Source organism: Schistocerca nitens, chromosome 4, assembly GCF_023898315.1.
Source record: "Schistocerca nitens isolate TAMUIC-IGC-003100 chromosome 4, iqSchNite1.1, whole genome shotgun sequence".
Lineage (NCBI taxonomy): Eukaryota > Metazoa > Arthropoda > Insecta > Orthoptera > Acrididae > Schistocerca > Schistocerca nitens.
The window spans coordinates 494,067,771-494,356,128 of NC_064617.1; the positions used below are offsets into that span (position 1 = coordinate 494,067,771).

The 288,358-nt window shown below is 42.1% G+C and overlaps 2 protein-coding genes across 7 annotated transcripts; one reads left to right on the top strand and one right to left on the bottom strand.

Moving 5' to 3' along the window:
- The first annotated feature begins 17,826 nt into the window (after positions 1-17,826).
- LOC126253019 (ninjurin-2-like) lies at positions 17,827-157,664 on the top strand. Of its 6 annotated transcripts, none has more exons than XM_049954079.1 (4): positions 17,827-17,931; positions 97,470-97,643; positions 132,913-133,108; positions 157,118-157,257. In XM_049954079.1, exons 1-3 carry the CDS (start codon positions 17,890-17,892, stop codon positions 133,099-133,101), a joined length of 405 nt encoding a protein of 134 aa, XP_049810036.1. In that variant the 5' UTR covers positions 17,827-17,889; the 3' UTR covers positions 133,102-133,108; positions 157,118-157,257. The 6 variants fall into 6 exon arrangements, with proteins under 6 accessions (XP_049810036.1, XP_049810037.1, XP_049810034.1 ...); XM_049954080.1 differs by lacking the exon at positions 157,118-157,257 and adding an exon at positions 154,664-154,802; XM_049954077.1 differs by lacking the exons at positions 132,913-133,108; positions 157,118-157,257 and adding exons at positions 106,053-106,304; positions 154,664-154,795.
- Positions 157,665-210,206: 52,542 nt separating this feature from the next.
- On the bottom strand, positions 210,207-210,929 carry LOC126252383 (uncharacterized). The gene has a single exon (XM_049953274.1). The coding sequence runs from the start codon at positions 210,927-210,929 to the stop codon at positions 210,207-210,209; it is 723 nt and encodes a 240-aa protein (XP_049809231.1).
- Positions 210,930-288,358: the final 77,429 nt, after the last annotated feature.

Sequence of the window (288,358 nt, forward strand, 5' to 3'; positions counted from 1 at the left end):
ACCCCAGGAAATAAACGGCTACATAGCTGCCAAACGTATTCTACAATGTTTCGAATTCTTTGTTTCTTAAGGTAGCTAGCAATGGGAATGCTCGCACTTCTAAAACGCGGTGGCATTAATACTGGGATCTGAATTACCACGTGTAAGGCAAATGGATTTTATTTGCATTCCTGTAAACGTGATTTGGATCGAAAGCTTAGGTACGATTAATATGCTGATGTATCGACTGCAACTAGAACGTTTCGAATAACGAGTAGGGGGAATTACACTCCTGGAAATTGAAATAAGAACACCGTGAATTCATTGTCCCAGGAAGGGGAAACTTTATTGACACATTCCTGGGGTCAGATACATCACATGATCACACTGACAGAACCACAGGCACATAGACACAGGCAACAGAGCATGCACAATGTCGGCACTAGTACAGTGTATATCCACCTTTCGCAGCAATGCAGGCTGCTATTCTCCCATGGAGACGATCGTAGAGATGCTGGATGTAGTCCTGTGGAACGGCTTGCCATGCCATTTCCACCTGGCGCCTCAGTTGGACCAGCGTTCGTGCTGGACGTGCAGACCGCGTGAGACGACGCTTCATCCAGTCCCAAACATGCTCAATGGGGGACAGATCCGGAAATCTTGCTGGCCAGGGTAGTTGACTTACACCTTCTAGAGCACGTTGGGTGGCACGGGATACATGCGGACGTGCATTGTCCTATTGGAACAGCACGTTCCCTTGCCGGTCTAGGAATGGTAGAACGATGGGTTCGATGACGGTTTGGATGTACCGTGCACTATTCAGTGTCCCCTCGACGATCACCAGTGGTGTACGGCCAGTGTAGGAGATCGCTCCCCACACCATGATGCCGGGTGTTGGCCCTGTGTGCCTCGGTCGTATGCAGTCCTGATTGTGGCGCTCACCTGCACGGCGCCAAACACGCATACGACCATCATTGGCACCAAGGCAGAAGCGACTCTCATCGCTGAAGACGACACGTCTCCATTCGTCCCTCCATTCACGCCTGTCGCGACACCACTGGAGGCGGGCTGCACGATGTTGGGGCGTGAGCGGAAGACGGCCTAACGGTGTGCGGGACCGTAGCCCAGCTTCATGGAGACGGTTGCGAATGGTCCTCGCCGATACCCCAGGAGCAACAGTGTCCCTAATTTGCTGGGAAGTGGCGGTGCGGTCCCCTACGGCACTGCGTAGGATCCTACGGTCTTGGCGTGCATGCGTGCGTCGCTGCGGTCCGGTCCCAGGTCTACGGGCACGTGCACCTTCCGCCGACCATTGGCGACAACATCGATGTACTGTGGAGACCTCACGCCCCACGTGTTGAGCAATTCGGCGGTACGTCCACCCGGCCTCCCGCATGCCCACTATACGCCCTCGCTCAAAGTCCGTCAACTGCACATACGGTTCACGTCCACGCTGTCGCGGCATGCTACCAGTGTTAAAGACTGCGATGGAGCTCCGTATGCCACGGCAAACTGGCTGACACTGACGGCGGCGGTGCACAAATGCTGCGCAGCTAGCGCCATTCGACGGCCAACACCGCGGTTCCTGGTGTGTCCGCTGTGCCGTGCGTGTGATCATTGCTTGTACAGCCCTCTCGCAGTGTCCGGAGCAAGTATGGTGGGTCTGACACACCGGTGTCAATGTGTTCTTTTTTCCATTTCCAGGAGTGTATTTATGTGGCTCTCATCTTCAGTAACGGTCGTACCTATTTTTGTTGTTAGGATTTCGTCACCAAAATCGGTAAAAATGGAACCGTACTAGTCTCACTTTCTTGACCGTCTACCTGTCTACCAAACCTTAAACCCTGTTTACCTCGAGTACGGGTAGACATAATAAACGGAAATTTATCGCACTGCCTGCGGTTTACGGTCCCTTGATGGTGTAAAAAAGTGAGCTTCTTTCATTTATATCTTATACTTGCGAGTTGTGTTTAACACACTAATTAGCATTACACATGACTGAAAACAGTCTGACAAAGTTCGAATAGTTTTTCAATTTCACATCTGTGCATAGCATGTGGGTAGCACTTCGTCGCCTTACTTGTTATGCTGCGTAGCAGACTTTAAAACTGTGCGGATCAGCATAACGAAAAGGCGAGAGGTCTCGCTCGTTTTGTCCACGACTGTACAGCTGATGACCACAATACGTGGAGAGGTCTGGAGGGGGGCTTTATCCAGTACTGAATTTCAGATGTCTGATAATATTAAAACCAAAATTCCTCCTATGCGGTGCTGCAAATTTTTAACTGTCAGTATAGATGAAAAATATTGGAATGACTGCATTAATGAATTGCTTTCATCGATTTCTTTGATATCATTATTTTCACAGGTTTTAAAATTCCTCGTTGTTCGTTATAGTCCAAGACCTACACTAAATTAATTTCCAGTGTGTTGATATTCCCATATAAATTACAACTTCACAACTCTTGTAGATATATTTATACTTCTCTTGTGGTTGTTAATTTGTCCAAGGATGGAGGTCTACGCTTTCACACATCGTTTGAGGTTGTTTTGAATGTTGGGAAACAAACAGTAACTTTCCATAATATTTGCTTAGTATCATTAAGCTCAAAACAGAGGCGCATTGCTCTGTTTCAATAAGGTGTAGTCAGTGTTGCCAGCATACTATTTAATAGACTCTAATCATCTGAAACTGTTTACAGTTACCCACTTTCAATTGAGGTTCCTTCTCTTATAATAACGTTCCTTCCTATGGCGTACGCCAAACACTACCTCGGAATTATGAAGTGTACGCTAATGGCTTTACCTACTAAATACACTGGCTCTCGTCAGATCACCGATGTGAAGCAACGTTGGGCGTGGATAACCGCCTGGGTACACCACCGTGCTCTTTTGCCTGTTTTCGCTTTGTCTTCACCGCGAATCGGACGAAGATGGTATCTTAAAGTTCCTGATCACGATACTTCGTGCCAGTGTCCTGGATTGTGTTCCAAACCTTTCAGCACTGTCACGTGAAGTAAGAACATGTGACACTGTTGATGGGGAAGTTAGCCTTGACGATGCTTGTCGAGAGGAGTAGGCTACGTGTCGACACCGGGTTTCAGCCTCTCCCACCTCTCATCATCATCCAACATAATCGTGACACCAAACTCCACACACCCCCATTAGAGTCACCTACACTTACCAGATAGACTTAAGACACACGCCTCATACTTCGCAAAGGAAAGGCGCCAATGAGCGTGAAGGAGATTATCGAGGGCTGTGGTTCCATCCTGGTCATGTTGTTAGCAAAAGACATGGCATAAACGCGTGGGAAAGAGGCCATGAAGCTGAATCCTTTTTTTTTCCTTTTCTCCCAATTAACTTAAAAGTCTCTGATTGGTGAAATCAGTGTCTGCAGAGCAAGGAGCAGTCTCCCATCTTCGAATGCGGTGCTCCAGCTCGTTATTGGCTTGTGCTAAAGTGAGAGAAGTCTAATACGTAAATGTGCTTTGCTACCGAGCTGGCGAGGGAAGTGGGGAGACAGAGAAGAGGTCACTGCTGTACTGGTGCTTCGCTAGTAAAGAGCTGCAGGTCTCTACCTAAAGCGTGAGAGTTATGTACATTTGCTAGTGTACCATTTAGAGCCTGTGCCTGTCACCTTCAGAGCTATCAGAGGTGCTGCTTCTAGCATCACGCACACAACGAGTGATGCTTGGGTGTACTTATTTGTCTTGAGTCGGCCGTCTAAACATTTGACATATTCCGTCCCGCATAAAAATGTTCAAATGTGTGTGAAATCTTATGGGACTTAACTGCTAAGGTCATCAGTCCCTAAGCTTACACACTACTTAACCTAAATTATCCTAAGGACAAACACACACACCCATGCCCGAGGGAGGACTCGAACCTCCGTCACGCATAGTCATGGGAATGAGTCAAACTGGTTTGGCAGACCAGCAATTGGAGTCCACCGGGGTTTAAGAGGCTCATAAGGAAGTACCTGTGTTCCGAATTACCCGAACGCGAGACCGCGTACTTGCATTTTTCGGGCGTGCGCCGTTAATAACAGATTGCTGTCGTCCTTGACTTCAGTCGCCGAACACATCGTGGTGTGCCGCCCTCGCCAGCAGAAGGGTAAAGTATTCGCTGCTACGGCGTAGGGCTCCAATATGTGTTTCTCAGCTCCCTGTTCTTTCGAACCATATTTTTATTTTTGGAATAGTAGAGTATATATGCTTGATGGTGGCGTAGTTTTTGTGCCATACCCCAGATTCACGTGTATGAAGTCAGATAAGGCGATTAGTGTTCTGGATAGTGTCGTGTGTCGATCCACAACTGATTACTTTGTCCACCTTAGACCTCATATTAGTGAAAGCATTTGTCAAATGAAAATGTTTGTGCAACGTTTCTTTAGCCATTCTTCTTGTCTTGTGACGTTAAGAATGAATAAATCTAGTGTTATATAGATCACAACTCCGTCCTGTGTTCTGATTAACATTTACCTTGCCATATTTATCGAAGTCCAGATTATAAAAGTAAGTAGCAAGCTTACAAGCTTAAACAGTCCCCTGCTGACATGCAGGGTCTATGGATTCGTGAGGTTGTCTCCATACCTGTACACGTCCATCCACTCGATACAATTTGAAACGAGACTCGTCCGATCAGGCAACATGTTTCCAGTCATCAACAGTCCAATGTCGGTGTTGACGGGCCCACGCGAGGCTTAAAGCTTTGTGTCGTGCAGTCATCAAGGGTACGCGAGTGGGCCTTCGACTCCGAAAGTCCATGTCGATTATGTTTCGTTGAGTGGTTTGCACACTGATACTTGTTGATGGTACAGCACTGAAATCTGCAGTAATTTGCGGAAGGGTTGCACTTCAGTCACATTGAACGATTCTCTTCAGTTCTCGTTCGTCCCGTTCTTGCAGGATCATTTTTCGGCCGCAGCGATGTCGGAGATTTGATGTTTTACCGGATTCCTAATATTCACGGAACACTAGTGAAACGGTTGTACGGGAAAATCCCCACTTCATCGCTACCTCGGAGATGCTGTGTCCCAACGCTCGTGCGCCGACTGTAACATCACTTTCAGACTCACTTAAATCTTGATAACCTGCCATTGTAGCAGCAGAAACCGATCTAACAACTGCGCCAGACGCTTGTTGTCTTATATAGGCGTTTCCGACCGCAGCGCCGTATTCTGCCTGTTTACCCGTTTACGTATCTCTGTATTTGAATGCGCATGCCTATACCAGTTTGTTTGGAGCTTCAGTATGTGTATGGAACATTTGTCTTTCGTGGACAAGTACTCTACCAACTTTTTTATTTTATTTTAGGTGCTGCTCTTTTTTTCAGGAAGTAGCACAACTAGTGGGAGGAGGACCAAGTGAACAGCAGTTGCAACTCTAGGGCTGGCGACGACGTCCCCATTACATGTGGCAACCGTTATATCAAGGAAGCAAATCTATAGGAATCGTCTAGAATGGGAGCTATCAATTTTTTATTTGTTTTAATATTTCTTTATTTTCTTATTTTAGTTTTTTTTATTATTTTTGTCCCAGCTGTTCTCAATAAGGATAGACTTCAAATGTTTCTTTATTCCAGTGTTTGATCACAATATAAATTCCTTCGACGATGACCGGTTTCAGTCAGTAATGACCATCTTCAGATCCACAATATAAAAAAATATACACCTAGTGGGTAGTCTATCTTTCAAAACAATAAAGCATTTCATATCACGATATACTCTTATACAAACTGGAAAATGTAGAGATAAAATAAGGTAAAGCGTACCTGTTCCACACCATGTCCTAATGGGATAAAGCCGTAATGGTATCGTCAAAACATATAAATACACTCAGCAAAGCACCGTCACGTAGAACCAAAATATGGTGTAAAATGGGCAATATCGTCGAGTCAGTCATTTTGTAGCTGGCGTTATTGCACAAAACCTACTGAGTGAAGTAGCTGCCAGAAATCTGTTTGCCTGTATGCTTCTTAGATGTCGCTACTGTGGGCTTAGATGTATTCTTCATTTACGTAAGAACCATAAAAATCTGATAAAAACACATTAGGTAAAATACATGTAGCAGACTTTTAAATTTTGATAACTATTATAGAAATCAATTGTGATAAAATAAAAGACGAATACAGTTAACCATATAAAATTATTAAAGGAAATATATAATACACCAGGAGGCGTCACGGAGTGTCGACGACTGGCAGAAGTAAACCAATACGCATTGCCACCGATAGAAGCAACTGATGTCGGACGCCACCAAAGGCACTTTCGAAGTCCCTTGATACGAGTGCAGCACGGAGACGGCAGGACGTGGCGAGTGTGACGAGATCCCGACATTCGCCTGTGGCAGTTTGTGGGTTGGCACCATGGCGATGTAATGTCTGCTCTACTGAAAGGATTGAGGGCAATACTGTGTGTATGCGTGCCGCCGATAGGTGCGCAGAGATCTTTTAGTCCACATTGGAAAGAGTAAGCAGATGGAAGTTGGTGACCTTCGGATCTCGGTATGGTTTATGTACAGGAAAAAAACATGCGGGCCGCAAATGCTGTTGGCACGTGTAAGTTGAGAGTGAGCAGTTCCTGGAACATTTTGGTCCTCCATTGGGTCATCAGGTCATGGAACGTCTGGTACAATTCAGTCTCAACGCCGTTTTGCCTCGCGATTTGTTCATCGCGCCTTTGTCAATAGCGTCTGCAACTTCGGTCATAGTGACGTCCACTGCGAATTGTGTTACTCCTTACCATCGAGAGTATGTCTGACGTGTTCGACAACATCCTCAAATGTAGCATCGTCTGCGGTTAAGTCGTAAAATTGTCGATGGTGATCAGCATAGGAGGAAACGATAGTCGCCTATGTACTGACACGACTGCCTTCTTCCTTGCGGAAGGCAGAGGTAAACTATTGAAGACGACGACGATAGTCGGACGTGGTATGGAGAATAGATGGTGTTTCCTCAGGGTGACAGCCTTTTGGCGTGATTGCACCACTATACCCTGTAACTTATTCCGTGTCAACAAAAGAAGCTTGGTCTTAATGCGTTGTCGTTCCCTGTGCATTTCGTGTAGTCGATGTTGTTTGTCGACTTCCTGTAGCAAAGTTTAGTAACAGTTCATTGTGTCACGGTACTACGCAGCCGGTTCTTTCCCGCATTGGACCAACTATCTCGTGATCACTTGTTTGGCACAGTTGAGCCACCACATCAAGGGATACCTGGGAAGGCGGTGGTCACAGGAAGTCCATGCTGCCGTGACGTTATGTCGACAAATTGGATTGTGGAGGAGGTAAGTGTCCAGCTTCCATGTCCCATGGCTGTGCCAGACTGACTGCGGTGGAAGCAGAAGGGAGCTGATGGGCGCGCAATCATCTCAAAAGGCGAGTGGCCATTTTTCGGTGGCGAGCTCTTTGGACTGGAGGGTGTCGCAGATGTAGAAGCGATCTATCTGGTTTGCAAAATAGCTTGTAAGATATGTGTGTGGCCGGGGGCGTCACAGCGGCCCTCTCTCATGCGTCAATAAGGCGGTGTTCTTCTACCATTGTACTTTGGGCTGGGCACAATGAGTAGCTGGTATGTTGGTCTTTCGGATGCAATAAACAGTTAAAGTTGCATCCAACTACACTGTAATCGACACGACCATTGAATAGGGGGCAGAAGTCCACGGAGTAAAAAACACAACGTTGACGTCGGCTGGACATACTCAACAGAGCATATACGTTGACGATTGGCCCTCTGAAAATTTTAAGGGTCGTGCCCTGTGTGGATAGGAGTATGGTTACGTCTATGACCAGGAGTCCCACTCGGGCGTAGATCGCCACCCCATACCCGGCCTGATCACCAACGGAGATGTACAAGTCGTATCTGTAAATATCCAGAATCGTCACAATGTGCACCTCTTGTAATAGGGAAACTTCGACATCCGATGCACGAATCATGTCTTGGAATAACTGTATCTTCACCATACTGCGAATCATATTGGTGTTGACTGTGACCGCTCTGTACGGTTGTCGTGGGGTCTGTGATATCCATGGGTAAAGCCAAGTCTTAAGCACATTGCCAGTAACAAAACAGGTAACTGTTAATAACAAAAGAAGCAACAGTAAAGTCTTTAGGCGTGGCGAGAACGGCCACAGACTGGAAAGCAGGCTGGCCGACCCCAGGCTGATGGGCAACTGCGCTGGATAACAAGCTAAAAGCTATAAGCTATAAACACACAAAGGCGGCTGAGTGTTCTTCTGACGATGGAGCTCTTGATAAGAATTGGAATTAAAGTTAAGAGGCAAACAGCACTTCCGGTTAGAGAGAGAGAGTGGGACGAGAGGGAGAAAGAGAGAGCCTTCAGTGGGGACAGCACTACGTCATGAGAAGCCTATGCAAGGCTTAGGACGCAATGTGTGACCATATTAAGAGAGGCGCATCTACCCATCCACCCAGCCTCTGAAAAACCACTGAAGAATAGTGCACATTTACAGCCAATGCGGAAGCAAGTAGCCCTCGACATTACGTCATGGCAACAGCTGGTGGGGTTGAAGGGGAAATGTGAACAATACTCAGGACCAGGACGCTCCAGAGGTTCGTAGGGAGATCGGTAGGAGAGCGCTAGTGAGAAGATGAGGATAGTCCTACACGAGGTGCTGCAGGCAAGCAACCAGGAGAGCCAAAGTTCGTTGCAGAGGTAGCAACAGGAACTGATGGCAATATAGGTTGTCGCCGTAGGACTCTTGAGTTTAGTCGGGTGGGTCGCATTTGCTACAAGACACTGAACGGTATTTGTCATTCACTGTCTCTGTGTCAGACTGGGCTGCTTAGTGGAAGCATCTCAGCTAGAGCAGTTAGGATTTACTTGCTTTATTTCTGAATAAATCTCAGATCGTTAAACGATTTTGGAGGATAGCGTCAGTTACCTCCCAGCCTTTTACCTTTCACACCAGAGGTTGTAACAACTTAGCCAGTTCAAAGGTCTCTCTCTCATCACGGCCAACCAGCTAAGCCTTTTCTTATGAACTGAGTCTCTCAATCCCAGGTGAGCCCACGTTTGGGACGCGACAGGACGCTAAAACTTGATCCACCATATTTGAGAGAGGAAGTGGGTTTAGTCAATGGGTGATGTCACCCTGCACCGCACGACCTCAGGGGGCTAACTGAGTACGTCGAGACCAGTGGGTTAGCCGACACGTCTTTTTTCATCGTCTCCCCTTACCAGAGTGTTCGGTGTCCATACGGTCTTCCCCTGAGAGTGGGTGATTGTACGATACGATGCTGGTGGGGAGAAAACTGTCTCCACCCGTTTGTTTCCAGAGAGGGGAAAGGCGCTGGAGTAATCTTTGTATATGGTTGTCCGTCACTGCAACTGTTAGGTGACATCGGGAGATGAGCGTCGTCCGCATGTGTGACGTCATCATCCTCGTGCGTGATATTTTCACTGCTTCCTGGTATCGACCTACGCCTCCACCTGCGCCGCCATGGCGAAAGTTGCTTGCGAACATGCCCTTCTGCGTCAAACGACGGCAACGAGTTTCGCCATCCCCGTTCGAAAACTTCAGTCAGTACTACAAGAAAGTCAAGTGCTGACACGGTAGCGAGGCCGGTCGTGGCAGAGGCTGCTGTGTGGCCGACTCCCTGTCTATTGGTCTCTTCGTGTCGTCCAAACCGTCACTTTGTGTCGGTTGTTGCGGTCTGGTGTGGCTAAGCGGCAGGCTTCGTTAAATCCTGGAGGCGGTAAGAGACGCTACATGCGTCACCGACAGAGTAGTCGGGCTGGATGGGGGCGTCACGCATCCCGAGCACGTGCCGTCGTACATGGTAATGACTGCAGCCCCCGATGCGGAGGTAGAACGGCAGATGGCTACGGAGAACGACACGCACTTGTCGCACACCTTCAAGACGGGCATGTCCTGCAGTGCGCCGATTTGTCGGCTACGTGGTCGAGAACCGTGCCGCAGGGGCGGAGGGCAGTTATCATAGCTTCTAATGGCTCTGAGCACTATGGGACTTAACTGCTGAGGTCATCAGTCCCCTGGAACTACTTAAACATAACTAACCTAAGGACATCACACACATCCATGCCCGAGGCAGGATTCGAACCTGCGACCGTAGCGGTCGCGCGGTTCCAGACTGAAGCGCCTAGAACCGTTCGGCCACTCAGGCCGGCTATCACAGCTTCTACAGGCAATTCAAATGGCTGCTCGGAAAGTAATTGTTCGGACGCCCAAACCCGCTTGATAGACGGTCACATTGCATACGCTGCCATCCACGTGGCAGAAGCGCAGTCCTTGACTTGCCTCCCTGACGATCCTCTCGCACGTGCCGTTGTTTAAAATCTTCACGTACACTGTGCTGCTGACGATGGAAAAATGTATGCCTCCGGTGTCCGATGCTGGAATCTTTACCTCGTCTCTTAAAAACCGTTCCACGTTCGCCATGTGGCTTGCTAGTACAGCCGTCGCGCGTGTAACAGCCGATATAAACACAAACACAGGGAAGCGTTGCCCCCCGTGGACCTCAGGCACGTGTCCGCACAGTAGCATTGCCGAAGGCAGACTGTATGAAGTGGCGCAGAACGGAAAAACCTAGCGTAAGTGTCTCCGTCACATCAGGGGGTTGTGGGAACTCCATGTTGTAGTGTTGAAGTACATCCAAAACTTTTTTGCACGTAAAATCTGGTCTGAGTGCTAAATTAGTTGTGCGTTTGTAGGCATCCAAAACGCGCGGTAAGTTCTGTGCTGCCTCGTTCCTTCCACAGTCCAAACGAATGCATATCACACGTTGCAAAGGAAGGGCGATTGAAATTAAAGTACATACATGACTGGTAAAAGTGGACTGTATTTGTAGACTACATTGAGAAACACAGTTGCAGAAGCGTGCGCGCTGCTTGGCGGTCACGGCCCGTCTCTGGTGTCCCGGCCAGTTCGGCCCTGCACTGTGTGAACGGGCGGGCAGAAAAAATCCTTACCTGCAGCGAGCGTCCAGTCGCTGCTGCACCCTTGTGGCACGTTGCACCATACAGAACACGTTATTTCAATTTCACTTAAGCAAACTATCAAAATTTTAATGACACATAAAGTTCTTTTCATGTGCATGACTTGGCCTGCTGTAGCAGTGGAAAGAAGGGAACAAGAGGAAAAATGCTTCTTGTTTTTTAGTCATCAATCTTCTCACTGGTTTGATGCATCTCAAGGAGCACTTGCAAGCCACATCCTTAATTATTTGCTGAATGTATTCCAGTCTTCTAATCTCTGTCTGCCTCTACAGGTTTTACCCTCTACAGCTCCCTCTAGTATCATGCAAGTCATTCGCTCATCGTCTTGTCACTTTTCCTTGTCAGTGTATTCCAAACATTCCTTTCCTTTCCGATTCTGCGCAGAACCTCCTCATTCCTTGCCTTATCAGTCCAGCATTCAGCATTCGTCTGTAGCACCACATCTCAATTGCTTCGATTCTCTTCTGTTCCGGTTTTCCCATAGTCCATATTTCACTACCAGACAATGCTGTGCTCCAAACGTACATTCTCAGAAATTTCTTCCTCAAATTAAGGACTATGTTTGATTCTAGTAGACATCTCTTGGCCAGGAATGGTCTCTTTGCCAGTGCTAGACTGCTTTCAATTGCCTCCTTGCTCCGTCTGTCGTGGGTTATTTTGCTGCCTTGTAACAGAATTCTTTAACTGCATCTACTTCTTGATCACCAGTTTTGATGTTAAGTTTCTCGCTGTTCTAATTTCCGCTACTTCTCATTATTCTCAAATGGTTCAAATGGCTCTGAGCACTATGGGACTTAACTGCTGAGGTCATCAGTCTCCTAGACTTAGAACTACTTAAACCTAACTAACCTAAGGACATCACACACATCCATGCCCGAGGCAGGATTCGAACCTGCGACCGTAGCAGTGCCGGCCGGAGTGGCCATGCGGTTCTAGGCGCTACAGTCTAGAACCGAGCGACCGCTACGGTCGCAGGTTCGAATCCTGCCTCGGGCATGCATGTGTGTGATGTCCTTAGGTTAGTTAGGTTTAATTTGTTCTACGTTCTAGGCGACTGATGACCTCAGAAGTTAAGTCGCATAGTGCTCAGAGCCATTTGAACCATTTGAACCGTATCAGTCGCGCAGTTCCAGACCACAGCGGCCGGCCTCATTATTTTCGTCTTTCTTCGCTTTATTCTCAATCCACATGCAGGACACATTAGACTGTTCATTTAATTCAACAGATCCTATAATTCTTCTTCACTTTCACCAAGGACAGCTATGTTAACAGCGAATCTTATCACTGATATTCTTTTCAGCTTGGATTTCAATCCCACTCTTGAATCTTTCTTTTATTTCTGTCATTACTCCTTCGACGTATAGACTGAACAGTGTGGACGAAGTACTACATCCGTGTCTTACGCCCTTTTTAATCTGGGCACTTCTTGCTGGTCTACCAATCTCATTTTTACCACTTAATTCTTCAAAGTATTGTACATAATCCGTCTTTCCCAATAGCTTACCCCTATTTTTCGCAGACTTTCGAACACCTTGCACCATTTTACTGTCGAATACTTTTTCCACGTAGATAAATCCTATGTATGTGTCCTGATTTTTATTCAGTCTTGCTTTAATTATCAGCCGCAACGTAAAAACGGCCTGTCTGTGGCCTTTGGCTTTTCTAAAGCCAAACTGATCGTCATCTAACACATCCTCAATTTTCTTTCCACTCTTTCGTGTATTATTCTTATCAGCAACTTGGATGCATGAGATGTTAAGCTGTTTGAGCGATAGTTCGCGCTCATGTCAGTCTTGCAATCTTCTGATTTGTGTTGATGATCTTCTTTTCTGGAAATCTGATGGTACATCGCTTGTCTCATGCGTTCTACACATCAACGTGAAAAGGCGTTTCCTTGACATTTATCGAATGATTTTAGGAATTCCGGTTGAATGTTACCTGTCCCTTCTGCTTTATTTGATCTTAAGTCTTACAAAGCTCTTTTAAATTCAGATTTTAACACTGGATCCCTCATCCCTTACCTGTCGACTCCTGTTTCTTCTTCTGTCAAATTACCAGTCTAGTCTTCACCCTCATATAGGCGTTCTACGTACTCTTTCCACCTATCCGCTCTCTCCTATGAATTTAACAGTGGAATACTCTTTGCACTCTTAACGTTCTCCGAAGCTTGTTTTGAATTTTCTATATGTTGAGTCAGTTATTCCGACTATCATTTCTTTTTCAGTTTCTTCACATTTTTCGTGCAGCATTTCGCCTTAGTTTCCCTGCACTTTCTATTTATTTCATTCCTAAGCGTCTTGCATTTCTATATTCCTGAATTTCCTTGAACATTTTTGTACTTCCTTCTTTCGTCGATCAGCTGTCGTATTTCTTTTATTATCCGTGGCTTCTTCTCAGTTAACTTCCTTGCGCCTATCTTTCTCTCTACAACTTCTGCGAATGCCCCTTTAGAGATGTCCATTCCTCTTCAACTGAACTGCCTATTGAGCTATTCATTATCGCAGTACCTACAGCCTCAGAGAACCTCAAGGGTCTCTCTCTTCATTTCTTAGTATTCCCGTATCCCGCTTCGTTGCGCACTGACTAGTCTCTTAACTTCAGACTGATCTTCACCATTACTAAATTGTGATCCTAGTCTATATCTGTCCCTGAATGTGCCTTACAATCCTATCCAGTCTCTTCCTGACCACGATTTAATCTAACTGAAATCTTCCCGTATCTCCCAAGTGTACTTCCTCCTCTTGTGATTCTTAAACAGAGTATTCGCTTTTACTAGCCCAAATTTATTGCAAAACATAAATAATCTCTCTCCTATCTCATTCTTACCATCAAGCCTATATTATCCGATAAAGTTTTCTTGTTCTTCTACAACCGCATTCGAATATCCCATGACTATTATTCATCTCCTTTGGTGTTCTAAATTATCCGTTCAGTGCCCTCGTCATATACTTTCTCTACCATTTCATCTTCTGCTTGCGACGTTCGCTCGTATATCTGAGTTATCGTTGTCGGTGTTGGTTTGCTTTCGATTCTGATCAGAACAACCCTATCACTGAACTGTTCACAGTAACTCATGCTCTTACGTACCGTCCTATACACAACTAATCCTGCTCCCCGTTACTCTATTTTCTGTTCTTGTTGATATTACTCCACACGCATCTGATTAGAAATTTTTGTCTTCGTTCCATTTCACTTCAGTGACCCCCGCTATATCTAGAACGAGCCTTAGTATGTCCCTTTTCAGATTTTATAGCTTTCCTAATACGTTCAAACTTCTGACATCTCATGCACCGACTCGTAGAATGTTATCGCTTCCATGGTTATTCTATCTTTTCCGCCTGGTCACATCCTCGTTGGCAGTCACCTCCCGGAGATCCGAGTGAGGGACTATTCGGGAATCTTTTGCCAGTGGCGAGATCATCGTGGCACCTTTTCAAGCTACAGGCCACATGTCCTGAGGATACACATCATGTGTCTTTAATGCAGTGGTTTCCACTGCCATCTGCATCCTCAAGCCGTTGATCATTGCTGATTTTTCCACGTTTTAGGGGCATTTTCCCATCCTAAAGACAAGAGAGTGCCCTGAACCTTAATCCGCTCCTCCGACCTCTTTGACAAGGCTGTTGGCAGGACGAGGGTGACTCCTTATGCCGGAAGTCTTCGGCCGCCATTGTTGCTGATTTTTATTCAAGATTTAATACGGGCGGTGTTCGAACCACTGTCCGATTACTAGTCAGAGACGATACCCCTACACCACAGGTCATTGGCTCCTACTGGAGCACAGTAAATGCGAACACGCTCCTGTTAAAAGACTCTGACTGAACAGTGGGATATCAGCTGCCTCATTCTACCTTCTTCCACAGCATCTTTAAAAATTTTCACAAAAATTTTAGCACGCGATGTGAACATATTCGCGCTTTTTTATGCTGAGAGAGAAGGGGAAAGTTGCAGTGCGAATGAGATACAAAAGTAATAAATACTGAAGATAGTAGGCAGTGGTTGTGGTGTAGAAAGAGCGAAGGAGAGAATGGCAGTGTGCGAGTGGAAAATAGTAGACAGTGGCAGAACAGTGCTAGAAAAAGTGTGAGGGAGACAGTACTAGTGGGATAGGAATAAAGAGAAGGAGAAAGTGGAAGTGGGTGAGAGGCAGTCATAATGAGACATAGAGTCTATGACAATTACGACGAGAAAGAGAGAGTAAATGACAGTGCAAAGAGAAGCAGCAGTGGGAAGGAGTGATTGAGATAGCAGTAACAGAAAGACGGAGACAGTGACAGTGAGATGACAGTGAGAGGATACACTAGTAATGGGACAGAACGAAGGAGACTGTAGCTGTGAGACAGGAGACAATGACAGTTAGAAGACACCAAATGGTAATGACAGTGAGCTGAACTGAATGACAACGAGACTGGGCAGCTGGGAGTGGGTGGCTACGAGCGACGTACAGCAATGCACTCTTTACAGTCAGGAAAGCTTGTGGGAGTGAGGGGTGAATTATAGGTTAAAAAGAGCGCGCGTATGTTCATGTCCCAAAACTTTTGGGAAAAGTTTTAAAGGTGCTGAGGAAGGTAAAATGAGGCAGTTGGTACCTCACTTTTCAGTTGGAATCTTTTAGCAGGAGCATATTCCCTTCTTTTGTGCTCCAATAGGAGCGTTTTTTCGCTGGTGTCACATTAGAAGCAACTTTAATTTCACGAAAATTTAGACCACCTACCCGAAGCAACCAGTTAGGTTTATATCGAGTACTCAACAATCGATATTTAGTTTATGAAACTAAATAGAACTATATGTGTGGTTTCTGTTATTTCGGACATTTCCGAAAGAACACACACACTTTTTGATCCTGCAGTCATTGTGAACCAAGACTCAAAGGAATTAATGACAAGCTGCTAGTGCGCATAGATTTAAATCAATGGAGAAAGTTGAAAATTTGTGTTAGACCGGGATTAGGACCCGGGGTTCTGTTTACTAGGCAGATGCACTGACCGCTGCATCATGTGGACACGCTGGCTATTGTAACTGCACGGACTACCTCTTCTCTGCCTCCCTAACTAACTGTCCGAACAGGTCTCGAAAGGCTAAACGGTACCGACTGACCACCGTTGCTCTCACGCCCGTTGTCAGTTTTCGTGAGCAGAGCCACTGCTTTTCCATCCAGTAGCTCTTCAATTTGCCTCACAAGGGCTGAGTGTATCCCGCTTGCCAAGAGCGCTCGGCGTACCCAGACAGTGACCCAGTCAACTGCTAGTATATTTATTCTCTCATGAAGTTTGTTGTAAATAATCCACTACAATTCAAAAGGAAAAATGAGGTACATAATTACAATACTAGAAGAAATAATGGCATTCATCACTCAACATTAAGGTTGTGTTTAGCACAGAAAGTGGTACAAAACGCTGCAACAAAAATTTTTGACCACTTAACGAGTGATATAAAATGTCTAACAGACAGCAAGGTAAAAGTTTCTCCTTGACTACTCCTTCTATTCCGTAGAAGAATTTCTGTAATATGTAAAAGGTGGTGGGTAGGAATTGATAACTCAATTTGTATATCTTGTTTTCATTTCAGTGGGAACAAAATATTTGGTGATGTTTAGAGTACAAATAGATGATAGATGTACAAATTAATTTCCAATATGAATGTAAAATGACTCGTTCCACATCATGATGATTTATAGTGCAAAATGATCCATGGAACATGAAAGTAACTAACTAATTAACCAAGATCGACAGCTCTTAACTTCGGTGATCTGACAAGAACCGGTGACCGGCGTTACCAGTGAGACAAGGCCGTTGGCTAGCGCGCCTCCCTTCAGACCCAAATTCACAACTTATCCACACATTGCGGATGTACTGCCCCTTGACCATTATCCTCATTGATCGCGGCATTTCGACGATTCGCATAACAATTCGAGCGTAGTGTGCATCTGCACTAAAGTAATCAATTTGGAAAATTTGGAAATTTGTGGTAAGTTCCTATGGGACCAAACTGCACATTACTTAATCTAACTTAAACTAACTTAAACTAAGGACGACACACACACTCATGCCCGAGGGAGGACTCGAAGCTCCGAGGGGGTAGCCGCGCGAACCGTGACAAGGCGTCTTTGACCACGCGGCTACCCCGCGCAGCGTAATCAATTTGTGCGTTCTCAGGAAAACAATGTGTTTGCGGTGTCTGTTGTTTCAGACATATATAATGACGAGTAATATGTTCATTGTGGATGAAGACCAGGCTCGAACTCTCACGGGAATCGGCGAAATGCCGCGAGTAATGAGGATAATGAGCATGGTGGAGTACATGAGTAGTGTCTGGATAAATTGAGAATTTTTGTCTGACGGGAGTCGTGCTGGGGTAGTCCGTGTAGTTGCAATGAGCACTGTGTCCAGGTGGCTCAGGGATCAGCGCATCTGACTAGTAACCAGGAGACCTGGGTTCGTATCACAGTCCAACACAAACTCTCAACTTCACCCAATGATTTAAATCAATGCCCGCTCACAGCCAGTGTCTGTAATTACATTGTGTCTTAAATAGAATTATATCGCAAGACGACTGCTTATTATAAACAGGGGATATGGGTTCGTTTCCTCGTCAGGCACGACAAATGAGGTTATTTTTAGTGTTCACTACGCTTCTTATCTGGAGACAGTTTTGGTTGAATGTCCAGATTAGCCAAAGGTATCGGCGTTTGTGAATTCAGTATGTGTATTAACTGCCTTCGATCTGGCTGCCAGTCGCCGAAGGCGGAGTTGCTATTGTTGCGGAAGGCTCAGAAGCGAACGGTAAAGTGACGCCTGAGGCGCCGTAGTGGGAGGCGTTGGCGGATAGCCTTCCCCTCCGCTCCCCTCCCAGCCCCTCACTTCTAGCGGGCCTGGACGCACGCGGCTCGACAGTCAGCGTCGGCGCGGCTCTGCGCAACCACGGCAGCCACCATGTCCTCCACAGCGGCCATCGCCCCGGAACCTGGCACGCCGGTAAGCCAAACACTTTGCTGTTTGGACGTCTGGCGCACTTTCCGCGCAGCAGCGGCTCTGATCGCACGAGCAGGTTTGCACGCCGAGCTTCAGCTGTCGCATGGTCACACGCGCCGGAAAACACGCTGCGTTCAGCAAGACTTGTATTCGACGACGCGATGTGTGTGCATGGCGTTGACGTGCAGCACCTATTTTACTGTACTTACGAAAACAACAGATGGAGCGATTTGCGAGTCTAAGGCAAATCAAAAATCGAAAGCTTTGTAAGACACTTTACGGTTATTATTATTATTGTCCTCTCTGAAGGAAGAATGCAGAAACGTGCGGAATAAAAACAATCTGACTGTGAGACCACTACGCATCGGGTAGCGCCTAAATACGCCTTAGTTCTCCATGAGTACGTTTCGCGGATCGATTTATCATCAGGAATTGTATCTCATTTGTGAACAAAATAGATTTTTCTTTTTTTTCGAGAAACTGATGGGTCTTAAAGTACAGTAATACTCGTAGACAATGGAGAATATTAAAATAGACAGGAAGGTGTAGTATTACGTGTTCACAGGCTACACGGAAATCAAATTGCACTTTTCATTGTCACTACAAGTCCAAATGTTATTTTGGCTGCAACTGTGGGAGTGAAGGGCGAGTGATTTAAATAGCAAAATTCGCTAGCATCAAATTTTAAAGTCTATTTACAATCTCATTTATGTCACTATGCCCATGATCAAACCAAGAATCTTCTTCACAAGATTCTATCACTATGACGTGGAACAGGTCATGTCAGAGGCTATGTATTAATTACTTGCTCTTGTGTATTGACTACGTGCATACCATATATACAGGGCGTTACAAAAAGGTACGCCAAACTCTCAGGAAACATTCCTCACACACAAATAAAAGATGTTATGTGGACAAGTGTCCAGAAACGCTTAATTTCCATGTTAGAGCTCATTTTAGTTTCGTCCACCTACGCTCAATGGAGCACGTTATCATGATTTCATACGGGATACTCTACCTGTGCTGCTAGAACATGTGCCTTTACAAGTACGACACAACATGTGGTTCATGCGCGATGGAGCTCCTGCACATTTCAGTCGAAGTGTTCTTACGCTTCTCAACAACAGATTCGGTGATCGATGGATTGGTAGAGGCGGACCAATTCCACGGCCTCCACGCTCTCCTGAACTCAACCCTCTTGACTTTCATTTATGGGGGCATTTGAAAGCTCTTGTCTACGCAACCCCGGTACCAAATGTAGAGAGTCTTCGTGCTCGTATTGTGGACGGCTGTGATACAATACGCCATTCTCCAGGGCTGCATCAGCGCATCAGGGATTCCATGCGACGGAGGGTGGATGCATGTATCTTCGCTAACGCAGGACATTTTGAACATTTCCTGTAACAAAGTGTTTGAAGTCACGCTGGTACGTTCTGTTGCTGTGTGTTTCCATTCCATGATTAATGTGATTTGAAGAGAAGTAATAAAATGAGCTGTAACATGGAAAGTATGCGTTTCCGGACAAATGGCCACATAACATATTTTCTTTCTTTGTGTGTGAGGCATGTTTCCTGAAAGTTTGGCCGTACCTTTTTGTAACACCCTGTAGAATACCAAATGGTAAAAATTAGCTTTAATAGCAAAACTTTCTCCTCCGTTTCGCAGTCTTATTTTACGCTATGGCTAACAAAACATAAAAATTTGAATTTTAAACTTACTCTGAAAAGTTAACTAAGTACCAATTGTACGAGGTGCACTCAGAAAGTAAGGTGCGATTAGGTGCGAAATGGTAACCACTGTGAAAATCCAATGGAACTACGCACAGCCATGTTGGGCAGTGTCTTTAGTGTGTCTGTCGATTGCTTCACGTCGCTCTTTTCAGTTCAGAGCGCAAAGTAATCACGTAGAAATGCCTAGAACAAACAGTGTCTCCCGCCAAGTATGTGAATCTGGTGAGAGATTTCGCCTGAAGCTATGCATACCACATAACATAAATGTCATGCGTTTATTTCTTCAAGACAATTTTCAGGCGCATTCTGCAAGGGCAATGAAGACGCTCCTGCAGCGTTGTCTATGGGAAGTGTTTGATCACCCACAATACAGCCGTCAATTGGCTCCCTCCGGTGTTCATCTCTGCTCACATGAACCGCTGGCTACGAAGACATTTTGACACAACCAACGAAAGGCAGACCAGCTTAGAGAATTGGCAGAATGAACAGGCGGGCCGGCCGAGTTGGCCGAGAGGATCTAGGCGCTACAGTCTGGAACCGCGCGACCGCTACGGTCGCAGGTTTGAGTCCTGCCTCGGGGATGGACGTGTGTGATGTCATAAGGTTAGTTAGGTTTAAGTAGTTCTAAGTTCTAGGGGACTGATGACCTCAGAAGTTAAGTTCCATAGTGCTCAGAGCCATTTGAACCATTTTTTTTTTTTTTTTTTTTTGCACAGGCTGCTGTTTTCTGTAACGAGGGTACTGGAAAGTTTGTACAACGCCACAACAAACGTCTTAAGTCGGAGCGGCGACTATTTAGATAGGTAGCTGGAAGGTGTGACTAAGCGTTGAGAATAAAAAATTTTTGATTTTCGCAGTTGTTTTCATTTCGCGACCGATCGGACCTTACTTTCCGAACAGCCCTCATAAATACAGACTAAAAAACATATATCAGAAACCTTGAGGATTTAGTCTTTATATTAAAACATTTTAAAAAATCATATGAACATGGATCCGAAAGTTCTTCTTGAGAATTTTTTATTTTCGCAGTTGTTTTCATTTCGCGACCGATCGGACCTTACTTTCCGAACAGCCCTCATAAATACAGACTAAAAAACATATATCAGAAACCTTGAGGATTTAGTCTTTATATTAAAACATTTTAAAAAATCATATGAACATGGGTCCGAAAGTTCTTCTTTTGCGGGGTTGAAACGATTTATTATTTATGGCACAAAAACTACCTGCTTCCATGCATCCTCTCTGAGTCTGCGTTGTATATTTTTCTGTACGTTGTGCAAAACTCCTGCTGTGTTTCGTATTTGGTCGAATCTAATTTGGATACGCTCCGTCAGAACACCGACATTTCGTACGGGAGCTGAGTACACCACGGTTTTTATGTGTCCCTAAAGGAAAAAAAAATCACTGAATTAAAATCTGAAGATCCGGAAGGCCATGGATCCCCCTCGACCAATCCCCCTGTTAGGAAAAATGTTATTGAGATAATGGCGAACTATCGATGTAAAGTGAGGTGGAGCACCATCGTGTATAAATCACATTCGTTGTATGACGTCTGGAGGTCCATCATCAAGTAAATGAAGGTAGACAGCGAATATATCGTTGTGGTGTGATGGGTGTTACTGTAAAACAGAACAGACAACACTTAAACGGAACAAAGCAAATGCTGTTACCAACTGCAAACAAGAAATTGAGTAAAAATGCACATTTGAGGTAAATTACACAGCCGGGAAACATTACAGCGAGTTTCTCTCATATCCCCCTAATGAAGAATTTTCGGACTCATGTTCATATGACCTTTTTGTAATGTTCTGAAATCTAGAATAAATCTCTAAAGTTTCTGAGACATGTTTTTCTATACTCTGTATTATTCATACTCTTCGAATATAAACAGGCATTTGTACGTGCATTTTCCGACATTGTCACTGGCAAATGGACGAGATAAAAGAATGACATGCCTCGCGAAAGTTATCGTAACAATTTTGTTAGAAGTTTATCTAGGAAAGTGGCTGGTAACTGCAGTTTTAATATAAGAATAGGTGGACGAGTTGGAAAGTAATGGCTCCGAATTTTTATGTGAAAATTCTTAAAGTTTTTTAAATGAAACAAACATTATTAACACCCTACATCATTATTTTTCATGTCTACGTATTTGCAGCTCCTGTCCCTAGAGAGCTTCGATTTGTAGTGTGTAACATTGCGGTGTGTAACTACGTCGGTGTGTGTGAGAAAAAGCGTGCTGCAATTGAGTTTCGAATTCAAAGAGTTCGTCCACAAGTGGAGCAGCCTCTTCTTCAGTACGACGATGCCAGGTCACACCGGAGCGCTGTGACATCTGCAGCAATACGACGCCTTGGGTTCACTGTCATCGATATTCTTCCATACAATCCCGACTTGGTCCCACGCGATTTTCATCTGTTTCCAGAACTTAAAGAACATCTTCGAGGATTTCCCTGTAACAGTGATGAAGCAATTTAGCTGGGGGGGGGGGGGGGGGGAGGCTGTGGTTCCATCAATAAATCCAAAAATTCAACAGCGACGGCATCAACAAACTGATCTTTCGCTGGGAGAAATGTTTTCGTTCCAGGGTGACTGTTGAGAAATAACTTTGTAGACAGGTGTAGACTATTAATAAAGTTCGTTTTGTTCACAAAGCTTCGAGAGTTTTCACATAAAAGACTCGGAAGCGTTACTTTTCAGTACAACCTCTTAATTTTCTTTTAGTTATTGTGAAGGAGGGTGATTTTCTTTTTACTGATAGCTTGCGACGTAGCTATGCTTGCTATGGCACCGGCATTTCTTTTTCGTGCTTATGTCTTCCACGCTTATCATAGTTCCATACGATCATTTCATATCACAGCTACTGCAGCAGCTGATAGGGAAATTGTATTCTTATTCAGCCAAATTACATTCTTGACCAATCCGAACTGTGCACGGTCCACTGCTGTTCCCCCTACTCTTGTGACAGTGAGCCGTTCGGCTTCACAGGCACCCTGGAAAAAAAAAAAAAAAAAAAAGAGACGTTCATGCATCAGTAAACTAAAATTATAAGCCAGTAAATTACCTAGAGACTCGGTCTTCGTTAAAAGAGTTTCTTTGGAGTGCTGAATGAAACTGCCCGATGTAGTTCATGTGTACACAAACAGTTTGCAATATGAATTTCTCCCGAGATCCTCCTTTTCTACAACTGAAAAATGGAACATCTAAAGTGCCTTCCGCTATTTTATCTTTTGGAACGCACATAGTGCCGCTTTAGCCTATTCCTGCTGCATATGATGGGAAATGGCAAAAACTTATTCTTTTACAAGATGGACGACGGGAAATTAAAAATAGATAATTGACGCATCTAATACACCTTAGATAACGCCCTTACTGAAGGCTATGATGACATCTGTTGACGTTCTAATAACAGACATAGGGAAATGACACTTAACTAAAGCCTGAAAGGGTTACTTTCGTCCCTAAGGTTGCAAATGATATGGAACCATATTGCACACTAAATAAAGTTCCTAAATATTCGTGGTAGTACACTAAATCGAGCGTCTTAATAGCTGTGACGGTAAACAATTCATTTAAGTGGTCCCCCTTAACAATGGCGCTTGTATTTTTTGCAGATGACGGATAGCATTAAAATGTAAGTAACTGAATGCATACGTTAATACATGAGGAGACGTGAATGAGTCGCAGATAATTCGGGAATGTGCATATTATCCAGCTGTCATTGAGTCAAAGATATCGCTTAATATCAATTCATAGGTCTTAACACTGCGAGAAGATTTTATTAAAGGCGCATCTAAATCCCCCCTCGCCATCCCCTCTCCCCCCAAAAATCATGAAGATAATTTCAAACAATTAACTGGTGCTCGTTGAATGATGCTTGTGTTAATCACTGATTGTTACCGCAATTGTCTATCATTTTCAGTTTCAGATGCTTCATATGTCACAGTGTATCTTGAGAGTAAACTTTTCTGTACACTGTTATTTATTTCCGTAGAAGGTATCAACTTAATTCAGATAAGATTGTTAAATGCATCAAAATCCGATCTCTTTTACATAAAACATACCTGCACTACTTTTCTGTCGATGTACTTACTTTATTTCTTTTTGGTTGGATAGAAAGACGGGTAAATAGTGGTTGTAACACAGTTCTATTAACGTAATTTGTGCATCTATCTATACTCACTCAGTCCGAAGTTGCGCTCCCCCTCTGATGCCTTTTCCACAGCTGGTCGTAGTAACCTTGTTAAATCGTCGCGTAAGAAACAGATCAGTTTCGTTTTTACATCGTAAAAAGCGAAAAAAGGTGGAAAAAGAAACAAAATCTTGGTGAAAAGGAGCACACAATATGTTTCCTCGTTGGCTAACCGTTTTTCGCATTATATTCGCAAATAAATAATAACCTTACACCACAAAGTTATTGCACTGCGTCTCACACTATGCACAACAACGAACCGATGTTTCTTAACGCTCTGGCACTACGACGAATACTTAACCTTTACTAAGAGATGCAAGTATTAGTTTAATTGAAATAAAGCAATTTTTGGGAAATTTTGTGGAAACTTAAAGCAGTTCGAGATTACATGCATAGATCAACAACCCTTTCTGTCACTTTAACATGCAGATGTCTGTAGTTCACTTGAAGGATAAACAGTGAAATACGTGATGTATTCAGCCGGAAATGGGAGTTGCTGGTTCCGCCCGTGTGAATAACCCATACCGTTAACGGTATGCGCGGGAGGCGCCCTACGTAGTCGTGTCGTAATAGCTGTTGTTGAATGGTTGCTATGGTTACGGTCACCGAAAGTGGGCCGCGAATCGCTTGTGTGCCACGATTCCTTCGCCGACCTTATTTATGGTCCATGCCTGAATCAAAAACAGTACGACGATGAAAATTTCTTGTGTCCTCTACTAGAGAGTTGTGTTTATAAAGTAATCACACTTAAATAGTAGTAGCTTCTTCCATATTGGGAGCTCAGAAACAATTCGATGATCTCCATCTCCTTGTGTGTACCAGTTGCATCTGTAACTTCTCACGCGTGTATCTGTCGACGCAAATTATTTTACTGGAAAGTTATAAGCCAGGCAGTGAATATATTGTCAAGCTATCAAGCTAGGCAATAACTACAATCAAAGTCACTTAACTCAGTATACTCTGTCACATGGTACTGAAAAAAAGACACTGTACAGTGTGCACAGTGGAAGATTTTGCACTGATATTGCTCTGATTGGTTGTAGCAGAGAGTTCATTTGCTTCACAACACAGTTATGTGAGACAATGCTTCATAGTAGAACAAATTTAATTATCGCTGGCATCTCACTCACCTGGAGGATGTGTCCTTTTTTTATATTCACTTTTTAAGTGATGTGTACCGCTCTTGAAGTCCGAGTTGTCGAACTAGGATCTCCGTGCTCTTAGGAACGTCCAGAGATTATGATTAGAAAACCACTAGAGCTCACCACCCAGCAACGGAGGCCGAGTTTTCTGACATAATATGTTAAAAATTTAAGTGGTTCGTAACTAACAGCATACAGATTGAAATTTTGCTCCCGCTTGTAGAAAGCTACGTAAGTTTGCGTAGCAGTGCAGTAATTGCAAGTAAAAGCATTTAGCTGCTTTTCGGCGGGTTGGAGGGCATAAAGGGGGTCACGCTGCGACTTTCAAACACGGTGATTCAAGTATTCACGCCGCAGTGAATTCTGATGATGAACGTGGATGCGAGCAATGTAATGTAAGATTACCGAATAACATCGAATAACAGTGTTCCCTTGCTAGTACATTCACAAAAAAATGGCACTGAGTACTATGGGACTTAACATCTATGGTCATCAGTCCCCTAGAACTGAGAACTACTTAAACCCAACTAACCTAAGGACAGCACACAACACCAAGCCATCACGAGGCAGAGAAAATCCCTGACCCCGCCGGGAATCGAACCCGGGAACCCGGGCGTGGGAAGCGAGAACGCTACCGCACGACCACGAGATGCGGACAGTACATTCACAGTTTTATGGCTGTAAGATAGCACGATTTTGCCACCATGCTTCCAATATTCTGTAAATTCTTTTTGATTTATATTTACATTAGCTCACAATGGGACTGTTAATCATTTCATTGGCTGATACTGGCCAGCACCACATAGTAACAATTTCTGAAGTGCTGCATGCCTCGGTGTTGGGGTTGAGCACAGACAGAAAGGGCGAGGCCCGTTACGCGTTCCTCAAAAGCCACAATCGACTAGGAAGGGGCGAGGAGGAATGTTGAAGTGTTCAGCAGGGGTGGACAATTGCTGCCCTATGAGAGGGAGGGCAGAGCGAGGAGGCGGCGGTTTACAGTGATGGAGACCGCAGAATCCCCGGCAGCGCGGTCGGTGTAGATGAGAGATTGCACTCCAATGATTGATATATATATATATATATATATATATATATATATATATATATATATATATATATATATATATATATGCCACAAGAGCATCAGGAGGCGGAACAAGAAAAAACACAAAAACACATTCTTTTAGTGTGTATGGGTTCACAAAAGATCGACACGAGCTGACGTCCAAGAAATCTTCTCATGGGAAGTGCTGAGGCACGCTTCCCACTATAAAACAGAGATGTGTATTTGGTTGGCGGAGTGCTATAAATATGTAGGAGGGGAAATGGAAACTTACAAAAAACGTTCTGAATGGAGTGTGAGGTTCAAGTGATTGGCTGGCAGATCCATGACCAATGTAGTTGGAGGTAATGTTTTTCTATTGGCTGCTGGGTTTCGTCGCCTGAGCGCAAATGCAGACACTGCGTGTCCAAGAGGGAGCGGGCATTTGGCGCGGAGAGGCACTTCTCTCTGGGGATCGACCTAGTGACTTCACTGGCGACAGACACTGTGGAAAAACCAGCAGTTAGATTTCGAGAAGTGTTACTTTCGACGCAAAGAGTGCGGGGTTTCTCCGTGGAGAGAGTTGGGCTTCTGCTTACTCGAGTGACGATTCTTTACCCATCTGTGGAACCTAGTACACATTGAAATCTGTTTTTACGGAAGAATATTTGAGTCGAATCTCTGTTCCTGGCTAGTGAGCAAACAGAAATCTTGACTCGTGTTCAGTCTTGTACTGAGGTCATATCAGCTCTAGGAGTTTTATGATGGCATATTGCCTCCCCTGTGTAGGTAGAGAATTGCAGGTATGGCACATACATCATCTGCACGGTGGTCAACGCCCCAACGAGCACATCAGCAGTTACAGTACAATTACTGTTCGTACTTCAATAGGTGATATGTGTACTCCGGTTCGGTGGTTAGGGGAACGCTTACAGTAAATGTGTCGAGTTCCATTTGCTTGTCCACTGAGCTTTTTTTGAAAGTGCCAGTCAGGGTGTAGGTCTTCTGTTTCTCACCGTCAACAAGTATCAGCCAACTTTGTATCCATGTATGGGGGGTGTGGTATAAAGAAAGACAAACATATATTCTGCCAATCTCGAAATTACATTTTGAGTAGAATCCGACATTGTGTACTTCATATTTATTCAATTTTTTGTACTCTACTTTTTTTAAGAATAAATAATTTACTTTATTCAATTTGTGATCCATTCTGGTAGCATTCCAATAGGAATGCGTGGTTTTAAGTGCTGAACTGAAGTGAAATAAAACCACAATGATACTTCACTTTATGCAAATCCTAGATGTAGGCTGTCAGTGACAGGGTCATTTTCGGGAGAGGTGGCGCAGTGATTAGCACACTGGACTCGCATTCGGGAGGACGACTGTTCAAATCCGCGTTCGGCCATCCTGATTTAGGTTTCCCGTGATCTCCCTAAATCGCTTGAGGCCAATGCCGGGATGGTTCCTTTGAAATTGCACGGCAGACTCCCTTCTCCATCCTTCCCTAATCCGATGGGACCGATGATCTCGCTGTTTGGCCCCCTCCCCCAATTCAATCAAACATGCACACACTATACACGGTGTTCCCGTAACAGAGTGCAAAACTGTAACACGTCATAGAGAATGCTCCACTGAACAGTTTGAGGTAGAGAACCTGAGGTCGCAGAAGCCAGCTTAAGGAGATATGGAAGTAAACTTATCTATCGCTTTATCTAGCAGTACTGTTTTCCAGCTTATTTACAACTAACGTGCGTACAAGTTGACACGTACTGTGCTGTTTATCTGCATGTGCATTATTTATCTCCTGTAATAAAACAAGGAGGACCAGTCCGATTACCAGAAAGTCACGTGTAGGTTTTGTTTACTTTCTTGTCCATGAGGTGGCTCCGTTGTATCGTATTTATATTGTCGCAAGACAGAACGCATTATGAACCAACGACAGACCCTATTACTCAGTGCTATTCAGAGACGAACAGTAAAACATGATGGAGCAGTACCGGTACAGCATTTCCTGGTCGCTGGATTGGAAGCGGAGGTCCTATTCCATGGCCTGCGAGGTCACCTGACCTGAATCCCCATGATTATTTCCTATTGGGATATCTAAAAATACTTGCGTATGAGACCCCACTGGAAACGGAGAAGAAATTAGTTGCCAGAATAGTATCTGCCTGTGGTGTGATTCGAAACACACCAGGGATATTTGTCAGGGTGCATCAGAATCTTGTTCGCCGATGTCATGCTTGCTTTGAGGTTGATGGCCGTCAGTTTTCAGCACATTTTCTAAGATACAATACAAATGGTACGTTCACTGTGTCAGTGATGGCATTTGCAGTTAACGAATGTAAATAAACAAGTACACAGTGATATGATTTTATTCCTGTTATCTCCTTAAGCTGGCTTCTCCGACCTCTGTGTCGTGTTAAATTTTTGCACGCTCTTACGGAAACACCCTCAATGTTACCAACACCAAGGATGTTTACAGAGACATGTACACAAAAACAGATGACAGGATTACTAATGCTAATCCCTAAGGAATAAGCACAAAAGGGGTTTCAACGAGGTATCTTAGTTCGTCCCATATGCCCGATAAAATCTGTGTTAAGAGTTATTCCACAACGAAACATGCAACCATCGACTGCAAGTAACCTAGCTCGTTGAAATCAAAGAAGGTTACAGTAGTTCTGTGTGTGGAGAAAATTATTGTAATTTCAATCTTCAACCAGAGCGGAATAGTTTATGAACAAGAGGTCTCCACACATCACTCTTACTGGAAACTATCCTCTATTTGTTATATTATATTATAGATATTGTCAAAACGGATTTAAAACATCGTGTACTGAGGCCATCTGGCTACACGACTATACTACATACCTCCCTTTTCTGCCAATGTACAACAGTAAATAAACAAATGATGTTTGAATTGTGTGCCCAATGAGTTCTTAATGTCTTACGGTGGAAGTGTAGGTGTATCAAAAGCATTGTGTGACCTTTCACAGCTATTTTATTCATCTATTCTCTTCCCAGACAAAGGCGATCCAATGGATTCATTCTGAGCCTTTAAAGTTCATGGCTATCTTTCATACCTTGTTTCAAAAGAACAATCTCCTCTGGAAGTTATCACTCGCGATGGCTTCACTTTACTTTTTTTGTCGACACAAAAGATTACAGATCTTTTCACACAGTCGATAACAACCATCATGTGGACAAAGCACCTGTCAAAATCTGTGATCTTGAACCGTATCTCACGATAACCGATGAGAATCGAGATAGGGTGCATAAAGCTACTTACAGACTGTAAATCTGTTAAGTGCGTCACATCTTCTGATTACGCCTTTTCAGCGAATTCTATGGGTTAGAGAGATTGTTTGGCCGATAGCCTACTGTTATTAATACCCGCGCTTATCTTCGTCAGTAAGAATGACAAAGAGTTATTAATCTGATGTACGACAGTTCAGACAGAGTGAAATGGAATTATATGCTGCACTGCTAAGCACAAAACATTGTGAGAATGGTTCTGCGCAGTTCGTGAGATGATGGCCGGCCGCGGTGGTCTAGCGGTTCTAGGCGCTCAGTCAGGAACCGCGCGACTGCTACGGTCGCAGGTTCGAATCCTGCTTCGGGCATGGATGTGTGTGATGTCCTTAGATTAGTTAGGTTTAAGTAGTTCTAAGTTCTAGGGGACTTATGACCACAGATGTTGAGTCCCATACTGCTCAGAGCCATTTGAACCATTTTATTTTTAGTTCGTGAGATGTCTGTGACACCTTGACAACCGGCACTTCTCTCGAGATTCTAATAGATCTGGTGCGTTATGTAGAAATCAACGCGTTTGAAGATGAACCTGCAAGGTGCTGCAGGTCACGAAAGGGTTATTTGTGGCGGAAAGCGAAATATGTACCGTACTGGCCCGAAGAGAGAAGAGGGAAGGAGAGAAACTCAGTGTAGTTTTATATTTTTATTCGAGGAAAAGCTCACAAACAGTCAAATCAGTTGCTATAGTAAAAAGGTTTATTAAGGTTTATTAAAATCCCTTGACCTAGGTTCCAAGTTTTTGAAAACGTCTTCTTCGGATCAATGACTGACGTTGGTTATATGGGCAACATTATGTAACCATTGCCAATCATTGATCCTTCCGAAGAAGACGTTTTCAAAGGCGTTGAAGCCTAGGTCAAGGGCTTCTAATAAACATTTTTACTAGATAAGTTTCTGTATGGTGCGAAAATTGGCAATTGATCATAAGTAACGAAAAGTCTGAGGTCATCCACATGAATGCTAAAAGCAATCTATTAAACTTCGGTTACACGATAAATCCATCAAATCTAAAGATCGTAATTTCAACTAAATACCTAGGTATTACAATTACGAATAACTTAAAATTGGAAAGAAACGTAGAAAATACTGTGGGGAAGGAGAACGAAAGACTGATTTACTGTCAGAACACTTAGAAGTTGTGAAGATCTACTAAAGAAAATGCCTACACTACGATTGCCTGACCTCTTTTGGAGTACTGTTGCACGGTGTGGTTCCTTACCAGATATGATTAACGGAGTACATCGAGAAAGTTCAAAGAAGAGCAGCACGTTTTGTATTATCGGAAAATAGGGGAGAGAGTGTCACGGACATGATACAGGATTTGTGGTAGTCATCATTTCAAAACAAAGGCGTTTCTCGTTGCGGCGGGATCTTCTCGTGAAATTTAAATCACCAATATTTCAATCACCAACTTTCTTCTCTGAATGCGAAAATATTTTTTTGAAGCCGACCTACATAGGGAAAAACGATCATCGTAATAAAATAAGAGAAGTCAGAGCTCGCACGGAAAGATACAGGTTTCGATTTTTCCTGGCTCTGTTCGAGAGTGGAATAATAGAGAATTAGTGTGAAGGTGGTTCGATGAACCCTGTTACAGGCACTTAAGTGTGATTTGCAGAGTATCCATGAAGATGTACATGTAGATTCACTATCAAACGCTCTCACAAATCGTAAAAAATCCGTCATACGAGTATATCGTACTTAAAACTACATGGAAGAGAACAGTAAATGCAGTGACAATTAATACAATTACATTGGAGGCCAGATTACCAATCCCACAATTATCTGTAAATGTCACTTTGATTCAGAAACAGGTAGTTCTCGCAATTTTCTGTTATCTTCTTTTCTGAACCACATTCGTTCTGTTATTTCCGAGTTACAGTCAGTCGTCTTAACAAAGTCGTGCATGCTAGTGCTGCTAACTAGACAAGTTATATTGCTCAGTGAATGGCTACGGCCAGTAATCTTTAACGGAAGATTTTCGTCTCTTGGAATGCACTCCCATTGAGCCAGAGCACTGCCTTGACACCGCGGCAGCTGTTTGTTCAATAACTGTATTCGACACGCAACGCCTTCCCAGAACGGGTCGATGGGAGATCCGCCCAGACACTGCTGTAATGGACACCTCAGCGCGACGTGGTCAGCTCAGGTCACGATCACGCTACGAAAGAATAGTGCTGTCCCACTATATGTGGAGACGCAGATAAGAGGCCACATACAATACACTGCCCAACAAAAAATGTGAAGCACCCAGAAGGGGAGGAGGAACGAAAATGAAACTTCTTGGTTTGAGAGGGTATGTATGTTATATATGTGATTACGGATTCGACTTGGCAGAATGAGCTCTCCTATATGACGCTGCATGCCTTCTGGCTTGGATGTATGGACTGATACTGTTCCGCGTCCAGCCATCCTGATTTAGGTTTTCCGCGATTTCCCTAAATCGCTCCAAGCAAATGCCAGGATGGTTCTTTTGAAAGGGCACGACCGACTTCCTTCCCTGTCCTTCCCTAATCCGATGAGACCGATGACCTCGTAGTTTAGTCTCTTCCCCAACAACCCAACCCGACCCAACTGATACTGTTGGGAAGGGCGTCATAAAGCCCTTGTATCCTTTCCTGAGGCAAGCTTCCCCACAACAGTTGTAACTGGTCCTAGAAATCCTGGATACTGGCGCTGGGACATAGTTGACCATGTTCTATCGATGACAGATCTGAACACGGGAGTAACTCATCACCAAGTAGACAGTTCATAGAGGCATATGTCATGTGTGGATGAGCATTGTCCAGTTGAAAAATTCGGTTACGATACTGTCACATGAGGAGTAACATATGAGTAAGCAGGGTCTTCATGCTATCAGATTTCCCTCAATCACTGCCAACAATAACTTGAATTCATTTCCAGTGGGTTTTCACACATTGGCGCAGGGAATAACACCGCTGTACCTCTCGAAAACATTGGAAGAATGTAAACCTCTGCTCAGAACGCCACCCTACTTGCCAACGATGGTCATGCTGGGTAATGCACAATCACGATCATCGATCACCAATAGTCCATAGTCCCCATCACGGCACCACTCCAAACGAAGCTGTTTGTGTTGCGATGCTGACGGCAGCCTAAGTGTGGGACCTTAACTCCCTAGCCAGTTGTTGGTAGTCTGGACCAATGGTGCTGAATGACAAAGTATGTTGTGCGGAGTCCATTACCTGTTCTCGGATGGCAGGCGCGGATGTGAAAGGTTTACGATGTACTTCGTGTTCATTACGGTGATCCTGCCTTGTGGTCGTAAGACGTACTCGACCGGAACACGACTACGATTATACCTACACTCACATTCTTATGCAGTCCAACAACGGGCCATTGTTACATCCCAATGACCCTCATTTGTGGATATTGCACGACTCGGCCAGCAGACCAAATGGAGACCCACGACGAGCCATTTTCTGTCAGGTGCTGATAACACTATATCATTCGAGTACACGACATCTCCTCATACTGACCGCTCAAAAGCTGACGCTGTTCACGCCCCTTATATGTCACACCAGGCCTGATAACAATACTAAACTTAAACAACTCCAGTGCAGCCTGGTGGCCATGCTGCCTGTCACAGAGCATTTCAAGTCTAATTGTTTACATGCGAGCTTGTACGAAGCTTGTGCTTGTACGAAGTACATTAACATCCGCCCACGCCTTGTGGGCGTTCCACCTTGTATTGTTATTGTTAGGCAGAGTATACGCAGAACAAGTAAGTATGTCGAGGTGCGGCTTTCGCTACGTTATAGCGGAAAAGTGGCAAGTTTCCTGGCCGTACACAAGTATTTTTAACATGTTTTCATGTCGATTTTTTGTCTGTTTGCTCGGAACAAATTCTGCAGTTGATGTTAAACTAATTCCCGATGAGCTACGGACAGGAAACTTTCAACATAGTGCTGAACTGTATGACAACGAAATATTTACTAGCTTTTGTGTCTGGTGTGTGCGGAGGGTACTATGTACTTCTGTTCGGCACAGATTTTGCAGTTTATTTCAGACTATGTTCCCGATGACCTAGAACCTTGAATCATTCAACATAGCTCATGAAAAAGCAATATTAAATCGCTTTCTTGTCTGGCGTGAGTCCTGTTTCAGTTGTGAATGTTTCACGGTAGGAAACCTCTAGTAAGCCTCTGTGTGAGCTCGATTCTCTCTAATTTTTACCTTCACGGTCTTTTCGCGAGATATACGTAGGAGGAGGCAATATCTTCGTGGAGTCAAGTAAACAGAAACTAAAAGTGAGGTTTACCACATGTCTCTGTTGTAATCTCATCATTATATTTCAAATCGATTGAAAAATTTCTGGCTTGCAAGACTAAAAAAACAGAAATAATAATTTAAAGAAAAAACTTGTCAACATAACACGTTTTTAAAAGTGACTAAAACGTATAAAATAACTTTTCCTTGCTCCATGGAGGTTTCCTATTCCCATGTAGACTGTCCTGAAAAATTTTTGCTTGTGAATTTTTTATAGCTACGACGAGACTTGTAAAATTTCAAACGTAAAACGTGGGGTACATGCGGCGGTAATAGTAAGCAGTGTAGAGAATAGTTGTCGTTGATAGAAATCACACAACATTTCGTAGCACTTGCGGTGCCACAAAATCATTAGTAACTTACGTAAAATAATCGTGCATCAGTTATCTATTGCATGTGCTCCACGTTTTTCGTTTTAAATTTTACAGGTCTTGTCATAGCTGTTAAAAATTCACAAGTACAGAGTTTCAGGACTATAGGAATCTCTATGGGACTAGGGAAAATTATTTTATACTTTTTAGTCTGATTTAAAAACGTGTTATATTAAAAACTTGATTCAAATTATTATTAACCTTACAGCTGCCGAATGACGACATCAACTTTTTTTTAAAGTGGAACTATATGCTTATTTTGAACACATTAAAATGAGACTTCAAAGAGGATTTTAGTGACATAACAATCGTAGTACTTGATCAAATGCTGATGTGACAACGGCACCACGAACCACTGTACCACCGTCATGAGTAGAGGTTGTAACGGGACATCCTCCTCTAGCATTACTTTTCCTCAACAGTAGTTGTCGATACCATTATTATTTTTCGAATTTTGGACAGGTCAATATTATCTCAGTTGCTTTTCTGAAACCTTTCATATAATTTTATACCCAGTACGTTATATTGCAAGTTAAAAGTTATAAAATGAATTACTTTGTAAAATGTTTTAGTCTCGATGTTATATTCGATAAGTACTGGTTCTGAATGTACAGTTAAAATTGTTTTTTTTTTTTTTTTAGAAACATCTGAAATTACGAACTACTGACACACTTAAAATTTCTGTTATTAATTACGCAATACTGTGCTGGTTACTATGTTTATTTCTGGATTCATTTATGAAATATTAATCTAAAGTAAAACTGTAACAGAACCTAGTAGAAATTCATTTGTTACGAAAAATTGTAAGTCCTTTGGAATATGGTTATTTCCGGAGAATGTGAGAGTCGTAAACATGCCTCTGATGTGATCGGGCGTATTTTTGTATTTTGTGCGATCAACGTGATTTCGGCTTTGTTAATGTGAAAAATCAAAAGACTGTATGATATGCTAAAATCTGAAATAATATATTTACGTAAAAACAAAAAAATCTGCAATAACAATATCCAAATTTATATAGATCAATTCAACCGCGGGGACATAAAATGTGTCATTTTCAGCTTCAAAAATCAGAGCCATAAACAAGAAAAACTGGAGCCAACTCTACATGACGAGCAAAGTAAACTAGATAATTTATTGCAATCTTCGTTCCTCTCAAATCTTCGTAAAAGACTAATGTGGACAATATATGGAATTAGGAAGGAGGGGGGAGATTACAAGGTCCCATAATGGTGTGCCTTATTGTGCAAAATGTGTGCAAACACGTAACCGTTCTTGAGTTTCCCTGTGCGCGTCATGGCCACCAGTCGGCACTCTGCTGTTGCAGCGATCAGGGAACTCAGGCATGCAAGCACTCAACCTTCCACAGTGTTTTGCGACAGTCGTTGAAATGCATGTGATTTTTGCTTATGGTGAACGAACATGGCCAAACTTTTAGAGCAGCGGTACAGTTGTATACTGAAAGGTATCCTCATTGCACCAAGCCCTCACGCTCTATTTTTCATATGATATAAAGATATTCAAGAGTGGCGGCCAGCCGCGTCTACGCATGTGCAGCACGAAGTCTTCTCTACGGCCGGACGACTTGTCTGGCGCAGCAGTAATAAATTATACACACAAACCTTCCTTGTGAACCGACCTGTCTTTTAGTGTAAACCATATTGGAATCGGTAGAGTAGTTCCTGAGATTGCCCCTAACGTTCAGACAGAAAAATGGCCCACTTGCTTGAATTTGTAATACGTACAGATGCTGGAAGCGTGGAGACAAAATACATCAGCGAAAAAGTACAGTAACTATTACAGAAATCCAGATAACCTTGAAGCAGCGGTACATACATATCGCTAACAGAAAGCCTGAATATGCGAGTGGGGTTGTTCAAAGAAGTGTTCTGAGAAACCTACACGGTCCAGTCTGATTAATGTGAACACGGCCTATGTTCGGCTTCAACGTGCAATAACCACTCATAGACGGTAAGTGGCAGCTCTAACAGTGGAGGGCATATAAAGCATGTCCGAGAGCCGCGGAAAACAGTGCAGTCGTCGTCGTACCGCCATTCTCCTATTGCGGAAACGAAACGTCTAAATTTGTAAATTGTACATGTGCTGCCGTGTTAAAGTATACCGTGCATGACAAAACAGTGCTATCCAAAATAGACGCCGAGGCAGCTGCAGTCCACCACGGTAATACACTACTGGCCATTAAAATTGCTACATCAAGAAGAAATACAGGTATTCATTGGACAAATATACTAGAACTAACATGTGATTACACTTTCACGCAATCTGGGTGCATAGATCCTGGGAAATCAGTACCCAGAACAACCACCACTGGCCGTAATAACGACCTTGATACGCCTGGGCATTGAGTCAAACAGATCTTGGATGGCATGTACAGGTAGAGCTGCGCATTCAGCTTCAACACGATACCACAGTTCGTCAAGAGTAGTGACTGGCGTATTATGATGAGCCAGTTGCTCGGCCACCATTGACCAGACGTTTTCAATTGGTGAGAGATCTGGAGAATGTGCTGGCCAGGACAGCAGTCGAACATTTTCTGTACCCAGAGAGGCCCGTACACGACCTGCAACATGCGGTCGTGCATTATCCTGCTGAAATGGAGGGTTTCGCAGGGATCGAATGAAGGGTAGAGCCACGGGTCGTAACACATCTGAAATGTAACGTCCACTGTTCAAAGTGCCGTCAATGCGAACAAGAGGTGACCGAGACGTGTAACCAATGGCACCCCATACCATCACGCCGGGTGATACGCCAGTATGGCGATGACGAATACACGCTTCCAATGTGCGTTCACCGCGATGTCGCCAAACACGGATGCGACCATCATGATGCTGTAAACAGAACCTGGATTCATCCGAAAAAATGACGTATTGCCATTCGTGTACCCAGTTTCGTCGTTGAGTACACCATCGTAGGCGCTCCTGTCTGTGATGCAGCGTCAAGGGTAACCGCAACCATGGTCTCCGAGCTGATAGTCCATGCTGCTGCAAACGTCGTCGAACTGTTCGTGCACATGGTTGTTGTCTTGCAAACGTCCCCATCTGTTGACTCATGGATCGAGACGTGGCTGCACGATCCGTTACAGCCATGCGGATAAGATGCCTGTGATGCCTGTGATACGAAGCCGTTGGGATCCAACACGGCGTTCCGTATTACCCTCCTGCACCCACCGATTCCACATTCTGCTAACAGTCATTGGATCTCGACCAACGCGAGCAGCAATGTCGCGATACGATAAACCGCAATCGCGATAGGCTACAATCCGACCTTTATCAAAATCGGAAACGTGATGGTACGCATTCCTCCTCCTCACACGAGGCATCACAACAATGTTTCACCAGGCAACGCCAGTCAACTGTTCTTTGTGTTTGAGAAATCGGTTGGAAACTTTACTCATGTCAGCACGTTGTAGGTGTCGTCACCGGCGCCAAACTTGTGTGAATGTTCTGAAAAGCTAATCATTTGCATATCTCAGCATCTTCTTCCTGTCGGTTAAATTTTGCGTCTGTAGCACGTCATCTTCGTGGTGTAGCAATTTTAATGGCCAGTAGTGTAGACGACGAGGGCAAACGACGGCTGCGGAGAAGCGTACGGGCGAATAGACGTGCAACTGTTGGGCAGCTGACCGGCCAGACGAATCAAGGGACTATCAACGCTGTTGATTAGATTAGATTATTTTTTCGTTCCATAGATCCGTGCTGAGGAGATCCTTTTGGATGTGGAACATGTCAATTATTTTTTTTAAAGCTGAAATAACGATACTAATAGTATGAATATATACAATACATCATTTGTTTCTATTAAAAAATTCGTCAATGGAGTAGAAGGAGTTGGCCACTAGTAAGTCTTTCATGCTCCTTTTAAACTGATCTTTATTTGTATCTAAATTTTTTATGTTTGCTGGCAAATTATTGAAGATGAGTGTTCCTGAGTAGTGGACCCCTTTTTGAACTAAAGTAAGTGCTTTTAAGTCCTTGTGCAGATCACCTTTTTTCCTGGTATTGTATGTATTAACTGAGCTGTTTGTTGGAAAAAGAGATATATTATTTATGTCAAATTTCATTAAGGAGTAATTATACTGAGATGCCGTAGTTAGTATACCCAGTTCTTTGAAGAGGTTTCTACAGGACGTGCGTGAATTTACTCCACAAATAATACGTATTACACGCTTTTGGACCTTGAAAACTTTTGTTTGGCTTGAGTTACCCCAAAATATTATACCATATGACATTATGGAATGAAAGTAGGCAAAGTATGCAAGCTTTTTCATTTTTATGTCGCCTATGTCTGCTAACACTCGAATTGCAAATACAGATTTGTTAAGGCGTTTCTGCGGTTCTGTGGTGTGCTCCTCCCAACTGAATTTATTATCAAGTTGTAATCCCAGGAATTTAAGACTGTCAACCTCTATCTGCTCTTCTTCATACTTTATGCATATGCTGGGTGGAAACCTGTTACAGTTTCTGAATTGCATACGGTGAGTTTTTTCGAAGTTTAATGTCAGTGAGTTGGCTTTAAACCATTTACTAATACCCATGAAAATATCATTAGCAGATCTTTCTAGAACTGCACTCGACATACTATTTATTGCAATACTTGTGCCATCTGCAAACAAAACGAACTCAGCTTCTGGCAGTGTAACTAATGAGACATCATTAATGTACACAAGAAAAAGCAATGGCCCTAAGATGGATCCTTGTGGGACACCACATGTAATTTCTTCCCATTCTGATGATGACTGATGACTTAATTCACTTGTCTCTTGCACTGACACCCTTTGTTTACTGTTAGTGAGGTATGACTTGAACCATTTTGCAGCACTGCCCGTGACACCATAGAATTCTAATTTATTTATAAGGATGTTGAGGTTCACACAATCGAATGCCTTTGACAAATCACAGAAAATACCTGCTGCTTGTAACTCGTTATTTACTGAATTAAGTACATTTTCACTGTAGGTGTAAATAGACTTCTGGATATCAGAAACCTTCAGAAATCCAAACTGTGTTCTTGATAATATGTTATTTGTGGTCAGATGGTTGAGAAACTGCCTGTACATTACTTTTTCTCAAATTTTTGAGAATGCTGGCAAAAGTGAAATCGGTCAGTAGTTTGATGGTATCTCTTTATCCCCTTTCTTGAATAGAGGCTTAACATCTGCATATTTTAGCCAGTCAGGAAATGTCCCAGTTATAATTGACTGGTTACACGAGTAACTTAGAATTGTACTAAACTCACAAGAACATGCCTTAATTAACTTTGTTGATATTTCATCATAATCAATAGAATTCTTTGTTTTTAAAGATTTTGTTATGGAAATTATTTCTTTTGGTGAAGTGAGTGACATATTCATGTACCTGAAGCTATTTGTAAAGACTAGTTTCAGATATTCAAGGGCATTATTTACTGATCCTGACAATCCCATTCTATCAGTAATGGATATAAAGTACTTGTTAAATAGATTTGCCACACTATGCCCATCGGTTACTAATGTGTCATCTACCATTAGTGCTATTTGCTCCTGTTCCTTTCTGGTTCTACCAGTCTGCTCTTTCACTATATCCCATATTGTTTTTATTTTGTTCCCTGACATTGCTATCTTCTTCTCATAGTGTATTTGTTTAGATGTCTGAATTACTTTTTTTAATATTTTACAGTATTCCATGTATTTAGCTAAATCAGCAGCATTGGAGCTATTCTTGGTCGACAGATAGATTTTCCTTTTTGTCTCCTCAGTGATCGCTCAACGAATATTGCGGTTTATGGGCCTCTGCAGGAGGGACCTGGTTCAGGCAGCCATGCTGTCTGCTGTTCATCGGCGACGAAGCCTGGAATTTGCACGCCGATATCCCAGCTGGACGTCAGCCGGGTAGCAACACGTGGCCTTTTCAGATGAATCACGTTTTATGCTCCATTGGACTAAAAGAAAACACCCTGCGACAATCGTCGTAATGATCCAGGCCGGAAGAGTAATCGTTATGATCTGGGGAATGTTCTTGTGGCATTCCCTGGGTCACCTGGTCTTTCCGGAAGACAAAATGGATCACCATAAATATGCATTTATCCTTGGGGACTATATCCACCTCTACATTCAGTTCGTTTTATCCTCTGGACGTTAGCATCCACCAGCAGGACAATGCAAGGTGTCACACAGTTCGCAGTGTATACAGGGTGATTCACGAAGATATGCAAAGATTTTAATATGTTATTTTACAAGTAATACTAAAGAAAACATTTCAATTAAACATAGGTCGGCAAAAGTTTAGTTACGGAGTTACGGCTAATAAAAGATTTTACATGAAATTTAGCAACTTCACTAATATGAAGCCATGGCCAAATTGTACGAGGTTAAAGTAAAGCACGATTTCCATTTATTTTGTTGTTATTGGTCTGGTGAATTTAATAAAACATGTCCCCCATGTATATCTGCAGTAGTATTCGAGAACATCCAGAGAAGCAAAGAAGAAATTAAGAACAGTCCTGTGAAACTGAAACGGACAACAAAATCTGGCCACACACGTGCAGCTAAATGCATTGAACCAGGTGGGGACATTTTTGAACATTTATTCTGAATGTATTGTGAAATTGTATCTACATTGTGCAACTTCCTTAACACTGAGCTTTTTTCCCGGTTTAACATGAATTCTGTGTCGTATAATATTAATAAAAGCAGATTATCTGACATATTTATACAGTTTCATTTAACGTTATTACCATCATTGTTCCAAAATTAAATTCTCTACAGCTTCTGTTGAAAACTTTGTGAAATTGTCTGGAATTTAAAAAACAAATTGGGCCAAACAGTTCATAAATTGAAAATTTTAGGAAATTACTCCTTTGCTTCTCTAGATGTTCAGAAAACCTTTGCAGATACGCTTCTGGGACATGTTTTATTAGTTACCCCAGACCAATAACGACAAAATAAATGGAAATCGTGCTTTAATTTAACCTCGTACGGTTTTGCGATGACTTCATACTAGCGAAGTTGCTAAATTTCAGTAAAATATTTTATTAGCCGTAACTCCGTAACTAAACATTTGCGGACCTATGTTTATATGAACCTTTTTCTTTACTTTTGCTTATAGAATAACATATTAAAATATTTGCATATCTCCGTGAATCACGCTGATCACCTTTATACGTGGTGCGAAGAGCACCACGGTGAATTTACCTCACTTCCCTGATCAAAAACTCCCCAGATTTAAACCCAGTCGAGAATCTGTGGGACTACTTGATCCGACTGTTCACGCCATGGCTCCTCAATCTATACTCATGCTCATAAATTAAGGGTAATTGCAGAATGTGGTGCCACACAACGTGGCACTACACAAAACTGGCGCTAATAGCATAGGCACATAGGGAACACTCACGACACAGATCTGTAAGTCCACGGTAATGGTGATAAGTTGAGAAAACCGTCCCGAAACACACGTGCTACAAAACGCCACTGTTTCTTGCGCATGTACCCCAACATCAATATGGGATATGGCCACCATGCAGACAAACACAGGGCGCACAACGGGTTGACATACTCTGAATCAGGTGGTCGAGCAGCTGCTGGGGTATAGCGTCCCATTCTTGCACGAGTGCATGTCGGAACTCTTGAAGAGTCCTAGGGGTTTGAAGACTTGCAGCGATACATCGACCAAGACCATCTCAAACGTGCTCGATGGGGTTTAGGTCTGGAGAACAGGCAGGCCACTCCATTCTCCTTATATCTTCTGTTTCAAAGTGCTCCTCCACGATGGCATTTCGGTGGGGCCGTCCATTATCATCCATCAGGAGGAAGGTGGGACCCACTGCACCCATGAAAAGGCGGACATACTGGTGCAAAATGACGTCCCGATACACCTGACCCGTTACAATTCCTCTGTCAAAGGCATGCAGGTGTGTACGTGCACCAACCATAATCCCACCCCACACCATCAAACCACGACCTCCATACAGGTCACTTTCAAGGACATTAAGGAGTTGGTATCTGGTTCCTGGTTCACGCCAGATGAAAATCCGGCAAGAATCACTGTTCAGACTATACCTGGACTCGTCTGTGAACATAACCTGGCACCACTGTTCCAACGACCATGTACTGTGTTCTTGACACCGGACTTTACGGGCTCTCCTGTGGCCAGGGGTCAGTGGAATGCACCTTTCAGGTCTCCGATCGAATAAACCATGTCTGTTTAGTCGTCTGTAGACTGTATGTCTGGAGACAACTGTTCCAGTGGCTGCGGTAAGGTCCCGAGCAAGGCTACCTGCAGTAATCCGTGGCCGTCTGAGGATACTGATGGTGATACATCGGTCTTGTTGTGGTTTTGTACACTGTAGACGTTCGGTACTGTAGCGCCTGGACACGTTTCCTGTCTGCTGGAATCGTTGCCATGATCTTGAGATCACACTTTGTGGCACACGGAGGGCCTGTGCTGTGTTTGACCATCCTCCAATCGCCCTAGTATTCTACCCCTCATAACGTCATCAATGTGAGCCATTTTCAACACACAGTCACCATTAGCACGTCTGAAAACGTCTGCACACTTACTCGCTGCACCGTACTCTGACATGCACCAAAACACCTCTGCGTATGTAGACTGCAGCCAGCGCCACCGCGCGACGACCACAGATCATATGCACCGTATGGTCATACCCCGAGGTGATTTAAACCCGCAAACCGCCCACCAGAGCGTTTTTTCGCCATGTATCAGCATTGTCCTTAATTTATGAGCATGAGTGTAGATATCTAGCGCAGGTGGCCCTGGCACTGGAGTCACTGTGGCTCCACACCCCTGTCGGTACCAGAACCTCTCAGACTCTCTTCCTGCACGTCTCGCAGGGGTCCGCCCTGCAGAAGCTGGTATTCAGGTTCCTCTTCGTTGTTGACATTAATATGACTGGACACTGTATATTCGCAGAGGGTTGAGGGTCTGGTGGAGGAAAGTGCTGAACCTAAATTTAGAAAGGATTAGTCTGACCACGTCACCTGTTGTATATTAGAGTGGATCATAGACTGGTAAAACATATTCCCGCTTGTATCGCTGTTTAAGAACTGTCCTGTATGTATACTGTTTCGTTCTATTGTAGTTAATTTTGTTTTAGAAATTAACCGTGTTTATAACATGCAGTAACTCAAAATATGTTTTTTTGCGTTAGTACTGTCTTCGACGGACCTTTTCATTTCATTCTTTCCTCATTTCGCTCCGTCAACACCCTTTAAAAGTCGGCTACACTTCCCTGAAACCTGTCTACAAAAACTCTACAGACTGATGCTGCGTTTCTAAGGGAGAATATTTTACGCACGAATCGACTTTTACAAAACCTTGGACAAATAATTCTAAGCAACATGCAATGTTAATGAGTTCATAATCCAGGCTAGCTGAGACAAATGGATAAACAGCGGCCTTGGTCTGTCAATGCATGGTGCTGGCTTTACAAGAATCACTTGATTGGTCCGTGTTTTATTGATGGGATTACGATAAGCCACGTGTGTCTGCCTTTCCTCGCAGCTATGCTGCCGCAATTATTAGAACACATGCCACTAGACATCAGCCAATCCATGAGGAGCAACAAGACGGAAATCTCTCTCTTTCCGGATGGCGAACAGGGGGAACACTCTTTCGGAAAACGTAAAGTGGCTTCCTCACTCACCAGAATTAACACGTCGCGATATTTCTTTATCTGTGGCGATAATTAAAACAAGGGAACACCGACGTTCCCCGAAGACACGAAACGCCGTTTTGCATGGGCCTGTGCTGCGGTAAGTCCAGATAAAGTTCAACGTGACGTTTTTTCTGGACGGAATATCTTTACAGCATGTGTCAGTACTCAACGTCAGACAGAATAATAAACATACGAACCGTACCCGTGTTACGTGTTTGTTAATACCTGGTACAGATGGGCAGACGTTTGTGGGGCCTCTTATCGTGACTGTGGGACAGAGGTTTGCGGCGCTGTTATATTTGTACTACTTGGTCAAATTTCATCCATGTTATCTCATCGATATTCTCTTTTAAGGTTTCCAATACCACAGAAAAATTATACAGTTCCATTAAAAAAAGTTGTTTCCTTAATTCGGTATCTACAAACATTAAAAATTATGCGTGTTCGTCATACAATCCGCTGTAACTTAACCCTTACCAACACAGTCGTCTAGTGGTAAGGAGGCCAGAGAAACAAATTATTAATTATTAATGTTACGCTGTTAAAATTTCAAAACGGTGAGGTTTAAGTGACACAGACTGACACTAAGCTACTGGCGTAAGAGGGTGTGAGGATATTAAAAATCTCACGCGGAGCACATGCGCTATAGATTATGTGGCTTTTATAGCCTGTTTTGAGGTTGTTTCCGGCGTGATAGACCGCAAGTGTCCGATATCAAATTGTTCGTCTTGATTTTCCCAATACCACTGTGGTGCGCTGTAAACAATTATTGTTTACACCTTGTGCACCTCGAACGTACATTTTGTGCACACACACACACACACACACACACAGAGTCAAACTTGGTATCCACTGCTGACACTATTCAAAGCGACGTTAATTGACAGGCACGTGTCACATACCCCGAACGCCGTCCTCAACGGTACATTCAACCAGAAATAAAATTCAGCTAGTTTGCACGCCAGATATGAAAGGAAAAGTGTTCCTACCAGTAGAAGATAGTCCTGAAGCAGGTGTGCGAAGTATTGGAGCTGTTGACGACATAAACCACGTTCTTGCATGATCAGTTCTGTACAGACAGTTTATTTATGCAGGGTGTCCCACCTAACTTTGTCACCTCATATATTTCCGAAATGAAGCAAAATGCGAAAACTGTAATTGGTCAGTGATGCACATGCGAGAGGGACTCACACAAAGGACAAGAACGCACAATCCCTACAGGCAAACAAACTTCACTTTCAACATAAAGTTAGGTTTTTTTTAAACAGCATATATACAATTTTATACCAAATTGAAAACTAGAGGTACAATTAGTGATGGCAGACGTGGTTTGACTGCTCTAAACCTTATACGTTCTGGAATACTTAGGCTTCAAATAATGGAAACGGTGTCACAGTTTCTGCCGTAATGCTGTAACGCCGTGATGCAGGTTGCCTGACTGTTCTGAACCCTTGCTCTACACAATAGTATAGAAACTGCGGCGCCATTGCCATCCTTTAAAGTCTTCGTGTTTCAGAAGGTTTGAGGCTTAGAACGGTGGAAACAAGTTTGCCGTCAGCAACTGTACCTCTGGTCTTGATTTCAGTAAAACAAAACCATATATGAGCCATTTAAAAAAATGTAACTTGTGTTGAAAGTGATGTTTTTTTGCATTTATGGATTCTGCATTCCTGCCCATTGTGTGAGCCTCTGACACAGGTACATCCCTGGTCAATTGTATGTCTCTCATTTTCTTTCGTTTCGGAAAAGTATGACGTGGCAAAGTGTACGAGGTCTCAGACCATAAGAATACCTCGGCAAATTATAGTTCTGCCAATAGAATCTTATGTGAACTGCTCAAGATCCACAGATCACAGCTCGCGTCTTATGAACGATTGAGGAGGGATTCACAGAGAGTAGGATAATAAATTATAGCAGTAACCGCGTGTTGGGAATTGCAAATCCGTGAGCGATCATGAAAGAAAGGCATCAGGTTCGCATCAGTATCAATGTGTGGGCAGGAACTGTAGGTGACAGACTAATAGGGTCATACAGTTTGCTGTACAAAATAATAGATGCTGTTTATAACTAACTATTTCGCGGCATATTACCCGGACATTGGAGAACATCACCCTTGAACGAAGACAACGGGTGTAGACAATGCACCACAGGGTAAACCAATTTCTATGCCTCGTACAAAAGCATCTAACAAATGTGTGTTCAAATGTTTGTGAATTCCTAAGGGACCAAAGTACTTAGGTTGTCGTTCCCTAGACTTATAAACTATTTAAACTAACTTATGCTAAGAACAACACATACACCCATGCCCGAGGGAGAACTCGAATCTCCGGCGGGTGAGGCCGAACAGCATCTAACACAAACGTTAACTCAGCAATGGGTTAGTCGAGGAGGTCCAGCAGCATGGTCATTCAATTCTGGTGACCTTAATCCATTAATCCATTAAAATACATTACCGAAAAAGATCTGTAACGATTGAGAAAAAATGCAACTGATGAAGGAAATGCCCTTCTGGCGAAGGTGACCCTGAAAGGCAATGTAATCCACACTTATCGTCAACGTGCACACATCACAAGAGTGTGTGTCCCATGGATGTATTAAATGCGAAGGTGTGTCTGGATGAGTTTGTGATTTTTTGAGGAGAAGTTCGGAAGGATGTGTAAGAATGACTGGTGACTGCATAGAGCTCGTACTGTTTTGTCAACAGGCAAGCGGTTGTCATAGGACAAAATGGCCCCTATCTCAAGTAGTATTTGTTTCCAATCTTTATAGTGCCTTTTTCTTGTTTTTACCAATAACAACTCCTGTAAGAATATGAGGGACTTTTTTTCTAACACTGCTTATACAGGGTGTAAATTTTAAGTTGACAAACCAGAATAACTCGAAAAAAAAAGCTTCACACGAAAAAATGTGTAGGAATTAGAGTTTTACAAATGTTGACCCAAATATTAATTTTTTCCGCAGATTCGGATAAGTTTTGGGTCGACATTTGTAAAACTCTAATTCCTCTCTCTCAAACCCCACCCAATGGCGAGAGAGGGAGAGTTTTAGTTTTAGCGAACCAAAATTTACGAAGTAAATAAGTATTTTTTATTTTTGCGTAACCATTTTCCACGCAAAAATGAGAACATGGATTTTCTTGAATTACAGCGCCAACTACCAAGAATAAAAACAAATGTGTAAGACAAAAGGTACGTAGTTTTTATGTAGAATCTGATTCTGCAATAAAAAATGGGGGTTCCCATTTGAAATTTTAAAGTTGCCTCCCGCCTCACACCTAGGGAGCGGGGGTGAAGGGCTAATTTTAGCACCAGCTTTGGATTCTACATATTTTTTCGTGTGTAGCTTTTTTTTCGAGTTATTCTGGTTTGTCAACTTAAAATTTACACCCTGTATAAGAAATTCAGTGGTTCGAAGAAACATACAACATAAGATCGTATTGTACAAGCGTTTCGAAAGCAACCAACCACCTGATTAATACTATTACTTCTACACTTTGTTAGTTCGCACTTTCACGACGAATTCAGCTAAACACTCGAGCTACACCATGTATGCCGGTGTGTTCCAATCCTCAGTAGGTGCTTCTCATACACATTTAGTTTGCTTCTGTTTCAGTAGTCCTTATGTCATCTGCTGATTATCGGTTATGGCGGATTGTACTTGTACTACTTTGAATCCTTCTAATATCGCCCTTTAATTAGGATGACAGTTTCTGAACATTGAAGGTCTGACGAGGTAGACAACTGGCGGAGATAAAATGTGAAGGGTATCACACGTCGAACTGCCTGTTAATGTCATCCTGATTTAGCGTCGCGTGTTTCATTTCTTCGGCGTTTTAACTGCGCTGACGCGTTTGTTCCCATTTCCTATTTCTTGGCAAGAAGAACTGTAGGACCCAGACACCAACATATGGCAGCAACCGCAAGCGACTCACAAGGGCGACATAATAGATAAAAGAAGCAACCTTTGAATAAATATTTGTAGTTTTGGAATAGCTGGTAATTCTTCGTTTTAATTTACAGGCTCTTTCGGCTCTTCCACAGATATTTTCCAAGGGAATTGCGAAATTATTGTGGAGGGGATGGATTGCAACTGATTAAGTAATCAAAATAAAAAAATAAAAAGGCGATCTGAGAGACTCCTCCATAGTGATTGTGTTGTAGCAACATCTTCTAGCAACATCCATAGCAGCTAAGGGCTAGGGACCATTTCCACAGTATCTCGCTAATTTCTTCATTTCCCATCTTCGTCGACTTTCTTTTCATTTGCCCGTTCCCTTTCATCCAGTCCTTAAAGTATCGTAAATTTGTGTTTTACCGCATTTACAACGCAACATTCTTTCGCGCACAGAGTTTATCTTTCTCACTCGCGTCGATTACCTTAATTTTTATGTTAATTGTATGCGACATATACTTCTTGTTCGACGTCATGTTCTCACCTAAAGTATTACTAGTGAAGCGAAACAGGCAGAAAATAACGCAGGCTGTGCATTTCTTTGGAATGCTTGAGTATGCGGCGTAAAACCATTGTTTAAAAACAACATCTACCTCTTTCACGGCGCAGATTGCACCAGAGTGTTCGTAGGTCCGCAATAACGTTCCATTGCGTGTCCCCGCGCTTCAGAAATACTGCAAAACGAGAAACGCGGACAAACAGAGCGCTCACGAAGGAACCATTTCCTCTGATGTACTGAGATTGCGCGTAACTTGCTCGTTGTTGCACAGAGCAGCGCGGTTTGACGTCCACAAGCATTGCGCCGCGCTGCGCCGAACTTCTTTTCTTGTGTTTATTCCGCGTATTCGCATTGTCAGAGCTGTACGGTCTTTGTGTTAGAAGAAGTGTTCTTGTAGAGTAGTGAATAACTACTGTATACTGTAATATAGTAATACTGTATAAGCTCTTTTCCGCATACACAATGAATTATTAGTTAAGCTCTAAAATTTGCATTCCGTTTCCACGTTAGGCACGGTCCGATTTGTATAAAAATTTAGCATATAAAAGTGTATTGCATGCGTCAAGACTGAAATACATTTACGGTATGGGCAGAGTTCCGAATTATACACGTTCCGCTTTGATCAAGTTTTACAGTGCACTATTGTTACTATATGTGCGTGCGTTCCTACGATCAGCTACAATGCATATTGACGATATATGATTTGTTAATAGGCTCCAAAGTGAGAAACAACCCTATAACGGTGCAGTTCTTATAACTTTTATCTATGCCCTCACATGGCATCTAATATTTGAAAGTACATGCTTGCTAACAGATTTTGTTCGCACTGTCGTTGGCTTTCCTCTATGCAGGCTGTCACAGGAGGAATGGTCAATATTCAGGGGTATGGCAGGAACGATCATTCGAAGCAAAAAAGTCCAGGGAACGTGGACTCTAAAATGCGTATCTTAAGAATTATGAACACTTGTTTATCTTCGCTACTTTCTACTAAACAAGTACTCACAGTTCTTGAGGTGTGCATTTTAGAGCGCTTGTTTACTACACAATTTTTTCTTGTTTTGGTCCATACTATCTCCTCGCAAAATTTAGAAAGGAAAGAGCTTCCAAAATGGTTAAAATGGCCTTGAGCACTATGGGGCTCAACATCCGAGGTCATCAGTCCCCTAGACTTAGAACTACTTAAACTTAACTAACCTAAGGACATCACACATATCCATGCTAGAGGCAGGATTCGAACCTGCGACCGTAGCGGTCGCGCAGTTCCAGACTGAAGCGCCTAGAACCGCTCGGCCACAGCGGCCGGCAAGAGCTTGCAGTAAAACGAATTTTTTTCACAGTATGGAAGATGAATAAGTGCTCATAGCTCATAAAGTATGCATTTTAGAGCCTTTGTTTTAGAGACTATTTTGCTCCGAATGATCGTTCGTATCATCTACATCTGCAATACACAGATACTCCTCATGCCACCGTAAGACATGTGGTGGAGGGTACTCTACCTCTGCTTGTCAATTCCTTTGCGTTCCACTTGCAAGTACAGCGAGGGAAAAACGACTGTCTACATGCCTCACAAAGAGCCCTAATTTCTTGTATCTTATCTTCGCTATCTTGTATCTTATCTTTGCTCCGAATGATCGTTCGTATCATCTACATCTGCAATACACAGATACTCCTCATGCCACCGTAAGACATGTGGTGGAGGGTACTCTACCTCTGCTTGTCAATTCCTTTGCGTTCCACTTGCAAGTACAGCGAGGGAAAAACGACTGTCTACATGCCTCACAAAGAGCCCTAATTTCTTGTATCTTATCTTCGTGATGCTTACGTGGAATATATGTTGGCGGCAGTAGAATCATTCGGCAATCAGATTCAGAAGCTGGTTCTCTAAATTTTCTCAATAGTGTTTCTCGAAATGAGTATTGACGACTCATCCTTGGACACAACGTATTTCCTATATACGTTGTATTAGCCTATGTTTGTAGATGCGTGACAATAGCGTAATGCCACAATTGTAATAACAGAACAGAAACTTCTGCAACAATAAGCGGAATATGAGGCCTTTACACACTGAAGAGCCAAAGAAACTGGTGTAGGCATGCTCATTCAAATACAGAGATATGTAAACAGGCAGAATATGGCGCTGCGGTCGGCAACGCCTATATAAGACAAGTGACTGGCGCCGTTGTTAGATCGATTACTGCTGCAACAATGGCAGGATATCAAGATTTAAGTGAGTTTGAACGTGGTGCTATAGTCGGCGTACGAGGAACGGGGCACAGCATCTCCGAGGTAGCGATGAAGTGGGGATTCACCCGTACGCCCATTTCACGAGTGTACCGTGAATATCAGGAATCCTGCGAAACATCAAATCACCGACATCGCTGCAGCCGGAGAAAAGATCCTGTAAGAACAGGACCAACGAGGATTGAAGAGAATCGTTCAAGGTGACAGAAGTGCAACCCTTCCATAAATTTCTGCAGATTTCAGTGCTCAGCCATCAACAAGTGTCAGTGTGCTAACCATTCAACGAAAAATAATCGATATGGGCTTTCGGAGCTGAGGGCCCACTAGTGTACCCTTGATGACTGCACGACAGATAGCTTTACTCCTCGCCTGGGCCCGTCAGCATCGACATTGGGCTGTCGATGACTGGAAGCATGTTACCTGGCCGGACGAGTCTCGTTTCAAATTGTATAGAGCGGATAGACGTGTACGGGTATGGATACACGTCATGAGTCTAAGGACCCTGTATGTCAGCAGGGGACTGTTGAAGTTCGTGGAGTCTCTGTAATGGTGTGGGGCGTGTGCAGTTGGAGTGATATGGCACCCCTAATACGCCTAGATACGACTCTGACAGCTGACAAGTACGTAAGCATCCTGTCTGATCACCTGTATCCATTCATGTCCATTGTGCATTCAGACGGACTTCGGCAAGTCCAGCAAGACAATGCGATACTCCACAAGTCCAGAATTGCTACTAAGAGACTCCAGGAGCACTCTTCTGAGTTTAAACACTTTCATTGGCCACGAAACTCACGAACATGAACATTATTGAGCATATCTGGGATCCCTTGCAACGAGCAGTTCTTACTCTTACGAGTTTATGGACAGCCCTGCAGGATTCACGGTGTCAATTCTCTAGCACTACTTCAGACGTTAGTTAGTCGAGCCCATTGCACGTCGTGCTGCGGAATTTCTGTTTGCTAGCGGGGGGGGGGGGGGGGGGGGCTACACGTTATTAGGCAGATGTACTAGTTTGTTTGGTTCTTCAGTGTACATTTCCATGTTACTTCCTCTTTGCTTTACAAGCAGTCTGTCGGCCTTGCTGACTAATCACTAAGTAGAAGACGTCGCATCCAACACGTCTCACGTCTGCCTGAAGGATAACTCGCCTGCTTGAGCCTATGTGCGATGTGAGCTTAGACTGAGATGTCTGTTTGTGTAGCTACTGCAGCGGGTGACGAAAGTGGAGTCCAGGCGGGTGGTGCACGATGGGGGAGCGAGCGCGTTCAGCGGAACGTCGCGGTCTGCCGGCCTGGTGTGACGCCTGCTTACAATAGACAGCCCACCTGGAGAAGTCGCTGACTGAGTTTCACTTCTTGGGTCACTTATGTAGCCTCCGGATTTCGCACGGCCGTCGTGCTGGTATTTTGCCATTTCTTTTGCGCCGTGTCCTTCGAGGTAATCGTGTAACGGGGCTGTCGCAAACCAATAACGTAACACTTTACAGACTTTTGTCCATGAATTTGAGACATCAAAGCTAAGAAACTATGTATAAAAACGACTGTTTTGGAAAAAGTGACAAGCGTATCATGTATGATCCAACTACGTTTCGTAGTTCCTTGTCATTTCCTAGTATAATTGACATATTGTAACACCGTAAACAGCTGTTTAATATATTCTTTAACGTGGGACCTGTTTCGGTCAAAGACCACTATCTAGCATCTGTTGTACACACCTCAAGAGTATAGGAAAATTTCAGGTAAAAAGGATGTTTTAAAATATTAGTTAAAATACAACAAATATTTAGATTTTTTCTTGACAGGAAGAGTATCGTATTTACATAAAAAATAACAAAATTTTCAACAATATAATATTTGTAAATGAAGATTAGTCATTCAGAGTCAGAAGCATGCAGCGCCAACTGTAGACAATTATCCAAGAAACACACAAAATAAAACGGTAAAGAACAATAGCATAAAACACCGTTAACCTGTAAACCTGTAGATTTAGAGAAAGTTTTTGACAATTTTGACTGGAATCCACTCTTCGAAATTCTGAAGGTGGCAGGAGTAAAATACAGAGGGCGAAAGGCTATATTCAGCTTGTGCAGAAACCAAATAGCTGTTATTAGAGCCGAAGGGCATGAAATGGAAGAAGTTGGTGAGAGGAGGGTGATGACCGTAGCCTTTTCCCAAAGTTATTCAATATATTGAACGGAATCGACAGTGTCTTGAAAGGAAGATATAAGATGAGCAGCAGCAAAAGCAAAACAAAGGTAGTGGAAACAGTCAACTTAAATCAGGTGATTTTGAAAGAATTACATTAGGAGATGAGTCACTAAAAGTAGTAGAAGAGTTTTGCTATTTGGGCAGAAAAAGAATTGATGATGGCCGACGTAGAGAAGATATAAAATGTAGAATGTCAGTGGTAAGAAAACCGTTCCTGAAAAAGAGAAATTTTATAGCACTGAATTAGTGTTAGGAAGTCATTCCTGAAGGTATTTGTCTTGAGTAAAGCTCTGTAGGGAAGTGAAACATGAACGATAAGAAGTTCAGACAGGAAGAGAATAGAGTCTGTTGAAACATGCTGCCACAGAACAAACACTGAACATTAGATGGGTAGATCTAACTAATGGGGAGGTAATGAATACAGTCGTGGAGAAAAATATTTTGTGGCATAACGTGACTAAAAGAAGGAGTCAGATAATAGGACACATTCAGAGATATCAAGGTATCGTCAATTAAGTATTACAAGTAGGAGTGGGTGGGGGGGGGGGGGGCTGAAACTGTAGAGGAAGAGACGAGTACAGGAAGTACGTTCAAATGGAAGTAGGTTGCAGTAGCTATTCGAAGATGAAGAGGCTGGCACAGGATAGTGTAGTGCGGAGAGCTGTAACAAACCAGTCTTCGGACTGAAGGCCAAACAGGAACACAACCTGTAAGTGCCGTACACTTAGTTCTAGTCAACTGGCCCTCTTGACTAGTATTATCTTTATAAAAAGATATCCCAAAAATTTTGAATATATTCTTTGTTTTTCAATTTGATTTCTTCGTCCAAAATCGAATTTGATTCTTTAGTATAATGTGAACAAATTTCTAGTTCTTCAAAGAGATCAGTTATGTACCTCTCTGATTATGTAAAATAATAACACTATTTTCAGTTTTATCCACTGCATGCTTTCCCTCTCCTAAATGGGTAGCAAATGCCGACGGAAGGCCAGTTGCTGGTAGTTGGTTACCGGATCAGATCTACGCCCATTATTGAACTGAATTGTATTTTCAGTCCGAAAACCATATTTTGCTCCTGTTTTGCGAAATATCCAGCTGATCTTTTTCGATAATTGTCCGATGTATACTAACGCCACTTATTTTGGTTTCTGTTTTTTATCTTCATTTAGTAACGTTACTTCTCTCCTATTAAAACAGCAGTTTCCGCTGCTAGATGTTGTACTTCCTACAATTTATGGAGCACAATCATAAAAAAATATTTCACATAAAATATTACCATCTTGTTTTCAAGCTATCCTGGTAACTTATTTAGCCGCTATACTAATATGTGAGCAAGGGTCGTAACGCTAATTTGTAAGCCACTTTGTAAGTCACTGTAGTCTGTAATAACCAAATAAAATCTTATACTGGGTTCTGAGTAAAGTAATATTTCTTTAAGCATAATATTTCGGTTTTGCCTGTTACATTTGCTAAGAACGACCATAAATGTTTAGCTATCCATACATACTTTATGAGAATTCTTGTTGGGGTGCCATTTGATTTCATATCTGGACCCCTTGGGTTGTCATCCGCCGCCCCCGTGCAGCACAGTGGTACGTCGACGATATTCTGCGCACCATTTTGTTGCCCTTCACGGCAAGCCACCCCGAACTTACACTGGAACAAGATCATGCCCTCCCGCACACGGCACGAGTTTCTACCGCTTGTCTTCGTGCTTGCCAAACATCACCTTGGCCAGCAAGGCCGCCGGATCTCTCACCAATTGAGAACGTTTGGAGCATTAAGGACAGGGCCTCCAACCAGATCGGGATTTTGATGAACTAAGACGACAGTTAGACAGAAGTTGGCGCTATGTCCCAGAGGAAGACATCCAACAACTCTGAGAGTCAATGCCAACCCGAATAACTGCTTGCATAAGGTCCAGAGGTGGACCAACATGGTACTGACTTGTTCAATTTGTGAAGTTCTTTCTCTTGAATGAATCATCCAGTTTTTCTGAAATCGAAATCATTTGTAGTTCTGGTCCCGTCCAGCGCACCCACCAATTTTTTGTTTTAGAGTGTACTAAAAACGACCATAAATGTTTAGATATCCGCACGTACTGTATGAGACCTCTTATTGCATTTTTTTTCTAAAATATAACAGGAGTTTGTACGTGATAGGATTTATTGTCATTTCCCCCTGTGTTTACCCAAACTGTCAAATATTAAGCAGGAAAAAAGCTTGTTTTCGATTACTTTGCAGTTTCTCCCGTATGACTTTCACTCGCATCGCTCTAGTCAAATGTCACGTGATAGCTCGAGCAGCACTTGACATCGCATCAAGCTCTGCTCTGGGACGAATCTGGGAATCATGGACGTGTTCGACCAGCAGTATTTGCCCAGCGCTAATCCTAACCACTGGTCCACCTGGCTCGGTAATTTAGAAGAGAATGACATCAGGGTGGCCAGCGAGAGATTCCTTATATATCACCATGGCTCATTATCCTTGAGTATCGGTGGATCTGCTGAGCACACATCAAGCTGAGACCATCTATATGGGCTATAATATAACCATTAGATAGCAGACAATACTAAAAGCGTCAGAACAGGGAGGATAGACCAATTTTAGTAAACCCATCGACGTCTCCGTCCCTCAATATTCTACTTCTTACCCATTTACAATAAAGAGACTGATGGCCCATACATCAAGGTGGTGGAGAGTAACTGCGCTGGCGGGTAAGCGTAAGTAGTTGGTTTTTTTCAGCTATTACCGACACTGAAAACATGCTGACTCTTTAGAGTTGTAGTGTGAAGAGAAGGTATAATCGTATAACTGTTTTATTTATGCCTTTATTGTAGTGATACAAATGAGAAATCATTTTTCAATATCTTTACTGTGATTTTACTATGACGTTAGATAGGCTATCAAAGTCGTCAGATTAAATGAATAAAAGAACTTTAAATATGACAGTAAAAAGCCTGGATTCCGAAATGGTTGTAGTGGGACGGCTGATTGCAAGTGGCGTACATAGCTACTATCGTCCCCCCTGCCCCTGCTTTGCACGACGTGCACTAATTGTAAGCATCTACAACAAAAGAACTTGTCCGGCGTAGCGGACTAGCCGTAACAAATTATATGCATAACTATTGCTTGTGTATCAGCGTATCTATTACTAAAAACTGTATCAAAATGCCTACAGTATTTCCTGAGATTAGGCAGAACGTACAGACAGAAAACACAGCAAATGACTTTAATTTATAATACACTAGCAAACATGGCAAAAATTCGTAATTTCTAAGCATATATGGGAGGCGGATATACGTCCTAATGTCTTTCTCTCTCCTCTCTCCGCCAATCTCCTCCTCCCTCCTATCTCTCTCCACCTCCTCCTTTCCCCTCTTTCAGTCAATCTCCTCCTTCCCCCTGTATGTATCCGTATGCATCCATTCCCTCTCCCCTCTCTGTTCGCCTCCCTCTCCCTTTGTCTCTGACCTTGAGCCTTATTAAATGTTATTTTTAACGAAACATTGACTGGGATCTGAAGTCGCTTAAAATGGATGGGAAAACAGGCTGGGTTCATTGGTAAATGGGATATGAGGGACCTCTCCTGCTCCTGGATCTGTGAGGATAGTAGTTTCAGTTACAGTATTTCGCATGGTTTGATTCTGCAAACGGGTTGGATTACAAAGTTTCTGATGGTTCAGATTCCGTAGCAGTATTCTTATCATAAACCGATAAACCATAAGTACAACTTTCCTGATTTATGTTGAAGCAGTTTGTAAGGACGAGTACAAAACAATACGTAGTTGTGTATACAGTTTTGTTTAAAATTATATTGAGAAGAAAGAACATACATGGAAGAAACAATTTTTCTGATGTTTAAATGTGCTGTCACTATCTGCATGTTTATTAGACTACTGCGTATAAATTTGATGCAAGTCTGTCTAGAACTTCCAGAGATTTTTACTTACAATGTTTCCTTTTTGTATGTTATATACGTTTTCATTTATTGTATATCTTAAAACAAGTATAGCCAATGTCCGTCCAAATTTTTATTAGAGTATCGTGTAAAATTTGAAGTCAAGCGGTCAAGAACTTTTCAAGATGTTTGCTAACATTGTTTCCATTTTATGTAGTATATACATATCTATACATAATACATATTTAAAAATTTGTAACCTATGTCAGACCGATCGTTTGTTAGAAGTTTGCGTAAATATCTGAAATAAATCGGTCAATAACTTTTCGAGGTTTTTGGTAACAACGTTAAATAACGACTTATCTGCAATAGCAGTAAAGATTTATGGAACCAGAATTACTCAGTTGCTTAGAAGTTCCTTAGAACATTTTAATCACAACTGGAATAATTAATTATTTAAGATTTTGAGTCGTTAAGTAGGTTCTCAATCTGTACACTTACAACAAACCTAAACGACGAGTTAACCTGAAACTGCTACTTTAAAATATAACATGTCTAAAGCAAACGACTGTAAACTAAGTTCAGATTGAAGACTGTTGAAGATGCTTAAAACAGTCAAGTAAAACATACTTAGTTAAGAAACAACAATAAATTAGAGAATAAGACGAGTAGCAGTTATTCGAATCTAGAAGTGAAAAGCATAAACCTTTCATAATTGATCATTTATTTTGTAATAAGCCAAACAGTAACTCTTTATCAAGATTTTCTTAGTTATTTACGTGGCGATCATTATTGCTGCAAGTGTCAGATAGGCGCTCTTAGGTGGAGTGAAAGCGTTTGACGCACTGTTAGCGAAGCGTGAAGTCTTCATGAAAGTGAAACCCAAGCTTACCTGTATGGTTGCTGCATGATACAGTATGAAGGAGTTGTGTCAGAAATTAAGGAGTTCCAAATAGGCAAAATAGCTTGAAAAATATACCCTGACGATAGCGGCCCGTTTGGTGTGTGGAGTTAACGAGATGTAGTTTCCAAAACAATAATTATAAGAAATTCACACATAATTACCGCCGCTAGTAGCTGAGCTGTCTTTAGCAACATTTGTTAATAATTCGTATCCGTGTGTGTCTTATATCTTATCTGCACAAGGCTTCACCTGTGTTGAAAATGAATGCTCCTGTTCACAGACGACACGATGTGAAGAATTACAGACGTGGAGAGTAGCAGAGTTAAGCTCTAACTCGCCCCAGTGAAATGTAAACTTTAGAAACGTGGCATGAAGTATGTGCTGTTCGTAAATTCAGATATGGCGGATGTTGGTATAGGCTAGAGACGGAATTTTAACTGATATTCTATCGTCCTCCGTTTGATTCTCAAGTCATGTTACTACTTTTTGCGAATTCTGCAGTTCTCACATTTACTGGACGTTTCACTCTTGCTAATCTAGTTTGTCTATCGAAGGATTATCTTTTCTTCTCTAATTTTAACATTTAAGGAACTGTATCTTAATTTTTACGACGAATTCGAATGTCTTTTATGAATATTTTATTTTCAATTTTCGTGGTTCGTCATTGAGGGAAAGGAATAGAAGCATGAGTTGTTACCCAATGGTGTGTGTGTTGTCTTTCAGATCGTATAATCAACATAGATATATTGCATAAAGAAAATTGCGTGGTTGTAAATCGATTGGCAGTGACTTGCCGCTTTTGAGACTAGATCAGCGAGACAAATTTCGAAATAGGGAATAACCTCAGGACTGCAAGTTCTTTTTTTAAACCGGCATTTGTTATTAATTTTTGTATGTAAAAGGTAAAACGGACAAGATGATATTACAATCAACAGTGACTTTGCTACCCGTTAATTATTAGTTCATGTATGATCTTCATCTTTGAACGAAATACTAAAATACTACTGAACAATTTTCAAGTAAATGCGTACAGCAGTGGTGTCTGAGTGTAAAGGAAATAAGAAAAAGGAGTATAAGTAATTCTGTTTCCCTAGATTTCCGAAAGGCGTTCGACACTGTACGGCATTGTCGACTGAGGACAGAGATACACGTTTGAGAACCACCATGACACTAAACGAGTTGTTCATTGTGAGTCACTGATGGGAGAGTGCACTGGCGCTGCCCATTTGCAAACTGTGCAGGATCGGTAGATCTCCACACTGGAGACCTTAAATACGAAGACTCGAACTAGATGTCACATTCGGGAGGACAGCTGATAAAACACTTGTAAGGCCATCCAGATTTAGGTTTTTCGCGATTTCCATACATAGGTTGAAGCAAATACCTGGACGGTTCCTTTGGAAGGATATGGCCGGTTTCCTTCCCTCTCCTTACCAAAGGAACGCCCTAATTCCTACACAAACCTTGCACTGAGGTGACAAAGTCACGAGAAAGGGATAAGCCTGTATACAGATGGCAGCAGTATCGGGTACAAAGGAATAAACCGACAGTGCGTTGGCAGAGTTGTCATTTTACTCAGGTGATTCATGCGAGAAGATTTCTGACGTGATTATGGCCGTAAGACGGGAATTAATAGACGTTGAATTCGGGATTGTATTTGCAGCGAGACACATGGCACATTTCATTTCGTAAATCGTTAGGGAATTCAATATCCCGAGATCCACGGTGGCAAGAGTACCAAATTTCAGGCATTATCTGTCACCACGGACAATGCAGTGACAGACGGCCTTCGCTTAACGACCGAGAGGAGCGGCTTTTGCGTAGAGACGTTAGTGCTTACAGACAAGCAACACTGAGTGAAATAACCGTGGAAATCAATGTGGGACGTGCGGCGAACATACCTGTTAGGACAGTCCTGCGAAATTCGGCGTCAGTGTCGTTTGTACTCAGGTGGTTCATGTGAATATGATTAGGACGTGATAATGGCCACACGACGGGGATTTACAGACTTTGAACGCAGTTTGGTAGTTCGAGCTAGACCCATGGGACTGTCAGTTGCGAAAAGCCTTAGGAATTCAATACTCCGAGATCCACAGTGTCAAGAGTGTACCGAGAATACCAAATTTTGGGCATTACCTCTCACCACGACAATGCAATGGCCGACGGCCTTCACTTAACGACCGAGAGCAACGGCGTTTGCTTAGAGTTGTCACTGCTAACAGACAAGCAACACTGCATGAAATAACCGTGGAAATCAATGTGGGATGTGCGACGAACGTATCTGTTAGGACAGTGATGCGAAACTGGGCGTTAATGAGCTATGGCAGCAGACAACCAGCGCGAGTGCCTTTGCTACTAACACGACATCGCATGCAGCGCCTCTCCTGGGTGCGTGACCATGTCGGTTGGACCATAAACGACTGGAAAACTGTGGACTGGTCAGATGAATGCCGATTGCAGTTGGGAAGAGCTGATGGTAGAGTTCGAGAGTGACTCAGACCCCAAGAAGCCATGGACCCAGGTTATCAACAAGGCACTGTGTAAGCTGGTGGTAGCTCAATAATGGTGTGGGCTGTGCTTATATGGAATGGACTAAGCACTGACTTCTTCGGCTACTGGGATAGCATTTACAACCGTTCATGGACTTCATGTTCCCAAATAACGATGGAATTTTATGGACAACAGTGCGCCTTGTCAACGGGTCACAGTTGTTGGAGATTGGTTTGAAGAACAAAAAATGGCGCTATGGGACTTAACTTCTGAGGTCATCAGTCCCCTAGAACTTAGAACTACTTAAACCTAACTAAGCTAAGGACATCGCACACATCCATGCCCGTGGCAGGATTCGAACCTGCGACCGTAGCAGCAGCGCGGTTCCGGACTGAAGCACCCAGAACCGGTCGGCCACATAAGCCGGCAGAGTAGCAGAATGGAGGATTCTGACAGGTGATGTTATCGAAGGATGTTGAAAATTAGGTAAACTTATGAAGTGGGAAACGAGAAGAGTAACCGCAGAAACGTCGAGGAAACGGATGTGTGGAAAACATTAACTAGAAATAGAGGCCATCGTTAATACACAGGGTAATAACTTCAATGGTATTAGAGGGAGCTGTATAAACCAAAAATTGTGGGGGAAGATAGAGGTGGGAATGTATAGAACAAGTAATTTGGACAGGATGATAGGACATGTAGGAATCGGAGAATATTTTTCTTGTTACTTGCGGGAGTTGTAGCGTACAAAAATTAGTGGTGAAAGTAGAGGTTAGAATATACACAACAAATTATTTAGGGAGCTGGCTGAAAGTGCTACTCTGAGATGATAACATTGCCACAGAAGAGGAAATCGTGGTGGTCCGCATCAACCATATCGTAAGACTGACGAATCTCCTCTGTCCCTCCCTCCCCCCACCCCCCTCTACAAAAACCAAAAAGAAAAAAAAACAATTATAATGTGAGAAAATACTCGAGATAAAATATGTGACGCTGTAGTTCGAATTAGTGGAAAGAAACAGATCCAAACTGAATCTTTCACTTAGAGTACGAATCAAAACATAAATGTTTTCTCTGTACGAGAAGCAATTGGGTATGTCAGAGTACATCTGGGAAACACTTATCAAAATCACCTGCTAGAGCGCCGATGATCCGTAAAGAAGGCCTTCCGGGAAGTAATGCGAAACCGTCCATGAGATCTCGCAGAGTGGAGCAGGTAAGCGCTATTGCGGAGCTCTTGTTCCCAGCGGCCAGCAGCTGCTGCACAGCCAAGGTCGGCAGCCGTAAGGCAGGACCAAGTCCGGGTCGCGGAATTCGTGACTGCGGCCAGGTGAGAAAGAGGAGGATCACTTTCCTTTCGAGAGCGGCTGGACCTGAAGGTTATCCGACACAAAAAGTCTCCAGAGAAGCAGATAACAAAAAAAAATTACTGATCTTATAGCTGCAAATTTTATCATTTCATCATTAATTAACTGGCAATCTTAGAGCAGATATAAACTATCTAATCAAAAGTATCCGGACACCCTTATGTAATGCGCAATTGACAATCAGATGTCGCCAAAGGCGGACACGCCAGTATAAAAGGCGGCAGGAAATACAACGCTGTGAGCAGAAAAACAGTAACAGAAGATGGCTCAGTCAGGGGAGCTGAGTGACTTCGAACGTGCACTAGGCATTAGATGCCACATGAGTAAAAAATCCATCTGGGCGGTTGCAACCCTGCTCAAGCTGCCCAGTCGACTGCTGCCGATAGGATTGTCAAGCGGAAATGCGAAATAACAACCAACGCTAAAACAAGACCAGGCAGACAGACCTCGGGTGCTGGTGGTTGTAAAGAATAGCACGAAATCAGCGAAAAGAATCACTCGTCATTTCCAAAACACTACCTGCAGTCCAGCTGGTAAAATTAAAACAGAAAGGTCTACAGCTGCTGGGCAGCTCCTCATAAGAAGCATATTTTCGTAGTCAGTGATAAGAACGTTTGAGGTGGTGTAAAGAGCGACGTAACTGGTCAGTGAATGGCTGGAAACGAATAATTTGGAGTGATGAAACACACCATACACTGTGGCAATCAAATGGAAGGGTTTGAGTTTTTCGAATTCCTGGAGAACATTATCTGCCATCACTTGTAGTGCCAAAAGTGAGGTAGGGAGGAAGTGGTGTTACGATGAGAGGGTGTTTATCGTGGTTACACTTAAGAAAACGCTAAAAGTGGAAGAATGTGAACACATTTTACAGCAGCGTGTACTGCGGGCAATAGAGGAATAGGTCGGAGACGCTTGGCAATGCACCGTGTCATAAAGCAGCGTGTGTGAGGCAATGATTTCTGGCCAACATAATTCCTGAAATGGACGTCTGTCCAGAGTTCCGACCTGAACCGAAGGGAACATCATTGGGATGAGTTTGGGATTAGTTAGAATGTCGTCTTCGCTCCAGAATTCATCATCCAAAATCACTCCCTCCTCTCGTATCATCTCTTGAGGAAGAACGGACTGCCATTTCTCCAGATATTCCGACACTTCACTGAAAGTGTCTCCAGGATAGTCCAAGCCGTCGTAAAGTCGAAGGGTGGACGTACACTATATTAAAGTCCATCAACAGGTATGCACTAAACCACTAATAGGTGTCGGTGTACTACTGTCAGTTAACAAACCATTCCTTTGCTTCTTGACATTATCCTCTGTCTTGTGTAGTCCAATTCAAGTTGTAATGTGTCCGAGTCACTTATTAAATTAAGTAAATGAAATTCACCACCACTTTTAGAGGATTAATTCTCCATCTTCAGGCATTTCTGTCCGACATACGCCAAAAGATCATCGGCTGCTGAGGGTCCAGGTGCTCTGGCTTCTTTGTCCCCAACTACGTGTGCTCTCTCAAATGCTGACATCTGCGTACAGTGTTTAAGCGCCTTCCTGCGCGGTACCATCACTGTCCACCTGAGTACATGGAATGAAATTCGCAAAGACTTTATGCCCTCGTATCTGTATGTCGGTTGTTAACTATCCTCGCCAGCTGCACGGTTCTTGCGCTGCATCGTCACACATTGATCCATCGGCCGTCAAAGTTTATAAGTTCGCGTTTTCCGTCGATACCTGTATGACTATCAATTTGTGACCAATTTGTTTCACTCGTTCGAGGTGCGTCGTTGTCTTTTTTGTCTTTTTTTTATCTTACAGTGTACTTTCGCGAACTCCTTCTCTGTTGTCGCTGTCCGTCTCTGGAAGAATGTAGCTTGCATTCTGTGCACCATGAAGTGCCCTGTTGCATTTAAGAAGAAGCTGAAAAGCTTGTTTCTATAAACCTGATAACTCTTCCCTACAGCATTAACATATTGGCCGGTTTCTCTCCGTGAACCGTACCTCCATCTTCTCCTAGATGCGTTTCTTCCTCTTTTCATTTTTGTCAGTCACAGCTCTTTTTTCGCTACACGTTTATTGCTGGTGTTCTATTACCTTTCTCTTTCTACTTCTATCCCAAGTTTTCTCTTCTGTCCATTGCTGCCAGCGCTCATAGTTTAAAGCTACTTGCCCATAATTTGTTCTTGTTCTACATTTCATGAACGAATAAAATCTGTCTTTTTGTTAATCCTACAAGTGTTTCCACTTTTTATGTCATTCTTCTTTCTAGGTGTTGGCGTAAAACGAGATGTAAGACATAACATGGTTGTCGTAACGAATGTAGTGCTAATTATGCAGCATGTCCTGTTAGACGCCAGAACAAATAAATAAGTAAATAAATAAATAAGGATGGACGATTAAAGTGGCAGCAACAGTTCTGGATTTCGCATATAAAATTATATACTTTTTTGTTTTACATTCGATGATACACAGTGGAGCGACATCGCGGCATCCTGCACGCCTTATAAACGCCGCATTTTTTCATTTACATGGTTGTTTCTAAGTTCCCAGTGACAAACAAACTTGGTTTACATTCATAAAAGGTTTTATCTCTATGTACAGTTTGGCAACACAGCATGCATAACGCATCATTTTGCCAAATATTGGGGAGAATAGCTGATGATGTATAGTGGAATGTATTTCGATGAAGTGTGCTCGGAACGTGATTTCTTTTTCTCTCTCTTGATAAGAGCAGTTCTGAAGCTTTTTGATGAAATTCTTTATCTGAAGTCCAGTACGAGCGGTACAACAAAAACCGAAATTATTTTCTAAAAGTTATATATTTTCAAATTGTTTACAAAACAACCTTACGCCCTTCAAAATACTCAAATGGTTCAAATGGCTCTGAGCACTATGGGACTCAACTGCTGAGGTCATTAGTCCCCTAGAACTTAGAACTAGTTAAACCTAACTAACCTAAGGACATCACAAACATCCATGCCCGAGGCAGGATTCAAACCTGCGACCGTAGCGGTCTCGCGGTTCCAGACTGCAGCGCCTTTAACCGCACGGCCACTTCGGCCGGCGTCAAAATACTCTCCATTACAACTAATACATTTGTCTCACTGGTGCTTCCACTGTTCGAAACATTTTTTGTAGTTGTCTTCAGAAATGGCTGACAGCTCCTCCCTGGTCTTTTTCTTGACTTCTCCAACGTTGTCAAATCGGTGTCCTTTCATGCACCTTTTCACGTGTGGATATAAGAAAAGGTCGCACGGAGCCAGATCAGGTGAGTAAGGTGCGTGGGGCAGTTGAACCATGCCATTTTTAGTCAAAAACTATCTAACAGAGATAGCTGTGTGTGCAGATGCGAGGAACGAACTTGGCAGCAACCCTTTTCATTCTCGAATCTACCGTTAAAATTAGCTCAATCGAGCTTCAGAATAACTCACTAGTCTCTGACGGTTGATCAGTTATCTGTCGACGGTCTGTGAGCACAAGCTCTCGATTTTTTTCAATATTTTTGTCGATCCGGGCTGTTGATGGACATCCAGAACGAGGTTTGTCATTAATCGACATGTCAACATTTTTAAATCGGGTAAACCACACTTGAGTTTTTTCCATAGCATAATTTTTAACATTAAAACAGTTTCAGCAGCATTTTTACTAAGTATAAAAAAATTCACTGGTACATTGTTCATTTAATCTTGTCATAATAAAAAAACTATCACTGCAGATCAACAGAACAAGTCAGGTCGACAACACAGGTGGCACTGAACTGGCAATGAGTTGCGCTGTAAACGCCTAGTGGCAGAAATGCGTACTACACAAGCCCCGGCCACAGCTGTTTTTTTTTTCTTTTGGTACCTCTCGTACACTTAAATTCCAACAGCTTCTTGAAACGTTATTTGCTGAGTTCCCGTAGATGCTGTAAGTATAATGCTTTCTTGGAAATTTATTTACAACCCCAAAATCTCAAAAATGGTTCAAATGTCTCTAAGCACTGTGAGACTTATCATCTGAGGTCATCAGTCCCCTACACTTGATGATGATAAAGAGGTCCCATACTCCGTGACGGAGCGTAGGGGAACGATGCGGGAGACCCGCACCACCGTACTAGGCAAGGTCCTAGTGGAGGTGGTTTGCCATTGCCTTCCTCCGACCGTAGTGGGAATGAATGATGATGATGAAAAAGAGACAACAACGAGAGTCATCTCGAGGCAGGAAAAATCCCTGACCCCGCCGGGAATCGAACCCGGGACCCCGTGGTCGGGAAGCGAGAACGCTACCGCGAGACCACGACCCTACACTTGCAAGGGAACCTCCCCATCGCAACCCCCTCAGATTTAGTTATAAGTTGGTACAGTGGATAGGCCTTGATAAACTGAACACAGATCAATTGAGAAAACAGGAAGAAGTTGTGTGGAACTGTGAAAAATAAGCAAAATATACAAACTGAGTAGTCCATGGGCCACATGGGCAACATCATGGACAATGTGAGCTCAGGAGCGTCGTGGTCCCGTGGTAGCGGGAGCAGCTGCAGAACGAGAGATCCTTGGTTCAAGTATTCCCTCGAGTGAAAATTTTACTTTCTTTATTTTTGCATAGTTATTACCTGTCCGTTCGTTCATTGACGTCTATGTTCACTGTAATAAGTTTAGTGTCTGTGTTTTGCGACCGCATCGCAAAACGGTGCGATTAGTAGACGAAAGGACGTGCCTCTCCAATGGGAACCGAAACCATTTGATTGCAAGGTCATAGGTCAACCGATTCCTCCACAGGAAAACACATCTGATATATTCTATACGACACTGGTGACGGCATGTGCGTCACATGAAAGGAATATGTTGTCGACCCACCTAACTTGTACACTTGGCGAATGGGTAAAAAGATTCTTCTACCTTGCCCGATTTAGGTTTTCTTGTGGATGTGATAATCACTCCCAAAAAAGTGATGAAAACATAAGAGTTTGTCACATAAACTGAAAATAAAAAATTAAACTTTTCACTCGATGGCAGATTTGAACCAAGGACCTTTCGTTCCGCAGCTGCCACGAGACCACGGCACTCCAGCGTTCCCAGTGTCCTTGATGTTGCTTATCTTGCCATGAACTACTCAGTTTGTATATTTTGCTTATTTTTTCACAGTTCCACCCAACTTCTTCCTGTTTTCTCAGTTGATCTGTGTCCAGTTTTTCAAGGCCTATCCACTGTGCCAACTTATAACTAAATCTGAGGGGGGTACGTTGGGGAGGTTCCCTTGATAGAACTACTTAAACCTAACCAACCTAAGGACATCACACACATCCATGCCCGAGGCAAGATTCGAACCTGCGACTGTAGCGGCCGCGTGGTTCCAGACTCAAGCGCCTAGAACCGCTCGGCCACTACGCCCAGCTAACGAACAGCTTTCCAGAGGGTGTTTTCCAAAAGGATAATGCTCGCCCACATACCGCTGTTGTAATCCAAGATGCTCTACAGAGTGTCGACATGTTGCTTTGACCTGTTCGATCACCAGATCCGTCTCCAACCGGGACATCATCGGTCGATAAATCTAGCGCCATCCTCAAACAGCGTTAACCGTCCCTATATTGGCTGATCAAGTGCAACAGGCATTTAACTCCAACCCAGAAACTGACATCTTCCACCTTATAACACAATGCATGCACGTTTGATTCCTTACATTCAGCATCTTGGCAGTTACACCAGTTATTAAAGCACCAGCACTTCACATTTTCAATGACTTATCTCGCGTTTACATTAACCTGTGAATTTGCAATATTAATCACTTACGCATGTTACCTAGACAAAGAATTCCCGACATCACATTAATCTAAATTTATTATTTATTAGAGTTGCGAGTTTTTTGCGTCAGTGTATTTGCTTCAAAACCCGTTTTTCCCCAGTCATAGTACCGACGATATACGCAGCACGACTTGGCGAGTGGAGTCGCAGAACTCCCCCTTGCTGCAGCGGCCGCCCCCTCCCGTTTCTGGGAAAGAAACACGACACACGACACTGCGCAGGCGCACAGACGACCCACATGCCGACTCGAGGATAAACACGGGCGCAGGCCACACAGCGGAAGCTGCTCTAATTGAGCGCCGCGCGTTTTTTGTGCCCGGTGCGGCAGGAGCGGGTGTTGCGAAGTCTGCCGGTCTTATTTTACTCGGAGGCTCGTATGTTCTATCGAGATGTTTCCCGTAACTAGTTTCTGTCAGTGTTACCACAATAAGCTGCGGAAAATTCCATGAAATACCGAGCGCAGAGCAGGTCTACAGGATTTCTACAGGTTGAACTAGAAACAATGGAATGTGTCTATGTTTGAGACAACTTGGAAATCATAAACTGTTAAAGTCTTCTCAACACATTACATCACTCTTACTTATTCAAGCTCCAGCAGTATTAACATCGGACCAGACATCCATCATACGTAATTTCATACAGGAATAGGTACACACACCTTAACTAAAATAACAAATTTTTTGCTATTGTCCAATCAGTTGCACTCGCTTTCCTTAGCCGTCGGTCAAACGCCTCCCGCATATTCCAGACTGCTTGTTTAGAGTAGCGTTTTTTTATTTTTTTTTATTTTTTAATTTTTTTTTATTAGTACTTTGAAGTGAACATAAAGTCTCGACCGCAAGAAACCTTTACTGATCGTATTCAGATCTCATACCATGGTGATATGAACAGTTGACGTTCGTAGATTCCGTAACACCCGCTTCGTCTTCCGCCACCGGCTTCCATCATGGTATGAGGTCTGAAGATGGTCAGTAACTGACCGAAACCGATAACCACAATAAAAAAGGTTTCATTTTAAAGTATTGCCGTGAACGCGTATTCGGTGAAGATGGCTGGAGAATGCTCCATGACTAAATCCCACACGGACTGCAAAACATATAAACTTTTGTTTGCCATAATTGTGAGGAATCAAAAGTTACAGAGAAAATTGGTTTCTAAGTTCGTTTTTCGGTCACTAAGGACTGTTGAAGTTAGTACAAAATCTCGATCGGTGGAAACAATCGCCGTCATCTAATCATATATTCTCCAACCAATAGTCAGGGGTGAAATGTGGATGCAGATTTAATAGAAAAATTTACATTTCGAATACATTTATACTGACTGTGGCATTATTTCGTACTGAATTCAGTAACGGCTCGTAACTGTGTATCCGAAATTATCTCACAATCGGCTCATTTGCGGACCCATGTTTACTGGGAAGTTTTTGCTTCTACTGCCGTACATTTTTACCCATGGGAGTTTTCGATATTACCTGTGACACAACCGATGTAAATTGAAAAGAAATTTTTAGAAATTACTGTGCCACTATCTTACTCTGTAAAATAATTACCAGTTTACGTAGGAGTCCCAGTGCCGACAAATGGCAATAATGCTGTACACCTCTGTACTGTAATACGTATGTTGTGGTTGATACCTATCTTATAGCATGAGTTTGTTAAGGACGAACTACTATTCTCGAAGTTTGGAGGAAGAGGAATTAAATATTGCAGTCAACGTCAAAGTCCTCAGAGATGGAATACTACTTAAATATACAAGGACAGGGGAGCGAATGTACCTAGGCTTGCTGACCAAGCCCTCCTAACATTTGCCTGAAGTGATTTATTGAAACGTCAAAAAACCTAAATCAGGATAGACAGGAGGGGATTTCTATCCTGTCGACCAATATACGAATTATGAGTCTTAGTCTTTTGCTTCACTACACTTCATTCCATGTTTCAGAAATGCTCACGTTTCCACAAAGTCACGAAGAAAACCATAAATCCACAGTAACTTCGCTGTTACCACTTTACTTCTAGGTCTAGGAATAAACAAACGAAACAGACACGTGCGCGAACTGCTCAGCAATAAGCGTTTCTGCTGTGTGGTCGGTCGTAAACGTGGTACACAAAAAAGCGAAACTGTAACAAGTACATGAGAAAATGCAAAACCACCCTGAAGACAAAAGCAACGGTGTACAACGATACTGGTGTACACCGATAAAACAGTTGCCCGAATGTGCTATTATGTGGCTCTTCGTTTGTCTTCTGTACATTCCTTTGGAGCATATTTTCTATGGCACAGATCGACAACGTTTACTAGATATCATGCTTAGCGTTCATTAAAGTAAATACCGCTTGTACCACAAAAACGTGTACCAAAAATACATCTTACGAGTTATTTGAGCTTTGACATAATCGTCACGAAAGAGGCAAGCGACCATTTCATAGATATGGAGTTGTTTTTTTATACACTGCTGTTATGGTCGCCGGAGAAAAATTTGGTCAACTGATGTCCAACAACTCAACTTTACTGACGCAGTTCAAGTAAACTCATCTTCAGATTATCTGCAGAAAGGTTACACAAGCCACGAGGAACACAGATTTCTTTTAATATAAAAAACCCTGTTCCTCATGGCTTATGTAACCTTTCTGCAAATAATCTGAATGAGTTTACTCAAAACGCTTTGTTAGGATTGAGTTGCTGAACATCAAGTTCAGACTGTTTGACTCTATTAATACTGTTTGACTCTATTACTGTACTGATTGACTCTATTAATAATATCTTCTGAAGTCATTTTGACGTTTGATTTCACAAGGTCAGCAATATGTAAACCGTGAGTTACCGTTTGGTCTCGAACATTTACTTAATTTTGCAGATTTCACTTTTAACCTAGCCGTTCAAAATTCCAACTGAAAATGAATGGCGGGCGTAGGAGTGGAATAAAAACGACACATGTGAACTTTCAAATGGCAGCGAAACTCGTAGTGTCATCTTACAACTTTCAATGATCATTTTAAATCTAGATACAGGATAGGCCCAGCACAACTAAGTTTCAATCAGGGTTGTCAGTAACAGCAGTTGCTGATACTATGGAGAACTAATGTAGAACAACTAAGGATCATAATCGAGGTCGGGAGAAATCAAAGATGAAAAAAATTGCACGTCATTTTTCATTTATAATTATCAGTATTTTGTCCGTCCTGATTTTCGTAAGGAGAACATATTTCTAAGAACGACATAGGACTTTGACGAACGTCGGAGACAGTGTAAGCTTTCGTGACCATGGTCGTCGCAAAATTTTTGTTTCGACTACAAAATCTTTCTCTCTCTGCCTTTTTTCCCTAGCGAAGCTCGTTCATGGGGGACGTTTTAAGCTCTCGTGTATATCAGGTACGTACTTGAAAGGGAGCAGAGGTCGTTCTATAGCCAAGTGAGTGCGTATCGCTGTGCTGGCGGGTTGGCGGCGTCTTTTATGTTGATGACAGATCGCAAACACGCGCCACGTAAGGATGCGTGGTATGCGTCTTAGAACACAAGGTCAGAAGTATCCATCAGACTGCAAAGGCACCGCTACCGCCTACTGGTCAAAGGAAGACTCATTCCGTGACTCATTCATCGACTACGGAGCAGCCACTGCGACCGACGTAGTACAGTAAATCACGTCCCATAATTATGCATTTGCGGACCTACAGATGCGCAGTCATCCATTTTTCTGAATTAAGTTCGTTAAGGTCACGAGAATCGTACAAGATTGTAGAATACTTCAGCAGGCGTTCATTTGTAATGAAACGTTTTGATTTTGTTTACTATCGCAAACTCTTCTTGTACAGAATGATACTCTCTTTCTCTCTCTCTCTCTCTCTCTCTTCTTAACGATCACAGGCCCTGTAGACCACGCGCTCTATCAACGAGCTGCTTCCACCGCCTTCTATCTCTCGCAGCCTCTCTCCATCCTGCGGAAATATTCCTAAGTCTGCGATGTCCTTCTCTATGTCATCTATCCACCTTGCACGAGGTCGGCTCAATGGTCTTGTTGCCTGGAGAGTGCCTTCAAATGCTTTCTTAGTAGCCGGCCGGGGTAGCCGAGCGGTTCTAAGCGCTACAGTCTGGAACCGCGCGACCGTTGCGGTGGCAGGTTCGAATCCTGCCTCGGGCATGGATGTGTGTGATGTTCTTAGGTTAGTTAGGTTCAAGTAGTTCTAAGTTCTAGCGGACTGATGACCACAGAAGTTAAGTCCCATAGTGCTCAGAGCCATTTGAACCATTTTTGCTTTCTTGGTGATTCTATTGTTTTCCATTCTAGCCACATGTCCAGCCCATTGCAGTCTCCTACTTTTTAATTTCTGGATGATAGTGGGTTCCTTCATAACGGATAAATTTCATTGTTCTTTCGAATTCTCCATACGCCATTCTCCAGCACAGGTCCCCAGATTTTTCTCCTCACTTTTATTTCGAAAACATTCAGTTTTTCTCTTTCAATCTCTGTAAACGCCCAGCTTTTTGAACCGTACAGTACTATGAGGCAAATGATAGTGTTGTGTATCTTCATCTTTGTGGTGATTGATACCCTTGAGTAGTATTGTAATATCGTTTCTGCTCTAAAATGGCCGGCCGAAGTGGCCGTGCGGTTAAAGGCGCTGCAGTCTGGAACCGCAAGACCGCTACGGTCGCAGGTTCGAATCCTGCCTCGGGCATGGATGTTTGTGATGTCCTTAGGTTAGTTAGGTTTAACTAGTTCTAAGTTCTAGGGGACTAATGACCTCAGCAGTTGAGTCCCATAGTGCTCAGAGCCATTTGAACCATTTTTTGCTCTAAAATGAGTTACATTTGTCAGGCATGACTCGTGTTTACATCTAGTAAAACTCTACAGCTTGGTCTTGTAAGTCCCCACATTAGTATAAGAAGATGGAATGAAAATGACACTTTCGTGTGGCTTCATCTTTTCAAAATAGTGGAACCAAGCGTAGAGCACATAGCTATCACTTTTAACAATGTCAGGCAGTACAGAGTATATACAGGGTGAGCATTAGCAAAACCGACAAACTGCAGGGACGGATTCCTGACTGAAAATGGAGGAAAAAACGGTCCTATGAACATGTGTCCGGAAATTCATTGTTGCCACGGTAGAGGACGCTGACGAATGGCAGTTCCTCTGACGACGTGCCGTGTGTTCCTTTCGTGCCACAGCGTACTGTAAGCAGCAACATGGTCCGATATTCTTGTCGGGAACAAACCGAGATGGTGTTCGTGTACGACCAGACAGATGGAAACGGTTGAGAGGCAACACAGCTATAACAATAGAAGCACCCTCGCAGACGCCAACAACATCAAGCCCTTTTTCGGCGTTTGTGTGATCGATCCTTTCATTCAGAAGAAATGTGCGTACACCAGATTTGCAGGACCGGGTTCTATAGGATATTGATACGAACTCTAGTACAAGCTGCAGGCAAGGATTATCAGCAGCGGATTTCCCTCTATGGGAAGAAATTTGTCGATGGTTTCTCCAACAGACCATCACAATTACGGGATTTCTGTCATCAGTCATCCAGAACTGTGATCATTAATCTGCTTAATGGTCATCCGTGCGCGCCAGACACGGCACGTGGTCAGAGAAACTTTCACTCGTCAGCGCCATCTACCGTGGCAACGACGCGTTTCTGGACACAGGTCCACAGGATCGTTTTGCTCCATTTCCAACCAGTGATCCATCCTTGCAGTTTGTCAATTTTATTAATGTTCATCCGTATTTTTTGTAACGACTTATGCTGACAATGAAAGATTTCTATCGTGCCATTGATGAAATAGATATCATTTTAGGTGTACAACGGATATTTACACATCATATGTGAAGATGGTATCTGTTCATTCGGACATGGCCGAAAGAACAGATACCATCTTCGTGTATAGTTAATACTAACCGGCCACTGACCTTCTTCTGTGCTGGATGCACACACATTGCCCGAACTCTCACGGGACTCGGTAAGATTGCCTGCCGCGGGTAATGAGTGTAATGGGCAGGGGCACTACGAATGTTGTGTGTGGACATTAAGTTGGGAATGTGGGACTCACGGGGAGCGTGCAAGGGATAAATGCCTGCAGTCGCACTATGCTTTGTGCCTTCGGTGGCTCAGATGGATAGAGCGTCTGCCATGTAAGCAGGAGATCCTGAGTTCGAGTTCCGGTCGCGGCAGACATTCTCAACTGTCCCCGTTGATGTATATCAACGTCTGTCGACAGCTTAGGGTCTTGATTTAATTATCATTTCATTTACACATCATGTCAAAACTGGAACAAAAATATTGTTAAAGTCAAAGAAAAATGTTGTTTGTTGCCGCCCATATCGGCGATTCGGCTGTAAATGGCGAAATCCATTGACATAAATGACTTTGACACAGGGCAAATTGTTATGGACCGGCCCGTGGAAACGAACATTCTGCAATTAGCGTAGCTGGTCGTCTGTTTGCGTGCTACTGTCGCCAGCATCTGTGGTTGAAAGACGTCTACGCCACATCACATAACGTCGAGCGCTCGGTAAAGCAGGATGGGCGGCGTTCTGCGGAAGGTCGCATTACTACATGAAATGTATTCGCATTATTGAACATGGACAGCCCTCAGCAGTATAATGGATTAATGACGATGAAAATTTGTGCCGGACCGGGACTCGAACCCGGATTTCCCGCTTATCGCGAGCGTTCGCCTTGCAATTTGACTTTCTGAACACTACTCACGGCCAGACCCAAATTACCAAATGTCGTCAACCACGTGTCTACATCCTGTACTCGTATATCCATTATGTATATTCCCGTACGAGGGAGACATTTTACCTGAAAATCGCGTGCCAAGTGTCGGCGGATAAACACAATAGTGCAATGCCCGTGTTATTCCGAATTACGATGCAAAGTTCCTTCGGACATGGTTGTCCATATTTGCTACTGCGAATACGTTTAACGTATTTCGTAACGGCTGCAGTTGCCGCACTGCCTATTCCTTCGGACATGCATGCATGTAAAAAAGAATTAATTGTGTGTTTTGTCCGTATTAATCTTTTGGAGGAAAATGCGTGACAGTGGATTCGACCTCTGTCTTGTCACATATTGTCTTGTTGGCTTCTTAAGTCGAGTTAGTTTTTCTGTCTAGTTTACAAATTTTAACGTCTTGAGCTTTCTTAAACGATGTTTCCTTTAGTCTAACCATTGCTGTAATACTATTTTTTGCGGTGTGCTATGTCAAACATCGAAGTTTGTAAGTCACAGTGCAATGCTTAGCATAGCGACCATCACTTCACTTTTGTCGTCCATTCACAAGGAGCTTTTCTGTTTTTTTGCTAGTTCTCTTTCTTTCGTAGCGATATTGTGGAGGAATAAACAGAGCTTAACACTTTTTGTTTGTCACGAGTGCCGCAAATGATACAGAGGAATCATCAAGAAAAGCTGCGTGACTCAGATTGTTGCTAATGTTAAATATGACCGTCCATCTAACGGCGTAACGCCACACGGTGCTAATGACCGTATGAGGAAATCGCATTCTACTATTTGCGAGCAGTCGCCCCGTGAGACGGGGTGAGCAAACACGTTTAAAAGATAAGAGATAATCGCTGCTTTCGTGAAGGAAAGACCTTTTGACACTTGGTTTGGTCATTGTGTTGAAGCCCCAAGTTAGTCTGAGAAGATGGTGTGTTTTCATAGGACTTCAGACACTGAAGTATGAATCGTCGGCATTTGACACTTATCAAAATGAAAATTAAGAATTTATGAACTCAAAGTGATCAACTGAGTAGATGGTATTATGTTTTAAAAGTGGTCTTAGGTGTCTCTCATTAATAGCGTATTGTAGTACGATTTCATTACGACGGCCATTGTCACAATTTAGGTTGGTGGGATGTGGCTAATTTTGCTTGAAATTTGTTTTCGCAACACCCAACCGGCGACTATTTTGTCGCGACAACAATCTACCGCCGGGTCCCAATATAATTAATTGTCTTTAATGCTAAAAGTAATCAGTGTACTAGTATGCAACGATCCATGTGAGCTGTTTTTCTTTGGAGCGAATGTGTTTGACACGTCCGCATTGACTTAATATTTGCAAATGTAGAACCTCATATGTCTGGTATTTAAAAACGGTTTCAAAAGATGCTGACGTTGATAGAGCCCAGAACAGAAACACTACCGCGGAAAGCCACCACTTCTGATTATGTAGACGATTGGATACATATAGCACGATTAATATCGCAAGAAATAACTAACACTGACGTGGGTCAAAGGAAAGGGAGACATTGCAGGAAAATAAACAGCCGGCAAAAATGCTAAAGATAGTATTATACGCGACAAGGAGCAATTTTATTTCGGAAACACGTCAACAAACACAGGGGGACTGGAACAGTGAATGGAACACATATTAAAAGGCAAAGGGAGTTATTATATACAGTCTAACCTGCCCAGGAAATGGTGGTTTGAAGAACTAGAAATGAGTGAACGACACCTACTGCAATTAGTATATCGATGTGGAAAGCCAAGCGGTTAAAGGCGCTACAGTCTGGAACCGCGCGACCGCTACGGTCGCAGGTTCGAATCCTGCCTCGGGCATGGATGTGTGTGATGTCCTTAGGTTAGTTAGGTTTAAGTAGTTCTAAGTTCTAGGGGACTGATGACCTTAGAAGTTAAGTCCCATAGTGCTCAGAGCCATTTGAACCATTTTTGATGTGGAAAGCCCATGTTCAGGATCTTGTTCAGAAACTAAATGCTGCTTTATTTACCATTAGAACAGTATCTGAAGAAATATTCAATAGTCTGGGAATTCTGACATTGCCCTCACAGTATATATTTTCTTTAATGTCGTTTGGTGTTAGCAATATTAGCTTATTCCCAAGAGTTAGCAGCTTTCACTCAGTTAATACTAGGCAGAAATCAAATCTGCACGTGGAATGCACTTCCTTGACTCTTGTGCAGAAAGGAGTGCAGTATTCTGGTGCATCCATTTTCAATAAGCTACCACAAGAACTCAAAAATCTAAGCAGTAGCCCAAACACTTAAGTCCAAACTGAAGAGTTTCCTCATGGCTCACTCCTTCTATTCTGTCTAGGAGCTCCTGGAAGAGCTGAAAAATTAAGCAAATTCCAGTGTTACACTGTTGATTTTCTTTATTTAAACTTACGACTTGTTGCCTGAATATGTTTCTTATATTTCATTTTATCTGTTTCTACTATCGTGTTACAATTTCATGTATTGACTCGTTCCATGACCATGGAGACTTCTCCTTAATTTGGTCCCAAGGAACAATAAATAAATAAATAAATGTTACTCCTGGAAACTGTACCAAAACAGAGTTTCGCGTTCGCCACGTGCAATAACCACAGTGATGGAGAAGCTGCATAAAACCACATAATGTTGGCACACAAAAACTATCACAGAAGAGGAATAACATTGCACTTCAAGTTAAACTAGTTAAATGTTCCATTACCAACATCCAAGACAGTCCTCTTTCCGCGAATCATATGGAGATTCATTACATTACAGGAAACTCCTTGAAAGCTCCAACATCAAGATACATTATTATTATTCTGCGAATGTATTTCCAATTGTGTACGTGTGAATGTTTGGGTAATACGTAATGTATAAATTTAAAACATAGGTACATAATCATAATGTTGCTGATGAAATCAGATAAAAAATAAAAAAAAACACTCTCCAACCAGTCAGCTCTTGCGATTATAGTCGTATACGAGTATATTTCTTGGCAATCCGCATACTAGGCGGCCATTGCACGTCTAGCGATCGATTTGATCCCACCTGTGTAGAGTTTTGAGTTTTGCTCATCTGATTAATACTACATTTCGGTTACGGTGGAATTTAGTGTACCGTATTTCAAAAGTTAGGAGAGACGTGCGTTAGGAGACTCATCATCCGAAGAATACACAAGAAAGTCGGGGTGCTCGTCGAGAAAAGAAATCGGAAGATGAAACAGAAAGTGCTACAAAAACCCCGCGGAAATTAAAAAACAAGCGTATACGCAAATTCTGACAGAAGCGACAGCTTTTTATATACATTTACTCAATGACTTCTAGAAAAAGCCCTGAATTTGAAGTTTTCTGTAAAACAACAGTTCATACCTACTACTGACAAAGCTCAACTGTAACCTCCTTTCTCCAGCAGATCTTCTCTCTGATTCTACGCACAATAAGTTTAATCAACCTCCACATTCATTGTCTAAATTCTCTTCCCAATACTATTCTCTAGCCTCTCCGTCGTCTTCAGCTCTCCACAATACAAACTAACAATAATGATACAAGGGAATGTAACCTCTCTGTGGAGTGACCAAGCAAAGCTCCGTGACTCAAATTGTTGCTAAGTACGAGCGTTCATCTAACGGCGTAGCGCGAGACAGTGCCAATGAAACTATGAAGAAATCGCATCTCTTGGCATCTCCGCATCTGAGGGTGTCTTGGAGTTCTTTTATGAAGGGGTCATGTTCGTCATCCGAACGATCAATTCGTCCCTTGTGGTTACTACTTCTTTCTAGACATTGAGTTTCAGCCATCATCACTGGCAAAAAACTGAAGCTGTAAGATCGGGGGGACCTTGGTGGCCAAGAAACGTGACTGTTTCTCATGGCTCTAAGCACTATGGGACTTAACATCTGAGGTCACCAGTCCCCTCGACTTAGAACTACTTAAGCCTAACTAACCAAAGGACATCACACACATCCATGCCCGAGGCAGGATTCGAACCTGCGACCGTAGCAGACGCGCGGTTCCGGACTGAAGCGCCTAGAACCGCTCGACTGTTTCTGGCTGTTGGACATTACACCAGTCTCACGCAGAAAACACGAGTAAACATTCTTGAATCTTATGTAAACTGAAGGTGAAGAGGGGAGATAGGAAAGGAACTATTCACCTACATCTACATCTATATGGATACTCTGAAATCACACTCAAGTTCCTAGCAGAAGGATAATGGAATCACCTTCACAATAATTCTCTATTATTCCATTCTCGAACAGTGCACGGAGAAAACGAGACCTATATCTTCTCGTGCAAGTCTGATTTCCCTTATTTTATTATGATGATCATTTCTCCGTATTTAGGTCAGTGTCAATAACATATATTCACATTCGGAGGAGAAAGTTGGTGATTGAAATTTAGTGAGAAGGTCCTGCCGCAACGAGAAACACCTTTGTTTTAAAGATGACCACCTCAAATCTTGTCCGTGACACTCTCTGCCCTATTTCTCGATAGTACAAAACGTGCTGCCCTTCTTTCAACCTTCTCGATGTACTCCGTTAATCCTATGTGGTGAAGATGCCACATCGCGCAGCAGTACTTCAAAAGAGGACGGACAAGCGTAGTGTAGGCAGTCTTTTTGGTAGATCTGTTTCACCTTCTAAGCGTTCTGCCAATAAAGCACAGTCTTTGGTTCGCCCTCCCCACAACATTTTCTGTGTTCTTTCCAACTTAAATTTTTTCGTAATTGTAATATTTACGTATTTAGTTGAATTTAAGGACTTTAGATTTGACTGATTTTTCGCGTGATCGAAGTTTAACGGATTCCTTTCACACTTCACGTGGATGATCTCACACTTTTCATTATTTAGAGTTCACTATTGATGCCATCTGTATCGGGGCTGTATGCGGAGTCAGCTGCGACGAGTGAAAATGTGTGCCGGACCTGGATTCGAACCTAGGATCTCCTGACTACTAGGCAGTTGCTTTAAAACTACCCCATCTGGACACAGTGTTTGTCGTAATTGCGCGGACTATCTCGCCCCCGCCCCCCCCCCCCCCCCTCCTCCCGAGCCACATTCACACCTAGCGTGACCTATCCGCAGTCTCCGTCGTGTCCTCCACACTCGATGCTTTGAGATTCCCGCAGGAGATCGAGCGTAATTGTGCATCCGCACTGGAGGCGGTCATCTCATTGCTCATCGAGGCAAATCAATTACATGAATAAGTGGTGTCCGTTCTTTCTCTCTTGAATCTGATACTCTGCAGTTAGGAAACCGTTTACCGTTCCCACTGCAAAACCGGAACACAAATACAATATCGGCATATTCAGTATATGAAAATGCGCGCGGTAGGTTTAAAGGATGCAGGAAAATTGGTCGACAAATTATACAGTACTAAAGTTCAGTTATGTAAACAGAAGCACCATTTCACAACTTGGATTTCAAAACAGGAATGACTAACGATAAATAAATGCATAGCATCTAGAATACAAACGTGTGAAACGAGACCTTTGTCTGTAACTTAAAAAAGCTGCACACATGTTATTTGGAATGCGTTATTTGAAATTGTCTATACTGCCATCTTCCAAAATTCTTTACTGTTCCTCCCAAAACGCTCTACATTTGTTTTGAACGTCATGCCACGTTCAACATGGGCAATGCAGAAATAGTTGCGTGCTCGTAGGAGGCACATCCTTAATTACTCTTCCAAAACGAGCGCAGTTCTACGAAACATCTACTGTATTTTTAGCTAGCTGCTCCAGGAGCCCGAAGTTGCCGCTGGTAAATAGCAGTATACTCAGTTACACTTCCACTTCCTACTGAAAACACTGAATTATTCTAGACGTCTTAGTTTTAAGTGTGGCAACCGAGATGGCGCAATGGTCAAGGCACCGAACTCGCATAAAGGAGGAATCGGCTTCGAGCCCTTGCCGTGCTATCCAGATTTAATTTTTTTTGTGGTTTTCCTATATCGAGTACGGCAAATATCAACATAACTATTTCGGAACGCGAGCAGCCGATGTATTTCCCCGTCCGTGGTCTATCCGACCTTGGGCTCAGTCTCTAATGACCCTCATCTCTAAGGCACGTTACACCCAAAGTTTTATCACATTATTGTATTTAGTAACGCAACCGGAGATCCAGGGATGCTGGACTCGTGATCACGAGGACATGATGTTGCTTATTCTGGTTTCTGTTGCCAACGGATACCTGACTCACTGAAAGCGAATACCAGCATAGTTCCTCAAGTAAAGTCACCGGCAGCACGTTTCTCATTCTTTTTGACGCAATTGTTCATCATTTATCATTTTTAATTTCTGGACGGTTCTCAGATTTATTTATTTGTGGAATATGGGAATTTACGAGAACTTTCTATGTATATTGACAAGAGCACTCTCTGCTGAGGGAGGCAATTCAGCTTCGTCTGTACTTTCAGTTTTGAAGTGTTCGTTCTTCTCGACCATAGGAACTGGTGCTTGATTCCGTGTTATACGTGGCAATGTTATTGGTATAAAAAGCATTATAATGATTTATCTTCTGGTAAACCTTCCGGGATGTAAGGTCGTGGTCCATGAAACTCTTCAGCTCCTAACGTTTCGTCCAGAGCTGCGCTGGACATCTTCAGAGGGGTGTTTCTCCTCCGGTGAGTCTTGCCGACTCGGAGGAGAAACATCCCTCTGAAGATGTCCAGTGCAGCTCTGGACGAAACGTTAGGAGCTGAAGAGTTTCATGGACCACGACCTTACATCCCGGAAGGTTTACCAGAAGATATGTCATCTGGTCGTGAAAGCCTTCATACTATGATTATAATGATTGGTTGGTTGTCCTCTGACTGAAACAGCGTAATCATTCCATCCAAATCAGCCAAGGGGAAATATGCGAAGTAATTAAAGGAAGAACAAGCACATAAAAATCGTGTCATATCTAATTTTACTAGCAGAATTCTTGCCCACGTCATCTGTCCTCCAATGCGACACTTCACGGAAACCTCGTAACCAACGTTATTAAACTGCATTCAACCGTATGAAGTTCCAACAAGTACAGACTGATTGTGAAGGAAGTTGATACATACGCTACGCATTTAGCACCGTAACGGAACGAAAAACAACAATTCTTACGTAGCGGAGACTACCAAGTGATGGTCCCGAGACCGTGTCACCAAGGAAGTCTGACGGGGCAGTCCGCATTATACTATACAAGAGTGTGCTTACGAATCGTAGCAATAAAGTTAAGTATATAAAAGTCGTACGCGTTGTAGTTTTTTCGTATTCACTCAAGAATGAGTTCCGGAAGGGACTGTGAGCGACGCTGTTATTTTGCAGTTACCACCCTGCGCTGATTATTGAGATGAAGACTGCATAATTACATCTACAGGTACTTACGGCCACATAGAATTAACCGAAGGAAACGCAGGTGCCAGATTACAATGCATTGGAAGAATCTTCAGGAAATGTAGTTCACCCATGAAAGAGGTAGGCGAGACCAAGGCAAAACGATCCGTGTCAGGTGTTCGGTCCTATATTCTGCTTAATACAGTATTCAAACTGTACTGAAGTCCATTGAGCACAGCTTTTGTACATACCTTAGCTGTATATTAAGTTACTTTTAAAATTTCTAAAGGTAACTGTATTTTGAACAAATGTAAAGGATCATTTTTCTGCTGGTCTTTGGGTCAAATGATCCCCTGGATTATAATTTGCGTTTTACTAACATTATTTTTATTTTTGGGTTTATTATAAAGTATTCACATACATGCATATGTTAATCAATTTGTATGTTTCACATAAAACGAACTTAAGTTGAAATGGAATTTTCTTTCATATCACAAAACGAAAAAAAAAAAAAATATTTGGGCATATTATTTAAAGGACAAATTAAGTAAAAAGAATACAAGGCTCTTTATATATTCAGCTTCCTTCGACTTGGCCGGCCGAAGTGGCCGTGCGGTTAAAGGCGCTACAGTCTGGAACCGCAAGACCGCTACGGTCGCAGGTTCAAATCCTGCCTCGGGCATGGATGTTTGTGATGTCCTTAGGTTAGTTAGGTTTAACTAGTTCTAAGTTCTAGGGGACTAATGACCTCAGCAGTTGAGTCCCATAGTGCTCAGAGCCATTTGAACCTTCGACTTGCCGGAATGTTTCTGCCGTTACGTAAACTGCAAATGAACTCATTATCGTCCACTCCAGCACATTCGACATGGGTGCAGTTTACACAATCCTGACATACACACATCAAAAAAAGTTTTGCATCACCCCGGTTCCCAGAACTCCTGAAGATAGAAACGTTGACTGTGGATACTGTATCACAGACACAGTCCCTTTGACTGGTCAGAGATGTTACTAAACTCACCGAAAGATGTAAAAAACCATGCATGAGCAGCGCCTATTAGACACAGGGGGTATGACAGCCGATCAGTTCCAGTCATTCCGCCAGGAAGGAGATACACGACTCGTGTTGTCTGTAGCTCAACCATGCCTAGACGGTCAACACCGCGGTTCGATCACGTCGCATTGTTGCTTTGTGCCAGGAAGGGTTCTCAACAAGGGGACTTTCCAGGCATCTCGGAGTTAACCAAAGTGATGTTGTTCGGATATGGAGGAGATACAGAGAGACAGGAACTGTCGTGACATGCATCTCTCAGGCCGCCCAAGGGCTACTAATGCAGTGGATAACATCTACCTATGGATTATGGCTCGGAAGAACCCTGACAGCAACGCCACCATGTTGAATAATGCTTTTCGTGCACCCACAGAACGTCGTGCTACGACTCAAACTGCACGTAACAGGCTGCAAGTTGCCTAACTTCACTCCCGACGTCCATGGCGAGGTCCATCTTTGCAACCACGCGACACCATGCAGCGTGGTACAGATGGGTCCAACAACATGCCAAATGGACCGCTCAGGATTGGCGTCACGTTCTCTTCACTGATGACGTCGCATATGCCTTCAACCAGACAATCGTCGAGACGTGTTTGGAAGCAACCCAGCCAGTGAGTACAGCAAGGTGGAGGTTCCCTGCTGTTTCTGGGTGGCATTATGTGAGGCCGACGTATGCCGTTGGTGCTCATGGAAGGCGCCGTAACGGCTGTACGATACGTGAATGTCATCCTTCGACTGATAGTGCAACGATATCGGCAGCATATTGGTGAGGCATTCCTCTTCATGGATGACAATTCGCGCCCCCATCGTGCACATCTTGTGAATGACTTCCTTCAGGGTAACGACATGGCTCGACCAGAGTGGTCAGCATGTTCCCCAGACATGAACCCTATCGAACATGCCTGGGATGGATTGAAAAGGTCTGTTTATGGACGAAGTGACCCACCAACCACTCTCTGAGGGATCTACGTCAAATCGCCGTTGAGGTGTGGGACAATCTGGACCAACAGTTCCTTGATGAACTTGTGGGTAGTATGCCATGACAAATACAGGCATGCATCAATGCAAGAAGTCGTGTTACTGGGTATTAGAGGTACCGGTGTGTACAGCAATCTGGACCACCACCTCTGAAGGTCTTGCTGTATAGTGATACAATATTCAATGTGTGGTTTTCATGAGCAATAAAACGGGCGGAAATCATTATGTTGATCTCTATTCCAATTTTCTGTACAGATTCCGGAACTCTCGGCACCGAGGTGACGCAAAACCTTTTTTGATGTGTGTATAATCCAACCGTGCCGCTTACAGAACTTAAATATAATTGCCTACGGTAAATACACTCTGTGTTACCATCGTTATCATCGTCATCACCATAGTCACTCTGAGAACTCTTCTGCACACGTGGGCGTCTCATCTTCTTAGGTTCCCCTTCTTCTCTTCTAAGAATCATAAGATTTGTTTGCACGTGCTTGTCTGTTGTTAGGTCTAGGTTGCTTTTTCTGTTGATTCTCCTCCTTTATTTTTTCCTTCACTGAAGTATTTGTATATGGACTGTTAGTCCGACTGTAGCAACACCCCTCATCCACTTTGTAACACATACGTCGTTTCATTTTAGGAATACAACTACATCTACATGATTACTGTGCAATTCACAATTAATTGCCAGGAAAAAGTTTCATCAAACTATCTTCAAGCTATTTCTCTACCGTTCCACACTGGAACAGCACGCGGAGAAAGAATACTTAAATCTTTTCGTGCGAGCTCTGATTTCTCTTATTTTATCAGCATTATCATTTCTCTTTCTTTAGGTGGGCGCCAAAAAAACGTTTTTCACTCTCTATGGAGAATATTTGTGACTGAAATTTCATTAGAAGATCCTGCCGCAACGAAAATCAGCATCCCAATTCGCGCCTCATATCCATTGCACTCTCTTCCCTATTTCGCGATAATGCAAAATGAGCTGCCCCTCTTTGAACTTCTTCGATGTCCTCTATCTGTCCTATCTGATGCAGATCCCACACGGCACAGCAATATTGCAGAAGAGCACGGACAAGCGTAGTATAATTAGTGTCTTTAGAAGACATGTTGCGTTTTTAAGTGTTCCGCCAATAAATCGCAGTCTTTGGTTTGCTTTCCCCATAACGCTAGATAGCGCAGATCTCTTGCAATCAGACCATAAAATCCTGTTTCCATATCCAAGATATGGTTAAGGAAAGCGTTATATTTGTCATGTATGTTTTTGTTGTTGTTGTGGTCTTCAGTCCTGAGACTGCTTTGATGCAGCTGTCCCTCCTACTCTATCTTGTGCAAGCTTCTTCATCTCCCAGTACCTACTGCAACCTACATCCTTCTGAATCTGCTTAGTGTATTCGTCTCTTGGTCTCCTTCTACGATTTTTACCCTCCGCGCTGCCCTCCAGTACTAAATTGGTGATCCCTTGATGCCTCAGAACATGTCCTACCAACCGATCCCTTCTTCTGGTCAAGTTGTGACACAAACTCCTCTTCTCCCCAATTCTATTCAATACCTCCTCATTAGTTATGTGATCTACCCATCTAATCTTCAGCATTCTTCTGTAGCACCACATTTCGAATGCTTCTATTCTCTTCTTGTCTAGACTATTTATCGTCCATGTTTCACTCCATACAAATACTTTCAGAAACGACTTCCTGACACTTAAATCTATACTCGATGTTAACAAATTTCTCTTCTTCAGAAACGCTTTCCTTGCCAATGCCAGTCTCCATTTTATATCCTCTCTCCTTCGACCATCATCAGTTATTTTACTCCCCAAATATCAAAACTCCTTTACTACTTTAAGTGTCTCATTTCCTTACCTAATTCCCTCAGCATCACCCGACTTAATTCGACTACATTCCCTTATCCTTGTTTTGCTTTTGTTGATGTTCATCTTATACCCTCCTTTCATGACACTGTCCATTCCGTTCAGCTGCTCTTCCAAGTCCTTTGCTGTCTCTGACAGAATTACAATGTCCTCGGCGAACCTCAAAGTTTTTATTTCTTCTCCATGGATTTTAATACCTACTCCGAACTTATCTTTTGTTCCCTTTACTGCTTGCTCAATATACAGATTGAATAGCATCGGGGAGAGGCTACAACCCTGTCTCACTCCCTTCCCAACTACTGCTTCCCTTTCATGTCCCTCGACTCTTATAACTGCCATCTGGTTTCTGTACAAATTGTAAATAGCCTTTCGCTCCCTGTATTTTACCCCTGACACCTTCAGAATTTGAAAGAGAGTATTCCAGTCAACATTGTCAAAAGCTTTCTGTAAGTCTACAAATGCTAGAAACGTAGGTTTGCGTTTCCTAAATCTTTCTTCTAAGATAAGTCGTAGGATCAGTATTACCTCACGTGTTCCAACATTTCTACGGAATCCAAACTGATCTTCCCCGAGCTCAGCTTCGACCAATTTTTCCATTCGTCTGTAAAGAATTCGCGTTAGTATTTTGCAGCTGTGACTTATTAAACTGATAGTTCGGTAATTTTCACATTTGTCAACACCTGCTTTATTTGGGATTGGAATTATTATATTCTTCTTGAAGTCTGAGGGTATTTCGCCTGTCTCATACATCTTGCTCACCAGATGGTAGAGTTTTGTCAGGACTGGCTCTCCAAAGGCCATCAGTAGTTCTAATGGAATGTTGTCTACTCCCGGGGCCTTGTTTCGACTTAGGTCTTTCAGTGCTCTGTCAAACTCTTCAGGCAGTATCATATCTCCCATTTCATCTTCATCTACCTCCTCTTCTACTTCCAGAATATTGTCCGCAAGAACATCGCCCCTGTATAGTCCCTCTATATACTCCTTCCACCTTTCTGCTTTCCCTTCTTTTTTAGAACTGGGTTTCCATCTGAGCTCTTGATATTCATGCAAGTGGTTCTCTTTTCTCCGAAGGTCTCTTTAATTTTCCTGTAGGCAGTATCTAACTTACCCCTCGTGAGATAAGCCTCTACATCCTTACATTTGTCCTCTAGCCATCCCTGCTTAGCCATTTTGCACTTCCTGTCGATCTCATTTTTGAGACGTTTGTATTCCTTTTTGCCTGCTTCACTTACTGCATTTTTGTATTTTCACCTTTCATCAATTAAATTCAGTACCTCTTCTGTTACCCAAGGATTTCTACTAGCCCTCGTCTTTTTACCTACTTGATCCTCTGCTGCCTTCACTATTTCATTCCTCAAAGCTACCCATTCTTCTTCTACTGTATTTCTTTCCCCCATTCCTGTCAATTGTTCCCTTATGCTCTCCCTGAAACTCTGTACAACCTCTGGTTTAGTCAGTTTATGCAGGTCCCATTTCCTTAAATTCCCATCTTTTTGCAGTTTCTTCAATTTTAATCTACAGTTCATAACGAACAGATTGTGGTCAGAGTCCACATCTGCTCCTGGAAATGTCTTACAATTTAAAATCTGGTTCCTAAATCCCTGTCTTACCATTATATAATCTATCTGAAACCTTCTAGTATCTCCAGGGTTCTTCCATGTATACAACCTTCTTTCATGATTCTTTAACCAAGTGTTAGATATGATTAAGTTATGCTCTGTGCAAAATTCTACCAGCCGGCTTCCTCTTGCATTTCTTAGCCCCAATCCATATTCACCTACTACGTTTCCTTCTCTTCCTTTTCCTACTGTCGAATTCCAGTCACCCATGACTATTAAATTTTCGTCTCCCTTCACTACCTGAATAATTTCTTTTATGTCATCATACATTTCATCAATTTCTTCATCATCTGCAGAGATAGTTGGCATATAAACGTGTACTACTGTAATAGACATGGGCTTCGTGTCTACCTTGGCCATAATAATGCGTTCACTATGCTGTTTGTAGTAGCTTACCGGCACTCCTATTTTTTTTATTCATTATTAAACCTACTCCTGCATTACCCCTATTTGATTTTGTATTTATAACCCTGTATTCACCTGACCAAAAGTCTTGTTCCTCCTGCCACCGAACTTCACTAATTCCCTCTATATCTAACTTTAACCTATCCATTTCCCTTTTTAAATTTTCTAACCTACCTGCCCGATTAAGGGTTCCGTAGAACGCCAGTTTTCTTTCTCCTGATGACGACGTCCTCTTGAATAGTCCCCGCTCGGAGATCCGAATGGGGGACAATTTTACCTCCGGAATATTTTACCCAAGAGGACGCCATCATGATTTAATCATACAGTAAAGCTGCATGACCTCGGGAAAAATTACGGCTGTAGTTTCCCCTTGCTTTCAGCCGTTCGCAGTACCAGCACAGCAAGGCCGTTTTGGTTAGTGTTACAAGGCCAGGTCAGTCAATCATCCAGACTGTTGCCCTGCAACTACTGAAAAGGCTGCTGCCCCTCTTCAGGAACCACACGTTTGCCTGGCCTCTCAACAGATAACCCTCCGTTGTGGTTGCACCTACGGAACGGCTATCTGTATCGTTGAGGCACGCAAGCCTCCCCACCAACGGCAAGGTCCATGGTTCATGGGGGGGGGGGGGTCATGTCATGTATGTTATCGGCACTATAAACATCTTGCCACTCTTGTTCCTTAACGAGGTTTAGAAAACACTCTATTGCCGTTGGATTAGCTTTCCTACATAGTTTGTAATTATATGTGACATTCGTTTAAGTACAAAAGCCTTTTAGTGTTAAAATTTGTGCATCATGATCTGAAAGGTCATTCACCCTTTTACTAACAGAATGCCCATCTAATAATGAAGAATGAATAAAAATATTGTCTATGGCTGTGCTACTGTTCCTCTACACCCTGGTTGGAAAAAAACACAGTCTGCATCAGATCATATGAGTTTAGGAGATCTACCAACATCCTTTTTCTTGCACAACCAGATACAGAATTAATATTGAAGTCACCAACTAATTTTTGGTACTTCCTGTAAAGTGAACCAAGAACTCTCTCTAGCTTGAGCAGAAACGCTCTGGAGTCCGAGTCAGGAGGCCTATAAACGACAACAATTAGAAGTTTAGTTTTACTAAATTCAACCGCCACTACGCAACATTCAAATATCTGTTCAGTGCTCTGACGTGACATGTCTATGGACTCAAACGGAATACTTTCTTCTACGTACATGGCCACTCCCCCACTCTGCAAGGAACTTCTTGAAAAACAGCTAACTAATCTACACCCTGGTAAAGGAAGCCTTTTAGTTTCTAATCATTTAAGTGGTGCTCTGATATACTAATAATGTCAGAGTCAACATCTATAAGCAGTTCACTAACTTTATCTATAATACCTCCTATATTCTGATGAAATATGCTAATTCCTTCTCTAATTGGATACCTGACCTCCTCTGAAGGTGATTTATTAGTTAGAGAGACTCCATTTAAGTGGGTATACCTGTCAGCTGACTTCATTCAAAAAAAGGTGTAGCTCTAACATCAACTACTACAGGAATTTTTTCATGAGTGATCCCACCACCACCCACTACATTGTCACCTATAAGCTTTGCCAGCCTTTCCTTCGCATTCCTATTGAGGTGCAGGCCATGCCTAGTGAAACCCTATCTATTGGTAAACTCAACTCGCTCCACTGCAATGTGACCCATGCCCTCTGCCATCAGTGCCTTGTCCAGCCCCATGTGGACACGCTTAACAGTCGCATTAAGATGAGGCCGATCATGACTCTGAAACAACTGCACGAAATGCACTTTAGTGCCACCAGTTTGTGTAGCTATCTTTACCAGGTCACCACCTACATCATATTCCCCGCCCCTATCTAGACTATTCCTTGCTCCACCCACAATCACTACATGATCCTCTTTCGTAAGATTTCTATATAACTTCCCTATGCTGTCAGTCAGCTGAATCAACCCTGCACTTGGTTTTACAATGCTGGTGACCTGGTACTCACTTCCCAACATTTCCTGCAACTGCCTCTACCATGCGAACTACCTAGCAGCAGAACCTTCTTCTTTCTGTTAGACTTTGCAGCTGACTCAGACCTCCTAACTGCTGAGGACTGCTGCGGGTTTCCCACACCTACAGCTACAAGAGGCTCCTCTCCACTCAACTCTGACAGTTGGTCAAATCTATTGCATATACGCAAACTACAACTGTCTAAATACCTCCGCCTGCTAGCTGTCTTCTTGCCAACTGCCAGTTCCCATTACCCACCATCCTTCACCCTCCTCAACCTATCTAGGCTCTGAGCACTATGGGACTCAACTGCTGTGGTCATCAGTCCCCTAGAACTTAGAACTACTTAAACCTAACTAACCTAAGGACATCACACACAGCCATGCCCGAGGCAGGATTCGAACCTGCGACCGTAGCAGTCGCACGGTTCCGGACTGCGCGCCTAGCAACCTATCTAGTTTCTCCTTTGTGCGTTGTAACTGCACCTGAAGGGCACAGGTATGTGGATAGCATTTGTCACTGCTAATACAAATACTAGATAGTGCAGATCTCTTGTAGTCAGACCATAAAATCCTGTTTCCATATCCAAGATATGGTTAATTAGTTCTTCCTCTTGCCATTGAGTCAACATAGGTTTATAATTTCGCAAAACTTTTTTGTCAAACATAGCAGATGTAATCTTTCCCGTAACTCTTCTTTTCAGCGCCGTTCTAGAGAAACCATAATTTCTGCTTACTGTTTTTACGGGAAATCCATTTTGAACTGCTGTAATGGCGTCGTTCATATTTTCAGTGGACCAGCTTTGACAATCAGTTTTCAGAATGTTGTATCTGAAACGCTTAAATAAGTCATCCCTCACAACTGAATATGCAAATAAACATATCTATAAAATAACAACAATAAATTTTAGGAGAAAATTAACAAGTGTACCTAATAATTCAGTAACGAGTCCTGTGCAAATGAATAAATAAATACACTCCTGGAAATGGAAAAAAGAACACATTGACACCGGTGTGTCAGACCCACCATACTTGCTCCGGACACTGCGAGAGGGCTGTACAAGCAATGATCACACGCACGGCACAGCGGACACACCAGGAATCGCGGTGTTGGCCGTCGAATGGCGCTAGCTGCGCAGCATTTGTGCACCGCCGCCGTCAGTGTCAGCCAGTTTGCCGTGGCATACGGAGCTCCATCGCAGTCTTTAACACTGGTAGCATGCCGCGACAGCGTGGACGTGAACCGTATGTGCAGTTGACGGACTTTGAGCGAGGGCGTATAGTGGGCATGCGGGAGGCCGGGTGGACGTACCGCCGAATTGCTCAACACGTGGGGCGTGAGGTCTCCACAGTACATCGATGTTGTCGCCAGTGGTCGGCGGAAGGTGCACGTGCCCGTCGACCTGGGACCGGACCGCAGCGACGCACGGATGCACGCCAAGACCGTAGGATCCTACGCAGTGCCGTAGGGGACCGCACCGCCACTTCCCAGCAAATTAGGGACACTGTTGCTCCTGGGGTATCGGCGAGGACCATTCGCAACCGTCTCCATGAAGCTGGGCTACGGTCCCGCACACCGTTAGGCCGTCTTCCGCTCACGCCCCAACATCGTGCAGCCCGCCTCCAGTGGTGTCGCGACAGGCGTGAATGGAGGGACGAATGGAGACGTGTCGTCTTCAGCGATGAGAGTCGCTTCTGCCTTGGTGCCAATGATGGTCGTATGCGTGTTTGGCGCCGTGCAGGTGAGCGCCACAATCAGGACTGCATACGACCGAGGCACACAGGGCCAACACCCGGCATCATGGTGTGGGGAGCGATCTCCTACACTGGCCGTACACCACTGGTGATCGTCGAGGGGACACTGAATAGTGCACGGTACATCCAAACCGTCATCGAACCCATCGTTCTACCATTCCTAGACCGGCAAGGGAACTTGCTGTTCCAACAGGACAATGCACGTCCGCATGTATCCCGTGCCACCCAACGTGCTCTAGAAGGTGTAAGTCAACTACCCTGGCCAGCAAGATCTCCGGATCTGTCCCCCATTGAGCATGTTTGGGACTGGATGAAGCGTCGTCTCACGCGGTCTGCACGTCCAGCACGAACGCTGGTCCAACTGAGGCGCCAGGTGGAAATGGCATGGCAAGCCGTTCCAGAGGACTACATCCAGCATCTCTACGATCGTCTCCATGGGAGAATAGCAGCCTGCATTGCTGCGAAAGGTGGATATACACTGTACTAGTGCCGACATTGTGCATGCTCTGTTGCCTGTGTCTATGTGCCTGTGGTTCTGTCAGTGTGATCATGTGATGTATCTGACCCCAGGAATGTGTCAATAAAGTTTCCCCTTCCTGGGACAATGAATTCACGGTGTTCTTATTTCAATTTCCAGGAGTGTAAATAATCAAAAATGGTTCAAATGGCGCTGAGCACTATGGGACTCAACTGCTGAGGTCATTAGTCCCCTAGAACTTAGAACTAGTTAAACCTAACTAACCTAAGGACATCACAAACATCCATGCCCGAGGCAGGATTCGAACCTGCGACCGTAGCGGTCTTGCGGTTCCAGACTGCAGCGCCTTTAACCGCACGGCCACTTCGGCCGGCTGTAAATAATCAAACCAATAAATGTACATACCGGTAAATGAATAAGAATAAATAAAAATACGTAAGTATAAATAAATAATAACTTAGTAATAGGGCAATACGAGGTATGTCCGAAAAGTAAGTACCCTTTCGTTCCACCGCCACCGCAGCACTAGTGTAGCAGTTCCATACATTCGCGCTTATGTGTCTGGTTCATTGTCTTCCCACTGATGCCATTACAGCCGTGCTGTGTTGTGTTTAACGTTGTTAGCGATTATTCAAAATGCGTAAGACAGTATCTGAGACCGGCGACTGTGAAGTGTATTCTGTAATACAGTTTTTGAATACAAACAATGTTAAGTCAGCTGAAATTCATCATCAACTTGTAGAAATTTATGGTGAAAATGTAATGACTGATGGAATGGTTGGAAAGTGGGTGAGACAATTCAATGATAGACGAAGTACGGAGTGGGTGGCATTCTGTTGTCAGTGATGGTTTGGTTGAGGTAGAGAATGAGCTAATTCGTGAAAACAGACGGTTCACAACAAGAATGCTTTGTGATGAGTTTCTACAAATTTCAAGAACTGTTTTGCCCGAGATTGTCTCAAATCGCATAAATTTTTGCAAATTGCTTTCCCGTTGGGTGAAGAAAATGCTTACGGATGTTCATAAAACGAAGTGACTAGGCAGGGCTTTGACATTTCTTACCCAATACAGTGACGAAGAACATGAATTATTAGACAGATTTGTGAGCGATGAGGAAACATGGGTTTGTCATTTCACTCCAGAATCAAAACAACAGTCAATGGAGGGGAGACGCTCACGGTCCCCCAAAAAACCAATTTGAAAACATCGTTGCCAGCCCGAAGGTCATGTGCACTGTGTTGTGGGAAAGATGGGGCATTCTGTTTGTTGAGTTCCTTCCTAAAGGTGAAACCGGCAATGCTTCACGACAGTGTGAAACACTGAGAAAAATTCGGCGCGCAATTCAAACCTAAATGCGTGGAATGCTCAATTAAGGCATTGTGTTGTTTCATGACAACGCACGTCCTCGTTTTGCTGGTGCCATCCTACCCTTATTCAACAATTCGGTTGGGAGCCCTACTGTCCTTATTTCGCACATTTTGACTACCGCTGGTTCCTGAAACTGAAGAGTGATTTTGGAAGAGGCCGCTTTGACAGCGATGATTACGCAAGAACCCCTGTTGAGCAGTGGCTGTCTTCACTGGAGGCATCTTTCTATGAAGAGAGCATAGAAAATTTGGTTTTCGGCAGTGAAAAATTTGGGCAGAGTGTTGGAAACTATGTGGGAAAATAGTGTAAGGAATGCTATTTCTTGTGAAAAAAATTTTGGTTTGAAAGGCGTTAATGATCCATCCTAAGTGATATTTTGCTCCAGGTCCTCATTCTACAGGAAACAATGTTACGGGAGACTGCCATCTTTTATATTCATAATAAAGAGTATGTAACTTCCCTGTTTAATGCCTTAAACTCAAATTCATTTGTGACTGACTTCAGAGACACAAAATGTGACATAGACGATTATAGGTTTAGACCGACAGTACATAAGACGACGTTTGCTTCTGTAAATCTTGTGGCAGAACACGCTGTGAAACTAAATCAAAGCTATAAACATAGCCTCATGTGAAGACTTAATTCACGAATTCTCCGCTGGATGGCACCAGTAACTGGCCAGAAATTAAGCACGATCATTTGCCCCAATGGACGTTTTGCCCTGGTCTCCCCTTCGACTGCTACTTGAGTATTCCTTCTCAGTCTGGAATTGTTACGTGGCAGGACTGATAGGGAAAACAGAGCAAATCAAAAGAAGAGCACCGCATTTCCTCAGGATTTCCATTGGTAAGCGCAAAAGCGGCCTGCACGTTACAGGCGTTGTGCATGACGATCGGGTTTACAGTTATAATTCTGAGAGCGTTTGTTCGTCGATAGGACAATAAAAATTTTTTTTCCTCCTACATAAGTCTCGCGTAAAGGCTGTGAAAATGAAATGAGAGAAATTCGAGATCACGTGAAACGTTACCAGCAGTATATTTTCCCGCGCACCATTCGTGATTGTAACAGTAAAGAAGTGCATTACATGCAGTGTCCTCCTTGATACTCCATAAGCCGGACTGCGGAGTGTAGATATAAAAGTAGATGATGAAATGAAATAGAAGTTCTGACATTTCCCGCAGTCGCGCATTGAAATGAATTCAGTGGCGACAAGTGTAATTTTGTACCGTGCCGGGACTCGGTCCTGGATTTCCCACTTTACGTGAGCGGTAACCTTAATCGCTTCGGCTACCTGAGCACCCTTCCCATCCAACCAAAATTCCCAACGTGTCACATACTACTTACGTATTGCCCATTTTCCACCACACTCATTGCTCGCAGCCTCACTCCAATTCCCACGAGAGTTCGTGAAATAGAGTGCATCTGCACGGAAATGATATTAATGGCCGTCAAGTCGTGTATATTTACATAATGGCGTCGAAAGAACAGGCACCATTCTTGATACTACAGCCATGCATATACATGAAGAAATGAAGTAGAAATTCTAGCATCCACCGTTTGGCGTTGTGCTAGACTATTACTCGAACTCGCGTTTCCTGTCTTTATGTGGGACATTTCCGAGAGAACAGACACGTCCGAAACACCAGAGACCACACATATGCAAATACATGTAGGTATTGCTTGCGTGTACGTTCAGGGAAGTAAATATATCACTTCCACATGCAGCTCTAGAAAATGCCTTCTATGTACTCGGGTACTCCATTTATCAGATGTCAAAATTTTCTACACTTTTCTGCAACATGAGAACAGAGCGCTCTTTTATGTGCACCCTGTTCAAAGTGCGCGCTTTAAACCAGCAGCTTTAATTTACAGTTTCCTGTACGGGGGAGTGGCAGCTTATCTGCTGAGGTTCCATGCAAATGCGCCCCACAGAGCGGCCATTGTATGGTGCTCGGAAAGAGTTTGCCTCTCCGGCAGCTCCTCCTGCGCTAGCCAGATCGCCGGTATGTGTAGGGTGTTTGTTCGGAAACAAACTTGTTCATTCTCCCACGGAACTTCATGTTGACAACAATAATGCCCAATTCAGTCTACGATTGCATTCAGCACTGCTCTATTCTGCCTCGCCCCTAAAAATATTTCAAGGTGTAATAAAATGCTAATTTTTCGTGTGTAACAGTTCCAAATTTGTTGTTATGGTTCCGTACCTCAATATGAAAAACGGAACCCTTGTGGGATCACTTTGTTGTCTGTCAGACCGACTGTTCAAAATCCTTTTTTCGCATGAACCGGTAGACATATCAGATTGAAATTTATTTCACATATTAAAGTCTGTTGTACCTTGGCGATGTAAAATGTGAAGCTTCTAAGTGCAGTCAAAAGGTTCGACCATTTATGTCACATATTTAGACACTCGCAAACTCACTCATCGAAATCTACACGGCACTTCCAGTTGGCCTTGCATCGTGAAATTTGCCAAGAAGTAAGATTTCACATTTCAGCCAAAAAAAGCTTCACACTGAATATGTTGATGCTACAGAGTACTGTCTGTAGAATATTTTTAAAAAAGTTATGTGCCGCAGTGCCGATACGTGAATTCGTATGCTGACCATTACTGAGGCAGATATGCTGTCGGTATACTCAGACCAGCGAAATTTATTTTCTTTGCATGTATTTCTATAGCTGTTTCCTTAAACTCGATGAAAAGTTAACTGGAGTACTTTCTGTTCCACTACGAGGTGTGACTATAGAACATCGGGACTGATGCTGTCACAGATTAAGTGAGCATGCGCCAAAGATGAACGAGCAACAGCTGTGACGCGTGAAATTTCTCAGTCTAATGCAGTCTGATGTCTGTAGCAAATCATTATAATCCTGACCTTCGTTGGTGTAAGAGCTGTTATTTTGTTTGCGGAAAAAATGATAAATATAGTAATAGAGCAACGAACTGTCGTGAAATTTCACATGAAACTTGGAAAAGCCGGCCGCGGTGGCCGAGCGGTTTTAGGCGCTTCAGTACGGAACCACTCGGGTGCTTCGGTCGCAGGTTCGAATCCTGCCTCGGGCATGGGTGTGTGTGATGTCCTTAGGTTAGTTACGTTGAAGTAGTTCTAAGTTTAGGGGACTGATGACCTCAGCTGTTAAGTCCCATCGTGCTTAGAGCCATTTGAACTTGGAAAAAACTGCTACTGAAACCTATCGTTTACTAAAAGAAGTGTATGGCAAAGACTGTTTATCACGTATGCGACTTTTTGAGTATCTTTTCCAAGATAGCTGAGAAAATGAAGATGACTCACTCCCGGGACGCCCTTCAACATAAGACGAGGATGAAAATATCGAAAAAGTGTGTAATCTGATTCGATGTGGTTGAGGAACCTATCGACTGCAGAAATTTTCAAAGAAAGCGTAAGGTAAATTTTACGTAACCAATTTAACATGAGAAAAGTGTGTGCGACACTCCCACGATCGAACAAAAAGGAGCTCGTGAAAATGTTTGAACTGACACTTTGATTTCCTACCCATCCTTTCCCTTTCCTCCCCTTTCCCACATTTCATGTTCACTTTGAATACCGTTGAAAATGATCCTAATTTCTTGGGAAGAGTGATAACATTATACAAATCTTGGATTTACACTTATTAACAGATAGCGAAAAAAGCTCGAATGATCTAATCAAGATTCAAAGCGAGGATGGTTGTTTTCTTCGATATTGATAGAATTGTGTATCTTCATTGCATTCCTGAAGGTCAGACTACCAATCAACATTACTACCTTGAGATTCTTGCTCAACTCCGTGGGAAAAAAAAAAACCGATCCGATCTGTGGAAAAACAAGTCACCGGTTCTGCATGAAGGCAACGTACCAGTTCATACAGCATTATCTGTTAAGAAGTTTCTAGTGAAGTACAGCATCCCAGTGCTAGACCACCCGTCTAATTCGCCTGACCTAGCACCATGTGACTTTTGTATATTCTCCAAGATCAAATCTCCATTTAAAGGCACAAGATTTCAGTCTGTTGAAGCAGTGAAAAGAAAAGCAACACGAATAATCATGGAGCTCGCGGAAGAAGACTTCCAGCACTGATTCCAACAACGGAAAATTCCTGTAGACAGTTGTAGGGACAGACGAGTGATGTATATTGAGGATGACAAAAACTAAATATGTATTTTTTAAATAAAATTTTTTACAGCAATAGCCCCGAAATTTTGTAGCCACACCTCGTTTGTTTTGGTTTTTTTCCGTTTCAGTTGCAGTTGAGGAGCGTGGGAAGAATGACTGGTTACCTGCAACAACGACGACACTACTCTCTAGTGAAACCACAGTCACAATCAACAACTACATTTCATACAGCTGACACACAGCCAGATGAAACAGCGTCCGCCAGAAAGGCTTGCACTAAGTTTTATATGATCCATCATAGAAGTGGACGTGGGACTGCGGCTGGTAATAAACTTGGAGGAATTAGGAATACCAACAGCCATGCTTTTTATAAAATATATTAATTATGCGACCAGTTTCGACACTGCATTAGTGCCATCTTCAGGGCCTTGCGCAAACTGAATGGTGACATCCATCCCTCAGTGCATTAGGACAAGTACACACTGGTCTCATGGATTTCTGTTTTCATGATGTGCGCACTCCAGCAATCGTACAACTGATTGGAGTACAGACATCGCGTAAATAAAAATCAATGAGACCAGTGAATAGACGTAGCACATGTCCTAATGCACCAAATGTTGGGTATCACGTTTCAGTTTGAATAAGTGCCTGAAGTTTACACTGATATAGTGCCGAAACTGGTCTGGTAATTAACATGCTTTATAAAAAGTACGGCTGCTGTTGGTATTTCTTATTTCTACAAGGCTTGCACTAGGTTGCAAGTCACACTTAACGAAGCGTGTGTACTGGTTTCTGTGTTGCAGAAAACGCTCGACGCCAACCGGTATGCGACGAAGAAGACGATCGCGCAGGGCATGCTGGACATAGCTCTGCTGACTGCCAATGCCAGCCAGCTGAAGTACGTCCTGCAGGCGGGGAGTAAGCACGAGTTCTACTCGCTCATGGTCGGACTCATCTCCACCTCCATCGTCCTCCAGGTGAGCACCGTGTCCTAACGTTTCCACGTGGCTTCTGTAGAGAGCACCTGTTCCTGAGTAGCACTTTGCGTCTCCCTCACACACGCTATTCCTACTGTAAAGATTCTATTTTTCCTTCTTCTTTTGCGCTACTCATGCCAGCCAGTTCAGTGATTCTGCAGCTGTCGTGCGCTCGATTCGGGCGTCAACACTAATTTTCAATATCGATAGGATGCGTGGCAAGTTAATTCCTTTCGATGCATCAAACTAAAGACAGCAAAACATAACTGTTGCAATACAATGTGTGAGAAAACTGTGAGAGTGATTTTTCATCTGTTGTTGTTGTTGAGGTCTTCAGTCCTGAGACTGGTTTGATGCAGCTCTCCATGCTACTCTATCCTGTGCAAGCTGCTTCATCTCCCAGTACGTACTGCAGCCTACATCCTTCTGAATCTGCTTAGTGTATTCATCTCTTGGTCTCCCTCTACGATTTTTACCCTCCACGCTGCTCTCCAATACTAAATTGGTGATCCCTTGATGCCTCAGAACATGTCCTACCAACCGATCCCTTCTTCTAGTCAAGTTATGCCACAAACTTCTCTTCTCCCCAATTCTATTCAATACCTCCTCATTAGTTATGTGATCTACCCATCTAATCTTCAGCATTCTTCTGTAGCACCACATTTCGAAAGTTTCTATTCTCTTCTTGAATTATTCATCGTCCATGTTTCACCTCCATACATGGCTACACTCCATACACATACTCTCAGAAACGACTTCCTGACACTTAAATCTATACTCGATGTTAACAAATGTCTCTTCTTCAGAAACGATTTCCTTGCCATTGCCAGTCTACATTTTATATCCTCTCTACTTCGACCATCATCAGTTATTTTTCTCCCCAAATAGCAAAACTCCTTTACTACTTTAAGTGTCTCATTCCCTAATCTAATTCCCTCAGCATCACCCGAGTTAACTCGACTACTTTCCATTATCCTCGTTTTGCTTTTGTTGATGTTCATCTCATATCCTCCTTTCAAGACACTGTGCATTCCGTTCAACTGCTCTTCCAAGTCCTTTGCTGTCTCTGACAGAATTGCAATGTGATCGGCGAACATCAAGGTTTTTATTTCTTTTCCATGGATTTTAATACCTACTCCGAATTGTTCTTTTGTTTCCTTTATTGCTTGCTCAATATACAGATTGAATAACATCGGGGAGATGCTACAACCCTGTCTCACTTCCTTTCCAACCACTGCTTCCCTTTCATGTCCCTCGACTCTTATAACTGCCATCTGGTTTCTGTACAAATTGTAAATAGCCTTTCGCTCCCTGTAATTTACCCCTGCCACCTTCAGAATTTGAAAGAGAGTGTTCCACTCAACATTGTCAATAGCTTTCTCTAAGTCTACAAATGCTAGAAGCGTAGGTTTGCCTTTTCTTAATCTAGCTTGTATAGATTTTTCATCTACCAAAGTTTTTATTTTATTTTTCAAGCAGTGGTGTTGTCCCCTTCAAAGTAGTTCCCTTCAGCAGCTATTAAGTGGCAAGTCGTTGTTCCCAGTCTTGGTAGCAGCGTTGAGGACTTCAACTGTTGGGGCCTTTAACATGTCGGTCTCATTCTTTTGAATGTTCGCCAGAGTACCAAAATGATGTCCTTTTAAAACATTTTTCAGTTTCGGAAAAAAAAGCCATAAGGACTCGGATCAGGTGAACACGGGGACTGTGGAACAATGGGAATGCCTTTTGAGATCAAAAATTCCGTGATGGTAGTGACCCTGTGAACAAGGGACGTCATCATGATGCAGTGTCCACTTGTCCACAGTGTCCGGTCTGAGTCGATTCATCCTTTTCCTGAGCGTTGCAGGAAAATCTTTGTAAAACACTTGTTTGGCAGTTCGTCCTGGAGGAACATATTCCTTATGCACGATATAAATCACCATTATTTAGATCTCTGGTTAGCTCATTCGAGATTTTTTCGGTCGATGAGGTGTCTCAATGCATCACTCCTCACTTCGCCTCACTTTGTCTCAGGATCGTACTAAAAAAATACGGGATTCATCACCTGTTATCACACGACTGAACCATTCGAGTTCATTGGCAATCGTCTTAAGAAAATCAACACACACTTTTCTTCGACTGTCCTTTCCGGCACCATTTTGGCACGAAATTCCGCATGTGCAAATCTTCGGTCAACATTTGATGTACGGCGAAAGTGTTTAACAGATCACCCATCATCCTTATCGTTAAACGTCGATATGATCTCACAAGAGCATGCGCACTTCCGGCGTTTTCGTCGGTTTGTGAAGTTGAAGGCCTCTCTGACGTTCAACGTGTTCTCGGCTTTCCAAGAATGATTTGTGCCAGCGAAAAATTTGTGCTCTTGATAAGGAATATTCCCCACAGTCCTGCATCAACTTCTCAAAATTCATACTCACAGTTTCCCCAAATTTAACACAAAACTTGATGGCATAACGTGCTCTAAATTACGCTGTTCCATTTTCTTAATACACACTGAGGGTCCCCACAAAAATCACGTGATGGCTGTACTGAGCTGAAACTCGGATTCAACGTCTGGATGGGATGAACACGCTGGTTTACACAAACGCAGCGCAACGCAGTGTGGCCAGACCGCCTGCAGTGTTGTCAGTCTCATTACTTTTCTCTTTTTGTTGACGACGACACTGCTGGCTAAAACTCATCATTCATTTTCACTAAATGCTTCAGTCGGCAGGCAACTAAAGTGTATATTGTCCTCGTGATCTGTCATACCACATTCACTGCAATATGAAGCTGTCAGGCGTTGTCATGAAAGAGCGTCATTTGGTTTAATAATGGATCTCTTATGCAGGTATTGTTTGTTTATGCAGCAGTAGTCTCTGATGACGACTTATTTCATTTGGTATGAAACACGTTGTCAACATTGCATGTAATGAGGAGGAAAGTTACCATTGTGTCTTTCAGGTGATAAACTGTGCATTAAATGTTATAGTCATCAACAATGAAAAAAATAAAGTGGAATTTACAGTCATTTCTGCAAAGTGTCCTGCAGCTACGTGATGAAACCTTGCGACACTTCCATTCGTTGATGTAAGGCAAAAGGAAGTTTACTAAGGAAAGGTTTAGCTTACAAGCTAAGATCATTCGGTTCTTAATGGGACCTCGTTATGTGAGGTTATGAGATTGACGTATGTTGATCTGCAAAGAGCAAGCCGAGAAACAAAGATAACAATCCTGATACCCGCTGGAATATTGACACATTGTCACAACTACAAAGCTAAGACATCTTTGTATACGGTCGTTCACGGGCATACGGGTCAAAAATCTGATTTCTGATCGGTTGTGAGGTGGGTTAAAAGCCATGTATGCCATCTAACTCTGTACTTACGTATTACTGGCCTTAGTGATATTCAGCCAGGTGGAAAAGTAGAGATAAAAAGCACGAATCAGTTGACGTGTGGTAGCGTGCTGTGCGTCGATCGTTATATACAGGAGATTTGATGGTGCGAGAAGAATATCATAGCATGCTGGAAGACCGAAAATGGTGCCCGAACTAACCGACATAACTTTAGAATTAGACCGTTGGGGGAACATATCATGACAAAAATTCTCCACCTGGTACGAGACAGGCGAAATAGTCTCCGACGTCAAGCAGAATATTATAATTCCAGTTCCAGAGAAGGCAGGTGCTGACAGACGTAAATATTACAGAACTATTAGATTCAGATACAAGGCTGCAAAATACTGACACAAATTATGTACAGCTGAATTGTGAAACTGGTGTAATGAGACCTCTAGAGAGATCAATCCGGATTCCGAAGAAATTTAGGAACACGTAATACAGGTGCGATCGCAGGACTTATCTTAGAAGATAAACCGAAGACGAATCAACGTTTATAGCATTTGTAGATTTAGAGGGAAATTTTGAAAAGGTTGTCTTGAACACACACTTCGAAATTCTGCCTCGTACTCTTACCGATTCATGGACAGCCCAGCAAGATTCATGGTGTCATTTCCCTCCAGCACTACTTCAGACGTTAGTCGAGTCCATGCCATGTCGTGTTGCGGCACTTCTGCCTGCTCGCGGGAGCCCTGCACGATATTAGGCAGGTCTACTAGTTTCTTTGGCTCTTCAGTGTAATATTTCCACAGACAATAGACGTCCGGACGTGAATTACTAGCGGGCGAATGTGTTGCTTTGGAAAACCGTTCTACTTGGCATGGTCTGCAATGACTCCAAAGAGAGGCAGCTAGAATCACAAATATTTTTGTAGACTCGTGGGACGAATATCCTACCAGAATTCTCTCTAACAACCAGATACTAGGTTGCTCGGTTTTCTCTCCTTCATTAATGACCATCAGCTCGCCTTGGCTAATTTAACTTGTTTTGTTACGTGGTACTGCTTAATATGTTCGACCACCAACGCATTTCAATTTTTTTTCTGGTTTCTCAGAGTAGCCTACAAAATAACATAAGAAGTTATTTGTTTGTGTGTTACAGACGTTTGTACGTCGTAACTACATACTGTGTGCAGCTTACTGAAAATCTTCGTGACTTTATCACATTACTCTACATCAGTGGCATTTCTGAACAACATGATAGACACAATAGCAGTTTCATTGCTTAAATAAGTCTACCACACACGACTAACTGCATGCATGAAAAAACTGCAACCTCAAAATGAGAGAGTAAACTGTCGTGACGTATTGCGGACGTTAGTAAAAAAGTAACTGCCATCGATAATTTTCTTGTATTGTTTTGAGTCCTAAACAATCTAAAATGATCAAAATAACATTTTCAACAGATTGTTTCGCTTAGCTGTTTTGCACAGACTATGGAGATGAAAAAGATTTATCGCTGACCCATATGACAGCAAAATCAATCATTAATAGTTTACCTGAATGTCAATTTTTTCTTGCAAAGCCTCGCATTAGTGGACTATTAAACTGGTGTAGGGGTTAATGACAGTATGACAAAAATAAACTGAAAAGATATTAGAAACCAGTCAGCGAAAGGGAAAGTTAAGGTAGCGAATAACGCGTTGGGAGCTGCGTTTCTTGTTACTGAAATTTGTGAGTTCATATCTTTAAGTTATATGTACTTCCTTCAAATATTTTGATGTCGGAGAGATGTTGAGCACAGTTTTACCCTTCGTTTTTCATGGTAGAGGGAAACTGCTTTTCAGTAGCTACGCGCTTGTAATTTTTTTTTTCCTAGTTGTTAGAGCAGCAGTCTGAAAGATGAGTTAGGCGCTTGTTATGTTGCGGTAGAGGGTAAGCATGGAGCTTACTTGTACGCATAGATGACGTTTCCTCTTACAGTTCAACTTCCCGTCGATAATAAAGGGTAGTAGGCGGTTACAGTCGTACATACAAGTGAGCGGCGTCAGTGATATAAATTAATGAAACGAGACGCTTCCTATTAAAAGAATTTTCATCACAGAAAGAGGAAATTTAGCGTGCAGGTACCGGGATGATGCTACAACTACCATCCCTATGGAAGTTTTCTTGTTTACTACACTACAAGCCGTTAAAATTGCTACACCAAGAAGATGACGTGCTACAGACGCGAAATTTAACCGACAGGACGAAGATCCTGTGCTATGCAAATGATTAGCTTTTCAGAGCATTCACACAAGGTTGGCGCCGGTGGCGACACCTACAACGTGCTGACATGAGGAAAGATTCCAACCGATTTCTCATACACAAACAGCAGTTGACCGGAGTTGCCTGGTGAAACGTTGTTGTGATGCCTCGTGTAAGGAGGAGAAATGCGTACCATCACTTTTCCGACTTTGATAAAGGTCGGATTGTGGCCTATCGCGATTGGGGTTTATCGTATCGCGACATTGCTGCTCGCATTGGTCGAGATCCAATGACTGTTAGCAGAATATAGAATTGGTGGGTTCAGGAGGGTAATACGGAACGCCGTGCTGGATCCCAACGGCCTCGTATCACTAGCAGTCGAGATGACAGGCATCTTATCCACATGGCTGTAACGGATCGTGCAGCCACGTCTCGATCCCTGAGTCAACACATAGGGACGTTTGCAAGACAACAACCCTCTGCACGAACAGTTCGACGACGTTTGCAGAAGCTCGGAGATCACGCCTGCGGTTATCCTTGACGCTGCTTCTCAGACTGGAGCGCCTGCGATGGTGCACTGAACGACGAACCTGGGTGCACGAATGGCAAAACGTCATTTTTTTTTCAGATGAATCCAGGTTCTGTTTAGAGCATTATGATGGTCGCATCCGTGTTTGGCGACATCGCGGTGAACGCACTTTGGAAGCGTGTATTCGTCATCGCCATACTGGCTTATCACCCGGCGTGATGGTATGGGGTGCCATTGGTTACACGTCTCGGTCACCTCTTAGAAAGAAGAAAGGAGTCTATGGGATGTGGTTGGGCAACTGTTGTCACAAGCGTATTAATGGCGAGAGAAATAATAACTGGCTGCTGCTACTTTAGTAAGTGTGTAATCGTATGGCTTGGCCCCCCGCCCGTCGGGCAGACCGTTTGCCGGGTGCCGGTCTTTCAATTTGACGCCACTTCGGCGACCTGCAGTCGATGAGGATGATAGGATGATGATGACAGCACAAGACCCAGTCCCTGGGCGAAGAAAATTCCCCGACCCTGCCGGGAATCGAACACGAGCCCAGACGATTGACAATCCGTCACGCTGACCATTCAGCTACCGGGGGCGGACTTTAATATTATGAGAATGACAGTCATTCAGCGCATTTTCAGCAAAGATGGAATCTTCCTTTTTCAGTCTTCAACGCCTTTCATGCATAGTCAGGCTAGTATTTATAGCTCTGCCTAACTGACCTACATATAATCTGCCACACAAACGCTTCTGTATAGTTTTCATTAATTTAAAATAGATGTTACTGTTCTCCTTTGGATCATTTTAGCACAAAACATCGTAATAGGGTTTTCACAATATTAGGCTTTCTTTTGAAAATGTTAACTTTTTTTATCAAGGAGAGAACGAAGAGCCTCTGTGAGTTGACAGACTCGCTGAGGTGTACAACTGTTAACTGTTTGTTTCTCGACAGTAAAATTCTTCTTAACCATATAATCTCGTTTTTAGTCTTATATCCATCGTTGCGTTTAAGTAAAGCTGAAGAGCATGAAGCGAAGTGACACAGCGGTTAAGACAGTGCACTGATAGTCGGAGGACTGGGATTTAAATCTTGACTGGAGGTTTTCTGTGGGGTTCTTAGTTCATTCGAATAGTCGTGACTGAGTTCCACCCCGCCGGCCGAAGTGGCCGTGTGGTTAAAGGCGCTGCAGTTTGGAACCGCAAGACCGCTACGGTCGCAGGTTCGAATCCTGCCTCGGGCATGGATGTTTGTGATGTCCTTAGGTTAGTTAGGTTTAACTAGTTCTAAGTTCTAGGGGACTAATGACCTCAGCAGTTGAGTCCCATAGTGCTCAGAGCCATTTGAACCATTTTTTTTTGAGTTCCACCCCGTCCTCTTGCGCAATTGTCAAGGCACGTCGGAGCACAGTTCAAATCCAGGCATACGTTATGATACAGTATTTTCATTCTTAACTTGAAACTGTTCAGTCAAACACCTGGAATATCTTCTGAGACACCGCTTGGCAGTACGCGTCGCCACTATTTCGTTGATTACGGAGACGTTCCCAACACCCGGCCTGTTGCGGCAACACTTCGAATGCTAATCAGCGGTAAGGAACTAGAACATGCGTATTCTTTGTAATCATTTAAAATTATAAGAATAACAGTCATTCATAGCATTTTCAGCAAAGGTGGAACCTTTCTTTCGCAGTCTTCAACGCCCTTCAGGCTTATTCAGTCTATCATTTATAGCTCTGTGATTTGCACTGCAACATTCCTCAAATGGACTGGCCTGTCCCGAGTCTCGACCTTAACCCAGTGGAGCACCTTTGGGATGAGTTAGAACGCCGACTTCCCTCCAGATCCCAGCGTTCTACATCACTACCTTCTCTGGTTTCGGCTCTTGAGGAAACTGCGCTGCCATGCTCCACAGGCAGTCAGACAGCTCATTGAAAGCATTCTCAGCAGACTTCGAGCCATCATAAAGGCACATTGTGGAATCACTCCGTAATTAAGTCCATTAATAAGTGTCTGGATACATTCGATTAGTTTATACCCAAGTGAGACTGTCTCGCCGCAGCCTTAGGTAAATGGGATATGACTGAACATTTCCAGGAGCAGTACAACCGCTCTCCTTGTACGCCGTGGAAAACGACTGTCGACGGGAAGTTGAACTCCAGACACTGCTGCATGTGTATCGCGGAGTCGCCTCAGCTTGTAGACTTACTGCTTGAGCTTGCAGCGGCCGCGCTTCTGTGTGCTGGGTTGGTAGCCAGCCGGCTGTGCCGAGCTGCGGCGCGTGGCTGGCGGAGTGCCTGGCAGTGGGTGGCGGTGCTGCGCAGGGCGTGATGGGCGTGCTCTTCCTGTCGCTGAACCTGCTGCGCGACTGCCGCCTGCACCAGGAGAGCTACCGCGCCTCGGCGCTCGTCATCAACTACATCGCGCTCGCCCTCTCCGTCGTCGTCACCGCGCTCAACCTGCTCATCTCCGCCTTTGACCCCAGTCTCGGGCACTTTCTCAAGGGCACCGACCTCGCCTAGCTGCCCGCTGCGGGACACACGTGCACTACCCCGCCACACCGCTGTCGGTCGCAGGTAAGACGAACTGGTCGGGGATAGAACTTAGGGTAATACACTGAGGTCACAAAAGTCATGGAAGGTAGATACGTTCATACACAGATGGCGGTAGTATCGCGTACACAAGGTATAAAAGGGCAGTGCATTAGCGGAGCTGACATTTGTACTCAGATGATATATGTGAAAAGGTTTCGGACGTTATTATGGTCGCACTTCGAGAGTTAACAGACTTTGAACGCGGAATGGTAGTTGGAGCTACACACTTGGGCTATTCCATTTAATAAATCCGTAGGGTATTGAATATTCCGAGATCCGCTGTGTTAAGAGTGTGCCGAGAATACCAAATTTCAGATATTACCTCTCACCATGGACGATGCAGTGGCCGATGGCTTTCACTTAACGACCGAGAGCAACGGCGTTTGCGTAGAGTTGTCGGTGCTAAGAGACAAGAAACACTGAGTGAAATAACCGCAGAAATCAAGGTGGGACGTTCGGCGAAAGTATCTGTTGGGACAGTGCGGCGAAGTTTGGCGTTAATAGGCTATGGCAGCAGACGAGCGACGCGAGTACTTTTGCTGATAGCACGACATCGCCTGCAGCGCCTCTCCTTGGCTTGTGACCGTGTCGGTTGGACCCTACAACCGGAAAACCGTGGCCTGCTCAGATGAGTCCCGATCTCAGTAGGTGAGAGCTGATGTTGGTGTTAGAGTGCGGCCCATCGACTCAAGTTGTCAACAAGACATTTAGCAAGCTGGTGGTGGCTCCATAACAGTGTGGGCAGTTTTGACATAGAATGGATTGGGTCTTTTGGTCCTACTGAACCGATCAGCGACCGGAAATGGCTATGTTCGTCTGCTTTGAGACCATTTGCAGCCAGTCATGAATTTCATGTTCCCATTACAATGCGCCATGTCACCGCACCACAGTTATTTGCAACTGTTGATGGTGTTAGGACAGCAACCGGCCACAAATTTACTTTCAGTTCCTTTATTCAAAGGGTACGTTACCGGTTTCGAATCGTTGTGATTCATCTTCAGACGGTTTACAAGCTTTCCTTATCACATGTGGTGTGATTTTTACAGATTAATTATCCTAAAATATAAATAATACATAATTATAATATATATAAATTATATTATAATATAATTATAATATATGTAAATATGTGCTTGTAACTATGTGTTATTTATATTTTAGGACAATTAATATGTAAAAAACACACCGCATGTCATAAGAAAGCGTGTAAACCGTCTGAAGATGAATCACAACGATTCGAAACCGGTAACGGTAACCTTTGAATAAAGGAACTGAAAGTAAATTTGTGGCCGGTTGCTGTCCTAACACCATCAAAATTCGTCTTCAAATAACAGCCACGGTCTCCATCATGTCATCATATGACAAAATTGCATATTCGCAACTGGTTTGAAGAACATTCCGGACAGTTCGAGCGATACATTTGGCCACCAGACCGCTCGACATAAATCCCATCGACTATTTACGGGACATAATCGCGCACAAAATCCTGCACCAGCAACAGTTTCGCAATTATCTACGACTGTAGGGGCAGCATGGCTCGATATTTCTGCAGGAGACTTCCAATGATTTGTTGAGTTCATATAACGTCGAGCTGCTGTACTACGAGGACAAGAGGAGAGCCGGCACGATATTAGGAGGTATCACATAGCTGTTGTCACCTCAGTGTACAAAGATGGCTTTCACAGCCGGTGTTTACTTCGTGTTGATCTTCCGGGTTGTAGTGACAGTGATGAAACCATCACTCAAGGTGTCTGAAAAGATGAGTAATTCGCGTGAAGTTTTATAGACTGATAGAGTGCAGCATATCATCTTAAACGGAGAGTCCCAGTTAATATAGTGCTTGGTGCCTCTCGACAAACAACATAAACATACGGTGCAAACCATTAGTCACCTCCAGGAGACGTGAAGCCAGCACCGCTTAACACCACCTCTAGCCTTGATAGTGTTCTCAAGGAAAGCAACACACAAGTTTTCTCGCCTATTACGTATCCAGCCGAAACCATTCATTAAAGATTAGATGTGGGGATGTTAATTGTTACGTTTCGCCCGTTGTTCAAAACAATCCCAGACATTTTCTGTGGGATTAAGATCAGCTGATACAACAGGCCAGTCGAGGTGCAAAGAAATGCCTCATTGTACACCAGATCAAGAACGCGAGTGCATTCTGTGAATACTGCTGTTGTCATCCTGGAAAACGGGAGTGTCCACAGCATACTCATCACGAAGCTGTAAAAGGAAGGTCAATAATTGGTCACCGAGAATGTTAAAATAAAGTCGTGTTCATGTTAACGGTAATCTGACTGAGCGAGTCCAAGTCGTGGTATTCAAAACACCGTCAAAACATCCCAGAGCCGCTTCTAGCCTGAACTACATCATCATGGGACCGATGACCTCACTGTTTGGTCCCCTCCCCCAAATCAACTAACCAACCAACATCCTCAATGTAGTGCCCCTTAAAGGCCCCATTCAACCGTCCACGCACTCGACGCTTTAGATATACTGAAAAAGAGTGAAAATCGGATTGGTCAGATCACACTACACGCCTGCAGTCAGATTACTGCCCAGGTTCTGTGTTTTTTGGTCCGCTGAAGCTGTGCAGCTTTATAGGACGCTGTGAGAACTACCTTTTTGCCAGGTACCAGATGTCTATGGCATGCAATTCCATTTCCAATGTTCGCTTCGAATCTGGTTGAAAGCAGCAATTATTGTCGTGTTTGAAACTGATTGTCTTTCAAAAGGCGTGACACCTACCTCTGGTCCCTGTCAGTTAAGATTTTTTACGACTACTGTTCTTACGTCGTGCTACGTCATTTCGAATGGCACACCATCCCTTGTACACACGTTGGACAGTTCATCTTACACGCTAAAATTCGGGTAATTTTTTCACGGTTTGGTCATGACACCTCCGAAGGTGACGTTTCCATTATGTCGTTCTGTCAAGTTTGCACATCGACCAATCTTACTGCGCTGATCGCACACACCCGACTGGAAAAGAAACGCCAGTTCACTGCCATAACTTACATCGGCGGTGGAGCGTCACATAGCCATCTGATACAAATTGTACACCATATACAGCGCTCCAAGGCGACCGGTGTGGTATTTTAAGAAAGAAAGTGCGGTGTTCTGTCTAGACGGGTCAGTCGGGACCTACCGACCGGTAGGTATGAAGGAGCATGGGATAAGCACACCGCTCTCCATTCTTTCTTGACGTTGCAGCCGCTACTTCTCACTCAAATGACTCCTTAGTTGGCATCACAAGGCTGAGTGCACCCCATACCAGACCTCCCGCCAAGGAAAAATCGCTGGCATTACCGGGATTCGTACCTGGCTCCACCACCTAGCAGGGAGACATGCTAAGCACTCAGCTACGGAGGCGGACTGTTTTAAGACGGTGAGCTTAGCAAAAATCATTCTGAGAGCCAGTGCATTTCTTGACATTATGGGGAAGAGTAAAGGCCACGACCGGTGTGAGTGACTTACTGATGATCATATGATAATTTTCTTATTTAGTTACTTGACGTACACTGGTCGTACAACCGCAGCCAGTCCTTGGCCTCACTCATTCCAGCTTTCCACATCTTCCTGTCAGCTACATCTTCATCTCCCAGACCTATTATCTGCATATCTCCCATGGAATTATCCTTCCACCTCGTTCTCACCTTCCTAATAGTCTCCTTCCTTTGGCTTTTCCATCCATTACTGCCTTTATTACCGTGTTCTCTCCTCTCCTCCTCTCACGTCTGTGCCACCTGAGCCTTCACACCTGCTACGACGTCATGTAGTGTGTGTAATTGGCTGAGTTATCTCTCTGTTTTTCGTTATTCTCCACTGCTTCATTTTCTTTCAGTGGTTTCTCAGTACTTTATTTTCAGAAGTGTATTTTTTTATTTGAGAGGAACCATGTCTGCCTTGCGTAGCCCACTATTGATTTGATGATGGTCTGATATGGTCTATATATTCTTATTTTTATTTTTGCATGCCTGGATAGTAACTTGGATCTTACGATGTTATGTACAGCTCCTGCACATCTTACCCAGGCTTGAATTCTCGTTACTTTCTCTTGTTCTATGAGGTTTTGTTGGTTGATACTGACACCGAGGTACGTGAAAGCGTCTGTCTTCTGTGTTGTTAGGTTCCTGATTGTTAGATGGTTTTGTCCTAACTTACCTCTTCTTCCGATTACCGTGAACTTTGTTTTAATACTTAGACCTGCTTCCTTAGCTTCTTCCATCTGTACAGTTCCCATTTTCTCCAGGTCTTCCATGCTCTCTCCTGTCACCACAATGTCGTCCGCAAAAGCCAAAGAAGTTTATATTTTTCCTTATGGTAACTCCTGCCCTTCTTGTGTTACTCTCCTCAGGGTGCTGTTGAGTGCCAAACCGACCAGGGTTGGTGATTATTGCCTCCCTGTCTCAATCCTGTTTTTATCTCAAATATTTGTGAGAACTCGCCCTGTACTTTCACTCTACACTTAGATTCGATCACAAAAATTGTAGTTCGCTTTATCAGCTTGTCCGGTATCCCACACTCTGCCGTATCCTCCTCATCTCCTCTCTCACTATGCTGTCATATGCTTTGCTGAAGTCTAGAAATATAAGTTGATAATGTACAGGATCGATTATGATAAAATTAACATAATAAGAAGATCTTTCCGCTTTACTTGCAAGTGTGTTGAAGTATCAATTAGCACTGATTTCTTCGTCATACGCTTGCTGCAATTAATTAAAGAGAATTTTACACCAGTCGCATTTCGATATTATTTACAAAGCATCTTCTGTGGTCATTAGTGTTTTGCATCTGATTCACATATTGGCAAACCACTGCTTTTTCCTTCTTTATTAACGAAACTGATATCGAAAACTTCGTTACACGTATACATTGGCAGTTTTCACCTTTCTGTACTTCCTCTTTGGGCTGCATTGGCGTTATTTACACTTCACCTCACTTTTGGAAATGAACTGCAGTAACACGAGTTCTCACTCAGCACAGTATTACATTGTAGTGGATTTCTTTTTCTATGCATGCGCGTTATGTTTCATTTATTCACGTTCAGAGTCACTGCCAGAGCCTGCATCGTTCATCAATCCTCTGCACCTCATGCTGAAAGTCGATGCTGTCTTCTGGCGTTACTGCTTTGTTGCAGACAACCGCATCATCTACGAACAATCTTAAAAAGCTTCCGACGCTTCCTACTAGATCATTTTTGTACGTTGTAAACAGTAACAGTCCTCTCACACTTCCATGAGCTACTCCAGAAATTAACTTTACATCTGAGGATTTTATTCAAACAGCTCCTCATTTGCCCTTAAAAGGGCTGAGTGGACCCTGTATGGCACCTCCCTATCCCAGAAAAAAATTGAGGAGTTTCTGGGAAGCGAGCCCGGGCCCTTCCGCACCAAAGCCAGAGACGCTAACCATTTCCCCCCCCCCCCCCCCCCCGAAGAAATAGTTTCTGTGCGGTCTTCTTCTCAACGGCCATCGATGAAAACTTTACTCAACTTTTTTTCACTTCTCTAAATTCAAAACTACAGCACCGGCAAGCGTTCGGTTATTGAGGTGGTTGCGTTCGGTTATTGAGGTGGTTGCGTTCGGTTACTCTAGTATTTATTCTTGTCTCCGAAAAAAGTGGATACGAAATAATAAGGAACGAAGACACCCTGACTATACCATATCTCATGTAGTCCGGTAATGTAACGTTGTCCTTTCAGACACACTTCTGTTGGGAGGACTGTAGCTGTGCTGAACTGGTGCGGTGTTAAGATACTGCACTCGCTTTCGTGAGAATAGGGTTCAAAGCTTCCTCCAGCCATCGAGATTTGGATTTCCCTAAATCCCTTATGGCAAATGCTGGGATGGTTACTTTGAAAAAGGACACTGTCGATTTCCTTCTCCGATCTGAGACTCTGCTCAATCTATAAAGGCCTTATCGTCAACGAGACGGAAAGTTAACCTCTTATCTTCCTGCCTACTCGTATAGTAAGTGAAGCACTCAGAACACGTGGTCGGATCTCAGTGTAACTTCGTACACAGACACACCTTTGGCGGTTTTGTTTATGAACAGAGCTGCAAATCTCTGCGAGAGGTATAACGGCCACAAGAGTGCATTAATGTTGTTATCAAGCCTGGGAGCATATATTCGGGGCGCGAACAGCGTCATATGCTGAGTGAAGGCTGTGAAGGGCACGTGCAGGATGACAATTATTGAACTGTATGAAATAAAATCGTCATAACTTCTGAACGGTTTGCGATAGGACGTTCAGATTGCACTGTTGCCGCGGGGCATGATGGGAATTAGTATGTGCATGGTTTAGCGATGAAGCCCACGCATTGGGGGGACTGAGAATACGCATTTCGCGATCAAGAAGTCTCTTCACCCTCAACGGGTGACTGTGTGGTATGCAATGTCCAGTCACGGAATAATCGGCGCGATATTCCTTGATGGTACGGTGACTACCGAACAGTACGTGAAGATTGTGTAAGATTTCATCCCCATCATCCAAAGTGACCCTGATCTGGACAAGATGTGGATAATGCAAAGCGGAGCTCGACCCCATTGAATCAGGAGCGTGTCTGATGTCCCGGAGGAGCACTTTGGGGATCGCATTCCGGCTGTGGGGTATCCAGAGGCCACTGGCATGGGCTCCTATTGGCCGCCATATTCTCCGGATCTGAACACGTGCGACTCCTTTTCGTGGGGCTGTTTTAAAGACAAGGTGTATATCAATAGCTCCAAAACCATTGCTGAGCTGAAAACAGGCATCGATGCTCCGGCGCTTCAGCGGGTCATGCGGAATTTCGCTATTTGTCTACGCCACATCATCTCCAGTGATGGCAGGCATATCGAATGTGTCATAACCTAAATCAGTATATCTGTAGTGACGTTTACATGTTGAATAAAGTGTGTGCACGCCGTAGTTTGATACTAGTTTACCTTCTCTTTTCACACCGTTCAATAATTGTCGCCCTGTAGATGCCGCGTACATTGTGCCCGATAGCGTTATCAGCTCCTGGCAGAGTTTGAAAGGGCCCTCATTGCAGGTCTCCATTTTACCAGCTGATAGAATTATGTGATATATATACTTGTGGGGCATTCGGGCGTGGCAGTGATCCGATGCTGGGCTGCATGGGAACGTGTGGGCAGCCACAGTGGGCGTCAAGTTTCCGACCGACCACGTCCCACCACCTCAAGGGAGGATCGCCGTATTGCGCACGAAGCACGTCGTAACCCCTTGACATCTGCGCCTGTCGTATCTGTACAAGTAATGGACTCCCTGCAACTTCCGTGTCGTCCTGCGTCATTGACGGACCAGGGAATTACCGTCTCAGGCGCAGATTGTCGTTTACACCTCAACACAAACGACTTCATTTGGAGTGGTGCAGTGAGCGGTAAGCGTAGACTGCTGGTTAATGGCATCCCATTGTCGTCAGTGATGAATCAAGGAACTTTACTATCTTAGATGACCATCGTCGGGAAGCATGACGGCGACCTGGCGAGAGGTCCCATTCTTCCTACGGTTTGGAGAGGTATAGCTGTTTTACTCCTTGTGTGAGAAACCATCAGGTATGACTTCAGATCGCAGCTGGTAGTGATTGAAGGGACGCTGATGCCACAAAGGCGCGTCACGGCCATCCTACTCATGTGTTACCTCTCATGCGACAGCACTGTGGTACAATGGGACAGTGCTCGTCCACACATGCTACGTGTCACTGCGTGATGTTGAGGTACTCCTATTGCCATCAAGGACCCCGGATCTGTCCCCTGCAGAACATGTGTGCGATCATCTAGGACGACAGCTCTTTCACAGCGCCAGTATATCAACGACCAGTTGCAATAGTTGCGAACAAGGTTGCTTCGCGAGAGGATACGAGGGCTTTACGAGACCCTTCCCAACTGAATCAGGGAATGCTTCCATGTCAGAGGAGGCACAACTTCATGTGGATAAGCGTGCACCTATTTCCAAGTTCTTCGAAAATGTGACGCCGTTTTGCTATCACTGACCTTCCAATAATGGACGACGTACTCCCTGCGGAGCGAAAAAGACTAAGATCAAGACATCCCACTCTCATCACATCCAGGGCTCTCACGCAAACTGAATTCAATCCCATCGATGAATGGAAACGCAGCTGGCAACAAAACTGTTTCCCACAACGCCCGAAGCTGCCTTGCACCCGGAACAAAACCCCTGGATTCGACCAGCCTCGGACAATTTGGACTACCTTGAACAGCATCCAAACGGGCCATGGGCGATGTGCAGACATTCTCTACAAGTGGGGCAAATCTTCATTACCATTCTGCGACTGCGGTGCGGAAGGACAGTCAGTTGCTCATGTTGTATCGACGTGTCCCGCACTTGCCTACTAGAGCCCTTTCGAAGATTTCCTCACAGCGACGACTGTTGTTGTTGTTGTCTTCAGTCCTGAGACTGCTTTGATGCAGCTCTCCATGCTACTTTATCCTGTGCAAGCTTCTTCATCTCCCAGTACTTACTGCAACCTACATCCTTCTGAATCTGCTTAGTGTATTCATCTCTTGGTCTCCCTCTACGATTTTTACCCTCCACGCTGCCCTCCAACGCTAAATTTGTGATCCCTTGATGCGTCAAAACATGTCCTACCAACCGGTCCCTTCTTCTAGTCAAGTTGTGCCACAAACTCCTCTTCTCCCCAATTCTATTCAATACCTCCTCATTAGTTATGTCATCTACCCATCAAATCTTCAGCATTCTTCTGTAGCACCACATTTCAAAAGCTTCTATTCTCTTCTTGTCTAAAATATTTATCGTCCATGTTTCACTTCCATACATGGCTACACTCCATACAAATACTTTCAGAAACGACTTTCTGACACTTAAATCCATACTCAATATTAACAAATTTATCTTCTTCAGAAACGCTTTCCTTTCCATTGCCAGTCGACATTTTATAACGACTGATGTTATAAAATACATAAAAGACCTTGATATCCATCTATAGCTGTTGTTATTCGTGTTACTTTATGCTGGATAGCCGTGATTAAATGTTGACGTGTAGTTGTTTTGTAATCTTTGTATATGTATTGCCATACGATAGATAAATAATCGCTGAAATAACATCACACATCCTCTCAAACGGAGAGTTTTTCCTTTTGTTTCCTCTTCCTCTTCTGGGTATTTTACTTCTTATGTCAAACCGTGTATGTCCGTCTGTGAAATGAAGCGCTTGTTATTATCAGAGAAACATGGTCAGCCAGACGTCCAAGGCTCCTGTTTTGCGCACAGAAAGCGTTCTAGTTCACATGCCCTGATACGCTGGACAAGTGCGTGTCAGTAAGTTAAAACAGACGCTCGCGCATCAGGCAGGAGTCGCTGTTTTTAGACTGCGGTGCGTGACAGTTGGCAGGAGGCTTCCGCGTGGGGCGACGCCGCCCTTCCAACTCGTCTGCTTGCTTCTTGTCGCAGCGAGCGGCCTGTAACAGCGGCGACAAGTGTGTCAGCTGGTGCACACAAACGCGCCCTGCTCCACATTACTGGGAACATGTCTGACGGTCGTGTGTACTGATATGCTGGATCCAGACGAGAGTCGCTCTACTTTGCAGTCATTTTCCATGAAGTACATGCGTAAACATTTCATGAACACGGTCACGAGACCGCCACAAGCAGTTGCTGCCTCGTAAGGCAAACATCACGAGTTTAATCCATGCCTCGGTCGTCGGTCTGGTTTTAAGTGTGGCCTTACTACTTGTTAGTGTGCGTCCAAAAAAAAAAAAAAAAAAAATGGCTCTGAGCGCTATGGGACTGAACTTCTTAGGTCATGGAATCGAACCTGCGACCGTAGCGGTCGCGCGGTTCCAGACTTAGCGCCTAGAACCGCTCGGCCACCTCGGCCGGCAGTGTGCGTCCACACCGACGCACAGTGGGCATAGCTCTGGAAACTTTTTTTCCATGTTAGCACTCATTTCCGGAACTAATTACCAACAGGGTGATTTAAAAATGACTCGATTTCATAAACTACATCTTTTACACGAATGAAGATAGAAATTTGAGGTGAATTTTAACTTATGTGTGCTAAGAGACCACAAACTTTTTATTTTCAAAATAACTATACAATTTTAGAATGGAATATCTCTTACTTGCTTGCATATAGAACTTTGGAGTATTTTTTAATTACGTTTAGGATCCAAGTTTCACTGTTTCTTTCACAAACTTTCAATATGCCCTCTACTGGGCATACTGCAATCCTCTAGACAACAGTGGAACTAGTGCCACACTTTCGCGAGCGTGTCTGGAATTAATGTACTCACTGTCGTTTGCTATGCAGCGTCGCATTTCATCCATAGTTGTTGGAAGGAGAGGCACACTAATTAATTTTTTCAAAAAAAAAAAAAAAAAAAAGAAAAGTCGGTACCGTGAAGTCAGGCGACCCTGGGGGCGAATGGTGCAGTGCGAGATCCGCAGACCCCTTACCATTTGTCCGCAGCTCGTGGTCGTGCGGTAGCGTTCTCGCTTCCCGCGCCCGGGTTCCCGGGTTCGATTCCCGGCGGGGTTAGGGATTTTCTCTGCCTCGTGATGACTGGGTGTTGTGTGATGTCCTTAGGTTAGTTAGGTTTAAGTAGTTCTAAGTTCTAGGGGACTGATGACCATAGCTGTGCTCAGAGCCATTCATTCAAACCCATTACCCTACTAAAAGTCCATAGTCTTCCGAAATCGGATAAATCTTTTTCAGACATCGTGTACATTAATCACGAGAAACATACTAGGACAGAACGTGCCAAATTACAAAACGAAATTCCTTCTTACACCAAGTATTCAAAATTGTCTTTGTTACGTCTCGTTAAATTGAAACTGGCAAGTTCACCACGAAGCAGTGCGCAATCGGCAATACTCTACCAATGCGCACCCGAGGCTTAATGCTACTGCATATATCAGTGTTGACGGAGGGCTTTCTATGCATGTCCAGTCACGTTAATGTGACCTCCTGTGAAAGACGTGAATTATCACCTCTGCAGTGCGAGACGCGCAGGAAGAGATTCAGTGAGCTTCTGAAAGGTACCGACGGGGGTGTGGAGCTATGCTGACACCAATGCTGTGACCAGCTGTGCTAGGTTTCTCGGTTGAGGATCCATGACGCCAGCATCCCGATCGAGGTGGTCCCAGAGATATTCGAGTGGGTTTAAATCTGGGGCGTTTGGTGACTAGGGGAGTACGGCAAACTCATTCTGGTGCTCTTCGAAACATGCACGTACACTGCGAGCCGTGTGACATGATGCATTTTCCTGCTGGTAGATGTCGTCATGCCGAGAAAAGGCAAGCTGCATTAGGGTTGACATGGTTCCCAAGGATAGATGCGTACTTGTGTTGATCGGTTGCGTCTTTCAGAATGGCGAGATTATCCAGCCAACGCCACGAAAACATTCTTCAGACCATAAGGCACCCTCTTGTGGCCTGGACCCCTCAGACCATTGTTGCAGTGTTGCTTTCATACGTTTCACGCCGTACACGCGACCTGTTATCTGTCCGATGGAGCACAAAACATGATTCATCTGGAAACGCCACCTGTCGCCATTCAGTGGACGTCCAGCTGCACTACTAGTGTGTAAGTTCCAGGCTTTGTCGCCGATGAACAGCAGGTAGCCTGGGTGCATGAACCGGGCGCCAGCTGCGGGGGCCGTTACGCAACAAGGTTCACTCAACGGTTGTAGAGGAAACACTGTTAGTTGCCCCTTGGGTGACCTGGGTGGTCATTGCTCAACAATTGCTTGTCTATTCGCCCGTAGACAGCTCTGCAGCTGTCGATCATCCGTGTTTTCTATGGCCCCTAGTGCACCATAATTGCCTCGCTACCGGTTTTGGATAGCGCACGATATACTTTACCCAAGGAGGTACGCAATAGTTTACAAACTTGGCCGTTTCGGAAATGCATTCACCCTTCTCTCTTGGCCAATCATCATGTCCAGTTGAACGTCAGATAAATCGCTCCGCTTCCGCCTTACGAAAACTGCACTTTTTTCCGCGTCTCCCCGACACGTTTTGTATGCCCTCCACAGCCAGTGCTGCCACTTGTCGTCTGCGAGCGGCTATTGCACATTCGCGATGAACGTAGGCGATGGTCACATTGGTGTGACTAGTCCGTGTAGGTAGACGAGACACAACGGTTTCTCCCGCTTTGGTGCTGATTTCTCATTTTTATCTCGCTAAAATGTCCGTAAAAACACAAATGTATTTTCTTTTTGCCATGTCAACTTCATTTTTTACCAAATTTTTCATTCCTTGGTTATTAGAGCCGGATATGCTGTTGTAGAACTTCGTTTCATCTAAATAGTCCAGTTGGTTAGGTATGCCGGCCGGAGTGGCCGTGCGGTTCTAGGCGCTTCAGTCTGGAACTGTGTGACCGCTACGGTCGTAGGTTCGAATCCTGCCTCGGGCATGGATGTGTTTGATGTCCTTAGGTTAGTTAGGTTTAATTAGTTCTAAGTTCTAGGCGACTGATGATCTCAGAAGTTAAGTCGCATAGTGCTCAGAGCCATTTGAACCATTTGGTTAGGTATGGGGTAAAGGATTTTCCAACTGCGGAGTATTGTGGAAGTATTTTCCAGTTCCGGCATTAACCTGATAAGCAAAGGGAAACCTCCCGCAAACTTCTGCCAGAACTGGCAAGGCCTCCCTGTCCGTGAGAGAACACTGCTGTTATTAGAAAGCTACTCAAGGACTCTCCACCTTTGGTTACTGCCTATATGCCTATCAAAATGCTGACGTGGCAAAGTGTAGCAGTGAAATAACACATCGTTACTTTCATTTTAAACATGGAAAAATTAGTTTATGAGAATGCATACAATTCGGGTGATAGTTGCCAAACGGAGTCTGCAAAGTGAAACGCCTAGTTAGTGTCTTAAAAACATACGGCACTTATGTGTTCAATTCTTCTTTTCGTTCCACTTGACAAAAATGTCAGGTGCTAACGTTTATCTTTTCATGACATCTACTTGTCAGAGACAGATGTAAAACTAATCTCAATCACTAGTCTTGCGCAATAAGATGAACAGTCACAGCACTCACGAGATAAACACTTGCCTCACTTTGAAGTCGCCTTTTCGAAATAAATACTCGATTATTTCATGTGAAACTACGCCCAGTTCCTGACGAACGGCGACTGCTTAATAGCGGAAATCCATTTCAGTGTCACTCGTTCCAGAACACCTGTTTTCTTTCGTAAAATACCTTAATGCGTTACTTCTTAGGACTTAGGAGAACTCGGGCGTTTATTCGACTTAAAACTGATTTTCGGAATTATTAATAACACTACAGCGTAGGAATCATGTAATCGATTCGTTAAATAGGTCGAAATTAAGTTTTTAGACAAAGATCCAGTATCGTGTATTTTCAGGAGTTACTTACATATTTTGTTAACAACAAACAGAGTACGACCAATAGTGTTACATATACTTATATGGATATGGTGTCTGTTCTTTCGGACATGTCCGAGTTCTGGCAATACCGGCCATGACCCTCTTCTTCTGTGCGGATGCACACATATTCCCCGACCTCTTACGGGACTTGGTAAGAATGTCTTCAACGAGTAATGAGTGTGCTGGTGTGGGACACTACGAATGTAGTGTGTGGACATACAAGGTGAGGAGGTGGGTGTCACGGGAGGCGTGCGCGAGATAGTCCATGCAGTCGCACTATGCAGCGTGCCCTCGGTGGCTCGGATGGATAGAGCGTTTGCCATGTAAGCAGGAGATCCCGGGTTCGAGTCCAGATCGGGGCACACATTTTCACCTGTCCCCGTTGCAACGCCCGTCAGTAACTGAAGGTATTAATATAATTCTAAATAGTGTTGCATTCTCGCTGGTTTGCCCTTATTGCTACATCGTCATAGCAAGAAAGAAAAATGGGGTGAGGGGTTGTTGGATATAAAGAGATGCTAGTGAAGTAGTGCTCGACGCAGAGTTGCTCTGTTTCATGGTATGTTTGTTTGAAGAGAAGCCTCAACGTTCAGTTTCTGATCATCAAACTTTGCGCCAATATCCTAGTTTAAACTTCGTGCTATCCTGAAGTGTCACATTGGGAAAAGGAATGTGAAACTATGGACTTTCAGTAATATGCTACATGATGAGATTGAGCTAGATAGATCCTTTTGTGATCTTCGAGAGGAATTTCCTAAATAGCCCATAACACAAAATAACCAAACTTAAAGCTTGCACAAGCACTCATTACAGTCATGATTGTGACTCTTGAAAGCAGCTCATTCACTTGCAGTTATTTTACGCATATCATGTGGTGCTATTATCGGTCTTCGTTTCTTATTGCCAGTTGCATGTGCTGATCTTGCATTAATTCACCTGGATAAGCCGGGCATGGAGGGATTATGTTAGCTATAGATAGTTGTAATACACTAGAACCATAGTAAATGGTTACAAAACCAACTGCAAATGCACAGTATATTCATTCATTATGTAATTTCTAAGTTGAACTCGAGACGGATGTGACCACACCCAAAATGGCGAAAGATCAGTACGTGTTAGTTTGATGTGGAAAACAGCCACAATCGCAACTCTGACTGCTTTCTACATCAAACTGGTTAACAGAAGTTGCTGTCCTGTCATTAACCCATCATGCTGGAAATCCAGTAAATATTACTTGTGAGAAATATCCACGCAGCAAAATTTAAACACGCAGTTACAAATTCAAAAACAGGAACTGACCAATCCTCAGCCAAGTGATCTACCAATCTAAAAAGATAAGTGCCAAAAAAAAGGAAAGTATAAATTTTACAAAAGTAGCGTAAAGTGTCTTTTGGAAGTCACCGAGTGAGGTGGCGCAGTAATTAGCACTGCTGCAGCCGCTACTGACGAGAACAATCTTGTGGCTAAGTTTTGTCAATATTCTCTCTTTCTCCTTCTGAATAAAATATAAAATGATTAAGTGGTTTAATGAATTAATGTTGTCCACACCAACGTTTGTAGCATTACCGACTTATTGAACAGATATGGTATACAGAATCGAGTGCGCCCCTCTTTGCATCTGGTCTATTCCTCAAATAAGGGAGAAGACAAATTACGTCACCATTTCTTTCTCTGTGAAAATGAGACACCAGCAGAGACAAAATTGCCCAAGCGAACGAATATTCGACAATGAAGAAATAACACGGAAACGATATCTAAAACCACGAAAATAAACAGAAAGAATTATTTCGCAGCCAGACAAATGAGCAAAGCAAAGCTCTGCGATCTGGCCCCGATGGTACAATTGGGATCGACCGACCACCGTGTCACCCTATGCCACTGGCGTCATTGGTTGCGGTATGGAGGGGACCTGGGGTCAGCACAGCTCTCTCCCGGCCGCTATCGATTTTCTTGACCTTGCAGCCGCTATTTTTCATTCAAATAGCGTCTCATTTACCATCACCAGGCTAAAGTGCACCCCATACCAGTTCTCCCACCAAGGAAAAATTCCTCGCAGTCCCTGGAATCAAACTTGGGCCCACCACATAGCAGCTAGCCGTGCTAGCCACAGAAGGTGTGATTACAAGTGCCTAGATAGATTTAAACTAAATAGTGCTACTTGAACGGCAGAAACGGTACGCTAACAATGCATTACTGTACATGGATTTGTCCCTCTCTTACATTATTTGGTCCTGATCATTCCCAAATTGACGTTCGTGTAAGCCTGCTTTTCCAATTTAATAAAAGATAGAAAATTTAACTGAATAAAAATTATATTGCAATATGGCCGACTGGAAGGAACAAAATGGACTAGCTTTCTGCGCAATACTTTCCAGTCCACAGCAGTCCGCAGCTTTGGATGCGGCCTCCACCAAACACAGTAAACGAATGCCAGCACGCCAAACTACCCTAAGAACTTAACAATGAAGACATCCCAACAGAGGTAACCCTCCTACTGGGAAAAACTATCGTGTCAACGAACTTCGTATGCTAGTGCATCAACGATGTTGTCCGTAAAAGCGTAAGTTTGAAATTTATCGAACTTCCATTCGTGCATAATGGACGTGAGCGATAATAAAAGGAAGGAAGATACAACAGATTCGTTTCACAGTGAGCGAAAGAGATGGAAAGCATACCGCAGGATTTCAGTGTGCCCCACGAACATTCAGTAAAACCTGTCGCTGCGTTGGACCTCGATTTAATAACGAAGCATGTATAGCTCGAAATGTCCACTTATAGCAATTATCACGATTATTTATTGCAGTAATTGCTTACCTCTTGGCGTCTTTCTCAGTGTCGCCTTATTCAGTGACGTAACTGCTCTGTAGTTTGCGCAGTATTAATGCATTTTTCACTTTATGACCTACAACCCTTCCTTACAAAAGGTAGCTGAATTGTTTCTCACTGTCACGATATACTATTATTTCTTTGTTCATTACTTACTTCCTCCGTTTTCAAGTATGCTGTTCGAATTTTTTATTTCACTTGCTATTTCATTATATCGACGACTACGTCGACCTCTACAGCTTCTTTTTCATTGAAATTCGTTTTCCTCAAGCCAGTTTATAATGTGTGATAGGAGGGAACATGGCATAGTACTCTCGTTTCTACATCTACATCAATATTTCGTAATTCGGGCGGTGTCCACGTTATTTTGATTTTGTCTTCATACTCATTTCGCGAGACATATGTCATAGAATGTAAAGTTACACTCTCTGTACAACGTACGTATCTGGAATTTTAACAGTAAACCTTGTTAGCCAGTCATGTAATAATACATTAACGGTTTCTTCCGGCCATTGTATACGCAATATGTTTTATTTATTTACGTTGACAGCCATCTTGGAAGACGGGTTTGATCACAGTATGCTCGTCACAAATATGGTTGCAGAAAGGGTAGCGTTAGGTCATCGAGATTGTTGAAATAAATATCTTGGTTCATGTTCAAAGTAGCCTGAAAGAATGGGTAAGAAAAATACTCCAAAAACATCAGTTAATTACACCTCCCACACAGTGAAGATTAAACGCCTCTTTTGGAAGTCACCGAGTGAGGTGGCGCAGTAATTAGCACACTGGATTTGCATTCAGGAGGTCGGTGGTTCAAACCGGTGTCCGGCCATCCTGATTTCCGTGCTTTCCCTAAATCGCTTCAGGTAAATGCCGGGATGGTTCCTCTGACAAAGTGCACGACCGATTTCCTCCCCAATCCTTGCCTAATCCAAGCTCGTACACCGTCTCTATTGACTTCTCTGTCCACGGGACGTCAAACAATAATATCCTCTTGCTCCTTCATTGGGAAATCAACGCACTCTGCGGCTTGCATCATTTGTAACGAGATAAATTGGCGACTCGTCGGACCACACTACACGCCTCCTATTAGCTAATGCTTAGTTCTGGGTTGTTTGACTCTTCGAGACGATCAGCTTCATGTATCGCTGCTAGCACTGACGTTTTGCGAGGTCCTCGATACCAAATGTGAATTTCTTACACTTCACTTCACAATTTTCACCCGTAAACTGCATGATATAGACTTGCGTTTACTGACAGCAGTAATTACTGACAAATTTGAAATCGATTGTCATTGACAAGTCGCGACTATTCTTATATGGTCTCCGTCTGTTAGGATATTTTTACGTCCACTGTTCTTACGTCCTTTTATGTGGCTGCGAGTGGTACACCATACCTTGTAGACACATTGGATAACTTGCATTGATACACCAAAAAAAACCGCGCAATTTTATTTACGGTGTGGTCATGACACCTCCAAAAGTGAAGCTTCTTTGTACCGTTCCATCACGTCTCTACGTCGACTTACTGCATGTGTCACAACACATATAGTTAATTTTCTGCAAGTATTAGGCAGACAGTTGACGGTCGAAACTGCGTAACTGTACATATGCAATCCTCTTGGAATAGTGTAATATTGAGTATTCTAGCAAGGAAGAAACAGTAAGTATAGGTTCCACCCTCTGTACAATACATATCGACCCCAGGCTTATGATGTATAATTAATGTGCCAGCTTCTACACCGGGAAGGGTCACACGGCACGTGACCTATGACGACATATATCTTGGTGTTGTCTGAACTGTGGTATTGATCCCATACCAAAAAGAAAGAATGTCACAGAACAGATGAGTGGAGTGGTAGCATTGAGAAAACAAAGAATACGTGTCATTGTGCGTAGCAGTGACAAAGTAAGAGCTTTAACGGATAATGACTGTGGATTAATTAAACTCAATATGAGGTGCGTATGTTAAATAAAACCCCTTCAATTCGATGAAGACATTTGATAAGACAAAGAGATCTATACACTATTTATTAACCTCTACACACTGTTGTGTAGCATAGAAGATGAATTTCGGAGATATTTAACGTTGTAGGTTTAACTCAAATCAATTAAAGTTAAATCATAATTATGTAACTTTTCGGTATTCTCTTCGCTGTTTCCTGCCGTAGTTTATCCCCTTTGACCCCATCAAATCGTTTTAGTTGTATGGGGTCGCTCCATTGCAAACGAACATTTTGGCTGAAGATATAAAATTGGTTTTAAGGAGGATGAGTGGATAACTTCGACGTGTAAAGTGTTCTTAAAGGAAAGCAGATGCAAACCCTTTGTACGCGATATTCCTTAGTACCGACTCTAGTTCAGTGCCCTTGACAAGGATAAGTAGTTCAGATTTACTTCTAGAATTGTAACTGGCCTTACGAAATTCACGCGGACATACACAGAGCTATCATCTCACGATATATCCTAGATCTATACTGTTCAGCCACATTAATGTAACCGCCTGTCAAAACCCTGAATGTGATTCCGAAGGATAGATGCATAATTATGTTGATCACTGTGCAGTCCAGAATGAGAAGCTCTCCCAGGAAATGCCACGAAAACGGCCCCCTTAGCATAACGCTCCACATTCTCCCCCCCCCCCCCCCGCCCCGTCGAGGACCTTTCCGGCGATTGTTGTGAAAAATATTGTGTTTTCGTTTTTTATTGTTTTATTTTCTAAATGTTTTGTGAATTATTTACAGATTTACTTCATAACCGAATAGCGTTTGCTGATATTATTCCACAGACCTGAGAAATGATAAAAAATAAAAAATACAACAAATGTATCAGTTTTGTGAACAAATTGTGTGTATTCAGTACGGAATAAATAATTAGTGTGAGAATAAGCATTTCATATCTACAGTCACGTGAACAAACAAAAACAACAAAAAAACAAAAAATGCACCGACCGTGAATGGTCTCGCGTTGTTGTGCAAAATGGAAACAAGAGTATTCAAGAAGCTCTCGAGCTTTAATATTTAACTGTTTCTCTTCTAGCAGTCTTTTTCCGATTTTGTGCCATAATTGTTTAACACATTAGTAGTTTTGAACGAATACGATTGTAGACTTGTCTGATCCACAATTGACGTGGCAGTCCAATCAAAATACTCTTAAGCACCGTTCATCCAAAGTTGTCGAAACTTTTTAAGGCATGATACGTTTCTGATAGACGCTGCTGACCGTCGAAGTTTCTTACTCGGTCACTACCGCGAACAAAACGCTAACGGTACGCGTCTGTTCATAGTTATTTTCACTGCATTGCTCTGCAGCAGATAATTTTGCTTTGACCATGAGTCAGACAATTACCGAGGTTGACCTCATGCACCAAATATACGATCCAGTTATGCACTTTATCTGAGTTTACTGAATAAATACACACGAACAGCTTCTCCATGTCAACGAACTTAATTAGCTGAAGGAGCTTAATTTCAGAGACAGCAGTCAAGTTTTCTTGTACTAGGTAAAAGTCAGTCAATTCTGTACACTGGAAAGGAGCGTTTTTTCGGACCGACGTGGGAGTCTCGCATTGACGTCCTGGGTAAGTTCCTAGACTAGATCCTAGTGGAGAGGGTTCGCTGTTGCCTTCCTCCGACCTGTTGTGAAGTGTCAGAAGTGTATCCGTGACCTGTGACGAATTCTTATGAAGTGTAGTGACATTACGGACGAAAAATGGAGAGGATGAAACCTGACGGTTACACGTAGCCTCCTCCTGCCGAAGAGCACCGAAAGTGGCGGCTGTGCTTAGCGACCCAATGCGATGGATGGATCAACGTCATTGACGTTACGTTTTCTCACTTCATGAGTCAACATGAGAATTTAACTCATTACATTAGTACAAAGTCTGGTTATCGAGACCTTTACATTGCCACGTATTCTTCGCTTGCTGGTCAAATACTGGTACTGGCACTGAAAATTTCGCGTTGGGTTCTGTCTCGACCGATGTTTTTTTGATAATTTTTCTGACGCTTCACCAGTACGATAGCTGGCGTTGCCAAAGATTCTCCTTCCTTTGCTGTTGGCTGACCGACAATGGAAGGTGAGGGTTTCACAATGCCAGCCATCGTACTGGCGAAACGTCACAAAAATTATCAAATGAACACCGGTTTAAGACCCGAGGCAGAAGCTATTAGGCAGTTTGTCAACATGTGGCCACGAAAATCTTAACGATTTTGTACTGAAAATTTCTGCTCACCACCAACATTAAATCAAGAGATTGTTACAAAACCTATTGGTCACGTACTTTAGCCCACACGTTCTTCCTTTGTCTGCCAACTATAAGTACAAATTTCCATTGCTTTGAGCAATGTCTTTCGGCATTTACGTGAAGAAGCATTGTCTCTACTCCAGCTCTAGTTAGTCTAACACTTCAATAATTCTGTCATGTTATGAAATAATGTAAGCTGCTACTCATCAAAAGTACTAATTGCGGTTAATACTCGAGGAATTATATTTTTGTTGAATTTTTCACCTTGTTATCCACGAGGTTGGTCTGAACCGTTCTTGGCCTCGCTCATAGATCGTAGCACTAGGAACATGATTATTTTCCCCAGAAGTTTGTGTAATTTTCAACAGTCATTCTGTCCAAGAGTTGGCTGTATGCAGCTGTCTGAACAAGGTGCAGTGCGTGAATTCTCGTAAACAGAGAAAAATCGAGTATCGTATAGTGAAAAAACTATCATTTTTTAAAAAAAAATGTCAATCGAAATTCATTCGAGGTTAACAAATGTGGTGACTGTTCTTCAGTTTCCGCTATGCAGAAACGGACTGCCGAATTTAAATGCGGTCGTGGGAGTGACGCATATGATGTGCGAGAAGGACGTTCGAAAAGCGCAACCACATCAGAAACAGTCGAGAAAGTGTACGATACAATCTTGCAAGATCGACGTACGAAGGTACATGACGTTACCAAGATTGTAGGGATTTCAAAAGAACGTGTCGGTTATATTTTGCATACAGAATTAATCATGAGAAAGGTTTGTGCAAAATGGGTGTCGCGCTTGCTCATGGAGAATCAGAATCGAATTCACACGACAATATACGAACAATGTTTGGCGTCTTTTCGTAAAAACAAATGTGATTTTCTTCTTTAGTTTATCATAATGGATGGAACATGCCGGCCGAAGTGGCCGTGCGGTTAAAGGCGCTGCAGTCTGGAACCGCAAGACCGCTACGGTCGCAGGTTCGAATCCTGCCTCGGGCATGGATGTTTGTGATGTCCTTAGGTTAGTTAGGTTTAACTAGTTCTAAGTTCTAGGGGACTAATGACCTCAGCAGTTGAGTCCCATAGTGCTCAGAGCCATTTGAACCATTTGATGGAACATGGATTCACTCCTACTCACCAGAATCGAAACAACAATCGGAGCAGTGGGCAGAAGCACGTTCCTCAGCTCCAAAAAAGGCGAAGGCGATGTAATCATCGGACGCGAAAGGGATTCCGTTAATTGGTTATCTTCAAAAAGGTAAAAAAAAACGGGAAATATTCTTCTGACCTTCTGGCGGATAAGGATCCAAAACTCTAGAGACAAATCTGCTTTGCAGAAGAAAGAAAAACATCATTTATCAAGCAAATGTCCCTGTACGCAAAAGTGGGGCATCCAGCCAAGAAGCCAACGCAGCTGTAATTTTGCTGCGCTTCCGCAGGAACACTACAGAGGTGGAATAATGTCACTGAAACGCTGCTCGTTGAAGTTAATTAACGATATAGGAGGTTATGTTGAAATATAAAAGGTTTCGAAAACATTAATTCTCGTTTTGAAAAGCAGAACTTTTCATACTACGTCCATACTATCAATATGGCACGCTTTCGAAGTGAATTATAGCTTGTCTCTCCACCTCTGTCAAACCAAGAGACCTACAAAGTTAATAGATTTCGCTAGGGGCGCGGCAAGAAAACACTGCAGCGAATGTGATTCTACGAATATGCATGCAAGGTAATGAACGCTGTGTGAATGCAAATTGCTCCTCACTGCACACGGAACAACGTGACGATGCGGGTCCTCTTATCACAGCTGCGGCAGAACCGCCAGCTGCTTGTGCTAGACCCTGTAATGTACACCGTATAACGGCCTACTGGTTGGTTACCTTTGTGCGTGCAAGACTGTGGAACAGTGATGGGCTTGCAGCTAATAATTTGGTTTAAATGTTTGATGTCCAGCTGCTGATGCGATCTCAGGCTACTCTGTATGCTGAATGGGCGGCGGATGGCGTCGCGTTGCCAAGCATGAATGCCCGTATTTAAGTAGACATGTACTGGTCGCAGAATATAGCGCGTTGTGTACTGCATGAAGCACTGCTAGGAGAAGCAACCCCATTGGGAGTGTAACCAAAACAGATGCGGGTGCAGAGTCTGATTCCAGGGGTCACAATTTGTTCATGACTTCGGATGATTATCAAAATGTACTCTATCATCGTCATCCCTGTTTTGTTATCATTATATACACTCAGGTGACAAAAGTCATGGGACAGCGATATGCACATAAACAGATGGCGGTAGTATCGCTTACACAAAGTATAAAAGGGTAATGCGTTGGCGGAGCTGTCATTTGTACTCAAGTGACTCATGTGAAAAGGTGTCCAACCTGATAATGGACGCACGACGTGAATCAACAGACTTTGAAGGCGAAATCGTAGTTTGAGTTAGACGCATGGGACATTTCCTTTCAGAAGTCGCTAGGGAATTCAGTATTTCGAGATCCACAGTGTTAGAGTGTGCCGAGAACACCAAATTTCAGACATTACCTCTCAACCGTGGACAACGAAGTGGCCGACGGCCTTCGGTTAACGATCGGGAGCAGCGGCGTTTGCGTCGAGTTGTCAGTACTAACAGACAAGCAACACTGCGTGAAATATCCGCAGAAATTAAAGGGGGGCGTACGAAGAACGTATCTGCTAGGATAGTGCGGCGAAATGTGGCGTTAATGGGCCAGACAGCGGACAATCAACGCGAGGACCTTTGCTAACAGCACGACATCGCTTACAGCGCCTCTACTGGGCTCGTGGCCATATCGGTTAGACACTATACGGATGGAAAATCGTGGCCTCGTCAGATGGGTCCCGGTTTCAGTTGGTAAGAGCTGACGGTAGAGTTCGAGTGTAGCACACACACCACCTAAGTTGTCAACAAGGCACTGTGCAAACTGTTGGTGGATCCATAATGGTGTGGGCTGTGTTTACATGGAATGCTCTGGTTACTCTGATCAAGTGAACTGATCATTGACTGGAAATGGTTATGTTTGGCTACTTGGAGACCGTTTGCAGCCATTCACCGACTTCATGTTCCCAAGCAACGATGGAACTTGCTGGATGACAATGCGCCATGCCACCGCGCCACAATTGTTCGCGACTGGTTTGAAGAACATTCTGGACAGTTGGCCCGACTTGAACCCTCATCGAAAATTTATGGAACATAATCGAGAGGTCAGTTCGTATACAAAATCCTGCACCGGCAACAATTTCGTATTGTTATGGACGGCTATAGAGACAGCATGGCTCAGTATTTCTGCAGGGGACCTCCAACGACTTGGTGAGTCCATGCCACGTCGAGATGCTGTACAACGCCGAGCAAAAGATTCTCCGACACGGTATTAAGAGGTATCCCACGACTTTTGTCATCTCAGTGTAGGTTATTTTCATTGTAGATCATTCATATCCATTTACTGCCCTCCCCCCGTCCCCCCCCCCCACCCACCCCCCTCCCCCACGCCTGGAACATATAACTTAGCTTTCCACGTATAACTGGACATTCAATAATAATAAGAATACTAATAAAATGATTCAGCATGTTAATATGTACAGTTTACACGACAAACTCAAGTCGCGTCTTGTTACTCTTTACAGATTTTGGAAACTTCGTCACTATAAATTTCAATGTCCCGGTGGATATTCTTTAAACCAGTAAATCGTTCTTCCATGTTTGCTCCAAGCCAAGTCTTGACGAAATGAAGGGTTTAGAATGTATCTTCTGCTGTTACTACATCAGCTGATCGTGTGGTTAGAATTTTTAGAACAATTTTAATGCAAGGACACAGTTCACTACCGGATATGTCGATTATCTCAAGCAGAGATTAAGGAACTTTAAAATCAGCCTTGATGTGAAGCTTCCATCTGGCCACCAGTAAAAAGGAGACGACAGGAGCATCCCAGGGGTTGCTCGTATATCTCCGTCTCTTCGCGCACAGTTATGCCTTCTTCGCCAAAAGAAGTACGTAGCATATGAAAAAAGCCTTAAATCGAAAAAGATATTAATTGCGTCTGAACCCTGTCGAGCCGGATCGCATACTCACGGCAGCAACTGAAAGTATTCTTTGTCAAAGAAAGTTTGTAATCTTCTATAATTTCATTGCCAGTTTCGAAGCCCTTAGTTTTCATGCTGACTTATCCTTCGAGAATTGGCTGAAAATTTAGAAATTAATGTGTGGAAAAATACAAATATTTGTAAAAACTGTTCTTTGCGGAAGAGGTGCGTAGTCATCATCCGCTAGTCATCACTCGCTCCCATTTCGTGCACTCCTTGCTACCATGACTTTCACGCATCTTCCTTCTTTATCGATTGTGCTTCCGAGATACACAATTTGTCCACTTCTAGGAGAGACTCTCGTAAAATTAAATTCCAAGCTTCCACACACACAATTACCTCAATTTACTTAATGTGATATTAAAGTCATATGCTAACACTCGTTCCACTTCAATAAGCCGCTGCCGCCGGCCGGAGTGGCCGTGCGGTTCTGGGCGCTACAGTCTGGAACCGGGCGACCGCTACGGTCGCAGGTTCGAATCCTGCCTCGGGCATGGATGTGTGTGATGTCCTTAGGTTGGTTAGGTTTAATTAGTTCTAAGTTCTAGGCGACTGATGACCTTAGCAGTTAAGTCGCATAGTGCTCAGAGCCATTTGAACCATTTTTTAAGCCGCTGCCTCAACTCCTGTTCACTTTCGGCGACCAGTGCTACGTCATCAGCGAACCTTTTCATGTTGATTTTCTGTCCGTGACAAACAATTTCTACATCGAGTCGGTGTTTTACATCCCTCATTGACTCTCCCAGATAAAAATAACATATCAGTGGAGACAATGACCAACCCCACCTCCCACTTTTCCTGGTGTTGACTTCTTGGATCACCCCCTCAGTGCTGATTACCCTAATTTGTTTCCCAAAAATGGAGTATGATGACTACCCCAACCTGTTTCATATAAACTGACTGGGTTACTCTTCTACCCGTGTAGTTGGTTCCACACCGCCTAATAATGGAAAACATTTTATTCCGTTCCACATTGTCAAAAGCCTTCTTTAAATCTAGGAATGCAATGCATATTTCCTAAATGTGCCTTCTATTATTAACTGTAGTGCTAAAATTGCTTCTCGGCTTCTCGAGTATCCCTTCTTCTCATAAAGTTAAACTGTTCTTTCCTAACATACTTTCTTCCCGCGCCATTCTTGGACAAGGTAATAACTTCAACACTTCGCCACTTGTAATTCTTTCACATCTACTTATTTAATTCAACAGCATCAATTACGGATAAAATTCCCTATTGCGAATATTTTTATGTGCATTACACCAGACTGATTGTGTTGTAATTATCACTTTCATCCGTTCTTGCTTTATTCAGAAGCATAACAATGAGGCTACATTGCTTCTTCAAAAATTGGTGGAACTTCATCAGATACATGAAATACATTCACGAGTTTGGTTAGTTCTTGGTCCTCCTTTGACTTGCTGGCTGTGAAGCAATTTCCTACACAAGGTGCAAGTGTGCTCCGCCCCACGTAAAGGATGGAAAAGAGGAGTTCAGCGCAAGTGCGTATCGAAGATCTGGGATAGAGGGGAGACAACTCCTTCTGATTTCTCGGTGAAAGGCTAAATAATTTTTCACATTTCACGACAAATGGTTCTAGGTTACACTTCCTAATGTCCATTACATCTTATGGCCTTCTTCAGACTGATAGTGAATTGATACTTCTGTCCTTGTGACGGGACACAAGGATCAAAATTCTTTTTTTCTAAGAGTCAGGATACGCTATTGGTCTATTATCGTGTTGGCATCCAGACCATTCGAGGCGGCACACGAACTCGAGTAGAAAGTTACTTCGAAATAAAAACACAATGTGTGGATTTAGCTCGCAGGTAACGTTGCAAGGACAAAATCGCCACATAAGATTACTTTGTAAAATTTGCTAACTTCAGTCTACTGTAGTTTGTTCAGCCTATCAGTTTTGAGATACATTTTTTCGGTACCCTCTAGTCAGTAACCAAGCTGCTGCACATTCTTGCAGTGTCAGCTGTAATCTGAAATTAAAGTGTTGCGAAAAACCGAGCGGAGCGTTGAAGCAGACGTGTGGCTGTCGCCAGGTGTTGGTGGGCGTGGTCTTCCTGGTGATCGGAGGCCTCAACATCAACAAGGAGAGGGACAGGCGCGCCGCGGACATCCTCAACGACATCAGCCTTGTGCTCGTCTTCATCGTCAGCGTCATCAACGTCATCATCTCCGGTTTCGGCATGGAGGACTCCTCCCAGTTGTTCGCCGAGGGGATGGTCTAGCGCTGAAGTAAGAAATACGCGTGCTACGCGATGCCTAACGACAGTATCTGGAATACGTGCACGCTTTTAATGCATCGCTTTGAACGGAGCTCACTGATGCTGCATGGCCGTCCGTGCTACATATGATTCATGTTAAGGCGCGTGGCTGAGGCTGTATGTCTACACATCTGACACATTATCCACAGGGTGCAGGAAGACTACGAAAAGCCGTCTTCACTAGGACGTCGCTAACAGAAGAATGAGGCACATCCCGTATTGCCACCAAGCTAATGAGTAGAAGGATGCAGTAATAATAATAGCAAATGCTCTTTCAAAATAACTTTTCTTTACGAAAAGAGATAAAACTTTTCTGATTCACTAGTTTCGAGGATACCTTTGAGCTCACGAGAAGAGAATTTTTCATCTAGAAAGTTCTCTTGCGAAACCTGGAATCTGAAGGATAAGCTTTTCTTTCCATGAGTCGCAAAAATCTTCTTTCCCTGTCCCCGTCAATTCCATTACTGAAGGAATGCGATTCCGAGATACTGAGACAAGTGCATGGGAGCAGGGTTTGGTGCGATTAAAATAATGATGAATACGAAGAACTAATTGGTTCTAGTGAACACAAAAGGAGTTTCTAGAAGCTTGAAGGGCTTTATATCAACATAGTTTACGAATGGAAAAGTAAGACAGACTGATCGTTTTGAACAGGAAGTAGTCCCGAATCTGTGGGTAAAATAATGATGAATACGATGAACTAGTTGGTTCTAGTAAACACAAAAAGAGTTTCTAGAAGCTTGAAGAGCTTTATTTGGCACTCTAGGTCGTGAAGCATTCACCTACTAAGAAGCTACATATACTTTACAGTATCAAACAGTAAGACAGGAGAGACGCACTTACCTAAAACCGCAAATAGTGACATTCAGGTAACTCTTAGCGTCAAATGGGCACAGAGATATTAACCAATGAGTATCAGCGGGCTTCGAGTATAAACTTGCCACACTGAATTCCCTTGGTGAAGAATTATTGTGCTAAGGAATGGTTGCACCCAGAAGCGAAAGCAAAAGATTATTTCCTTATCTGTCTCGTCAGCGTTGTTCCGTGGCGATAGGACTCGCATTGTGTTCCAACGTCCGCTAATTGTTTCCATACAGTGCATCTTCAAAATTTATGACTGTCGTACAGGTACTCGCATTTTTATCGAGTCCATCCGTCCTTCGTTTCTTTGGTCATTTCATGGTATTCACCCATTCGTACTGAGCTGCTATGCAAACTTGATCACTGTGCTCTGTGCTGCTCTATGTACTCGTACACGCCCATACCATCTAAAGCGGAAGTCTCGCATTTTCTCCATAGTTGGTTTCACATTTAACTGCTGTTTGATGGTGCTTCTATCTGTCAAAGTCACTCGTCGATTCATGCAAAAATACATGGGACGCTGCCTGTCGCATGCAATGTCAAAAATTCACTATAAAAATGTAATATTTCTCCCGTTCCTGATGCAAATGTTAACCATACGACGCAGTAGATTGCAATCAGATTACCTCCAGACCATGACAGGAAAATGCCAGCAGTTAATCGAATGTTGAAGTGTAACTATTACAAGCAACATTCATAATGTATAAGCAATGTCTGAATTACAGTAGGTCAGCCGATCTGACCTGGGACCTTAACAGAAGACGATCTAATAATGTACGAAGAAATGGATGTCAGATGAGTTATATATATCACATTACGTATATCATTCTACTACTGAGGAACTAAATATTCTGGAGCTATAAAGCTTTTCAGGTTTATCTAACAACTCAAATATCACAATCGAATCAAACATTTGTTGTGAATTGGGATCGGATTAAATGCTTGAAGAATATTTTTGCTTTTTGCTCCAGGAATTCATAAATGTTATCAGACCTTATCCTATGTAAGGTAAAGAGCGCTGTAGAATAGCGCTCATTCATATATGACGGTGTTACTTTTTTATAGCTTAAATCACAAGTCTTTTCTAGGTAGCAAATTTCAGCGAGGACAGGGTGCATACCACGGTTGGTGCCGTCTATGGCATTTCTCCCTTCCCGGAGGTTTAATTTAGTGTTGTGCAGCCACTGTAATAAGTAGGTGTGAATGTCCTTGTGCTTTTCGATATGCATAACTGTGTCCAGGACTAGCACTCAACAGACAAATAACATCAAAGGAATATTTTTTTTTTTACGCATGCGCTATAAATCGAAATCGTCAATCTTTTGTTACCTTCCACTCACATTCTCGAGCGTGTCTAAACACGCACCTGCCTCCTATGATTAGTATTTCGATAAATATCTGCGTAAAAAACCTTTACCATTCCCGATGTGAGATGTCTGAAGAGTGTGGTATTTGTGACATACACTGCTGGTCACCGTAAATGCAACACCAAGAAAGACAAGAGGTAGCACAACAAAATTTATTTTGTAGATAACATGTTGACCAAGTATCAAATGATTACGTTTACAGACGTCTGTGATATGTGGTTCCTGCCAGAACCAGTAGCCAGAGTAGCCGCCATTGTTGGAGATCACCGCTGCCACACGTCTCGGCATTGAGTCAAAGAGACGTTGGATGTGTTCCTGGGGTACAGCAGCCCAAGCAGCTTCCACACGTTGCCAAAGATCATCTGGTGTGGCAGCTGGGGATGTAATCTGGGTCACTCGTTGAGCAACCATGGACCACATGTTTTCTATCGGCGAAAGATCCGGAGAGCGAGCCGGCCAGGGAAGCAATTCAATCTGGTTATTGACGAAGAACCTTTGGACAATGCGTGCCACGTGTGGTCGCGCATTATCCTGTTGAAATATGGCTGTGGCCGAGCCCTGAAGGTAAGGAAGGACAACTGGCTCCAGCACCTCGGATATGTAGCGCCGGCTATTTAAAGTACCGGCAATGCGTACTAGAGGCGTGCGAGAGTAATATCCAATACCGCCCCATACCATAATACCCGGTGCAAGACCAGTGTGGCGGTGCATAATGCAGCTGTCCAGCATCCTCTCTCCACGGTGTCTCCACACTCGAATCCGACCATCGTGGTGCTGCAGACAGAAGCGTTCCTCGTCAGTAAAGACAACGTCATTCCATTCTGCCGTCCACATCCGTCTGTCATCACACCATTGGCGACGGAGACGTCTGTGGTTCTGCGTCAATGGTAGACGAAGCAATGGACGTCTTGCGGACAGACCACTCTGCTGTAAACGGCGTCGAATGGTACGCGCAGACACTGGATGATGCGTTACAGACGCAATGTGCTGTGCTATGGTTCGGGATGTCACTGAGCGATCCGTCACTGCCATGCGCACAATTTGCCTATCAGCACGTGCAGTGGTGCACCGAGGTGAATGCGATCGACCATGTCGGTCCGTCGTACCCTCCTGCATCCAACGGTTACATATCCGCATTACAGTTGTTTGGTTTCGCCCAACACGACTAGCGATTTCTCTGTATGATAATCCACAATCTCCGTAAGCCACTATCCTTCCTCTGTCGAACTCGGATACTTGATCAAACGATGTTCGCTGTTGTCTACGAGGCATAACTGATCGTCTTGTGAAACAACCACAAGGTAAACACACGTGCCGAACGTACACTCGTCGAAATCGCCAAGCCTTAAATGGCGCTATGAGGTGGCGCCACAGGCGCGCGTGATGTGCGTCTGTGCCGAAATTCTAATCAATTGCATATCTCATCGCTGCAAACCCATGGTGTAAATTTCACTTGATTCGGATGCTTCCTTCAGGGTGTTGCATTTACGGTGGCCAGCAGTGTATTTCGGCGCTGAATCCTCTTCTTGTCTGTGATTGTAAATACGTACTCCATGTCTTCCGCAATCTATTGTGCTGACTTGGACTGGATTTTGCGGCGGTGAGTGCCTTAATTAGGTTCAAAAATGGCTCTGAGCACTATGGGGCTTAACTTCTGAGGTCATCAGTCCCCTGGAACTTGGAACTACTTAAACCTAACTAACCTAAGCACATCACACACACCCATGTCCGAGGCAGGATTCGAACCTGCGACCGTAGCGGTCGCGTGGTTCCAGACTGTAGCGCCTAGAACCGCTCGGCCACACCGGCCGGCCCTTAATTAGGTCTGTATTACACAGTAAAAGAGCTTTGTCAAAGATGGTCAAGGAAAGTGGCGAACTGGTGTTCTTTCGTAATACGGGAGTATTATGCAACACACCTCTCCAGTTTTCTTAACAAGCACGGAAATAAGTAGAACTGCAACATTCACAAGATGATTATTTCGTAATACGTTTTACGAACGCTGGGGTATGGCCCTGGATTTTATAAAAGATCTGTCAAATATTTTTGGCGGTATAATGCCAGCCAACCTTAATGTTCTGTGGACGCTATCGGTACTAAAGCACTAGTTTGCTGGTATTTGACGAATTTTGACGGAACAGCTGGTCGCTGAAGCTGCGCCACTGTTCAGATTTCAGCCACGGCAGTCTTAACTCCGCATCATCGCTCGAGGCGCAAACTGAATCGGCCGGCTTCTTTGTTTGCTGTGTAACTCGCTCACATTGCGTGCGCGTCGGCTTGAGTCAGTCAGGCTAGGGACGAGCCCCCCGCTGCCGTTCACATCCGGAAGGCACACCGCCGTTCCAAGGCAAACTGGTCGGGCCTGCCCTGTGACTAACTGCAACTTGTCCGATAGTTCCGCCAGCACAGACCGAAGCGCCGTGGCATTGCACCCGCGTCCAGTCTGACTCACAGCCAGTCTTGCAACTGAGTTGGTGGATGTCCTGAGTCATTCCTATAGATTCATTTTGCATCCTCAGCAGCTACAAGGCGTCATGAGTAGCTGCACCCCACGCCCTCCCACCCTGAAACGACCACACAGGAATTTTTTTACACATATTTGGAAAAAAATAATTATTTTGCAAGTAGGTTCAATAAAAATAAAGCCTTATCGTTGTCGAATAAGATCAGATACGAGAACTATGTGGGTTAAACATTTAGAACAATCATTCGTGACGAAACTTAAGATTTCCGAAGCTTTATCATGTGTCAGAAATTAATTTGCTCTAGAACAGCAATAAAATATATAACAGTACGTAAGTAAGGCCTAATTTTAGTGATCTTCAGACAGCAGATGTTTAAACAAGGAAGTCAATGACCAGTGGGCACAGCATACAGGGGGTGGACAAAAATATGGGAACACCAAAAACAAAAAGAGTTACCATGCCTAATAAGGTACAGGAGAGCTGTTAGAATTCAGAACAGCTTCCAGTCTGAGAATGGATAAATACAGGGCCTATATGGTTTTAAAGGGAATATTATAGTATTCTTCCTGCAAAAAGGCGGTAAGTTCAGTTTATGATGACGGGTTTGGATAGCGATCCTGCACTCTTCTTTCCAAAATAGACAACAAAGGCTCAGTAATACGCAATTCATACTTATGCTCACAAAACCAGTCTCAGACAATGCAAGCTGTATGAACGGTGCCCCTATTGTCTTGGTACACAGCATCACCATTGTGGAACAAACATAAATGCTGGTGGAAATGCGACATTGCAGAGCCCATGGAATATCAAGATATGGCTGCCACAATACCCCTGCCATGTTTCATTTGTGGGACATAAACTTGGCCAAAGGCTCAAATAGTATGCAACAAGACCCACATGACCAAACAACTTTCTTCCATTGCTCCATGATCCAGCTATTATGGCTCCTGCACCAAATTTTTCTGCTGTGGGCATTTGCATCACTGGTGAATGGTTTTGAAATTCCAACTTGCCCATCAGTTCCCAGCTTCTGGAGTCATGTTTTCTTGGTGCCGACATGGTTTATGATTGCTCCATTCAGTTCTGCAGTGCATTTTCCAGCTGCTGTCCTCTTATTTTTGGTCAGTTAGCCATGACATAATGAACTCACAACCCACACAGAACACTGATCTGACCATGACTGAAACTTGCTGGTAATGAGGAGCTTGCACAATCACCATTCATGGTCAAATACTACAGCTCAACCTGCAGGCATGGCTAGTATCCGCATTTATGTTTGAAGAGATTTTGGGATTGCAGCTGGTCATCACTAACTTCACTCCATGATATTTTGACTGGACATTTGCCAGTCATTGAAGAAGTCTTTGAAGGCTCACCTGCAGATGACTGCAGGTGTCCAGTTGAAATATTGTGAATTGATGCTTATAATAACTGGCTGCAAACCTCAAAACACGTAAAACATTTCATTCACTAATAAAATTTTAAATTTCATGTCTGCATGTATGTTCAAGCATGCATTTATTGCAATGTTTCCATATTTTTGTCCAACCCCTGTATGTTTGCTCACATGAGATTCAACTTAGACAAACAAAGTATAAATGACTGTAGGTCCAATGACAAACAACTCCCATAATAGTATTAATCAGCTACAGACACCATATTTTTGAAATGGTTTTTATTTACACATTAGATCGTTACAACAGAAACTTGGCAGCAGCAAAAATACTAGCTTAAGGGGCAGGTAAATTACATATCCTCTCTACCTTTTTTGTCTTCTTTTTCCCCCACTGTTGTTTTTTACTCCAGTCCTCAGTCAGTAGAAGTTGCAAAAATTGGAAGCCTCAGAGCCATAGCATGTTTGCTTCAGCAACTGCTTGCCTACTTTTGACACCCTATAATGCTGTAGCACCAAGAATTCCATTGTTGAAACATCAGCACTAAGTGGCAGCTGTGTGAACCAAATGCACTGCTACTGCAAAGTTCATGAGTAGTGAATTCTTTATGACACTACTTGGACAAAATGACACTATGGTGACAGTCAAAGTCTGAGGGCCAGAAGATAGGAACCTGAGAACACACAGTAATTCTTTTTTCCTCAGTCACTTTTTATGCCCCCAAGATGCCTTTGTCCTCAGTACTGTTGTGCTCACAACCAGTCTTGCAACAGCTGCAGCTGAGTTGCTACCATGTAAATACCCTGAGCCATCTCTATACGAGTAGATCATCTTGAAACCTCAATAGTTATGTGACATCATGAATAGAACACACTACAATGCTGTGATGATGACATCAGAGTGAATATATGGCTATTTTTCAAGGGAGCTAATGTTAACAATGTAAACCTTAAACAGACACACAACAACATAATTTTCTTGTTAACGTTGTTGCTGTCATCTTCTGTCTGTATACAGGTTTGTTGAAGCTCCTCATGCTGACCTACCTGTTCCAGTCCTTAATCTGGGCATTACTGCTGCAACCTGCATCTTTTTGAACTTGTTTATTGTATTTGAACCTTCATCTCCCTCTACAATCCCCCCCCCCCCCTCCCGCCCCTCCCTTCCATTCCCTCCCATTCTTTTCCACACTTCCCTCCATCACAAAATTGAAGATTCCTTGGTGTCTCAGGGTTTTCCCTGTCAACTGTTCCCTTCTATTAGCCAGGTTATGTCATAAATATCTTTTCTCCACAGTTTTATTTGCTGTCTCTTCAGTAGTCATCTGACAAACCCATCCAAGTTTCAGCATTCTTCTGTAGCACTATATTTCAAAAATCTCTATTCATCTCTCATCATAACTGTTTATCATCTATGTTTCACTTCAATACAAGGCTACACTCCAGACAGATACCTTTAAAAATGACTTTCCAACAATTAAATTCATACTCTATATTAATAAATTTCTCTTTCTCTGAAATGCTGTTTTTGCTGTTGACAGTCTGGAATTTTTTTCTTCACTGCTTTGAACACAATCATTTATTTTGCTGCTCAAATAACAAAACTCACCTACTATTTTTAATGTCTCATTTCCTAATCTAATTCCTTCAGTATCACCTGATTTAATTCATCTACATTCCATTACGCTTGCTTTATGTTTGTTGAGTTCACCTTATAAACTCTTTTCAAGATGCTATCCATTTCATTCAGCTATGTTTCCGAGTCCTTTGCTATTTATATGATGATTGCAATAGAATCAAACCTGAACTAACACCATTTTCAAATTACCCTCTGGTTTCCTTCATAGGTTGATAATGCAGAAACTGAATAACATCAGCAGTAGGCCACAACCCTGTCTCACTACTTTCTCAACTATTGCTTCTGATTCATGTCCTTTGATTCTTGTAACAACAGTTTTGTTTCTGTACAGATCACACAAAAACTTTCACTTCTTGCATTTTATCCCTTCTACCTTCAGAGTTTCAAAGAGCGTTTTCCAATAAACATCCTCAAAACTAAAACCAAGCAAAATTCTCCATAAACTAAATCCTCCCTAGTTATAATGTGTTCTAATTGAGGTGCTTTGTACATTTCAAAAACAGAAATTAGTGAGGAGAATTTCCAGGCGAACATGTTAAATGAATTTATTGTACTCACATGTTTCACCTGATAAACATCAAGCAATGTAAGAATTTCTAAGAAATACTTTGGACTCAAAGAGAAGATCTGTTTGGTCATCAAGCAAGGAAATGTCAGCTGTTCAAGAAATTAAACTGTGTATCCCTTCCAAAAAATGCTGTGTTGCTCAGATTAATAAAATTTATCCCCATCTTTAATGATAAATATGCTGTTGCTTCTTACCTGCTGTATGCTGAAGTATGACTATTATGTAAACTTAATTATATTTACTCACTTACAACATGCTGGATAGTAGCAGGCAGCAGCTTACTATAATTCAATGAAATTACAAGCTATCGAAGTTGCACAGAAGTTTATTTTTATTTAAATGTCAACTACTTTTAGACCTTAGTAAATTATCAAGCCATCCTGTAGAACAGAATGTATTGTGTTACAGCTAACATATACAACACATAAGGCCAATCAAAGTACAAGTACATATGCCAATATGATTACACACTACATAAGGGCTACCGTAATGTGCGCACTCTGGCCACATTGCTTGTATGAGTGGCTAAGTGCAAGTTACTATTTGCATATGGCAGTCCATTGCTGTGTGCAACAAAACAATGTTACGTGAGCATTGAACATCGTTAGGTAAACTGAGATAGAGGGTGCTGGAGGGAGTGCACCATGTTTTAACATCAAGCTAAAATAGATATTATGTGTGATCATATGTAGCCTTTATTTTGTAACTCTCTAAATTAAAACAAACAACCTCCTCATGACGCATTCCCTTCAGTGCCCCCCATCTCAGTTTACCTAACAATGTTCAATGCTCACATAACACAGTCTTACAGCACACAGGATTGGACTGTCATATGCAATTAGTACCTTGCTCTTAGCCAGTCACACAAGCAATGTGGCGAGTGTGCACACATTATGGTAGTACTTACGTGGTATGTAGTCATCTTGTCAAACATACTTGTACTTTGACTGACGTTACGTGTTGTACATGTTAATTATAATATGATACACTCTGTTCTACAGAATGGCTTGGTAATGGACTTAAGTCAAAACTGGTTGTCATTTAAATAAGAACAAACTTCTCTGCAACTTTAATGGGCTTGTAATTTCATTGAATAATTATATTTGACTATAGAAAAGGGAAAAGGTGAAATGTTGATGTCTCACATTAATTTTGCAAAATTGAGATGTATCATTGGAAAATTGCAAAGCATTCATGAATTTACACCTATCATGGAAGGAATAAAATTTTGGCATATGTTCATATCCATAGATAATATATACACATGCCACAAGAAAACAAATTTTCATATTATGAACTACTTTGCTTTATGGAATAAGTGTGGTGAGCTTAACATTTCATTTTTACTGACTCTTGGTGCAACAGGGAATCTGAATACTGTTTAAAGATAATTGAAATATTTTAGCAATTATACTGAGAAGGACAATGTTATTTTGCAAAGTTATGTTTATCAGGTCATGAATCAGTTGGTTGGTTTGTTGATCTGGGGGTGGGGACCAAATAGTGATGTTCTATGGTGGAAAATATTATGAAATGACTGATGGAACAGCCATGGGTTCACCACTGTCACCAGCCATAGCTAAATTTTTCATGGAGGATTTCGAAGAATGAGCGTTGAACAGTGCTTCCTTACATCCATCCTGTTTCTTCAGGTATGTTGATGATACATTTTAAATCTGGCCACATGGCAATGAGGCACTGCAGCAGTTTGTTGATCATTTGAATGGTATACATCAGAACATAAGATTTACAGTGGAGGTGGAGAAGGATGGGAAGTTACCCTTCTTAGATGTGCTGGTGGAGCAAAAATCAGATGGATGTCTCGGACATTCTGTGTACAGAAAACTGATGCATACAGATTTATATCCAACACATGTAGTTTTCACCACCCAGCTCAGAGGAGAGCTATGCTGAATACCTTTGTACACAGAGCAAGGACTATTTCGGACAAGGATCATCTAGACTCCGAGATTAACCACCTCGCGACGGTATTCAGAAAAAATGGATATTCTGATCATGATATCAGATCGACTCTGGAGAAGAAACCTAGGAAGGTTGCTGTTCGAACAAATAAAGAGGACCAACACATCGCGCAGCTACCACTCTGTGGTGGAACATCCAGCAAGATCGGTAGAGTCCTGAGCCGGCAAGGAATCCCCGTCTTCCGACCACCCAGGAAGATTAAGGAAATGTTGCGACCCGTGAAAGATAATCTTGGCCTGAGAGTACCAGGAATGTACAGCATTCCTTGCGAGTGTGGCAAAAATTATGTGGGTCAGTCTAGAAGAACTGTTGCCGATCGCTGTGTGGAACATCAGTGTCATCTGAAATACAAGTATCTAGAAAAATCAGCGGTGGCTGAGCACAGTTTGTTAAATAAACATAAGATTTTATTCGATGAAACAAGAATACTTGCTCACGCTTCAAACTATTGGGACTCTGTCATCAGGGAAGTGGCTGAAATTAGACTAAGTGAAAATAATTTTAGCAGGGACTCCTGATATGCACTCAGCAATGCATGGAAGCATGCAGTTGATAATGAAAGAGTGCACAGGTAGTCTTTTTACATTCCTCACAGTTCTCCACCAGTTGCGATGGATGCCACTGCAGTCAGTGCTGGATAAAACGTGCAAACAAAATCTATGGGCATGGAGGCTGCCACCTCCGTATGTGCCATTTTCACCGTGACGTCATCCAGCCAATGAGAAGCTGTCCACTGCTTATAAAAGCAGAAGCCTCACTGGTCTACGACAGTCAGTTTTACCCCTGACAAAGATGATGGAGGTAGTCATCAAAAGCTTGGGATTTTATCCAAATTTGACATGGCAAGTAAACCGAGAACTTTTTATGCAAGGACTCCGTTGTGAAAGACTTTGTAGTCGTGATTGACATAGGTTCCATCTTCCATGTGTTCCCTTCATACTATGGTTCAAAATGGGTTTAGCAACATGGCAGTGAATCTCACCCAATGACAGATTTTGAGTTCATAGATGTGCACATTCAAACAAATCTTCTTTAGTTTGGTTCTTGTTTTGTTTTTATTCCACAGTAAAGCTTTTTATAAATTTTATAAAGTTATTCTTTTATTTCCTCCTCCCACTTTAAGCAATCACACAGTAGCACATATGTTAGTCATGCACAATATTCTTTGAGTTGTTTATATTTATTCTGTACAAATCTTTTTATTTCTGTTACATCTAGCATAACCAAAATTTTTCTACTTTACTGCCCTCTCCATAGCCAGATTAACTTCCTCTGAATGTAATGTCTCATTTGTCATCATCCTACTTATGATCCTATTAAGAATTTTCCATAAACTTGAATCTAGCCTAGTCTATTATCTCTTCATTTTATACTTTATATGTACACCTAACATATAAATCTGTGCGACTTGCTAGGGAAGTGCATATCTTGAGACCAGGGAGCAAAAGGTTATGGATTCAGTTTCCTATCAGACCTGTTTGTTTTCAACCACTGTGTCACTTTTACCTATAATGCTTTTTTTTGTTTGTGAAAAAAACTTTTTGCGATATGGCTAGAGTTCCACATTAAACTGTAGATTTTCCTGTAACTGGCTAGGTGACTCAAGTCTATGCCTCATAGAACAAAGTCTTCAGCCCAATTTTCATGTCAACGTCTGGTTTTTTCTTTGATTTGCCTCAAAATCACAAGTGTTTGGCTTCTATCAATGAGATTTGTACTATATTTTCTGAAGCTGGACAGATCAAGAAACTATGTGGCTTTTCTTCTTTCTTTTTAGGCAGTATATATATGAGGGAAACATTCCACGTGAACGGTCCCTTCCCTACAGCCTAGGTCTTCGTGGTAAACGAATCTGCTCCAGTCCGGAATCCCTGAACCATTACACCCACAACCTGACAACAGCTTTCGCATCTCGCAACTACCCTCCTGACCTGGTACAGAAGCAAATAACCAGAGCCACCTCCTCATCCCCTTGAACCCAGAATCCCCCACAGAAGAACCACAAAAGTGCCCCACTTGTGACAGGATACTTTCCGGGACTGGACCAGACTCTGAATATGCCTCTCCAGCAGGGATACGACTTCCTCAAATCCTGCCCTGAAATGAGATCCATCCTTCATGAAATCCTCCCCACTCCACCAAGAGTGTCTTTCCGCCGTCCACCTAACCTTCATAACCTGTTAGTTCATCCCTATGAAATCCCCAAACCACCTTCCCTACCCTCTGGCTCCTATCCTTGTAACCGCCCCCGGTGTAAAACCTGTCCCATGCACCCTCCCACCACCACCTACTCGAGTCCTGTAACCCGGAAGGTGTACACGATCAAAGGCAGAGCCGCATGTGAAAGCACCCACGTGATTTACCAGCTGACCTGCCTACACTGTGATGCATTCTATGTGGGAATGACCAGCAACAAACTGTCCATTCGCATGAATGGACACAGGCAGACAGTGTTTGTTGGTAATGAGGATCACCCTGTGGCTAAACATGCCTTGGTGCACGGCCAGCACATCTTGGCACAGTGTTACACCGTCTGGGTTATCTGGATACTTCCCACCAACACCAACCTATCCGAACTCCGGAGATGGGAACTTGCTCTTCAATATATCCTCTCTTCCCGTTACCCACCAGGCCTCAATCTCCACTAATTTCAAGTTGCCGCCACTCATACCTCACCTGTCATTCAACATCATCTTTGCCTCTTCACTTCTGCCTTGACTGACATCTCTGCCCAAACTCTTTGTCTTCAAATATGTCTGCTTGTGAGATGTCTACTTGTGTCTGTATATGTGTGGATGGATATGTGTGTGTGTGCGAGTGTATACCCGTCCTTTTTTCCCCCTAAGGTAAGTCTTTCCGCTCCCGGGATTGGAATGACTCCTTACCCTCTCCCTAAAACCCACATCCTTTTGTCTTTCCCTCTCCTTCCCTCTTTCCTGATGAGGCAACAGTTTGTTGCGAAAGCTTGAATTTTGTGTGTGTGTTTGTGTTTGTTTGTGTGTCTATCGACCTGCCAGCGCTTTCGTTCGGTAAGTCACATCATCTTTGTTTTTTTTAATATATATATAGCAGGTCGACAGACACACAAACCAACACAAACACACACACAAAATTCAAGCTTTCGCAACAAACTGTTGCCTCATCAGGAAAGAGGGAAGGAGAGGGAAAGACGAAAGGATGTGGGTTTTAGGGGAGAGGGTAAGGAGTCATTCCAATCCCGGAAGCGGAAAGACTTACCTTAGGGGGAAAAAAGGACGGGTATACACTCGTGCACACACACACATATCCATCCACACATATACAGACACAAGCAGACATCTCACAAGCAGACATATTAAAAGACCAAATATGTCTGCTTGTGAGATGTCTGCTTGTGTCTGTATATGTGTGGATGGATATGTGTGTGTGTGCGCGAGTGTATACCCGTCCTTTTTTCCCCCTAAGGTAAGTCTTTCCGCTCCCGGGATTGAAATGACTCCTTACCCTCTCCCCTAAAACCCACATCCTTTCGTCTTTCCCTCTCCTTCCCTCTTTCCTGATGAGGCAACAGTTTGTTGCGAAAGCTTGAATTTTATGTGTGTGTTTGTGTTGGTTTGTGTGTCTGTTGACCTGCCAGCGCTTTCGTTCGGTGAGTCACATCATCTTTGTTTTTAGATGTATTTTTCCCATGTGGAATGTTTCCTGCTGCAAACTTTCTTTTCTCTTCTTTCTGGAGTATGTTGCTAGGTACAGGAATTTCTTAGGACACTTTCTACCTATTAAAATAAGTAGACATACAAATTTTCATTTCCTTCAATTAATGGTGTATATTAAACTTCAGACATATTACAAATCTCACTCTTCACATAAACATATACTGTTTTGTAAGTCTCTGGTGTCTCCAAACATCAGAAACAAACTAATATTCATATAAGAGAAAGTTGGGTTAACACCATATCTATTCTCAACATGAATCTTAATACACATCTTCCCTTCAACAAGGCTAAGACAAGAGTTTTTCTCAAGAGTATCTTCTCAACTGTTCTCATTATTATAACAATGCTCACTGACACAATTAGCACAGAATAACATAGAAGCTCCACGGTTCTTCCGTACACTTTCACTAAAACTTCCATGGATCACCCGACAAGTACTTGTCGTTGCCATTCGACCACCGCATCTACATTCTTCTTGCTACTGAATTTCAAACCTGCACACACAAACATGTGATGTGCAGTAGGTAGGATTCTATCATACCACACTCACTTCTAAAATGTCATGTGTTCGAGATGGTAGAAGGCTGAGTGGTTCTAGAATTTATGCAGAAATTCTTGAAACACTAAAGTATGAACATGCCAGAATTTTAGCTCAAATGGCAAAATACTGGTTTCAAAAACACGTACCATAAGCAAACTGAAAAATTAAAATAAAAGGTAGTAATTCTACTGGATATGATGGACTCAATCAACAACTCAGGACATATTTACTGACAAACTTAAGAACACTCATCTGCAAAACTGGAGATAAGTAAACCAGCTCTGATTACAGAAGTATTTAACTCCTATCAATCTTTCCAGTATTTTTTGAGAAAGTTCCCTATGACGGAATAGTGATTCATTTAACTGAGCAGAACATTTTGTGACTTTACTGAAGCCTTTGATTGTGTTGCTCACAGAACTAAAGTGTTATGGCATCCCTTTTGTATGGATGGAGTCTTACTTTCATAGCAGAAAGTAGAGAGTCTCATCAACAGATTGTGCCTGTGGCACAATGCTAACTTTAAAATGGGAGAATATCAAATGTGACTCTGATACTGGGCCCATTCTTGTTCTTCACCTACATAAATGATCTACCAAAGACTGCAAAAGATAGTTCAAAAAACTTTGCTGATGTCTCAACTATGCTAACCAAGGAAGCAAAGGCAACCTTGGCAAACACATCTCAGATAATAGCTGAATAGGCCTACAAGTGGTTCATAGGAAATGTTTCAGGACTTAATCTCACGAAGACTCATATTCTGTAACAATATTATGAAAAGGATAGTTGCTATTCTTAATATAATGGAGATGCTGAGTTGCAGATTGGCACAACAAGAAACTTTCAGAAAATGAGTTTCTGGCCAACAAAGCCTTCATCAGAAATAGACACCACACACATACACACACACACACACACACACACACACACACACACACACACACAAATTGAACTGACACACACACAGCCGGCCGGAGTGGCCGTGTGGTTCTAGGCGCTACAGTCTGGAGCCGAGCATGGATGTGTGTGATGTCCTTAGGTTAGTTAGGTTTAATTAGTTCTAAGTTCTAGGTGACTGATGACCTCAGAAGTTAAGTCGCATAGTGCTCAGAGCCATTTTGACACACACACACACACACACACACACACACACACACACACACACACACAAATGCAACTCACACAGTCATGACCACAGTCTCTGCCTGCTGAGGTTTACTAGAGTAAATTTAACTAGGCTAAATATAAGCATTACTAAGTAGCATAGTGGCAGTTTATTTTTAATATAGTATAGAGATTGTGTACCATTTACTTATTGTTTGTTAATCTATACATTGATTTGTTCCGCAACCGTGAAGGTGCTTCTTCTTAATGGAGTCTACACAAGACAAAGAATGAATGAATGAATGAATGAATGATTTGTATTTGTATTTATATTTATTTTCTTCAGTAAATTGTACTTGTACAGTACAGAACATTAGATATTGTACAGTTCAGTGCAAATATATCTTCTTGTTTACGTTAATGAATACCTTTTATTAGCTCTGGCTTATGATTAAACCATTTCACCTGGAAAATTACAACTGAAAATATGAATAAACTAATATTAATGATTACAGTCTGTACATGCTTCAAATTGGTAGTCATATTTACACAATAATTTGAAAGTGATAAATAATGTTGTGTATACATGTAACATTAATTTTCTTTGGGTCTCAAAGATTTTGGAGGAACTCTTCCAGACTGTAGAAACAATGCATTAACAGACATTATTTTAATTCTGCTTTAATTTTTTTTAAGATCACATATTACTTTAATTTATATTGGCAACTAATTGTAAATAATTCAGCCATAGTGTGATGTTACTTTTTAACACAAACTGATTTTTATTTGGTGCATGTGAAAATCTGTTTACTGTGTTGTGCTATGTTGATGCAGATTTTCATTTTTCAGGATGACACTAGGATTTGTTACGGCATACTTCTTAATGTACATTGCACTTTTGAAAGTGTAAATACATGGAAGAGAAAGAATACCCATCCTTTTAAATAGTGGTCTGCAGACTTTATTCCTTTCTTTTCCAGCCCTGATTCTTAATATCCTTTTTTGCATGCTGAAGAGGTTTAGGCAGGATGGTGAGTTACCCCAGAAAGTGATCCCATACTTCAGAATAGAATGTATAGTAGCATTAGAAAATGCCATTAGACAGTCCTTATAATAACAGTTTCCAAGCACTCTCATTAAACAGCAAATCATGCTTTGCTTCTCAAATATGCTATCAAAGTGAGTATCCCATCAAAGGTTGTCTTATTAGCTACACTTGCAATATCTGTGTCTGATAACTGCATTTTTATATCCTCTTCACTGTTTGCCCTGACATTATGAAAATTTAATGCTACTGTTTTACTTTTATTTGTTGTTGTTGTTGTTGTTGTGGTCTTCAGTCCTGAGACTGGTTTGATGCAGCTCTCCGTGCTACTCTATCCTGTGCAAGCTTCTTCATCTCCCAGTACTTACTGCAACCTACATCCTTCTGAATCTGCTTAGTGTATTCATCTCTTGGTCTCCCTCTACGATTTTTACCCTCCACGCTGCCCTCCAATACTAAACTGGTGATCCCTTGATGCCTCAACACATGTCCTACCAACCAATCCCTTCTTCTAGTCAAGTTGTACCACAAACTTCTCTTCTCCCCAATCCTATTCAATACTTCCTCATTAGTTATGTGATCTACCCACCTAATCTTCAGCATTCTTCTGTAGCACCACGTTTCAAAAGCTTCTATTCTCTTCTTGTCCAAACCATTTATTGTCCATGTTTCACTTCCATACATGGCTACACTCCATACAAATACTTTCAGAAATGATTTCCTGTCACTTAAATCTGTACTCGATGTTAACAAATTTCTCTTCTTCAGAAACGCTTTCCTTGCCATTGCCAGTCTACATTTTATATCCTCTCCACTTTGACCATCATCAGTTATTTAGCTCCCCAAATAGCAAAATTCCTTTACTACTTTAAGTGTCTCATTTCCTAATCTAATTCCCTCAGCATCACCCGACTTAATTCGACCACATTCCATTATTCTCGTTTTGCTTTTGTTGATGTTCATCTTATACCCTCCTTTTCAAGACACGATCCATTCCATTCAACTGGTCTTTCAAGTCCTTTGCTGTCTCCGACAGAATTACAATGTCATCGGCGAACCTCAAAGTTTTTATTTCTTCTCCATGGATTTTAGTACCTACTCCGAACTTTTTTTTATTCCCTTTACTGCTTGCTCAATATACAGATTGAATAGCATCAGGGAGAGGCTACAACCCTGTCTTACTCCCTTCCCAACCACTGCTTACCTTTCATGTCCCTCGACTCTTATAACGGCCGTCTGGTTTCTGTATAAATTGTAAATAGCCTTTCGCTCCCTGTATTTTACCCCTGCCACCTTCAGAATTTGAAAGAGAGTATTCCAGTCAACATTGTCAAAAGTTTTCTCTAAGTCTACAAATGCTAGAAACGTAGGTTTGCCTTTTCTTAATCTAGCCTCTAAAATAAGTCGTGTTCCCATATTTCTACGGAATCCAAACTGATCTTCCCCAAGGTCAGGTTCTATCAGTTTTTCCATTTGTCTGTAAAGAATTCGCATTAGTATTTTGCAGCCGTGACTTATTAAACTGATAGTTCGGTAATTTTCACATCTGTCAATGCCTGCTTTCTTTGGGATTGGAATTATTATATTCTTCTTGAAGTCTGAGGGTATTTCACCTGTCTCATACATTTTACTCACCAGATGGTAGAGTTTTGTCTGGACTGGCTCTCCCAAGGCTGTCAGTAGTTCTAATGGAATGTTGTCTACTCCAGGGGCCTTGTTTCGACTCAGGTCTTTCAGTGCTCTGTCAAACTCTTCACGTAGTATTAAATCTTCCATTTCATCTTCATCCACGTCCTCTTCCATTTCCATAATATTGTCGTCAAGTACATCGCCCTTGTATAGACCCTCTATATACTCCTTCCACCTTTCTGCTTTCCCTTCTTTGCTTAGAACTGGGTTTCCATCTGAGCTTTTGATATTCATACAAGTGGTTCTCTTTTCTCTGAAGGTCTCTTTAATTTTCCTGTAGGCTATATCTATCTTACCCCTAGTGAGATAAGCCTCTACAGCCTTACATTTGTCCTCTAGCCATGCCTGCTTAGCCATTTTGCACTTCCTGTCGATCTCATTTTTGAGACGTTTGTATTCCTTTTTGCCTGCTTCATTTACTGCATTTTACTTTTATTTATTATTAGTTTATTTGGGCTGAAGCAGTTCACAACACAAGTTCATGTCACAGATAGTGTTGTCTGTACATTTCTAGTGTCTTCCCACTGAATAAAATGCTTGTGTCATCTGCAAAATGAATAGTGCTATGACACTATTCTATTACTGCTAGGTCATTTACATATATCAAAATAGGATGGAACCCAATACTGAGTCCTGCAGTGCACCATGCTTTACTTCTTTATCATCAGAATAGTGTCTGGTGGGTTTATTACCTTTTTGAAACTGTATTTCTACTACTTGCTTGCAGCCAGTAAGATATGATCTAAACCAGTTGTTAGCTCTGATATCAATACTATCAAGTTTCTGCCTCAATAGAGTGTGGTCTATGATGTCAAAAGCATTAGACAGATCAAGGCATATGCCAGTTACTTTTTTACCACTATCAAATTTTTGGATCACTTCTCTCAGCAATTCAAATATTGCTGTTTCTGTTGATTGGCCTTCCTGGGGACCTTGTTGGAATGTAGATTCACTCTGGTGATGATTAGCTACATCACTAAACAAAACACCTGCTTTATATTTTATCCCATGATGTTATCATATACCCAAAAATTAATTGAATAAGGCTCAGACCATGAAAACTTACACTCATATATTACTCCTACCTGTTGCCTGTAGCAGATGTCAGGCACTGATGACCACGCAGTTTTGAGTGCCCCATAATCCAGACGTTATCGTAACAGAAGTGACTGTGTAAATTAGGGTTTACATTTTATACAGTACGATACTGTAGACTCAGGTAATATCAATATGTTGATAATTGAATATAATAACATTTAAAAAATATTATAAAGTCTAAAATGCCCTCAGACATGTGTAATAATTAAAAGGAATGTGTAGGACCAGTCCTCCAAAGTTTTGCTTTTTGAAGATTGGGCACTAACAGTTGTGCTCTTTGAACATTCCTCAAAAGCAAACTCAATCTAAACTTGTCACTTGTTTCCCTCAATTCACTATTGTGTGGTAACATACCATTTTTGAAATCATGCATGATAATACATACATCAAAAAAAGTTTTGCATCACCTCGGTTCCAGGAGTTCTGGAAACTACACTGAAAATTGTAATAGAGATCAACATAAACATCTTTTCCGCCCTTTTTATTGCTCATGAAAACCACACATTGCATGTTGTACCACCGTAAAGTGAGATCTTCAGAGGTGGTGGTGCAGATTACTGTACACACTGGTACCTCTAATACCCAGTAGCATGTCCTGTTGCATTGATGCAAGCCTGTATTCATCGTGGCATACTATCCACAAGTTCATCAAGTCACTGTTGGTCCAGATTGTCCCACTCCTCAATGCTGATCAGGCGTAGATCCCTCAGAGTGGTTGGGGGGGGGGGGGGGGCACATCATCCATAGATATCCCTTTTCAATGTATCCCAGGCATGTTCAATAGGGTTCATGTCTGAACATGCTGGCCACTCTAGTTGAGTGATGTCATTATCCTGAAGGAAATCATTCACAAGATGTGCACGATGGGGGTTCGAATTGTCATCCATGAAGATGAATGCCTCATCAATTTGCTGCCAATATGGTTGCACTATCAGTTGGAGGATGACATTCACTTATCATACAGCCGTTACAGCGCCTTCCATGACCACCAGCGGTGTACGTCAGCCCCGCATAATGCCACCCCAAAACAGAAGGGAACCTCCACCTTGCTGCATTCCCTGGACAGTGTGTCTGAGGCGTTCAGCCTGACCGGGTTGCCTCCAACACGTCTTCGACAATTGTCTGGTTGAAGGCATATGCGACACTCATCGGTGAAGAGAATGTGATACCAATCCTGAGTGGTCCATTTGGCATGTTGTTGGGCTCATTTGTACTGTCCATGGATGTTGGGAGTGAAGTTGGGCATCACAGTTTGAGTTGCTCACAGTTTGAGTTGTAACATGATGTACTGTGGCTGCACGAAATGCATTATTCAACATGGTGGCATTGCTGTCAGGGTTCCTCTGAGCCATAATCCACAGGTAGCAGTCATCCACTGCAGTAATAGCCCTTGGGGGACCTGAGTTAGGCATGTCATCGACAGTTCCTGTCGCTTTGTATCTCCTCCATGTCTGAACAACATTGTTTTGACACTTCCTGGCAGATTAAAACTGTGTGCCGGACCTCAACTTGAACTCTGGACCTTTGCCTTTCACGGGCAAGTGCTCTTCTGGAAACATTGTTTTGATTCACTCCGAGACACCTGAACACTTCCCTTGTTGAGAGCCCTTCCTGGCACAAAGTGACAATGTGGATGCAATAGAACCATGGTATTGACCATCTAGGCATGGTTGAACTACAGACAACACGAGCCGTGTACCTACTTCCTGGCGGAATGACTGGAACTGATCGACTGTTGGACCCCCTCCGTCTAATAGGCAAGCTCATGCATGGTTGTTTACATCTTTGGGCCGGTTTAGTGACATCTCTGAACAGTCAAAGAGACTGTGTCTCCAATACAATATCCACAGCCAATGTCTAGCTCAGGAGTTCTGGGAACTGGGGTGATGCAAAACTTTTTTTGATGTGCGTATAAGGGTCTGGCAGCATTTTAAGAAATGTGTTGAAGAATGTGATTGCAGGTATTACAGAGATCTGTTTTTCTAGGCACTGGAATATTACAATTACTTGTTTCATTGCTATGGTACATATTTGTGTGGTATAATCTGTACCAACTAAGCAGCTTTGCTTTACTACAGGTGCTTGCTGGCTCACTCACACTCGTTCTGCTGAGACTTAACATCAATGATCCTGGCAGGCACTACACTGCTGCTGTAATTAACCACATTTGCTTGGCATTTGTTATGGGTTCCTGTGTAACAAATACAATAAAGATGAGCTTTGGACTAGATCCAACCATACAAAGAAATAACTCTGTTTAAAGTGATCAAGAATTGTCAAAACTGCATCAAAATACTGACACCATAAACATGAAGTGTGACGATGTGCAGAAATAGTGGAGTTTTACAAATGATATGTACAAAAGAATGATTTCGATTCAGTGTTTTTACTTTTTAAATTATTTAATATTGTTAAGTATATATGAAATTATATGTATGATGTAATTTGGTCATAACAGAAGTGAAAAATGAGACATATTTAGCTACTCACCTAATTTTTCTAATGTTGCAGTGAATAGATGAAACATTTTATGAGATAATATCATCTTCCCTTCTAGTGTTCATATAACATGATGTATCAATTTGTACAAAATTATGTTTAATTGTGAAAAATAACTGAATTGTTCCATGCAAGATCTCAGTTCCATTTTACATATTAAACCTTATTTATACTTCCCGTAACCATGCTTAAAGGGGAAACTGAACAATCAGTAATGAAAATTTACTAACTGGGTATGATTGTTACAACAATGCAGGATGTATTATTTGAAGCAATGAACACTATTTACTTAAAGATAAAACATGAGATGTGATCTGAATTCTCTAAACTGTCAGGTAGCTGATTAAACTTAGAAACTAACAGACATTTTTGAAAGTGACTGTGTATTAGATTTTGTGTTTTATTGACAGGTGCATTACCTTTGATAAAAGACTTGCAGATAAAATAAGTATCAACCTGACAACTTTGCTACTTCACTTCCTAGGCCTCTCAAGAAAATAGACGATTCTTGACCATTCTCCCACTCTGACAACCACTACTTTCCTGTAATTATATTTATGATAATGGATTTTAGCACTTTTTGCCTTTGTTATTTAGTATTACAAACTCCCTCTCTCTCTCTCTTTCTCTCTCTCTCTCTCTCTCTCTCTCTCACACACACACACACACACACAGGGAGAGAGAGAGAGAGAGAGAGAGAGAGAGAGAGAGAGAGAGAGAGAGAGAGAGATTCACAATGGACAACTTTCAATAATTTTATCACGGGGAAATTACTAAACTGATTTCAAGTGATAAACATAAATGAAAGCTGGCTGAGGTGATAAAGGGCATTTCCACATTGCCCATCAAATGGAATGGGGTATTCAGATGCAATATAAATTAATAAATGAAATTGTTATAGTAGGTTATTCATGATGAGATGGCAAATAGAAACAAAGGTAAGGTGTTCACATGTTGGAAGCGAGAAAATATTATTACAAACCTTGTATAATATGACATACCAAGATGTACAGTTATTGTTTACAACAGCTGTAAGTTGATGTTTTTCTGTATGACAGAGAATGAAAAAAGTCCTCTCTGCAGTACAGGTCTGCGGACTATCTTAGTTACTTGCAGTCTGTCATTCAGTTACCTGAGTTTCTGGTACCTTAACAGAGTGTATTTGCAGTGACAGAAACTTGGATAATCTTCATCAAAAACAAGCTGACTTTGAAATTTTTACTCTGTTTGTTAACAAGTTTTTAAGGGTTGTTATATATTTTAGTTGATGCAGCAGATGAATTTACTAGTACGTGCTTTGGCAGACCACACATTTATTATTAATAATGACTGTTTTATTACTGAGTTCTGTTTTTCATTTACGTTACCTAGTATTCCTTTTTTGGGCTTTATAGACTTTCTCTTATTTGTTATACTAGAATACAAAACATATGCTTTAAAATATTTTTCTGCTATTCCAAGAATAACCAACAGACATATTGGAAATAAGAATAGATTAATTACAACATTTAAGAAAGGATACAAGCCACCATATTCCACCAACTGTTATGTCTTCACAATTACCTGAGTGATATTGATGGGGAAGTAAACAGTTGCCATTCTCTACAATGTTTCCTTGAATATTCACATTTGCACATACTTAAAGCATAGGCCTATGCTCTTTATATACATGTTTACCATCCATCATTTAACGTACTTCTACATGAAAAAATCTACAGCTTAAAATTATCCTTTGGTGATTTTCTTTTCAAATTCAGAAATATTTTTCCCACTTTCAAGCTGTCATAACTGAATCATCCAAATAATTTTTTCTTCTCTGTCAGTGTTAACAGGATGTTAAACTTTTTCCTTTCATTCCTTTAGCTTTATTTAACATAATATTTCTGTTAAAACTTCTCTATTCAGAAAGATATAAGAATCATTTCTTTCATTCTATAAACACACCATTTCACAGATGTTTTGCTTTTGTTCAATCTTATTTTAATTTTCAATTTTGTTTTGTTATTTATTTATTTTATTTTCATTCTTTACAGGCAACACAAGCTATAATTTATGTTGTCTTAACTGCAACCTATAGTATCAACACTGGCTGCCAGCAAAGAAGGTGCAGAATCTGGAACAATATAGCACTTTCTTTAAATATATTGACCACAATAGTCAATGTTATTATCAGAGGATTTGATGCACCACTAATTAGTAGTAATGGGACTTCCACGACAGGAAATTTCACTATGTAGTTGAAATACTTATCAGCAGTTCAACATAATGTGGCAATATGGATATTTGTAAAGTCAGTGTTTTATTTTGAAAAACTTTGTGATGCGTGAAGAATGTATATATGGAAACAATACTTTAAAAGGATGGAGCATTGAAGGATGGTGCTTAGCACTCCACAAAACATTAAATTTTTGCTATGAACAATGACTACATGATCAGTAGACTACTTTTACCAGTTGTTAATGATGTAAATTACAAATATTTATTTTTATTGAACTATTTTCAAATGTAAAAGTAAGATAAGCACAGTGTATCACATATGTTTTCACGAAGAAAATATATGGATTCTGCAACGAAAAGCAAGATATATGGGAATAATATATTTATAGTGTTTAGTTTGCAATGTTACCATAGGTTTCTTGTGTTGATGTTGGATAAAATTTGTGTCTTAAAATTTTAATCTCTGTAAGAAACACTTTTGATTCAACACCACACTTACTCTTTCAAATTTAGTAGCTGACAATTGATCATATACTATAAAAACAAAATAAATTTAAAAATATTTTTTGTATGGTGTGTGTTCTTTATTTTTTTCAGTGAGAGCAGGACTTATTGACAGTTTAAAATACTAAACATATCTGAAAAATGCTATAATTATGTCGTCTTTATTGACATGTTATGACCTTAAATATGTGGTAGAACTCAGATTAAAGTACCTCCCATGAATGTTTTGAAGAAAAGGGTCATTTACAGCTCTCAGTATATTCTAAATAGGCATATGGAGGTCAAAATGGCACAATATTTCAGTATAATATCAAGGTACCATCATAAGTTGTTCTGAATGTAGTGGACAGAATCATATATTAAATTTTCTGCGAATTTTTTGCCTTAAATGTGCTCTAGAAAATAAATTTCAAAGTTCATTCTATCCATAACACCAAATGCAATAGCCTCATTCTACTGTATATATGCAGAGAGATTTGAACATGTTATGATGCAGAGAGCAATGACTGTGGAACGGTAGATCAAAATAAGATAAGGAAAGTGATATACAGAAAAGATGACACTGAGGCAGGAGCTATTAGTTCCAAAAGCTGGGAAATATATTACTTTTACTTTTATTTGTGTCTGTCAGCAGTCCTACACAATTTGGCTCTTGAAGGTAAGTTATGATCACCAATATTATATCTCAATTTTTTGACAAAATAAAGTGCACTTCTCCATCACTAAAACTCTCCAAAATGTACAAGCCCTCTACAATGTCTACCTCCTCACTACCAGACTTCCAGATTGACAATATTACCCACACTCATAATTTTTCCACCACTAAACATCAACATGAGACTCACTTCAAATATAAGTAAGGCCTTGCAATCTGGTCATGATGGCCTAATCATAAAACTGCCTGGAGTTGGAAATATTCACAAACATGAGGCTTAATCCAGGACAATGAGACTTTTCAACTCTGTAAGTGCAGAACAGGGAATCAGTGATCATAAGGCCGATGCAGCATCCCTGAATATGGAAGTTAATAGGAATATAAAAAAAGGGAGGAAGGTTTATCTGTTTAGCAAGAGTAATAGAAGGCAGATTTCAGACTACCTAACAGATCAAAACGAAAATTTCTGTTCTGACACTGACAATGTTGAGTGTTTATGGAAAAAGTTTAAGGCAATTGTAAAATGCGTTTTAGACAGGTACGTGCCGAGTAAAACTGTGAGGGACAGGAAAAAACCACCGTGGTTCAACAACAAAGTTAGGAAGCTACTGCGAAAGCAAAGAGAGCTTCACTCCAAGTTTAAACACAGCCAAAACCTCTCAGACAAACAGAACCTAAACGATGTCAAAGTTAGCGTAAGGAGGGCTATGCGTGAAGCGTTCAGTGAATTCGAAAGTAAAATTATATGTACCCACTTAACAGAAAATCCTAGGAAGTTCTGGTCTTATGTTAAATCAGTAAGTGGCTCAAAACAGCATATCCAGACACTCTGGGATGATTATGGCATTGAAACAGAGGATGACACCCGTAAAGCTGAAATACTAAACACCTTTTTCCAAAGCTGTTTCACAGAGGAAGACCGCACTGCAGTTCCTTCTCTAAATCCTCGCACAAACGAAAAAATGGCTGACATCGAAATAAGTGTCCAAGGAATAGAAAAGCAACTGGAATCACTCAACAGAGGAAACTCCACTGGACCTGACAGGATACCAATTCGTTTCTACACAGAGTACGCGAAAGAACTTGCCCCCCTTCTGACAGCCGTGTACCGCAAGTCTCTAGAGGAACGGAAGGTTCCAAATGATTGGAAAAGAGCACAGGTAGCCCCAGTCTTCAAGAAGGGTCGTCAAGCAGATGCGCAAAACTATAGACCTATATCTCTGATGTCGATCTGTTGTAGAATTTTAGAACATGTTTTTTGCTCGAGTATCATGTCGTTTTTGGAAACCCAGAATCTACTCTGTAGGAATCAACATGGATTCCAGAAACAGCGATCGTGTGAGACCCAACTCGCTTTATTTGTTCATGAGACCCAGAAAATATTAGATACAGGCTCCCAGGTAGATGCTATTTTCCTTGACTTCCGGAAGGCGTTCGATACAGTTCCGCACTGTTGCCTGATAAACAAAGTAAGAGCCTACAGAATATCAGACCAGCTGTGTGGCTGGATTGAAGAGTTTTTAGCAAACAAAACACAGCATGTTGTTATCAATGGAGAGACGTCTACAGACGTTAAAGTAACCTCTGGCGTGCCACAGGGGAGTGTTATGGGACCATTGCTTTTCACAATATATATAAATGACCTATTAGATAGTGTCGGAAGCTCCATGTGGCTTTTTGCGGATGATGCAGTAGTATACAGAGAAGTTGTAGCATTAGAAAATTGTAGCAAAATGCAGGAAGATCTGCAGCAGATAGGCACATGATGCAGGGAGTGGCTACTGATCCTTAACATAGACAAATGTAATGTATTGCAAATACATAGAAAGAAGGATCCTTTATTGTATGATTATATGATAGTGGAACAAACAGTGGTAGCAGTTACTTCTGTAAAATATCTGGGGGTATGCGTGCGGAATGATTTGAAGTGGAATGATCATATAAAATTAATTGTTGGTAAGGCGGGTACCAGGTTGAGATTCATTGGGAGAGTCCTTAGAAAATGTAGTCCATCAACAAAGGAGGTGGCTTACAAAACACTCGTTCGACCTATACTTGAGTATTGCTCAACAGTGTGGGATCCGTACCAGATCGGGTTGACGGAGGAGATAGAGAAGATCCAAAGAAGAGCGGCGCGTTTCGTGACAGGGTTATTTGGTAACCGTGATAGCGTTACGGAAATGTTTAGCATACTCAAGTGGCAGACTCTGCAAGAGAGGCACTCTGCATTGCGGTGTAGCTTGCTCGCCAGGTTTCGAGAGGGTGCGTTTCTGGATGAGGTATCGAATATATTGCTTCCCCCTACTTATACCTCCCAAGGAGATCACGAATGTAAAATTAGAGAGATTCGAGCGCGCACGGAGGCTTTCAGACAGTTGTTCTTCCCGCGAACCATACGCGACTGGAACAGAAAAGGGAGGTAATGACAGTGGCATGTAAAGTGCCCTCCGCCACACACCGTTGGGTGGCTTGCGGAGTGTAAATGTAGATGTAGATGTGTATGGCATACACATAACAAATCTCAGATATGATCTGGAGCTACATTATGAATGGGAATATGAAAATTGCTTACATGCTATGATAGCCATGTTCTACCTCAAATACCAAGAGGCCATGTTCAAAGAATAACAGGAAAGGATACATAACTAATTGGTACACACCTCATCTGTCTAAGCTATGAATACTGCTAAAGTCTTACTAGGAAATGTCATGTGAGTTGCTTATTTCCAAAACCCATTAAATTCAACTTTTCCAGTATTAACTTTTATATGTGTTGAAAGAGTGCACTTTGAGCTACACAGTTTAGAACATAATACAAGTTCCAGTAGCTGTAATTTCTGTTATAAAAGTGACTTTGAAATTTGTATGAAGTTCCAGACTTCATTATATTTCTGATACAGTTCCAGTAGATGTTAAATCCTAACAACAACCAAAACAATAGCAACTGATACATATCTGAGATCTCAAAGAGAAAGACAAGTCAAAGACCAAGCTTGTACAGATTCAGATTCAAATTCTTTATTCACCATTGACCACCTGAGGTGGAATAGGCAACTTATATGGATATCATATAACATTTTCTTTGAATAATACCTTAAAGCTAAATGAGCACTGCAAATAGTGACCATAGATGGTAACATACACCATACCATCAAGATAAATACATTCAGTGACATCACATAATGAAATCCTTAAAATTAATGTCAATTGATTTTATACTCATAAATTCTGTTATATTGTAAAAAGGATTGATTAGTAACCAGTTTAGTAGCTTGCTCCTGAAGCTACTTATGTGAGCTGACCAAGAAGAAAATGGAAGTTTATTAAATATTTTTAGACTATTGATTAGATGGGAATTCCCTGTTCTTGTCAACCTGTGCCTAGGTATGTCTAATTTCGTTTTGCCTCTGGTATTATGGTGGTGTATGTTTTCCCTGATTTCAAAATCTGCTATATTATTTTTTGCATACAATGCTGAGATGTATATATAAAGATTAATAACTGTTCATATTGTCAGCTGAATGAACAGTGGCCGGCAGTGCTCTGATCTATCAGAATTGCTCATTGCCTGTATCACTTCCTTCTGAATTTTTAGAACTTCAGTGATGAGAAGAGAGTGTCCCCATATCAGCAATCTGTACTCTATATGTGACTGAAAGAGTCCAAAATAAATAACTCTTAAATATTCTTTTGTCACCAAGCTTCTCAGTTTCCACATTAAATACGTAACTCGAGACAGTTTTGTGCAGGTATGGTTGATGTATGTTTTCCATGTTAACTTAGTCTACATGAATTCCTAGAATTTTAACTGCTTTCACCTCTACCTCTTTTGACAATCCTAGTATAATCTGTTGGTTTTTATCAGGATTGCAAAGCAGTGTATTTGATGAGAACCAATTTAGTGTTGCTTCCAGGCCATCTTGCATCGTATCTTGCAGAACTGATATGTTCTCATGCTGAGCAAGCAAAGTTGTGCCATCAGCATAACAAATAACAGTATTGGGGACACAATGGGGTAAATCATTGACTGCAGTTGTAAAAAAGAAGGGCCCCAAGGACAGAACCATGTGGGACTCCTGTCCTAACTTCTAGCAATTGTGAGTCTTTGTTTCTGACAGAGGGAAACTGCTTCCTGTTGTTTAGGTATGATTCAATTACTGCCAGTGCAGAGTCTTGTACACCATAGAATTTGAGTTTAGCAAGTAAGATATCATGAGAAATGCAGTCAAATGCCTTACTTAAATCACATAAAAGAACTGAGGCTTTATTTTTATTCTCAAAGGCTGTTATTACTTCATTCACAATTGAAAGAACAGCAGTGGTGGTATTTCTTCCCTTGCAGAAGCCAAATTGACATAAACTGAAAGCAGATGTTTTTTACAAACCACTTTGCAGTGAAATAGAAATGGGGAGAATAATGAGCTTTGATTGCTAAAAGAATTTGATTCTCCCTAAGCTTTGTGATCAGTCTTCATATTACTTAAGACAACTTTACTTTTACAATTTCACTGTTTGTGATTAACCCTCCCATGGTTCCCAAAACAAGGAAAATGTGTTTTGTTATACACCATTAGAAAATGAATTCTCCAAAGGTCCATGTCAAATTTCATCATAAATTTTTCATGGGCTGTGCAATAAAAAACCAGAAAGTATCCATAATCTGAAGTATTTTGTTTGCTCAAAATTCTCCACAAAACATCAAACATGCCAACCTTATTTTTCCAGTTGTCAGCCATTCATCTACTCACCACAATCACATATTTAGCCAGACTGAAAAGGAAGTAAATTCAAAAAGTATTATCTTTAATGTCAGTAATTATTATGACATTACCAGAAATTTTGGAACTAGCTACTAACTTTGATCAGATGTACATGTTGCTGACTGGAAGACATCTCTTAAAGATGTCATGAACCCCCCCACCCCCTCTGCACGGCACTTTCAGTTCAAGCATTCAAAAACGATATTAATATGAAAGAAGGGTCAGAGCACTATTACTATTTAAGGGGAACAAAACTATAACACTCATTTAGGATGGAATAAAAGTATCTGCAAGAAGGGTAAATCCTGGATGGGAGTAAAGCCAGCAGAGATACCTAAAGGTGTTTTTTTATATATATTTCTTAAAGACATAATCAAACTTTAATTCTACAACAGCAGTCTGGAGCTGAACTGGATGGAGATTCTGATGTCTGAGAGCAACCTAATGAAGCTCTAGAGTAGATCAGTATTTACTGTAAAAAAAGTAATGACCTCATAATGATGTACTATTTTAATATAAAGTTAAAGGAAATTGTTCAAAAAAATCAATTAGTGGGTGTGTACTATGATATTCTTTCTAGTGGTCACTACATTTTAAAACCAAAACATTTCCACGAACTGTTATGCCCAGATTACAGTTGCAAAACTCATTATGTCCAAAGTAAAATATTTATTTTAAATAAAAATATTATGGTGGTATTTATGGGAAGCATAAATATAAAACCAGAATATAAATGAAAATTATAAAAAATAAAGAATGTCTGTATAAAACAAATGACAATTAAGTGACAGTTTATTCTCATTTCCAAAAAGTTTGTTACAAGGAAATTATGGACTCTGGAAATGGTCGACCAACGTAGCAATAGTATATACAAGCGAGTGTGTATGAAACTGAAGTGATATTACAGAATGGGAATAAGTATACCTAAAACAGCAAAGTGATAATTACACAGTCAAGTAACAAATGCAAATACAGTGTGAAAGACAATAAAATCAGACTCTTGGATCTCTGCAAGAAAAGCTGCTTATTCCCATTAGCCCTAGTCAATTTAATTTCAGCTCTGTAATCACAAAAATACACTGTAAATAATGATGAGACAAGTGCCAAATAATGATGCTGGTGTGTGATACATGTACACTATATAGATAGGACCAACAGTGTTGAGAGGGCTCTCAACAATGAATGTATTTTTATGTACAACAATCAGTGAGCTCCATGCTGTGAATGCGTCACTGTGTAAAGAAAGATGTAAATTGTATTTAACTTCTTGTTAATAAATATTGTTAACATAGTAGCAATTTTCAGTTATTAAGTAAAAAGAAAATTCTTATTTTGAAAGTTAGTGATTGGTTATGAGCTGAAAAGAAGACTGTTAGTTTAAAAGTGTTGTTTGTGAAATTGGACACGGTTGACAATAAGATACCAGTGTTTGAAGAGAAAACTTTGGAAACTGGGAACTATGAATGTAAATATATCTAACAACGAATAAATGCTATACAGTGGCTTAGAGAGGAAAAACAAGCATGGACAAGGAGGATATTTAACAAAAAGAGAATCTGACCACAATGAACTACATATATGGAGCAATTTCAAACAAGCAGCTGAAATTAGTGAGTGATAAGGAAACTGCATTTCAGATAATGAAAAAGTTCAACAAACTATACTCCATGGAATCAACAGCACTGGAAATTGTTTGCAGAAAGAAGTTGGACAAACTGTGGTTAAAAGGCTATAGTGACACAGCAACATTCTTCAGATTTTTATAAGAACAGTGAACGAATTAAAATTAGCAGGCCCAGAAGTGGTGAAAAAGGAGAGGCAAAACTGCATAGTGAAAACCTTGCCAGAATCTTTCAGCTATATTGGGGACATGAACAACATTTGAAAGAAGAAGGTCAGACAGTCAAATATTATAAGTTAAAAATGAAATTCAAATGATGGATTTGTAAGACAAGGATGGAAGTGAAGTTGCAAAATCCATTGTATTTCATGCTGAAAGGACAACCATTATGAGCTACCAAGAGCAGTTATTGATTGGCGACTCCATGGAGTGTTCTGTGCACCACGACCAGATAATGGATTAATGGATATAATTAGAAGGAGAATCAGCATTGGTTGTATTTTTTTGTTTTATTATCCGCAAAATCAATTTTCGGTCACTTAGTGACCATCCTCAGTGCTATAATATACAATTAAAATTGGTAGGCACTGGTATCAACAAGCTTAGAGCGATCACGTAAATCTCAGTTTATGTGATCGCTCTAAGCTTGTTGATACCAGTGCCTACCAATTTTAATTGTATATTATAGCACTGAGGATGGTCACTAAGTGACCGAAAATCGATTTTGCGGATAATAAAACAAAAAAATACGACCAATGCTGATTCTCCTTCTAAGAGCAGTTATTTTTGTGGTGTGCCAAATCAGAACATTTCTAGGGAACTATTGCCTGTCAAGCACAAGCAGAGATTTGTGGACATGTGGTTGACATTTCTGAGGAGGTAGTTTCGGCAGTTGGCAACACAGGCAAAACATACAGCGTAGTGGTGGTAACAACAGCTGATATGTGGTCAAGACGAGCAGTAAAGTACTGTTGTTCAAGAGGCAGTCATCATCCAGGAAGCAGAGGATACTAACAGAATGAAAGTGGCATGAGCAGCTTTGTAATGGAGGCACAAGCCATGATGGCATGTAATATTATTATTACCAGGTAACCATGTACAGTTTAGCTGGTTATTAAACAGTGGTTTCGGAGATCATATTGTTAATAAAGGCAAGTATTTTTCTGAGTACATATTTTAAAAGATTCTGTGGATGTAAAAATTGCACGCAAGAAAGTTCTGTAACCTACAGAAATAAGAAATATGATTAGTTATATTTTCCAGTTTATGATGACATGATTTTGACTGAAATAAAAAAAATATTTTACATCAAATACATGGACAGTAATATGATTAGCTATGCTAAAGTGACAGAAAAACATAAAATTGTATCTGAAGTCAATTTCTCAAAACTTTTTCATAAACTTACAACTGATGTGAAAGAAGATAGACTGTACGAAACAAGTAGAATTTACAAGAAAGAGATTAATATAAATAGTAAGAACAGAAAGAATGTCAGTAAAGAACAAATGGCACATACACTTGGACATGTAAATTTTAACAATTTGAATACACTGTGCAAAGTTCAGTTAGCAATTGGATTGCCAAAAAATTTAGAATCAGAGTTTATGAAGTGTAAAGTTTGTACTGGAAATAAATTGCAAAATTTGCCTTTAGAAGAATAGAAGCAAAGCAAAGAAACATTAGAGATTATTCATACTAATTTGAATGAGTGCACTCAACTCACAGTTTGCATAGGGAAAGATACTTTTTCAGTTTTATGGATGACTGTGGTAAAGTAACTAGAGTCTACACTAGCAAATCTAAAAATCAAGTTTATCACTGTTTTGAGGAATATGTTAATGAAATTGAAAATACAACTGGTAAACCTATAAATAAACTGAGATGTGAGAACTGGTAGGAATACTGAACACATTGACTGCCACATGGTTGTTTCACTGCCAGGCCAGGCACACACATTAGGCATGAGGCATGAGGCATTTGCATCAGGCATGTGGTGCAGTTCTTCTGTGGCCAGCAGTGGCCACATGGCAGTCAAAATGTTAAATCCAGATGTTTATCAATTTATAAGACAGAAAGGAATCATTTTAAATGCATGTCCTCCATATTTACATGAAGCAAATGGTACAACTGCAAGAAACAACCAAACAGTTATGGATATTTCAAGATTTCTATTAGCTGAAGCAGGAGTAGATAGGTAATTTTGGTCTGAAGTACTTTGTACATTGCCCAATGTTGATATTGTACAAGAGGACGTCAGATGTATAATTATTTATTTGGATCTTGGTAAGATTTCAAAGTGGTGCAAACTTGCTTTAACACTCAAGTGGGCGTGCCTATGTATAATTTATTTATATTTTTTAATTTGGTATGCGTATTCCATGGATCCCTAAATGCGAGTGATTCCCCTGGATGTGGAACGTGTCAATACAATTGTACAAATTCAATTAATACTACAAAATAGTAATATAATACAATGATATAGATATTAATAAGTATCACTTTTTCTTATTTACAAGCTGTCATTTAACTAGTATAGCAATTCACACTATAACATTATAAGTATAACATTAAGACTATAACATTGACATAATATTGTATCGTCTATTTAATAACTAAGAGACTAAATACATCTATTATTAAGGGTGTTCATTACTTATGGAAAAGAATTCATCTAAGGACTACAGTGGATGGTCAAGCAGGTATTTTTTTAACGCACCATTGAACAGCATTTCATTTTCTCTTGTACATTTAATATAATTAGGCAATGCATTAAAAGTCTTTATAGTAGTGTACTTTACTCCCTTCTGTACAAATGATAAATTTTTTAGTTCGACATGTAGATCATCTTTACCTCCAGTATTGTAGTTATGGTATGAAGAACTTTTTTCATACTGAGCATAGTCTTTATTAACTACATTCATCAGAGAGTATATGTACTGACATGTTGTGGTCAGTATACCTAACTGTGTGAAACGTTTTCTACATGAGTTTCGTGGAGGAACCCCACACATGATTCTGACTGCTCTTTTCTGAGCAGTTAAGATTCTTTTTGAGGCTGGAGATTTTTTTTGAGGTGCCATCCACAAATAAAACAGTTTTGTGTGGTTCCATTTTGCTTTCATAGTTGCAAGCCTATACCTATTCCTTCTGTTCCATCCTTATTGCTTCAGCTAACACAGTGAGAAAGTGTGTTGTCATACACACATAAAAAAAGTTTTGCGTCACCCCGGTTTCCAGAACTCCTGAGACAGACGTTGACTGTGGATATTGTATCACAGACACAGTCTCTTTGACTGTTCAGATATGTCACTAAACCCACCCAAAGATGTAAACAACCATGCATGAGCAGTGCCTATTAGATGGAGGGGGTCCAACAGCTGATCAGTTCCAGTCATTCTGCCAGGAAGTAGGCACATGGCTCGTGTTGTCTGTAGTTCAACCATGCCTAGATGGTCAATACCATGGTTTGATCATGTCCACATTTTTACTTTGTGCCAAGAAGGGCTCTCAACAAGGGAAGTGTTCAGGTGTCTCGGAGTGAACCAAAACAATGTTGTTTGGACATGGAGGAGATACAGAGAGACAGGAACTGTTGATGACGTGCATCTCTCAGGTTGCCCAAGGGCTACTACTGATGTGGATGACTGCTGCCTATGAATTATGGCTTGGAGGATCCCTGAGTGCAACGCCACCATGTTGAATAATACCTTTTGTGCAGCCACAACTTGTTGTGTTATGACTCAAACTGTGCAGGATAGGCTGCATGATACACAACTTCACTCCCAATGTTCATAGTGAGGTCCATCTATGCAACCACAACACCATGCAGCGTAGTACAAATGGGTCCAACAACATGCTGAATGGACCGCTCAGGATTGGCATCATGTTCTCTTCACCAATGAGTGTTGCATATGCCTTCAACCAGACAATTATCGGAGACGTGTCTGGAGGCAACCTGGTCAGGCTGAACACCTTAGAAACACTGTCCAGCAAAGGCAGAAAGGTGGAGATTCCCTGCTGTTTTGGGGTGGCATTATGTGGGGCGACGTATGCTGCTGATGGTAATGGAAGGTGCCGTAACGGCTGTACGATACATGAATGCCATCCTCTAGCTGACAGTGCAACCATATCGGCAGCACATTGGTAAGGCATTCATCTTCATGGATGACTATTCCTTCTCCCATTGTGCACATCTTGCATAACTTCCTTAAAAAAAAGAGAGAGAGAGAGAGAGAGAGAGAGAGCGGAAATGATGTTTATGTTGATCTCTATTCCAATTTTCTGTATGGGTTCTGGAACTCTTGGAACCAAGGTTATGCAAACTTTTTTTGCTCTGTGTACATCCAAGTGAGCAGCAGTAATATAAAATACAAAGCAACCAAGGTGGAAAAAAAATTATGATTCGTGCAAAAAAATGACCCACATTCTGAGCCAGCAACACAGTCCCACAATGAGGGAGTAGTCTACAAGATAATTAGTAATCGAATAAGTGGTTGACTGGGATCTTATGCAGCTGTGCTGTTTATTGCTTTGAGTGGGTCATTACTTTCTCAGTAACTCTTGACCGTGGCAACAGAATGATGTAATGAAACTTTATTTCATTATTGTTTAATAAAACAATGCTTCAGCGCATTTTATGTAAATTTACATTGTCATTGTGCAATTAAACTGAGATTAAACTGTGATTCTGCTCTTACATGTTCACCCTGGTAATATAAAGACAGCTATTCTTCACATGTGTACAAAGTGCACGACGCACCTGCTCGCCTTATAGAAAATGGTGTGCCTGCTTGAGGGTTAAATGCACAGAAATGTAAAATTGTGCACTTCTCAAAACAAAGAAATATGCTATCCTATAACTATAATGTCAATGAGTGACTGTTGGAATCAGCCAACTCATACAAATATCTTGGGTGTAACACTTTGTAGGGTTATGAAGTGGAATGGTCACATAGGCTCAGATGTGGGTACAGCAGGTGGTAGAGTTTGATTTATTGGTAGAATACCAGGGAAGTTCAATCAGTCTACAAAGGAGATTGCCTGCAAATCACTCACATGGCTGGTTCTAGAATATTGATCAAGTGTGTGGGACCTGTACCAAACAGGACTAACAGGGGATATTGAATGGATACAGATAATGGCAGGACGAATGGTCACAGGTTTTTTGACCCATGGGAGAGTTTCACAGAGATGTTGAAGGAACTGAACTGGAAGACTCTTGGTGGTAGACATAAACTATTCTGAGAAAGTCTGTTAATGAAGTTTCAAGAACTGACTTGAAATGATGACTCTAGGAATGCACTACAACCCCCTACATGTTGCTCACATAAGGTCATGAGCACAAGTTTAGAATTATTACTGCACACTCAGAAGCATTCAAACAATAATTCCTCCTGTGCCCCATTTACATCTACATCTACATTTATACTCCGCAAGTCACCCAACGGTGTGTGGCGGAGGGCACTTTACGTGCCACCGTCATTACCTCCCTTTTCTGTTCCAGTCGCGTATGGTTCGCAGGAAGAACGACTGCCTGAAAGCCTCCGTGCGCGCTCGAATCTCTCTAATTTTACGTTCGTGATCTCCTTGGGAGGTATAAGTAGGGGGAAGCAATATATTCGATACCTCATCCAGAAACGCACCCTCTCGAAACCTGGCGAGCAAGTTACACCGCAATGCAGAGCACCTCTCTTGCAGAGTCTGCCACTTGAGTTTGCTAAACATCTCCATAACGCTACCACAGTTACAAAAAAACCCTGTGACAAAACCACCGCTCTTCTTTGGATCTTCTCTATCTCCTCTGTCAACCCGATCTGGTACGGATCCCACACTGATGAGCAATACTCAAGTATAGGTTGAACCAGTGTTTTGTAAGCCACCTCCTTTGTTGATGGACTACATTTTCTAAGGACTCTCCCAATGAATCTCAACCTGGTACCCGCCTTACCAACAATTAATTTTATATGATCATTCCACTTCAAATCGTTCCGCACGCATACTCCCAGATATTTTACAGAAGTAACTGCTACCAGTGTTTGTTCCACTATCATATAATCATACAATAAAGGATCCTTCTTTCTATGTATTCGCAATACATTACATTTGTCTATGTTAAGGATCAGTAGCCACTCCCTGCACCATGTGCCTATCCGCTGCAGATCTTCCTGCATTTTGCTACAATTTTCTAATGCTGCAACTTCTCTGTATACTACAGCATCATCCGCGAAAAGTCGCATGGAACTTCCGACACTACCTACTAGGTCATTTATATATATTGTGAAAAGCAATGGTCCCATAACACTCCCCTGTGGCACGCCAGAGGTTACTTTACCGTCTGTAGACGTCTCTCCATTGATAACAACATGCTGTGTTTTGTTTGCTAAAAACTCTTCAATCCAGCCACACAGCTGGTCTAATATTCTGTAGGCTCTTACTTTGTTTATCAGGCGACAGTGCGGAACTGTATCAAACGCCTTCCGGAAGTCAAGGAAAATAGCATCTACCTGGGAGCCTGTATCTAATATTTTCTGGGTCTCATGAACAAATAAAGCGAGTTGGGTCTCACACGATCACTGTTTCCGGAATCCATGTTGATTCCTACAGAGTAGATTCTGGGTTTCCAAAAACGACATGGTACTCGAGCAAAAAACATGTTCTAAAATTCTACAACAGATCAACGTCAGAGATATAGGTCTATAGTTTTGCGCATCCGCTCGATGACCCTTCTTGAAGACTGGGATTACCTGTGCTCTTTTCCAATCATTTGGAACCTTCCGTTCCTCTAGAGACTTGCGGTACACGGCTGTCAGAAGGGGGGCAAGTTCTTTCGCGTACTCTGTGTAGAAATGAATTGGTATCCTGTCAGGTCCAGTGGAGTTTCCTCTGTTGAGTGATTACAGTTGCTTTTCTATTCCATGGACACTTATTTTGATGTCAGCCATTTTTTCGTTTGTGCGAGGATTTAGAGAAGGAACTGCAGTGCGGTCTTCCTCTGTGAAACAGCTTTGGAGAAAGGTGTTAAGCATTTCAGCTTTACGCATGTCATCCTCTGTTTCAATGCCATAATCATCCCAGAGTGTCTGGATATGCTGTTTCAAGCCATTTACTGATGTAACGTAAGACCAGAACTTCCTAGGGTTTTCTGTTAAGTCGGTACATATAATTTTACTTTCGAATTCACTGAACGCTTCACACATAGCCCTCCTTACGCTAACTTTGACATCATTTAGCTTCTATTTGTCTGAGAGGTTTTGGCTGTGTTTAACCCTAGGATGCATATACAGGGCCTCCGAGGCTCTTGTATGTCTTCATTTTAAAAAAAAAATAATATAATTTTTTGTTCGATTTCAAACTGCTTTCCAGTACTCTTTCACTAACACTGTGACATTCCTCCTATCAAGTCTGAACGAGATACCTTTTTAAGTTTTTTGTATAATTCAATCCGTTTACCGATACACCGTGAATGCATAAGCAGGGCTTCAGAAGCCCTCACATGGTTATAAATGTTCTTTAGCCTATATTGTCTTCAACATTTGTTTGGTAGCAGTTATTAATTCAACAATAACTGTAGTGGTATTTCGAGCAACAGGAGTGCCAACAGCAGCAGTAGCTGTAGTAGTAATAGTATAACTAAAAAATAATACACATTACTTTCACATATTGGTGATGTCGGTGTATTATTGATGTTTTTGCTATCAAATGTTTTATTATTGCATAGTATTGTTATCCTGTGCTGCTCTTGTCAGCCTCATTGTTGCTGTAGTGTGTTTGTTGCTACAAGGCCCATATTGTTACGAGTATGACTCATTTAGTGCTGCACAAGCTGCTGTTTGAGAGCACGCCTTTTGCTATGGCTTCGACACGCAAGGCAAGAGAGTCAGTACATGCAAATGCAGCTAATTTTAAAAGTGTTGTGGGTCAGTGATTTGAAGAAGATGATTCTTGCGAGGAAGGAAATATTTTTGAAGATGCAAGTAGTGAAGAATCAGCTAATGAACCTGCAGATGTGAATACTGAGGCAGATGACAGTACTTCCGATAATATTACTTCATCAGAGTCTGAAAATGAAGAACCATCACAAAAAGGTATAAAAGACCACACATACATTAGTCGGAATGGAACGATTTGGAAATTAGATCCTCCTGCAACTTTTCGTACGCCTGTCCATAATATCGTAAAGAAGGCACCGTGGTTTGAAAACCAGTAAACCTAAGGATGCCTGGGACTATTTCACCTCCAAGGAAATACTAGAGGAAATCATCAACTGCACAAATATTGAAGGCAGAAGAGTGGCTGCTTTACGTGGTAAAACGTGGGAAAACGTTTTGCTTGCTGAAATGGAGGGTTTTCTTGGTCTTTTACTGCTTTCTGGTGTTGAGAAGAGTTGGGATGTCCCTATTAGAGAATTATTCTTGGATGAAAAGGTAAATCATACATATAAGGCCACCATGTCAGTAAATAGATTCGAGGATACAAGGAGAATGATAGATTTGATGATAGGTGTACCCGTGAAGCTCGATCTGCAGATGACAAACTTGCAGCTGTTCGCTATGTATGGGAACTATTTCTTGACAAGTGTAGAAATACAATGATTCCCAATGATTCGCTCACAGTTGACGAACAGCTAGTCCCATTCGGTGGAAGATGCATCTTCACCCAGTATATGCCCTCTAAACCAGCCAAGTATGGTATAAAAATATTTTGGTTATGTGATGCTACATGTGCATATGCTTTGGACAGAATTGTTTACACGGGAAGGAAGCCCCATGAACCTATTCAGAAAAATCTTGGATTGAATGTGGTGAAAGATCTTGCTAAAGGCATTGAAGGATCGTCAAAAACTATTACTGTTGACAACTTCTTTACTATTGTGCAGCTGGCAGAAGAGATGCTTCAGAAGCAAATTACAGTGGTGGGAACAATCAAACAAAATAAACCAGAAATTCCTAATGAGATGAAATCATCTGCCTGAAGAGAGATTCATTCCTCTTTGTTTGCATTTAGAGGTGACATTACAATGGTGAGTTATGTTCCCAAAAAGAAAAAGTCTGTAGTTCTCATTAGCACAATGCATCACGACAGAAACATTGATGAAACTCATGCAAAAAAGAAACCAGATATAATAAAGTTCTATAACTCTACGAAGGGTGGAGTAGATCAAATGGACCAGAAAATTCGTTATTACACTTGCAAGAGGCAAACAAGAAGATGGCCTTGCATTATGGATGAATATGATGGACATCGCAGCAATGAACAGTGAAATTTTATTTTCCGCCCATCCGACAAACCATAGTCGAAGAAGTGATAAAAGGCGTTTGTTCCTAAGAGATTTAGCAGAAGAAATGGTAAGACCACTAATGGAACTTCGTATTCAGATCCCTAATCTTAAAAAGAAAATCGTTGATGCCATGCAAAGATGTGGTGTTCAAAAAGATGTCATATTGCCGAACCAACTACCTGTTTCAGGAAAAAGAAGAAGATGCAATTATTGTCCAGATAAGAAACACAGGAAAAGTGCTATGACATACATTAAGTGTAAAACCAACATTTGTAAGGAACATAGTGGTGTTCTTTGTGCTTCTTGTTTGTCACATGTTGAAAACTAAGAAAAATGCAATTTTATGTGAACAATGAATAATAACTTTTTGTCAAAATATTGCCTATATACATAATATTGTGAATAATGAGTATGTTTTAATTGAAGAAATTGGTTGTAATAAATGATATAAAATGTAAACAACTTATAAGTGAATTCATAAATTTATTTGTATTTGTTGTATGTAAATGGATGTAACTAATAAAAATTCACTCTTAGAGTTTTTTTAAAAAAATTAATAAAATGTTAATCAGGCCCACCAGATCCTGTTTACTGTATCTTAGGAATCTTTCAATATGACAATAAATTTGACAGAAATAAATTTAACTGCAAAGAATGTTATATGAAAAGAGGAAAATTTTAAATTAGGGCAGGGCCTTGGAGGCCCTGCATATGCATTCATGTGTGTTTTCGGCACCATGCATCCTAGGGTTAAACTTGGAGTGAAGCTCTCTTTGCTTTTGCAGTAGTTTCCTAACTTTGTTGTCGAACCACGGTGGGTTTTTCCCGTCCCTCACAGTTTTACTCGGCACGTACCTATCTAAAATGCATTTTATGATTGCGTTGAACTTTTTCCATAAACACACAACATTGTCAGCGTCGGAACAGAAATTTTCGTTTTGATCTGTTAGGTAGTCTGAAATCTGCCTTCTATTACTCTTGCTAAGCAGATAAGCCTTCCTCCCTTTTTTTATATTCCTATTAACTTCCATATTCAGGGATGCTGCAACAGCCTTATGATCACTGATTCCCTGTTCTGCACTTACAGAGTCGAAAAGTTCGGGTCTGTTTGTTATCAGTAGGTCCAAGATGTTATCTCCACGAGTCAGTTCTCTGTTTAATTGCTCGAGGTAATTTTCGGATAGTGCACTCAGTATAATGTCACTCGATGCTCTGCCCCTACCACCGGTCCTAAACATCTGAGTGTCCCAGTCTATATCTGGTAAATTGAAATCTCCACCCAAGACTATAACATGCTGAGAAAATTTATGTGAAATGTATTCCAAATTTTCTCTCAGTTGTTCTGCCACTAATGCTGCTGAGTCGGGAGGTCGGTAAAAGGAGCCAATTATTAACCTAGCTTGGTTGTTGAGTGTAACCTCCACTCATAATAATTCACAGGAACTATCCACTTCTACTTCACTACAGGATAAACTACTGCTAACAGCGACAAACACGCCACCACCGGTTGCATGCAATCTATCCTTTCTAAACACCGTCTGTGCCTTTGTAAAAATTTCGGCAGAATTTATCTCTGGCTTCAGCCAGCTTTCTGTACCTATAACGATTTCAGCTTCGGTGCTTTCTATCAGCGCTTGAAGTTCCGGTACTTTACCAATGCAGCTTCGACAGTTTACAATTACAATACCGATTGCTGCTTGGTCCCCGCATGTCCTGACTTTGCCCCGCACCCTTTGAGGCTGTTGCCCTTTCTGTACTTGCCTGAGGCCATCTAACCTAAAAAACCACCCAGTCCACGCCACACAACCCTGCTACCCATGTAGCCGCTTGCTGCATGTAGTGGACTCCTGGCCTATCCAGCGGAACCCGAAAACCCACCACCCTATGGTGCAAGTCAAGGAATCTGCAGCCCACACGGTCGCAGAACTGTCTCAGCCTCTGATTCAGACCCTCCACTCAGCTCTGTACCAAAGGTCCACAGTCAGTCCTGTCGACGATGCTGCAGATGGTGAGCTCTGCTTTCATCCTGCTAGCGAGACTGGCAGTCTTCACCAAATCAGATAGCTGCCGGAAGCCAGAGAGGATTTCCTCTGATCCATAGTGATACACATCATTGGTGCCGACATGAGCGACCACCTGCAGATGGGTGCACCCTGTACCCTTCATGGCATCCGGAAGGACCCTTTCCACATCTGGAATGACTCCCCCCGGTATGCACACGGAGTGCACATTGGTTTTCTTCCCCTCTCTTGCTGTCATATCCCTAAGGGGCCCCATTACGCGCCTGACGTTGGAGCTCCCAACTACCAGTAAGCCCACCCTCTGCGACCGCCCGGGTCTTGCAGACTGAGGGGCAATCTCTGGAACAGGACAAGCAGCCATGTCCCATACGTGAATGAAAGAGGAAGAAACCCTAATAACTGGTACAGTGAGACGTACCCTCTGCATGTACCTCATGCTGATTTGAAGAGTATAGAAGTAGATGTAGATATCTAAAGAACTATGAATTAGGAGGTGAACATTTTTGGATTTGGAGGCAAAAGCACAGAAAATGAACACATATATGACCAAATTGTCTGCCTCCACAGCTGAGTGGCCAGCATAGATGGTTGCTGTGTGGGGTCCCAGATTCAATTCCCGGTACTGCTGAGCATTTTTCCTTGGTGGTAGGACTGATACAGGGTGCAATCAACCTTGTGATGCCAACTGAGGAGCTACTTCACTGAACAGTAGCAGCTACATGGTCTGGAATGTCTGGAAAACAGCCAGGAGAGTGGTGTGCTGTACACATGCTTCTCCATGCCAAATCCACATGACACCATAAGGCTGAGGATGACATTCTGTCCAGTAGACATCCATTGGGCCTTCACAGCATGGCAGGAAGCTCGTTTTAATATGAGCAAATGGAAGAAAATGACATTGAAGGATGTTCAGGGAATCATAAATAAGAACAAGAATATAAGCTGAGAAGGTCAACTAGAGAAAGTACGATGCCTGATAGATTTTATGATTATGGCATGAGAAAATTCATTTTTAGAAGGTGATGAATAGTAATGAAGCAAGATGTTGAAAGCAAGCAATGGAAAAGGAAATTGAGTGTTTAAATAAAAATAAAACTTGGGAACTACTAATGAAATCAGTGAATGTACATGTTCTTAATATAAAATGGGTTTTTACATGAAAATCAGATAACAGTTGTAAAGCACGATTAGTTGTAATTGGATTTCAGCAAAAAGTAATTGGGGATGATATTTATTCACCAGTTGCTAATATGCAAACACTGAAAATTTTGTTGTCATACTGTTGTCAAAAGAGCTTGATTGTAGAACAAATCAATGTACAGGCTTCATTTGTGAATGGTAAAGGTTTTTCTTAGAAATTTGTGTACAGCAGCTTCTAGGATACGAGGCTGAAAGTGGCAGACTTTGTAAGACATGTAAGGCATTATAGTGGTTAGAGGAAGTCCTAGAGCATGATTTGATTATTTTGATGAGTATAGGTTGTAAAAGAAGTAAATACGATTACTGCATTTCTGTACTGATAACTGCAAATAATGCGATCTATTTAACTGTGTTTATTGATGATTCTCTAATTTCAGGTAAAAGAAAAATACAAGAAACTAAGAATCTATTATCCAAGTGATTTCAAATGAAAGACATAGATGAAGTGAAGAATTATCTTGAGATAAATATTGTCTATAATTACACAGAGAACCTAATGACTCTTAGTCATGGAAGCTGTAATGAATCTCTAGCTAAGAAATAGCAGATCAAACATTCAGAGTTGTACAGTACACCAATGGGAGTTAATTTGAAATTAGAACCAGCACAAGATGCAAATTTGATATTAAGTATAGGAACTTGATTGATGCTCTTCAGTATATTGTCTCAGGAACATGACCAAATATAAGTTACAGTGTGAGCTACATAAGTCTACATCAAGGTATATAAATAGATTATATGGAAATGTAATATTTGGGAAATCTAAGAAACAAAAGCAAGTGTTATAAAATCTTCTACTTTTGCAAGAATGTAGCATTGTTAAAAGCTGTTCAGAGATTAAGATAATGGACATTTTGAATGTTTTTGATACAAAGTCTGTTGGGTTTCTTATGTAAAAGTATACAACAATAAAATACCAAGTTTAACATCAACAATAGAACACTGTTCGAGAAGCATCTGTAGCCGGTATTCAGACTATTGGTGGTGGATTGGAACAATGGTGAAAGAATAATGCACACGTAAATCTATATGGGAAAAGAACTGGCAAGCAGCCACTACTACAAGACGCTTCAGTAGCTAACAAGCAAGAGACAAGGCGTGTGAAGAGGACTAGAGATACTGTTAACCACTGTAAACTTCTCATCACTAACCATTAGTGAGGTAATGATTACAGTGCTGTCCAAGGAACAGTTTTACGTTTACACTTATAATGATCGCTTGGATAAATTATTCAGTATGTTGAAGTGGTTCTCCAACTGACCCCAACAAATCAAAGTTAACAAGACAAGGCAGTAAACTGTCAGAATTCTACAAAGGGTGAAACCAGCCAATAATAATGTGGTACATAAAAGTTGCTGTAAAGAAGTCTGAGGAAATGAGGACATTGTGGTTCTCAAGGTATATAAAATAAGTGTACATTTGTTATAGATACTGCATAGTATGGATTGAAAATGAGTGGTCTGGTGATTGGTCCCATTTGCAGAGAAATTAGGAGTGATCTAACAATGAAAATAATTTAGAAGATATAAGGATTTATCAAAGACACTAGACTAGACTTTGGCACAGCCAAGGGAGAGACTACCAGAATCCCAGTACCACAAAGAAGTGCCTAAGCTCCATATGTAAGGCTTCTCCTGAAGCTTATAGTCAATGGGATCAACTTGTTCACCTATAATCTGATCAAATATATGGCCATAAAATTACATTACCTTGTCAGAGGCATAGAATTTTATGCAAAAGATTTGGCACACTTTGCCAGCTAATACAGGAGCAGCACATACAGGCCATAGGTATTACGATACGCTTTGACTTTAGATCTCTGTTCAGACATGTATCAGCAAACAATATTTATTGTTCAGAAATAAATATCATATGTTATATATGAACTGGCACAGTTATGTTTGTCAGCAATATATTTCATCTGTCATGATATATATTAGGAATAGTTGCATGGAGTACGTAACTTCTCATCCCATGATTAACTCACAAAAGCTGAACTGAAAATGTTGTACAGAAACTGGTACATGCATGCATATGATCATTCTCTGTGTGAGATTACATGTGAAAATTGAATAATTTGCACAAAAACATATAGTTTATGAAGGAAAAGAATGTAACAAGGGAGTTACTATGAAATGAATGCAAAAATTAAATTATTGCATTTCCCAGAACAGTCTCTCAAATAAATATTATTACTTACTTACTTATTATTATTAGTATTGAAAATTCTGGCAGTTATATCTAGATACAACTTCAGATTTAGTGATAAGTTTTTAACTGCTGCAAATCTCATACTTGAATGTCTTAAGGCAGATATCCTGATGCATCAGTGAACAGTCAATTTGGTAAAGGAGAGAAGTGTGAGAAGTAAAAATTGGAGAGGCCAAGGCTTGGATATAGTATGTAAGTGGTTGTAGTTATACAGAGTTGAAGAGGCTTGTACAAGTTATACTAGTGTTAAGAGTTGCATAAAACTAGTATTAAAAATGAAGACCACAGCAACAATTACAACAGCAACAACAAAAACAGTGTTGTAATTTAAATAAAGATTTGATTAAACAGCTGCATTGAGTAAGACACTGTCTTTATTTGCTTGAATGTATTTCATGCTTTACAGTTACAGCCACCAATTTCAAATCAAAACTGACTGTACACTCTCAAAACCTGTTATTAAATTACTCATGACACTAACTGCATGTAAAGATTGAGGAATACATAAGTAATTAATACAATTCTTTAGGCTTTTCCATCAATCTGTTGACATCTTGAGGTGTTGAGTATTCTGCTGGATATCGGCATCGTTCACACACCATATTTCAACAATGTGGCTCATTATCTTTTATCAGGTACTACCTGAGGCTTCTTGTTGAATGAAATGGGTCCACTATTTATTTCATGGTCTTTCCCCTCCTTTCCAACCTTGAATGGGGGAGGGGGGGGGGTCTGTAGATATGAAAACTGGACACATTCCATTTGATGAACAGTCTTAGGTAGTCCAAATATGGTGACTAAACAATGCTGATTTCTGGCAGAATATCCAACAGCTCAAGGTGTCAAATAATAAACATATTGCTGCTTCACATTCTATTCAACTATCAACTGCCTTACTCTATGGAAGCTGTTTACTTGAACAAACATGCAGTACCTTGCTATACAATTAAATATTTTTCAATTCTGTTACATATATTTTACATCATGGGATGTTTGCAAGTTAAAAAGTGGTTTTGTGTTTACACAGTATTCAGTAACAGGCTTTAAAAGAGTAAGGATTTACATACAACACAAAATTGTAAAAAGCAATTTTCATTTAGGAATCTTGGTGTGAGAGAAAGTGACAATTCAAACTAGTAACATGCATGTGACATTAACAAATTATGGAAAAGGACTATTTAATATTATAAATGACATCAACGTGTTACAATTTGTTCTCAAATACATATTTTTCCTATTCATTTACATACTCAAATAAAATTCATACTAACACAAAGATGTCTGGTCTCCTATTAACAGTGAGGTTAAATATATAAACGAGTTTATAGCGTAATTACCCCACAAAATCTATAAGCAGATGATAACATTTCCAAATTTACTGTAACAGTTCATGAAGCAATATTGCTTAAATTTTCCTTTCTGAAATTCAGAACTGACTTAGCTGAATACTACAGTTTTGAAATTGAAACGTGTTTCTAAAATATGTAGTTTTGAAACAAAACATATTGAGAATAAGCTCTCATAAAATATAATACTGATTATTTGCAGTGTTAACAGTTGTTTATATTATTATGCTAACTTTTAATGCTGAAGTGTTAAATCCTACTAGGCAGTCTCACCAAAAAAGTGTCTCGACATCTGCAACAAATCTGCTTAATACACTTATCTCAATTCATTTCCAAATGTACCATTAAGAAGTAATGGTTTTTTTGTAACTTGCTTCAGGGAAACTTCTTTGCCATTAGTATGTGTTCCCAGTTCATCAGCTGACTCAGTCGTCTAAGATACAGAATGCCAAAATCCACAATGAAAGTAAAGGTAAGTGGTGCTGCAGATAGAACCAGTTTAGATGATAGCTGCATACTGAGAATCTAACAAGATAATGTTCAATCCAGATACATTTAAAGCTGATTTTAGCTTCTTACTAGAAAGTGAACTGTCAAATTTGTCAGTCATATTTCTCTCTGAACACTGGCTTCAGGCTGACCCAACACAAGTTGTTTCTTTGGCTGTCTGTTTATTGGCTGACTTTTACTGCAGATCTTCCAGTCAACATAGAGGTGTAACAATTTATGTTGGATCAGATGTTTTCTACATTGCCATGACAAATATTACTGAACACAGTATTGAGAATCACTTTGAGATAGCTGTAACAAAACTACCAAAGTTCATACTAATAATTGCCACAGTGTACTGTTCCCCATCTTGTAGTCTTAGCTCATGTATTAGTAGGCTAGCCTGGTTCCTCAACAAAACTACAGCAATGACATACAATGTAATTTTAATACAGACTTCAACATTGCTCTTTTAAGGGATAGTAGAAATAGGAGTTAACTGCTAGATCTGTTGGAACCACATAACTTAAGTTCCGAAGCAAATGCTCCATTCATTGTAACTGCAACTAGTCTGACAGGACTGGATCAGTTTATGGACACAAAACACAAACATATAGCAAAAGTAAAAGTTGGTGGTGTAGACTTCATTGACTACTTGAATTGGATATTAAGCACTGATGTCAAACAAAGTCACTGAAAAAAATGGGATAAAAATGAAGCATTGATATTTCAGACATGAAAAATAGTCTTCTTCAATACATTTTTAAAAAAGAACAAGTTGTGTGAATTGCATGATGTTATAAGTATGGACAGCAAATTTTGTTTGTTTATTGACATTCCATTTAACCACTTAGAAACTATATTTCCAAGAAAGATTGCAAAATGTAGGGGAGGCATTTCAAATAGAAGTTGGACTACGAGTGGAGTAAAGATATCTAATTTCTCAAGTTTTTTGGTGAAACTGATTAATTATGTATTTTAATATAGTCTGTCAAGTTGCTGTTTATTGGAGTCCAGGCAGTGAATATACTGTCAGCAAAACACACAGCACTTGAAGAAGATGGCTGGGTTGCTCATCAAAATATTGTGCATAAAATGGAAACAACAACTCAGCAGAACACCCAGAAGCACACCCTAAAAAGATATTTGGTAAGAAGGAGATAAAAAAGGAAAGTGGACCAAATAAGTAAATAATATCATAATGTCACAAAACAACAATGCTATTATAAATATGAAATAAAGTGCAAATATGTTTTGTGAGTATTTCACTGAAATAGCTTCTTAGGTCACTGAATTGCTTCTTAGGTACGTTGATCCAAAATTACATAAATATAAGAAACATGTTGAATCCATGAACTCAAGATCGAGTAAAAAATACCGTGCTTAAGAATTGTACAGAAATGCACAAATGAACTTACAGCAAAGAGTGCATATTTTTAGAGTCACCTGATATATGGGGAAATACAATAAGTATTCTGGAAATACAGAAGAGAGGTATTAGAATAATAACTAGCAAAAACAATAGGGAATCTTGTTACTTCAAACAGCTTCTACAAGATCTGCATGACAAGAAAAACAACATATTGGAGAACTTCTATGCAACGTCTGCTATGCAAGACATGACCTGGATGGAAGCTAACCATGAAATGTGATACGTGATGACGAGACAGATCATCACAAGGTTTGTTGCAACAAATTATTTTACGAACCAAATGATGAGTGTGTGTGTGAGTTGTGCTTGGAATTTTGTGACTGATACCATATTATCAAATAGACAGAAATCCACTGTAACTTATAGCAAAGACAAGTAATGTGAACCTAATGTAATGTGAATGTAATCCTTTGCATGGCATGTGTGCATTCCCATTAAATACAAGTAATTCATTATACATAACTGCATAATGTGTGAAAAGTCTGAGGTTATTATTAATATTTTCTGCAAGGTGATTAATATACGAAATGAACAACAAGGAAGAGCCTCAACAAATTTCACCGGGGAGCACCTGATGTTACATGAACAACTGTCGATGATTCTCCATACAAGGTAACATGCTGCATCCTCTCCACCAAGAAATCCTCAATCCTATCACAAATTTTACTTATGTTCCACAATAAGCTAAGGTGTGGTATTGAGTCAAATTCTTCTGAGAAGTCAAAAAATACAGCATCTAAATGAGTGCCTTGATCCATCACTATCAGGATATCATGTGAGAAAGTGTAAGCTAGTTTCAAATGATCAGTGTTTTCAGAATTTGTGCTGGCTGACATGGAGGTCATTCTGTTCAAGATACTTCATAATGTTTGGTGCAAGATATGATCTTAGATTCTACAACAAATGGGTGTCGCAGTAGGTTAGTGGACGACTTCTGGTGCCCTTCTTGTAGACAGTTGTGATCATTGCCTTCTTCCAACCCCATGCCACAAATTTTTGTTGGTTATCTATGGTAAAGATGGGGTTAAGTCACCTGTAAATTTGATGTAGAATCTGATACAGATTCTAGGAGGCCCTGGAACTTTGTTCACTTTTAATGATGTCAACTGTTTCCCATTGCCAATGACACTAACATCTATTCCATTCATCTCTGAAGCAGTGAAAGAATTAAATTGGAGCTATAATGCTGGATTTTCCTTTGTAAAGGTAGTAGTAGTAGTAGTAGCAGCTTTATTCATCTGTAGATCTCTTTTTACAAGGATACAGGACATGCCAAAGTATTTACAAATTTAGATCAATTTAAAATAAGGTAATTCGTATACACATATATTTACTGACTTCTAGTTAGAGACAATCACTAGATTTACTCCTGGTATACAATACTTTTTTTTTACAAATAACTTATTAAATAATGTAATGCCACATTGTTCACTCATATCTCACTATCAGTCACTGCACACATAACACTTCACACTCACACACACACACACACACACACACACACACACACACACACACACACACACTGGTGATCTCTGGGTCATTTTCTGTACCGCAACTTCCCATTTGCTATCCTGAAAAACTGAGGCAGCATCCTTCCATAATGAGTGAGATCTTGAGCTCAGAAAGAGGAAGAGGTGTTAGTATTGTGCTATGCATAGCTTGGGGGTAAGTATTTCTAGAAAGGAAAAAAGAAGGAAAAAACATAAAGTGAAGGTGTTATGTGGAATGTTGGATATTTTATAATCATTATTATCATTATTTATTTGTATAACATTTTTTATCAAACCCCTACTCTGTTTCAGCTAAGTAACCCTTCAATGTATAAAATGTATTGCATAACAGGTACTTTTAGCTGCCTTTTTAAATATGTGTATTTTGGCAATTTCTTTAATCCCTTTTGATAATTTACTGTACAGTTTATTCCTTTTGTAGAAAATGCTGTTTTGAGTTTTATGTTTATTTTTTCTTGGTAAATGTAAGTTGAGTCTATCTCTTGTTGCATGGTCATGGACAGAGCTGTTTGTGCAATAATTACCAATGTTATTTTGATGTGTACAACTGACTGGTAAATGTATTCACAAGGAGCAGTTAAAATCCCCAGTGTTCTGAACAGATCTTTACAATGAGCTCGACTAGTGTTTTTGGTTATTATTCTTATGCCTCGTTTCTGAAGTTTGAAAATTGTGTTTATATTTTGTGCATTTGTTCCCTAAAAATGAATTCCATAGCTTAGAATTGAGTGTACATATGAATAATATGTAACTAAAAGACACTGCATGTTACACACTGTTGATAAGATTCTGAGGGCATAACATGCTGATGACATTCTGTTTGCAAGTACCTTTGTGTGTTCACATCACTTCAACTGAACTGAGAATCAATATTCATTCCTAGAAATTTTGCATTTGTTACACAGTCTATAGAGGTGCCATCTACATTTAATTTAACATTGTCATTTTTCCTCTCCAAACTGAAATTCATGGCATTAGTTTTCTTTATGTTCAATGTCACTTTATTACTTATTAACCAATCATAAACTTCCTTGAGAGTTTCATTTGCTTCCTTGGCAAGGAGTTCTCTTGTTTTCTCAGAGACTACAATGTTGCTGCCATCAGCAAAGAGGATTTTTTCACCATGAGTAACACTACTGGGAAAGTCATTGATGTATATCAGGAACAGTATTGGTCATAATATGCTACCTTGCGGAACCCCTATATTAATGTATTTTGGTTCTGATAAGTGTTTTACTAAATGTTTACATCTATTTGAAGTATGCATTATCTCTGCTCTTTGTGCCCTATCTGTTAGGTATGATCATTACCAGTCGTTAGCTACCTCTCTTATTCCTAATGCTTCCAATTTATTTAATAGAATCTTGTGGTCGACTGTATCAAACGCCTTAGAGAGATCCAAAAATATGGCTGTGCCACACTCGTCTTTATCAAGAGCATCAAGTACAACTTTTGTGAATTCTACTATGGCTGACTCCATATTTTTGCCACTTCGGAAACCAAACTGTGATTTGCTTAAATGATTGTATTTCTTGAGGTAATTCATTAATCTGTCTTTCATAATTGCTTCTATTATTTTTGAGAACGCTGACAGCAGGGAAATGGGCTTGTGATTTTCAGTGTCTTCTGCATTACCTTTCTTAAGCAAAGGTACAACTCTTGCCTGTTTTAGCTGCTCTGGAAATGTGCCTGATATGAAGGATTCATTTATTATATTTGTTAAGGGGCCTTGTATAATCCCTATGCATTGTTTCAGTACACACATTGGTACTTCATCTAAGCCTACTGACTTTTTATTTTTTAGTTTTTGAATTGTTTTACTGACTTCATTCTCTGTGGTTGGAAGTAACATCATTGTATTTAGTGCAACATTATTTACAGGTGTTATATTTGTTTGCGGGAATTTTTGCTGCAACTTCTCTGCAATACTTGAAAAATGCTCGTTTACATAGTTTGCGAAGTGCTGTGGATCATTTATTACTTTATTCCACTCCCTTAGCAGTATGTTATTCTGCGTTTGTTTGCCTCTCCCCATTTCCTTTTTTATAACATCCCAGACTGCTTTGCTTTTATTTTCTGGATTATATATTATTTTGTTATTAAATGACTTTTTTGCAGCAATCAGCACCTTCCTATAGATCTTTTTGTATCTATGATAGAAATTTAAGAATTCTGGGTGGAGAATTTAGAAAATTTCATATTCACATTGGTTTCCTTATACACTTCATCCCACCTTTGTTTTTTTAGTTCTTTTGAAAAATCTTTTATTTTGATTTCTGATAGATGTCATTTGTAGGCTTGTAGCTTAGGGAATGATTCGATGCCTGACTTTACTGTTGTTATTTGACAGCTACATCACATTTTTCCCTGTCCGTATTTGTGGCCACATGGTCAATTACTGATGAAGTTGTTGTGGTAACCCTTGTTGCACTATTGACCAATAGGGACATGCCAAATCTTTGAAGGATGTTTATGAAGGTGCTGCTGGATTCATTTATGGTGCTAGTGTTGATGTTAATGTCCCCATTATGTTGACCTTTGTACTTGAGACTTTATCTGGAACTTCTGTTAACTTATTGAAAATGGAATTCAGCATGTCTGATACAGCTTTGTTATCCCCCATTTCAGTTCATGTCTTGTTCATGAGTGTCTGATGTAATGTAAGAGAATCCATCTGTAATTTTTTAGTAATGGTCTTTTATCGGGACACCCTCCTTTAACATTGCCTTTTCTCATAGAAGTAGCCAATATCAGGAATAATTTTAAATCTTGTATTGGTGAACATTATCTCAGCTGTTTAACTAAACGAATTTCACATGATTTTATGAACAATGCATTATATTTCAGGCTAAAATGTATAAAAAGAAATTAGTTCGTTTCAATTGTTATGTACAAAATCTATATGTATGGTTAAAATTACTCTTCTTTTAGAAATATTTGAAATTATGAAATGTCTGGCATACTTAATATTCATATTATTAATTACACAATCTAATGCTAATTATTAAATTTATTTCTGGACTCATTTATAAAATAATGATATAACTTGGTGAGGATTCTTTGTTGTCAAGAAATTATTAAATTTATTTCTGGACTCATTTATAAAATAATGATATAACTTGGTGAGGATTCTTTGTTTGTCAAGAAGGTTTGTAACTCTTTTGTTTTGTAAACTCTCTGGAGTATTGTTAGTACCACATAATGAGTTTAGTGGTAGTGGGAATGCCTTGGGTGGAATTGGAAGTGTTTTTATATCTGGCAATAACAATGTAATTTGTGGTGTTATAGAAGTAGAAATTGTAAAGTCAGTGTGAAATTGAAAAAATTGTGACAAAAAATAAAATTCAAGAGTAAGACAGGCAAATCTTCAAGCATTATTATATCAACTGCAACACACAAAGTTAAAAAATTTCAGCCTCAAGAATCTACCCCTAGACATGACTGCAGCCAACAACGAGAAAATGAAGATAAGTAAAAACGTTTTTTTGTGTATCTTATGTCTCTCAAAGCTTTTGAAATGAATGAAGAGACTGAAAATTTAGTGGTGATGTATGGGAGGCTAATATTACAGTCTATAAATGCCAACTACTACAAGAGCCATTTATCTGTCAGGTATGATGTTTTCATGAATCCTCTGCATGTCTATTTATTAATTTTCAGTTTTGGTCTTGGTTCTAGTTCCTCCTTATATCACTGATCACTGCAAATATTTCTAATTTCTTTATCCTCCTCAATACCTTTAAGTACATTACTTTGTATTCTCAAAGTAGGAAAAGACAGATTGCTACTTACCATAAAGAAGACACGTCAAGTTGCAGAAAGGCACAATTAAAAGACACTCTGTGATGAAGCAAGCTGGAATCTCCTGACTTCCTCTCTTTTTTGCCATCTGCTTTCTTAAATTCATTTTATTATACGAACGGCTGAAAGCAAGGGGAAACTACAGCCATAATTTTTCCCGAGGGCATGCAGCTTTACTGTATGATTAAATGATGATGGTGTCCTCCTGGGTAAAATATTCCGGAGGTAAAATAGTCCCCCATTCGGATCTCCGGGCGGGGACTACTCAAGAGGATGTCGTTATCAGGAGAAAGAAAACTGGCGTTCTACAGATCGGAGCATGGAATGTCAGATCCCTTAATCGGGCAGGTAGGTTAGAAAATTTAAAAAGGGAAATGGATAGGTTGCAGTTAGATATAGTGGGAATTAGTGAAGTTCAGTGGCAGGAGGAACAAGACTTTTGGTCAGGTGAATACAGGGTTATAAATACAAAATCAAATAGGGGTAATGTTGTGACTCGCCGATCATTCAAAGTGCCGCCGCGCAATTATACACGTCCTCTACGTGCGGCGCTGTCTGCCAGCCATGCAGCAGCTGCGCCACCTAAGCGGCCAGCCGAGCAGCGGCCGCTAGACTGGGACTCAGTGCTCATTCGAATGCTAACGTGTACACATGTCTTGCTTGCCAACTTACTCTGTGACTTATATGTGTTGTGTCGTTCTGAAATATATTTGTTAAACTTGACGTTATAACAATTTGCGACGAGGTAGTGGATTTTTCCTTTTCACCGTTGACCCACAGGGTTCCATGGCTACTGTCGAGCAACTATTGCAAAATCTCCTTGAACAGCAAACGCTTGTAACAGCGGCGATTCGCGATTTCGTCGCGGCGTCAAATGCGGGGCGTTTCTCGTCGTTGGCTGTACCTCTTTTTCCTCCTTACGACGAGACGGTGGAAGACTGGTCTGATTATGAAAAACGTCTTCGACAGCACTTCTTGGCATTTCATGTCACGGACGAACAACCATGTAAGTCTCTGTTCCTTTCCTGGATTTCACCTCAAATGTATCGGTTGTTGTCGCAATTGGCTCCTTTGAAGGATCCTGCATCTTTGTCCTTTGCTGAAATGTGCTCACTTCTGTCTGTCTATTTTCAAAAGCAAATGCATGTGGTAGACTCTCGTGTTGCCTTTTATCGTTGTCAAAAACAGCCACATCAATCCTATGGCACTTGGGCTGCTGAACTTCACGGCCTCAGTCTAAAGTGTCAATTTGTTACTGACGTTCACAAAGAATCCTATGCCGATTCCATGGTACGGGATGCTATTATCCGGTCGGCGCCCGACAAAGAAGTTCGGCAACGTGCCCTTCAGTTGGCGAATCCAACTCTAGATGAAGTTCTCTCCATTGCGCAGTCTTTTGAAATTTATCGCGCCGCTGGGGCACAAATAGAGGCGTGGGGTGATGTCGGGGAAATACCTCTGTGCGCTGTTGACTACGCGTGCGGCGCGTCCCCGCCGCCCGACGTGGCCGCAGTGCGCTCCAACGCGCAGCCTCGGCCTAGCCGTAAACAACCCGCTAAGAAACTGCAGCAAAACCCCCAGCAACTTGCTTCATGTCCGCGTTGTTTTACGAAACATTCACGCGAGGATTGTCCCCAACGTTGAGCTGTGTGTCACAATTGCAAAAAGAAAGGTCACGTGTCTTCCGTTTGCAAATCCGACCGCGTACATGATGTTCATGAACATGACGCTGATTCTGATACTGTGTTGTCTGTCAATTGCACTTCTTCCCTTTCAGGGAAGTTATTCCTCACTGTCCAAATCCTTGGTCGAGATGTTCGCATGCAAGTGGATACCGGTTCTGCTGCCACTATAATTAATTCTCAGACGTATCTTCAGTTGGGTTCTCCACTCCTGTCACCTGTCACTCGGCAATTACAGACGTACAATAAACAGCAGATTTCTCTCTTGGGACAGTTTAATGCTGAGGTATCTTACAAATCCGTCGTTCGCACTGTTCCCATAATTGTGGTAGAACAGAGCATCGAAGAAAATCTTTTTGGTTTCGATGTATTTCGCGTTTTTGGGTTCTCCACAGATGACTCTGTCAATATTGTCTCTGATGCTATTCCTTGTGCTCAACTGGATTCCTTGTCGACGACATTTTCGTCCCTTTTTTCTCCTGGGTTAGGCTGTGCAAACGACTTTGAAGCTCATATCACGCTCAAACCCACTGTGTTTTCGGGCTCGGCCCATTCCTGTGACCCTTCGTGATCGGGTAAAACGGGAGTTGGATCGTCTCACTACTTCAGGGTCTTGCTTCCTGTCACTTCCAGTGAGTGGTCCTCTCCTGTCGTTGTCGTTGCTAAGCCAAATGGTGATATTCGTCTCTGTGGCGATTTCAAAGCCACTGTAAATGCTCAATGCCTCACCGACACTTACCCTATGCCCCGTCCTGAAGAACTGTTCACTAAACTTGCTGGAGACCAGCATTTTTCTAAAATTGACCTGTCAGAAGCTTATCATCAACTTCCTCTCTACGCTGCTTCCCGGCAGTTTATTGTCCTTAACACGCCTTTCGGCCTCTATCAATACCAACGCTTGCCATTCGGGGTTGCTAGCGCCCCTACTCTCTTTCAGCGATTCTTGGAACAATTATTGCTCCCTGCCCCTGGGTGTATCAATTACATGGACGACATTGTTGTCACTGGCTCCACCACTGAAGAACATCTTCAAAATCTCCGCACACTTTTTCATGTCTTACAGACTGCCGGTCTTAAGTGTAATCTTCAGAAATCACAATTTTTTCAGGCATCTATCATGTACTTGGGGTTTCAACTCTCTCGGGATGGTATTTGTCCGCTTCAGAAAACTGTCGCTGCGATCGATGCCCTTCCTCACCCTACATCTGTTAAGGAACTGCGGGCCTTCTTGGGGAAAATAGCATACTATTACAAGTTTTTACCGTCTGTGGCTTCGGTGGCTCAGCCGTTGCATCGCCTGTTGCATAAAAACGTGCCTTTTCACTGGTCCACGTCATGCGATGCGGCTTTCCAGAAATTGAAGACTATGCTGAAACAGGCCCCGTGCCTGGCTACTTATCGACCTGGCCAACATCTTGTTCTTGCCACAGACGCCTCTCAATACGGGGTCGGTGCAGTCCTTGCGCACCGTTTTTCTGACGGTCCGGAACAACCCATTGATTATGCCTCCAAAACGTTCACGGATGCCCAACAAAAGTATTCTCAAATTGAAAAAGAAGCTTTGGCCATTATTTATGCTCTTCATAAGTTTGGTGTTTTTCTCTATGGCTCAAAATTTCATCTTGTTACGGATCACAAACCACTTGTTTCCTTGTTTCATCCATCAACGTCACTTCCCGACAGGGCTGCACACCGCCTCCAGCATTGGGCTCTTTACTTGTCTCGTTTCAATTATGGGATTCATTTCCGGCCAACGGCTCAACATGCAAATGCTGATGCTCTGTCTCGCCTTCCCATGGGTCATGATCTGGCATTCGATAGGGATGAACTTTTATGTTTCCACCGGGATGTTGCCGAGCAGCGGGTTGTGGACGGGTTTCCCATCACTGGGGGCAGGCTGGCGGCTGCTACGAGTTCTGACCCTACCCTCTCATGGGTTTTACGCTGTATTCAGAAGGGTTGGCCAGATCGCCTGTCTGCTAAGACTTCTTATCCGTTGCGTAACTACTACGCTTTGCGCTACCACCTCACGGCTAGGGATGGTGTTATCCTCCTCTCCACTGACAATGCTTCGCCGCGTGTCGTGGTACCTGCGTCTTTGCATGCTTCGGTCTTGCGCCTCCTTCACCAAGGGCACTGGGGTGTCTCGCACAAAATCTCATGTGTACTGGCCTGGCATCGACTCTGAAATAGCACACATGGTCGCTGCCTGCAGCCCTTGTGCATCACAGGCCGCTGCCCCGAAGTCATCTTTGTCATCGTGGCCTTCGCCTGAGAAGCCCTGGGAGCGCATTCATGCTGACTTTGCAGGAGCCTTTTTAGGTACTTATTGACTCCTCGTAATTGACGCTAACTCTAACTTTCCTTTCATTGTCCGTTGCACGTCGCCTACCACCGCGGCAACCACCAGTGCTCTCGCCCGCATTTTTTCTTTGGAAGGCCTCCCCTCTACTCTTGTTACTGATAATTTGCCTCTTCCGAATTTGCAGATTTTTGTGCTCGTCACGACGTTATGCATGTCACGGCCCCGCTGTTCCATCCACAATCCAATGGTGAGGCTGAATGACTGGTCCGCACATTTAAGGCTCAGATGCGGAAACTTCTGCCTTCTTCTGCTGCTGATGATGCGCTTCTCCAGATTCTGGCGTCTTACCATTTCACCCCAATGGGCGACCACAGCCCGGCTGAGCTCTTACATGGCGGACAGCCCCGCACGCTACTTCTGCGGCCTCCCACCTCATGGCCGCGGGTGACTTCCCTTGGCCGGTTCACCGACGACGACCTCGTCTGGGTACAGTGATATGGCAGGCGGGCAAAATGAAGCCCAGGCCGCATCTTAAGACATCGTGGCAGATGTCTGTATGAAATCCAGACGGACACGGGTGTTGCAGTGCATCATTCGGACCAGCTTCGGCCTCGTGTGCCAGCAAATCCTGTTCCGAATGCCGCTACACCACTTTTGGCCCTACCTGACACTCGGGATCTTGACATTTCTTAATACTCACAACGCAGCCCTCTCACCGTCATCGCGATGCCAGCACAAGAACGGACGCCACCAGGTGACGTACCCATGCAGGAACCAGATGACCATCCTTTGTCAGAGCAAATCTACTCGCCTCCTCCTCCACGCCGACACATCGCCCATGTCTCCTGTCATATCAATTGGACTTGCCGCAATGGGCAGATTGGTGCAGGGGGACCCATCAGATTCGACCCCTACGTCTACTGTCATCTCGACCCGTTATCATCGGGGACACTTCCGTCCGTACGGGAAGCCTCCTCCTCGAGACTTTACGGCGAGTCAGACAACGCCTATGGACGTTAGCCATCTCCAGGACGCCTCCATCAAGACCAGCGCAACAATTTCAAAGGGGGGAAAAGTGTTGTGACTCGCCGATCATTCAAAGTGCCGCCGCACAATTATACACGTCCTCTACGTGCAGCGCTGTCTGCCAGCCATGCAGCAGCTGCGCCACCTAAGCGGCCAGCCGAGCAGCGGCCACTAGACTGGGACTCAGTGCTCATTCGAATGCTAACGTGTACACATGTCTTGCTTGCCAACTTACTCTGTGATTTATATGTTGTGTCATTCTGAAATATATTTGTTAAACTTGACGTTATAACAGGTAATGCAGGAGTAGGTTTAATAATGAATAAAAAATAGGAGTACAAGTAAGTACTACAAACAGCATAGTGAACACATTATTGTGGCCGAGATAGACATTAAGCCCATGCCTAATACAGTAGTACAAGTTTATATGCCAACCAGCTCTGCAGATCATGAAGAAATTGATGAAATGTATGATGTGATAAAAGAAATTATTCAGGAAGTGAAGGGAGATGAAAATTTAATAGTCAAGGGTGACTGGAATTTGAGAGTAGAAAAAAGGAGAGAAGGAAACATAGTAGGTGAATATGGATTGGGGCTATAAATGAAAGAAGAAGCTGGCTGGTAGAATTTTGTGCAGAGCATAACTTAATCATAGCTAACACTATTTCAAGAATCATGAAAGAGGGTTGTATACATGGAAGAACCCTGGAGATACTAAAAGGTATCAGGTAGATTATATAATGGTAAGACAGAGATTTAGGAACCAGGTTATAAATTGTAAGACATTTCCAGGGGCAGATGTGGACTCTGACCACAATTCTATTGGTTATGAACTGTAGATTAAAACCGAAGAAACTGCGTAAAAAGGTGGGAATTTCAGGAGATGGGACCTGGAAAAACTGACTAAACCAGAGATTGTACAGAGATTCAGGGAGAGCATAAGAGAACAATTGACATGAATTGGGGAAAGAAATACAGTAGAAGAAGAATGGGTAGCTCTGAGGGATGAAGTAGTGAAGGTAGCAGAGGATCAAGTAGGTAAAAAGACGAGGGCTAGTAGAAATCCTTGCGTAACAGAAGAAATATTGAATTTAATTGATGAAAGGGGAAAATATAAAAATGCAGTAAATAAAGCAGGCAAAAAGGATTACAAACGTCTCAAAAATGAGATCGACAGGAAGTGCAAAATGGCTAAGCAGTGATGGCTAGAGGACAAATGTAAGGATGTAAAGGCTTATCTCACTAGGGGTAAGATAGATACTGCCTACAGGAAAATTAGAGAGACCTTTGGAGATAAGAGAACCACTTGTATGAACATCAATATCTCAGATGGAAACCCAGTTCTAAGCAAAGAAGGGAAAGCAGAAAGATGGAAGGAGTATATAGAGGGTCTATACAAGGGCGATGTACTTGAGGACAATATTATGTAAATGGAAGAGGATGTAGATGAAGATGAAATGGGAGATATGATACTGCGTGAAGTGTTTGACAGAGCACTGAAAGACCTGAGTCGAAACAAGGCCCCCGGAGTAGACAACATTCCCTTAGAACTACTGACAGCCTTGGGAGAGCCAGTCCTGACGAAACTCTACCATCTGGTGAGCAAGATGTATGAGACAGGTGAAATACCCTCAGACTTCAAGAAGAATATAATAATTGCAATCCCAAAGAAAGCAGGTGTTGACAGATGTGAAAATTACCAAACTATCAGTTTAATAACTCACAGCTGCAAAATACTATCGCAAATTCTTTACAGACAAATGGAAAAACTGGTAGAAGCTGACCTCAGGGAAGATCAATATGGATTCCGTAGAAATGTTGGAACACGTGAGGCAATACTGACCCTACAACTGATCTTAGAGAAAAGATTAAGGAAAGGCAAACCTACGTTTCTGGCATTTGTAGACTTAGAGAAAGCTTTTGACAATGTTGATTGGAATACTCTCTTTCAAATTCTGAAGTTGGCCGGGGTAAAATACAGGGAGCGAAAGGCTATTTACAATTTGTACAGAAACCAGATGGCAGTTATAAGAGTCAAGGGGTATGAAAGGGAAGCAGTGGTTGGGAAGGGAGTGAGACAGGGTTGTAGCCTATCCCCGATGTTATTCAATCTGTATATTGAGCAAGCAGTAAAGGAAACAAAAGAAAAATTCGGAGTAGGTATTAAAATCCATGGAGAAGAAATAAAAACTTTGAGGTTCGCTGATGACATTGTAATTCTGTCAGGGACAGCAAGGGACTTGGAAGAGCAATTGAACAGAATGGACAGTGTCTTGAAAGGAGGGTATAAGATGAACATCAACAAAAGCAAAAAGAGGATAATGGAATGTAGTCGAATTAAGTCGGGTGATGCCGAGGGAATTAGATTAGGAAATGAGACACTTAAAGTAGTAAAGGAGTTTTGCTATTTGGGGAGCAAAATAACTGATTATGGTCAAAGTAGAGAGGATATAAAATGTAGACTGGCAATGGCAAGGAAAGCGTTTCTGAAGAAGAAAAATTTGTTAACATCGATTATAGATTTAAATGTCAGGAAGTCATTTCTTAAAGTATTTGTATGGAGTGTAGCCATGTATGGAAGTGAAATGTGGATGATAAATAGTTTAGACAAGAAGAGAATAGAAGCTTTCAAAATGTGGTGCTACAGAAGAATGCTGAAGATTAGGTGCGTAGATCATATAACTAATGAGGAGGTATTGAATAGAATTGGGGAGAAGAGAAATTTGTGGCACAACTTGACTAGAAGAAGGAATCGGTTGGTAGGACATGTTCTGAGACATCGAGGGATCACCAATTTAGTATTGGAGGGCAGCGGGGAGGGTAAAAATTGTAGATGGAGACCAAGAAATGAATACACTAAGCAGATTCAGAAGGATGTAGGCTGCAGTAGGTACTGGGAGATGAAGAAGCTTGCACAGGATAGAGTAGCATGGAGAGCTACATCAAACCAGTCTCAGGACTGAAGACCACAACAACAACAACAACAACAACATTCCATTCTACATCTGATGGTACTTGTAGTCATTATTCACAACTGCAAATTCATCTGATGTGTTTAGTAATGGCAGTGGTTGCCACAGTGCATCGTCATCAGAATAACACCAGCACTGCAATATCATATTTATTTGCCGATACCAGGCATGTGACTTTCAAGCACAACATCTGATCTGTACGGGAGTACACATAATGGATGTGCAGGTAAGGGATCATTTACATATGGTTGGCAAGATATGGAAGTTTGTGTCCGGCCATGACTCATGCACGCATAGCCAAATAGTAAGGCGACCACTCTCAATAAGCGAGAAATCCAGGTTCAAGCGCTGGTCCCACACAACTTTTCACTGTCGTCATTCCATTCTACAGGTGACGGTAGTCATTAATTGCAAATGCAAATTCGTCTGATATGTAATAATCCTAATGGTTAACTGTTGAAGCATTCACAACAAAGTGCCAGAGATTGAAGCACTCATGAAAGGTAGTGAAGCTGACATAATATTAGGTACAGAAAGCTGGTTGAAACCTGAAACTGATAGCAGTGAGATTTTTGGGGAAAATTTAAGTGTATATCAAAAGGATAGCCAAATGGGAAACGGAGGTGGTGTATTGGTCACAACAGACAGAAAACTCAAATCCACCAAGATAGATATTGAAGCTACACGTGAGATTGTTTGGGCAACACTCAGTATCAGGGGTGGGCATAAAGTGATAATTGGGTCCTATCGGCCACCAGACTCATCTCCTGATGTAGCTGAAAACTTAAGAGAAAACTTCAGTTCACTTGTACAAAAGTTCCCCGTTCATGGGAAAATGACAATTTTGTTAGTGATGGGCATAATAAGACATCCTTTGAAACTTTACTAAGTGCCTACTCTGAAAACTACCTAGGGCAGATAGTTAGGAAACCCATTCATGGTAGAAATATATTGAACCTAATGGCAACAAACAGACCTGACCTCTTTCAGGATATCCACATCAAAACTGTTATCAGTGGCAACAACAAAGAACAACTAAAACAAGCAGAAAGATATATATGTTCAGTAAACTTGATAAAAAAAAGTCTGTAATTTCATATCTCAATGAGGAAATTGAAACTTTCAGCACAGCTCAAAAGCATGTAGAGGAACTCTGGCTCAAGTTTAAAATAACGATTGACTACACACTGGATAGATATGTACCCAATAGAACAGTTCATAGTGGGAAGGAACCTCAATGATACACAGACACTGTAAAGAAACTTCTAAAGAAAAAGAGATTACTGCATAATTGCTGAATGAAATGCATTTGGTTGTCAAAAGAGAAATGCATGATGTCTTCAGTGACTGCTGTAGCAGAATATTATCAAATGACATTTCACAAAATCCAAAGAAATTCTGGTCATATGTTAAGGCTGTTGGTGGCACCAAAGTCAGTGTCCAGCCCACAGTGAATGAAAGAGGAACTGAAATTGAGGGTAACAAAGTGAAAGCTGAAATGCTTAACTCCATTTTCAAATGTTCATTTACAAAGGAAAACACAGAGGAATTGCCCCAATTTAATTCTTGTACCACAGTAAAGCTGAATAAATTAAGTAGTAGAGTCAGTAGTATTGAGAAATAGCTGAAATTGTTGAAATTGAAAAAAGCTTGAGGCCCTAATGGAATCCCTGTCATATTCTGTATTGAATTTTCAGTGGAGTTAGGACCCCTTCTAACTGTAATCTATCATAGATCCCTCAAACAATAAACAATGCCCAGTTCTTGGAAAAAGGCAGAGGTCACACCCATCTACAAGAACGGTAGTAGAAGTGATCTACAAAACTACTGTCCAGTATCCTTGACATCAGTTTGTTGTAGAATCTTAGAACATATTCCGAGCTCAAACATTAAAGAGATACCTTGATCAGAATGACCTCCTCAATGCTAACCAGTTTTTGAAAACATACATCACATGAAGCCCAACTTGCACTTTTCTCACATGATGTACTGAAAGCTTTGGATGAAAGCAACCAGGTAGATGCAGCGTTTCTTGATTTTACTCATACCACACCTACACTTATTGTCAAAAGTACGATCATATGGGGTATCAAGTGAAATTTGTGACTGGATTGAGGACCTTTTGGTAGGGAGGACATAGCATGTTATCTTGGATGGAGAGTCATTGTCAGATGTAGAAGTAACTTTGTTCCCTAGGGAAGAGTTTCAGGACCCTTTCTGTTCACGTTGTATATTAATGACCTTGCAGACAATATTAATAGTAAAATTAGGCTTTCTGCAGATGAAGCAGTTATCTGTAATGAAGTACTATCTGAGTGAAGCTTCATAAATATTCAGTCAAATCTTGATAAGGTTTCTGCTTCCTCTAAATGTCAGAAATGTAAAATTATGCACTTCACAAAACAAAAAAAGCATAGTATCCTGTGACTATAATATCAAAACATCACTGTTGGAATCAGTCAACTCATACAAATACCTGGATGTAGCTCTTCATAAGGATATGAAATGGAATGATCACATAGGTTCAGTCGTGGGTAAAGCAGATGGTAGACTTCAGTTTACTGGTAGAATACGAGTACTAGGGAATTGAAATAAGTTTACAAAAGAGATTGCTTAACCAGGTAGGACTAACAGGGGACTGAACATATACAGAAAATGGCAGCAAGAATGGTCACAGGTTTGTTTAAACCATGGGAGAGATTGCACAGAGATACTGAAGGGACTGAAATGACAGCCTCTTGAAGACAGACATAAACTATCCCAAGAAAGTCTATTAACAAAGTTTCAAGAACCAGCTTTAAATGATCTCACTAGGGATATACTACAACTCCCTATGTATCTCTCACACAGGAATCATGAGGATAATATTAAAATAATTACTGCCTGCACAGAGGCATTCAAACAATCATTCTTACCATGCTCCATACATGAATGGAGGAGGAAGAAACCCTAATAATATGTACAATGGGACATACCCTCTGCCATGCACTGTATGGTGGTTTGCAGAATATAGATGTAGTTGTAGATGTAGATGACAAAAAGCTAATGACAAAACCAACCAGTATAAAATTCTGTTTTCACATAGTTGTTTCTTTATCTCCTTAAAGGCCTCTTGGCACTTTACACTGAAATTTTAAGAGACAATGAATTTCCAAAGTAAATGATTTTTCATGTAATGGGGGAAGGTAGAATAGTGTGGCAGGTTTGCATGAGATTTCATTATCCTTATACATTGAGTCGTCGAAGTTTTGTTATGATTTTGTATTTATAGTTTTTTGGTTGTTTGCATCACTGAGTTGGCATACCACACCAGGCATATCATTCTGTAACAATAATGGAGTGTGCATCAACAATATTGCACAGGGCTGGTGGGAGACTAGTGGCATCTTGCAATAGAAAACAGCACATTTTTGTTAGTGGATTTTAAATTCAAACAAAACAAATCCTACTTATGTTCATTCCTAAAAAGAAGTGTCTCCATAATGTACAGTGAGCAGAGTAATGTTGGATACCTGTAAAAGTGAAGAAATTAATGTAGTACTGTTCAGCTTGTAATGTAGGCAGGTAGCAGTATATATAGTATTATAATGTGTGACCCCTGAACCTGACTATTGTCTGGTAATTTGCCTTTTAATTACTGAGATGGAACATAAGTCTTTTATCATTAATAGGTATACAGTTGACATAGATACAAGGTAATAATGACTTGATTCTCTTCCTTGGACACACATGTACAAAACTGCTGTGAAATGCACAGTAGAGGGTACTTCCCTTATACCAAATTTTAGGGGTTTGTCCTACATCATTTGCACATAGACTATGGGAAAAATGATTAATTAAACACCTCTGTGTGTACTGCAGTTATAGTGAAGCCACTGGAAGATGTGGATGACAGGCAGTGTGCCCTCTGAAACCTGTTTGAATGGTGCAATTGATTGGGATGCCATTTGTCTCTTTCATATTTGTCAAAAACAACCTTGAACAGTTCTATTATTTTTATTTCAGAATACTGTTTGTATGAGCATGCTTACTGAATTCTTGGTGGTCTATTGTAACAGAACTACTTAACATACCTTTTTTTTCATGTAGTGTAGAAGAACATTATACAAAATGAGTTACAATTATGAATCTTGTGATTCAGTACTACAACCACTCTTATCATTTTCCATAATTACTCAGAAAAATTAAATTGATATAAATGTTTTAGTTTATGAAATATTAACTGGCTGCATCTGTTTGCTGAAGAAATATCAGTATACTTATATCTTTGTATGTGAACTTTGTATATCTCTGTAATAATCTGTCTGTCATGCACTGTACAGTTACGGAATAACATGTAATATGTAGTCATTTTTCTGTCATGAGGTAGCTAGATGGAAGTAGGCATGAACAGTGCTGGACTGTAAATTCACTTTGTAAATGGTATTATTGAATCGTGAACAAGTGCTCTGGCTCTTGTGCATTGAAGAATTTGATGTCATGTGAAGAAAGTAACTTGCATCATTATATTGTTTCAGCGAATGTATTTCTAAGCAACAACACACATCTCTTGCAGAATCCACTATCTAGACAAACAGCTGAACAAGAAGTTCAACGCTAATGAGCAAAATGTTAAGTAGAAATAATGAACGTTAACTATTCTACCTGCACTTGCTCTTACTATATGTATTTATTCTGCCAACACATGCACAGTGAGTAATTTGTGCAGTTTGCTAATTTCTGTAGTACTCCAATTATTAAAGTCAACAGGGCAAGGAGTAGATGAGAATAGGGACAAATTGTTATGTTGGAAACAAAATTATTTTTTGAAATATGGCTAGGTTGCGTTTTTCTACTTGGAATGGATTATATGCTAAGATAGTAACAATTTCTATGATACACACTGAAGATTGTTGTTGTTGTTGTTGTGGTCTTCAGTCCTGAGACTGGTTTGATGCAGCTCTCCATGCTACTCTATCCTGTGCAAGCTTCTTCATCTCCCAGTACCTACTGCAACCTACATACTTCTGAATCTGCTTAGTGTATGCATCTCTTGGTCTCCCCCTACGATTTTTACCCTCCACGCTGCCCTCCAATACTAAATTGGTGATCCCTTGATGCCTCAGAACATGTCCTACCAACCGATCCCTTCTTCTGGTCAAGTTGTGCCACAAACTCCTCCTCTCCCCAATCCTGTTCAGTACCTCCTCATTAGTTATGTGATCTACCCATCTAATCTTCAGCATCCTTCTGTAGCACCACATTTCGAAAGCTTCTATTCTCTTCTTGTCCAAACTAGTTATCGTCCATGTTTCACTTCCATACATGGCTACACTCCATACAAATACTTTCAGAAACGACTTCCTGACACTTAAATCTATACTCGATGTTAACAAATTTCTCTTCTTCAGAAACGATTTCCTTGCCATTGCCAGTCTACATTTTATATCCTCTCTACTTCGACCATCATCAGTTATTTTGCTCCCCAAATAGCAAAACTCCTTTACTACTTTAAGTGTCTCATTTCCTAATCTAATACCCTCAACATCACCCGACTTAATTCGACTACATTCCATTATCCTTGTTTTGCTTTTGTTGATGTTCATCTTATATCCTCCCTTCAAGACACTGTCCATTCCATTCAACTGCTCTTCCAAGTCCTTTGCTGTCTCTGACAGAATTACAATGTCATCGGCGAACCTCAGTTTTTATTTCTTCTCCATGGATTTTAATACCTACTCCGAATTTTTCTTTTGTTTCCTTTACTGCTTGCTCAATATACAGATTGAATAACATCGGGGAGAGGCTACAACCCTGTCTTACTCCCTTCCCAACCACTGCTTCCCTTTCATATCCCTCGACTCTTATAACTGCCATCTGGTTTCTGTACAAATTGTAAATAGCCTTTCGCTCCCTGTATTTTACCCCTGCCACCTTTAGAATTTGAAAGAGAGTATTCCAGTCAACATTGTCAAAAGCTTTATCTAAGTCTACAAATGCTAGAAACGTAGGTTTGCCTTTCCTTAATCTTTCTTCTAAGATAAGTCGTAAGGTCAGTATTGCCTCACGTGTTCCAGTATTTCTACGGAATCCAAACTGATCTTCCCCGAGGTCGGCTTCTACTAGTTTTTCCATTCGTCTGTAAAGAATTCGTGTTAGTATTTTGCAGCTGTGGCTTATTAAACTGATTGTTCGGTAATTCTCACATCTGTCAACACCTGCTTTCTTTGGGATTGGAATTATTATATTCTTCTTGAAGTCTGAGGGTATTTCGCCTGTTTCATACATCTTGCTCACCAGATGGTAGAGTTTTGTCAGGACTGGCTCTCCCAAGGCCGTCAGTAGTTCCAATGGAATGTTGTCTACTCCGGGGGCCTTGTTTCGACTCAGGTCTTTCAGTGCTCTGTCAAACTCTTCACGCAGTATCGTATCTCCCATTTCATCTTCATCTACATCCTCTTCCATTTCCATAATATTGTCCTCAAGTACATCGCCCTTGTATAGACCCTCTATATACTCCTTCCACCTTTCTGCTTTCCCTTCTTTGCTTAGAACTGGGTTGCCATCTGAGCTCTTGATGTTCATACAAGTGGTTCTCTTATCTCCAAAGGTCTCTTTAATTTTCCTGTAGGCAGTATCTATCTTACCCCTAGTGAGATAAGCCTCTACATCCTTACATTTGTCCTCTAGCCATCCCTGCTTAGCCATTTTGCACTTCCTGTCGATCTCATTTTTGAGGCGTTTGTATTCCTTTTTGCCTGCTTCATTTACTGCATTTTTATATTTTCTCCTTTCATCAATTAAATTCAATATTTCTTCTGTTACGCAAGGATTTCTATTAGCCCTCGTCTTTTTACCTACTTGATCCTCTGCTGCCTTCACTACTTCATCCCTCAAAGCTACCCATTCTTCTTCTACTGTATTTCTTTCCCCCATTCCTGTCAATTGTTCCCTTATGCTCTCCCTGAAAATCTGTACAACCTCTGGTTCTTTCAGTTTATCCAGGTCCCATCTCCTTAAATTCCCACCTTTTTGCAGTTTCTTCAGTTTTAATCTACAGGTCATAACCAATAGATTGTGGTCAGAGTCCACATCTGCCCCTGGAAATGTCTTACAATTTAAAACCTGGTTCCTAAATCTCTGTCTTACCATTATATAATCTATCTGATACCTTTTAGTATCTCCAGGGTTCTTCCATGTATACAACCTTCTATCATGATTCTTAAACCAAGTGTTAGCTATGATTAAATTGTGCTCTGTGCAAAATTCTACCAGGCGGCTTCCTCTTTCATTTCTTAGCCCCAATCCATATTCACCTACTACGTTTCCTTCTCTCCCTTTTCCTACACTCGAATTCCAGTCACCCATGACTATTAAATTTTCGTCTCCCTTCACAATCTGAATAATTTCTTTTATTTCATCATACATTTCTTCAATTTCTTCGTCATCTGCAGAGCTAGTTGGCATATAAACTTGTACTACTGTAGTAGGTGTGGGCTTCGTATCTATCTTGGCCACAATAATGCGTTCACTAAGCTGTTTGTAGTAGCTTACCCGCGTTCCTATTTTCCTATTCATTATTAAACCTACTCCTGCATTACCCCTATTTGACTTTGTGTTTATAACCCTGTAGTCACCTGACCAGAAGTATTGTTCCTCCTGCCACCGAACTTCACTAATTCCCACTATATCTAACTTTAACCTGTCCATTTCCCTTTTTAAATTTTCTAACCTACCTGCCCGATTAAAGGACCTGACATTCCACGCTCCGATCCGTAGAACGCCAGTTTTCTTTCTCCTGATAACGACATCCTCTTGAGTAGTCCCCGCCCGGAGATCCGAATGGGGGACTATTTTACCTCCGGAATATTTTACCCAAGAGGACGCCATCATCATTTAATCATACAGTAAAGCTGCATGCCCTCGGGAAAAATTACGGCCGTAGTTTCCCCTTGCTTTCAGCCGTTCGCAGTACCAGCACAGCAAGGCCGTTTTGGTTATTGTTACAAGGCCAGATCAGTCAGTCATCCAGACTGTTGCCCTTGCAACTACTGAAAAGGCTGCTGCCCCTCTTCAGGAACCACACGTTTGTCTGGCCTCTCAACAGATACCCCTCCGTTGTGGTTGTACCTACGGTACGGCTATCTGTATCGATGAGGCACGCAAGCCTCCCCACCAACGGCAAGGTCCATGGTTCATGGGGGGATTAATAAATTATAAAAATACTCAGAACCATTTTATATATCCACATTGGGAATATGGTACTTATGACTTTGGCAGCCATTTTTAAATTTGTTGGTATTAATATAAGTTTACGCAAATGTTTTAATTAGTGATGGGTGTCATAGGATTCATAAAAATTAGAGTGACAAAAGTACAGTGTCAAAGTTCAGAATCTAGCATGCACAGAGGCAAAATCTACCACAGAGAATATGATAGTATATAACCTTTACTATTAATTATCTCATATGTTAGCTAATTTTGTGAAAATTGAAATATGTTACTGTGACATTGGAATGACAGTATTTTTAATGAAATAAGCAACTTTACCTAAATATGCTGAATAGCTCACCAAATACTGTACATGACAAACTTAACTAGTTATATCTTTTAATTGATGATGTTCCAATGAAAATTAGAAAGCTCAGTTAATTATTTGAAACATTTATGTGACTGTCACATAGCATGTAGGTTACTGCATTGAAAATAAAATTTAGAAAAAAATTATTGATGGACTTGCAAAAATGTAACAGATTGTAATAGTGCACCTTTCAGTGTCAAATGTGATGCCTCAATAATGGTTTTCATGCAAAGATTTCTGATGTGATTATGGCCACACAATGGGAATTAACAGACTTTGAATGCAGAATGGTAGCAGGAGCTAGAAGGCATGGGACATTCCATTTCAGACATCATTAGGGAATTCAGTATTTCAAAATTCACAGTGTCAAGAATGTGCCGAGAATACAAAATTTTTGGCATTACCTCTCGCCATTGACAATGCAGTGGCCGATGACCTTCACTTAATAACTGAGAGCAACAGCATTTGCATAGAGTTGGCGGAGCTAACAGACAAGCAACACTCCATGAAATAGCCACAGAAATCAATGTGGGATGTACGACAAATGTATCCATTAGGACAGTGCAGTGAAATTTGATGTTAATGCATTATGGCAGCAGACAATTGATGTGAGTGCCTTTTCTAACAGCATGACATTGCCTGCAGTGCCTCTCATGGGCATGAGACCATATCGTTGGGACCCTAGGTGACTGGAAAGAAATGTCATATGAGTCCTGATTTCAATTGGTAAGAGCTGATGTTAGGGTTTGAGTATAGTGCAGACCCCATGAAGACATGGATCCAAGGCACTGTGCAAGCTAGTGGTGTCTCCAAAATGTTGTGGTCTGTGTTTACATGGAATGGGCTTGTTCCTCTGGTCCAACTGAACTAATCATTGACTGGCAGTGGTTATGTTCAGCTACTTGGAGACCATTTGCAGCCGTTCAAGGACTTCATGTTCCCAAACAATGATGGAATTTTTATGGATGACAATGTGCCATGTCACCAGGCAACAATTGTTCATGATTTGTTTGAAGAACATTCTGGACAGTTCGACTGAATAATTTGGCCACCCACTGAAAATTTATGGGAGATAATTGAAAGGTCAGCTCATGCATAAAATCCTAAATTGGCAACACCTTTGCAATTATGGGTGGCTATAAAGGCATATTTCTGCAGGGTATTTCCAACAACTTGTTGAGTCCAAGCTATATCAAGTTGCTACACTACACTGGGCAAAAGAAGGTCCAACATGATATTAGAAAGTTTTCCAAGACTTGTTTCACCACAGTATATGCATGCTGATTTTCATAACATGTGCAGGTGCACAATATACTTTATATACAGGTGAAGGACAGCTGTGTTTATATTAGCTACCATGGTCAACATGTATGAGCAAAATCACAGTTTAACCTTAGTTTGATTAAAAAATGATAAAATGAACTTACATTATATGAATTAAATCACTGTTTAAACATTAATAAAATAAACTTTCATTATATTTCTTTGTTGCTGCACACAAATTTTACTGCACAGTAATGATCCACTTGTAGCATTATACAGCACAGCAGCATCAGAACCCCACCAGATACTTTTTTGATTACTAATTATTGATTAGGAAACTGCCTCATTAAGGGGTTGTTCACTTCTACAACATTGTCTAGTTTGTGTAAGTCAAGAAATATTTGGTCTATTATTGTTTCAGAGTTCTTTCCATGTCTAGTGTATTCAAAGATAGTTGGTGCTAAATTATGCGAACAAAAGACATTGGTCAGTTTTGTAACATTTAAACAGTTGATTTTAAAGTTGACGTTGAAGTCTCCAAGTACAATAATGCTTTCTGTAGAATGTCTTAACTCACTAAAAAGACTTTCAACACTGTCCAAAAATTCCATAAAGTTGCCTGATGGGGAACGGAATACACACACAATAATTATTTTAAGGTCTGTAAATTTGCAAATGCAGTATTCAAACACTTTTTCAATGTTTTTTATCTTTTTGAACTTGATTTCTTTACATTCAATTCCTTGTCTGACATAAATGCATGTTCCACCCCCTTTAAAAGTTTCTCTTCTGAAGCTACTAACCATTTCAAATCCTGTTATTCTGGCAGTAAAAGCTTGATTTTCTTTTAGCCAATGTTCACATACACATAAAACTGAAACATCCTTTAGTTCATCAAGCAATAGTACTTCTAATTCTGGAATCTTACTAATTATACCCTGTACATTTTGATACAAAACTACTAATTTTTGTATGCTTAGCATCTGTTGCAGTGCTCACCGCATTGGCTGATTGCTGCCTGCCTCCAATAAAAAATCTTTGAGATGGCCTGGTGGTGACACTCTTCTTTTGCTTAAGGGGCAGGTGGTTTTCATTGAATGAATGAATGAATGAATGAATGAAATTTGAATGAATGAATGAAATTTTATTGTCGTTTGGCTATTACAGCAATTGACAAAGTCAAGTTACACATATACAAGTTATACAGCATATATACATGGGTTAAAGATCAATATGTGACATAAGTTTTACATAAAATACAATATTTAAAATGAAATAATATGAAAACATTGCATCATAACTGATTCAGTTAAAGAAATTATGCTACACTCTCCAAATCGGTACCACTATGATATTTTACAGTCGTAAAATTCCTGAAGTGAGTAGTATGGGTTTGCAGCTAACCAACTGAACAATTTGTCTTTAAATACATCAAATGGAGCTTCTACCCATTCTAGTGGCAGATTATTAAACATCTTCATACCCACCACTTCGTAGCTGTTCAATGACTTGGATAATCTGTAGTAAGGTATGTCAAGATTGCTACTATTCCTGGTTCCATGAAAGTGTACATCTCTTCTACGCTGGTATTCTGATAAGTTGCTCTTTATATGCAGTAGGGCAGTGTAAATATACATGTTTATCACAGTTAATATTTTTAAGTTGATAAACAGTGGTTTGCAATCGGCCAGTTTATCACTGTTTGTGATAATTCGAATTACTTTCTTCTGAAGTACCAGAATGTCCTGAAGGTGTGAGCTATTGCCCCATATTAGAAGCCCATAAGATATAATACTTTGAAAAAAAGCAAAATAGGCTGATCTTACATAGGCCGCAGGTACATGGTTTATTAAATTCTTTAACAAATACACCACTCTAGACAGCCTTGCACTAATGTATTTAATATGTGGCTCCCAAGTCAGTTTAGTATCTATAACAATACCTAAGAACTTAACACTATTCTTGAAGTCTTCTGCTGGCGGATCTCTCAAACTAAATACAATCTTTTGAGTTTTACTTTCATTAAGCAGGAACCCATTAGCTCGGAACCAGACTGATGCCTGTGATATTGTGTCATTTGCCACAGTTTGGAGCATATCAATGTCTGAGCTGATATTGAAAAAAGTGGTATCATCTGCATAGAGAATGGAGTGAATATTTATGTAGGATGGTAGATCATTTGTCATTAGGATAAATAGCAGAGGTCCTAATACTGAGCCTTGTGGCACACCGCACTTAACTTCAGCTAGCTGTGATCTCTGTTTACCAATACAAACAATTTGTCTACGGTTGCTGAGGAAAGATTCAAAAATGTTGTCGACTTCACTGTTTGTGATTCCGTAATAAACTAGTTTGTTGAGGAGTGAAATATGCTCCACAGAATCGAAGGCTTTGCTCAGATCACAAAATGTAGCCTGAGCAAAATTTTTTCTTTCATAAGCATTAAGCACTTTTTTAATCAGGGAGTCAATGGCATGGACTGTGGATTTGCCCTTCCTAAAGCCAAATTGTACCGGAGTAATAATGTTATTACATGTCAGATAATCACACAACTGGGAGTAGATGATGGATTCCAAAACTTTAGATAAAATAGGTGTCAGGGATATTGGGCGATAGCTAGATGGGCAATTTTTGTCTCCTTTCTTGTAAATGGGCACTACCCTGGATAATTTTAATACTTCTGGGAATACTCCTTCAATTAGACATCTATTTATACATTTAGTAAGAGGATATACTATGTAGCCAATTATCTTTTTTAACATATTACAAGAAATACCATATATATCTTCACTATCAGAGGGTCTAAAGTTATTTACAAGAGTTAAAACAACATCTGGTGTGACCTCTGTTAAAAGGAATTTATCGTTCAGGGTGTAGTCTACATTATGGTATTTAATGAGATCAACAACAGTCTCTTGTGGCCTCACAATGCTTTCCCTAATTTGGTTAACAGATTTTATACAGTAGTTATTAAATTCGTCTGCTGAAATTACTACCTCAACTTTCTGCTTGCTTTTGGCCACTGAATTTATTATAGTCCATGCTTTTCTGCATTTATTTTTTGATGACTCAATGCTGACTAGGTTATGTTGTTTTTTGGCCTCATTTAAAGCATACTTATATTCTTTTTGTGCTCTTGAGTACCTTTGTTTAGCCATATCAGTTTTCTTAAGTCTGTAAGAATCTCTATACAACAGCAACCTTCTTTTCATATTGGCTAGTTGAGCGGTATACCATGGACTCTTATCCCTATGTCTATTACTGTTACTTTTAGGGTTAACTTTACATTTGTATTGAGGGCAGTTAGTCTCGAATATATTTAAGAAATAATGAAAAAATCTATCAAACAATGTATTGGCAGAGTCCTGAGCATTATTGTTAAACAGATGTGACCAGTCATAATTACTGAGTGAGACCATAAAGTTAGACAATTTTTCTTGCGTTATTGGTCTTGTGATGACTACTTTAGGCTCTTTAAACTCCTTATACTCCATGTTAGGCCTATCTGTACCTATTTTTACCCAAACTGAGTCATGGTCCGAGAAATCGAAGACAGCTACATCTGAAGACAGTAACTCTCTATTGACATTTGTAAGTATGTTGTCGAGACAAGCGGACTGTCTTGTGGGTTTGCAGTTCGTAAAAATGAAGTTGAATTGTCGTTACAGGTTTTTAAATTCATTTACAGTGTGCACATCTTTGTTTACATCAAATGCGGCATTGATGTCACCACCAATCACGATACTATATTTCTTCCACTGAGGACTAAGAAAGAAGTTTAGTAAAGTCTCAAGTTTTTCTAAAAATATTAATGGACTTCCATCTGGTGATCTATAAAGAGATACAATAGCAATTTTTAAATGATCCAGATATACGCCTGTGGCTTCAAAATGTATTAACTGCACAAAAATCCTAGATCTAGTTCATTACTACAATTTATTAATCCCTTCTTAATGTAAATTGATACACCCCCATGAATATGTTGCTCTCTGCTAAAACTGTTTGCTAAGTGAAAATCATCTAGTACATGAAAAGATATTTCATTTCCTTTACACCAGTGCTCACTTAAGCATAATGCATCAAATAAGTTCTCATTTGCAAATTCATTTAAAATTATGTGTTTTCCACTTATACTTTCAATATTGAGATAACCTATCTTGAAAGACAAAGTTGGTGAGTGGTTTTTGTTAATGTCACAGGAGGGGAGGAGTACAGTATTATGGGACAATGGAGAACATTTAATTGTTTTTTCAGCCCTGGAATCTACGTTAGGTGGCGGTTGGACTTCCTTGGGATAAACCATAAAAAATCTTCATTTCTCTTTGGTAATTTTTTGGGTCTGTTTGAAACACGGTTGGAAGTTTGTTTCACTTTACTGTCCACAAGTTTTATAGGAACATGTTTTCCCAAATCATTTGGTATCACTTCATCATGAGACAAAGGTGATACTTTACTTACTGTGACTGGTCTATTCTTTTCTGCTACTCTTGAAGGTGATGGAGGAGGAGCTGGTGATGTTTCTGCTGTTGGTGAAGCTGGTTTAGTTGCTGCTGGTGGAGGAGTTGTTTCTGCTATTACTGGTAAAGGAGTTGGTTCTGCTACTGCTGGTGTGGGAGATGGTGCTGCTGCTATAGGAACTGGTTCTACTGCTGGAGGAGTTGCTTCTGCTGTTGCTGATGGTGTTTCTTCTGCTATTGCTGGTGAAGTAGTTTGTGCTGCTACTGCTGGTGAGGGAGATGGTGTTACTGCTGTAGGAGCTGGTTCTAATGCTGGAGGAGTTACTTCTGCTGCTACTGAATGTGGTTCTTCTGATGCTGCTGTTGATTCTACTTCTGTTAGTATTGCTTCTTTAGGTACTTCTGCTGCATTTTCTGCTACTGTATCTGATTCTGCATTAGTCACTCCTAGAGATACTTTCTGTGATGATGATACAGGTACCACTGATGATGTTGTTGGGAAGTATTGCAGTCTCTGAATAGTTTCCATTAGCTTTAATGTAACAAGTTGCTTTCCAAGGCCATTTAGGTGCAGCCCGTGAGTAGTGTGGAATCTGCGTCCAATGGTATTAATATTAACAACAGAAACATTTCTATATTGTTTGCATATACTGGAAAAAAGTTCATTGGCGGCACTAATTTCCTTGTTGACACACGACCAGGACATCAAGTCGTACCTTTGTGGTATATTTACGAGGATAACGTTTGTATGACTTAGTTCAGATAAACACTTGTTTAATTCGCAACAGGCTTTAGATGTATCATTTTGATAAATGTCATTAGATCCACCAAAGAGGACAACAAAATCTTTCGAAGACAGCTTTTTTATTTCTTCAGAAAAAACTAGTTTTCTTATTTCTGAGAGGGGCGCCCCAGGCTTTACAAAGCTCATCGATTTCACATTTGAAGCTTTATTTATGCGTGAGACAATACCGCGGCTGTGGCTATCGCCTAAGATGTAAAGTTTTGGAACATGGTCGGGAGTTTTAGACTGATGTTTTCTTTCGCACTCGCAACAGGTTACACCACTGTTTGTGTTTTTCCCGCACTTTCTACAAACATAAATAACAGAACTGTTATTAACAAAAGTTACAGTATCTTGAGGTAAAACGCTAAGCCTCTTTGCTTCTTTTTCATACTGTTCGTGTTTGTGATGATTTATAACTGAAAACTCTTCCAGTAGAGCACTGATAACTTCGTCTTTGGTGTTTCTCACATTAGGTTTTTGGCCTAAGTCGCCTTTGAAACAGCTATTGCAGAACCATAGTTTCCTTTTAGGACTGACATTAACACACGAATAATGAAAAACCGTTTTACAATTTAAGCACATTATACCTTTTACAACACGTTTCTTGCAATGGCATGTTGTATCAGAGTTCACCATTTCCCACGAATGAGTCAAAGTACTTGCTGGATGAGATGCCTGATTATAACATTTTCCTCTTACCAGGTTTTTTTTGGCGTCTACTTTTGCGATAATATAACATGGCATACATGCACTGTCATAATACACACAGAATTTGTTGCATATCGAACACTTTTCCTCGTTATTTTTTGACTTTTGTACGGAGCTAACATACTCCCTATCTACAATAGGCGCCATCTTGCTTCTGCTGGTTTAGTTGGTACTGTTGTTGAGCCTGTCAGTGATGTAAGTTGATCTGCTTCTACTGAAGATGGTGATTGTAGTACTGGAGATGATGCTGTAGACTGGGCTACTGGAGGCAGAAGAATAATGGGCTCACTTTCCTTAGTAGGTACTGTTGTTGAAGCGGCCAGAAGTGTAGGCTGATCTGCTTATGTTGAAGCTGGTGATTGTTGTCCTACACACGATGCTGTAGATTGGGTTACTGGAGGTGGAAGAATAATGGGCTCACTTTTCTTGCATCTGCCTAGTGAACAAAGGAAGCCTCGGATTTTTTGTCCTAATAGAATCTTTCCCCTGTTGTTTAAATGCAGGCCATGTTGGGTATAATGTTCTCTCTCCAGTGAATCTATTTTGTCTCCCTATAATAACTGCATAGTCTCCCCAACCTTTACAACCACGCTACGCCACTGTTGACGACCTCTACATTTAAACTCATCTGTCACAGTGATGAAATAGCTGATAGCTCTGCATTCAAGTTCGACTGATTCCTCGTATTAAAGTCATATACGCGATCACTGTTTCGGTGCTAGCCATCCCCAGAAGGTGTTGCCTCTCCACCAAAACTCTTACTCCAACTCAAACAAGCTATGTCAGTCAGTCATTATGTGGTAACCAACAGCGTACCAGTGGACAGATGGGATGGAAAATATTTCCAGGTTTCTGGAAACATCCCCGAGGCTGTGGCTAAGCCATGTCTCCGCAATATCCTTTCTTTCAGGAGTGCTAGTTCTGCAAGGTTCGCAGGAGGGCTTCTGTAAAGTTTGGAATGTAGGAAACAGGTACTGGCAGAAGTAAAGCTGTGAGAATGGGGCGTGAGTCGTGCTTGAGTAGCTCAGTCGGTGGAGCATTTGCCCACAAAAGGCAAAGGTCCCAACTTCGAGTCGCAGTCTAGCACACAGTTTTAATCTACCAGGAAGTTTCATACCAGCACACACTCCACTGCAGAGTGAAAATCTCATTCTCAAATGACAATGCTGCTGAACTGTTGATCAAACTACAGCTGTCAGTGTTGCCAGTGTGGTAGCCACACAGGATGCCTCAATGGTTTCCAGTATTCCAATCAGTGTAGCTGGCAACTGTTGATAAACTTCATTTTTCAAGGTCCCCAATAGGTAGAAGTCAAGAGGTGTAATGTCTGGAGACTGCAGTGGGTACTCAAGAGCTCCTCTTCAACCTACCCCTCATCCATGCAGATTTTCATCCAAGTAGGCTCTGACATCTCTGTGGGAGGAGGCAGAGTGTCATTTAGTTGTGGGTAAATACTTTCATTTCCAAACACCTCTTGGATGATGGGTAAACTCGATGTTCGCAGAATACAAAGATACACCTCACCAGTTACGGTACCTTCAAAGAAGAAAGAACTGCATGGCAACAGACCACACCATACATTGACATTTAGTAGATTAACATGTTTGTCCATATGAATGTGAGGATTTTCAGGAGCTCAGTACACACAGTTGTGATGCTTTACAGGACCATTCAGTTTTCACTGTGTCCCATCAGACCAGATAACCATCCCTGAAAACCATTCATCTTCACAAAGAATGACAACAAATCACTCACAGTACTCCATCCTTTGTCCCATGCTGTCCTAATTCACAGCATGCAGTGATCTTGGAAGGCACACTTTTCATTTTGCAGTCTTCAGAATTCATTGAACACTTGATCGGCTTACTCCATTTTGACTTGCATCATGCTTCACAGATTTTTGAGGTGACCTATTAAAATGTTGCAGCATGGCAGTGCTGGAAGCTGGACTTGATGCTTTTGGTCAGCCAGATCTTTCCTTAAGCATTTCCTGGACAGCACTGTCACCTTCAAATTCATCCCAAATATGATAAATTGTCATACATGTTGGTGGCCGAGTTTCATACACATTATGCCATTGCCGTTGTACCTGCATCATGTTTTCACTCTTCCAGTACCACTTCAGTATAGCCTTGCATTGCTCAAACAACAATCTTACTTCATTCATTGCTGCACGATCATCTGCTGGAAAATGCACACCAAGATGTGTTGAGAAAACAATGAACTATGCTACCATGCTTTGTTCCAAAGATATTAACTATCAAAGAGTGTCTAAATTTTTCAGGACACCTCTGCATTAGTGGAGGAAGAACTTGCATTGTTTTTGACAGTATTCACAAAGACTTAGTTCATCATACTATATTGGAATTTTATTACGTTGGAAAGTATCCTAAAGGCAAAATGTAGCACAAGTTTTACATGACAAGATTGCTTTCAAATAAGACTACCATTTAAGAGCAAGAATTCTGAAATCTTTAGGATTCAGATACAGAAAATGCCATGATGGAAGACATAGTCTACCCTTATGAGAAAACTGCACATAATTGGGAATGGAATCATTATCACCCTATTATTTATCTTAATGGGACCTGGCTCAATCAAAATCATACCAGAAATCATAAACGGTAAAATTGTTACATTCCATCCTGGATTTTCCATTGTTTGATATGGTAAAATTTGAAAGATAGTAGAGGACAGAAAGGACTGACTGACAAATGAAGTAGACTTATCGTCTTCCTTGTAGGATAATCTGAATACGGCTTTATTAAAATTGCAATGCTAATATCTACATTTTGCAAATCCAATGATTATCATGAAGAAATTAATAGTGTGTGGTTTTTAGGTTTACTACATGGTGTAGCAGATGGTTGTGTGACCATCATGTATAATGCCAGTTACCATTCAAGAAAAAAGGATAAAATTCCAGATAAGAGTACAAAAATGGAAGAAATTGCATAGTGAGACAAGTGAAAACTATTTAATTTTTAGGCTACTATATGGACATGGAGATGTTGTATGAAGTCAGGTGCCACAAGTACCTGTAGAATCTACTTCAATTTCACAGCTTAGCAGCAGAAATGAGTCTTATGTGTTGTGACGCTGCCCCCTTATTACTTCCAATATGACACAATAGAAAATGTACAAGTGCTTGTGTAGAACGTACACAGTCCTCTTGAGGAAATAATTGATGTTGATATGATGCCGTACTGAAAATCTCCAAGAAAAGGCATTTGAGAGAAGTCCATTGAAAGTACTCCCATTGTTTTCAATAATTCCTCAGATAGTGAGTCTTCAGAGCACGACAGTGAGAGATGAGGCTTAGGTGCAATATCTCAATCCAGGCACTTCATGCTATTTTTCCATTGTGCGTTTGGCTTGGTTGCAGCATCATCTGCTGGCCATCTCACACAGCTGGGAGATGTGGCCCTGGTTCACAAGGAGTGAGGAACGAAGACCAGTGAGCAGTGGATGCTTCCTGCTTGCTGAGATCTGTTATTGGTCAGGTATTAGGGTTCAAAGACAGTTTTTCCAATTTGTGGAAGTGAATTATCAATGGTAGTATTATCAATGGATTTATGGTTATTTAGTTAGTAAATATTTCCTCCAGGTTCAGAGCCCTATAGAGACTCTCCAGCAGTATATTGAGGAGATTCAGATTGTCAACTGACCCCTTGACTTAGATATAACAGAGGGGGAGGCCAAAGAAAATATTTTGGAGGATATTATGCTGAGGATTAATTGTGGATTATGTTGACCTGTAGATCAAATGATCTTGATAAATTAGTCCTCAGCACTGTGAGGCTGCAATCTGCTGATGGTAAGCACAACAAAGTGAGAAATTTGTGTCCAAAACTTTGTGTCCAATGTTACAGATGAGGAGAGGAGTCGAGTGGGAGACAATAGGTGTTTCCACTGTGGGCGTGCCGAACATTTCTTCATGACTGTGCAGCATAGCAGAAGCCTCAGCTGAACAGATGATGCTCAAAGAGAGGTAGCACAGTTAGGCAGAAACTGCTGACTAAGCAATGAAATTGCATAAGGTTGGTACATAATCAGTCCCTGCCATTTGTCAGTGCTGCTTTGAACCATGGACCTGTCTGTACTTTGGTTGCCTCTAGAAATAATGTTTCCTAGTTCAATTACAAGTAGCACCTTAACAACTGTTCCATTAGTAGCCTTTCTCCTCTGCAAGCTATGTCACAGGGATGCCATGCTATTAATGAGCAGGTGTTGCCCCTGATTGGTTATTGTAGAGGGAATTTGTGCATACATGTGTTTTCATGGCCAATTTAAATACTGGTCATTAAAGACCTTTTACGAGTAGTTACTTTGTTATTAGGCTGTTACTGGGTCCAGTGGGTGTAGTTAGTTTTAGATTGTGCTGGTAAAGCCAATTCCTTTAGGTTTTTTCACACCAGAAAATTTAGATTGTTTCCATATCCAATTGCAACTGGAGTTAATAATGTATCTGTGGAGAGTTCTGAGTTTGGTGTGACTCATTTATCCAGTCAGGAGTCAGAGGCCCTGTTGAAAATTCTTAATCAGTTTCCAGATGTTTCACCTGATAAGTTAGATATTACCAATAGAATCCATTGTAAAATACAGTTGACCGATGATGTTCTCATTTGGTAACCTCCCTACAGCTTTCACCAACCAAGATGGAGGTGTTATGATGGATAGTGGACAGAATGCTGAAGGAGGGAAATTCCAAGCTGGTGACCGCTTTTTGCAGTGATTGAAATCTATATTAATTTAACAGAGTTCTATGTGACCTGCCCATAGGAGCAGCCATCGTGGGTAATCTGAAATACAAATCAGTTTATAATTACCTTGACAATGTGGTAGTTTATAGTGCCACATTTGGAGAACACCTTCAACATCTTAAGCAAATGTTACTCAATTTTTTGTATTGTTGGTCTCACTGGCAAACCAATCTCAAGAAAGTCTTGCACACAAGGAAATTTCCTTCCTGGAGCGTTTAGTGCCAGCCAATGGCATAAGGATCAATCAAGAAAGGACAAAGGATTTACATAAGATTCCCCCATCTAAGACAAAGAAGGGAGTCTCTCAGTTTGTTGGCATGACCAACTTGTTTAGCAAATTCATATCCCAATTTGCTCAGCTGGCAGCTCCATTGAAGCACCTATGTAATAAGAACAAGGAGTTCAAGTGGAGAGAGTCTCAACAGTCAGCCTTTCATGCCATTAAGACAACCTTGGCTAACCCACAGTTCTGGCTGCCCCTGATTTTCAAAAACATTTTATTGTACAGATGGATGCTTCTAATATAGGCGTGGCTGCCATGCCGTGCTGCTTCAGGAAGATGAAGGCAATTGGTGCCCTATAGCTTACATGTCTAGAACAGTCCCTCCAGCTGAGTTAAAAAATTCCAAGTATGTGTGGGAGGCCCTGGCCATGATGTTTGCTCTGGAGAGATTCTGCTTTTATCTTGAGCATCAGCATTTTGATCTTGAAACTGACAACCAAGCTTTAATTTGGGTTTTGGAACAGCCCAAACATATTGCCTGATGGGAAATCTGCATATTGGCCTTTCATTTCACTGACAAATACACAAGGGCACTGATAATTTAGTAGATGATGCTGTAAATCAGATATTTGATGAGGGTAAGCAGAATTTTCAGGATAGTTGCCACATAGAGAACTCCAGCAGCATAATGAGGGTCCTCTCAGAGGTCGCTGAGTTATTTAGTAATTTGAGGGAAAAGCAGAGCCAGGACCCCTCCTTGAAGGAGATGCTTTTGGATGGTAAGCAGGTTACTGTTTGAAGAAAGGCAGTGTTTGCTACCAAACCAGGGGCGATAAGTGCTTCAAGATTTGCTCATCCAGAGAGCTAATTCTGGCTGTTTTCCATTACTTTCATAATTCTGTAACAGGCTATCATTTGGGAGTAGGCAAAACCATTTAGAACATTAAGCAATTAAGGCTACTCAAGATTCCTTGATGTTGAGTTATCCACTTACCTCCCCGTTGGCCAATTTGTGGTCAGTTAATGAGCTTCTTTCCAAAAAGGTAACACGTGAGGTAACTAAATGTGCCATTAGGAATATAGAACTCACACACCAGAAACAGATGCATCATTAAATGAAGGTCATTGCTCTTTTAAGTCTGGGCCAGGAGATAACATTTTTCTTTACAATTTTGCTATCGAGAGACAGGGTAATAAGGCTATTTCTAACAAATAATCTCCTGTTTTGGGGATTCCTGTGTTGTTTTAAGTGTCCTTAATCTGAATCTGGTCTGTCTGTTGGTCTGGAATATACAGACTAGGAAGACCTCTAGAGTCAATTCATATCAGGTGAAGAAGGAGAGGAGGGAGGTGCTAGCTTCCTTCTTGCTGGAAGGTGAGGCAGGACATCTTTTGGTTTTCTGTAGCCTTGTGTCTCACATGAAATATCTTGATGCAAGCCCTTTGTGCTATCTTTCCATTGCATGTTTGACTTGGACCATAGTGCCATCTGCTGGTCATCTCTCATACTGCTGGGTGGTGTGGCCCCATGATGTTGCAAGGGATGAGGAATGGACACTGGTGAGCAGTGGGTGCTTCCTTCTTCTGGATACTGCTGTTTGTTGATTCTGCATGGGTGGAAATGGGGACAACTAGACTCATGATGGGATCTTGTGCAGCTGAGTTAATTGGGCTGGTATTACCTCTCCAAGTGTTTCCTGGGAGAGTGACTATTTTACTCCACTAGTATAGTATTTTCTTACCCCTGGATTTGCTGATGGCTGGTTCTTTCAAGTGAGAGTGGGTGAGAGAATTCATGGTGGTTGTGCTATGCCTGTCTGATGTACTGTCTCATCTTTTAAGAATTTTACACTATCACTGTTACCTTGAACACTGCTGCTGGTGGCCATTTGGTGATTCAGTTCTCTAATGGAAACTGAACCCACCATGTTAAATACTGGTGGTGGGCTAGCTGCCCTAATTGTGTGAATTTATTATTTACCTGGCCATTCCTGGGTGGTCTGGCTATTGGTTGTCTGTTCTGCCACAATAGTTTGGGTTTATGGGGAAATGTATTGTGAAGTTGCACTATGCAACACAAGCAAGGCTCTCAGATTTCGTTAATGTCATTTAGTAAAGCTCGTTTTAATGTTCATTAACATTGGGGATCCTCCCCCATGAACCATGGACCTTGCCATTGGTGGGGAGGCTTGCGTGCCTCAGCGATATAGATGGCCATACCGTAGGTGCAACCACAATGGAGGGGTATCTGTTGAGAGGCCAGACAAACGTGTGGTTCCTGAAGAGGGGCAGCAGCCTTTTCAGTAGTTGCAAGGGCAACAGTCTGGATGATTGACTGATCTGGCCTTGTAACACTAACCAAAACGGCCTTGCTGTGCTGGTACTGCGAACGGCTGAAAGGAAGGGGAAACTATGGCCGTAATTTTTCCCGAGGGCATGCAGCTTGACTGTATAGTTAAATGATGATGGCATCCTCTTGGGTAATATATTCCGGAGGTAAAATAGTCCCCCATTTGGATCTCCGGGTGGGGACTACTCAAGAGGATGTCGTTATCAGGAGAAAGAAAACTGGTGTTCTACGGATCAGAGCGTGGAATGTCAGATCCCTTAATGGGGCAGGTAGGTTAGAAAATTTAAAAAGGGAAATGGATAGGTTAAAGTTAGATATAGTGGGAATTAGTGAAGTTCGGTGGCAGGAGGAACAAGACTTCTGGTCAGGTGACTACAGGGTTATAAACACAAAATCAAATAGGGGTAATGCAGGAGTAGGTTTAATAATGAATAGGAAAATAGGAATGCAGGTAAGCTACTACAAACAGTAGAGTGAACACATTATTGTGGGCAAGATGGATATGAAGCCCATGCCTACTACAGTAGTACAAGTTTATATGCCAACTATCTCTGCAGATGACGAAGAAATTGAAGAAATGTATGATGAAATAAAAGAAATTATTCAGATAGTGAAGGGTGACGAAAATTTAATAGTCATGGGTGACTGGAATTCGGTAGTAGGAAAAGGGAGAGAAGGAAACATAGTAGGTGAATATGGATTGGGGCTAAGAAATGAAAGAGGAAGCCGCCTGGTAGAATTTTGCACAGAGGACAACTTAATCATAGCTAACACTTGGTTCAAGAATCATAAAAGAAGGCTGTATACATGGAAGAAGCCTGGAGATACTGACAGGTTTCAGATAGATTATCTTAGCTGCATCAAACCAGTCTCAGGACTGAAGACCACAACAACAACAACAACATTGGGGATTTGAATGTTTTGTATAGATTTAAGAGCAGTTATTTCTCATAGGTGTTTCAAGTGTCTGCCTTGCAAGGTTTAATTTTATCTGGCTAGTGCCTCATTAATCTGTTTTATAGTGTTGGCTTGAAGTCTAAATTTGGAGTACTTTGTGTTGGCATCATTCTTGACATAATTTATAAATTTTGTCTGGGATGGGGGAGGGGGGGGGGCTAGATTCATGCATTAGCTTGCTGATGGCTCTATGTATAATAACGGTTCCTGTTGATTGGTCTGTTTGGCATAGTGAGGCCCCTGTGCCATACTGTGAGCTCTACTGTTATTAGTACCATCTTAGTTGCTCTAATGTTTGTTTGTGGCATGGCTGCACTCACTGAAGCTTGTGTCCAACCTGTTCTGTATCTTTTCTGTTTCCATCCAGTGTCTAAAGAAAAGGGAAAGAAGGGAAGGGGAAGTACTTGATGCAGTGTCCTGTATATGACCATTTATGTTTGAATTGTATCTGTCCCTTTATTGGTCACTCATGGCCAATCTTAGTGTGTTATAGATGCAGCTCCATTTGGGATTTTGAGGCCAATAGCCTGCATAGTTGTGCTGTGGCATGTATTTCATCTGAAGATAAGGCCTTGGCATGCCATTTTTGGGGGCACAGGATGTATTTATACTCACCTATTCTAATTTCCGTGATCAGTTAGTTTACTGTTTCAATTTTTAACTATTTAAAAACTGATTTGTATAAGCTCTTGCTGTTATTTTAGTGTTGGTGAGACCATTAATTATTTGAGCTCTGCTGTTTATGTGCAGTTTTGTTATTATTATTATTATTATTATTATTGTGGGATACTTTTCTGTTACTGTTTAAGAACTGATCTGCCTAAGGTTTGGCCACTGTGGGGTAAAATTATTAATTATTTGGGTCCTGCTGATCCAGTGCAGCTTTATCATTATTACAGTCCTGGAATAAAAATTTCTAGGTTTTAAAAAAATGATGTTGCATATCTTTTATCATTATTATTGTGTGTGTGTGTGTGGGGGGGGGGGGGGGTACAGTTATTGATCATTTGAGACCCACTGTTTAAGTGCTGCTTTATCATTATTATTTTTCTAGGATAATTTTTTTAATTGTTTAAAATCTAATGTTGTGAATCAGGTTTGTCTTTTATTGTTGTGGGATAGAATCACTAACTATTTACTGTGGAGACAACGTTTGGTTATCTAGAAGGGCTGGCTGTCTCAGTTCCTTGTTACTAATTTTTTGAGGTTGTATACCTTTAGTTGAAGTTTCATTGTCTCTGAGATAAAAAGATTATTGTTTAAAGCTGATTTCTAATCAATTGGAAAGGTTGTTTGTTAATTGTAATCTGGTTTAAATAATGTCAGTGTATGTAACTATGACTGCTAGTGCCTTTGCATGTTTGCTTGGTCCAACCACTTATTCTGCTCCTTGTGTAGTTTTAACCCTGAGATGCATCAGACAGTTAAACAGCAATAAATTGCTTTAAGTGTTATATTCCCTGTTGCTTCATTTCCCAAAGGCTGTGACAGCTGTTGCTCTCTCCACTTATTTTCCTCAGGGTCAGTTTAAGGCACAAGTGGCACAAGCTGCCACTTGGGGCACCAAGCAGATGTAGCACAATTAGTAGCAGCCACTTAGGGCACCAAGATCAGAATGGTGACAGGGGCAGCCAGGTGCAAGATTGTGTATATTGCATATGACAATTGCTGATCTTGTTCCTTCCACTCTTGCTGTCGGACCTACTCTGCTCTGGATCATAATGAACAAAAAGTCAAGTCTGATAATCATGTCGATGAATTTCCGCCTTTACCTCCGCGACAGGTTCAGAATCCTATTCCTCAGAGGACATCCCCAGTAACGGTGACATCAAGCAATGTCGCACTTAAGATGGTGATGGTGAGGATTTGGCTGTGCCTTCTGTGCATGCCTCCTCCACATCAAGTGTGTCCCCTGCTCCTCTTGATGCTACGATACCTCCCGTCCGTGGTACTGTGAGTGGCATCACTCCTGTTCGCAAAGTGGCACCTTCTGAGCTGCTTGTGTGTGGAGAGGGAGCGGAATCCCCCCCCCCCCCCCCCATTCGTCTTTGTGTCCTCCGTTACAGTTTGAGACGATGCAAAGTCCTCCTGCTCCTTCGTCTTCAGCCGGCGAAAGTTTCCTGAATTTGCCCCCTACAGCAACTCCCGAGGAGAATAAAATTAGCGCCCAGGTATTACCTGTCGCAATGGCAGTACCACAGAATGCTTCCGCCTTAGTGACTGAAACTGCATTATATGTCTCTTGTTCGGAGGGGCAGGAAACTGTACCTTTGACCCGCCCACACCTTCGTCTGCAGAGGCCGCCCTGCCACGTAGCCGACAGAAACAGCTATGCAGCCTGACCGTGCGGTGGCACGTAAGAAATCTAAGAAAAAAGGTAGAAATGACGGGGGTTCTGGTCCCCTGATCTCTAATTCCTCTGTGGATTCCGCAATGGACCTTGACTGTCGGCTGTCTACCTAATGCTGCTCTGACGTTACGTACATTTCTGTATATCTGTGATCAATGACCCAAGCCTACACGTTCCTTTCCTTAGATGTTAATCGTGTGGAATCAGAATTGCGATTGGCTTCGCTGCCTCAGTTCATTTATGATTCATGTGTGGACATAATCTTCTTACAGGAGGTGTCATTCAGGCATTTCTCCTTACCTGGTTTTCGTGTGATCTTTAATGTAGCACTCGAATTTTCTATAGGGACATCCTTATTCTTTCGCGAAGGCATTCCTGTTGCTGAGGTGGAAATGTTGGATTCTGGCAGGGACATTGGTTGCCAACTTTTTAGTCTTACCTTGGTTCTTTTATATGCTCCTTCTGGCACTGGTCGCACAGTGGATCGTTCGCGTTTTTATAAAGAGGATATTGTTTATCTGTTGCGTAAGAGTCCTCCGGGTATTCTGTAGGGTGGTGGTTTCAACTGTGTCTTGCGTCGTGCAGATCAATCTTCAAATTTAAATTTCTGTCGCTAATTACATGAATTGGTCCGCTCCTTAGACCTGCAATACGTCTGGATTTGTAAATACCCGACGTTAGTTAAGTTTATCCACTTTACTGCGACTTCTAGTAGCAAGTTACATAGGTTTTACTTATCAGACTGCCTGTGCGATTGTATTCTTAATGCTGAAGTCATCCCAGATTCATTTACGGATCAGTGTGCTGTGACTACAACCCTTAATGTAGAACGGAAACCAGTCAAATTGTTTCTCACTTCGTGGATGTTAAACGTCGCTCATCTAGCTGACCCCTCTCTCGATGACGTGACGTGAACCGTGTGGGAGCGTATTCTACGGTCTATTGGGAAGTACTCTTCCAAACCTTGACTGGTGTACATAGCTGGCAAAACCGAGGCTCAGGCAAACTTTGATAATTTTCTGTGCTGCCAAAGTGCGAGGCTTTCGGAAAACTTACGAATGTTACTATTCCATCCTGCGTGAACTTTATGATGCTACGGATCATCCCCCTCTGCGAATTGCGAATGTTAGGCGTGTAAAGGCAAAATTGCTGACCTTGAATACAAATGGAAGGGTTGAAAATGCGATCCAAGCCACGATCATTGGTGACAGAAGAACTGACTTCCTTTTATCATTTGCTTCAGCACCAGACCCATCGCCGACGTGCTTGTATTCACTCTCTCACAACAAATAACGGACGTATCGCATCGGTGCAATGTACTGTTAGATGGTGGAGTAGTTAATCCTGAAACGCCCTGGACCGGCTTCCCCTGATAGCTTTCGCCCAATTACTTTGTTAAACTTTGATTATAAGAGTGTGGCGAGGGCAGTTAATAGTAGGATGTCGGCTCTGATGGAGATGATTGTTGCCAAACATCAAAGCTGCGTGCCTGGTCGTACCATTCTTACCCAAATAGTCGAATGTCGTGGCGTGGTTCTACATCTACATCTACATCCATACTCCGCAAGCCACCTGACGGTGTGAGCCGGAGGGTACCCTGAGTACCTCTATCGGTTCTCCCTTCTATTCCAGTCTCGTATTGTTCGTGGAAAGAAGGATTGTCGGTATGCTTCTGTGTGGGCTCTAATCTCTCTGATTTTATCCTCATGGTCTCTTCGCGAGATATACGTAGGAGGGAGCAATATACTGCTTGACTCTTCGGTGAAGGTATGTTCTCGAAACTTTAACATAAGCCCGTACCGAGCTACTGAGCGTCTCTCCTGCAGAGTCTTCCACTGGAGTTTATCTATCATCTCCGTAACGCTTTCGCGATTACTGAATGATCCTGTAACGAAGCGCGCTGCTCTCCGTTGGATCTTCTCTATCTCTTCTGTCAACCCTATCTGGTACGGATCCCACACTGCTGAGCAGTATTCAAGCAGTGGGCGAACAAGCGTACTGTAACCTACTTCCTTTGTTTTCGGATTGCATTTCCTTAGGATTCTTCCAATGAATCTCAGTCTGGCATCTGCTTTACCGACGATCAACTTTATATGATCATTCCATTTTAAATCACTCCTAATGCGTACTCCCGGATAATTTATGGAATTAACTGCTTCCAGTTGCTGACCTGCTATTTTGTAGCTAAATGATAAGGGATCTATCTTTCTATGTATTCGCAGCACATTACACTTGTCTACATTGAAATTCAATTGCCATTCCCTGCACCATGCGTCAATTCGCTGCAGATCCTCCTGCATTTCAGTACAATTTTCCATTGTTACAACCTCTCGATACACCACAGCATCATCTACAAAAAGCCTCAGTGAACTTCCGATGTCATCCACAAGGTCATTTATGTATATTGTGAATAGCAACGGTCCTACGATACTCCCCTGCGGCACACCTGAAATCACTCTTACTTCAGAAGACTTCTCTCCATTGAGAATGACATACTGCGTTCTGATATCTAGGAACTCTTCAATCCAATCACACAATTGGTCTGATAGTCCATATGCTCTTACTTTGTTCATTAAACGACTGTGGGGAACTGTATCGAACGCCTTGCGGAAGTCAAGAAACACGGCATCTACCTGTGAACCCGTGTCTATGGCCCTCTGAGTCTCGTGGATGAATAGCGCGAGCTGGGTTTCACACGACCGTCTTTTTAGAAACCCATGCTGATTCCTACAGAGTAGATTTCTAGTCTCCAGAAAAGTCATTATACTCGAACATAATGCGTGTTCCAAAATTCTACAACTGATCGACGTTAGAGATATAGGTCTATAGTTCTGCACATCTGTTCGACGTCCCTTCTTGAAAACGGGGATGACCTGTGCCCTTTTCAAATCCTTTGGAACGCTACGTTCTTCTAGAGACCTACGGTATACCGCTGCAAGAAGGGGGGCAAGTTCCTTCGCGTACTCTGTGTAAAATCGAACTGGTATCCCATCAGGTCCAGCGGCCTTTCCTCTTTTGAGTGATTTTAATTGTTTCTCTACCCCTCTGTCGTCTATTTCGATATGTACCATTTTGTCATCTGTACGACAATCTAGAGAAGGAACTACAGTGCAGTCTTCCTCTGTGAAACAGCTTTGGAAAAAGACATTTAGTATTTCGGCCTTTAGTCTGTCATCCTCTGTTTCAGTACCATTTTGGTCGCAGAGTGTCTGGACATTTTGTTTTGATCCACCTACCGCTTTGACATAAGACCAAAATTTCTTAGGATTTTCTGCCAAGTCAGTAGATAGAACTTTACTTTCGAATTCATTGAACGCCTCTCGCATAGCCCTCCTCACACTACATTTCGCTTCGCGTAATTTTTGTTTGTCTTCAAGGCTTTGGCTATGTTTATGTTTGCTGTGAAGTTCCCTTTGCTTCCGCAGCAGTTTTCTAACTCGGTTGTTGTACCACGGTTGCTCTTTTCCATATCTTACGATCTTGCTTGGCACATACTCATCTAACGCATATTGTACGATGGTTTTGAACTTTGTCCACTGATCTCCAACACTATCTGTACTTGAGACAAAACTTTTGTGTTGAGCCGTCAGGTACTCTGTAATCTGCTTTTTGTCACTTTTGCTAAACAGAAAAATCTTCCTACCTTTTTTAATATTTCTATTTACGGCTGAAATCATCGATGCCGTAACCGCCTGATGATCGCTGATTCCCTGTTCTGCGTTAACTGTTTCTCTGTTTAACTGCTCAAGGTAGTTTTCAGATAAAGCACTTAAAAAAAATTCACTGGATTCTTTGTCCCTGCCAGCCGTTATGAACGTTTGAGTATCCCAGTCTATATCCGGCAAATTAAAATCTCCACCCAGAACTATAACATGGTGGGGAAATCTTCTCGAAATATTTTCCAAATTATCCTTCAGATGCTCAGCCACAACAGCTGCTGAGCCAGGGGGCCTATAGAGACATCCAATTACCATGTCTGAGCCTGCTTTAACCGTGACCTTCACCCAAATCATTTCACATTTCGGATCTCCGTCAATTTCCTTCGATACTATTGCACTTCTTATCGGTATAAACACGCCTCCCCCTTCACTGTCCAGCCTGTCTCTGCGGTATACATTCCAACCTGAGTTTAGGATTTCATTACTGTTTACGTCTGGTTTCAGCCAACTTTATGTCCCTAGTACTATATGGGCGTTGTGACCGTTTATTAATGAGAGCAGTTTTGGGACCTTTCTATAGACGCTCCTGCAGTTTACTATTAGCACATTAATATTGTTATTCCCTGTTGCATTTTGCCTACTCCTACCTTGCCCCCCAGGAGGCGTCTTGTAGGGACTAGGGAGGGAATTCTCTAACCTAAAAAACCCCCATGTGCACTCCACACGTACTCCGCTACCCTTGTAGCCGCTTCCGGCGTGTAGTGCACGCCTGACCTATTCAGGGGTGGTTTCTTCGGTTGCTGCTGTAACGTCCGTCGTTTGTGCCCTTGCTTTCCTAGACTTTGATAAGGCGTTTGATAGTGTTAATCACGACTTTTTGCTTCGGATTCTGGAGGCTGTTGGTTTTGCTGCTGACACACGGAAAGTGCTCTCAAATCTGTTTACGGGGTATTTCAGCTTCGTTGGTTAATAATGGCCAACTGACGCCCTCGATAAATTTCCGTCGGGGAGTGCCTCAAGGAATCCCGCTGTCAATGACTTTGTTTGTGTTGTCTCTGGAGCCCCTACTTCGGATGCTAGCATTCCAGCTAAAAGGTTGGACCCTTTCCGAAGGGACTATAGATGTTCGTGCATACGCGGATGATGTGATGGTTCTACTCCGCAATTCTGCGGAGATACCTCAACTGAAGACTGTAATCGATGATTGTCGGAGTTCAGGTACACTACTTAATGAAGGTAAATGCAGGCTTCTAACTTTGCGAGGTTTTTATGACGCCGTTGTTCCATGGGCTACTGCAGTGGATCGGCATTCATCATTCATCGTTGCCCACTTAAAACGGCGACGCTCAACTGGAAGTCTGCTACGGAAAAAAATCAGGGAGTGATATTGGAACACGAAAGGAATTCTCTTACTCTGCTCCAGAAAGTCCGATTACAGGATACTTATGTCTTCAGTAAAGCTTATTACGTGGCTCGAGTTTATCTGCTTCCCTCGATGATGGTGAATAAACTACAGCAATGGTCTGGTTGTTTCTTATGGAAAAGACATATCTTTCGCTTACAGTATGAGGTGGTCACGTAACCTTGTTGCTTTAGGGGGTTGGGCCTGTCTGATATACGAAGGAAGACGCAGATGCTATATGTGCGTCGTAGTGTTTCGACGATGGCTCAAGAAACTTACACGTTCACTTCTCGTTTATTTCTCTCTGTCTGTCCTGCTAGTTTGAGCCCCCTATTAATGTTGGTCGCATAAATTATAAGTTAAAACACATTCGTAACTTCTATCTTGCGGTGAGCTATTTAGGGGCTGACATTTTATGGGGACCCGTCCTCACCATGAAATTCCTTCAGACTCGTTGGAAAGCAGTTCCTTGCCCGAAACTCGTCGAAAGAGGATCGCGGCAAACAAAATGGACGATATTTTGGTGCGTCCTCTTGGTATAAAGTAGTAAATAACTTGATTCAAACGAACGAGCGACTTTTCCGTATTGGGCTTAGCGACACAGGTTTATGTAGTTGTTGTACGTCTACAGATACGATATGACATAGCTTTACTTCTGGAGGTCATATGGCAGATTGGTCTTAGATTAGGACGCAATTGGCCTTCCTTTGTCGATCTTCTGAGACTATACACTACGTACATCATACTGCGCCCAGATTGTTCATTCTTACCACGGTCAAGAACCCATACCGTTGTATGGTTGTTGGGACACTTCGCTCAGTATATTGTAGAAGATGAGGGGGTAGATGACGTGAACTTCATGCAGTACATGATCACAGCCTATTGGATATGCTTGCGAATGCCTCGATATCGAGACCTCTTCGCCAACATGTTGAATCTTGTTTTCCGTCGGCAAGGCATTGGTTAATTTCATTTTACTGATGTTAGGTGTTTTCTTTGTTATGTATCCCTGATTTGTTTTGGCGTGTTCTTTCCTGCTTTACCTGCTCATTTTGGCCGACCGCGGTGGTCTCGCGGTTCTAGGCGCGCAGTCCGGAACCGTGCGACTGCTACGGTCGCAGGTTCGAATCCTGCCTCGGGCATGGATGTGTGTGATGTCCTTAGGTTAGTTAGGTTTAAGTAGTTCTAAGTTCTAGGGGACTAATGACCACAGCAGTTGAGTCCCATAGTGCTCAGAGCCATTTGAACCATTTTGCTCATTTTGGTTTTGTGTTTTGACTCAGTATCGCTACAGTTCTATTGTGAACTGTGTATAGATAAAGTATATGTACACATGAGCGTATACTATCCTTGAAATCAGATTGGAATTTTTCTTAATATGTTATTCCCAATATAATTTGAACTCATTGTCTTTCTGATTTTAGATGAAGTTTCACGATAGTACCAGGCCACTCTGATAGTAAAAAAAGGGTAGCGTCTTTGATTAGTAATCGAAAGGTCGTTATTCCTGTGCTCGAACCCAACCATTGCTTAATTCTTGAAAAAAAAAAAGAATCATCAGCAACGGCAACCGAAGACTTCGTCATAAGAAGTCATCCACATTCTGTCAACAGCCTTCTCAAAGAGGGCAGAGGAGCAGACAAAGGTTCAGGGCATTCCCTTGCCCTTGGGGTTGGAAACTGATAATAAAAGGCGGCAGAATCAGCAATGATCAACGGCATGGGGATTCAAAAGTCAATACAAACCATGTGCATCGTCAGGATGTAATTAAAAAAGTGTCATAATTATCTCTATATTGGCAAACTATCCCGGACTAGTCCGTCATTCGGATTTCCAGAAGGGGACTGCCAGCGGGGAGGTGATCATGAGAAAAAGATTGAATAACCAACGAATGGATAACGTTCTATGAGTTGTGAAGTGGAATGTCAGACTCTTGAACGTGACAGGGAAGTTAGAAAAACTGAAAAGGGAAATGCAAAGTTTTAGTCTAGGTATATTAGGGGTCAGTGAAGTGAAATGGAAAGAAGACAAGGATTTCTGGTCAGATGAGTATAGGGTAATACCAACAGCAGCAGAAAATGCTATAGCGGGAGGAGGATTCGTTATGAACAGGAATGTAGGGCAGAGAGTGTGTTACTGTGAACATTTCATTGATAGGGTTGTTCTTATCAGAGCAGACACCAAACTAACACCAACAACGACAGTTCAAGTAAACGTGCCTACATCGCAAGCTGAAGATGAAGAAATAGAGAAAGTATATGAGGATATTATAAGGATAATACAGTACAAAAACGGAGATGAAAATCTAATAGTTTATGGGATGGTAAGGCAATGGAAACCATGTGCATCTACAAGACATGTGGCCTGTAACTGAAAAAGTGTCGTGATAATCTCTCCATTGGCAAACGATTCCAGACTAGTCCACCATTCGGATTTCTTTGAGGGGACTGCCAGCGGGTAGGCGATCATGAGAAAAATGGAAGGCAGTTGTAGTGGAAGGAGTAGAAGAAAGGCGATCATGAGAAAAACATTAAATAACGTTCTACGTGTTGGCACATGGAATGTCAGAAGTTTGAACGTGGTAGGGAGACTAGAAAATATGAAAAGGATAATGCTAGGGCTCAATCTAGATATAGTGGACGTCAGTGGAGTGAAATGGATAGAAGACAAGGATTTATGGTTAGAGGAGCATAGTGTAATATCAATAGCAGCAGAAAATAGTATAATGGCCATAGTTTGCCTTCAGTGATGGAGCAGCAAGCACATGTGCTTAGCATCCCGCCAGTCTAGTGGTGTGCACGAGCTTGTTTACTTCCTGCTTGGAGGAGTCGATTACTACAATTTAGTAGTGAGGTAATGGCACAATGAGCACATTTTGTTTTTTTGGGTTGCATACATTCAGGAGCAAGCATACACTCAGGTACAAACCTATTTTATGCTAATTGATTTGTGACACACGGGGTGTAGATGTATGACCCCCTGGCGATAATCTGTCATGAGAAACCCCCCACTCCTGCCCCCCAGCTCTCCCTCATCTCTCTGGGAAATCCCGAACTCTCCCCCCCCCTCCCCCTCGCCAACATAAGCACATGTTTGATAGCAAATTAATTAAATTGGTCAATTAATTACCCCCTCCCCTTCTGGAAAATACTCAACCCTCCTCAACCCCCACTCCCACTCCCCTCCCTATCTGGAAATTGGTGGGAAATTTACCTGATATGTGCTGAGCTGCTGGAGAGAAAGAATAAAGGATAGTTTGTTTTCTTTATTTTGGGTGATATCCTGTTGGAAATTGGAGGGAAAAGCTCAGCCCCTCCTCACCCCTCTCCTCCAGTCCCCAGCCCCTAACTGAAGAAATGGCAGGAAATGCTCAAACTGTGCTGTGCTATTGGACTGGAATGTAGAAGTATTACCCAATCCAGCACTGCATGCTCTAATTGTGTAACAACACTCATGTCGAATGGAGGTGTTGCTTTGTTGGAAAATTTTTGTGTCTGTGCTCACCTTGACATGCGGGAATCAACTGAGCAAGTGAACAATACCACCATCAGAGGACATTCCCCAACCCTCACCCCTTCTTCCCCATTCCACACAAGAAAAAGTGTCACGTAAAATCACTGAGCTGGTAGATTGGATGTGTCCCAAAACAGGAAATTCAGTTACATTGAAGAGGAAATAATAAATAACAATAATAATAATAATAATAATAATAATAATAATAATAATATATTGTTTACCTATAAAATTCAATTTCTAGGCGCTGGATCTATTTTTTATTTGGCAGGGAAAACTCATCATCCTATGTCGTCATTTAATTTTGGAACATGTAAACTTTATGAGATACATCAAAAAAATTAATTAGATCTTATTTTCTGATCAAGCAAGGAGTACTATCAAGAAATCGACGTCAGCATAAGTCACTACATGTGTTTACACTGTTACAGATCGCTCTAAACATATCTGGAGAATAAACAACTTTCTAATTGCACACACTTGCTTCTTCACACATGCTGTCAGCACACTATTGGACGATGACAAGGTCATGGCCGTGTTTGTTGAACAGTAGACAGTGACTATGGGAGAGCTGAGGCGTCTTCAGTAGCAGCCCCTGGTCGCCTGCATTAGGTGCCAGCGTCCCTTTGCTCCAAAACACACACTTTGTGCACCAGCTCAGTGGAAGCGGTTGCGCTATGTGATCGCTCTGCTGTGCAGATACTGACTGAGTTAGTTCACAATACCAATGGCAGAGGACACGGGGAGAGGCAACCTCCCCAACTTCACTGCCTCTAATCGCCTCCTCCCCTCTCCCTCACCAATCCAGTTACTTCATGTCAGGCAAAGCATCAGGTGGCGGCAACTCTTTGATATTCATACCTGGTAGAATTCCTGTTCTCTCTATAGCTCTCTCTCTCTCTCTCTCTCTTTCTCCTCCTCCCCCCCCCCCCCCCCCGCTCCCCGTCTCTCTCTCACTCAAGCAGCTACTTCCTGACAGAAAGTGTCTGTCGTGTGACTGCACTATTAACAGATACATGGTAAATCCCCAGCTGTGTATTCTTGGAAATAGGGCCCCCATTCTATTAAACTGATTGATTGTTTAAGTACATTGATACACCCTCTGCAGGGCAGTTTTCCTTGATTCCTACCAAGTGAGGTGGTGCAGTAGTTAGCACACTGGACTCGCATTCAGGAGGATGATGGGTCGAATCCACGTCCAGTCATCCTGGTTTAGGTTTTCTGTGATATCCCTATATTGCCTCAGGCAAGTGTTGGGAATGTTCCTTTGAAAGGGCATGGCCAGTTTCCTTCCTCATCCTCCTCTAATCCGATGGAGCCAATGATCTTGCTGTTTGGTCCCTTCCCCCAAAACAACCAACCATGATTCCTATTGGCGGATACTAGGACTGAAATATCTGGCAGAAAAGTTCTCGGATTCCATTTCACAACTGCCCAGTTTTTAAACCCTACTCTTCCTCCTTCCAGATTTTTTCCTTGAATCCTGTTGGTGGACACTGACACAGGTAGGTCGTTTGGCAGAAAGTCCATTACACTGGAGGTAGCTAAAAATTTTAAATTTCATCTCAGTTGCATGCAATGTCCTTAAAGTATCTGCAGGGGATGGGACAGGAGTTGGGCTAATGTGTGTGTTTGCAATACCACTATCAGAAACAATAAATTGTCGGGAATTTGACGTTGCTATTCGTTTGTAAAGAAATATATAATCCGTAAGTTGGTTCTCTCGGCTACACCAGGATGAATAGTGACGACGAGGAGGAGGAGAAGAAGGAGGCAGGGTCTACCGCATGACAGGATGAAGAGAACAACAAATACCACTGCAAGACAGTGTCCTGTACACTGAACTGTGTTGTTTAAGAAGGGTAGTAGGAGTAATCCTATATCATTGATGTCGGTTTGCAGTAGGGTTTTGGAGCATATACTGTATTCAAACATTATGAATCACCTCGAAGGGAACGATCTGTTGATACGTAATCAGCATGGTTTCAGAAAACATTTATTCGCACGATGTAATGGCCGCTATCGACAGGGGATCTCAAGTTGATTCCGTATTTCTAGATTTCCGGAAAGCTTTTGACACCGTTCCTCACAAGCGACTTCTAATCAAGCTGCGGGCCTATGGGGTATCGTCTCAGTTGTGCGACTGGGTTCGTGATTTCCTGTCAGGAAGGTCGCAGTTCGTAGTAATAGACGGCAAATCGTCGAGTAAAACTGAAGTGATATCAGGTGTTCCCCAGGGAAGCGTCCTGGGACCTCTGCTGTTCCTGATCTATATAAATGACTTGGGTGACAATCTGAGCAGTTCTCATAGGTTGTTCGCAGATGATGCTGTAATTTACAGTCTAGTAAGGTCATCCGAAGACCAGTATCAGTTGCAAAGCGATTTAGAAAAGATTGCTGTATGGTGTGGCAGGTGGCAATTAACGCTAAATAACGAAAATTGTGAGGTGATCCACATGAGTTCCAAAAGAAATCCGTTGGAATTCGATTACTCGATAAATAGTACAATTCTCAAGGCTCTCAATTCAACTAAGTACCTGGGTGTTAAAATTACGAACAACTTCAGTTGGAAAGACCACATAGATAATATTGTGGGGAAAGCGAGCCAAAGGTTGCGTTTCATTGGCAGGACACTTAGAAGATGCAACAAGTCCACTAAAGAGACAGCTTACACTACACTCGTTCGTCCTCTGTTAGAATACTGCTGCGCGGTGTGGGATCCTTACCAGGTGGGATTGACGAAGGACATCGAAAGGGTGCAAAAAAGGGCAGCTCGTTTTGTATTATCACGTAATAGGGGAGAGAGTGTGGCAGATACGATACGCGAGTTGGGATGGAAGTCATTAAAGCAAAGATGTTTTTCGTCGCGGCGAGATCTATTTACGAAATTTCAGTCACCAACTTTCTCTTCCGATTGCGAAAATATTTTGTTGAGCCCAACGTACACAGGTAGGAGTGATCATCAAAGTAGAATAAGAGAAATCAGATCTCGAACAGAAAGGTTTAGGTGTTAGTTTTTCCCGCGCGCTGTTCGAGAGTGGGATGGTAGAGAGATAGTATGATTGTGGTTCGATGAACCCTCTGCCAAGCACTTAAATGTGAATTGCAGAGTAATCATGTAGATGTAGATGTAGATGCAGAAGCAATAAACACACACACTTAAACCACATTCCATTCAATAGTAGTAGCTGGACAGTTAGAAGTTAGAGATTGTGGAAACTTCCATAGGCTACCTCTGCATGTTGCATGCCAGCAACTGTACGCCAATCTCCAAACAGCCACATGCTGTCCGTTCCAGACGTTAAGAGCCCATAGAAATTGTCTCTGTGACTGCCAAGCAGTCAACCGGTCAATTTGCATGGGGGAGAATAATCGTCCAGGACAAACACCTATCATATTGAATCTTCTCACAAAAGTCACATATCCACATCTGTCGCCACTAATCCAGCATACTGGTTACTTCTCTGGTCATTTATCCAGAGAGTTCCACCATCAAGACTTGTCCCTATGGCTGTGGGCAAGAGCCTACAGATCAGAGCATTCTTTGTAATTACCACCCATCACAGACTAAGCTAAGATAAAACTTCCAGTCGACCAAACCTCCACGCCCACTCATGCTTCTGGACACAGCGCACTGTGAGACAAGCAGGCATGGCTTAGACACACAGTTCTCATTGCAATACTACCCTGATATAGACTCTACCAAGTTTAAAAAATCGACTTCACTTAAATGGAGACAGAGATGTTGTTGACTTTACACTTAGAATTTCTCACATGAAATGTAGGTTTGTCCCTATTGTACAAGGTATTTTCGAAGACAGAAGAAATAAGGACATAACATGTTCTCACATCGCCAAAGTATCGTTACTTGTTGCGAAAATCCCATAACAGTATGGCACAGGGTACATTTCCTGTAAGTGTTCTCCCATCATGTAAAAAATTCTGTTCTAATGAGCTCTGTTACGTCATACATTACAGTACTAGAATATAACTCATTTTTGGCTCATGACGGAGTGCTAAGAGTATGCTTTCTTGGTGTGGAATCGAAACACAACAACAATACTGCAGAACTGCTAGCACAAGTAAGCCCCATCATGCATAAACCTTACGTTTCTTTTTCATCTTAATCGCCTGTTATTTCACCACAACACCCTCAAATGTATCACGCTTGTATCTACTACACGCCAATAAGGAGTGCTAACCTCCTCAGCATGCATGTATACAGAGAGAAAATGTGTAATTGGATGGGTGATATGAGTAAGACTGTTACAGAACTTCCCTCGTGGGATGGTATTTATGGTACTCGGATGAGAATACCGTTCTATATCACAGGCGTCAGTTGACTGTGCAAGTTTGGAACATGTGTTATGCTTTTTCTGAAAGCAAAATATCGAATTGTATTAATGATGTGAAACTCAGCAAGTTCTGTGACGTCGAATGTAATGGTTATAGAGCTCTCCTACTTCTGGTCAGTTAAAAATTAAATTGGAGGCGAAGATGCAGAGAAGGTAGGTTAAAAACCGAGGTACAGTTACAAGATGCATAGAGAGACAATCTAGAGTTTTACTCAGGATCCATAAATGCAAGAATACTTTGTGACTCCCAACCAAATAGGGCGAGATGCCCAAACGCAATAAAATCTTAACAAATTTATTAAGTGTTTCGGCTAAGTAACGTAGATTTTTAACTTACTTTCTGTTGATAGTTTTTGCACTTCCTCTTTGTTGATGGCTATTCTCTACTCTAAGAAATAGTGGGGGTTAGGGAGGGGAGGGGTGGAAAGGGGCTGAGCTTTTCTTGCACATTTCCAATTGTGTGGCACCCAAAATAAAAAAGAAATAAACTACCCTATGTCCTTTCTCTCCAGCAGCTCAGCGCAGACTGATTCATTTTCCCACCAATTTCCAGGTGGGGAGGGGTGGGGCAGGGGGGAAGGTGGGGGCTGTGGGATGTCACAGAGGAAGAGAGTCTAATTGAGTGGACAATTTAATTATTTAGTCAAATAATTTGATATAAAAAGTGTACTTGTATTGGCAAGGGGGAGAGGGGAGGGTTGGGAATTTCGCAGAGGGGGGAGGGGGGGAGGAGGAGGGGAGGGGAAGGTTGAGGTTTCTCAGGAGGGCAGATTATTTCCAGGGGTCTTCATCAACGCCAAGGGGGGCATAAATCAATTATCATAACAATAAGTTTGCTCCTGAATGCATGCTTGTCCCTGAATGTACGCAATCTGCATAAAAAATGCACCTTTGCCACCATTACCCCAGTACTCAAGTTCAGTGAAATAACATGGAGCACTCCTACAGGAAGAACACTGTGGAGATTATGTACATGGGCAAATATCCACGAAATCGAGAATATGAAGTAGGAAACTTCTTGTGTGATGAACTACATCTAGATCAGCAGAACGTCACTGGTATTCACTTTTCGATCACTGCCTGTGTCGTCAATGTTAAGACGATCAACAAAGAAGCATGCACAGCGGTGGTTTCGAGCTCTGCTGATGAACTCCACTTCCGGCACTCAGATGGACATATTGGCACCGTTGCCCTTGAACATGTAGGTCTAGGCATGAGGACCTTCTGTTTTTGAGCTACCTTTTGAGGTAGCCACCAATTCTGTTAACTCCACTCTTAACTCATGTGGTACTAGCATTAGCCATATGGCTGAGAAGTACAGACTTTTACAGCATATCCCATACTCATTGGAATAGGACAGATCAAACTTGAAGTCACAAAGCATGTTACTTCACACTTAAACATCTCTGCTTGTCATGCAGTGGCAGTCTGCTCAAAAACAGAAGGTCCTCATGCCTAGACCTGCATGTTCAAGGGCAACGGCGCCAATATGCCCATCTGAGTGCCGGAAATGGAGTTCACCAGCAGAGCTGGTAACCACCGCTGTGCATGCTTCTTTGTTGATCGTCTTAATAACTGCACACATACTCAGGATGTGGACAGGAGGATCATGTCCACTCCAATTGTTCCCAACGTCACATCATCCAGGTCCATCAGGCGAAGCGATACACCATGTTCCTCCTCCTTTATTTAAGCACGAATGACGACGCCTGCGGTATCTGGCATGGGAATTGGGATGTGTTACCGTCGCACACTGACATGTTACTGACTAGTCACATACCGCCCGCTCGCTGCAGATGGAGTCAACACATAGTCCCGAACAGGTAGTGTCACTGCAGGGAGATAGCTCCGAGCACAATGAATGGACGGATATTGATCCACGAATCGTGCCAGCCCAAGCTTTCTTGTCGGAAGCTGCGGAGTAGTCAGATCTCTACATACACATACTGACACGGTGAAGCACGACCGGAAGCAGTGTTCGCCCCGCAAGCGCAAGAAACGCCAACGGATGCTGTCTCACGATTGTCTCTTATGGACAGATACATACAATCGTACTGATCTCAGTCGTGCCGTGGACTCATCTGCTATGGAGGCATCGACAGACACTGCTCCCCCTGTCGTAGCTAAGACGACGGATTCTTCTTCTCCTGGATATCCGTTCGGATCTGGCTGGGGCGATGGAACACCGCCGCAGCCGCGATGAAACACGACAAGGTCCTCTTTGGTAGCCGCTGTAACGCACCGGCAGCCTCTCTCCAGTGACTCGTGAGCGAATGACCTGGAAGACGACTCTTTGGCAGACACAGCACTTCTTGTAAAAGAGGGGAGTTACAGCCCCTCCCTTATCTCCCGCGGACGACATGATAATAGAGACTACAGGGTGGCACTGGGGTGCCAACTCGTCGCTACTGCTCGCACTGACAACTGCCACTGCCTTAGAGTGTGAACGGCAGCCATCGATTCGTGGCTGTCAACATTACCACCATATGGTCGTGCGCGAAGCTTCATTGTTATGTGACTTACTCTATGCTACCGACATTGGTCGTATTGCAAGAGGTATACGTTCTTAGCTTCCTGGACTCTCTGGATACACGGCATGCATATCTCATGCGTCGGGTACGGGCAGTAGCGTCGCAGTTCTTCTCCTAGAAGATTTAGTAGCCATAGATGTACTCTACTTCGCTACTTACCTTAAGGGACAAGGAATACACCTTGTCAGTGTTTACACACCACCGGTTGCAAGCAAGAGGCGTGCACGCTCACTATTCTTTGATGAGGAATTGACGCAACTATGACAATGCAGGATAGATGATGTGATGATCGGGGGTGATTTCAGTTGTACACAATCTTCCAAGGACCAAACCTACCAGTCACCATGTCCTGAACTTAGCGCTGTCATTCGTGAGCTCGGTTTGGTAGACACTTGGGAAATCATCTATGCTGATAGAAAGGGTTTCATGCGCTTCTTGGAATATTCGTCTAGCACAAGTGAAAGGATGCCTACCTCCCACTCTCTGAGGGATGTGATCACTGCAGCCGATTTATGGCCAGCAGCATTTACCAACCACACTGCTTACATCTGTACCATCATACTTGGAGGCCAACGGGTGTGGCCCAGACGCAGCACATGAAAATTTAACACCGCTTACGTGACCTCACCGGGATATCAGGCAGTGGTGGCGACGCATGAAGGCTGTGCCTACAACGACGAGGAGCGTATACGTTAGCCTTACAGAGGTGGCTAGACTGTGCCAAGCTGAGCCTTGGCTGCAGCGCCAGGTGATTGTCAGCTGAGCGAAAGCGAAGATAGTGACGTTGATTTGTCAACACTTGGGACGATCATTCGCACATGTCAAACGGCTGGAATCGACAACGAACGGCCGTCCATGTATCATACAGGCATGGAACGAAAGCACAGGCACAGAACTTTGATTCATGTGGCGACGACCGCAGATGGTGTATGCCACATCACGCAAATATATGCAAGTGAGCCAAATGTAAACCTTAAATATTTTTTAAAATATTATTTATTGTGCAGAAGTGGTACAAAGCTGTATCACTTTTCAACATAATCTCCCCCACGCTCAATGCAAGTCCTCCAGCGCTTACAAAGTGCATCAATTCCTTTAGAAAAATAATCTTTTGGTAGTCCGCGCAACCACTCATGCACCGCGTGGCATACCTCTTCATCAGAACGGAACTTCTTTCCTCCCATTGCGTCTTTGAGTGGTCCAAACATATGGAAATTACTTGGGGCAAGGCCGGGTGGATATGGTGGATGAGGAAGACACTCAAAATGCAGGTCTGTGATTGTTGCACCTGTTGTACGGGCAGTGTGGGGCCTTGCATTGTCATGTTGCAAAAAAGGACACCTGCTGACAGCAATCCACGTCGCTTTGATTTGATTGCAGGCCGCAGATGATTTTTTTAGAAGATCTGTGTATGATGCACTGGTGACAATGGTCCCTCTAGGCATGTAATGCTCCAAAATGACGCCTTTTTCGTCCCAAAAGAGAGTCAGCATAACCTTCCCTGCTGATAGTTCTGTTCGAAACTTCTTTGGATTTTGGTGATGAGGAATGGCGCCATTCCTTATTCGCTCTCTTCGTTTCCGGTTGGTGGAAGTGAACCCAGGTTTCGTCCCCAGTAACGATTCTTGCAAGGAAGCCATCACCTTCTCGTTCAAAGCGCCGAAGAAATTCTTCACAAGCATCAACACATCGTTCTCTCATTTCAGGAGTCAGCTGCCGTGGCTCCCATCTTGCAGACACTTTGTGAAACTGGAGCACATCATGTACAGTGTGATGTGCTGACCCATGACTAATCCTTAAAGATGCTGCAATGTCATTCAGTGTCACTCGGCGGTTTTCCTTCACTATGGCTTCAACTCTGAAATGTTCTGTGGAGTCACAACTCGTTGTGCCTGACCTGGACGAGGAGCATCTTCCACAGAAGTCACACCATTTGCGAACTTCCTACTCCATTCGTAGACTTGCTGCTGTGACAAACATGCATCACCGTACTGAACTTTAATTCGTCGATGAATTTCAATAGTTTTCACACCTTCACTACGCAAAAACCGAATAAAAGAACGCTGTTCTTCCCTGTTGCAAGTCGCAAGCGGGGCGGCCATGTTTATACTGATACTGCGACGGTATGCGTGCATCTGCACTTTGCTGCCACCTTCAGGCCATTCTGCACGCTGTTTGTAGCACGCTTACCAACTTACAGGATAATGGCGCGAAATTGCTATTACAAATTTAAGGTTTTCATTTGACTCGCCCTCGTATATAAGCATTACATACTTTACCCATTACTTTGACCTGTACACGGAGAAGAGATCCGATCCAGAGACCATTGCTGCTGTCGCTGGTTTTCGCCATGGTCGCAGGTTCGAATCCTGCCTCGGGCATGGATGCATGTGATGTCCTTAGGTTAGTTAGGTTTAAGTAGTTCTAAGTTCTAGGGGACTGATAACCTCAGTTGTTAAGTCCCATAGTGCTCAGAGCCATTTGAACAATTTTTTTTTTCGCTGGTTTGACGCACGCTACGATTACTTCGGAACTCCAATGGAAACTGATAGAGCCGCTGACTGAAGAAGAAGTGTTTGATGCCGTAGGAAAAGGGCAACCAATAAGACAGCAGGACCGGATGGGTTACCCCTGGAATTTTATAAGACGTTCTGGAGGCTGTTGACCCTATTGGAAGACTATTATGTCAAGAGCTCATGACACATGAGATGCAACTTCCGACTGCCTTTGTGGAAGATGTCATCATCCAAATCCTTTAACTTGGCAGAGGGTTGCATACAAGACCACCTACAATACATCAGACCACAACACAGAAACCAAGATGGCGGCCGTCTTAGGCCAAGTATTTCAGCGCTACCCTAATACGAATAATTTACAGACTTCATAAATGGAAAGTAGATTCTAAATTGCGTAAGAAATGTATTGTTATGTATTTTTCTATCTTCAAACTTAAATAAAAAGTTGTCACTAAAGCTACAAATTACGTAATAAGAACTGTGACGAAGTAAAATTATGAGATGCAACTCGAAATCAAATCCAAAAAAACTACTACAAAACACATGTAAATGGCATATTTGGACACTAATAATAATTTGCACAATAGAAGCTACATAGCAATAATAAATGAAGCGTGTAACTAAAGCACAAAATTGTATTAAACAATATGCAGTTATTTGTAGTCACTGCCATTACGTAATATGTTAGAAGTGTTTGATTTTGAGTACCTGTTGGATTTATTTGCTGCTCAGCTTGGCCACTTTGCGTTTTGTTATTTTTGCTGCCATGTCTTCATGAGTTCCTCTTTTTTGTTTGACTAGTGTTCGAGCAATTTCCTTTGAAACACACTTTTCATTCAACAGTTTTGTGTAATTATTAATAAAAATATTTGAAAGCACTTTAATACTTTTCTTGATTATTGTCTTTAAAGGAATGCCACATTTGCACACATCACTGAGGTTACTAACGGCATTTTCACACAATTCAGTTCCTAAGGCAAGTACTGCATCTCTCTGATTTTCAAGTTTTAGGAATTCTGGTTCATATGTGCTGCTAATCAGAACTTGAAAAAGTTTATATATATTACAACACAAGGAAATCATTATAGAAGAAGGACACTTCAATCCCCCACGATTCAGTTGGTTGAAATAGGAAAGGAGTTCTTTGGTTTCACACTGCAACAAAATTTCATCCTGTGTCTGCAACATTTCTTCACAGCCTGAACATTTTCCACCTTTTTGCAGCTTCTCAAGCACTGTTTTGCTGGTGTAGCTAGCAATACAGACCAAGACTTTTAAGTCTTCATCCATCATGGGAATGTTTGCTAGTTCCTCTAGAGCAGGTTCTAATTTATCCAAATTTTCATACTTTTGGTTTTTTATGCTGTAATTTACTTTTGCTGCAAAATCATTTAATGTAAATTCACCATGTTTAGTAGATCTGAGCTTTAGTAGACTTATTACTTTCAGTTTCCTCTCAGATTCCAAGATTTGCTCAACTGAAACATTATATGTGCAGCCACTTAGTCTTCTATAAGCTCCAAATCTTGCTTCCAAAGCATCAGTTTGTAATTTTGCTGTAAGAATATAGGACCAGTTGTAAGTGTTAAAAATGTATCTGCATAACTGAACTGTTGCTGCAAGTGTGTGAGAGAAAGCAGTATGTGTTTCATTGGTTAATTTTCCATGAGTAGGCAATGCATGCCAGATATCAAGAAATGTTTTCAAATTTTCAAGAAACACAAGTTTGGAGTCAGTAGGTCCAGTGATTGGGCTAAAATTATCATCTGATGTGTATTTGCCTTTCATGGGATGCTGTACATTAGAAACTGTCCACCATTTAATGATTAATTTGAAAACCTGAATAGTGCCATCAGAAATCTCAATCCCCTGACATTTCAAAATTTCTAGTGCTGCCACATTTTTAGAATCAAAAACACTGAGAGCAAGGGTAACATTCTGTCTCTCAATAGAAGTTGGATACACTGCCCTTCTCACTAGCTTTGGGGCAAGTTTCAACAGTTTATTTTTCTCAGAATGAAACAGGTTCCTCAAATCTGAAAACTTTGCTTCACTGACAGTATATTCACATGCAGCATTCCCTTCATCACTGTGTAGAAAGGTATTGATGAAAGCAAATGTATCCTCAATATTTGGCATTATGAAGGATTCATTTTTTGCATTCAACCAGTTATTTCTGATACACTTAAGCAAGTGCACATTGTCAAACAGAAGAAAGAGAAATTTGGATGGAGCGACTGGATTTGTAATACACGGCTGTAAAGTGCCACCACACATAAGCTGATACATTTTTCTATTAGTGCTATGGTTATCTGTTACCAGGCATATAACATCATACTGAAGCTCATGCATTAACTTCAATACATCAATTGTCATTTTCAGTAGAGTATCAGAATTAACATTTTTTTATAGGAAAGAGAGCTATCACTTCTTTATAATCAGAATGTAAAGATGATGCCATGAAAACCTGCATTGTACCTGCTGTTGTAGTATCTGAAGTATTCTCAGCAACACTAAGTATTTTTCCTGCCTTATAAGAGAATTTTGAATTAACATAAACTTCATCTAGCATCACTGAAATTACCTTGTCACTTCCCTGAAGAAATTAATTTTTTCCCTCAAAAAAGCAACCTGTGATGGACCAATACAAGGTTTATTTGGACCCATTTTGCATAGAAACTGCCTTAAATAGACAGGATGGGGTAATGTTAATATATTTGTTTTTCTCAAGTGATGGTAGGCACCAGGAAATGAAAAGCAAATGGTTGCTGCCCATATCAAAAGCTCAGGAGAATATCTGCTTTGCTTTGTCATTGCGAGTTGTAATTGCTCCAAAACAAATTCTCTTTTAGGTGCTATTTCAGCGTCAAAATCACTACCAGCTTTTAGTGCTTGTTTGAGAACACTGACTAAAATTATAATCTTGTCAATGGTGCCAGTAGAGTTATCTGTGAAACCATTTAGGTGACTCACCAGATTATCAAATTTCGTCCACTTGTCATATTTCAAGTTCTCTTCCTCCCCAGACTGTAGTATCCATTTCAAGGTTTCCGTAGGCAAACACACATTTTTGTGAAACACTTTTACTTCCAAGGAACTTGATATCTTGAAGCACACTGAAACTAATGGCACATCACTGACTGAATCATCCTTTAATTTAATGAAAGATATGTAGTCATCCTTTACTAAAATTGTAAATGGACAAACATTCCTTTTCTGCACTTCGCTTTTAAAATGCTGAAAGTCAGGTATATTGTCATTTTCGCACCACTTACTGAAACTACATTCATCACGTTCCAGTAGCTGTTGAACACGATCTTCAGGATTCTTCCTTTGCTTAGGAACTGGTACTGTGTGATAAGAAGGTTGATTAGGAAAGATAGTTGGAATTGCATCATTTGTTAGTTTTGGTATTTTTCGTGGCACACGTATTGGTTCACTATTTTCCACAGGAAAAATGTCTTCCCTAACAACAAACTTAGGTTAAAAATGCTTAATGCACACCACAGCTTTATCGTTCACTTCAAAATTATCTCTATGAATTAGTTTAGTCCATTTGTTCCTCAATGCTGTTTCCTTGGGAAACTTAAATGTTGAGGTATCGTATGTTTTGCCGTAATTGGATTTACATCCTGGTACACAACAACTACGACCCATCGCAAGAACAGTTTACACTTTAAATTATGCCGAACTTACTACAGAATATAGAAAATAAATAATAGCGTAGCACTTTTGACGACATTCACAGCATATAGCATAAATAACAGCTAGTAATAAATGCTTTCGCTTCTCCTGAACGTCACGTATACAATGTTACACACACGCGTTATGGAAACACAAGCACGCTGGTTTGTTTCCCCCACGATTGCCGCCATATTGTCAACTATCGATATCTGCCTTAAGGTCTGATTTATTGTAGGTGGTCTTGGTTGCATATTGCGGACTGACGACCACTAACGTTTTTGAACTGTGATATGAAAATTGCCGTACGCCTATTGGCAGCTCGAATTCGGCGTACGATGTCTCATGTTGTATCTATTGATCAGACATCGATGGGATCCCTGCTCGCCGGCCGAAGTGGCCGTGCGGTTAAAGGCGCTGCAGTCTGGAACCGCAAGACCGCTACGGTCGCAGGTTCGAATCCTGCCTCGGGCATGGATGTTTGTGATGTCCTTAGGTTAGTTAGGTTTAACTAGTTCTAAGTTCTAGGGGACTAATGACCTCAGCAGTTGAGTCCCATAGTGCTCAGAGCCATTTGAACCATTTTGATCCCTGCTCTATTTCGTGGGGACCTGACTGCCCTTGCTAAGGGCAGCCAGCGTGTAGTACCGGGAGCGCTAGCAGCAGTAGACTTTAGTCAAGCATTTGATCGCGTCACTCCTGTGTACCTGACACATTCTGTCGTTCAGAATTTGGACTACCTGGACGGTTTTGTCGAAGTGGTACTCCGTCTCTCAAAAAAATGGTTCATATGGCTCTAAGCACTATGGAACTTAACATCTGAGATCATCAGTTCCCTAGACTTAGAACTACGTAAACCTAAGTACATCACACACATCCATGCCCGAGGCAGTATTCGAACCTACGACCGTAGCAGCAGCGCGGTTCCGGACTGAAACGCCTGGAACCGCTCGGTCACAGCGGTCGGCTCCGTCTTCCACGTGGCACAACAACGACTGTGCTTGTCAGTGGTTGACTGTCGAACACCTTGCAGATTCGCCTCTCTGTTAGACAAGGATACCCCTTTATACTATATGCTTTAGCATTGGAACTGTTGTTATGCGATCTGCAGCACCAGCCCGCGGGATTGTCTCTCTGTGAGATTGTTTTTTGGTGCACTGCGTATGCAGACGATCTGATGTTAATACTTTGTGACGAACATTATGTCCCCAGAGCCATGGATTGGTTATCTGTTAATGGTGAAGCTTCGAGGAGCCTTGTAAATGTACATAAACCGGTGGCCTTGACTGCTGGCGCTTGTACGACACGTACAACCATCGGTGGTCTTGAATGCTGGCTCTGAGATGACACTTTCAAACGTGGCCTCACACACATGTGCGATACAAACCGTTGTCTTGGTATCGACTTCATGGACGACATCTCCGGCACAACGACCCGTAATTATCGAAGCCTTTTGCGATGTATCCATGCTGGACTTGTGGTTCCTCCTCTCCGTGCTTTGGACCTTCATCAACGGACCGAATGTATTAACTTCCACCAGCCATCACGAATTCCGCATGTACTGCAGACGCTACTAATGCCTAAAAAAAATAGCCCAGAGCCTCATGACTGCACTCGTTTGGGATTATATTTAAGGTACGATACGACTCCGTCACTCTTCCTAAGGGACGCAGCGGACTTGATCTTGTCAGTGTCCGTGATTGAGCAGTGTCTCTGTACGTTAGTATCCACCTCAAGCTTTGGCGGCGATGCCTTACCATTCTTACGGTCTTACTGATGGAAGCTCTAGCGCCATCTTCCCTTGAATCCCCGGTGGCATTTACTGACAAGGGAACCTCCCTATCGCACCCCCCTCAGATTTAGATATAAGTTGGCACACTGGATAGGCATTGAAAAACTGAACACAGATCAATCGAGAAAACAGGAAGAAGTTGTGTGGAACTACGACAAAATAAGCAAAATATACAAACTGAGTAGTCCATGTGTAAGATAGGCAACATCTAGGCTAACCTGAGCTCAGGAGCGCCGTGGACCCGTGGTTAGCGTGAGCAGCTGCGGAACGAGAGGTTCTTGGTTCAAGTCTTCCCTCCAGTGAAAAGTTTAATTTCTTTATTTTCGCAAAGTTATGATCTGTCCGTTCGTTCATTGACGTCTCTGTTCACTGTAATAAGTTTAGTGTCTGTGTTTTGCGACCGCACCGGTAAACCGTGCGATTAATAGACGAAAGGACGTGCCTCTCCAATGGGAACCGAAAACATTTGATCGCAAAGTCATAGGTCAACCGATTCCTCCACAGGAAAACGCATCTGATATATTCTATACGACAGTGGTGACGGCATGTGCGTCACATGACAGGAATATGTTGTCGACCCACCTAACTTGTACAGTTTTCGAATGGGTAAAAAGATTCTTTTACCTTACCCGATTTCGGTTTTCTTGTGGATGTGATAATCACTCCCAAAAAGTGATGAAAACATAAGAGTTTGTCACATAAACTGAAAATAAAAGATTAAACTTTTCACTGGAAGGAAGACTTGAACCAAGGCCCTCTCGCTCCGCAGATGCTCACGCTAACCACAGGACCACGGCGCTCCTGAGCTCGCGTTAGCCTAGATGTTGCCTATCTTACACATGGACTACTCAGTTTGTATATTTTGCTTATTTTTTCGTAGTTCCACATAACTTCTTCCCGTTTTCTCGATTGATCTGTGTTCAGTTTTTCAAGGTCTATCCACTGTGCCAACTTATAACTAAATCTGAGGGGGGTGCGATGGGGAGGTTCCCTTCTGAGATATCAGTGCCATTTTCCTGTTTTGGGAGGTTTTACTTGGAGTATAGCAATCTGCGGGACGTTATTCCTGTCTATGGCTTATCAACGGCCAGCGACATATATCCGATCTGACATGTCCCTACGTGCATTGGAAGGTAGTATGGCGCACTGTCAACGCGGTAACGCGAGAGAGACTCCATTCCGCCCATCTTACCGATTCGTGTTCAAGATACAGACGAACACCGGCTAGACTGTGGGCCGGTGGAAGATATCTGGTATTTTGTGCGTCAAATTTTGGCTCTCTTTTTACGGGTGTCGCCTACTTATGTCTATTCATTGACTCTCTTCTATATAAATGCTATTTATCACCCAAGAACGAAACACAAGACTGTCACATGAATCAAAAGTCACGCGATTCATTATTTGTTTGGAGATGGTTTGATAGGTCTCAAGGATTTTTGGAACTATTTAAGCGATGGTTATTGTGCTATTGTGAAGAGCCCTAAGTACAGCCAACTTTTCAGACTTCTTGAGGAACATCTTCCTCGATCCATCCCTCAACGGGATCATTCATGGTAGGAGACGAATTTGATACATCCACACATAGAAGATCGAAAAGATGACGGTATCTCCACGATATTCCAAGAAAATATACCTTGAAAATGGGGCGGCAGCATTCGAGAAGTATCGACCTCGCATGTGTGTGTTCCTGAAGTGTTACTTTGAGTACGTTTTCTTTTTCTTTCACACCATTAATACGTATCTCTCCTTCTTTTAAAATCTTGACGACGGAGACACGTCATGGAAAAGGCAGATGTATTCTTTGTCAATAAATAATTGACTAATCTCCTGTGGCCATTTGACCCATCCATTTTTTCCTGTTTGGCGACGGAGACAATGTGACTAGATCTCTTAAAAAGACTCGAAGTAATAGTGTCGATAGCAACTGAGAGATGTGTACCAAATAATCTAATAAGATATGATTCTGTTCTCCAATTCTACGCAAAACAGGCCAGAAGTAACGAAAAAAAGAATGCTAATTTTCAAAGAACGCAAAACTTTCAAGATTGGCAAAATTTTGCAGAAGCTCGAAACTTAGGCGAACTTCAGTGCGAGATGCTTTTAATAGTTTTCACAACTAAACTCTGTATCGAAATCTGGTACAAAATCCAAACAGACTGTGGTCGTATGTAAGGTACACAATCTATAACTTCACTGTGTGATGACAATGGTGATGTTACGGATGACTATACCACGAAAGGAGAGTACCAGGTCACAAACGTTTTCAAGCCTAGTGCAGATCTTGGTCAGGTAACAGAGGATGTAGATGCTTTATGCAAGGATTTCACAAAGGAGGATGCCGTGGTTATAGTGGGTGGGCCGGGAAATAGCATTGGCAGAGACTCTGAATATTCCATGGAGAGTGACCTGGTGAAGACAGCGTCAGCAACGAAGCATACGAGTGTGGGATTTGTGTCTGTGTTGAGACGCCATGATCGGCCTCATTTGAACTCTTCCGTAGGGAGGGTGAACTTGGAGTGGCTGCTTAGGACGGATATAGGGTCCCATATTGGTTTGATTCCTATGGATGCTATCGATAAATGGGACTACACTAGGCATGGCCTTCACCTCAATAGGAAAGGGAAGGGAAAACTGTCTGGGTTGATTGCAGAAAACTTAAGGGGGGACACTGGCACAGGTGGTAAAATACCAGTGGTCACAGGTGTCAGAGGGATGCCTTTTTCAGGATAGGGAAGGGGGAAAGAAAACGAGTTTTAAGAGAGATTGGCAGACACACTCAGTTTGAGAAAACTGATGAACAGGAGTCAGATTTTATCATACAGCCTCCATTTAAACAGTGTTTAACAGAAAGTAATCAGAAACTACCAGTTCATCTTCGCCAAAGCAGTTACAATCCCATTAGTATGCAGTATCAGTTATCTATATTACACCAGAACATTCCGGGACTTAGAAATAAAGTTGATGAACTACTCATTTGTATCGATGAAATGAATTCATCTAACCAAATTGACATAATCTGCCTCTCTGAACATCAAGTGACCACTGATATAGCTATGTTAGACATTTCAGGATTTAAGCTAGCTTCCTACTTCTGCAGAGTGGATATGGATGGAGGAGGAGTTGCCACATTTATCAAAAACTGCCATAAATTCAAGAACATTGACATTAATAAATTCTGTTTAAAGGAGCATCTAGAAGCATGTGCAACAGAAGTAGAGTTCCATAACAGATCCTATATAATAATAACTATTTACCGAGCACCTGCAGGAAATTATAATCTATTTTTAGATCATCTGGAAGCTCTTTAGGCTTATTTAACTGGAAGAAAGAGAGAAATTTTGATTGCTGGTGACTTTAATACAGATTTTCTGATGCAATCTTCCAGTAAACATTCACTGCAGATAGTAATGTTGTCCTTCAATCTAACTCACACTGTAAACTTTCCAACTAGGATCACTAAATCCTCAAGGACAGCCATTGATAACATTTTTATAGACAAATCAAAGGAACAAAATCATATCATAAAACCTGTTATAAATGGACTATCAGATCATGACATGCAGCTCCTTGTTTTAGATGTAAAGTCTAAGCAGATTATCAAGACTGCTAAATCTGAGTACAGGAGAGTAGTCAATCAACCAAAAATTGAGTGTTTTAGAAAACTGCTCAAAGATATGAACTGGAAAGATGTTTATAGTGCTCATGACATGAATGAAAAATATAACACATTCATGAACAATGTCAGTACCATGTTTGAAAACTGTTTTCCTCTAAAAGTTACTCAAATTAAACAGAAGTCTATAATAAAACCATGGATTACACAAGGAATAAAGATTTCCTGTAAGACAAAAAGGAAAATGTATCTGTTGACCAAGAATAGCTCCAGTGCTGATGATTTAGCTAAATACAAGGAATACTGTAAAACATTAAAAAAAGTAATTCAGACGTCTAAACAAATGCACTACGAGAAGAAAATAGCAATGTCAGGGAACAAAATAAAAACAATATGGGATATAGTGAAAGAGCAGACTGGTAGAACCAGAAAGGAACAGGAGCAAATAGCACTAAGGGTAGATGACACATTAGTAACTGATGGGCATAGTGTAGCAAATCTATTTAACAAGCACTTTATGTCCGTTACTGATAGAATGGGACTTTCAGGATCAGTAAATAATGCCCTTGAATATCTGAAACTAGCCTTCACAAATAGCTTCAATTACATGAATATATCACTCACTTCACCAAAAGAAATAACTTCCATAATAAAATCTTTAAAAACAAAGCATTCTAGTGGGTACGATGAAATATCAACAAAGTTAATCAAGGCATGTTCTTGTGAGTTTAGTACAATTCTAAGTTACTTGTGTAACCAGTCAATTATAACTTGGACATTTCCTGACTGGTTAAAATATGCAGATGTTAAGCCTCTATTCAAGAAAGGGGATAAAGAGATACCATCAAACTACAGACCGATTTCACTTTTGCCAGCATTCTCAAAAATTTTAGAAAAAGTAATGTGCAGGCAGCTGCTCAACCATCTGACCACAAATAACATATTATCAAGAACACAGTTTGGATTTCTGAAGGGTTCTGATATCGAGAAGGCTCTGCACAAGGACTTAAAAGCACTTACTTTAGTTCAAAAAGGGGTCCACTACTTCAATAATTTGCCAGTAAACATAAAAAATTTAGTTACAAATAAAGAACAGCTTAAAAGGAGCCTGAAAGACTTACTAGTGGCCAACTCCTTCTACTCCATTGACGAATTTTTTAGTAGAAACAAATGATGTATTGTATATATTCATACTATTAGTATTGTAATTTCAGCTTTAAAAAAAAAAAGAAAAAATTTGACATGTTCCACATCCACGAGGATCTCCTCAGCACGGATCTATGGAACGAAAACTAATCTAATCTCTAATCTAATCTAAACGAAATTCCTTCACCAAAGATGATGAAGTAAATATTTCTGAATTCGACTCAAGAACAACTGCCAACATAAGTAACTTAGAGTAGATATCCTCGATGTAGCGAAGCAGCTTAAATTACCTAACAAGAGGAGGGCCTCCAGTCCAAACTGTATACGAATCACGTTCCTTCCAGAGTATGCTGGTACAATAACTCCACACTTAGTAATCATGTACAACTGCCCACTCTTCGAAAGATCGGTACCTAAAGATTGGAAAGTTGCACAAGTCACACGAATACTCAGAAAGAAAATAGGAATAATCCGCTGAATTACATACCATATCGCTAACGTCAATCTGCATACGATTTCTGAACATATGCTGCGTTCGAACATGATTGGTTACCTCGAAGAAAAAGTTTTATTGACAGATAGCGAACACGGATTCAGAAAATTTCGTTCTTGTGAAACTCAACTTGCTCTTTACTCTCACGAAGTAGTGAGTGCTACCTAGAGGCGATGTCAAACTGATTCTATATTTTTAGACTCTAGAAGGCTTTTGACAGCGTACCGCACAAACAACTTCGAATAAAGTTGCGTGCCTGTGGAGTATCGTCTCGGTTGTGCGACTGGATTCGTGATTTCGTGTCAGAAACGACATAGTTCGTAGTAACTGACGGAAAGTCATCGAGTAAAACGGAAGTAACATCTGACATACCCCAAGGAAGTGTTATAGGCCTCCTGCTGTTCCTAATCTGCATGCACGATTTAGGAGACAATATGGTCAGCCCTCTTAGATTGTTTACAGATGATGCTGTCAAAAATGGTTCAAATGGCTGTGAGCACTATGGGACTTAGCATCTGAGGTCATCAGTCCCCTAGAACTTAGAACTACTTAAACCTAAGTAACCTAAGGACATCACACACATCCATGCCCCAGGCAGGATTCGAACCTGCGAACGTAGCCGTCGCGCAGTTCCAAACTGAAGCGCTCTCACAGCATGGTGCGTGGTTGAAGAGACAAGATCTATGCTGATCTGAGCGGTGATCCAGCCTTGCACGTTTACGTTGATAGAATTTTTTTCATCAACAGTTGCGACGCTTAGAAATATTTCCGCGGGGGATTATTGGGACTTACAGAGTTTTACTGAAATAGTGATGACTTTGATTTAGTTATTTTGGACTCTGAATTTGTGGACTGAGTCTGAACTTTATCTCAGTTTGCCAGCGTGAGACTTAGATTATTTCTGCAGCTATCGGTTAGGCTCCTGTTATATGTGAGTTAGTGTGGAGTTAAGCTCCCATTAAATTTTACCTGTGAATGCTGTGTTTTCGAACTATTTTATTTATTACCTGTGCATTCGATAACCACTATATTGGAACTCGAGCTATTTTTAAATCACTTTCTTCTGCTTTCACCAGAGTAACAATTACTATGTGAATTTTACAGATAATTTTTATAGCTGTATTTGCGGTACGTTATTTAATGTCATGCATATATATTAAAGCTATCAATTATTTGTCTGACTGATTAAGACATCAGAAGCGACTTTATTATTTATTTTATTTAAAAAGATCTAATAACTGGTTGAAGACTTTGTATTATTCCCAGAATAGACAAAAAGGAGCCGCTGTTGTCGAACTTACAGAACCGTCGTTCAATCAGCTATTGCGTATTTGCTGCGAGTTAATTATGCTGAAGCGCGTTTGCACTCCATAATACTGAGTTGAACCACAACGAGCCAGTTGTCGGCTTTAGATTTTGACACGCTTAATTGGACATATTTTCCAGGCAGAGACGCAACGCTCAGTCTGTAGAACAAGGAGGCAGTGATGTAAAGAAACGATACATTCAGAAGTGGGATCAAAATTCAGTGTGAAAGAATGCCAGTGACAAGATTCACTGGTGACATTTCTATCTATTTATATTTTATTTATTTATCAGCTTACGAGGGGCACGTGAGCCACAGCTACTTGGTCATGAAACGCATCAGTACATAGTTACAGAATGGAGAGTATAAAATTTATGATCGAGAGAATTAGTTAAACATGAAAAACATATAAGAGAGTATTATACGAATAAATAACGCATTTTAGAGAAGTGTCCACAAATACTGTGAGGAATTCCTGTTCAACAGAGAAGGTGTGAGCCACAAGGAAACTGTTCAGCTCACATCTGAAAAAATGGTATTTATAAGTTAACTTTTTCAGCTCTGCTGAAAGCTATTGGAGGGGAAACTTGGTGAATGGCGCACATCTTTCTCCATAATGATTAAAGAAGTATTATCCAAATACATCTTTTTACAGTCTAGCGTTCCACTGAATGAATGTTGTAGTGAAAGTTAACCCTTTGGGGACTATATAAAATGACTGAAAATGTATGCAAAAATTTAATTTACTACCAACAGTTATTATCCCTAAACAAAGACAGACATAAATTACGCTAAACAAGTTATTGATTGAATATTGTAAACAAATAACAGTTTGTTTAAGAGTACAATGGACAAGGGTCCTGGGTGGTAAAAATGAGTCAAGTACTCTGGCCCTAAAATAGTGGTTAGCGCAATCTGAATTGATCTGACGCTGAGCAGACTTTGATTGATTAAATGTACTGTGGTTTCACTACATAGATGCAGCTGAGAGCAAGTGGCGGTTAATATCTATACACCTTGACAACGCCAGAGCAGCAGTACCTTGTTTGCTTCATGTGGCGATTTAACTTGCAGCTGTCGAGATGGGTGTGGCGGGTGTGAGACGTGAGACGGCACCTGTGAATCGATCGCGGCCACAAAAGAAATGAAAAACTCTCACGGTCTAGCAATCAGGCAGACATATCGCAATTTACTCTCTATCAGAGCCCTGAAATCATGGTAGATTTCAGTATGTGACACACCCATTCACTGGTCATACCAAGGACCAATTTGGCTCACTTATACGACAGAGCGCACAAGGATACCAAACGTCAAGACTGGTAAACCAAATAGGAATAAGTGTGCCCTCGGCAAACGAGTAGTCCAAGACATTTGAAGTTACACTGTCGGCACAGTAAAAACTTCACCACAGACACTCCACTCTAACTACTCGCAAGTGAAGTGAGTCTCAGGACAGGTCCCAAGCATCAGCCACACATGCCAAAGCTTTGACCAGAAGTCTTCTTACCAGACCAAAGTCCAGCACCCGAGTGCCTTGCACCTTTTCAGAAATAATTCCGTTTTCCCGCAAAGTGCATGAATGACACCACCTTCATGCCGTCTTGAGCCAATCATAGGGCTCTAGAGGCGCTAAATCTCCCCTCCCACATGACAGCACAAACTCATGTCGAATTAGGGCAAGAGTTACAAAATCTGCGTCTCTGGAAGAAAAGGAAACTGACAATTACTGTTTTTTTTTTTTTTTTTTTTAAGTTTTCGTGGAGGGGAAGATGATTTTCTCCAAAGTCGTGTTGCTTCCCACGGCTACAAGCGAACAGATACAATTTTAAAGATCTTTATCTAAACCGTCTGTGCCTTGGAGCTTGTTAGAGATGAGATGTAATAAAGATTCTACCTCCAAACGTTTCTCAGATGCCAGAGTATCTTTTACAACCGAGGCTGCCAATTGAAGTGGGTCACAGGCCTATTTGCAATATCATTGAACAAGAAAACCTGCGAATGTTTATTATGCGTGGCTCTGCACACAATGCCCAGTTTATGGCTCCACTGTGTAGATGCGTTCATTCAGCCCAGGCTTCGGCTGGCGCCAATGCGGGTATTGCAGCATTGTTCTGCTGGAGACCTGTCTCATTGAGGGACTTCTCTGTCTGCCCTGTACAGCTGTGGGCCTGTCTGGCAAGATTTACTGAGGGATGGGCTCGCCGCCAATTGTTTCCAACTCCCAACATGTCGTTTCTACAAGCTAGGAACCATAAAAATACCTCATGCTTTTAGTGCCCTACCAGGCTCCATCAATGTCCGCTCAGGCCATTAACTTTCTAGAGTCTCGCTCAATGTGCATCAGGTTGTAATAAAATCTTTAATAATTTTATGTATAGGAAAAATAGGTGAGAAAGTAACTTGTCCTTTCTCAGTAGTTGTCAACAACGAATCCCATGATGGAATGTTGTCAGGGACAACGACCTAGATGTAGTTTGGTAACTGTCAGTGCAGATGAGGCAGACCGCCCTTTTCTGAGCCAAGAATGATCTTAATGAGTACATAGAGCAGCCTAAAAAAAGAATAACTGTCCTGTCACATTAATGTGAAAGCAGTCAGGCACATGAAGAACCATCTTTCGCTGTGTGCACCACTGCGAGACGTGCAGGAAGTGTGTCAGTGAGGTTCAGGAAGGTACCAATGGGGATGTGAGGCCATGCCGACTCCAGTGCTGTGGACAGCTGCACTAGACTGCACTAGACTGGTGGTCCATGGCGCGAACAGCCCAATCAAGGTGGTCCCGAGGCCCACCACATGGCGTCCATGGAGACGAGGCGCTCGCTGGAGCTACAGTTAAGTCTTGGTGGTGACTTAGTACCGATGCACCGCATTTTTAAAATGTGACTATGTCTATTCAGGCTGTTTTAGTTTTATTTCTAGACCATGCCCTCGTAGACATAGTATCAGGTGTATCTTCTGAAGAAGGCTCAATTACTTGGACTGAAACCTAGGTAAAGGTTGGTTTCACTACCTATATCGACGCTGATAGTTTCTTATATATTAAATCACGGGAAACCTAAATCGGGATGAACCATCGTCCTCCTGAATGCGAGTCCAGTGTGCTAAGTATGGCGCCACCTCACTCGGTATAGGGCTGGAGATGGTCTCCAAGAATAGAGGGATACTTTTGTTGATCCATTGTGATTTCCAGAATGAAGAAGGAAGAATGAAGAAGGAATGTCTCCGCCCTGGACCCTTCCTACGATTGTTACAGGATGTTTACTTTAAGTCGTTTGACGCCATACACGCCAACGGTCACCTGTACAATGGAGCATAAAAAGTGATTCATCTGAAAAGCCACTTGTCGCCATTCAGTGGACGCCCTGTTACGGTACTGGCGTCCAAATTTCAGCCTTCGTCGCCGATGAACACCCTTAGCATGGGTGTATGAACAATTGTTGCTCCAGTGGCTTCACATCTGGAATAGGTTCTGCATACACAATGCTGTTGAGGTGGCCCTATAACCAGAAATCATACGGGTTCAGATCCAATGAACGAACAGGCCATACAACTGGACCCCCTCGTCCGATCCATTGACCAGGCAAGACACAACTGAGATGCGTCCGGTCTTTAACGGCGAAGTGGGCTGGAGCACCATCATATAGGAACCAGATAACCCTTCGAATCATCAATGGAACTTCTTCCTGCAGGGGAGAGAAAGTCACCAGCAAGAAACGTCGATAGTTCCGACCGTTAAGGCGAGGTGGCAGGAAGACTGGTCCCAAAATACGGTCGCCAATTATCCTGGCCAACACATTCCGGCTGCACTGATGCTGATGATTCGCTGTCACCATACCATGGGGGTTCTGCAATCCATTCCACATATGATTGTTATGAAATCTGAAGATATCTTTCCGCATAAAGGTGGTCTCATCTGTCAACAGGATGGATGATACAAATCCCGGATTCGTGGTTGCCTGATGAAGAAACCAGTGATAAAACTGCTCCCGACATGGGAAGTCTGTCGCTAGTAACCCCTGCATACGCTGTGAGTAATAAGGATAGTAACAGTTGTCATGGAGAATGCTCAACACGGTCGTCTGGCTTGCCCTGTAACGGCGGACCAACTGCCTGACACTGACACGACGGTCCCCTTCCGAATGTTAATCGCATTTTCTTCCGAGTATGGTGTACGGACATTTCGGGTACGTCCTTTACGATTTCTTGCTTCCTGAAACGACTCTGTGTCTGACAAACGGTGAAAAACTGTTTCTAACATTGAATGCTTTGGTTGTTTTTGGCGAAAATAGATCTCCTAATACAACCTTGATGCCCGCCGCCCGTTGCCATTTGCCTTTCCGTAAGTAAACACCATGTCGGCAGGCTCTCTATTCGAATATGGAACTATTGTGTACAACGCTGTATCACATCTACTACAAGGTCAGTCAGCAAGAGAAACGAATCGGAGGCAACACTACCAATTACTATGGCAGGAGAGGGTGCAGGGGCATGGCGTATGAGGAATAGTACCACCATCTAGGAGGAAATCATGCATACTGTACCTGTGGTTGCACGGTACAGCGCGTATTAGACCGCAGTCTCTGTAACAAAGTATGATTGAATAAATGGTCTCATGCATGGAAACCATGCACCTGAGGACATAAGTTCATTAGACCTTCTTTGTGCCGTATCATCTCATCGATCAGTGCCTAGAGTTTGTACACGGTGGAAAAAATCACTTTGTATAAGCATCGTCTCTCGTCTCCTATTATAAAAACAGAAAATCTGTCCATCGCGCTATGTATTAACATTTGGTAGTTTCAGATACACTTGATAATGACATGATACAAAGGCCGAAACCGCTTTTGTCAACTTAATAAAGTTCTAAAAAAAGCAACTGGAGGGCCTTTTCATTAATTAAGCAGCAGTTGCATTATCAGCATGTTCAGATGCGGAGAAACTAATAATTATAATTTGATCTCTCGTTTCGAATATACGCTTTTCTGCGGAAAGTGCTTAGTGAAGACTTTACTGCTATATACACTACTGGCTTTTAAAATTGCAGCAACAGGTAGGACAGCAAACAGCGAGTTTACTTATCGTGTGTATATACTTTAGTAGGAAAGCTAATGATTAAACTTAACAGGCGACATAGTGGTGTACACCTTGTGAAATTCAATATACACAGCTGTCACCTCTGACAACAGTAGCTATCCATGCTATGCAGCAGATTGAAGAGGGCTTGGATGCTGCTTACTCTGCGTGCCAGGGCTCATCAGTAGCAGCTATCGGTGAGTCGTGGCGCGACAATCTCCTGGCGACCCGTCCCCAGGTGTCTCCACTGGATGAGAGATCTGGAGAACGCACTGACCACGCCACCAGTCCAGCACCGTGGGTACCGAGGTAAGTCAGGTCAGCACTGATAACGTGAGGCCTTACTCTGTCTTGTTGAAAGATAGCGTCATGGAGATGTCTGAGATGGAGCGCAGACACTAGCCTTAACACATTATAAATTTAAGGGCTGCTTTCTAAATTTGTAGCAATGTGAACCAGAGACGATCATGTTTTGTTTACATTTGCATACCTGGGGGGGAGGGGTGCTGTATGACAGCGACAAATACAATTTGACAACGGCTGATCTCCTCGAACTCCCGTATATGGCTGTATGGATGGTGATGCTGTACGCACTGTCCATGTGGGTACTTGTCTAACTGCAAAGTATCCCTTTTCCTGATTTCAGGATTGCGACATGGCTGTAGGGTCCTGCATGACCGAATGAACAATACGCTTATTTTCTCGGCTGCTAGTCGCATAAGACCATTGAAATGGTGGCTTGTGCAAAATTTTACCAATGTGCTACAGTGTGATGACTTATAACCTTATGACTTTACAAGTGTAGTAATTGTAACTAAATTATGTATTAGTTTTACATATACTAATTGAACAGTTTAAATATATTTAAATTTCATAATTAATTGTTTAATATCGCGAGGAACAAAGTGAAATGAAAAAAAAGTAGCAGTGGGACTCGAACCCCAGCTGGCGAATGGCCAGTCAGTGTACTTGACCACTTGACCACGTTTTGTTACAGCTATATCAAACATAGTGAGATGCTTAAGAGACAACGCATTCCGTATTAACAAGAGAAAGGTTTATTAACTAAACAGAACACTGACAACACAAAAACTTCTCAAAAAACTCTCTAACTCTTCTATCATGCGTGCATCTGGAAAACAACAAAGTGAATGAAAATGACGGGTCGTAGAGACTAATCCAATGACATTTCCCGTGGGAGGGAAGTGGAGTGTATTTAGCGGAAGACTCTTCTCGCAGGCAATGTTGGAGAGGACGAAATTCCCACTGTGATGATTCCTGCTGGGCTAGGATTAGCTGGCACGTGAGTTGGTTCAGAACGTTGCTGAAAAACAGCTGACGAGTGGAACTAAAAATGGTTCAAATGGCTCTGAGCACTATGGAACTCAACATCTGTGGTCATCAGTCCCCTAGAACTTAGAACTACTTAAACCTAACTAACCTAAGGACATCACACAACACCCAGTCATCACGACGCAGAGAAAATCCATGACCCCGCCGGGAATCGAACCCGGGAACTCGGGCGCGGGAAGCGAGAACGCTACCGCACTACCACGAGCTGCGGACCGAGTGGAACTGCGCCGCTGTAAATAGTCGGAGAGCGTAGTTACATTTGTGGATCCATTTCCGCACACGTGACTCGTCGGGGGCAAGTAGATTCCGAGTAAGGGAGAGCTCTGGTGGCGCTTGCCGCGTTGTGTGCCGGTTTCGATGACTGTCGTCGGCGGCCGGATTCTGGGAGGCGACGCCTTGGGGTATGTATGTATGCGATGCCTGTGCGTCCGAGGGGTTGCCGATCCTTCAGGGGTACTGCTGGTACATAACTGTCAAAAGTGCTCCTCAAGAATCTCTCTTACTCTACTCTTGCACAATACGTTAGAAGTACTTTCAGAGAAAAATAGTGACCTGGTGCTGTGAGCAACGTAGCATTCGTAGTAGTGGAAGAAATGACGTCACATCAGAGCATGCACGATGGAAAACAGGTAACTACGTCCATTTTCTAAGTTGATCACGGCGTGGCTGACCATCATTTCAGTACTCGACACTAGTTTGTGGTTATTGTTATGGGAGCACTACTAAATTTGTTTTCGTCCGTTTTATTTGTGTGTCATTATGCATTCGAAGAGAAACGGCGTAATGTTAGTACGATTCTCTGTTCGCATTCGGAGAGAATTGCATAATTTTAGTGCGATATTTACAGTGTTCTGCAGCACATTATCTCCTGATAACTGGCCGCCGCTGGACCATTGAGATCATACATGGCGTTGAGTATGGCCCGCCTGAACTTATCGATTCCATATTCGCAGGACAGTCATGGGATTTTGACCAACACAAGCAACAATACTGCTGAACAATTGGCCACAACCCTGACACTGTTAGAGTTCGACGTGCGCTGAAAGACGATTGTCTTTCTCACTTAATCTTCTCATAAACAAACATTCATCTGGGATTTCTGAATCAAAATCCGTAATCTTTCGTTACATACAGATTATAGATGGCGCTACTCCTGCAGGCTCTGAGTATGCAGTTGTGCTGCTATGCCAGTTATTTGTGTATCCAAACACATAGTATAATTCATGATAATTTAGCGTTTGTTGAATGCTGCTTTCACGGTGTTGTAGTTTTATTGGCCAGCAATGTATGTGGTAGGTAAGTGAAGCTGGAATTAAATTTCATATGAAGAGGTAAGACGGACACAAAAAGAGAAACTGCAAGTAGGGAATAAGGAAGTAATGATCAAAAATTGCTCTAGAGTATCAGTGGAAGATAGGTTTACAAAATGCAGTTTGTAAAGTGGAGAATTTGTCTGTGAAACATGTGATATCCTCTATATACAAACAGACATAAATATTTAAGTGAAAATGGCGTAATTAATTTTCGTCTGTTAAGAACCTGAACCTTTATACATTTACAGTCTCCGCTTATGTTTCATTACAATCAGAGAAACACTACACTCAAGTGCAAGCGTCTCAAGCAGATTTCGTCAGACAACAGGAATAATATGTTTAATATTCATACCTTAGTCGATACATCAGTTGGACTGTTCTTGTCATAGGATTATGATACATCTTTCGTATATAAGAGGTTCGCGTGCCTACCGCAAGAGCTTTTGACTGTTCAGCGAACTAGGAGTGACTAGGAAGATTAATGTTCCGCTTCTACTGTGGTTAGTAACGCTTGGCGTCAGCAAGTGGCAGTAATGCGATTATTCTCTAAGTGCTCTCTGGCGGTACTCATCGTCGGTGTCATGAAAAATGCAGCTGCCAAGAGCTGCTGGCGATCAGTGTCTGACATTTATTTATTTATGTTCTTCGTGCTTCTAATCTGATGCCATTGCGCGAAATTATCATATTTTGTTCGGGCCTGTAGCTATCTCTGCCGGTGACTAAGTCTCGATCACAGTAGTGGTATTTCGTTATCGGTTATCGATGTAGACGATATGGTATGACTAAGCCACAAGTGATCATCAGAACGGTGGATGCGATATTGATTTGGTGCAGCTTACCTATAAAAATTAATACAGCTGTGTATTTTATAGGTATTAAATGTTTTGTGTGATGTGAAGAATATTAGAGTGGGCTCGTTAGAGTACTTCCACGGAATAGTGGAGTCTCAGGAAGGAATGTGACCAGAAACATTACAATAGGATCGATTTAGCTTTGCACAAAATGTGCAAGCTAGGCTGTTGAAGTCAGGATGAGAGAAGATTTAGGGCTACAGACAATGAGTATTGAACACATGGGCAGTTTATTCAGAGGAATATATGTGTTCAAATAGGGGGAGGCACAATAGGAAACTTCAGTGTCTTCAATTTAGATTGGGCCCTTACAGACCGAGACCAGTAACAGAGAGAGCGAGCAGTCTTCTAGGACCGCTATAGGTAAACCTCACATGATTGAACTGGGCGAGCTGATTGGTCGCCTCTGTAACCCCACACCATCAGCGCTTCGGTATGTCATAGAGGACCCTTCTTCCCTGACACTGGCACGGTCGGAAGAATCGGAAGGTTTCGAGACTCTTAAATTTCATTATTAATAATTACACATTGTACGGCTACTTAGTTACATCTTCCGTAGGTAGCGATTTAGGTAACTGGTCTTATAAACTTCAGAACAGATGTAAATGAAGTCTGTAGTCATTAATACATGGCCGAGTTGTATTAATCTGAACACCGCCTATGAACCACGTCAACGTGCAATAACCACTCACAGAGGCAAGTGGCAGCACTCAGCACTAGCAGTGGCGGTGGTGGGGGGGGGGGGGGGGGTTGGGACAGGGGGACGAGGAACACAGTGCAGTCGTTGTCATAATGCAGAAACGGAGTGATTTATCTGACGTCCAAAAGGTCATCATCATTGGTATTCAGGCCAAGGGTGGAAAGATTTCCGTAAAGGCTAAGTTTGTAAACTGTTTGTTTGCCGCCTTGGTTAAAGTATGGCAAAACTGCTTCATTCAAAACGGGCGTCGAGGTAACTGCGGTGCACCACGGGCCATGGATGACACGGGTTGATGATGGCTGTGGAGACGTGTACGGGCGAACAGACGTGTAACTGTTAAGCAAATGACCACCCAGATGAACCAAAGGGCTATGAACAGCGTCTCCTCAACAGCCTTTCAGCAAACGTTGCTACGTATGGGCCTCCGCAAAACATGTCTGGTTCATGCACTCATGGAGACTGCTGTTCATCGGCTACAGAGGCAGGAAATTGCACGCCAGTAACGAAACTGTATGTCCTCTTAGTGGCGACAGGTGACCTTTTTAGACGAATCTATCGGACATTGTAGTTCGCTTGTGTGTCCCTGCAACAATCTCCGGAAGAGTCCAGTCTGGATTGGGGGGTGTTATAGCCTGGGAAATGTTTTCGAGGTATTACTTGGGTGATATTGTCATTCTGATGGCACAATGAATCAACACAAGTATGCATCTATCTTTGGCGACCATGTCCACACCTACATGCAGTTTGTATTTTCCTCGGCGCGATAGCAACGTGTCACACAGCTCGCAGTGTCCGTGTGTGACTCGAAGGGTGCCGGGATGATGCCGTCCTACCCTGGCCACCAAGCGCCAGCACTTAAACCCAATCGAGAACCTGTCTGACCACCTCGATCCGGCTGTTCCCGCCACGGGTCTTCAACCGCTGGCCGCGACATTGCAGTCGGCATGGCTCTACATCCCTTTCGATACCTTCCAGAACCTCTCTTACTCTCTTCCTGTACATCCGCGCTGCAAAAGGTGGTTATTCAAGCTTTTGACAGGTGGCCACATAAATGTAACTGGCCTTGCAGATATAGTGAAGGAAACTCAAAAATGTAAATTCATTTCTTTATGATTTCCAGTTGCGAATGAAGCTTTCTATTTCCAACATGTTTTGAGGTCAAATCCAACAATTTACTGACAAAATTGATTTCATCAGACAGCCGAGTTATATTAGTTAAATAAGTCCATGTTCCGATGGGCTATTTGAATCCTGTGTAGTGATTTAATAGTATGTTGCATTTGTTCGTTATGCTGCAGCTGTAAAAAACTTCAGGGGAATCTAGTTTCCAAATATACGTTTACTGACGTAACTGATATGTCTTTCCCTGTTTCAGAACAAGTAGTTCCTTCAGCAAATGTGTTTGGAAAAAAATAGTATAGCTTTTGGCTCAAAGTGATTTTAGATGTAAATTACCTCCTCGAACACTTTTGGATCTACACTGAAATATATTTTTGAAAAATTTCTGTTACTATGCATTGTTATGCATGTGTGTCTTAAATGTTCAGGTAACCAAAACCAAATATTACGTTCTTTGTACGTCTCACCATTTAGGCGATAACTGTACGCCTAGGAAAATATTATTTATAACGTTAAATGAAGTTCATAATATTACTGCCATCACGTAGGCTAAGGTCTGTTGGCAGTAGAGGCTACTTTTTCGCTTATTAGTTTTCTTTCCCCCAGGAGGGACCTGGAGAATTATGAAGTCTAAACTTAGTTAAAGCTTCTTTCCATTGATTGGTAATCAGACATCAGATATAACTTCTGGCTTCTCAATTAAACACGTAGTCTGAAAACTCCCCTTTATAATCACAACGTATGATTGTGACTTCAAGACTGATTCATGGAAACGCACACAAGAACCAGAATAGAACTGTACCGAATTTTGCTGTATTGTACTAGACCACCAGTTCATAGTATGAGCTGGTTACATTTATCTTGCAGCAACCAGCACTTTGTCGGTAGCGGCCGATTGTGTCTGCTCTCAGACGCTACCTTCGGTTACTTTCTGTCAATGTTGACGACCTATCTTTGTTTTCTGCCATGCCATGACTAGCCATGCTGGCAGCAGCATTATGGTTGATCTTCGGCTTTACGCATTTTGAAGGAAAAAGGTTGAAAAAATAACTGAAAGATGAAAAAAAATATTTAATGCATTAAAACAGGTATTGTTGATATGGTGATAATAAAGTACACCCCTTTCAAACGTCCCTCATTTCAAAGACGCAGGAAAAAAAAACTACAGTAGATATGATAATGAAATTGCACAGTATACTAAAGCATATCAAAGAATTTATAATTTTCGCATCAGATGTGCCAGGTATTGTCGCCAGAGTGCAGCATGATCGCAGGGAGTCAAATTGGCGTCTCGACAAGCAGTAATGTCGTTTTCAGAGACAAAACTGCCGGTTATTGTGGAAAAAAATTATCGTAGGTTGTGTGGATGTGATTCACCTGACGTGAAGACAATTAAGGAGTGATATCATAAATATTTTACAACTGGAAGTTTTTTGAAACGCCCTGGCAGTGCGCGTCGTAGTGTTTCGCAAGAGACAGTGGAGGATATAAGACAAGCGTTTCACAGAAGCTCACGTAAGTCAATTCGGCAGGCAACTTATTGTGCTCCTAGCAACACTGCATCGTGTAGTACATTAGTATCTTTATTTGTATGCTTATAAAGTGCAAATACTGCAGCTTCTGATGCCGAACGACACTCCATGTCGATAACAATTTTCTACGGATATGTTATAGTATACTGATACGATTGTCAGCTTCCTAGAAATACTCGTACATTTATTGTCAGATGAGTCAACCTTTCAGGTATCAGGGACGATTATTCGGCATAATGTTCGGATTTGGGGCTCGCAGCCTCTGCACACGATAGTTGAAAATGTTCGTGACAGCCATAAACTGAACGTCTGTTGTGGGCCAACGCACGAAAGGATTTTTTGACCACTCCTCTTTGCATAAATTCTTTGTGAATTTGTCAGTGTATCTGGACATTTTGGAGTAGTTTGTATATCCTCAGATACAAGGCTTGAAACCCAACATCATCTTTCAAGAAGATGGGTTCCACTGCATTTTTCAACGGCTGTTCGCAAGTTCCTCGATAGGAAATTTGCCAATCGATGGATTGGTCGCGGAGTACCCATTATCTGGCACCATGTTCCCTCAATATTACCCCACCGAATTTCTTCTTCTGAGGATTCGTGAGGGATCGCATGTATGCGACCAAAGTGAATAATATTCCTATTTTAAGACGTCGAATCACTGACGCGATTGCAACAGTGACAGAGAATATGTTACGAAGAACAACGCAAGAAACTGAATTCAGAAATGACGTTCTTCTTGCTACAAGTGGTTCACACGTAGAAATATATTGACGATTGTTAAATAAATTCTTTGAGATTCTCAAGTATTTGGTGCAATTTCATTATCATATCTACTACACTCCTGGAAATTGAAATAAGAACACCGTGAAATCATTGTCCCAGGAAGGGGACACTTTATTGACACATTCCTGGGGTCAGATACATCACATGATCACACTGACAGAACCACAGGCACATAGACACAGGCAACAGAGCATGCACAATGTCGGCACTAGTACAGTGTATATCCACCTTTCGCAGCAATGCAGGCTGCTATTCTCCCATGGAGACGATCGTAGAGATGCTGGATGTAGTCCTGTGGAACGGCTTGCCATGCCATTTCCACCTGGCGCCTCAGCTGGACCAGCGTTCGTGCTGGACGTGCAGACCGCGTGAGACGACGCTTCATCCAGTCCCAAACATGCTCAATGGGGGACAGATCCAGAGATCTTGCTGGCCAGGGTAGTTGACTTACACCTTCTAGAGCACGTTGGGTGGCACGGGATACATGCGGACGTGCATTGTCCTGTTGGAACAGCAAGTTCCCTTGCCGGTCTAGGAATGGTAGAACGATGGGTTCGATGACGGTTTGGATGTACCGTGCACTATTCAGTGTCCCCTCGACGATCACCAGTGGTGTACGGCCAGTGTAGGAGATCGCTCCCCACACCATGATGCCGGGTGTTGGCCCTGTGTGCCTTGGTCGTATGCAGTCCTGATTGTGGCGCTCACCTGCACGGCGCCAAACACACATACGACCATCATTGGCACCAAGGCAGAAGCGACTCTCATCGCTGAAGACGACACGTCTCCATTCGTCCCTCCATTCACGCCTGTCGCGACACCACTGGAGGCGGGCTGCACGATGTTGGGGCGTGAGCGGAAGACGGCCTAACGGTGTGCGGGACCGTAGCCCAGCTTCATGGAGACGGTTGCGAATGGTCCTCGCCGATACCCCAGGAGCAACAGTGTCCCTAATTTGCTGGGAAGTGGCGGTGCGGTCCCCTACGGCACTGCGTAGGATCCTACGGTCTTGGCGTGCATCCGTGCGTCTTTGCGGTCCGGTCCCAGGTCGACGGGCACGTGCACCTTCCGCCGACCACTGGCGACAACATCGATGTACTGTGGAGACCTCACGCCCCACGTGTTGAGCAATTCGGTGGTACGTCCACGCGGCCTCCCGCATGCCCACTATACGCCCTCGCTCAAAGTCCGTCAACTGCACATACGGTTCACGTCCACGCTGTCGCGGCATGCTACCAGTGTCAAAGACTACGATGGAGCTCCGTATGCCACGGCAAACTGGCTGACACTGACGGCGGCGGTGCACAAATGCTGCGCAGCTAGCGCCATTCGACGGCCAACACCGCGGTTCCTGGTGTGTCCGCTGTGCCGTGCGTGTGTTCATTGCTTGTACAGCCCTCTCGCAGTGTCCGGAGCAAGTATGGTGGGTCTGACACACCGGTGTCAATGTGTTCTTTTTTCCATTTCCAGGAGTGTATATTTCTCTTCCTGAGCCTTTGAAATGTGGGACGTTTCACGGGGGCACCCCGTATAATGATGATCGAACTGCCGTCGTGTTTCTAAGGATGTTGGTGTTTGAGCCACTGTGGCTCTATTGGAGGTGATCGTCTCGGGCTTGGTGATGAGCTTTGAGTACCTAGTTGGGTGAGGAGGAAAGTGAAAATGGGCTATAGATGGGGAACTGTTGAGGGGACTTGTCAGCCAATTACCAGGCAAGCTGTCAGCGGAGGGGAGGGAATCCCAGTTCGGAATATTTGAGAGGAGATTTTCCAGTTCCAGCATATTCTGTACTAACTCAGCCCAACCCCCTCTAAAAATCTTGGTCAAAACCGTGTGATGAGAATTATTTTTTATTTAATTCTGGACAAATACGTCTCAGATAAGTTTTTTGAAAGCCTAGTGTATGTGAACTTGTATCTCAATAAAGTCGAAAACTTGTTCGACATCTGCAGTGTAGGGCCTACTTGTGTTGTGATAAACCACAGTGATAAATGAAATGATCGTATGTGATTGATAGCCAGGAGGCTCCTCCTCAAGTTGTTTGGCCCCCCAGTGCATCTATTTTTATTTGATGTCACTTCCGTAAATTGCGATTTTGATGAAGACGATATTAAATGATTATAGCACCACAAATGCCTTGTACCCGAGCGAATAAAATCTTCAACCCATTCGGGGATCGAACTGAAACTATAACACCAAGACCACGAGCTGCGCACATCGCAGTCATGAAATCTTATTATGCTTCGAGATTACACGAACACTTCACACTGGCAGTGGCTGTCTCATAGGTGGTACAAGGAGGGTTTTCTCAAATATAACACAGAAATCAACTGTCTTTTCTCTTTTAAGTGAATCTTACCCGTCCGCAGATGCGGATCAGGGTCCGGTTCGCGGGAGAGAGAGGGGTGGGGGAGCCACAGTTAATTAACACGTGGAGCGACAAGTTGATTTTACTGGGATTTTCGTTGAGACGGGAGTCCATCTTGCCGGCGACCACTTGACGTGTTCTGAGAATTTAAATGGAAGCATAATGTTGCGCCTGCTGGTCCGCAACCCATTCGACGGCCACACAGTACTTACCACCTAGCATGAAGGGGGTAAGTAAACAAAATGTTAGCACACCTCACGACAATTGTTGTGTTGGAGTACAAACAAACTTGTTGTGGTCAATCTCCAAGAGACGACCAGTTAGAGAAAATGCATTGAATCATATTTTTTCTTTCTTTTCTTCTCCTTATATATTAGCTGTATGAAAACTGGATGAGATATAAACCAAAGACGCCGACAAAAGTAAATTAACGAGTTGTTTTGTGGCAAGGATAACGTTTTGATACATCGTTAAATATCTGTATGAAACAAAGTAAGAAATACGTTCTTCAGTTTATTAATTCATCCTTTTGTTTTGGGAAGTGATAGCGTGCGGACGTATGCTTGGACCGTCATACGAGCATTGTTAAAAATGTGTATTTAAACCGTTTATTAAAAGTATTATAAAAAGTTGTTAGAAAAGGAATATTTATTCTCACGGTTATAAGGTCAACTACTATCTGTTCATCATTTCACACGGCGTCGAGATCCTGCAATAGGTTTGGTGGAGAAAAGAATAATTAACGCCGTATCTGGAGGAGCGTTCCTGCATCGACATTGTCACACTCAAGACTAAACGGAATGGAATTAATGTGAAAGTAATGACGCAGACTTGATAGGCACATATTGTACTTGGTTTACTTACACTAAAAATATTGTGCTCCGTGTGTTTAAGAGATTAGAGACAGATCAATAGTTTCAGTGGTTGCGGTGATTATTTGGTACTGCACACTACTGGAAGCAGCAGCATGTAATGCAGATTATGTTTTTGACATTGAATGTAATGATATACAAGGTCTGTTGATATTGGTATCAGTTAAAGTTCGTCCAAGATTGAGCACAGATTCATAAATTATCTTCCAAGTTTTCTCAATTATTCTTTCCAATCATTTTTTCCAATTATTCAAGCAATTATTAATCCATTTCCATTTTCACATCCCTATCCAGAAACCACACTTATGTAAGGAGGGAACAGTTTCACAGCGATTATTTTTCAAAAGCTTTGTTGGTTATAGTAGCCCTGTACTGTGACTGCCATCATCCGAAGTGAGAATTCGTCTGAGGGGTTTAATAACTGATCAAAGCATGTCGTTTTCTCCTTGAGGAAACCTGCTAAACAATGTGCTTTTTATAAGTGCCAATGTTGAAAAAGTGATCGCATCCTGGAAAGAAAAGTGACACAAGTTTAAAAAAAGGCAACATTTAGTCTGTGTAACTGAACACTACGTGTGAAGCTCCAACGTGCACGTAAAATATGTCTCCATCTCGCAATTTATCCACTTCAGGGCATTGTGTTAGTTTTGTTGTAGGCTACTTCATGATTGACCATGGAAAGAACAGTATCGCTTCATCGCTGCTATTGGCACGAGTATCTGAGTAATTCAAGAAGAGTAGCACGTCCGCAGTTGTGGCACGTTTAATGTATAATTGATTCTTACTATCTCTGTATTTATACAGTGACTGCATGTCTGAAGGAAGAGACACTGTTTTGACGATTACAGATATTGCGATTATTACGAAATTTCGTGCATACGAGAAAAACAAAATTGAAATTTCTGCTATAAAGGAAGTTCAAATCGGATTACTTTCCTCGGTGAAAACTGTTCCTTACCTAACATGACCCAATTTATGGTTCTATGTTTTCGTAAATTGTGTTCCTTAAATTGTATCTAATTGATATTCCTTCTTAAACTGTATTAATTTTCATAAATTATAATTTTGCATTTTTTATTTTTCTAATAAAACAATTTCAACTTTTCCCATTTTTTATTCTAACTTAAGTGCCAATAGTTGAGGCGGAAAAGGGGCAGATGTATTACACGAGGGGTCATTACAAAAACAGACAAGTTTTTTACAAAAGCAAGAAGTGTGACACCACTCAAAGAACTAATTAATAGTTATCTGATAACACTTCGCATTCGACGAGAACAAAACAACTCGTAAATGTTCATATTACTGTCGAATAGAATATAATGGAATTTACTGCCAAAAATACACTCTGCAAAAGTAAAGGAAGCATGCACTATTTCAATAAAAGTTTCGTAGAATTCTTTAAGTCGATTTTTCTCAAGTATTGCATTTTTAACTTGTGTCACTGCTCTTGCCGGTGTGCGATATGCAAATAGATATAATCAATTTGAGTATACGTACTTGGAGCAGAGGTGCAGTTGCACCTCCCCCGCCCTTCCCCCCCTACGACATGACGCGAATGGCGGGCGGCCAGTGCTGGGGCTACGTGTCCTAGAGCGCTGGCCGTCGCTTTACGGGCGCGTGCCGCTGGCTCGGTTCGCCAGACTAAGACAGCTATCCGTTGGTCGCAGCTCCGCCAAGCTGTGTGGAACAGCTCCCAGGCGTGCCGAGTGCTCGTCTATTACTCCGATTTTCAGAGCTTTGGCTTCTATACTCTCCTTTTGTAGTTTCTCTGTAGGTATCCCATCTTTCTTTCGGCCTTTCTCAAAGAATCAGCACGGATTAAGGAAGAAACCATTCATGTGTGCTTGATTTACATTGGGGTGCCAAAAGACATGGGATAGGGATATGCAAATATACAGACGGCGGTAGTGTAGCGTACGCAAGGTAAAAGGACAGTGCATTGGCGGAGAAGTCATTTCTACTCAGGTGATTCACTTGAAAGGGTTTCCAATGTGATTCTGGCTGCACGACGTGAAATAAAAGACTTTTAATCCGGGATGGTGTTTGCAGTTAGACGCATAGGACATTCCATTTCGGAAATCATTAAGGAATTGATTATTCCGAGATCCAATACGTCCAGAGAGTGCCGAGAATATCACATTTCAGGTATTACGTCTCACTACGGACAACACAGTGGCCGATGGCCTTCACTTAACGACCGAGAGCAGCGGCGTTTGCTTAGAGTTGTCAGTGTTAACATACAAGCAACAATGCGTGAAATAACCACATAAATCAGTGTGGGACTTATGACGAACGTATATTTTAGGAAAGTGCTGGGAAACATGGTGTCGATGGGCTATGGCTGCAGACGGCTGACTCGAGTGCCTTTGCTAACAACAAGGCGTCGACTGCAGCGCCTCTGCTGGGCTCGTGACCATGTCGGTTGGACCCTAAACTACTGGGAAGCCGTGATCTGGTCAGATGAGTCATGATTTCAGTTGGTACGAGCTGATAGTATTGTTCGAGTGTGGCGCAGATGCCACGAAGCCATGGACACAAATTATCAACACGCCACCGTGAGAATTGGTGGTGGCTCCATAATGCTGTGGGCTGTTTTTACATGGAATGGATTGGGTCCATTGGATGTTCGGCTACTTGGAGACCACTTCGAGTCACTCACGGACATCTTTCCAAAAAACAATGGAATTTTTATGAGTGACACTGAGCCATGTCACAAGGTCACAATTATTCGCGATTGGTTTGTAGAACATTCTGGAGAGTTCGGGTGAATGGTTCGGCTACTCAGATCGCCCGACATAAATCGCATTAAAAATTTGGGTCGTAGTCGCGAGATCAATTCGTGCACAAAAGCCTGCACCGGCAACACCTTTGCAAATATGGATGGCTATAGAGTTAGCATGGCTCAGTATTTCTGCAGGGAATTTGAGAGGACTTGTTGAGTCCATGTCATGTTGAGTTGCTTCACTACGCCGAGCAAAAGGAGGTTCAACATGATATTAGGAGGTATCCCATAACTTTATTTACCTCAATGTATTCATACATGATATATTGCAGAAAACAGATGGAGCTGAAAAGGTGTTCTCCATGTTCTTAGACTTTCGAAAGGCGTTCGACGCTATACCACATTCTCGACTACTAACCAAAATAAGCATATTTGAAGACAAAGTGCGATCATTTCTAGAGCACTGCACTAGCGTTTGGATTCATTACCAAGTAGGTATGACGAGAGACATCAAATGAATTCAGAGACGCCCTACTAGAATCGTTATAGCCCATACGAAAGACAACAGAAATTCCCGTGGATTACTTGTAGGAACAAAGACGTAGACTCCTCCCAAACTCTGTTCAGTAACATTACAGACAAACTGTTGTTGGCTTCCGTCCCGAGTTCTTTGGTCGCCATACTTCTGAAGATTTTTTGACGTTTCGCCAGCTTGAATGGCAGACATTGTCAAAGCTTTAGCCTCCATTGATGGTGGTGGAGTGGAGCCGAGCTCGCGGACGCAGGCTACATGCAGCGGTCGCGCCAATGTTCAAGGGCTTCTGCACCGTTATTTCCGGTGCGGTTCTCCTCTTGCTACCTGCAACGGTCGTTCTCTGTAGCACGGGAAGACACGATCCGTTTACCTTCCCGACATGTCACGCAGAGTCCACAGTGATCAGCCACACTGAATGACAATTGACCCATGAGGAAGAATCTATCCTCCAAAAAGGAGGGAATTTCTCTATTATATCTATGAAGGACGTCATTGCTAATACCAAAGCGGTCACTCGGACCTATGCTGATGAAAGAGTAGAGGAAATACGCACTGCAACAGCCAGGGTATTGCTCCGAGCAAAACTACCAGCTAGCAACCTGAAGAAAGAAGAGGTACAAGATGTCAACAACCTTAACGCAGACAACAGTATATTAGTACTGCCTGCCGATAAGGGAAATCCGACCGTCGTAATGTAGACCGAAGATTATGAGCAGAAGATCCGGGATCAATTGCATCCTACGACGTACCGAAAACTAAGCGCAGATCAGACGCCTCGTATCACACAGAATACGAATCGATTAACCAAGGCGTCTTCTCTGCCGCAGACATACAGAGGAACCTGGGTACCACAGAAGCCCTACCACCTTGCCTTTATGGATACCCAAAGACCCATAAGAATAACGTTCCACTAAGACCGATTGTCAGCGCTCCTGGCTCACCGACGTATAAACTGGCACAACACTTGGCCTCTCTGCTCCCGCCGCACGTGGGGAAGACTGGCACATACGGAAAGGACTCAAGACATTTCACTGCGAAGCTGAAGAAACTAAAACTTGCACCAAACGACATCGCGGTCAGTTTCGAAGTTGTTTCTTTGTTTACGAAAGCACCACTCAGCGAATCACCGAAACACATCGGTTCCATTTTCCCTTAAGACACCACCAAGCTCTTTCATGCATGTCTCACCACGAGCTATTTCACGTGGAATGGCAACTTCTATGAGCAGCTGGAAGAGTCGCCATGGGCAGTCTTCTTAGTCCAGTGGTGGCCAACTTCTTCATGGAACATTTCGAGGCACAGACACTGGACTTGGTACCTTGTAAACCTAAGGTGTGGTGCAGATACATCGATGATAACTTTGTTGTGTGGAGCCATGGTGAAGAACAGCTCGATGACATCCCAAGACACGTGCGCCGCAGCACCTCAGACGCGAAATGCAACACCTGAGGAGCGATGGGTACTTCACATGTCATATTATACATACTCGTATAACAAAATCAAACAGTCAGCGAAGTGACACGCCAGAAAAAGAAATGTTGGGTACGGCCTTTCAGAGCTACATTCCCAGCGTGACGGACAGAATCAGCTTCATATTGCGCAAACACGACGTAAAGAGTATTTACAAACCGACAAAGAAAATCAAAGAGTGTCTCAGATCGGCAAAGGAGAAAAGGGACCCACTTGTAATGCCGGGAATATGCCACATACCATGTACGATCGAAAAAGTTTATTTTGAAAAGACTGGACGATCAGTCAACACAAGGATCACAGAACATAAGCGACGTTGCAGATATGGACAGGTGGAGAAATCGGCGGTGGCAGAGCACGCGCTGTGTGGAACAGACCACGCAGTAAAATTCGCCCACACGTAAGAGCTGGCTTTAGAGAAGAGCTACCACATCTCTTGCTCAGAGAAGCTATAGAAATACAATTACACGAGAAAAGCTTCAACGAGAAAGAAGAAAGCCTCAAGGTAAACGGATCCTGGCTTTACGTGCTGCAGCGAACGACCCTTGCAGGTAGCAAGAAGAGAACCGCACCGAAAATAACCGCGGAGAAGCCCTTGAACATTGGCGCGACAGGTGCACGTAGCCTGCGTCCGCGAGCTCGGCTCCAGTCCACCAGCAGGAAAGGAGGCTGAAGCATTGGCAATGATAGCCACTCGCGCTGACGAAACGTCGGAAAAATCATCAGACGTACGACGGCTAAAGGACCCGAGACAGAAGCCAATAGGCAGTTTGTCAACAAATGGCCACGAAAACCTTAACAATTTTGTAAGTTCAGAGAACCTGAAACACGCAATGGAAGTAGTAATTGTAGACATTCTAGAATTGTTACACGTGGAATGTTGTCACACTGTACAGTTCTATAAGCCAATGCTCTACATAATAAAAGAATTATTCCACACTAAAACTTCTACAGCATTTATTCAGATTGTAATGCGTATTGATTCCCGTTTTGTGTGCATAAACTACAGGCTGCTTTAATTCTGATACTCCATTTATCTTAAAAATATAATATTTTAAAACAATACCAAGTTGCACAGTGTTCTCTAGTAATTAAAAAACAACGTGTTACATTTGGGTAGTTCATTATAGGGTTATCTGAAGGTATGGTAGAATATGGACATAAATAAACGGGCGTAGTCCTATCCTGAAATACCATACTCAAAAGTGAAAACGAAAAACGTAAAATAAAAGAAGAATATAGAAGATGGTGTACGAAGCACTGAAAATAAACCTACAGAATAATACTTAAAAAGTACGATCATCGGTTTACCTCGTGCTGTAGCAGGATAAAGCAAGACCACGCTCATAAACTGTAAACACGACCGAGAACCTAATGCAAGGGGCCAATCGGCGCTCACGCAGTGTGCGCACAGTAGTGATGGAATCAGAAGCAACTCATAGCGTTAGTAAAGTTAACAAGTATTATATGTCACCAAATGCAGGTACAAAGCCATGAATAAAAAATGGTTACAGTAGAGAGAAAGAAATTCTCGTAAGTGAACTATATATACACAAAAACAGGAAATATAGTGTATAAATATTATTACAGAATTGCTATTAAATCGACGGCTACACTTTTCAAGTCTCTCCTACAATGTTCTTCATGTTCGGTTACCGGGTATTCGCAAAATCTGCTTGTGACGTAGAGGGCGTTCTTGCGTCTTAGTGTTTCAACTTTTCGTACCATCTTGCCATAATATGGCAAGAGTTACTTGTGTTTCACGCGAGGTAGTGGCTCCTTATCGTGAATTAACAGGAAGTGACATTACAAAACTCGTAAAGCGCCAAGTCAACGTTGGCTAACTCGCCTTGTGTGAGGGCAGGTCAACAACCGCATTTATCAACCACGAGCGGGACCAGTTTGCGACGGGCAGCAAACTCTAAGAGAGATCGAGAAATCAGCGACTTCAGCGTTGTCAGCTGGAAGCGCATCGCCAACCATGGTGTGCTGCCTCTGTCCCTACACCTACACCCCCCCTCCCCCCCCCCCCCCCCCCCACACACACACACAATATTCGATCCAAAATTTATCCCTCGTACCAACTTTAAGTCTCCCTCACCTATTCCACTGCACATCAAGGATTCTCTTTCCAGTCCCATCCACTCCTATCCCTTTCCTGTTGTAACCACTACCCTACACACACACACACACACACACACACGCACGCACACACACACCACGTCACTCCTCACCTCTGTCTTTCTCACCGCCTCTATTCTCACTAACTGCCTCAACTCACACCTGTCATCTCCATAATTTTTCTACCTAACAGACCTCTCTCTTTTTACCCATACCCTCCAACACTATTGAACATATTATCTCCTCCCACAATATTAATCACCCAGTGCAGGTCCTTCAGTGTTTAAGTGAAACTGCAGTGCTCCAGTACTTTTCCACAGAAGAATGTCACCGCGTTGCAACCGTGTTTTCTTAAATGGATATATTGTTCATCCTTTTAGCTGTCCGTCTTTAATCTTTTTAATTTAAAAACTAAAAAAGTCGTAAATTTTTTTGCTCTTGTTTGTTATATTTTTAATAATGTTCTTGGCTGAAGAGCGGAGTATTGTACCACTGACAGTCCAGCCCCCTCCAACATGAAGTGAGGAGGACGAAATAACAACGAAAGAAAAAAAAAACTGGTAACGTTTCTGCTCCGCTGGTTTGTGTAGACGAAAGTGACAGGACGTATTATCAGTACGCTTCTAAATGAGCACTATACACGATCTTGGCTGCAGTAAGTGAAACATATTGCAATAAATAGTATTTCCGCAATACCTTTCCCATCTATACAATACTACACAGACTATATCAGCTATCCTGCTCTTCACTACTTTTATAGTTAATTCCCATTGCTGCCACAGGTAATGATTTAATGATTCGTCAGGTTAGCTACACTGACAAGGGGAGGCCACGACACTGGAATCACACATTTACTTCACACTTTGTACACCTTTAGTAAGCCATTAAAACAACATAATGTAAAAGTAGTAAGATGCACTACTCTGCCAGTTCCGCGAAAATCGCAAGAGAAGTTTTATGCGTCTATTACATGGCCTATTTATCTGGGTGCAGGCGCTGAGCCTTAGAATTCATGGTTAAGCGACGATTCGACTTCCAGTCAGACTTAATTATTAATCTATTTTGCATCACTGGTCATATTATTTCATTTATATGACATTTGAGAAGTAATATAATTAAAAAAAACCACTTGTATTTGCGTGAAGTTTTAGTAGTTTCATGTTGTTTGACTACTTGCTATAAAATTTAATTACATAGAACAAATATAACTATCGACAAGTAAACGAAGAAACGCATCCAGATTTATACGATGACATCTTTACTGATGACGGAGGTCTTCCAACTTGTACAGCTAAAGTCACACCCCGAAAACGTACTCCGATTTGCCAACCATGCGACATTTATTTCTAGCGCAAGTAAAAAACTTTATCAAGCACCTTCAGAATTGCTAATATCTTACTGACAACGAACGAGAAATTGCTACTCGTGAAGATGCTAATAAAATCTATTCCATTGTACATCACCAACTGTCAGCAACTACACTCCTGGAAATTGAAATAAGAACACCGTGAATTCATTGTCCCAGGAAGGGGAAACTTTATTGACACATTCCTGGGGTCAGATACGTCACATGATCACACTGACAGAACCACAGGCACATAGACACAGGCAACAGAGCATGCACAATGTCGGCACTAGTACAGTGTATATCCACCTTTCGCAGCAATGCAGGCTGCTATTTTCCCATGGAGACGATCGTAGAGATGCTGGATGTAGTCCTGTGGAACGGCTTGCCATGCCATTTCCACCTGGCGCCTCAGTTGGACCAGCGTTCGTGCTGGACGTGCAGACCTTGTGAGACGACGCTTCATCCAGTCCCAAACATGCTCAATGGGGGACAGATCCGGAGATCTTGCTGGCCAGGGTAGTTGACTTACACCTTCTAGAGCACGTTGGGTGGCACGGGATACATGCGGACGTGCATTGTCCTGTTGGAACAGCAAGTTCCCTTGCCGGTCTAGGAATGGTAGAACGATGGGTTCGATGACGGTTTGGATGTACCGTGCACTATTCAGTGTCCCCTCGACGATCACCAGTGGTGTACGGCCAGTGTAGGAGATCGCTCCCCACACCATGATGCCGGGTGTTGGCCCTGTGTGCCTCGGTCGTATGCAGTCCTGATTGTGGCGCTCACCTGCACGGCGCCAAACACGCATACGACCATCATTGGCACCAAGGCAGAAGCGACTCTCGTCGCTGAAGACGACACGTCTCCATTCGTCCCTCCATTCACGCCTGTCGCGACACCACTGGAGGCGGGCTGCACGATGTTGGGGCGTGAGCGGAAGACGGCCTAACGGTGTGCGGGACCGTAGCCAAGCTTCATGGAGACGGTTGCGAATGGTCCTAGCCGACACCCTAGGAGCAACAGTGTCCCTAATTTGCTGGGAAGTGGCGGTGCGGTCCCCTACGGCACTGCGTAGGATCCTACGGTCTTGGCGTGCATCCGTGTGTCGCTGCGGTCCGGTCCCAGGTAGACGGGCACGTGCACCTTCCGCCGACCACTGGCGACAACATCGATGTACTGTGGAGACCTCACGCCCCACGTGTTGAGCAATTCGGCGGTACGTCCACCCGGCCTCCCGCATGCCCACTATACGCCCTCGCTCAAAGTCCGTCAACTGCACATACGGTTCACGTCCACGCTGTCGCGGCATGCTACCAGTGTTAAAGACTGCGATGGAGCTCCGTATGCCACGGCAAACTGGCTGACACTGACGGCGGCGGTGCACAAATGCTGCGCAGCTAGCGCCATTCGACGGCCAACACCGCGGTTCCTGGTGTCTCCGCTGTGCCGTGCGTGTGATCATTGCTTGTACAGCCCTCTCGCAGTGTCCGGAGCAAGTATGGTGGGTCTGACACACCGGTGTCAATGTGTTCTTTTTTCCATTTCCAGGAGTGTATATTGCCAAAATGTTGTGTTACGCGTGGTTTGCATCCAAACTGTCGGAAGAAAGAGAAATTTTTCAAAATGAAAACGAGGTGTGTTTTCCCTTAGAAACTGTGAACATTCCCTATAAATGCGGGAAAACTGCATTCATTTGATGTAGTACATGCTGTTTCAATTGATGGTTTCCATGTCTGAATGACAAATATAATCCTGAAACGTGTGATGTCGAGCGCTCATATGACGAGTAATTGTACACTACTCTTGTGGTCTGGCTCATTGTGACTTACTACATTACTAATTGTCAATAACGTCATTCGCATACTTATATACGGAAGTTTAACTTGGGATTTGCAAGCCTATTCCTCATCCTTGACAATTTAATTAAAAATAGTAAATAGTCAAATAACATATGAAATTCACTACAACTTCATGAAAACTGCACGTGTTTTTGTCGTTATATTACCTCTCAAATGTCATATAAATTAAATTATGTGATCAGTGATGAAAAAAATGTAGATTAAAAAGCTATGTGTTGGCGGGATTCGAGCTGTCGTCTCATCTACGACCTTAGTGCAAAGCGCGAACGCTAAACACTTGACCACAATGACTTCTTACGCTCGGTACTTTCGCACACATACATCAGTTACATAGTAGACGTGTAAAACTTCTCTTACGATTTTCTCGAAATGCCAGAGTAGTGGGCCTCCCTACTCGCCCACTGTGGTGTTTCAATGGCCTTCTAAAGGTTTTCAAAGTTTGACGTAAATCCGCGATCCCAACGTCAAGGCCTCCCCTTGTGAGTGGCAAAACGTCAAGACAAGGGACTGTGACACTACTCGGTCTTTGGCTGCTCTATCCTGAGCAGTGTACAAGGTGGTCATAAAGTCTCGATTCATTTCTAGGAAATCATGGATGTATTTACATAGTAGACTTGTATGTTTATCATTTATTCAGCATAACTTCGTACCGTAGCTCCCATCGTTGGCGAGCAGACCTGAATACATTTTGAAGCATATCTTGCGAAATAGCCGACGCTGCATCTCGCATTCGAGCTCTTAAATCCTGGAGATCCCTTACACCCTTGACTTTATGTATCCCTAAGCGAAGAAATCCACGGGTGTCAAATAGTGTGAATGCGATGGACACAGTCTTGTTAAACCTCAGCCTATCCATTTGTTAGCAACTCTTCGATTTTCGTCCTCCTTACTATGAGAGCAAAATGTGGGAACACAACTATGTCAGCAGTACCTTCTTGCTGAGAGTGGCCGAGCGGCTCTAGGCGCTACAGTCTGGAACCGCGCGACCGCTACGGTCGCAGGTTCGAATCCTGCCTCGGGCATGGATGTGTGTGATGTCCTTAGCTTAGTTAGATTTAAGTAGTTCTAAGTTCTAGGGGACTGATGACCTCAGAAGTTAAGTCCCATAGTGCTCAGAGCTATTTTTGAACCTTCTTGCTGAAGCTTTGGTTCCGGGAATTGCTCAGCCTATCAAGGTAAATGTTCTTGTAACTGTCTGTTCTGCAAGAAAGAAAGGTTCAGTGGCTGTAGTCTTTGTGAATACAAGCGACATATTCACTTTTGTTGTGTGTCTTTGCCATTCAGTGGTAGCGTGAGGTGGCTGGTTATCCTATATGCGGCAGTTGTGTTTGGTAACTTTTCCACAGATGTGGAATGTGATCCATGAGACTATCGTTTTGTTCAGCTTCTATCAAATCGTAACACACAGCTTGGAGAGCTACCTAATCTCCGTCGTCGAATCTGTGAAACGTCTGAATGTGGTGCGCTTTGTTTCATTAGCGTGAACTGTAAAACCTTTCACAAAATCGTTGATTTTGGCACGATTAATTCGTTGCTTGAACGACGAGTTGACACTTTCGGATTTCTTTCGATTCCTGCTCTCATTCGCTGAAGAGTCTCATATGGTGCAGGAGGCCTTCCGGAGGGTGATTCATCAGCAGCGCTTAAACGTTTCCAGTTCTTTGGAGCTTATTGACAACTAACCCGATGTTTGCCCTTGGTGATGCTGTCTTGTGAATTTTCCTGTTGCACCTCCAGATAATGCAAACCGCACAGTCACATATTACCAGCAGGCACATGTTCTTCAATCATAAGCATTTTTCTTCATTGTCCTGTAAAAAAAGAAAAAGAAACAGTAGATCGAAGTTATCACACAAATGTTTTCAATCCCGCGTGGTGTAGGTAGATACTGTTTATCGTTACTTGCACTGGTGGACACACCGAACCACAGGGAAATGAACACACATTCCTACATGTTCGCTGTAGACTGAGTTCACGAAGCGAACGAACTACTAACAAGACCGAGACGTAGCAAAATTGGCGTAGCAGTACAACAGTTCCAGATCAGTAACCACTCGAGACTGGAAACAAAGTCAATTTGACAGTGCAGTGGCATGATTCGGACCAGCTACAAAGCACATCAAGGAGTGAGTCGCGCCGCGACTCCGGGCAGGCAGTCTCCACTGGGTGGCGACACGGGACGAGTGTGTCTCGACGGTGGCTCTCATTATGACGGCGATCATAGTGGCCCAGAACCTGGAAAGCCGGACAAAATTTCAAAATTTGCTCCAGTATAGCCAAAAATTGGTTTAAATGTGTTTCTGACCCTTCTAATAATGATTTTTATCTCAAAGTTGAAACATTAAAATGTTGGATCCAATACGGCGCAAAGAATCTGGAAAAAAATTGAAGTAGACAAATAAAGTTTTCAGTGAACATTTATAATCTTAATGGTAAACCCTACTGCAGAGTACCTCTGTTGACTTTATTACAGAAAATACACATTGGCAACAAAAACAGGATGTTTTATAAGCCTTCGTTATCTTCTTCCTCTTGTGTTTCTTGATTTTAATCTTCATTTCTTTCTTCATCTTCGTTTTCACCGACATTTGTATCCGCATCGTAAACCTCAGAATCTGATTCCTCGTAATCGTCTGCAGTAGGTACCAAGAAGGCAACAGCTCCTGACGAAAAAGTTTTCACTTTCCTCAGAGATGGTTTCCGCAAAGAAGAAATCTAGAAATCGGTTGTTGCTAGAAGTCTCCGGAATACATCTAAAGCAAGGCTTCACAACATACGTGCTCGCGGAGCAAGCTGTGACCAGCAAGGCGCGAGCACGGAGCAGCGCGAGCACGCTACCCCCACTACCGGACCAGAGCGGAGAGTGGGGAGAGTCACGTGGGGCACACAACAGCTGCCGCCAGTCAATGTAAATCCGCGGCCACCTGCAGGGATATCACTCACGAATTATTACTGCGACAAATGAAACAAATGAAGGAGAATGTACACGTGCCACATAATTTTATTAGCTTAGTGTATGCCTCTACATTCGCATTAATTTGTGAACTGTTACACAATAAAAGGTGTCACTGAAGTGTGGGATTCTCGGTTATCTTGTACTTTTTGCCCTTTACAATTGCGTCTATGTTCGGAGTAATTATTCTTGTGCATTTTAGGCGCAGCGTGCAGTTTAAATTTCGATCAGACAACGCGTTTCTCAGGCACGTCTTGTTACATTTCATTGCAGAGAACAGTGTTTCACAAACATACGTGGAACCGAACATTGATATTATTGTAGCCGCCAGTTTGTGCAAACGAGGAAATCTATCCTGAGGGAAGTGTCTGTAGAATTCCAAAATGTTTTTCTCGTTCTGAAATTTGTCTCTGTATTCTGTGTCCCACTGCAGGTCAATAATTTCTTGCTGCAGCTCAGGACGAATCTCTTAAATATTCGCTGAATATGGACAGAACAGATCAAAATCACTGTCTAGTGCTGTCAGATCTTGAAAGCGCTGATCAACTAAACTATGTGAATAACGTTCACAGTCTTTGTGAACATCTTGCATGGATGATAATTTAGGAAAATGAGCTAGGTTTCCTGTTTACAGCTGACTCACCCAAAGTGTCAATTTCATTTTAAAATCTCGTATTCGATCTATGAAATGAGTAATTAGCAGATCTTTACCTTGTAGTAAATTGTTCAAAGCATTCAGATGGCTAGTTAAATCTGCAAAGAACGCGAGATCACATTCAAACATGCGCGCGCATTTCCCCTCCCTCCCCTCCCAGCGACCTTGCACCTGCTCGCGAGCACGTGCGTGAGCAGACGCGAGTACTCGCGCTCAAAACCGGCCAGTTGTTAAGCCCTGATCTAAAGTGTCCCGGCTTTGGGGCACTTTCACATTAAGTCAGTTGATTACACTCAAAAATCAATTTATTGACACAATCAGTTTATTTTCACAAATATAAAAATCTGCAATCCGTTAGCAGTTCAAAACAAATAAGAAAAAGTCCTTCTTGAAAACAGAGGAAAGACTACTTATAGTTGTTGGGAGACAACACAAGTAAATCTCTGCGTGTGGCCATCTTCTGAAAAGTTCCCTTGCAAACGAAGCAGACTATCCTCTTAGACGTCAACAGTAGGCAGAAAATTGAAGTCCCGTCTAACGAGCAGTACAGTGATTTCCAGTATCAGAGTCCACGACTGGGGCAGCGGAGTCGGGGTGCGCGGTGGTTCCGGGTGGCACGGGCGACGTCGAGTCCGGGTGGCTGCGAGGTACTGTCGATCTTCTAATTCTGCTGGTTGAGACGAACTGCCTGTTGCTCGCCAGGCGAAGAAAGCTATACCCGCGTGGCGGATGACTACCAGACAGCGATTGGTCTAGCGATTTGGACTCCGACTGGCCGAGGAAAATTGCGCGGCGGATGCAGCAAAAGGTCCGTAGATGAGGCAACCTCTACAGCTCTTGCGCGCGCCCTCTGAACTAGCCTGCTTCCTGCACGTCAGGTAAATTTCGGCTGACTTCGGCCGGTGCGCCTGTGGAGCTGGAGCGATGACCCGCTTAACGGTCCTACGTTGCAGGTTGCCGGTTTTGCAGGCGAGTCCGGAAACACGCCAAACCTCTACATTTTTCACACGAGAGGACCTGGGGACAAAAATTAGTGGATGTTGCCTTATTAGCTTGTTTTTAGAACCCTGCTCGTCTTCCGGCAGCTGACCGTTTGGTAAAACAGTAGAAGCAATTATGTCCAGTCCTTGGATCAACCATCTACGGAGACCTATTGGCATATTATACCGTGAGTACTCTTGACATAATGCCTGACTATTGCACTAGCGTAGCTTTTCTACCTCAATACATAACGGTATTTTGCATCTGTCACTTAAAATGCCTCAAAACTGGAGTTGCGGCTAGTAGCTTGATTTTAAGGCTAATTCGCGAAAATAGAAGTCCGTGCTTAAGGACGGAAAGAAAAAGAAGGCGGAATGTCATGGAGTCTAAAATTTGTCTCCTTTTTCGCTCGCGTTGTACCATTTCCTTGCTGCCATTCCGGTAAAAAGTTAGTGAACGAAAGCCAGTTTTTGATTAACGATTAAATAATGAACTAAGTGTTCGTAATTAAGTACATACCTTCTGGAACAACCTCCATTTAGAAAATCGGTCTTATTTCCCTGAACAAAAATATTTCTTTCGCACGACGCAGTACTTTTCCAGCCCATCTAGTTCAGCGCACGGCTCACAATTTAATGCCTTGTTGGACCTGAATCTCAACCATCGGACGATACAGCTGGTCACTTCTACCAGACTTCAATAGTCCTAGCATTGGCCAACCCAGTAAACGAGACCTCTTGACTCAGAACGTCTTATTATTTATGGAAAATTTTTCGGGTTTCTACCCCAATGTGCTGGTCAGCAGCCTCCGATGGCAGTCTTAGTATCTGTGACATGTCTACGTCCATGCTAGGTGGGATCGGAATCTCTGTCGGATACGAAGAAACGTATTATAATTGTATAGTATGTAAATGCATCGATTGTTTTTTAGAAATTGTTCGCGACTTCGTGACAATCCTTTATTTTACTTCGCATAGTCGTGCTAGCAGAGTTCTTGATGCGCCACATTCAAAATGGTGGCGTACGGCGCTGCGGAGTCGACGTGACTTTTGTGGTCGCTCTGTCGGGGGATTTATTCGTTTGGAGTGATTGTTCCTGCGGCACGACTCATTCACCTTAGATACTGTTGACTCTGAAAGCCGGAATTCTTTTGTAATTTCGCATAACCTAAAACCTATTTACCTTGCACCGAATTGTCATGTCATGTGATTACTTTTTTAGAATCTTTTTTTCTCTTTCAAATACTCATGTGTCAAAATGGTCACAATTATATTCAAAAATACTGAGTCACATTTAAAGCCTGAAAGGGCATCATAAGATTTATGCCATGTGAACTGTAATTCATTTCTGTGGTTGTCACCTCGTGGGTATGCTGTTGTAAATTTTACCCTGGGTGTGTTTTAGAGAACATAACCGAAGGTGACTGAGGGAATCAAGCGATGTCCGGCCTAAGGGCAAGCTCGTCCCCGTATGTCACCGCCTGGCTGACAACGAGATGTATTTATTTGAGCTCTTTGAACTGGGATTTAACACTGCCAATGTTTTTATTGTCAATAATTTGTTAATATTGATTCTCTTACTGTTTATCTTATTCAAAATAGTATGTACCAAACTTTAAAATTTTCTTTAACTGTTTAATGTTATTTTGCTTGCCAGTGACGTTCTTACAAGTCTCTCTTCTTTTGGGTTCAGCGCCTTACCTCCCCCAATTTCAACAGTGTTCCAAAATAATAATAACAATAATAAGTAAAAAACACAAAGTAGAAATTAGTCAACGTACTATTTTTTAGGTTGGAGAAAAAACTTTGATTGTCCATTAGGAAAGCAAGGAGAGCCAGAAAATACGAGGGCTGTTCAAAACGTAATCCTACACACTTTTTTTTTTCTTGCGAAATTTGTTGTGGGGCATCTTGGAATATTCCCGCTTCAGCCCCTGTAGTTCCATGAAACTCCGATAGGTGTCGGCCCTATACGTAGCTTTGAGTTTCTTTTAGCGGAAGCCCAGAGTACCGCAGGTATTCATAGGCGCTTGCAGAATGTCTATGGAGATTTGGCAATGAACAAAAGCACAGCGAGTCGGCTGTCATCATCGCAGCAAGGTCGTCCAAACCTGTCCAGTTTCCCAGGTGCCTTCCTGCTGCAAACAGCTATGACACCAGCTGAGCCGCACCCTCAGCTGGTGAAGTCATAGCTACGGTCTTCTGGGACTCTGAAGGGATTCTTATGTTTGATGTCCTCTCTTATGGTGCGATGATCAACTCTGAAGTGTACTATGCTACCCTCAGGAAACTGAAGAAACACTTCCTCGTGTTCGTCACCACAAAAATGCTAACGAACTTCTCCTGCATGACAACGGAAGGCCTCACAAAAAGCTGCGCACCCGACAGGAGCTCACAAACCTTCACTGGATTGTTGCTACTCATGCACCCTACAGACCGCATCTCGCACTTTCCGACATCTGTCTGTTTGACCCGATGAAGGATGCAGACCGTTAGAAGCAGTACACTGGTGATGGTGAGGTTATTAATGCAGCAAGACTGTGGCTTCGACGTCGACCAGTACAGTGCTACCATGCGAGCATACAGGCGCTTCCAGTCAGAGGCCTGAGGCCATCACATTCAGCGGAGATTATGTTGAAAAATAGGGGTTTTTAGGCAAAAGAGTGGGTAATAAAATGGTGTATTGGACACCTCAATAAAACCAACCTGATTAAAAAAAAAAGTACTGCATTACTTATTGAACGCCCCGCGTATCTCCAACAAAGGAGATAGCAGCCTCACTTTCGAAGAAGCACATATTATAACAAAGTCGCCACGTGGTTGAATGAGGAAAGAGCACTCTGTGCCCAATTGTCCAGGCGTTTTCAGTCAACGAGGTCAGACGATCTTACAGATCGACGAAGACACTTGAACAACCTAGAAAATCTACAAAAATCAACAAGGAGTAGAAAAGCTGAAGATTAAGAAAGATACAATATTTTTAAGAAGATTGTAAGGCAGATTGAAAAAAATGGTTCAAATGGCTCTGAGCACTATGGGACTCAACAGCTGAGGTCATCAGTCCCCTAGAACTTAGAACTGCTTAAACCTAACCAACCTAAGGACATCACACACATCCATGCCCGAGGCAGGATTCGAACCTGCGACCGTAGCAGTCGCGCGGTTCCGGACTGAAGCGCCTACAAGAGCTCGGCCACAACGACCGGCGTTGCAAATCATCACCGCTGTTGCCCAAAGTGTACCTTCTTTCTGAGCTTAACATTTCACTCAGTTTTTCAGGCTCTCTGCATTCTGCAAGAATTTGAAGAACTAAACGGCGTGACCTGTAATACATCGGTACGCGGAAAATTGCCTTATCTTATTTTTTCACAGTATGCGTTAACAAATTAAAATTTTGTTCTCTTCACGAAAATATGTTTCACTGTCCACGTAATAGTGCAAGTCGTGACAGTGCAGGTTCACCACAGGTATTTTTCGTCTAATAGTGAGGACAAGCTTAATGAAATATTTATAAATGAGGAGGAAAATTATTTTTGAAAACATTACTCGAGAAATCAGCGGTCATAATATAATCTTTGAAATTAATTATAACTGTGTAAATCGCAAGTCACATTTATTAAAAGGCGACCAGTTTCGATCATCACATGATTATCTTCAGACCTGCAACCATACTGATAGGCTATGGCTGTGCATGCAGAAGGAACCGCTGAATGACGATAGTCAACTGCAGTTCACTATCATCATTCAGAGTTCGTACTCCATGCACGGCTGCAGTTGGCTATCGTCATTCAGCGGTCCTACACCTTGCGCAGCCATTGTCAATCAGTATGGTTGTAGGTCTGGAGATGATCATGCGATGATCGAAACCGGTCGCGTTTTAATAAACGTGCCTTGCGATCTAGAACGTGATAATTAATTTTAAACGAATGGGAAAGTATTCTGCAGTTATATTTAATTCCTTTAACGACACAAAATTAAATCGAACTGATATGAACAATGACCTTTTCTCAGCACTGTCATATATCATAAAATTTACTTTTACACAGAAAATTTATATATGTAACATTTACTCTTTTCCTTCCTAGTGAAATACTTTAACTTATTAATAGAGGGAATAATATAAATAGAATACTGAACACATGACTGATAGTTCACCCTGGTTGCCAACACTTGAATATTATGAGACACAATGAAATCTTTGCTCGGCTAGAGTTTGCAGCAAAATAAAACATTATAAGTGTTACCTTCTTGCAAAAGAGTCTTCTTTTTATGAAATAATCTCAAAATCATTCTCTGTTATCAATAACACCAGAGAGCATCTCAAATAAAATTTCATTCTCTTAGCGGCACGTCCGCGCTCCAAGATCTTCACTCTGCGTTGACTCAACTCTCCCTCTTTCTCTCTGACTGATGATGATCTTTGGTTTGTGGGGCGCTCAACTGCGCAGTCATCAGCACCCATAAAAAGTCCCAATTTTTACACAGTCCAATTTTTTACACAGTCCAATCTAGCCACTGTTACGAATGATGATGGTGATGATGAAATGATGAGGACAGCTCAAACACCCAGTCCCCGAGCAGATAAAATCCTCAACACGGCCGGGAATCGAACCGCGGACCCCGTTTCTCTCTGACTGATAACTCCATCCGACTCTCTGTCCCCAGCTCTACTCAGTAATATTACAATCTCTGTTAGCCAAAGAATACGTATCGCTCATGACATGCAAAGACGATCGTAGTGTAAACATTCCAAATAAACTGTCAGATATACCAAGCAAACCGCCATTTCTGGTGATATGTATATCATTCATAACCATTTATCGTTCCATATACAGTTTTTTTACTTCTTTATTTATCGTTTGCATTGACTAAGAGGGGAGAAGTTTAGTGCGTTGAGTGCCGAAGACTTGATAACGGAGGTGATTGAAATGAAAAACCATTTTTACAAAATTCATATGTTTATCACGAATTACAAGGTCAAATGATTAACCCGTTGTTTTGCACTTGGGGACGATACTGATTACACGGGGCACGTTGTTGCAGTCTTCACCCGCCGATTCTCCGGTGCTGTACAGTATTCCCGCTATTTTGCCCCTGTCCCACTCTCCAAGAGTCTTTTAACGTCAAAGTCGACGATAAGGGTAGAGGGTAATTTTGTAACGTCGCTGTCCTAATGAAGAAGTTTATTAACTGCGATAGGCTG

Coding starts and splice junctions, on each gene's coding strand:
- LOC126253019 (XM_049954076.1), top strand. CDS start 17,890: ATGTCCTCCACAGCGGCCATCGCCCCGGAACCTGGCACGCCG. Junction 17,932..97,469: donor CCCCGGAACCTGGCACGCCG/GTAAGCCAAACA, acceptor TCTGTGTTGCAG/AAAACGCTCGACGCCAACCG. Junction 97,644..157,117: donor CCACCTCCATCGTCCTCCAG/GTGAGCACCGTG, acceptor CATTCTTTACAG/GCAACACAAGCTATAATTTA.
- LOC126252383 (XM_049953274.1), bottom strand. CDS start 210,929: ATGGAAACTATTCAGAGACTGCAATACTTCCCAACAACATCATCAGTG.